General features: G+C 36.4%; 2 protein-coding genes, 1 long non-coding RNA gene and 2 pseudogenes across 6 annotated transcripts; 2 read left to right on the top strand and 3 right to left on the bottom strand.

The window, feature by feature from the left end:
• Positions 1 to 19036: 19036 nt before the first annotated feature.
• On the bottom strand, positions 19037 to 19140 carry LOC121140133 (annotated as a pseudogene).
• A 52409-nt stretch (positions 19141 to 71549) lies between these two features.
• On the bottom strand, positions 71550 to 193332 carry LOC121140036. 2 transcript variants are annotated; one of them, XR_005876873.1, is made up of 7 exons: positions 193138 to 193332; positions 191018 to 191207; positions 154932 to 155087; positions 153162 to 153251; positions 98561 to 98662; positions 96884 to 96945; positions 71550 to 73406 (listed from the first exon to the last, which is right to left on the bottom strand). It is a non-coding gene; the product is annotated as an uncharacterized LOC121140036 (long non-coding RNA). The 2 variants fall into 2 exon arrangements; XR_005876874.1 differs by lacking the exon at positions 193138 to 193332 and adding an exon at positions 192526 to 192631.
• A 12-nt stretch (positions 193333 to 193344) lies between these two features.
• Slitrk4 (SLIT and NTRK like family member 4) lies at positions 193345 to 205762 on the top strand. 3 transcript variants are annotated; one of them, XM_013126176.3, is made up of 2 exons: positions 193345 to 193436; positions 197710 to 205762. In XM_013126176.3, exon 2 carries the CDS (start codon positions 197760 to 197762, stop codon positions 200271 to 200273), a length of 2514 nt encoding a protein of 837 aa, XP_012981630.1. In that variant the 5' UTR covers positions 193345 to 193436; positions 197710 to 197759; the 3' UTR covers positions 200274 to 205762. The 3 variants fall into 3 exon arrangements, with proteins under 3 accessions (XP_012981630.1, XP_005087397.1, XP_040600612.1); XM_005087340.4 differs by lacking the exon at positions 193345 to 193436 and adding an exon at positions 193707 to 193930; XM_040744678.1 differs by lacking the exon at positions 193345 to 193436 and adding an exon at positions 194955 to 195029.
• Positions 205763 to 230257: 24495 nt separating this feature from the next.
• Positions 230258 to 230412, top strand: LOC121140124 (annotated as a pseudogene).
• A 30660-nt stretch (positions 230413 to 261072) lies between these two features.
• Positions 261073 to 262266, bottom strand: LOC101841525 (melanoma-associated antigen 11). The gene has a single exon (XM_021223992.2). It carries the CDS (start codon positions 262213 to 262215, stop codon positions 261301 to 261303), a length of 915 nt encoding a protein of 304 aa, XP_021079651.1. The 5' UTR covers positions 262216 to 262266; the 3' UTR covers positions 261073 to 261300.
• Positions 262267 to 283949: the final 21683 nt, after the last annotated feature.

The raw sequence follows: 283949 nt of genomic DNA, 5'->3' as shown, positions 1-283949 counted from the left end.
CTTGAGGGAATTATCAAGATGGTTCTATTGGAGAGGTTCTAGCCTCCAAGCCAGAACAGGAATTTTTTTCATATTTAAATTAGAAACAAGCTTGATTTACATGTCAATCCCAGTTCCCTCTCCCTCCCCTCCTCTCCTGCCCTTCCCATCCTATTCCCTTTCTACTCCCCAGGGAGGGTGAGCCCTTATATGGGGGAATCTTCCAAGTCTGTCATATCATTTCCAGCAGGGCCTAGGCTCTCCCCATGTGCCTAGGCTGAGAGAGTATCCCTCTATGTGCAATTGGCACCCAAAGTCCATTTGTGTACTAGGGATAAATACTAATCCACTACCTGAGGCCCCATAGATTGCCCAGGCCTCCTAACTGACACCCACATTCAGGAGGTTTGAATTAATGTTATGTTGGTTTCCCAACCAGCAGTTTGAGGTCCATGAGCTCCCCCTTCAGAACTTGAATTTATTTTTATTTTTATTTTTAAACAGAACTTGAATTTCTTGACATCAGTCTCTGGAAAACTACATTGCAGAAAATGACAACTTACTCCTACAGGTTTCTTCTAACGTCTGCACTTGCACCATGACATTTTTATACACTGATATGTGCACATACATACACAGACATATCAATAAAAAATTATAAAAGACACCATTCTCTGTCCAAGTCCACAATTTATTGAATATGTGAGAAATATCTGCGAGAAATACTGTTAAGAACATGTGTTATAATTTAAGAAAAAGCATCATGTGAAAGAAAGATGCCATGAGACAGGATTCAAGCAGAGAGGTTTTTAATAGGGAAAGAGATTATAAAAAGGGGAAGGCAGAGGAGGAGACTGGCCTCCAGAGACTGGAGTGAAAGGAGAAATTAATTTGTTTTATATGGTCTGATCACAGTTTCTCCTTCGCCTCTCTTCCTCCCCATCCATTTCTTCTCCTTTCTCTTCAGCAAAAGGAAGGCCTCTCATGTGTATCAGCCAGCCATGGCATGTAAAGTTTCTGTAAGATTAGGTACCTCCTATTGAGGCTGTATGAGGCAACCCATTGGAAGGAAAGGGTCCCATAAACAGGTAGCAGAGTCAGAGACAGTCCTGTTCCCACCAGTAGGAGTTCCATCAGAGTACCAGCCAACACAATTATAACATATGTGCAGAGGGCCTAGGTCAGTCCCATGTTGGCTCCTGTCTTCAGTTCTGTGTCTGTGAGCTCCTATGGACCCATGTTAGTTGATTCTGTAGTTTTCTTGTGGTGTTCACAGACCTTTTGGCTCCTATAGTCTTCCCTCCCTCTCTTCAGTAGAATTTCATCTTCTACAGTGAGCATATTTTAAAAATTTTTTCAATTAGCTTGTGTAAATCAAAATGAACAAAAATAAAAAAATAAAGCAAAGCATTCTCTTGTCCTGTTTCACTGTTTCAAACAAAGGAAAAGAGATGATTATCAGGACAAAGGGCTGATACCCCAAGATTTGAAAAAAATATACATTTGATAATACATGCAGCAAAATCTTTTTAGTGACAATCCTTTGAGAATTTCTCCTTTTTTCACATTTTATGTGATTATTCATCTGTTAATCTTTTAAATTTACAAGATTGGGTATTATATCAGAAAAGGTTCAGCAATAGTACTCATCATATAACAGTGAACGATAGTGGCAATAGAGATAAGAGTATATAATAAAAGGATTTGAAGCATTTGGCCTACCTCTTACTGTCAATGTGATAATTTAGAAAAAAATGTAAGTATTTTATTTGTCTATACTTTAGGTGAGGATTTATTATCAAATTGAACTTAGCATGCAAACATGAAATGATAGCAATTTTGAAATACATACCACAGGGTTGTTTTATTGCTATAATTTTAATATTGCTTGTGTGAAGGAGAATTCCTGAAGAGAAACTGTGTCTGTAGAGACTGACAGATTGAACTTCAAGGAAATCACCCCAACTAATTAATTATTAGATATCTTTAAATATCATTTTGTTTCAATTATAGTTTGGGGGAAAGTTTTTCTTTAATTTTATAATTGTCTTTAAATGGCATTTTCTTCAATTTTGATATAGCAATGCAAATGATTTTACTTTGTACATTTTAAAATATACTGAAGTTCTTGCTGGGCATAATGGTATATGCCTTTAATCTCAGCACATGTGAGGCAGAGTCAGGCAGATCACTGAGTTCTAAGCTAGCATGGTCTACAGAGTTAGTTTCAGGAAAGCCAAGGCTTTACAGAGAAACCCCATCCAAAAAACAAAATCCATAAAGAAGGAAACAAAGAAAGAAAATATAGTAAAGATGTCTTTTGCTATGGGAGATTATATCTACCAGCTATAGAGACGTCATCATCCATGTTGGTGATTACCTTGTGGTGCAGTTGTTTTAGAATCAATCTTGCTAGCAATCTTCATCCTTGTTTTATAAAAAAGTCCCAGTACATGTATTGGTTCCCTAGAATGAACTTTTGTGGAATTGTACTATGTTTTGTCACTGAGGACTCATGTAGTCTGTAAATATAACAAAACCAGAGACAAGTTTAGAGAATACATGGTTTTCTTCTTATTATGGATAATAAGACAAACTGAAGAAAATACAATACTTGAAGACTGAGTGTCTGCAAATGGAATACTGACATAGGGGTCTGTTCCCATATGGTGTGTGGTGGTATAACTCTTGAGTGTAGTAACAGTGATAAGAGATAATGCAAAGTATAATAACATAGGTAACATGGTTGAATAACCTTAGGGTAGGGCATCTGTGGAAGGATGGGTAATTCTATTGTAGCAGATTCTTGTGTGATCTAGGGTTGTACTTCTGCTTGAAAAGTAGTGTTCACTGGTTAAATATGTAGATGTGTTGAGAGCAGCAAAAGGTCTTAAGTAGATATTGTAGTTAATGTGACTGGCAAACAAGGAAGAAATATATTTGCAATCAGTAGTAGAGAGTGCTTAAATACTACTATGTGTAGAAAAGAAATGTATCTGAAGCCAAGATGGCTTCTAGTGGAGAGTTTGTGTGAAAAAGGGAGAAAACATCTTAGTTTCCACCAACAGATGACTGGATAAAAAAGTGTAGAGTTTGGGGAAAACCAGAAGGCTCACTGCCAAAAGGTCCTAACACATGGGCCTGGAATTCAATAAAAAGAAACATTAAGGAGGATTCAAGATGAAATAGAAATGAAATTGAAAAAGCCAATAATCCATATTCAACATTTTAAAAACCCAAAGAAATTCAGTGTTTCTTTTGTCAAGAACCAATGGTTCTTTTTGTCTTTATACTATCATTTATATGTTTAGAGGTGACCTTTATTCCTTTTCAACAGCAGTAGGCAAAGTACTCTTTCTTGCCTTCATGATGATATCCCATACTGTGGGGAGCTAAGTCATGCAATTTGGACATAACAGGCTTACTTTTACAAAACAATGAACTTATTATCATGATAATCTTTCTGAAAATTCACTCACATGCAACAGTAATCAATTAGAAAAAATTGCAAAAATTTAAAGTATCTGATCTTAGACATAAAAATATATATTAGAGCAGAAATTTTGTAAAAAAAAAAGAGATTAAACTTGTGATCCTGTAATCACCCAGAAATTTTGCTCATCTAATCCTTCTACATCATCATATGGTGATAACGGAAGTCTGGTATGACAGATTTTCCCTTTAGTTCAGACAGATATTAGTTTTAGGAGAGGCACGTAGAATCTGTGGACAGTATTTGACACTGAGAAACATATAGAGGTGAAGCATCACAAACATCTGTGCAAAGCTCAATATTATTTGAAAAAATCAAAGAACTAACTGCATATTGAATAATTTTGAGAGATAAGACAAAAATGGATCAATTTAAATTTTGACTAATGAATAAAATTACTTTATTGAACACCAGATGGATTCAGTAGCAAAGTCATAGAAGTCATCATTGGCTTAGAGTAAAGTTGACTATGCAACAACCAGAAGATTTAAAAACAATCTTCAAAGATCACCCTAAAATATGTACCAAAGGAAAGAGAAAGAATTTCATACAAAGACTCATTATAGATATTTGTGGTAGTTTTTGGTATTATTGCAAAATAATAAAGTCAATAATTTCCTTTAACAATTATAGTGAAATAGTTACATAATTAATACTACTGAGCAAAAGTGTTAATTAGTTATATATACATGCACAAGGATGAATCTCAAAAATGTTATAAATATCTTAAGAGCTAGTGTTTCCTTCTACTGCAGTACATTCATCACTTGATTCCATTTGCATGGAATTCAAAACGAGATTAGCATGTTTGATAACACGCATCTCAGCAACTGCCTGTGAGAGATTGATAATGAGGAGACAGACAAATTAGTAGTAATATTTAGGGATGATAAAATCTTTGAAATTTTGCTTATTTGCATTATTAGGATATTATATAACCTAAAACTTATCCAACAAGTTACTTAAATAGATCATTGTGGGATTTGAGTGTTATTGTGCTAAGATTCAGAAGAGACTGTTAGGGTCCTGTTTCCCAGCTTCTCTGGCGGTATGGATTGTTGGCTGGTAATCCTTTGCTATTTGTCTAAACTACATATATGAGTGAGCACCTACCATGTTCATCTTTTGTGACTGGATTACCTCACTCAGATTTGTTTCTTCTAGTTACACACATTTACTTGTGAATTTCAACATTACATTGTTTTGTTTTGTTTTCTGCTGACTAGTACTCCATTGTGTAAATGTATCACATTTTCTTTATTCATTCTCCAGTTGAGGGACATTTAGGTTGCTTCCAAGTTCTGGCTATTATTAATAATGCTGCTATGAACATAGTTGAACAGATGTCCTTGTTGTATGAATGGGCATCTTTTGGGTATGTGACAACGAGTAGAATTGTTGGATCTTTTGGTAGACTGATTCTCATTTTCCCGAGGAACTGCCATACTGATTTCCAAAGTGGTTGTATGAGTTTTCACTCCCACGAACAATGGAGGAGTGTTCCTCTTTCTCCACATCCTCTCTAGCATAAACTGTCTTTGGTGTTTTTTATTTTAGCCATTCTGACAGAAGCAAGATGATATCCCATAGTTGTTTTGATTCGCATGTCCTTGATGGCTAAAGATGGTGAGCACTTTCTTACATGTCTTTCAGCCATTTTAGATTCATCTATTAAGAATTCTCTACTTAGTTCTGCACCCAATGTTTTAATTGGATATTTGGTGTTGTGGTGACTATCTTCTTGAGTTCTTTGTATATTTTGGAAATCAGTCCTCTGTCAGATGTGGGGTTAGTGAATATTTTTTCCCATTCTGTGGGCTGCCTTTTTGTCTTGCTGATTGTGTCCTTTGCCTTACAGAAGCTTCTCAGTTTCAGGAGGTCCCATCTATTAATTGTTGATCTCAGTGTCTGTAAAACTGGTGTTATACTCAAGAAGTGGTTTCCTGTACCAATTCTTTCGATGGTACCTCCTACTTTGTCTTCTAAGAGGCTCAGTGTGGATGCATTTATGATTATAATAGTTTTTTTCCAAATTAATTCCTATATTCTTTTCCACTAACTTTTAAAGAAGGATTTACTGGGTTTTTGTTGTTGTTGTTGTTGTTTTACAAATCTATGTGTATGTTTGTGTACCTGCATGTGTTTATGTGCATTGAATTTGTGCATGGTTAAGGAATCTACATGTCATATAACCTATAATTGGAGGCCATTGTGAGCTACTAAATATGGGTACTGGGAAGAGAATTCAGGTTCTCTGGTAGTACACTGAGATCTCTATGCCAGTGCATCATCTTTCCATCCCCTTCGTTCACTTTTATTTCTTGCAATCCAGCCACATTATTCCTCTCATCATTCTCTCCCCATTTGTCATCTCCCCTACATCATAATAGATATCACATTATATAAAATTAATATGAAACCAATACAACATGGTTGATATTATCTATTGGCATTCACAAAGTTATTGTAATGAGAAAACTATGAATTATCCATTATTTGATGAGAAAATATGAAATGTTTAGTAAAGTCTTCGGTGACAAATAAGGCTTTTAGAATCTTTTCTTATTAACCACAAAAATGATATTTGCATATGTATAATTTTATGAATAAACTATTAATAACCTTACACATATCTTACTGATTATCAACTTATATCTCTCAAGTTACGCATATAAATATAAATATAAATACTTATCTTATTTTATTTTTTGTGTTTTTTGAGACAAGGTTTCTCTGTATTGTTTTGGAGGCTGTCCTGAAACTCATTTTATAGACCAGGCTGGCCTTGAACTCACAGAGATCTGCCTGCCTATGCCTCCCAAGTGCTGGAATTAAAGGAATGCACCACCAATGCCCGGCATTATTTTTGATGAATATAAACTGATATAGAACCATTAAAATACATGTTTTGTAGATATAATGATTTATGCCATCGAATTTCAAATTTTTACATAAAACTTTCACTAAAGTTATAGTTTGTTTTATGCTACTAAAAGGTTTCTTATTTGACATTTTCCTTGTCACATGCATTTCATTTGTAAAATTTCTGATACGCTAATGTTTAATTTTTTTACCCTGTGCAAGTCACTTGACATATTGGAACATAATTAGCACTGATATATCCTAGTAATTAGCATTATGTTTTTTTTACTATTTCTAGTTCAGATGAGACATCATATTTTTAATAGTAATTTTATATATAGTAGTAAGATTTTTATTTTGAATTACCTGAGTTATGTTACATAATCAATGGACATTTCAGTTCTTTAATACATTTATTTTACATCCCAGCTGCATTTACCCCTGCCTTCTCTACTCCCAGTTCCTCCCTCATCCCCTCTCTACCTCCCCAAATCCACCCCTCATATGTTTCTTTTTAGGAAAGTGCAGGTCTCCCATGAGTATCAACAAAACATGGCACATCAAAGTTGTAGTAAAACTAAAAACGTCCCCTTGTATTAAATCTTGGCAAATTAACTCATTGTGAGGAACAGGGTCCCAAACTCAGTAGAATTGTCATGTATAGTTCCTACCCTCAGTGTTAGGTGTCCCAAAAGAAGACCAAGCCACACAACTGTCACATATATGAAGAGTGCCTAGGCCATTCACATGCAGGCTCCCTGGTTGTCAGTTCAGTCTCTGTGAGCCCCTATGAGTCTAAGTTAGTAGATTGTATGAGTTTTCTTATGATGTCCCTTACTCCTTTGGCTCCTACAATCCTTTCTCTACTTCTTCTACAGGATTTTCTGAACTTCAACTGATGTTTGGCTATTGGTCTGCAACTATTTCCATCAATTGAGGGATGAAGCCTCTCTGATGACAATTGGGCTAGGTACCAATCTATTCACAAGAGATGGCCAATTCATGCTATGTGTTTGCTATTCCTATGAGTCTTAGCTGGGGCTATCCTTGTAGATATCTAGGAAATTACCTTGACCCAGGATTTTCCTGATACAGAAATGCCCCACATCTTTCCATCCCATCTGCCTTCTGTCCACTCAAGAAATCTCTTCTAGTTCCTCTTACCAGGGAGAACCCAGCTACTAGGTTGTCTCTCTGAATCTGTACATAGTTATCCTTTATTCTACAGCTATGGACATTCCATTTTAACATGAAAAAAATTGTTAGACATTTGCTGCCATATCATGTAATCTTATGTACCTCATATCTTTTAATGTATCACAACATTCTTGTAAATGATAAATATAACTCTGTTGTGATAATGGAAGCTTTACATAAATACATCATACAAAAGATGCATTTAAAATTTCTTTAAATTATAACTAAGCAAGTTTCATTGCTTTTGTTAGGTCTGACACAACTTATTCATTCAAGAGCAACAAGTGTGCACATCTGTATATTTGCATACTAAAAATAGTTGTTCGCAAAACAAAGGGTTGCTTAGAATACATAACCTCTTACTTGTTTAAATTATATGCTTCTGAGTGGAGTATTATGATCTTGTTTTCAAGTACATGTATGTGACTACCTAATTACAAAGCAGCCACTTTAAACATAGTGTTTATTTCAAAGCATTGTATCTCAGAATAAAAGTGCATTATATGCAACACTCAGGAGGAAGGGAGGCAGACCTGTTCAGAGGATTGAACAATAAGATATGAATGCTGCATTCTGAAGAAATTTTGTTGTGACCAAAATTAATACCATTCAAACTAAATGCAGATCCTTACTATGAATATGAATAAAGATTCATGACATTCTATCTTTTCTGGATCTTAGTTTAACTGAAAATATTGAACACAAGAGTGAATGGTACTAAGAAGGTACTGTCCTGGTATTAAGGTGTTCCTTTTATTAATTATTGGTCAGTTTTATCAAGGAGGGGATAAACTCCAGTGGAATGGCTTGCCAGTGAGAAGGAAAGAAAGGGGAACATTTAATGGTATTCACAAATTAACCAAGAATAGAACTTGATTCAAAGAAACAGGCCATTGTAACAAAACAAAGGCTGAGCTGAATATGAGGTTTTTTTGTTTGTGGGTTTTTGTTGTTGTTTTTTTTGAACAAGCATTGGGTTTTCAATTAATTCCTGGGAAGTATTACTGTGGCTTTGGATGTTTTCAAGAAAAGTCCTAGCTACTGTCTATGTAATGGGTAATCCATGTAGAAAACTGAAAAAAAGACTAGGTAAGATATTCTCTAGTCAATAAAACTTATTGAGGAGAGTCAATCAGTATTTATCCCTGGAATACAAATGGACTTTGGGTGCCCATTCCACAATGAGGGATGTTCTCTCAGCCTGAACTCTTGGGGGAGGGCCTAGGCCCAGCCCTGAAGAAATGAAAGACTCTGGAGATCCCCTATGGAGGACCTGACCTGGAGAATGGAATGTAGATTGGGTAGGGGCCTGGAGAAACTTGTTTGGGAGACGGGGAAGCAGGAAGGGAGAGGGACCTGGGATTGACATGTAAAGAAAGCTTGTTTCTAATTTAAATAAAAAAAACAATCTTTAAAAAAGTGAAATCCTATGGCACAGACAGACCAAGGAAGCCCTAGAAATTCATTCAGTGAAAAGTTGTCTACATTCAGCTTTGCACAGTAGGAAAGCCAAGACATGTTTACCTACTTAAACCTGTGACTGGTAATGCCATACCAAATGAAGAAAGAGAGGGTGATGGAGAAGAGAATTTGGTTTTTTATTCGTTTTTAAGTTTCCAAGATACTAATGTTTAGAGATTATTTCATGTGAATTAAGTATATTATTAGTTAAAGAAATGAAGAAAGAGAAGGAAGAAATCAAAGCTACATTCCACACAAAAGAAATCTTCAAAACTAAATGAGTAGACAGATAATGCTCCAAACTGCATATTTGTTTTGGGTGGGATTCAGTGGCCCGACCAAAGGTCCATCTGCTGATAGCTTTGTTACCGAACAGCGATTGTGAGGAAGGGCTAGTGAAAGGAATTTAGACAGTTGGCTATGTACCTTTGAAGGGAATATTGGGCCCTTGCCCTCTTCTCTTGGATTTCCAGCTGCCATGAGTTTAACAGAATCTTACCAGGATGTATTCCACACAAATGGCTAATCAACTGCACATTGCACCTTCCAAAGTGTGAGCCAGATTCTCCTTTAAATTTATTGGTCCCAGATGGTTGCAAGATAATGGAAAGCTAATAAAAGATGTTGAGAAGAGAAAAAAAAGACTGGGTAAGATATACTATAGTCGATAATGCTTATTGAGGACGGTCTGTGATGCCACTACCACTGAGAATTATAAGATTCAGGAAAAAAAGAAAAATATGAAGGAAAAGTCCAACCACTGTAGAACATGCATTGACACTATTGGTTGTGTTTGTAGACACCTAAAGTGAAATTAAAGTTTAGACCTAGACTCAACATTGTAGACGTTTTTTGTTGCTCCTTTGGAATTCTTTTTTTTAATATTTTAATTTTAAATAGCTTGCTTCACATCTCAATCCCAGTTCCCTCTCCCTCCCCTCCTCATGTATACCCCCTACCATCCCCCCAGCCTCCCACCTTATCACCACCTCCATCCACATAGGGGATATCCAGAGTCTGTCATTTCACTAAGGGCAGGTTCCAGACACTCCCCTAAGAGTCCGGGCTGAGAGAGCATCCCTCTTTGTGTTATGGACACACGAAGTCCATTTGTATGACAGGGATAAACACTGATCTACTGCCCAGGGCCCCATAGGTTGCCCAGGCCTCCTCACTGACTCTCACACTCAGGGGGTCTGGATTAGTCCCATGCTGGCCTCCCAGCTGTCTGTCTGTGGTCTAAGAACTTGCCCCCGTTCAGATCAGCTGTCTCTGCTGGTTTTGCCAGCCCATTCTTTGCAAATTTGCTCATCACTCCTCTCTCTGTCCCTGGGTTCCTTGGGTTCAGTTTAGTGTTCAACTGTGGGTGTTTACCTCTGCTTCCATCAGTCACTGGATGAAGGCTCCTGGATGGTTATAGACATCAAGTTCAGTATCAGGAATGGGCATTTAAGGTGGTCTCTCCACTATTGCTTAGCTTGCCAGTTGGTGACATCCCTTTAAATGAATAGAGGTCTCAATGGTGCCAGATAGTTCTTTTAACCTATGATTCCCTCTTCCCCCTATTTTACCCCCCACTCAACCTTCCTGTTCTTCCATGACCTATTCTCTCTTCCTCTTCTCCCCCTCTCTTCTTCCCAGCTCCCATTCCCCCCACCCCTTGCCGTGTTCCCAGTCTGTTCATAAGATCTTTCCTCATTCCTCTTCTCTGGGGTAACATGCATATATCTCTCTTAGGTTCTTTCCTGTTTCTGAGACTCTCTATCAGTAGAAGTGCAGACTGGCACTATCCTGATCCATGTCTAACATCCATATATGATTGAGTACATACCATGTTTGTCTTTTTGTGACTGGCTACCTCACTCAGGATGGTTTCTTCTAGTGCCATCCATTTACCTGTGAATTTCAAGATTCCATTGTTTTTGTCTGCTGAGTAGTACTCCATTGTTGCAAATGTACCACATTTTCTCTATCTACTCTTTAGTTGAGCGGCATCTAGGTTGCTTCCACGTTCTGGTTATTACAAATAATGTTGCTATGAACATAGAATTCTACCAGAAATTCAAAGAAGAGCTAATTCCAATACTCCTCAAAGTATTCCACACAATAGAAGCAGGAGTCTCACTGCCAAACTCTTTTTACGAGGATACAATTACCTTGATACCCAAGCCACACAAAGACACAATGAAGAAAGAGAACTATAGACCAATTTCCTTCATGAACATTGATGCAAATATACTCAACAAAATACTAGCAAACTGGATTCAAGAACATTATCAGCAAAATCTCCAACATGATCAAGTAGGCTTCATCCCAGGAATGCAGGGATGGTACAACATTAGAAAATCTTTCAATGTAATCCACCATATAAACAAAAAGCGAAAGAAAAACCACATGGTCATCTCACTAGATGCTGATAAAGCCTTTGACAAAATCCAGCACCCCATCATGACAACGGTCTTAGAGAGATCAGGGATAACAGGAACATGCATGAATATATTAAAAGCAATATACAGTAAACCAACAGCTATCATCAAACTAAATGGAGAGAAACTCAATGCAATTCCTCTAAATTCAGGAACAAGACAAGGCTGTCCAATCTCTCCATACCTCTTCAATATTGTACTTGAAGCTTTAGATAGAGCAATAAGACAACAAAAGGTGATCACCGGGATACAAAATAGGAAAAAAAGAAGTCAAGCTTTCACTATTTGCAGATGATATGATAGTTTATATAAGAGACCTGAAAAACTCTGCAAGGGAACTCCTAGAGCCGATAAACACCTTCAGCAAAGTGGCAGGATACAAGGTTAACTCAAAAAATCAGTGGCCCTATTATATACAGATGATGTAGTGGCTGAGAAAGAAATCAGTGAAACATCACCCTTTACAATAGCCATAAACAGCATCAAATATCTGGGGATAATGTTAACCAAAGAAGTGAAAGATCTGTATATCAATAACTTTGAGTCTTTAAAGAAAGAAATAAAAGAGGATACCAGAAAATGGAAAGATCTCCCACGCTCTAGGATTGATAGGATCAAAATAATAAAAATGGCAATTTTGCCAAAAGCAGTCTACAGATTCGATGCAAACCCTATCAAAAGTCCGTCACAATTCTTCAAGGACCTGGAAAGAACAATACTCAACTTTATATGGAAAATAAATGGCCCAGGATAGCCAAAACAACCCTATACAATAAAGGAACTTCAGCAGGCATCACCATACCTGACTTCAAGCTCTATTATAGAGCTACAGTCCTGAAAACAGCTTGGTATTGGAACAAAAATAGACAGGTAGACCAATGGAAGGGAATTGAAAACCCTCCACAATTTACAAAGAACTCAAGAAGCAAATCTCCAAAACACCATAGGATCCAAGTAAAAGGTGGGGTACAGAACTAAATAGAGAATTCTCAAAAGAGGAGGCTAATATGGCCAAGAGACACTTAAGAATGTGCTCAACATCCTTAGCCATCAGGGAAATTCAAATCAAAACAACTTTGAGATACCATCTTACTCCTGTCAGAATGTCTAAAATCAAAAATACCAAAGAAAATTTACGCTTGAGAGGATGTGGAGCGAGGGTACACTCTCCCACTCCTGGTGGGAGTGCCAACTCATACACCCACTTTGGAAATCAGTATGGAGATTCCTCAGGAAAATGGGAATCAATCTACCACATGACCCTGCAATTCCACACTTATGCATATATCCAGAAGACTCTCCTTTGGAATTCTTGCTTTCTTTAGAATTGTCTTAAAAAGAACATGTGTGTGCAAATATTGGACAGAGCATCAGGTCCTCTAGTTGTAAGGAGCTGCCCAAGCAGAGAATAACAAAAGGCTAAGTTGCTCAATATATGCTTCTTGACTGAAAGTTACACTTTGGATTGATAAAGGCATTTATAAATTCTAAGACAGTTCTCCTGTATTTTTGTCTTTATAGACAGAAAATATGAAAAGCAAGTTAAGGATTGACTATTTCCTGATGTTCTAAGTTTGCTATCCCTTGATGTCTTTAAGCCCATGATGTGCTACATCCTATGATCTTGATAAAATCATGACCTAGCCTCACAAGCAAGTGTTAGGAAAAGTAATCCACATGATTTTTAAAGATAATTAATGGCAAATCACATGTAAATCAAAGCTAATGTGCCACAATGCATAATATGTGACATAATCAAGTAAGTGATGTTTATATATCACTTTGTTTATTTTCATAGGTATACTGTAAATTTTTTTCTGAGGACACAGTTTATATATACACACTCAAGTTTATTAGTGTCATTTTGAAAACAAAATCTGCAATTTGACACCGCTTTCAAAAATTTTATTCAAATTTGTTCTTTATTCTAAAGTTTTTGCAATTATAATTGATCATGTTATTAAAAATTTTTTAGTAAAATATAATCTATTGCTTCCCATTCCCATTCTTGCTACACTCCCATGTTTCTTCTTTCCAACCCTTTCCATGTCCACATCCCTGACTTATTCTCAAATTGATGGCTTATTTATCAACTGTTACTGAAAGCCACCACTGGACATAATGCAGAAATCAGCAGATTGTGTAGAGTCCAGCCAAACAACACAACTTCTACACCTAAGGTTAAGGGAACATTGTTGAATATGTGCCAGAAAAAATTGTATGAGCCACAGGACTAAGGAGTCTGATGTGAAATTGAGTCTTCTAGAAATGACAACCATGAAGTCTCATCAATATGAATGCCTAATTATGACCTGAAAAAAGACAGCATCAATAAACAAACATGGTATGTAATCACTCATATATGGATTTGAGACATACAGCAAGGGATTATCAGCCTACTAGCCACAACACCAGAAAAACTAGGAATCAAGGAGGACCCCAAGAGTGATATACATGGACCCCTGGAGAAAGTGAAAGGGACAAGATCTCCTAAGCATATTGGGAGTATGGGGGAGGGGAGAGGAAGTTAGGAGAAAGAGAAGGGAGAAGAAGAGGGGAGAGGAGGACATGAGGGACGAGGAAGGATGAGTCAGGGGAAGAACAGAAGAGAGCAAGATAAGAGATACCATAATAGAGTGAGCTGTTATAGGTTTAAAGAGAAATCTAGAACTAGGGAAATGTCCAGAAGTCTACAAGGATGGCTCCAACTGACAAACAAAGCAATAGTGGAGAGGCTGCCTTAAATGTCCTTCCTTGATAATGAGATTAATGACTAATTTGTATGCCATCCTAGAACCTTATTCCAGCAGCTAATAGATATAGAAGCAGACATCCACAGCTAAGCACTGAACTGAATTCCTGGAATCCAGTTGCAGAGAGGGAGGAGTGATGAGCACAGGGGTCAAGACCAGGCTGATGAAGCCCACAGAAACAGCTGACATGAGCAAGGGGGATCTCATTGACACCAGACTGATAGGTGGGAAACCAGCATAGGACTGTTCCAGACCTTTGGAACGTGAGTGTCAGTGAGGAGGCCTCAGCAATCTATGGGTCTTCTGTTAGTAGATCAGTATTTATCCCTAGCACATGAATGGACTTAGGGATCCCATTTCACATAGATAGATACTCTCTCAGCCTAGACACATGGGGGGGGGGTTAGGCCCTGCTCCAAAGGCTATGACAGATTTTGAAGATCCCCCATGGAAGGACTCACACTCCCAGGGGAGAAGAAATGGAATGGAATAGGGAGTTAGTGGGGGACAGGTGAGGAGGGGAGGGAGAGGGAACTGGAATTGACATGTAAAACAATATTGTTTCTAATTTAAAAAAAAGAAAAAAAGAAAAAATAGACATGCTAATGTGGCAGGGGTATATCTCATGGCAACTTACCCCTAGACAAAGAATCTGAAGAAATTAATGACAAATAGGAAATGGAGAATTTGTCTCTCCAGGGATGAGTCCCCTAATTTGTCATTTAACTCAACTACAATTTTGAACAATGTTGATTAATGAATATTCATGTTTATAACATCATTTTTGTATAACATGTTTTCAAGACTATTAGGATTAAATAATAGTGCTATCACAGCATACAATTGTAGTTTTTAGCTCATGTGACAAGAAAACCTGTCCCCAGGAATGGCTTTGGTAGTACAGATGCTTTGTTTTAATTATGTCTGATATGTACCAAAAATCCTAGAAAATATGGTAACTTGTAACACAGCCACTATTAGAAGAGCCAAATTGTGTTTAATACTTTGATCTTTCCCATTGAATTTAAAAGAAAGCTACCATATATTTCTTCTATAATGGGTTTTGATATATATATATATATATATATATAATACCCATTATATGTTTGCATATCATGTCATTAGCTTTCACTCCAGTAATGATATGTTTGTAACTTTAAGTTGCAGATTGAAAATTCTGATCAGTAAATAATTACAAATGCTGTTTGACTTTTGAAACACATTACTACTTTTTCGACAGGATTATAAACAATGCAGAGAAGTGGAAATTTATATACATGAATCTGATTTCCATGTTTGTGAAAATATTGTGGTGAGAGTTACTGTTGCCTAGATAATATGGATAATATCACTCTAAGTGAAATGTCCAGAATAAACAGGATGTTGACATGTACGGGGATAAAATTCAGGATTTAGTAAGTGTCATTTGTAAAGATAGTTAGTATATAAAACGCAATGGAGTAAAAAAATATACAGGAATCAATTATTTGGTACCTTGTGTCAATGTACAGTGGTTTCTGCTCAATCAATTTTCAATATCCAACTTTTTGACAGGGGGAACTAAGTTGGATGTGTTAAATAATGTTTAATAATCTTTTGAATGCCTTTGGATGAGGAATCTAATTACATTGTTATGAAACAGTTCATTTGACTAAAAATGAATCTTCTTATTTCTAGAAAAATGTTGAGTATCTGGAAAATTTTAAAGCCAAGGACTTTTAATGAATATGACATGACCTTCTTCATCTCTTTTGATTGATTTTAATTTGAAGTCTAGTTTGTTAGATATTAGGATTGCTACACCTGCTTGTTTCTTGGGTCCGTTTGATTGGAAAATCTTTTCCCAACCCTTTACTCTGAGGTAACGTCTGTATTTGACTTTGAGATGTGTTTCTTGTATGCAGCAGAAGGATGGCTCTGTCTTCGTATCCATTCTGCTAGTTTGTGTCTTTTTATAGGCAAGTTGGAACTAACCCCACATCTGACAGAGGGCTAATCTCCAAAATTTACAAAGAACACAAGAAACAAGTCTCCAAAACACCAAAGGATCCAATTAAAAGTTGGGGTACAGAACTAAATAGAGAATTCTCAATAGGAGAGTATAAAATGGCCAAGAGACACTTAAAAGAGTACTCAACATCCTTAGACATCAGGGAAGTGCAATTCAAAACAACTTTGAGACACCATATTACTCCTGACAGAATGGCTAAAATCAAAAACACCGAAGAAAATTTATGCTGGAGAGGATCTGGAGAGAGGAGAACACTCCTCCACTGCTGGTGGGAGTGCCAACTCATATAGCCACTTTGGAAATCAGTATGAAGATTCCTCAGGATCATGGGAATCAATCTACCACAAGACCTAGCAATTCCACTCTTAGGCATATATCCAAAAGAGGCAAATTCATACAACAAGGGCATCTGCTCCACTATGTTCATAGCAGCATTATTTGTAATAGCCAGAACCTGGAAGCAACCTACATGCCTCTCAACAGACGAGTGGACAGAGAAAATGTGGTACATTTACACAATGGTGTATACTCAGCAGAAAAAAACAATGGAATCTTGAAATTCACAGGTAAATGGATGGCACTAGAAGAAAACATCCTGAGTGAGGTAACCCAGTCACAAAAAGACAAACATGGTATGTACTCACTCATATATGGATTTTAAACATGGATCAGGATAGTGCCAGTCTGCATTTCCACTGACAGAGATTCTGGGAAACAGGGAAGAACCTAAGATATATGCATAGTACCCCAGAAAGGATAAATGAGGCAAGATCTTCTGAACAGATGGGGAACACAGCGACGGGTGGGGAGAAGTGGGAGCTGGGAAGAATAGAGGGGGAGAAGAGTAGGTCATGGGGGAACAGGAAAGTTTAGTGGGGGGTAAAATAGGGGGAAGAGGGAATCATAGGTTAGAAGACAGATCAGGCACCAGAGTGACCTCTAGTGATCTAAAGGGATGACTCTAAAGGGATGACACCAATTGGTAAGCTAAGCAATAGTGGAGAAACCACCTTGAATGCCCATTCCTGATAATGATCTTGAAGTCCATAACCATCCTGGAGTCTTCATCCAGTGACTGATGGAAGCAGAGGCAAATACCCAGAGTTAAACACTGAATTGAACCCAAGGAACCCAGTGACAGAGAGAGAAGAGCAATGAGCAATTTTGCAAAGAATGGTCTGGCAAAACCAGCAGAGACAGCTCATCTGAACAGGGGAGAGCTCTTGGACACCAGACCAACATCTGGGAGGCCATCATGGGACTGATCCAGACCCCCTGATTGTGAGAGTCAATGAGAATGCCTGGGCAACCTATGGGTCCATGGGCAGTGGATCAGTGTTTATCCCTGGCATAAAAACAGACTTTGTGTGTCCATAACACAAATAGGGATGCTCTCTCAGCCTGGACTTTTAGGGGAGTACCTGGACCCTCTCCTGAGTGAGATGACAGAAGCTGGTTATCCCTTATGTGGAAGGAAATGGATATAGGGTGGGAGGCTGGGGGAATAGTGGGGGGGTGCAGGAGGAGAGGAGGGAGAGGGAACTGGGATTGAAATGTAAAACAAGCTTTTTAAAATTAAAATAATAATAAAAAAGAAAGCCAACGACCTCAGTAACCAATGAACTGCAATATTCACCTTCACTATAAAAGATCAAATAATTTTATTGTTTAGTCATATAATTTGTATTAGCAATTTATAAAGGCAAATGAAATAAGCCACTAGAAGTAAGCCATTTTACACTCTGACTGCACTAAAATACAAGAAGCATTCAGTTATAATTATTTAATCAAAGGACATGAGAAACTGCTGTCAAATCAAATAAAGTATATCTGCTTCCCACACCTACATTCATTCCAAAAATCAATCAACAAAATGAGCAAATAGAATGCATTTCTGTAGGAGTGGACACCCATTAAATGATTTCTGTAAATGATAGAATACTTTGATTCATGTTCAGATAGCAATTTAAGTTGTAATTCTAATTCTTATGGTAGTTATGACCATCCAAATTCCCCATCAGCTTCAATTTTCTAGAGGGAGTAATCAATATGCATGGCATTACTCTCATTTACTTAAAATTACAGATGATGACTCCAGCCCCAGAACTCTGTTTTTTTTCTTGCAAATAGCACATTGACTAATATATGAAGACTATGGAGCTCTTTATCTCACATATTATACATGAAAAAATGAGCTCTGCTTGTATGGCTACAGCCTGATAAGTCCCTAAACCATTATTTCTGAAAATACTGAGAATAATCAGTGCATAATTTTGAAGAAAAGTCATCAGTGTTCTATAAGAAATAAAAATAAAATAACAAGGATTCTAAACCTGCATCACACATGACTATGCAGTGTTACCTTTCCTGGTGATACTTCAGTTGCAGATTAGTGGAATTCACTCATTTCATTTTTGTCAAGTGGAGGAAAGAAGGAGGATGAACATATGTATTCATAGAAACATATGGGAAAAATAGATTATCTTGCTAAGTTCATATAATCCTAGCCCCCAGTTTTCTTCAGACATTTTATTTCAATATAATATATAATATTCTGTAAGGTATTGCTTATGGTTAATGATATTGAGGCTGTAATTTGTTAAAAAAGCCACTTGATTAGGTGAAATCTAAATTTATTCCAAGAATAATAATTTGTAGATACAGGAAGAGAATTATTTTAATCATACCTATACTAAATTTATATACAAACGTATCTTCTCAATTATCAATTTTATGAGAATTTAATCCTATGCCAATATCACAATGTTAATGTAATTCTGGAATTACGTTAATCTTACCTAAATCTTTGGTAGGAGTAGTTGTAGAATATTCTACTATATGCTTTATGTACATTGTATATTTTTAGATCTTATAAATATAGTGGATAGAGGACACATTAGATAATAAACTGATAAGAACAGATACTACACTTGATCTTAGCCAAAAGGAAGCAAGTCTTCAAAGCACCAAAGGATTTAATTCAAAAGTGGGGTACAGAATAATAGAGAATTCTCAATAGAGTTGTCTAAAATGACTGACACTTGAGGAAGTGCTCAACATCTTTAGCCATTAGGGAAATGCAAATCAAAACAACTCTGAGATTATCACCTTGCTCCTGTAAGAATGGCTAAAAGAAAAACACCGATGACAGCTTATGCTGGAGAGGATGTGGAGAAAAAGGAAAAGTCCTCCATTGCTGGTGGGAGTGCAAACTTGTACAGCCATTTTGGAAGTCAGTATGGCTATTCCTCTGGAAAATGGGAGTCAGTCTACCACAAGACCCATAATTCCACTCTTAGGCATATACCCGAAAGATGCCCATTCATACAACAAAGATGTCTGTTCCACTATGTTCATAGTAGCATTATTTGCAATAGACAGATCATGGAAGCAACCTAGATGCCCCACAACTGAAGTGTGGATAGAGAAATTATGGAACATTTACACAATGGAGTACTACTCATCGGAAAAAAAAACACAGTGGAACCTTGAAATTCCAGGCAAATGGATGGCATTAGAAGAAACCAACCATGAGTGAGGTAACACAATCACAAAAAGACAAACATAGTATGTACTCACTCATATATGGATATTAGACATGGATCAAGGGAGTGCCAGCCTACAATCCCATTGCCAGAGATTCTGGGAAACAGGGAGGTTCCCAAGATTGATATGCATGATACCCCAGAGAAGGGGAATGAGGTAAGATCTCCTGAGAAGATTGGGAGCATGGGGGGAGGGGAAAGGGATCCAGGAAAAAGAGAAGAGGAGAAGAGGAGGGGAAAGGAGTACAAGGGGTAGCAGGAAGGTTGAGTCTGGGGAAGAATAGAAGAGAGCAGGATGAGAGATACCATAATAGAGGGAGTCATTATAGGCTTGAGGAGAGCTGATACTAGTGGGATTTCCAGAGATCTACAAGCATGACACCAACTGTCAAACTAAGCAACAGTGGAGAGACTACTTTAATAGCCCCTCCCTGATAATGGGATTGAGGACTACCTTATATGCCATCATAGAACCTTCATTCAGTAACTGATGGAAGCAGAAACAGATACCCACATCCAAACACTGAACTGAATTCCTGAAACTCAGTGACAGAGAGGGAGGAGTGATGAGCAAAGGGGTACAGACCATCCTGGTGAAACCCATGAAGACATCTGACCTGACAAGGAGGAGCTCTTGGACCCCAGACTGATTGTTGAAAGGCCAGCATGGGACTGATCCAGACCCCTGAATGTAGTGTCAGTGAGGAGGCCTCGGCAATCTCTGGGGCCTTGGGTGTTAGATCAGTGTTTACCATGGCATACAAATGAAATTTGGGAGTCCATTCCACATGGAGGGATGCTCTCTCAGCCTGGACCCATGGGGGAGTGCCTTGGCCCTGCCCAGGATGAAATGACAGACTCTGCAGATCCCCCATATAGGGACTCACCATCCCTGGGGAATGATGTGGGAATTGGGTGGCAGGCTGGGGGACCGGTGGAGGGGCAAGGGAGGAGGGGTGGAAGAAGGAGCTGGGATTGACATGTGAAGCAAGCATGTTTCTAATTTAAATTAAAAATATATTGGAAAAAACTAAGAAAAGAACAAAAAATAGTGTTATGATATGTTTTATAACAGATACACCTGAATATAATGTGAAATAATTATCTGTCTTCCACATTCATGATTTGCATAATTGGTAAGTTAGAAATGGCTCTACTGTCTATTTTCTAATGTTTCTCAAGTTAGCACCATCAAGTGAGTAACAACTGGGCTTCAGTCACTTGAAGGTCTAACTGAACTGGTCTTTCAAAATGGTTTCTCACATTAATGGTATAGGTGCTATTTCAGACTGTGAATCCAGCTGGGACCATTCAACTGGTTATAACAAAAGGCAGAGAGCAGTTAATCTTCATATATGACAATAATTTCCTCTAAGACAATGTTCTAAGAGAGCCTAGCTGACACTTTACAGCCTTTTGTGTTCTAGCTTTGTGAATCCCATACGTTCTCCTGCTCTAAAATGTTACAAACAGTCTAACAACCAGGTTAGAGTGGAAAGATACAACCCAATGTATTGATAGCAGGACTGTGAAAGTCATGTTATAAAAGAGAATTTAGAATGGAAGATTGTTATAATCACAATTAAAAAGTATAATATGCCATAACTGATTTTCCATGCCTACTTTTCAGAGGGGGAAAATGAGACTCACAATGTTTAAGTAACTAGAAAGGTGAATAACTCAGACTTAGCTGTGTCTTTTTCTAAAATGTGTATTCATTTTATTGTGCTGTAATACCTCATAAAAATACTATTCTGCTTAAGCAAAACTTTGAAAATTAAATAACTGAAATTAAGTATAGAAACATACTTAGTTAAAAGGCCAGCTCTATTTGGAATTAAGTGTGTCTCTTTGCATTCCCACACATGTGCATGATATCTTCATGTCTCCTGCCACTTGTTACATGGGGTAGTTATTATTCATACCTGAAGTAAAAATGTGATAAAATGGAGAACTGAGCCCTTTAACAATTCTTCATAATAAGATTATAAAGTATATTTTAAAACCTCTAAATTGTCTAATTTTGCCTTAATGATCACTTCTTGGGGCGCTCATTAACCTTTAAGGCAAGTGGCAAGTGATTTAATAAGCTGTGCACTTTTGTCTCTCTTTAGTGAATACTTCCTTTTACATTCAGTCACATATACTGAATCAAGAGGCCCCAACAGGCATAAAGAAAGCTTATGGATTTTTATGAATTCATTTAAGTTACTATCTAAATTTCAATGAACCATAATGGTTTTAAATAACAGTTGAAGTAAAATAGAATTATAGTTCTTTAGGCATAGAATTATTATTAGTTTCTAGGTATTGAAATATTCACTACTGGAAAAATTTTTCTTACAATTTGCTTGCTGAATAATTGTCTCATGCAGTAATGTTAATGATCTGATGAATTGCCTGAAAACATCTATGTCTGTGGTAAATATCTCTGAAACTTTTTTGTATGACGAGCAAAGTCTTTTATTTTGTTCTTATACTATTCTAGCTATTTAATGCCTTGCAATTTCACAAAATCACAGACTCAGAGCAGTAGGGGATTATAACTATGAACTTTTGTTTTTCTTCAAATTTTGCTCAGCAAAATATTTTCTGGAACAAATTATATCAGATGATTTTTACATTGCATTATGTAAATGTTAGATATGTTCATTGAAGTCCAGTTGAGACCTTAAACTCTTTCTATTCATGACATTCTCCTACCCCTTAACTCTATGTCTACTATTTCCCGATCTTACTACAGCCTTCCAGTTATGTGAAAGTAGCTTTGGAAACTGCAGTTGTAAGTTTTTTGTCCCTCCCATCAGTTGCCACAGCCATTTATGATATAATCACTCAGAGGATAATATTGAATATAACTGTTTGGCCAATGCCTCAGGATTGTTACTGGCTAGCTTGCTCTTATAAATTAACCCATTTTTATTAATCTGTGTATGGCCATGAGGCCGTGGCTTACTGATGATGCTCCAGTATGTTATTCCTTTGGTGGCTACATGGTTTCTCCCTGACTCTACCTACTTTTATCCTGTATTTTTGTTTACATTTCCCACTGAGTTACATTCTCCATGGACATTGACCGAAACAGCTTCATTTATCAACCAATAAAAGCAACACATACTCATAGCATAGAGAACTACATCCCATATCAGATAACTCTGAAGGATACAGCTGGAAACTCACTTAATTAGTCTACATTTATCTATATTTATTTCAACATATATTTGTTAATGTTTACGTGTACTAAAAAGAACTAAGGTTGCCACAGTAGAGCTCTTTGCCTAATAGAGAAGACAGTAAAAAACAAAGCAATTTAACACTAAGTTTCCTGTGTTAGTTGAGGTGCATTGAAATGGTGACCAGTGTGATATGGATACTGTGAGCATGAACCCAAGAGATAATATAAACATGTGAATAATAGTTAGTAGTTAGATATAAAATAGAAATATGAAGTTGAAATGTTCCAGAAAGACTGGGAGTATGTATAATTTGCCTACAAAAGAAGCATGACATCTTTGAGAAATTGAAGATGTTTGCTGTGGGTAAAAGTAGAAAGGAAGCCAGAGCTTAAACATCATGTTTGGATCTTAAGTGTTCCCAATTCTCATGTGTTAAAGGCATTTTCTGCAGAAAATAACATCATTGGGAGTTATCATTATACAAAAGAATATGACCCTTATCCCTCCCCTCTTTTTTTCTTTGTTTCCTGGTGACATAAACAGAAACTGAATTTCCCAACATACAATTTCCTACACTAAATTCTGTCTTACTATAGCCAGTGACATTGTGCATTGAAATTTCTAAAAAAAGAGGACAAACTAATTTTTCTACCTTTAAGTTTATTTTCTTAATTATTTTTTCATAGCAAGAGAAACCTGATCAACACAATAAGAAATTTAAGGTGCTGAGATTGTAGAACTTATCAGTGTTGGATGGATGCTCAGTCTCTGCTTTATAGATGGCACCTTGTTGCTGTGTCTTCACCTAATTAAAGTGATGCTATCCCTGTATATTTATAAAGGAAATAATTCAATTCAAGAAACTTGGTCAACATGCATCTAAATTTGTTAAAATATATGAAGATATATACAAGTAATAAATGGAGTTTTTGATAGAAGATTGCATTTTAATCCAGATAACCTTGAACTCACTATACAACCAGGGATGACACTATACTTCTAATCTGCCTGTCTCCATCTTTAGAGTACTGGAATTATAGGAATGCATCCTCATACCCAGATATGTTATACAATGCAAAGGGTGAATGCAGAGTTTTTCGTGTACTAGGAAAGCACTCTACAAACAACTGAGCTAATTCCAAACTTCAAATTCAACAAGTCCTCTGTATTTTATTAGAACATTTTGTAGTCCTAGAGAGTTGACATATATATATTCTAAACTGGAGTTCTCTCAAAGTGACATAAGTATTGATTTAAATAATACTAGCAAACATGTTTAAAATAGAATGGCCTTGAGAAGTATGAGAGCTATGATTGCCCAACATATTTACCTGTTGTGCCTGTAGTTTCTAAATTAAGTTAGTGCATAGAAAGTGCTCTTCTCTCCACCTTTCCCGCATCAGTGTGCCCCTATGGAAGATAGCATTTAATGGCTCTTCCACCAATAATGCGTGTTGACCGCGTGTATGTGGTAGTCTTTTTTTAAATTTCTTGTTTCTTTGGGTTTTTCTTAGTATGTCAGTAAAATGTCAACAAAAAGAAAAATAGTGATGACTTGACTTTTTTATTTTTTAATTTTCTATTCAGTAAGTTGGACAAGCTGTGTTATCTTTTATCTGCTCTGAAAGCAAAAACCAAGCTGCTTTCTCACCTACATATGATGTAAGAGTCAAGTTCATGAGAGTTTTCAATATTTTTTCTGGGTGAGGAACGTGATTACCATTTTCACGGTGTTTATTACTTAGGTGTAATTAGGTAAGAAGCATGGGCTCTTGTGTTGGTAAAGGAGGAATAAAATAGAGCATGTGTGAGGATAAAAAATTAATTAATCCATTCCACTTTTGTGTGAAGTCAAATGGATTATGTGTATATTTATAGGAAACAAGGTCTATGGCAGCCTGAACTTATAGATACCAAGTGAGGCTCAAATCAAATGAGCAAAAAAGACAAAGTTCTGTGTAGTCAGCACATTTATATTAACAATCACTTAATTTATTACAAATAGTGTCCCAGAATTTTTCTCCATCAACACACATAATCCCCGTAAAATTATTTACTAACAATACTATCTCTAATTTTCATGTGGCAAAATTAGGATGTCAAAATGTTCTTAGGGTAAGCTAAGGACATGATATTGTATAAAGAGTAATGTTTCTGTAAACTAAGTTCTTGATTTCTATGCTGTGCCCCATATTATTGTCTGGAATTCATCCAATAATGCTGTTCCAATAGCTTGAGTCACAATTTAAAAGACCTAAGTAGAAAGACAGATGTCTAGAAAAGCTCATGGGTTTTTACTGGGGCCTGAAGATATGACTTTCCAGTTAAGAGAGCTTACTGTTATTCTTTAGTACCTGAGTTCAGGTCCTAGAACCCATGTTGGGCATCTCACAACAACTTTTAACCCCAGTCCCAGGGTCTCCAACACCCAATTGTGGCCTCTATTGGCATCTTCCTGCTCTCTCTTTCTCTCTCTCTCTCTCTCTCTCTCTCTCTCTCTCTCTGTCACACACACAAATAAAAATTAAAAAAACAAATCTCTTTGTTTTAAAGTGAATGCTTGCTGAGTAAGTTGGAAAATAATATAACACAGAAGTCCATTAATAAGGATAAGTGGATATAAGAGTGGATGGTACAATAGAAAAGCTTATGATTCAAAGCCCACACAGATACAGTTATGTGCTTTTCTACAATGCTTCAGCCAACAATGGAATACATGTATTAGTAGTCTCATAAAATTATTATAGAGCTGGTAATTTATGGTACAAACTGGTATTTTATGGTACTTTTCTATTCATAGTATTTAATACGCAAGTACCATTGATTCTAAGTTCTACAATAATGTGTTATATATGCTTGAAACGTAGAAGCAATTGCGTATAACATAAAGCTAGATACTCAGTACATTTATGGTATATGTTTGTATAATTAGGCCCCATAATGTTTAACCAATATTTAAGTCATTTATCAGATTGTTTATTAAAAATTTTCTTCATGATGGGCAGTGGTGGTGCATGACTGGGTAAATTTCTGTGAGTTTGAGGTGAGCTTGGAGCTACAAATTGAGTTCTAGGACAGATACAGATGTTATACATAAAAACCATGCATTGAAAAAATAACAAAAACAAACAAACAAATTCTCATTGCTAAGTGACTAATAATTGCATAGCTACCTGAAAAGCACCACATAAAATGATTTCAGGAAAGAAACTCAGTAGGAAGGATCCTGTTCACAGATCTAATTCCAGTGCTGACAAGAATTAATTATGACTAGTGGGGTAGTGAGGTGATCCTGATGTGAAAATTAGAAATGATAGCTACAAATCTAGGGATTGAGAAAGCAGTGGCCGATGTGTTCAGAGAAATTTCTTGCTGAAACACTCTTAAATGTTTCAAATTGAGGACAAAGAGAAGTATTGCATATATAAAAAATGTACCCAGGCAAAGGAGCTCTTATGTCAAAGGATCTTGTTGCATTTATTAGAAAAATATTAGATTTATAGTTCAGTTACATCGTATAATTATATTTAGTGTGCTCTATGAATTGGAACCATTTAATGATGTCAAATTGAGAAAATGCATTTTGACATCTGTTTCAATATTTTGGCTGTTTTCCTGACAAGTAGATTTTCAAAGATAATTTAATGGAATATCACTTATCATGAAATGGAAATAAGCTAGAAAAGACAATGACTGAGGCATTGAAGCATCCTTTGGGACATGTAGCAAATAACTTCCTCTGAAGACAAAAAAGTCAAAGAGAAATCAAATGACTACAAAAGAGGAAAGATTTATTTAACAAAAAATTTGAACTGAATATATTCTCTTTTCTGCTCACTCAAGTGAGACCAAGAGAAGCTAAAATTCACTGGTAGAGTTTTTGATTTTATTTTAACAATGACATGTGTTGCTATGGCTAATCATTTGATATACTTATGGTAAGTTGTTCAATAGTCTGAATAGATAGGTAAGGAATGGTTTTGATCATCATATAGATTCATATCTAGGGCCAAGAAAGTCAGATCATCATTATTTAGTGATTGTCAAGGCTGGCTATTTAAACAACAAATGGGCATACATAATAAAGAATCATGTTAATGAAGATTAGTAAGACAAAACAATTCAGTGAGAGGTGGTTTTCATGGGGTAAAGGCAATTTATAATGTATTTCATGGACCATTTGACTGCATCCTCATAACAATTCATTATCCATTTTCCCATAATTAACTGTGGTAGTTATAGCCATCTCTAAGATGGAAAATGCTTGAGACTTGTAGAGCTAAGTAATGATTAAAATTGCACAGTGAATGAATGGGAACTCTATATGACCAAAGGCTATCATCAATATTTAAAAAAAAACATAGGTTTGACTCTCAGAAAATCTTTTATTTGTATGAGAATTCTTCTTTTTTGGTTATTTAACTGTACCACATTCCAAGAGTCAGAGTCTTTGTTTCTAAGCTAGGAGTCTATAGGGCTTCTGCCAGTTGAAAGGATATTTATCCCTAGTGCATGAATGGACTTAAGGATCCCATTCCCCATGGAGGGGTACTATCTTAGCCTAGATACAAGAGTGAGAGCCTAGGACCTGCCTCAAATGACTTGACAGATTTTGATGATCCCCCATGGAAGGCTTCACCTTCCCTGGAAAGTGGATAGGGATGGGATGGGGGGGCTGGTGGGGCAGGAAAGGAGGGGAGGGAGAGGGAATGGGGATTGATATGTAAAATAAGACTGTTTCTAATTTAAATAAAATTTATAAAAAAAGACATTCTATACATGTTAAATCCAGAGGAATTTTTTATAGTGTGATCTGGAATCTTTGGAGGTAAAATTATAGAGTGTCAAGTCAAGTCCACGACAAATATATGAAATATATGAAATACTTCACATGGATACCACTGATTTGGATGCCAGGAATAGCAGAGAGCAACCGTCTGTTTCATGTAAAACGTTACCTCAAGTTAAATCCCATTCTTCATGTTCTATTGTCTTAAACATTACACTGGATGGCATTAGCTGTCAAGATCATGCTGTGCCCTATCCTGTTACTCTATAGTGTAAAAACAATGTATTTTAGAGTACACCTATTCCTAGGAGACATTATTTTATAAGCATCTTTTACTCCATTTTGAGGGAGAATTATGATGTCAGCTCCTGTCTACACTAAGAAACTGCACCAGCCTTAACTACCAGGAAGAACAGACTGATAATTTATTTCTGACAGTAGAAAAGGGACCACCTCCTGAGTTTGTTTGTGTGAGCTGACACTGTAAAAGATACATGATTAGATGTTCTGTTGCTCTATTGCACAGTAAAGTGATTAACAGGTAAGAATAAGAAATTGTGTTTAAAAAATGCAAAAGTGCCCTGAGTTCCTATATATAGTGTTTCTGGGATCTGCTCACATCTCTGGGATTTGAATGGGCATTGAGTCCTTTTGCACTGTCTATGAAGTTTACATTTAACATGTTCTCTTCTCTGCTCTCCTTGACAACTGGGGACTCCTCTGGCCCCTTAAGTTTGCTGCTGAGTGTTGTAAATACAGCAGACTGGTGATCATACTGCAAGTTCTTTCTGGATCTCTGGCCTGGATAGTCACCCTCATAGCAAGCCTGTGGTTTCTGGACCTGGGCATTCACACAAGAAATGAAAAGCAGCATCTTCCTTTAATGCCTTATGGCTGAATCAGGTAGGACTTAACCAAATACCACCTGTGTCTCAACCAGGAGCCTGCCATGCATCAGCCAAATACTATGGTGAGTGAGAACAAGGTGGGGAAATGGAAGAGAAAGAGGCAGAATGGTTCATTGGCTGGGGAAAGAGATGGATATGAAGAGGTGAGGGTACAAGAAACAGGCAGACACGAGTGGCCTGCTTGTCACTCTAGTCCAAGGTTATATCCAGGCCTACACTATCACCATGACCAAGTCTTGGTCTGAGACTCTGAAACAGCCAAGGTGCCTGTGATGATGCCTGTGGTTCCTGTCATAATGATGGCTCTGTAGAGAGGCCTGTGGTCTGGGCTGTTACCTCCAGCCATGGTGACATTGACCTAGCCTGATGTCTAGGACTATATATGGGTCCATGATGTTAAGATAGCTGGAGTCTGTGTTGGTGTCTGGTAGCCTATATTGCCACCAAAGGTCACACAGATGCCCAGGGTATAGGTCATACATAGCATTTGACCACATTTGTCTTCAGGGGCTTTGTTGACACCAGGGTAATGCCCATTTGTTGGGCCTGCACTGTCAACTGGGGCCATCCAGGTCAAGGTTGCTGACAGAGGCTACTTCTGGGTTCATGGAATTGCTGCAGCCAGGATCTGTTTGGTGTCTGTGGCTCCTGTTACCCCTGAGGACCCTGCAAATGTCCAGGGTCTGGGACAGCAACTGGGGTCAGGAGAGCATCTGAGGGCCATGGTGAAGTGAGGGACACACAGATTTGTGTGACCTGTCCTGCTACTGGGTGTTATTGTATCATCTGGATAGACTGCTGACAAGGGCTATGTCTGGGTCTGTGAACCTACTGCAACCAGGATTTTTGCTGATGTCCTTGACTCCTGATGACACCAAAGGCAATGCCAGGGTCTGGACTACCATCTGGGGCCATATTGGTGTCTGAGGGCTATGCTGCTATCAGGCCTTATTGATATGGATAGCCTGAGCAGCCACATGGTGACATGGTGTCACTTGGGCCAAGGCTAATGGCTAGGACCATGTCAGAGTCTGTGGCACTACCACACCTTGCGTCTGTGTTTATGCCCGTTGCCATGTTGCCAGCAGTAACCACACAGATACTCTGGGTCTGGGCAGCAACCTGTGGCCAGGTGATTATCCAAGGTCCATGATGATGCCAGGGACATACTTATCAGAGTGTCGTGTAACCTGATATGAGGCAATGGTGCTGTCTGGATCAGGTTGCTGCAGAGAGCTATATCTGGGTCTATGCCCATAGGAAGTGGCATTATTAGGAGGTGTGGCTTTATGGCATCGGTATGACCTTGAAAAAGGAAGTGTATTACATTGGGGGCCGGGTTTGAGGTTTCATATGCTCAAGATATCACCAAGTGTCTCAGACCATTTCCTGATGCCTGCAAGATGTAGGGCTCTCAGCTACTTCTCCATTACTGTGTCTGCCTGCATGTCTCCATGCTCCCTCCCATAATGATAATAGACTGAGCCTCTGAACTGCCAGTGAGTCACATTAATTAAATGTTTTCCTTTATAAGAGGTGTTGTGGACATGTTTTCTCTTCACAGCAATAGAAACCTTAAATAAAACAGCTCCAATTACCACCAAGGGTTGTTCAGATGACTGGACAATAAACAAAGAAACAGATTTTTTTTAGTTATTGAAATAAATTTTTTGAGTAAAAAGTATTCTACTGAACTGAAAAAATATTATGAAGTTAGAAGCAACTTGATTAAGTGGGAGAAATAACCAACAAACTTTAAACCAAGACCTTTCAAATTTGTTCTGGCCAAAAACAATGAAAAGAAAGTGGATTAAAGAAGTGTTATCAAGAAAAAGTATGATATGAACTATGGTAATTGTAGGAAGAGATAAAGAACTAGAGACATTACTTGATTGAAGCTAAGCAATTTTAAGATGTTCAAAGAATTCTAAGTGAAATATATTCAGCAGTAACCATACTCATGTATATAATAATCAAAATGCCCACACTAAAAAAAACAGTAAGAAAATCTTGAACAATAACAAGGCAAAAGTGTACTTAAAGCACTGAAATAAAGAAAAAACAAAACATGAAAATGCTGTCTGGAAAAATATACTTTTAAAATGTGGCTAAAATCAAACTTTTCCAATATTTAAAGAAAACTAAAGGAATATGTTATCAGATTTGATTCACCAAAACTTAAAGCTGGAAGGAAAACACAGAAAGAATAATCACAAATCTTCTGGAAATAATTTTTCTCTGGCAAAAGTAATGAGATGGTAAAACATTATGCACATACTTGTAATTTGAATAACCAAAAATGCAGTTTGGTGGTTCTCATGCACCTGTGCTGTGAAACAATCGTTTTGTACACTATGAATACTTGTTGTTCTCGTTGATTTAACAAAAGGCTAAATATTTGGTAGCTAGGCAGGTAGAAGTTAGGTAGGGCTTGCAGACAAAAACAGAATATGGGAAAAAAGAGGGCAGGGTCACTAGCCAGATGTGGAGAGAAGCAAGATGAATGTACCATGTTAAAAAAGGTACCAACATTTGGTAAAGCATAGATAAGAAATATGGGTTAATTTAAGTTGAAAGAACTAGTTAGAAACAAGTCAAGCTAGTGCCCGAACGTTTATAATTAATAAGTCTCTGCATGATTATTTGGGATCTGGCTGGCTAGACAGAAAACTATGATTAATACATGAAATTCTATTTCCTAAGGGTGGGAGCTGGGTGGTGGTAATTCTAAGTTGTATTCTGGCCTCTGGCTTTAATAGACACTAGAACACACATGGCATACACTCAACACACACATATATACCCATAAATACAAAAATGCTTTAATTTCTGCTTTTTAAGCAAAAACATAAAATGTTATATATTTAGGTTAGTTATTGCATGGTGTACAAAGATACTATTTGTAGCTTCAGTACTACAGTATGACAGGAACAGCAAACTAGTAGAACTTTTGTACACTACAATTAAATTGTGATACATTATGAAGAATACTATTAACTTTTAGATGTATTCTTTACAAATTCTGTGCTTTTTATCATGACTGCTAAATTAATGGCAATGATGCATTTCTAGGAAATTAATAAAGAACACTCTTGTGTACAACTGTAAGGGCATATAAGGAGAAGAATGGCACGTGGGAAAGCGTCTTCCCTGGCCAGAACTTCCCTGAACCTAACTAGCACATGGAATACAGGTAGAAAGAGAAAGGTGGCTACCAAGGCTACCAGACTCCACTCTGAGATAATACATCTACTGCTGCTGTCACCAGTTGTGCACAACAGTTTCCCTGTTTTTTACCTTTTCAGTGTGAACTTAGGCCATCAAATCTCTGAAGCTTCTAATCCTTAAACTCTTGGCAGGTTCTTCATTATTGGTCCCCCTTGCTATGAAGTTTCCTGCTTCATACATGGTGTATTTGCCAAGTTCTCTGACTCTTCAGCATGATCACAGCCGCTGACAGACTTCCTAATTTCCAACTGTATGAATCAATCTAGAAACTTCTTTTTAACCTTAGAAAAATACATGATGTGGATTCTGATCATTTATAGTTCCCTAAGTAATACAGATGGTTTCTGATTTATAATTACTTGACATAATTACAAGGATACACATTGTAGAGGTTATGATGCAAACTGTGAAATTCAGTACTTTCTTTATATACCTAAATGTGGTATAATAGTAGTTCTATGACTACTGAATTGTTCAGTTTGGCAATGGCAATAAGCTATCCCTACCAGTCAATCATGATTATAAACAACCAGGTATGTACTATGTACTGTGTCAATTAGCTTCGCTGCTCTACACTAGGCGTTTTCAATGTATTTTACCTGATATTTTCAATTTATATTGCATTTATCAAGGTATAATGTCATCATAATTTGATGATATTCTTAAATGCCACTGGTAAGTTCAAAATGTCTACAGAATATGCATACAAAAGAGAAATACATAACACCTGAAGAATCAACAAACTCATGGAGGAGAAAGGGAGGAAAGGAAAAGCTAGACAGATGGCTTTTTTCTTGACATGCAATTATCAATCTGACAATTCACATTTAAATATTTATTAAAAGAGTAATCTATCACAGGGTCTCAACATCTGTATTTATGGGGTAAGTTATGTAATGATTGTAAATAGCCTAGGAATATTTGGTAATGCAAGTCCAGTGTGAATGTTCTGGATGAGGTGGGTATCCTCTTGGTTATGATGTCCTTTCTGTCAGGGGTCTTGAATTGCTTTGACCATAAAATGGAAGTTATTTGTTTTGTTTTGTTTTTGTTTTTCCTTTAAGGTATTTTCATGTGGAAAGCAGAAAAGGGAGATTTAGTTGATGTGGCCACATTGGGAGGAGAGTTAAAGAAACCTAGCAAATGGCCCTCACCCATACCCCAACCCATCCTACCCCTGCCAAGATCAACTTCAAGATCTTGAAGTAAAATTACAATTAAAACAGACTGCCAAGGACATGCACATCTAAGCAATCCCAATCAAGGTGTGATCATGCCAAAAACTGACAATCATAGACTGGGTTCAGACTCACTCTGTAAGATTGACAAATGTGAAATAACTTTTATAGAGATGTTTCCCCTTTGGTGTCTTTTCCTTCTGGCAGTATGAGATTCCCAGGGAAATTACTATTTTATTGGGGTTCATTGTTTCAGTTGTCTGATAGTCAGATTTGGAGACACAAGTATCTCTTTTAAATATCTTCATTTCTACAAAGAGAGTTACAATTTCCCCTTGTTTTTTAATACCTCAGTATTGAGATAGAATGTGTCTATGTCTGAAACAAACAAAATAAACACAAATATAATAGGGGCCATGCTTCGATCATGTACAGTTAATGCCAGATAGTCATATATACAAACTATTTTCCATAACTTCCAAATTGTAGTGACTTTTGGCAAGGGTAGAACAAGCGACTCTATCTAATCGCTTTGAGAAAGGGTCATGTCATGAAGCCTAGGTTGGCCACAAGCTAAATATCCTCCTTTGCTGGGATTACAGGTGATACCCTGGTCTGAGTGACTTTATGTTAGTTCTGACAACATCCCCCATTATCCAGAAACAATGTCATTGGAGAACAAATTTGTGTTGATGTTCTTTCTTCATACTGATTGATGCTTTGTATTTTATTCTATGCTTACTTCTTGCATTCTATTTTACTTTATTAAATAAAATGCCGTCAATGTGTTTTCCAACATATTTTTCAGGTATGCATCCAGTATTCATTTTGATGGCTGGTTTTGACAGTGACATAGTACATGAACTTGCTTGACTTTAACATCATTGACCTTTCATGTGACTAAGTTTGCTAAAATGAATAACCTACATTACTAATAAAGCATTTTTTGACAATTTGTCTTTACTCACTATAAGATTTTATGTTCATAATTTAGTTGTACAGAAGTCTTGTACATCATATGCTTTTTCAAGAGAATATAAACAAATCTTTATATCCTGTTCCTGTCATTCAGCCTACGTCTGTATTTCGACTAGTTTCAGTGTTCACAGCAGGCCTTTTAATCTAGAAGCAACTCATTTTGAGACATTTACTTTATTTTCTCAAGAAACTTACACAAATCCTCAAACCTTGACAATTTACAGAGTGAGTGTGCTCATGAGATTTATGAATGTGGAACACTTTCAGAGAAATTGCTGCAGTTGTTGATGGTTTTTCTTCCTATAAGTGCTGGCATTGTATGTATGTAATTTTACACACACACACACACACACACACACACACACACACACACACACACATACACTTTCCTCCCAAACTTCTGTGGAAACAGTTTAAGAAATGTTTAGCTTAAAGTCAAATGAAGTGAATTTGTGCACTTGTCATCAGTCTGTTTTCATTTTGAATTGCTGATAGAAAACTCTAACATAAAAATCTAAAACATATAATTTTATAGTGCATGTTACAAACTTTCACCAATGTTGAATACTTTTCACCTGCAGAATCTTACATTCAAGATCTTATTGATTTCGTTAATTTGACTGATGAATTCAATATTTCCTCTCCATTCTTGGGCTCATATCATATTTCATTTGTATATTAGCTATTTGTTCAGTGTACCCTTTTTAGATCATTACACTGTTTTAACCACTTCATTCTTTCCGAGATCAGACGAGATTGGGCGAGTTCAGAGTGGTATGGCCGTAGACAACCACTTCATTCTTTAAACTCTTGGCAAAATTTAACAAACAAACATATATTCTAATACGGTGATATGACACTGATAATTCAATCTAGTCATATTTTCCTTCTGACATATTTCTGTTTTATGATTGTTCAGTTTTATTTCTGCAAAACTGTTCTTAATTTTATATTTTCCCATTGGATATATTATTAATCAATAATTGTCATGTCACTTGAACTTTGATTATATACTATATCAATTTTAAATTGAGCTTTTATTTCTTTAGATACTTCTGTTTATATGTATTATAATATATACAGAAAAATATTGGATATATTCTTGTCAATGATAAAAATTCTGTGCAAATGTGTTAAAATAGAATTTTGAAATTGATCCTTTATTATATAATATTGACTCATATTTAAGCATGTAAAATACCCCATTTTAAGAATATGCAATAATTGATTCTATTTTTTCTGAGCTTGAAATTGTATCATAATTTAGTTATTTTAATAGTTCTGAAAAGCTTGTCTGAGTTACTTTTAGTACTAATGTCATAGAAATGCTGTGACAAAAGCAACCCAAGACAGAAAGTGTTTGTTTTTACTCAAAGTTCTAGGATACGATCCATCATGGTAATAGAGAAATCATTATACCATGAGCATGAGACAGTTAGTCACAATGAATTCACAGTTAGGAAGACAAGAACAGATTTTGTACTCAGCTAACTTTAACTTTGTATGCAGTTCAATATATAAGCAGAGAATATTATGGTTGATACTAGGATGAGTCTTCCCACCTTACAGGAGTGGAGGCTCAGCACTTAACAGTGATTGTTCTCACACAGGACCTGAATTTGTTTTCAAACATTCAACTAAGGGTTTGCAATCTACAGTAACTACTTCCATCTCTAATGGTAGTTACTCATTTCTAATGAGAAACAAAAGTGGTTGGTTATAGATGGGAGGGGAGTTGAGGAGGAACTGGGAGAAGTAGAGGGATATATTCTGTGAGAAAACAATGTATTTTCAATAAAAGTAAAAATATATACCCTTGTTTAATACAGGAATTTTGCCATTCTACTTTTCAATCACATTAACTGGTTTTGCTTACATTACAGACACATTGTAATGGATTTGCATTACCTCCCTTATTCTGTGTTTTCTTTAACCAATACTATAATCATGCATAATCATGCAGCAAGACATTAGCACTGTTATTTAAATATTTATTATTTATAACAATTACAAATAAGTAATAAATTTATCTCTTCTTTACATATTTTTCCTAACAGTTTTCTCATATATATATATATATATATATATATATATGTAAGTGCTATGTATTTATTTTCCAGAAAGAATGTCTTTACCATTTATTTCAAAACAATTTCCCAAGCACACATGCCTTGAAAATTGGGAGCAGAAATGGAAGAATGTGCTTATTTTTCCTTCAGGTTTTAGTGTACTTTTAATAATTGATAACATTTTTCTTGCCAAAAATCTGCTGTCATTCTTCCTTTTTATTTATTGATAAGACAGTTTCCCCATTACCATTTCTTCTTTCATAACTTCTTTATTTTTCTTTATGAGTATGATATGACTTGAAATATCTTATGTACATTTAGTGATTTTATATTTTCTGTCTGAATATACTTCAAGTATGTAGCATTATTATTGAAAATTTCTTGGTTATTATTCCATTAAATATTATATCTTATTTATCTTTTTCTTGCCTTGTCATACACCAGTGATTAAATATATGTCTTTTTAAAGAAAAGTGTCACAGAGGTTTGTATTTTGGAATTTAGGGACATGAGTCAAAAAGTAAGATTTCTTGTTTTTCAAGTATGAGATACTGAGTTCAATTCCCTAACACACATAAAAAGCTATGAGTAGTTATAGACTTACCATTATCACCATACCCAATGCAGGGCAAAGGTAGGAGGATATTTAATGCTTGCAGAAGTTCAATGTACTTACACACATACATATGTGTGTATACCACACAAAGATATATATACCATGTTCACATATCAAAACCCCTAAACATTAAATATTCTAACAATTTGATCTTTCTGTTTTTATTTTTTTTCAGAAATTTTCATTGAAATGTTGTCAGATGAACTAACTCTTTCCTTACATGTATATGACTTCAAATGTATTCTTTGTTAATATTGTAGTACTTGGATTCCTGGAAATTTCCTTAAATTACAATGGATTTTATATGTTGTCAAATCTACTTATGCTACAGATGCATTCTTATATACTAATTTTTCCATATTGACATTTTATTTGAATTTTATAGTATTAACAGTTACTTTTAAACTTCTGCATAAACTATAATGTGTATTTCATGCCTGAGTTGGGTTCTGTGGATGACCATGTCTAGTTCAAGTATATTTTTCATTCAGCATGTTACACATTTTTTTCTGGTAAAGAAAGCTAGATATTATAAATCAAGTATTAGAAAATGAAGTAAATATGTTTCTATGCTATTTGGGAGAGGGTTTGTATTTTCTTAGCTTTTATGTCAACTTAATTCACTTAAAAACTAAACAACTTTACAAACAAAGGCTAAGTATTCCAATTTTATTTTGTTGGTTTTACACTGAAGCCCAGTTGATTTGGTGGTGAGGTGTGAAAGAAAGCATGGTACTTTGAATAGGTTTGGCTCCCACAGACTCATGTGTTTGAATGCTTGGCATATATATAGGGAGTGCCATGAGTAGGTGGTGTGATCTTGTTAAAGTAGCTGTAGGTTTGTTAGAGGAAGTGTGTCATTATTGGGGCAGGACTGGAGGTCTCATATGTCCAGTGTGGGACACAACTCACTTGCTGTTTTCCGAAGATCAAGGCATAGAACTCTCAACTTGCTCTCCAGCACTATGTGCCTATGCAATGTCTCGTTTCCTACTATGATAATAATGGACTAAACCTGTGAAACTGTTAGCCACCCTAACTAAATGTTTTCCTGTATAAAAGTTGCCATGGTCATGGTGTCACCACACAGCAATATAAACCTAAGAGATAGGGAAAATGTATAGCTGTGTCTATCTGTATTTGTTACCATTTGCTACAGGAGGAAGTTCTCTGATGGTGGTTGAGCAAGGCACTGATCTATGAGAATAGCAGAATATCGTTAGGAGTTATTTTATTGATGTATTTTTGTCTTTAGAACAGTGGTATTTAGTGTTTGGTTTTACCTTTATATTTGGGCTATATAATCTCTGGTTATTGGTTACTAAAACTGTGTTAGGTATGATTTCTATCTTGTGAAGTGGGCCTTAGAGTCAAATCAAATTCCTTTTGATTTTTCTCACAAAATTTATATTTCCATTGCTCTAGTATATCTCAAATGCAAGACACCTTTAAAAATCAAAGGTTTGTGACTGAGTGAGTGCTTAAATTTCTCATTTTACCTTTCTCTACTAAGCATGCTAAAGGCTCTGTGAAAATACAAGTTCAACTTATCTCTGTTAAATGAGTTTTATTGGTTTTATATTCCTCAGCAGGGCCTTGACATGAGTTTGCGGAGACCAGCTTATAGTATTGACAACAGTCTGGGTTGATTATAGGTTCCCTTGGGACCTCACTGTCTGATATCTCATTTAGATGTATCCCAATCTAGGTACTGGAAGATTCATTTGATGACAAGAGAGACCCAGTTGGGGTCTATCTACCCCATTATTTGGCAATTTTATTTATATCATAATCATATACACATATTCTTAGGAGAATTCTACTGTATTAGGTTTCCATACTACCCATGAATGGCTCTTAATATTTCCACTATCCCCAAATTCTTGCCTCCTCCTTTACCCCCTTCCGATTTGATATTCCCCTTCCAGTCCCTCTTTCCATTCATTTTGTTTCTCTTTTCTAAGGAGACCTATCTGCCCCCCCATTCCTTACTCTTTTAATCTCTTTGCTTGTTTGGATTATAGCTTGCATTTTATTGACTCAACTAATATTGATGTATATGTGCATACACACCATATCTATCTTTGTTGGACCATGGACATCTATAAAATAATTTCTTACTTTGGGCACATCCTATGAATGGCAAAAGTATTGCCAAGTATTTTTTTAATATTTAGCTCCAGTTTTTGAGAACATGTACTTTCTAAACATTCTACAAATTCTACATTTATAGCTTTATAATAGATCATCATTAGTGGAATTTTGATAAATCAAGTAAAGCATCATGGTAATAGGTGAGATTTTGTTATCTTCAAAGCATAACCATTTATTGTACTGAGATGAATAAGACCATGTTAATCATTTTATTACAGAAAATTAAGATTCATCAGAGTTCCCTGTGGCTCTGAAGCTTATCTCATAGAAAGATTTTTCAATATGTAATTGATAATACACTTGACTCAACTTAAAAAAAAGCCATCTTTGACATCAAGAGGGCATTTAAGGCAATAGCAAGAAATAGAACAGGATGGTCATATTCAAAACCAAATTGAGTTTTCAAAATATTTGTTTTCATAACCTACAAAATAATGTACACTGATTCTGTTGACTGAAATTGCTTTGTGTGTTTATTTTATTCATTTCTATGCTAATAAAATGTAAGCTTCAATATAGAATTTGTTGTGCTCTGAGCTCTACTGTGTATTAACATTTTGACCTCGAACACCATATTTAAATCTTATGAGGTTTAGTTTATTTTATAAGGAAAAAGTAACAATATTTTTCCTCAGTACCACAAAGAATTGCTCAGAGGTTAAAAGAAATAATGAAAGATTGTAGTTTTTGGTTACAATATATAATATAAATGTAACAAACTATAACTAAACAGGAAAGAACAAAAAATACTATGGCATGCATTTTTTGTCAAGGTTCTGGTATGCAAGACATAAAATCAGTATATACTGAAGATACTCAGTGTTTTCTAAACATAATCTATTTGAAGTAAAATAATAATGAAAGCATCAAAATAGCAATGCAGCAGGGACAAAGGTAAGTTTTGAGTGCTTTATAATTTATATCTGATATAAAAAGTTTGGGATGGCACTTATTTCATATAGACTGCAAATCTAGGCACATAAACGTCTGTGACAAAATCTAAATTTAGAATAATTCTATTTTATGTTGAAGAATGAGAAGGAAGAATTCCCTTTAATATCCTGCCACTCAATAAGCCAGATATAAAGCAAACTGGGTCAAAGTGATCAAATAATAATGGCACATATAACTAGGAAAAGCAATGCTTTTAATATGTCGTATATTTTATACCATGTTTCTGAAATGTTATCTGCAGGCTAATATTTGCACACTTCTTTCTGGACTGTGTCACTTTGCAGGAACTCTACTGCTATCAGTAGATGGCACTAAGCTGGCAGAGTTTCATGAGAATTGGGTCTTTGAATATTAGTCTCTGGTACTTTCCTTTCTTTGCTTGCTGGCCTAATATCATGTGAACCTACCTGTTCTTGTCACCATGAACTCCTCCATACCTCCAATAGCATGGTAAAACAAGACACTCACAGTCTATCAGTCAAATTAATTCTTTCTTTCTTTAACTTCCTTTGTGAGGTATTATTTCGCAGTCCCACATATGTAACCAAGTATGCCAATAATATCTCATTTAATGTCATGAATGTTCTGTGAGAAAGCATCGCTGTTACCATTTTACCCCTGAACAAAATGAAGCTACATGAAATTCATTAAATTCTTAAGGTCTTGTTCTAATGATACAGTGAAATATAACATGTCTATATAAAATAAATATGAGCAATTCTTCAAAATACTTCTTTATTATATTCATGGAATTTTGAGATGTAGCTGAGCAGTATATTTTCGGAGGAAATAATTGAACTCCAAAACACTTATATCGGCTATAATTTCTATCCCGAAAAAGAATCCATGGAAACCACAAGTAACAGGTTTTATTTTAACTACTACTTCTTACTGCCTGTCAGTCAGTGTCTGAAACACTATGTTAAAAAAATGCTACCTATACATCCAGACTAAGAAGGAAAGACTAATCAGTTACTGATAATTGATGGCATAGGTGTCGAGTTGCTTTCATCATAGAATCATATTTTTATTGCCTGATTTAAATTAAGTTGGTGTCAGATGATACTAGTTCATTCCTCATGAGAGGAAACATGCATTTGCCTTCATTATGAAAGGCAGATAATGAGATTGTATCCAAAGGGACATATTTGATAGAAGAAAAACATTCATGAAAGAAGGACTAAGAAAATGACAGAAAAAATGATATTCAGACTTTACTTCTTTCATGATATGACCAGCATAGCATTTTTTTAAAACACCAAAGGGCTCATCTCAGAGAAATGTTGGACAGCTTTATTACTGGTTCATTGGTGTTGTTTAGTGTTATATAGGTACCTAAAGTCTCATAAAATGATAATTAGAATAATAGTTAGAGTATGTATCTATTTCAGCAATGAAATTTCTTTATTGTTTGCTAAGACAAATCTCCACACTGTGGTTTACAAAAGCAAAATCACAAATGTCCATCTACATTTTCATATTCAAGAAGTAAAATAAAGAATTAACAAGTCTAGTCTAAGTGAAAAGGGTAGCAAAACGGAGTTTAATTAAAGTTATTCCTAATTAATGATAGTCTCTCTAAAGCAATTTAGAAGGAAGTAGGTGAGATTTAGCAGATTAGTTTAAATATAAAAAAGTAGAAATTTGTGATAAGAATACAATCAGCCATACTGTGGAGTTGTAGATTTCAGATGCAAGAGATGCAGCTATATCTGTAATACAATCCCTTCACTTAAGGCTCAGTCCTCAAAGATGACTCTAGAAAAGGGGAGGAAAGATTGTAAGACCCAGAAGATAGGGAAATCTTCTGTGAGATTGTGTCTCCTATTACTGTCAGAAGCTACACCCATAAAGTCTCACAAACACAATTGTTATGGATCAATATTTATACACTGTAAATATGCATTGCTCTCATTTTTAATAAAAAAGATAATTGACTGATACCTGGGCAGGAAGAGATAATATATATGTATTTTCAGTTATGGTTTCCATCTGTTGCAAATATATGTATTCGTGTTGCAGGGTGAGAACCACACTTATCTGTTGGTTTAGAAACAAATATTGATAATGTGGCTAGGGATTATACTAGAATATCAAGTTGATGGTTGTAGGTTTTCCTCTAAGATATTTGATTTTACTTGCTCTAGGTTGTTGACTAGGTTTCTAGTACAAGGCATGATTTTCCTTTTGTTGTGTGGGTCAAGTACAATAAGATTGCTGTAAATTATTGCTAGATTACAGGAACCACTAATAGTGGTAATAATACTGTAAAACTTTATAAATATTTTTCTAATTATATTGTGATGGCTATGTATGTCTGATATTAATTCTTTTTAGTTAATATAACGTAATTAAAAGCCTAATATTTTCTGTTATGAATAATTATTCATAATTTGTATGTGTAAATATTCCATTGTATTTATTTATGCTAATTCATAGAAATTTTATTATTGAAACCAAGATTATAATCATTCTAAAAGATCATTCATAAGGACAATTTAGTAATCTACTAGGTCATTGTAATAGGGTTTCTCCAACAGCAACTTTCCTGATATTTTTCTACTTTAAAATTACAAATTTCAGGGTTGGAGAGATGGCACAGTAGTTTTTGTTTGTTTATTTCATTTGTTCCCTTCTCAGCACGCACATGATAGCTTTACAATTGCCTGACATTCCAGTTTCAGGGGATACAATCCTCTTCTGGCTTCTGTGGCAATTAGACATGCTCAGTGTACTTCCTAAACAAATTCAGGTAAAACACTCATACACATAATATATATATATATATAATTTAAAATTGTAATTTTTATTAAAATGTTATACATCTTTTGAAATATTTTTTAAAAATTACAGATAAAACAAAACATTTAGAAAAGAATGTGGTGGTTGAAACATATAAATCTTTGAAAAATGTTACTCCAGTCATATAATTTAAGCAATGTATCCATAAATTAACATTTTAACATATGCCTTGGTAGTTTTCACAGGACAGAAGTCTGCAGTCTGCTCTGTGTTTGACTCCTGATCATATTTGGATTCCTACTTTTCAAAACAATCTATCTATCTATCTATCTATCTATCTATCTATCTATCCATCTATCTATCTATCTGTCTATAACTCTCTCTATATATATATGTATATATATATGTATATAATAAATTTCTTAGAAAAAGAATAGAATGCTCAGTATTATGATAAGCCATGTAAAGATGGGACATACACAGAGAGTCTAGATCATGCATGTTATTGTGTTGTGTTTGAATTTTCTGATTGCTGGGGAAGGAATGACAATAAAATACATTGGATTATGGAAACTGCTGGATTAAACCAACCTATATATTTTAATATCATCTTGATATCACAATTTAAGTCAAAAGTTGTCTTACTCTGAGTGAGATATTATGCTTTTTTCCCACAGGAAATGACAGGCTGTGGATTCATTCAGGCTTAAAGAAAATTAGGTTTGATTGAGGAAGACCCGCCAGAAATCCTGACTACAAACATAAGTAAACTTAAAAGAACTACAATACATGTGATATATATTTTACCTTCTCAAACACATAACAAAAAACATATTTGGCTGACTTGTCTACAATACACAGTCTATACTTATGTAAATGCAGGTATGTGTGCTACCTTTAAAAGTTTATGTATTTTCAGAACAAGGGGACCAGACACTAATACAAATATATGGCCCAGGTAATCAAACAACCAAAACAGCTTCAAGGCTGAAGGCTGTGTTGTCCTTTCCTCATTGGTGTCTTTGGGCCAGGTGTCTGTTCCTCAGCAGTATCTGGCCATAGAGGCAGGCTTGGTTCAGGAAGGAAGTGCCTGCCTTGAATTTTCATGCACCTGTGGCTTGGGTAAGCTGGCTGCAATTTCTCCACAAGGAAAAGCATAACAACCTGTTATCCTATAGCAAGTGTTCAGTCCTAAGAAGGTACGTAAAAGTAACATTGTATACTTGAACAGGTTGTATTTATGTATTTAGAAATATATATGTATACATATATGTATATAGGTATATATACATACACATACATATATATGTGAGCATATAATAATGATCAATTTAAAGAGACTAACAACTTGCTCTTTGAAAAGAGCAAGAAGGGACATATGACAGGATTTGGAGGAAGGAAAAGAAAGAAAAAATTACATAATTGTAATATCAAGAAATTAAAATTGAAATCATAAAATCAGAGTTAATAAGAAAAATACATATTTAGAATAAAAGCTACTAGGTAAAATTGGGTTCTGGAGGCACAACTTTAAACTCCAAACAAACTTAAAAAGGCCTTTTTCAGGAGATTTAGTCAATTAAAATCCATAGTAAAAGCCATTCTATTCCATTCCAGAAGTATGGGATGATATAGCCAAGCAATGTAGAACTACAAGGTAAAACATAAAGTCAGACTTTGCTTTTGCTGTATATGTGTTGTTCTGAGGCCTTGAATTCTAATAAGATTTTTCTCGTTAGGTTTGAGATTTACCTGGGATCTCCTACAGATGTTTTTGTTCCCCTTTTTAGATTTGGAATGGATTATCTATCCAGTGCATCAATGTCAGCTGCTTGTATTTGGAAAATATCTAATATATCCAAGTTCTGAAAACTCTTAACTAGAAAGTCAGATTGCATACCACATACAAAACCTATCAACTTCCTAAATTGTGAGAAACACATTTATGACTCTCCCAAACCTCTACTATTTTAGTTGGAGCATACCAGACTAAAGCCTACTCAATTTATTTCTACTTTATAGCTGAGAGAAGATAGATAAGTTACATGATGATAACGCCTATATATGAAGAGCTAGGATTAAAGTCCATCTTTTGCCATTCTTCATCTCACTTCTCTCTTACTATCTACCATGCTTTTCTTTTCCTATTTTTGTTTAAATTTGAAACAATCTTATTTCACAAACCAATCCCAGTACCCTCTCCCTCCAATCCTCCCACTCTCCCCACCATCTCTCTATCCCATTCCCCATCCACTCCTCTATCACACTTTTGAAGACACAGAATGTAAGGGATACATGCAGGAATAGTAGCTTAACCCAAGTAATACCAAGAGGATTTTAACTTTACCTACATATCCCGTTTGCCTTTACAAATATTAGCATTGTCTTGATCACTTTCCATATCTTCCACTTTTTTTCTGTAAAAAGTGTCAAAATACACAATGAAATCTTTATTTTATAATTTCTAGGTTTCCAAATGCTCTAAGAAAATTAACAAAGTGATTCCTAATAATATTCTGCTATATTCATAGATTGGTGCCTCATCCAATCACATATTCTACTATACTCATCAGCCACGGCTTTGTTAAGTCATCATCAAAGAGGCTTCATCAGGCAACAAAGGGCAGATGGTTCAGAGATCCATAACAAGACCTTATGCTGTCAGACTCTAAATTGGAGTGTTCTATTCAGTCCCTCCCCTCAGAGCTCAGGGAATACTGCCAAAGATGAGAAGGAAAGTAAGATTGTAGGAGTCATAGGATGGAGAACATCGGGAGAACATGTTCCACTAAATCAACTAAGAAGGGGATCATGCAAGCTCATAAGAACTGAAGTGGTAAGCATGGGCTCTGCAGGGATCTGCATCAGATCATCTGTATACAGGATATATTTGTATAGCTTGGTGTTTTCACTGGACTCCTAACAGTAGAAGTGGGTATATCTTTGATTCTTTTATCTGTTTTCGGGACTTTTCCTCCTATTGGGTTGCCTTGTTGAGCCTTGGTATGAAGGTTTTTGCCTTGACTTACTGTGTCTTGTTTTATACTATTTGCTTGTTGTCTTAGAGGCCTGCTCCTTTCTGAAAGCAAACAGATGGGGAATGGAGCTGGGGGAAAGTGGAGGTTGCTGTGGGAGCTAGCAGGAGTGAGTGAGGGGAATTTTGTGTTGAGAAGGTATGCATGAGAGAAGAATCTATTTTCAATTTTTAAAAATGCTGTGTTTCTTCAATCCTAGAACATCTGCATTCCTTTTACTTCCATATAGTAAAACTTTCTTGGCACACTGAAGTATTTTTTAAACCATTCTCTGTGTTATAAACTTGTTCAAAGTACTTAACAAAAACACAACCTGTGAATTATTTATAATTCCCAAAGAGATGGTGCCAATAACTACATTTGTGGGGAATGGAGTGGTTTTTGGTTTGAAGAACTCTGGAAGCAAGTGAGTGGTTGTCAGCCCTAAAGAGAACTTCAGTTCTAATTTTTGTCCTGTTTTCTGGAAACAGAAACATGTTCCTTTTTAGGGCTTGAAAAATCTAGCACCCCCCATCCTGCTTTTAACGTATATCAGATTACTCCAGGTCACATGCCTACTTCTAAACAAAACACTTTGGTAAGTGAGATGCAATAACTATATTCATTTAAGCAATTGTATTTTCTTGCTCTAATCTACCTGTACTCCTTTTTCTAATCACATCCCACCAATAAATGGGGAAGGTGAATGAGAACTCAACAACTTCATAAATTATGACCCCAGGCAAACAGAGGCAGTTATCATTATTTCCTTGAACAGATACTTGGACACATTGTAGGTACAATTGATCCAAACTCTAGACTCTGTTGAAAGGCTAAATGGGAAACGGGGAAATAGAGCAGTAGCTGTGCAGGTTTGTTCAGGCATGGTTTCAAGATAGCTGAGTTTTATGGGCTTTTAAATTCATTCTTGCATTTCTCTGTCTTCCTTTTACTTCATGTTAGCGCATATATGTACCTTTCACAAACCTCGCTATTAAATATCCATTCATGAATTATAACATCAGGCAATTAAGATACATAAGATGTGAGAAAAATTTTAATATATTTTACTTGACTTTTTACACATATTACTCTCACTTCCCTTTCCCTCTCCTACTCCCCTGGCCCCTGGTCCCCCATTCATCCCTACCTTCATCCCATTCCATCTCCCTTCTCCTCCCCAGGGAGGGTAAGGCCTTCCATGAGGGATTTTCAGAGTCTGTCATATAGTATCTGGCAAGGCCTAGACCCTCCCCCATGTGTCCAGGCTGAGAGATCATCCCTCCATATGACAAGGGCTCCCAGAGTCCATTTGTATGCCAGGAACAAATGCTGTTCTACTGACCAAGGACCCATAAATTGCCGAGGTCTCTTCTCTGACACCCAGGTTAGGTGGGAGTGTTTGGATCAGTCCCATGCTGGTTTCTCAGTCATAAGTCTGGGGTCCATGTGTTCGCCCTTGTTTAAGTCAGCTGCCTCTGTGGGTTTTGCCAGCCTGGTTTTGATTCCTTTGCTCATCAGCCCTCTTTGCAACAAGGTTCCAGGAGTTCAGTTTGGTTTTTAGCTGTGGGTGTCTGCCTCTGCTTCCATCAGCAACTAGATGAGGGTTCTAGGATGGCATATAAGGTAGGCATCAATGTTGTTATCAGGGGAGGGTGTTTAAGGTAGCCTTAATGCCAGTTACTGACATTTTTGGAGATCTGTGAAGATCTCACTAGTGCTAGATCTCTCCTCCAACTTATAATGGCCCCCTCTATTATATCTCTCATCCTTCTCTCCTCTGTTCTTGTCCTGGCTCAACCTTCCTGCTCTCCCATGCCCTGTTCTCCCCTCCTTTTCTCTCCCTCTCTTTCTCCTATCACCCTCTCCTCTTCCCTCCCTCCTGCTCCGAATCATATTAGGAGATCTCCAACCATAACCCTACTCCGGGCTACCATGCATATCACTCTTAGGGTTCTCCCTGCTTCCCAAACTCGCTGGAGGTAAGATTGTAGGCTGGCAACCCCTGCTCGACGTCTAAAATCCATATATGAGTCAGTACATACCAGGTTTGTCTTTTTGTGACTGGGTTACCTCACTCAGGATGGTTTCTTCTAATGCCATCCATTTGCCTGCAAATTTCAAGATTCCATTTTTTTTTCTGCTGAGTAGAACTCCATTGTATAGATGGGTTCCTTTGTATTTGGGGCATAGATGTTCAGATTTGAGACTTCATCCTGATGGATTTTTCCTATGATGAATATGAAATGACCTTCTTCATCTCTTTTGATTAATTTTAGTTTGAAGTCTAGTTTGTTATATATTAGGATAGCTACACCCCCTTTCTTTTTATGTCCATTTGATTGGAAAGTCTTTTCTTGACCCTTAAACTTGAGGTAGTGTCTGTCTTTGAAATTGAGATGTGCAGCAGAAGGATTGATTCTGTCTTCCTATCCATTCTGTTAGCCTGTGTCTTTTCATAGGTGAGTTAAGACCACATTAATATTCAGGATATTAACGACCATTGATTGTTGATTGTTGCATGCTTTGGATCCGTTTTTGGTGGTGGCTTTGTGTGTGAGTTTTTACCCTATTTCTTACTTCTGGTGAAATAAGATTATCTATTGCCCATGTTTTTTTTTTGTGTAGTTAACTTCCTTGGGTTTGAGTTTTCCTTCTAGGACTGGATTTGTGGATACATATTGTGTAATCTGGTTTTGTCATGGAATATCCTATTTTCTCCATCTCTGGTGATTGAGAGTTTTTCTGGGAACAGTAGTCTGGGCTGGAGGCTGTGGTCTCTTAGTGTTTGTAGAACATCTATCCAGGACCCTCTGGCTTTCATAGTTTCCAATGGAAATTCAGGTGTAATTCTGATGGGTTTGTCTTTATATGATTCTTGGCTTTTTTCCTTTGCTTCTCTTAATATTCTTTCTTTATTCTGTATGTTTGGAGTTTTGATTATTATGTGGTGAGGGAATTTTTTTTGGTCCAGTCTATTTGGTGTTCAGTAAGCCTCTTGTACTTTCAGAGGCATCTCCTTCTTCAGGCTTGAAAAGTTTTCTTCTATGATTTTGTTGAATATGTTTTCTGCACCATTGAGCTGGGATTCTTCACCTTCTTCTATGCCTATTATTCTTTTTTTTTTTTGGTTTTTACGAGACAGTGTTTCTCTGTATTGTTTTGGAGACTGTCGGTCCAGCCCGGCCTCAAACTCACAGAGATCTGCCTGCCTCTGCCTCCTGAGTGCTGGGATTAAAGGCCTGTGCCACCACAGCCCGGCACCTATGCCTATTATTATTAGGTTTGGACTTTTCACAGTCTCCCATATTTCCTGGATAGCTTGTGTTAAGGATTTGTTGGATTTAAGACTTTCTTTTGTCAATGAATCTATTACTCTCTAGTTTATCTTCAGTGCATGAGATTCTTCCTTCTATCTCCTGTATTCTGTTATTTATGCTTGCATCTGTAGTTCCTGATTGTTTATTTGGCTTTTCTACTTCCAGCATTATCTCAGTTTGTGTTATTTTTAATTTTCTCCATTTCAGTTTTCAGGCCTTGAACTGTTTGAATTGTTTCCTTCATCTGTTTGATTGTTTTTTTTTCTTGGCTTTCTTTTAGAGATTTGTTGATTTCTTGCAATTTTTGGATTGTGAGTTCTTCCATTTCTTTAAGGGATTTTTCTCATATCATCTTTGAGGACGTCTGTAATTTTCATGAGGTTGTTTTAAAGGTCGTTATTTTCTGTTTCATCTGTGTTGGTATGTTTGGGTCTTGCTGGTGTAGAGTTTCTAGACTCTGGTGGTGTCTTACTGGTTCTTCTATTGTTTGCTGTGTTTCTATATTGCCATCTTCACATCCCTTCTTACAGTGGAAGCTCGTGATGTCTCTTCCTCTCCTGGTGTGTTTGGGTCTAAGGATCTCTTCCAGTGCATTCAAGCAGGTCTATTACTCAGATGGGTCTCACCATGGGTGCAGGTGGGTCTGAGAAACTCTCAAGCACAGGAGGAGACCACAGGTTACTGAAGACTCAAGAACAGTGCAGGGGCTGGAGGGGACTGAAGTCTGAGGTGTGGCTAGACTCAGGGTGATCCTTTTCCGGTGGGGTAGGTCCTCTTTAGGCACCGGATACACCCAGGGAGACAGAAGCAGGAGGATGTCAGGAGTTGGGGCCCTGAGCAGAGGCCCGACTCACCTCAAGCACTGGGCAGGGATTCAAGGGGACAACATGTGAGAAATTTATCAACAGAAAGAAGGAAAGTAAGAAAGAAAGAAAATTTTTCTTTTAATGCAACAGGAAGTATCATTTGAATATATCACTTGCTATATTTTTCACTTGTTGGTGTCAAATTTCCTTTATTTATGAGGAAGACTTGGAGCTGAGAATTTGTATTATAAACAGCATGGTTTGTAGGTGCAATGGTGTGTCTATAGGGATTTCCAAAAGACCAGACAACAAAAGTTATGAAAGGGAAGACAGTTTAAAATAATGATGGACTCTAATCATCTTTTAAAAGATTTTGAAAGAAACGAAGAGAAGGCACAAGAATTGCTTTGGGAAATTCACTGCTAAATGTTAACCAATGAGGTTGTGTGTTGTTACATAAACCAAAAAAAATTTTGTATGGATGACTTGTGCAATAATCAGAGTTTTGTATATGAATTCTGTTTCTTAAAGCCAGAGAGAGGGGAAATTAAAGTATGAAAGCCCTTAATACCCATAATACCTCTTCTCATTTGTTTTGAAAAGAGATTAGAGAAGGCACATTACCATTCTATTCATAGGTTTTTTTCATTAAGAATAAGGCAGATCTCTGAGAATATATTGAGCATTGAATTTTGCATGCATGGTGTTTAACTAAAGCTTGGTCAAAAACTACTGACATTTAAGTAAGTGCAGTATCTGTTCTAGGTCACAGATATGGATATACTTTGAACATATTGACACAAATATACTCAGATGCCTGCCATCAAAAAACTCTCAATTTGAGAAGATACTCTCCTTTCTCAAACTGTAACATGAATAATAAAAACCCAGAGACAGATATTGGGGTTGGAGGGGAAGTTCAGAAAAAAAAAGCAGACAAGCCTGTAGCTCTTACCTCTACCAAGCTGAAGTGGCAAACCTGTATCCACAAATCCTCAGAGACAACGTTCTCCACAAATACTCAAAAAAAAGGCTTTCCACAAATTCTCAGACTGTAATACTTTCCCTATCTGGAAACTAAATCAATGTTGAGATCCTTTGCTTCTTCCTTTTATACCTGCCTAGTACTGGGATTAAAAACATGAGCTCTGTTATTATTTTAGACTGATTCAATCTGGTTTAGCCCTGGGTGGCCTTGAACTCACAGACAGCCATCTGCCTCTATCTCCTGAGTCCTGGGGATAAAGGGATGTTCCATCACTGCTTTGCTCGATGGCTGTGACTAGCTTGGTATTTTGATCCCAGTGGCTTTATCGGATCATAAACAATATACCACCATATCAAACATTTGTATTTTGTAGAATTTTACACAGCACTAGAGGCACAGATGTACTTGTATTCAAATTCATAGAGCAACAAAATCATGGCGACAAACACAAAAGTTTTGCTTCTCCCAACATTTTCCTCAAGTTCTTATACTCCACTAGAGTTCTGGCTGTTTAAAATTACTCACCTCATTTAAATATTCACTTATTTAAAATGTATAGCTACATGTAAATATTGCTATACTTAAAACTGTAAGAAAAATAGCAGGTAGAATCATAGTAGCAGAAATATAACCAGATGGATGTACTTACTGCCTTGTATGTTGCTATGAAGTGAAATACAATGCTAATAACAATAGCAACCAGTTGATGAATCTCTTTTGTCTAAAACAGAGAAATATTGGAAAACAATACACCTAATATATATTCTTGAATGAAATTAAATATAGCATTAAATAGTTTCGTGACACGAAAATCTAATTAGTAGTCTTTTTTTCATTTAAATTAGAAACAAGCTTACTTCACATGTAAAGCCCAACTCCCTCTCCCTCCCCTTCTCCATCTGCTCCTCAAACCACCCCAAGCCCCCACCCAATCCCCACTCTACTCCCCAGGGTGGGTGATGTCCTCCATGGGGGATCTTCAGAATCTTTTAATTCTGTCATTTATCAACTCTCATACCATAGAAGATTACCAAAATATATACTCTCCATAAGAAAGTCAATGTAAACAAATGTGTTAGATGGAAAATAAATGAAGAAAATTATACAAGTGAGACATTTTTAAAATTACAACCATTATGGTGATAAGGTAGTAGAGTGGCGTTTAATTACATTTTTAAAATAGATATTTGCAACTTTTATGTAGGCCATAGTTTTTCATTTTCCACTTAAGAAGTACCAAGCGAAATAACAGAGAGAATTTTTTTTTTTGGTTTTTACGAGACAGGGTTTCTCTGTATTGTTTCGGAGAGAATTTTAAGTGCTCTAAAATCAACAGACATGTTTAATTATGCAAAATAGAAGTTTTTCAAAAAGTTTCCAAACTTCATGAAAAAAATTAATGTAATGTTATGTCATCTAAAATACGTTTTCTGGGTTTAATTTGATTTACCCAGAATACAGAATTTTTGAGTAGCATACACATAGCCTTTTTCTTTTATTCACTAAAAAACAGAATTAGTTAGTAGATAAAACCTGGCTCCAGAATAAAATTGAAGCATGATGTCTCATACATGTAATTTTCAAAATTGCAAAGCAATTTCATGTCCACTCTTACACTTATTGCACAAGTCACTTGGCATTGGGATAGAAAACATACAGTCCCACTACGGCTAATATCCCATATTTAAATATGTTATACCTGCCCCTTCTCCACTGTCTCGAGCATATTTGTTCATAGAATCTGAGTATTCAACAATAATTCATTCATATACATTATCATGAATCGATTAAAATGGTTTATTAGACAAACTTAAAAAGTGAGTTGTGTTTCAAATATGAAAACACACATGTTACATTTTTGATTAGCTTCATTAAATAAAAAAAGTAGTTTTTAGCAAGTGATGTTAAAGCAACCCTTACTATTTTAATGCTAGCCACATTATAGCAAATAACTCTTATTAACAGATTTTAAAGGAGTCTTATGAGTCATGTAAACTTGCCCTCTGTGGAGGACGTCCAGAGTGTCATTTTCTCCAGGGCAGGGCCTAGGCCCTTCCCCAAGTGTCCAGACTGAGAGAGCATCCCTCAATGTGGAATGGGCACCCAAAGTCCATTTGGATGCCAGGTATAAATACTGATCTACTACCCCATAGATTGCCTAGGTCTCCTCACTGACACATTCAGGGGTTCTGGATCAGTCCCATGCTGGCCTCTCAGTCATTAGTCTGGGATCCAAGACCTCTCCCTTGTTCAGATCAGCTGTTTCTGTGGGTTTCACCCACCTGGTCTAGACCCCTTTGCTCATTACTCCTCCCACTCTGTCATTTGGTCCTAGGATTTCTGTTCTTGTGTATATCCTTTTTTAGTAAAAATTAATACATTGTAATGGGTTAACTATCACTCTAAAATCCCACAGATGCTTATGTCACAAATATATGAAGACTCTAATTCCTCAAAAGCCATCTGATTATATTCAATATGTTAAACTTTGACAGTATACTAATGTAAATAAGTTCTATTCTGTTAGGAGCCCCACATTACACCATGTATTAGGTTACTGTATTAGGGACAAAATTATATATAAAGGAAAAAATAAGCAAGTTTTAATATGAAAGAAAATGGACTTTACACTTCTATTTAACTTCTAACTCTCATAAACCAGTATATCCTTAGCACAATACTAAAAGTTTGGTCTAACTGAACAGATAAAACTGTCACTAAATGCAGCAAAGCAAGCTTGAAGTGTAAATGGTGTTAATATTTATTTTATTTTAAAACCTCTGCCTTGACAGAACCTTCAACATAAAATGCTGTGGGTATTTTTTTAATTGTTAGAAATTTATAGTGGTTTCTTAGGACTAATGGACACCCCAATGGAGGGCCTCACCCTCCCTGGGGGAATGAGGGGATAACGGGGGGGGGTTGGGGGGAGGGTACGGGAGGAGGGGAGGGAATGGGAGAGGGACCTGGAACTGACTTGTGAAGCAACCTTGTTTGTTATCTAAATTTAAACTGGAAAATAAAATTAAAAAAAGTTTAGGATTTAGATGGGATATATATGCTTAGTTTAGGATATAAGCAGATTATAACTTGCTTATCACCTTCTATGTATACATGTTGCATATGTTTGAATTTTGTATTAAGTTTAAATCTTTTATTTAGACTAAAAGGGGAATTGTAGTAGTGTGCCCACAATACTGTCCATGCCCCATAGGGCCATGGGCAGGGGTATTGGGACAGGTAAGTGTATAAGGAAAAGGGAAAGCAAAATCTCTCTCTCAGAAGCTAGCCATGTTCCCAGCGCTCCTATCCCTCTGTATATCTTGTAAGTATATTTAATAAATATATTAGACCTCCAAAAAAATAACTAAAACTTTTAACTTGTGTTTGGGGGATCTTAAGTAGGAAAACAGTATATCAGGGGGAAGGCAGACCCATGTTTCTAATATAGACTCTAAAACATGGTTTTTCTTTCTTTCTTCCAACTGCTGCTAGCCTCTATCATTGCCTCCATTCTCACATGACGTCTTTCCTGTGTCTCTGTGTCTCTGTGACTATGCTCTTCATTTTAGAACATCAGTCCTATTGGAATATGTGCCAACCTAATGCCAGAATGACTTTATTTAAACTTAGCAAGATATATTTGTGAAGACCTTAGTTAAAAGTAAAGTTAGATCTTAAGGTACTATGGAGTTAGGAGACAGTTCAACACAAAGTAAAGCTTCTTTAATATGGCTCAAGTTAATTGTTCAGTGTAGATAAGTTTTCCAACCTTGTGCGTCAAACAGAGTTAATGTACCTTGTATAGATTGATAATATGTTCAAATTTCGTTGAAATTATATTCTAATTACCTGGTTTCTCGAGTACATCTTGTAGGTTTTCATGCAAATAACCAGTTGTATATTTTTTACTGTGGGTAAGAAGTTCTGTAGAATTCTGCAATCAACGCTAAGTGAAATGGATAGTGTTTATATGGCACCAACTACGTACATGTCTTAATAAACACAGTCTTGATAAAAGCCTCATGAAATGGGTTCTGGTGTTTATTGTGTTCATGTTACACATGATGAAACTAGCAGCACTGCATCTCCAATTTAGTGTTGATCACACAGTAAGTAATAGAGCTGTGAGAAGAACCTGAGTAAACTCGATCAAGTGGTAAAGGGCTAATACATTAAAATAAATTGCTTCCCCAAGCAGTATCCTTGGTATTCTTTAAAGTGAATTTGTAACCCTAGGCAAGTGCTGTAATTCACTTTGCATTGCAAAAGATTGTATGGATGTGGAAATTTTATTTATTTATTATTTTATCAATTCATACAGAGATACTTTGAGGGCATTGCTTCTGTGAGTTTGTGATGAGTAGCAACATACATGCAACCCTTTTAAACTGCTCAGTTCAGTTCCCAAAAACATTTGTTGGTTCAAATGATAGCTACTCTTGAAATTCAGATACATAATGCTAAAGTTTCTTCTGATTTACACTTTCTCCAGAAACAAGTAAAGGTTAATGCCAGCAAAAAAAATTACTAGGTGATTTAGGTATACTTTGGTGGTGCATGCCTTTAATCCCAACACTCGGGAGGCAGAGGCACGCGGATCTCTATGAGTTCGAGGTAAGCCTGGTCTACAGAGTGAGTTCCAGGACAGGCTCCAAAGTGCCACAGAGAAACCCTCCCCCCAGAAATTGAAATGTGTATGGAGAGATCTTAGGTACCCATAGTGCTGACCACACCTGGACATGGTCACAGGTACGTAGAACATATGGGGGATAAAAGAGCTGAGGGGAAGCAGACTCACTCTCTTTGGGTTCCGGTCGAATCTTGAAGATCAGCAAGGGGACCTTTGGTTCCTGACTTTCTTGGCTTCTCATGTAAGTGACTTCTCCCTCAATAAAATACCATATGTGAGTTGATCTATAACATTAAATTTGATATTTGATGTTTTATTATATATGAACATGGTATTAATATTAAATCAAGGTGATTTATACATCCATTACCTAAAAATTTTACATTATTGGCACTGCATATACAGACATGCATATAGGCTAAACACTCATACACATAAAAAGTAAAAGTAAATTATTTCGAAAAGAATCACATAAACTCTTCTCAGAAAGCAAAAGTATAGTTATAATTTAATTAAGCTAGATATGCTGAATAAATATTGCTGTATACTGTTCATTGCAACATGACATACCCCTGCAAATATAGTAAAATAATCCGTTTCTACCGACAAATGAATGGATAAAAAATTATAGTATTTAGGTACACAAGTGCATCAGACACATGGAGCTAGAGTTACAGATGTTGTGAGACATGTTGTGGGTTCTGTGAATCAAGCTTGCACCCTTGGGAACAGCACTCAGCTGTTAACTGCTGATCCAACTCTCCAGGCTCCTCCACAATGGTTTTCAAAATGGTGCTTTATTATAGCTTTTTTATTTATTTTCATATAAAATGCTTTCTCTATATTTGTTCATTTCTCTCTGTGTATATTATAATAAACTTTTATTATTTCCTATAAAATACTGTTGATATTCACAATTAATATTAAATGTGTAGGTTAAGAATTGTAAGCTATATTTTTCATACAAAAGAAGGTGGGAATACACAATATTAGCTTGACTAGAAAATTTGTATTGGTATTTCTTTTTATGAAACCTTTTAAAAAGTTGTGTGCATTATTTTACATCTCATAAATTCAATAAATTGCTTATTCTATTTCCAAAATATTTCTTGAATTCCCAATAAACTGAATCATATCCATTGGAAATTGTGAATCATTTTTCTCCTTTTCTCTTTATTTTTGTCTATTACACTGTTTTTCAAATTATATACATACATACATACATACATATATATATATATATATAATATCTTTAGTACCCACTGTATCTAACTCATCCAATTGCTCCTCATTCACAAATCCATGGCTTTTCTTTCTTTAAACTGTTTCATGCATATATGAATAAATACATGTATATGTGAATAAATATATAAATAAAATTTGTTAAGTTCACTTAGTACTGCTAGTTTGTATGTGTGTTTAGGGTTGATCAATTGGTTTTGGATAAACATAGAGACTGATCTCTTTGGGAGACTAATTCTCCCTCTATTAGCTGTAGTTAAATGACTGTACCTTATATTCACACTAATTTGTCACCTGGCATATTCTTTTCAGGTTCTGTTTAAACTATGATATTGCTGAGATTTTATGGGGATAGTTTCCCAGTTATATCTAGAGAGCACAATGTTGCAAGTTACACTGACTCTTAATAATCTTTCCATCTCCACCTGTGAGAGGTTTCCTGAGACTTAGGGATGCATGTTGTGTTGTAAATGTGTCAGTTGGGCCTGGGTACAGTTTGATTCATGTATCAACTACTTTAGCTAGCATTTTTCAATGAAAATTTATATAATATTATTAATGGACAATTTTGTCAAGTACCTTATTTTAGGAGGAATGACTGGATTTTCTACCTTAAAATTTCATGGCGAGGACTACATTTAGAAACACTAGAAACACACATTTTAAAAGGTATTTGTCACTCAAGAGTTTGATTTTATATAACTGTCCAGAATTTACACAGTAAAAAATAATAAATTTGACTAAATATATCTACATTAAAGGTATAAATTAACATATCCCCCAATATTATAATAATCCCATAGAATATGTTTTACTCACGGTTATGGTTAAAGTTAATTGCTAGAGTCTTAAAAGAATCTGGGTCATCTGGGATCTCAGGTCTGGACATTCCCATAGAAGCATGTTAATTGAGATATGAAGACTTTCCCATGATAGGTGGCACTATTCACTGAATTGCATTACAGTTTACACAAAAGTATAGAAAATACGCTGGGTAGTACATGCATGCATTGGTTTCTGTTACCTGATTGTGAATGTGATGTGACCAGTTACCTCTAGCTCCTCCTATCGTGACTTCTTTGCCACTACCTATACTTCCCTTGAATTCTGAGCCAGCATATAGCCTTTATTCTTTAAATTTCTTTCTTTTCGCATATATGTAATATATGTACTTTGTGTGTGTGTGTGTGTGTGTGTGTGTGTGTGTGTGTGTGTGTGTTGGGAGTTGGGGAATTTATCATATGTGGCACTACTTATGAGTAGAGCTCAGAGGACAAATGCAAGAGTTGATTGTCATTTACCACCATGCACACTGCACTAAATCACCTTCACAGCCCTCCCTGAAGTTGCTTTTGTTAGAACATTTTAATCACAAGAGAAAGGAAATCAGACACTCGCTCATGAAAAAAAATTACTCTTTCAATCTGCTGCAGAGTATAATTTTGCAAGCATTTTTCCTAAAAGAAATCATTCTATAATTTTCTAGGCTATTTTGAGACACTTCACTTCTAGCAATAAAATAAATTTATAGAAAATAAGTAGCTTTGGCTCTGATAATTTTCCATGCTCAGAAGAAATTAAAACTTGTTTTTCAGGAAAAAGTTGAAAACACCCATTGTAATCCACAGACATGGATCTTTTGCTGTAATAAACATTGGATGATTTCTCTGTTAATATATTTTAGTCCACAGAAGAAATTAGAATATTAGGACAGTCATTTAACATTTTGGTCATTTGTGATAAAGTTATGTATTTCTAATAAACAGTCTAAAATAATACAGGTATCATTTTTATTTATTTTTATTTTGATATAACTATGAAGAGAAAGTTAGCCTCTATTTTACCTAGTAATTCTTCACCATGAGACCACAAAAATTCATGGGGCAATTTCAGCAACCAAATCAACAAAACCACAGTTTTAGTTATTAGTGGAAGCTTTTACCTCCTGAAACCTGAAGTGTTCAGTTCAACGGTGCAGAAAACACCAAACATGACGCAGTACTACTGTTACCAGGTAACTGTCTTGATAAGAGGAGGTGTTCCTACTTCCAATCTTATGATATAGATCCTGATGAATTTCCTATGTAAAATTATAAAAGTATGTCATAAATCTCAGTATCTCCATTGCATATTACCCCTAAAACTCACCAGAGTAAATAAAAAACAAAGAATTTGAAACATTTGTGTTAATGTTTACAAAATTAGGTGAGTCAAAATATTCATAGTCATGGATGGTGTTCATTTTCTTTTGGCAAGAAACCCCCATTTTACTAATTATTCTAGTCTCCATCCTGTTGCTATAAAAAACGTCCTAAACATTGAGAAATTTAGGTGAAGAAAAAGTTTATTTCATCTGCTAATTCCACATCACAGTCCGTGATTAACAGAAGCCAGGGCAGAGGCTCAAGGCAGGATGTTGAAAGTAACTAATGCTTTCCATTACATCATTCCCTCCTAACTAGGAACTAACAACCAAGCAAGTATAGTAGAAACCATGGAAGAACACTACGTGCTGGAAAGTTCACTCATTCTTGCTTTTTAAATAGGCTGTAACTATCTCCCAGTTTCTCTTTCAACTTGGTAGTAATTCATCTCTGAATTTCTTAATGACTATATGCTTTGCATTCTACTAATTTAACACTTTTGTTTATATCAAGCTTATTTGTAATAGCCAGAACCTGGAAGCAACCTAGATGCCCCTCAACTGAAGAGTGGATAGAGAAAATGTGGTACATTTACACAATGGAGTACTACTCAGTGGGAAAAAATGGAATCTTGAAATTTGCAGGTAAATGGACAGCACTACAATAAACCATCCTGAGTGAGGTAACCCAGTCACAAAAAGACAAACATGGTATGTACTCACTCATATATGGATTTTGGACATGGATCAGGGGAGTGCCAATCTGCAATTCCACTGACAGGGAGTCTGGGAAACAGGAAAGAACCTAAGAGAGATATGCATGGTACCCCAGAGAAAAGGAATAAGGCAATATCTCCTAAACAGATTGGGACAGTGGAGAGGGGTGGGGAGGTGGGGGGTAGTGGCAGCTGTGAGAAAAGCAAGGGGGAGATGAGGAGTGGAGAGTAAGTCATGAGGGAGCAAGAAGGTTGAATTAGGGGAAGAATAGGGGAGCAGAGGCAAACACCCAGAGCTAAACACTGAACTGAACCCCTGGAAACCAGTGACACAGAGAGAGGAGTGATGAGAAAATGGGTAAAGACTGGGCTGATGAAACCAACAGAAACAGCTGATCTGAACAAGGGGGAGCTCTTGGACCCCAGACAGACAACTGGGAGGCCAGCATGGGACTGATCCAGACTCCAGAATGTGAGAATCAGTGAAGAGACCTGGGCAACCTATGGGACCTTGGGCAATAGATTAGTATTTATCCCTGGCATACAAATGGACTTCGTGTGTTCATAACACAAAGAGGGATGCTCTCTCAGTCTGGACTCTAGGGGGAGTGCCTGAACCCTGCCCTGAACAAAATGACAGACTCTGCATATCTCATATGTGGAAGGGAGTGGGGACAGCTTGGGAGGCTGGGGGGAATGGTGGGGAAGTGCAAGAGGAGGGGAGGCAGAGGGAACTGGGATTGCCATGTGAAGCAAGCTCTTTTCTAAAAAAAAAAAACGCAATAAAAATGATTAATGAAAAGATTCCTCAACTACTTGGCAGAGTATGTGCTCAATAAATGCAAGGCTAGCGAGGAAAAAAAATCTTACTGTTTTTCTGAGCATAGTAATTTATGCATTTCTAGAGACCCGTCCATTCCATTAAGATAGTCTAATTGTCTAATTTACCTATATTATTTTTATTTTTTCTTATAGTCCACTTTATTCTGTAAAGTCACAGGCAGCTTATCCTAGTATATTCTTGAATCCAGTAATTTAAATTTTTGTGAATAAATTATTTGTCAACTTATCTAAAGTTCATATATGTTGTTGATCTTTTCAAATAAGTGAAATTTGAATTTAGCATCTCTATTTAGTATGTGTTTTATTATATTAATTTTCATTTTGGACTGAATCATTTATGTATCATGATACCATGTGACTCTTCCATTGGTTTCCTTCCAGTAGTTTCATGTGCTTTGGATGAAAATTTAAATATTGAGTCATGGTATGTTTCATTTTTTACATAGATAACTAAAGGTACATAGAGTATAGATTTACAAGTCTTGATACTTGCAAGTCTCCATTTTCATTCATATAAATATATGTTCTAGATACTCTTGTGATTCCTTTTTTGACCTATTGGTTATTTAAACACATTTATTAGTTTGTAAATTTCCTAAATTTCAATGTGTTTTGATCCCTTGACACATATTCTCTTGTGGTTATAGAACATTTTAAATATACAGAGGTCTGCATTGTGCCCTGGCACTTCCTCAATCCTGGAATGTTACAAATCTCTGTTTTGCTCCTTTCATGTAGAATATTTGTATATTCCTATATATCCTAGTAATCTTTGTCAATGTTTTGGATCTCTTATTAAAATTTAACCCAGTTGCTCTATTTATTAATGAATGCTAATGACATAGATATCTTTATCTTGACATATACTATCATTTCTCTTGTGTGTTACTTTGTAAATAAATATTTAAAGGTAAGTGTGCTTCTCTAATAACTGTGCACTGATCCCTTCACATATGGTATGTTGGTTTGAATAAGACTGACTTTACCAGACACATATATTTGAATAGTTAGTCTCCAGTTGGTGAGGTTGTCTGGGAATAGGAGCTATATTCTTGTTGGAGGCAGTGGTGCTAGGGATGGGTTTTGATGTTTCAAAAGACTCCTGCCATTACCAATAAGTGCCCTTTTTGGCTCTTACATATAGAACAAGATATGAGATCTCATCTATTTCTGACACCATCTTTTTGCCTCTACATTATGAACTCTAGCCTTCTGAAGTCATAAGTCCTATTAAATGCTTTCTTTTATAAGTTACATTGATAATAATGTTATGACACAGCAATAGAAAAATAACTCAGTCCCCTGCAATGTGAGAACTTTCAACTCACCTGTATTTTTGTTGGTGACGTTGTTTGTGCTTTCTTTTTTTCTGTTTTACTTCATGGCTTTGGGAACATAATAATAATGCAGCAGACTGTGTTAGTGATCTATGTTAAAAATGGAGATGAATTGAGCAGGTAAGATATTATGGATAAGGATTTTCTTTCTGGGTAATTTTTATTACAAAAGCCAGCATTATGGGAGTTTTACTCTGATTGTCTCTTTCATATTCAGTCAGTTTAGAAACCTGTTTTTGTTTATTCATTGTCATACATGGATCATAGTATATACTACTACACCCCTTCATTATAATATTCATTATTTTTCATAGTTCTGGGCGTTCATTAAACAAGTTCTCAGGCACACTAAAAAACTAACTTGCACCTGAGCTATATCCCCAATCCTTTCCTAATTATTTTTATATCTGTATAATTTTTGTTAATTAGACCTTATTTAGTTTGGACTTTAGTAATCTGTGTATGCTCTCTTTTACTTTTTTGTAATGTTTGGGTGTCTTGATCTTCTCTTTTGTTTGTATATTATGTATTTCCCTATTTCTACTCTAATCATTATTGCTTTCCTTCTCTTTGTATTTGACTTATTTTCTTCTCAGTTGTATGCTGTCTCATGGTGAAAAACAAGGTTCATGATATGACTTATTTTATAATAATCTTTTTTTCAACATGTTAATTTTCATTGTATTGAAACAACAAAATTTAGTAACAAATGCCTAGCCAATTATGATCTTTCAACTATGAAACTGGCATTACTTTTACATGATAAGCTTTCCACAAGCTATCAATTTTTCTTCAGGTAAAAGGTACCAGAATTCCAAAGGAATATGGAAGCAACTGTTTAAGATTATGTTTGCTAATCTAAAAGCATAATTCTTGTCTCAGAGCATCTTAAGGCTTTCAGAAAACTGATTGGAGAAACACTTTAATGGTATCACAAGTATCTGCTTAATAAGTAGAATGTTTGATAACTAAGAAATTTGTGTGAGGATTGTGATACCAAACATTTATATCAACTTTTATGTTGGGATATATTTTATGGAGGAATGTTCTGTGCAAATGATAAAGTGATTCAATAGGTTTTCATCAGCTTTGTAATTAGTTAAATGGTTTATTCAAAGTATTTTTCAGTGAATTTTAATTTTTCTGTTTTAATTTTTATTGGCTTATTGGCTTATTTTGTTTTTGGCAATTACTTACATTGATACACTTTTAAAATATGAATGTTAATGATATGTAAATATTATGCAATGCCCCTAAAACTCTTGAGCCATCATGGAATCAGCAAAGTAAACACCTGCACATACTCATAGTGTTAATTGCAATGATGCTTATGCATTTGTGCAAAAATATGCATGATAAAAATCATCAAAATGACATTGAGATACGTTTTGGAGTATGAGCAAAATTATTAGTAACTAACAAAAACTATTTATTTCATGAATCCCACTATAATAATTTATGCCTGGCTTCCATACTTTTGTCTTTTTCCCACCTTAATACACAATTTCATACTCAGTTATGAGTCTTTCATCATGGCTACTAATTCTGCCTTCATGTATTAATATTTTTCTGACTTTTCTCATGTGTCTTATGCTAAATCTCTGTCCAATTAATATTTTTGATTTAATTTCTCAGGGGAATTTTTGAATCTCAATGTATTTCCTTGGGCCTGTTGATTTCATTTGGATACTACCTCTTTACAGGGAGATGTCAAGGCCTTGTAGATATTATTCTTTCTTTGTTACTACAGCCAACTTACAATTAGTTCCTTGAACAATAGATACAGTCTCTTCCACAGTGTTAGTAAGGGATAAAATGGGAAAATTATATTGACTAGAAATTTCACTTTCAAATTTAGAAATCTAGTTCAATAGTAAACAACAGTATTCGCAGCATAAATTTCTCTATGTGGAAAGCTATATGGTCTTGTGAAGAAGTCTAAATTAATAAGCAATATTCAACTTTCAGCATCACAGAAAATATTATTTTAGCATAGTGTATATTATTTCACCCGGAGTGTTTTCTGGAGTCATTGAGTGACATTGCTGGAACCCAAATTGTGCTTAATTGTCCATATTATTGTAGAGAATGCCAGGTGATGTGTTCTGACTGCCCGTTAGCCTACTTTCGTCTTCAGATCTGAGCTACTTGAAATAAAATGTGCCAGTTTCATTTGTAGACTGCTGTTCTCTTAGTAGAGGTGGCTCAGAACTCAGCCTCATATCTTTCTTCAAAAAGAGAGAACATGTACTATATCACTTGAAAACTGTCAATTATTTATCCCTTGTCTTAGGACTTGTGGTCATTTTTCTTTCATTCATTTTTGTCTTTAGTAACTGTGGTACTTTTTAAAGACATATTTCATTATTTTAAATTAGGGGTGTGAATGAGAGTGCCTGTGGATGGCAGAGGAGTCAGAACACCCAGGAAATGGCATTATAGGCAGCTTTTGAATGGTTTGCAGATCCTATGAAAAAAATATTTTTAAACTACTGAGCCATTTCCTTCCTTCCCACATTCCTTTCATTTTTAAGATTTACTATTATTTTTAATTTTATTTTTTAAAAATGATTTAATTTTTGTGTATGAATGTTTTCTCCACAAGTATGTATGCGTACTATTCACATGCCCTGTACCTGAGGAGGCCAGAAAAGGGTATTAAATTTCCTTGAACTGGAGTTAAAAGCAGATGTGAACAGTTATACGGATGTTAGGAACTGAGCCTAGTTCCTGCAAGAGCAGTAAGTGCTCTTATCTGCTGAGTCATCTTTCCAAACATAATGTTAGCTTTTTGTAGCTGCTATCACACATTACCAAAAACTGCATAAATAATTCAAAACACAAATCAATTCTTTTACAATAGCAAAACCCAGAATTCACCTCTGCTTCTATAATTGCATAGTAGTTTTTCTTTTTCTTTATTTTTTTTTTTACTTGCCATTCTAAGGATAACTATTCATGTTTAAGTTCACCTGAATAAAAGTTCCAGCACACATATAATGTTCTTTGTGGTCATAAAATGACAGCATTATCTCTTTTCAACAATGATTACTTGGTTGTTTTTAGGGGCTAGTCTGCTTTTTCACAGTAATGTAAACTAAAACTCAGAAGAGCTAGAGTAAGATTCTAGTGTCAATATTACCTTCTTGTCTCAAAGTCTGACATAAAATTTTATCATTATATTTGGAAAGTATACATGTAAAGTTACTATATTCTATGTTCTTCATAAATATTATTTCATTTGTCTACCACATAAACTTTTTATAGATGTGGGAGCAAGGCAGTCAAGACCATGATGGTGAAACTCACAGAGACAGCTGACCAGATGGAGCTCTTGAACCCCAGACTTATGGCTGAGAGGCCAACAGGGGACTGATCCAGACTCCATGAATATAGTGTCAGTGAGGAGGCCACAGAAATCACTATGACCTCAGTTAGTAGATCAGTGTTAACTATGGTGGATGAATGAACTTTGGGATCCCATTCCAAATAGAGGGATGCTCTCTCAGCCTGGACACATGGGGAAGGGCCTAGGTCCTGCCCTGGATGAAATGACAGACTCTGGAGACCCCCACAAGGATGGCCTTACCCTCCCTGGGGAATGATATGGGTAGTGGGTGGGGGGCTGGGAGGCCTGGTGGAGGGACAAGGGAGGAGAGGAGGGAGAGGGATCTGGGATTGACATGTGAAGCATTCATGTTTCTAATTTAAATAAAAACATATATTGAGGAAAAAAATTATGAATATATCTGTAATAAAGAAAATGACATATAAATAAGATGTAATATTTACTTACATCTTATAGGTAGAAAGTGATAGTTTTCTCTACCCTGATAAGAGGTTTCTCCACCGATGCAGTAAGCCAGATCAAGCTGAAGTGAAAAGTATAAGATCAGGTATATTTGAGCAAATAAACGCCCAGGTGAGTCCTCCAGCCCACAGAGATTAGGTATGGGAAGGGGCAGGAGAGAAGTCATAGCTGATTTAAAAGAGGAGGCTTAAATACCCTGTAGACATGTGGCTGGAGATGTCCTCCATGAGTTGGGTTTGTGTCCAATTGTAAGCTATGGGCAGGAACTTCAGGAGCTGGCAACCTCAAAGAAGAAGCTGCTGCTGCAATCATCAGGAATACAGAACTTGAATTTTGGTGGTTTTCTGAGAGGACAAGTTTTGGAGAAGGCAGAGTCGGACCCAGGAGGAGATTGCAGACCAACAGTAAGCACTACACTTGGTGATATAGTTTGTTTAATTCCTTCAATAAGACTAAAATCATAGATTCTATTTATCTATTTTACACAAAAGAAGGTTAAAGTAGAAAAAATAGAGCATATTTTCCTAAAATCATTAGATTATTGAATTATTTGAAGGAGCATTTTAAATCAAATATTACTAACCCCTTGTATTTTCATTGTGCTTCAATATACAGGAAAAATTATTCTTTATTATCTTTCAAAAGCTTATATTGACATCTTTTATTATGGTATCTCTCATCCAGTTCTCCTCTATTCTTACCTCAACTCAATCTTCCTGCGCCCCCATGCATTCTTATCCCCTCCTCTTATACCCCTCTCAATTTCCTGGTTCCCTCCCCCTCCCCCAATATTCCCAATTTCTTCAGGAGATCTTGGCTCATTCCACTTCTCTGGGGTATCATGCATCTCTCTTGGGAATCTCCATGCTTCTCAGACTCACTGACACTGGGATTGTAGACTGACACTCCCCTGATCCATGTCTAAAATCCATATTTGTCTTTTTGTGACCGGGTTACCTTACTCACGATAGTTTATTCTAGTGCCACCCATTTGCCTGCAAATTTCAAGAGAGGGAGGAGTGATGGGCAAAGGGGTCAAGACTGGGATGTTTTGGAACTTTGGACTATCAAATGTAGGATATAAGTGGAGCCAAAGGAACAATCCTAATGAGAATATGGTAGAAATCAGTGCTGAGAGCTATATGAACTATTAAGGCACTGCTCAAGAAGTTCAATGAGGGAATAATATTTGCTACTGGTATAGAGACAATTCTTATAATATTTTGGCAAAAATGTGGAAGCTTTTACCCTTGTCCTAAGTGTCTACCTGGGGATAAACTGAAGAGTTTTGTGCTAATATCATTGGCAGAAGAGGTTTCAAGTTCACCAAGTATTAACTGTGTCATGTACTTGTGAGTGATTAACCTTAGGCAGATCTACAATGAACAGAAAAATGTGTGGCAAAAATGCAAAGTGTACAGTATGTGATGAAAAAGAGAATCAAGAAATGTAGTATTATGCTCAAGGAAATTCAAAGTTTAAAGACAGTCCTGATTCAAATAGAATAATTGGAGCAGTACTCTCAGGATGAGACCCCACCAAGATAGTACTAAAACTAGTAAAAAGAAAATGGCTAAGAAATCTTCTCCTGAAGCAAAGGAAATCTAATTCAATAAAGAAATGTAGCAACAAATCAAATTGCATGCAAATGCAATTCAAAGAGGGGTCCATATACTATCCAAAACTAGCAGGACTTGCCAACATTGATAATGTGGTTCTGGATGTAGTGTCATGAAGGATTCAGGAGTAAAGAGTTTGTAGAATATTTTAGCTATGTCAAGGAAAGCTATCAAGTCCAGTTGTGTGGCAGGGAAGTCCTTGCATGGAGATCCAGAGAAGCAATTGTGTGAAACTAAGGAAGTAAAGTCTGGATTCCTTTGAAGACTCCAAGATATTGGAAATGCCATGGTCCTGGAATGTCTGCAATAGAGAGTTTCATACAAGGACTTAAATCTTCCCAAGGGGTGAGTGTGCTGCAGTCAATAAACATTGGAGGAGTGGCACATTCAAAGACCCACCTAAGCAATTTTATATGAAATATAGGCTAAGGATTTGGAGTTTGCCTTACTAAGCTTCTGTCTTATTTTGCCCTAATATTCCCTCCCTTTAAGAAAGGCAATGTATATTCTGAAACACTGTATGTTAGATGTCATTTGTGTCTTGGTTTTATCATGGCTTACACTTGAAAGACTGGGTTAAGTCTCAGAAGAGTCTTTGGACTTTAGTCTTTTAAAAACAATTGAGACTGGAAAGATTCTGGGGAATTGTAAAGTTAATCTGAATGCATTTTGCATCATGATATAGCCATGAGATAAGTGGGGGTCAGAGAGTGATATATGTTGCTTTGAATGAGACTGTATGCAATAATTTCATACATTTGAATGCTTGGACCTACTTGATGGTACTGTTTAAAAAGGATTATGAGTTGTGGACTTGTGGCAGGAGGTGTGTCACTGGGAGTGGGCTTTTAGATTTCAAAAATCCAAGCCAGGCCCAGAGTCTCTTTCTCTCTGTCTTCAACTTGCTTAAAATGTAAATTATTAGCTACTATTCTAGTGTCATGCCTGTTTGCCTGCTGTCATGCTCCCCATTATGATGATCATGGATTCATCTTCTGAAACAATAAGCAAGACCCTAATTAATCGCTTTATTTTATAAGTTGCCTTGTTAATGGTATGTCATAGCAGCAATAAAAAAGTAACAAAAACAAGTGCTAATTCCAAATTGTAAAGATTATTTTTCCAATTCTCTGGTGAGCAGCTGACTTTAGTTGCCACTCTATTAGAAAACTACATGTTAAGTGGTGTTTAGGAAGGAAGTATTAGATAATTAACCATTTGGTCCCACAAAACACCAAGTTAATAGTCACAACACACAATGATAACATGGAGCAGACCTGTGTAGACTTCATGCTGGACACTTCAGTCTCTATGAGCCCATACGAGCTCCTCCATCTCCTATGACCCCCATAATCTTTTCTTTCGCCCACCTCTTTTGCATGGTTCCACAATATCCATGGGAAGTGATCTAAAGGAGGCCTCTACTTTGTACCCTCTGTCCACACAGTGTTTGGCTGTGGGTCTCTGCACCCATTGCTGTCTGTAGCTAGAAGCCTCACTAACAAAGAGTGAACAGCAACAATCTATGAGTAAAGCATATTACCATTAAAAATATCATTAAATTATGTTATACTGTAGTCATAGATTGCTACCTAGCCCAATTGTCACCAGAGAGGCTTCCTTTGGCAGCAGATGGTAGTAACATGCAGAGACTCACAGCCAGACATTAAAAAGCACTGGGAACCCTTCAGATGAGAGGGAGGAAGGATTGCAGTAGTCAGAGGGTATAATGTGTAGTCTTCCTGCCAGCCACCTGTGTCCCGAGCTGTCTTAGCCCACAAATAACACACAAAACACTATATTAATTATGTAGCTTTTGGCCATTTGCTTGGTTTCTTATTGGCTAGCTCTGACTTAATTATTAACCAATAACTGCTAATCTGGGTATTTCCTCGTGGTCTTCTCTTACCAGAGTAAAGGGTCCAGACCTCTTACTTCTCCCGTGAACTACATCGTGACTGACTGTGCCTCTGTTTTAAAGAATCTTCCTTGACTCCGAGTCCCACCTATCTTGCTTCCCTATTGGCCAACAGTGCTTTATGTAATCAACCAATAAGACAACATATACACAGAAGGACTTCCCTCATCAAGAGAGGATGGAGTACACAAGGAAAAAGTGACCCTCTGAACCAACTAAACAGACTAAGCAGGCCTCATAGGGGCTCACAGAGACTGAACAACAACCACAGGGCTTATATGGGTCTGAGCTAGGTCCTCTGCATATATACTATGATTGTATAGCTAGGTGTTCTTGTGGGACTACTATCAGTAGGAGTGGGTGTGTCTCTGACTCTTTTGGCTGCTCTTGGTACTTTTTTCCTCCTATTGGTTTGTCTGCTCAGTCTTGATATGAGGGTTTGTGCCATGTGTTATTGTAATTTGTTATGTGCGGTTGGTTGGCACCACTTAGAAGACTGCTCTTTTCTGAAGGAAAATGGAGGAGGAGTGGATCCAGGGGAGACAAAGGGTGTTAGTCAGGAACTGGGAGGAGTAGAGGGAGGTAAACTGTGATCAGGATGTAACATAGGAGACAGGAATTTTAAAGAATCATTTCATTGACTATTTTTGCTAGTTGTATTTGGTTCTGTCCTAGGTCTCTGGTTCTTGGCCATTCAAACAGTGTAGGACATGGAATCCCTGTTTTAGCATGGGCCTCAAGTTAAGCCAGACATTAGTTGCCACTCCCACAAATTCTGTTCCACCATTGCTCCAGGACATCTTGTAGGTAGGACAGATTGTAGGTAGAGTGTTTTCTGGCTGGATTGGAATCCAGGTTTTTCTTGTCGTAGCCTGCAGTGTACCTTCCCACACAAAAGAGACTATAATGTAGGGTTGAAAGTTTCATGCAGGCATAAGCTCCACCTCTCTATTAGTGATGTAATATTTATGATTTATTAAAGCTTGACTGATGATTCAGAAAAGCAAAGTTAGCCACAAGCCTTAGAAGTCAGGTACACATAGGATTAAGAGATAGACAAATCTCTGTGAGTCCAAGGTCATCCCAATCTACACAAGATTGATATAATCTAAAATAGAATTATAGTTCACACCTTTAACACCAATATTTGGGGAGCATATAAGACAGAAGCGAGGTCTCAGATATGCATTTCATTTTCCATCCACACTAAGAAAACCTTACAGACTGAGTCTTGGTGAGATCTCCTGCAGACAGGACCAGCCCATTCAGCCTGAGGTAGAGGTAAGAAGCCAGTGGCCAGCTGCTTTGTTTTTCTGATATTCAGCTTAAAGTTTCAATCCCAATATTTTTCTCTGGGTCATTTATAAATTCATGTTACATCTCTATACTATTTTTTCAAAACATATAAAAACAAACCAGTGGTAATGAACTCCATGTGTTTTATTTCTCAAAGAAACACAACAATTCTTGTAAATGACTGTGTTAAATTCCCAAGAATATGACTAAAATGACATTACAAATTATAATTACCATATGCTACAAAGGAAGGAAATAATTTACAAAACATTTAAAAATCTTCAGGGAAAGTGGGAGTAGCTTCAGACAGCACAGGGATAGAGAAAAATATGCAGGGGCCTCTTCTATTTTTAACCATTACAGTAGTAACTTCTTTTAAATTTTGCAAGATAAAAATATCACATGATTGACCTAAACACTGATGATAACTTCATATATCTATTTATGTTTTCAAATAGTTTAAAGGTTTACCAAACAATGAATATCCTAATAAATAAATCAGACATACACTCATTATTTCTCTTCTACCAATTTTTCAGTATAGTAGAAAATGACATCAAGCATGTCAATGAGGTAAATTAGTATTATAATAATAATTAGATTAAACACTACATGCAAGAAACATTGTCTATCAAAGGATGCAGATAGCTACAGTAAGGGGAATTTAAGCTAGACATAAATGACAAGGAGATAGTGAGATAAACAGTAGAAATTGAGGTGGGATAAAGGGACTTGAGTAATATTATTAATAATGTAAATACTCTAATTTATTTGATTCTTAAGTATGTCAATATCCCAATCCACTTATGTCTGTGCCAGACCACAAGCTCCGGTATTCTTGTGTCTTTTCAACTATTTACATAATATGTTCTGGCTTAATGATTTCTGTTTTGTATCAGATACGGTATCCTAGATGATATTCACAAACCCCTTTTACTTTGTGAAGAAAATTGCTCTTAATTTATTCCAGGTATATCAGTAAGTTGAAAGCCCATAGGGAATTTTTGCCTTAAAAAATTTGCGGTATCATTTTCTATTAGTTTCATGAACAATTTAAAAAATTTTTACTTCTCTGTCTTTCTATAACTCTTAGTTTTAGTTTTGTACTGAAGGGAGCTTAACTATCCTGCTGGAAGTTTCTACCATTTGAAAACCAGTTTTCCCAGGCCTTGGGATAAAAAATGTGCATTTTGCATTGAACCTCCCAATTAAGACAAGCATGCATGTGTATCCATAGAGAAACAGAGAGAGAGAGAGAGAGAGAGAGAGAGAGAGAGAGAGAGAGAGAGAGAGAGAGAGAGAGGGAGGGAGGGAGGGAGGGAGGCAGGGAGGGAGGGAGGGAGGGAGAGAGAGAGAGATCATCTGCTTGCACCTTGATCTTGGACATACCAGCCTCTAGAATTGTGATTTTTGATGCTTATTAATCATACTGGGTGGGATATTTTGGTATAGCAATGTTAAATTGCTAGGAGTTTTTCCTGATATATCAATATATATAAAGTCCCACTAATTCCCATGTTTGCAGTAATCCCTATCCAGCTATAATTAAACTCATCACACTATGTTGTAAATGTTACTTCAATGTGAATCCTCAATATAAGACTTTAAATGAATGAAGTCATGAAGGAATGCAAAAAATTAACTCCTAATTCTGAAGACTTTAGTGTTTTAAAGTGTTTTCTAAGGTTTCTCCTCTGGTTTAATATCATATTTTATTTTCTTTGTTCAATTTTTAAATCCTCTGGCTTGCCTGCTGATTTGTTTTTGAAAAAGTTCATAACACACTGCAGGATGACTGGAGACCTGTTCACAGTGTTATCGATTTGTTGAATCTTTCTACACTGCCAGAAGTGCTGGCAGCACAGTGTTAAAAATGATAATGTAATGATACATCCAGTGTATCTGGCTACTAGGGAAGGACAAAGGGTTTAAACTCTAACACATCCATCTAAATGAAATATGTCCAATATACATACATACAGCTGAAGCTAATAATAGACAACAAGAAATTAAGATTATTAGGTCAACATACTTTTCATTTAATAAATTTGTCATCTGTCTATGAAGAAAGAATGTGTGCTCTTATTTTATGGAAAAAATAATTATGCCTCTGTCTTTGGATCTATCAACAAAGGAACTTGTTACTTTAAGTAAAATGTAGGGAAAATATACTCAAAAACCAATGTTACAACCTTTGAATATTCCTTAAATTGTTTGAATATATAAAAATTTGGTAAGCAACTATTCTAAGGATCATGTCAAACTTAACAATACACTGAAATAAAGCCATTAAAACACCAACAAGTAACGTCATTAACTCCTTTTAAATATTTCATTTTCCATAACAATGTACACTTGATGGAATTTGAAGGCAAATGGATACAATTAGGAAAAAAAATCATGCTGAGTGAGGTAACCCAAACCCAGGAAGACAAACATGGCATTTATTCACAAATAAGCAGATATTATTTGTAAAATAAATAATACTACGCTACAGTGCATAGACCTAGAGAGACAAGATAACAAGGAGGACCTATGTGGGATATTTAAATCTCCCTGGGAAGGGAAAATAGAAGAGAGATTGTGAGTGGACTGCTGTTGGGATGGCAATATGAACATGAATGATAAAGTTGGTGAGGGTCAGGGAGAGAGTACTGAAAGAGACTACTGGAAACTGGACATTTTGGGGGTCAGGTAAAAGCCTGGCACATGGAATTCTCCCAGGAATCTACAAGAATGACCTGAGCTAAGACTCCTAGTAATAGTGAATACATAGCCTGAATTGACCATCTCCTGTACCCAGGCAAGACTTAAGTGGAGGGAGTGGAAAACCACCCCAACTGTACGGACTTCAATCTACAGTCTGTGCTGCCTGTGGGATGTACTGGGTTAAGGGTTGCCTAGAGTTTGAGGGAGTAGTCACCTAATGACTGATCTATCCTAAAATCCATGCCAGTAGAGTAACCTGATCCTTGACACTGCCAGGATGGAGTTCAAGGACCACAGGCTGAATGACTCAGAGACCTAGAATAGAAGCAAACATAACTGGTGGGAGACATATCAATGAGATGACGCATAATGGTTTTCTGCTATACTCAGAGATTGTTGCCAAGCCCAATTGTCACCAAAGAGGCTCCATCCAACAAGTGATGAAACCAGATGCAGAAACACAGCAAAACATTAGGCCAAGCTTGGGGAATCCTGCAGAAGAGGGGAGAGAAAAGATTATAGAAGACAGAGGGGACACAGAATCAAATAACCTGGGTTCACAGTTAGTTACAGAGACTATACCAACAACCAGGAGCCAGCATGTGACTGACCTAGACACTCTGAATATGTTACAGTTCTGTAGCTTAGTTTTCTTATGAGAATCCTAACAATGGGAGCAAGGGGTGTTGCTGACTTTTCAAGCTTTTAGACCCTACTCCCCATACTGGGTCATGTTGCCCAGCCTTAATACAAGGGTAGGTACTTAGTCTTACTGCAATTTGATATGCCACATTTTGTTGATATAAATGGTAGGCCTGCTCTTTTCTGAATAGAAATGAAGGAATTGTGTAGTGAGGGGGTAGGAACAGAGGTGGTTGCGGGAGAATTGGAGGAGAGGAGGGAGGGGAAACTGGCCAGTATGTTATATAAATAAATAAGCACATAAATAAATAAGTAATAAATAAATAAAGTACACCTCTGTAAAGGGAAGCCTTTTTCTTGAGAGAAACCTTCCCGCCAGCCTGGTTCTAGAGGCGCATCAGTCCCAAATAAACACACAGGAGGCTATATTCATTATGAAGCTGTTGGCCTTGTTTGTTTCTTGCTGGCTAGCTCTGACTTAAGTAATTACCCCATAATTGTTAATCTAAGTATGTCTCTTACCGGAGAAGTTTCCGGGCTTCATACCCCATGGCATTACATCTCGACTCCCTGTGTTTCTCCTTCCCAGAGTTCTCCTGGACTCCTAGTCCCACCTATCTAGATTCCTATTGGCTCAACAGTGCTTTATTGACATAATCACAGGACTTCCTCCACACACCTCTATATTTTCTTGTTCATGTACACCCTGACTGCTGGATGGGGTCAAAGTAGTGATGTTCTTCAACATCATTAAATTTTGAGAAACATGTACAGATTTCTCCTACTCCTCTCTGTCAGTTGATAAGATAGAATGCTAAAGGTTTCCATGATTTGTTTCCCAAGCATTTCATAATCTCTAATATAATTATTCAAGGCAGTGAAGAATCTAAATTATGTGATTAAAAAACAGAGAAATTTAGGAATAATCTCAGCCCAAAAATCTTTTATAATTTGCTGCATTTAAAGAAGTTATAGAGAAAATTTACCCATGCTCAACTGTTTTATAAATATGTACTTTGGCAAAAATATAAATTTAATGGCAGTCACACACCTACAAATGGAAGTTCACAAAACAATCTCAACTTATTAGTTTAAAATGGTTTTAACATCCAACAAATACCGAATTTCTTAAAAAAGATTACAACAATGTAATATGTGATATATTTACAAGTCTTCTGTGGAGTTAATGAAAGCTTATATGTCTGTGAGAATATATATATGTGTATATTTATACTTAAATATATATAGGAAATTGTAGTACTATAGCATGTTTATTTAATTAGGAAATTTACTTTAAATAGGTAGATATGATATAGTTTAAAATATACCTCAGAATTTATTTATTTATGTTATTGTTGATAAACATAAATACTATTATGGATGGTTTGAGTTTTATAGAACAGAACATTTTTTAAATGGAGTCATAATTATACTTTTAGTATCATATCATCACTTCAACACCCCCAAAAATTCTGAGAGAAATTTGGATATCAGTATTTTCCTGTTACAAAACAATAATTCTAATAGTAAAACATAACCAAATGACTTTCAACTTCAGCATAGGGGACTAGCACGCCTTAGGGTAGCTCTGACTATATGAAATCACTGTGTCTTGTAAGCCTCCTGTACATTAATAGCAGTCTGTCACATTCTGGAAAAGATTGCTATTTAATTCTTAAAACTTATTTACATGTATTTGTGGTATATATGTAATTTAACATCTATTTGATTAGCATGTTTATACTTGCCTAAGAAGGAAATGTGTTACTACTACTAAAAGTCACCTTAATAAGTACACACATCATAAAACTTTCTGTTGCTTTATAGTATATATGCCTTCATTTTGCATATTAAACATTTTTCTTATCAAATCAGAATACTATATTGGGACAAAATTCACAATCTTTAGAGTAGACAACATCTAGGTTCCATTTTCTGCTCTGCCATAATAACTTTTGCTTAATAACAATTGTAAAATGGGATCAAAGAGTTCAGTGATGAAACAAAAGTGTCTGTCATGTTCAAGGCTCTACATCTGATGGCCAGTACTGCAAGAAATAAAATATAGACAGTTATGACTCTAGAGAAAATGTTTGTAAAATAAAATAACACACAGATTTATTTACATTGATTATACTGAGATATAATTTACATACAAACTACTCATATTTACTGTATGCAACAAGACTTGAGATAATTGTGTCCCTTAAACTGGCTTGTCTTTACTTTGATATTCCATCATTACACCTCACAGAATGGATAAGATCAATAACACACGTGAAAGTTCATTCTGTCAAGGATGTGAAGCAAGGGAAACACTCTTCTTTTACTGTTAGGGTATACAATTGTAAAGCCACTATAAAATCAATTCCTCAGAAAACTGGGAGTTAATTTACCTCAAGACCCTGCGATGCCATTCTTAGGCACATATACAAAGGACCCTGTACCATACCACAACAAGGATCTTGTTCAACCATGTTCATTGCAGGTTTATTCACAATAGCCAGAGTCTGGAAACAACCTTAGATGCCCCTCAACTGAAGAATGGATAAAAATATTATATACTTACACAATGGCACATTACTCAGCCGTTTAAAATATGTTACATCGTGAAATGTACAGGGAAATAGATACAGCTAGAAAAAAATCATCCTGAGTGAGGTAATCCAGAACCAGAAAGACAAATATGACATGCATTCATTTATAGGTGGATATTACCTGTTAAGTAAATGATAACCAAGATGAAATACATGGACACAGAGAAGTTGTCTAGAGGGGAATGAAGAGACCTCCTTGGGAGGTAGAAATAGAATAGATTTTATGGCCAGACAGAGGGCAGGTGTGGATGGGAGCAGAGGAATCAGATTGAGGGGAATGAGTTAGAGGGAGAGAGTATGGAGAAATGTAGTTATAATTGGTGACCCTTTGAGGGACTGTGTAGAAAACAGGTGCAGTGGAAATTCCCTTAAATTTATTAAGGTAATCCTAGTGAGGACTCGTAATAATGGGAGATACAGAGTCTGAACTGGTCATCTTTTGTAGGTGAGGCTTCCAGTGGCAGGACTGGGTTACTTTAAATTGAGATGTTAGAAAAGGAAGGTCCCATAAAAGTCCCCAAACAAACCAGACTGTTGCAAAGACAAAAATTTGCTCTCCACAGACAGCAGACACCTATTGTCAAGACCAACACCCACACAAGTCTTTGAACATGGCAAATACAAATGCTGGCAATATGGAGTCTTTACCACTTTATTCTAGAACCTTGGTGTGGGAAGATACTTTTTAGGCCACCAAAAGAGAAATATGGACACCAATCCAGCCATAAAACATGTGACCTACAAACTTTCCTGGCTATATAATATGCTAGGGCAATGGTGGCACAGAATTTGTGGGAATAGCTAACCTATGTCTTATTTGGCTTAAGACACAATCTGTAAATAGAAACCACTGCTTGGTTAACCAAGAAACAGGCTAGATATTCCAGAGACATTGGGTGAAACCAAATACTATTGATCTTAAAGATAAAAATAATAAATAATATAATTCCAAAGGGTATTCTCCTATACTCACAGATCAGTGCCTAACCCAATCATCATTAAAGAGGCTTCCTCTGGAAGCAGATGAGAATAGATACAGAGACCCACAGCTAGACATTATGTGAAGAAAGGATCTAAATTTGAAGTCTCCATCAAATTCCTCCCCTCAATACTCAGAGAATCTAGTGGAAAAGGAAGCTAAAAGATTGTAAGAGACAGAAGGGAGACAGGTCACCAGGAGAACAAGGCCTTCTGAATCAACTAATCAGTGATTACCAACTCACAGAGACTGAGGGAGTTATCACAGGGACTACATGGGTCTACACCAGGTCCTCTGTGCATGCATTACAGTTATTATCTTAGTATTTTCATGCCACTTTTGACTATGAGAACAAGTGTGTCTCTGACTTTTGTGCTTACACTTAGAACTCTTTACCTCCCATTAGTTTGCTGCGTCCAAATTCAGCATGATAGATTTTGTTTGATCTTGCTATATTTTATTTTGTCATGTTTGGTTGATATGTCTTAAAACCCTGTTGTTTTTTATGATAGGCAGGACAATATTAAATCTGGGGGAGGAAGGAAGTGGCAAAGAACTGGGAGAAAGAGGGGGAAAGGAAACTATAATCAGCATATATTGTATGAAAAAATAATTTATTTTCAATAAGAGACAGATGTAAAAATATCTGTAATTAAAACAAACAAATCTTGACATTTAGCCAACTCAACGTAAGATATGTCAAGGATTGGCTCAAATATTCCTTTCTTCTTATACTGAATTGCTTCCATAACACTAAAACATGTTAGTAGGTTATCTAGGCATCATTGAAGGGAAGAAGACTTCATGTCTCCCAGTGTTTTCTACTAATGAAAACATGGTCTCAGGAGCCTTCTGAGCAGGCAGACAAGTCTCCTTTCATCATAAGCTAGAACAGGATTAAAAGCACATTCCAGATATTTACTGAAAGTGAACTACAATTAACCCGAGAGCCTTAGAAAGGCTCTATTCCTAATGGGTTTGACAATTTTCTATCATGTATATGAGTTATGAGATAGATATCAACAAGGAGGATGTTTTATAAAGGAAAGAATGAAAATAATTGAAGATGGTATCATCATTACTTTTCTTGTTTGTGTGATAAAATACCCAAATAAAACTTAAAAGTATAGAGGGCATATTATACCTTACAATTAAAACTTAAAGTTTATCTGTCATATAAAACATGGACCCCAAAAAGATAGCTGAGAGGCCAGAATGGGACTGATCCAGACCCCCTGAACGTGGATGAAAGTGAGGAGGTTTCAGCATTCTTTGGGGCCTCGGGCAATAGATCAATATTTATCCATAGCATCCAAATGGACTTTGGGAGCCCATACCATATGGAGGGATGCTTTCTCAGCCTGGACACATGAGGGAGGGCATAGCCCCTGCCTCGGGAAAATATGACAGAATTTGTAGATTCCCCATGAAGTGCCTCCCTCACCCTCCCTGGAAAGTGGAGTTGGGATTGGGTGGGCAGTTGAGGTTGATGGGGGGTTGGAGGAGGAGGGGAGTGAGAGGGAGTTGGGATTGACACGTGAAGCAAGCTTGTTTCTAATTTAAATAAAAAAAAACAGAAAAAAACTTACACTTTATCATTGTGGGAAAATTGCAGAAACATGAGCTTAAGGCAGTTGGTCACCTTAAATGTATGTAGGCTGTCAGTGATGAATGCTTGCTCTGTTAATTATCTTCTTTTTTATGTAGTTTGCAATCCCTTACAAGGGAATGTCACCAGCTAGAAGAGGAACCGAGCCGTTCTCACCTCAGTTAACCTAACCAAGATAATTCCCAATGGCATACCACATAAAAAGCTGGCTGTGGTCCTGGCCATCCCTGTTCTTGGAAGATGGAGAAAAAATGATCCCTGAGGTTTTCAATTAGCTAGTCTTGGCAAATGGGTGAGCTACAGGTTTACCAAGAGACCTTGTCTGTGGAAGTATATTGAGGTCTGCTGGGATAGTTCAGCTGTTTAGAACATTTATTGTTCTTGCAGACTACTTGGATTTTTATCCTAGAATTCACATGGAGGCTTATAAACATCCAGAACTCTTGCTCTAGAGGATGGGATATCCTCTTCTGACCTGCGCAGTCACCACTATCATACATGGTGCAGATATTTATATGCAGGCAAAACACCCATAAACATAAAATAAAATAACAAATTTTAAAATACTTAAAACATAAAGGGTACACTAATACCGAAGACATCAGATATTGGTCTCAGGCCTCCTTAAGTACACCACACACACACACACACACACACACACACACACACACGCACCACACAGGAGTACATGCATGCGCACACAAACACAATGTTAAACAACTTCTTAATTTATGGTAGAACAAAAACAAGCCAAAGTCAGATTTGAAATCTCATTCGTAAGGCTATTTCATCCACCTGTAAAATGTACAAGGTAATATTGCCTTTTATGGAGTGATACAGTAAGATTTTGAACTTTATACACATACCCTAGAAACAGGACTTACACATAACTGGCACTCAGTAAATATTATTACTGAAATCTGTTATTATTGATTTTAATGTACACCAGGCATGCACTCAACTGGAAAACTTATGCAGAGACACAGCACATATAACAGTATATTGAGTACTCTATAAGCTAAAAAATATTGTAAACTTACATAGTATAACACGTTAAACAACTAAAACACAAATTAGGAAAGCATGAGAGTTTAAGCTGGTAGGTCTGGATTGTCCTGAGTCTAGGACTTGGTGACCTTGACCTCTAATCAATTATTTTACATGATTGTGCTTTACTTTCATTATTTTCTAAAAATAAATACTAATAACACCTACCTTAAAGGATTGATCTGAGGGTTAAATAAAAATATGTATCACAAGACTGACACATGATATGGGCTCAATAAATGACAGTTGCTATTATTTATCATTGAGTTTTCATTTTTATTAAATGCATATGAAGTTATGTCTCCAAAATAACCATTGAATTAGTTTGTAGGAAAAACAGCAATGATTAGATTGTCATTGACTGTTATTTTGACTGGCATGACCAAGCCAGTGACTCAGAACTACCAATGTGTGTTGACAAAACGAGAAGTGGCTAGTTAATTAAGTATAAGGTGTTGATCCAATAACTCTGTGTATGCACATAGGTTGATTATGATTTCTTCCATTTATATACTGCCTTTCTTAATATGTCTGACAGGAAAGTGATTGGATTTTAATTATTCATTTAAAAATTTATGCCCAGAGGCTCCTAAGCTTTATTTTAGCTCTATTACTGAGGTGATTGGGCATTCCTACCCTAGCTAGCCTGACACTAGATTTCATGCATTCTTCTAAGTAATCTGTTAATAGAGAGTAATTTTAGCCAAATTAGGCAAATTTTCAACACATGGGTAAGAAGCACCCAAGTCAAGTATAGGAATGACACAGACAGACGGACAGAGAGAGAGAGAGAGAGAGAGAGAGAGAGAGAGAGAGAGAGAGAGAGAGAGAGAGAGAGAATTTCCAAAGAGAATGAAAGTAGGCATTTACAACTGTGAGTGCCTTATGAGAATCAAATTGTCAGGATTCAGACTAACATTGCAGAAACTGCATACATTGGAGAAACTGAAATACAAAGGGCAGAAATACTTTTTCCAAGTTATAAAGGTTACACAGTTATAAAATCAGTGAATGTAAGGAGAAAAGAGTGAGCCAGCTGACTCTCTAGACTCATTAACCAGTCAATATTTGTGTGGTAATATATGGTAATTAACTGAGAAATAGATTTGAGCATCTCCAAAAAGGGAGAAACCAGAGAAAAGAGCTGAATTTACATGCTTAAAGGAAAATTCAGGACAATGTCACTGCCCTAGTTCAACCTAACAGCTAATCACAATAACCAGAGTCTAGCCTGTGTCACTGGCTGTGGAATTCAGCCATCAGAAGATGAAATCCCCAAAGGAGCTCACACTGGCTAGGAGACTCCAGGATTATGTCTCTAGTTTCAGATCTGCTGAGCTCTTAAGAATAGCTGACATTTATCATATAACTTATATTAGCTATTTAAGCAGAAAACATTATTCTTTTGTGGAGTTTAGTTTCCCAAGGTCAGGGACCATGTCTGTCTTGCTTTATGTTACATCATAAATCTCTAAAGCAATCTTTTGTGCATATTCAATATTAAACAAACACTTGTTGGAACAATAATAACTTGAAATGGAGAGTAGAACTTGAAGTTTAAGCCCTTGACCATAGAGCTTTCAAGGGGAAGCAGAGCTCTGTGGGCTCCAGATACAAGTCAAGCTGAGCTGCCTACAAATACAGTGCACCATTGAATATTGTGATGTTCTACATATTGATGGAGTTATGCTTCTAAATGTTAGACTAGCAAAATAGCCTTCAGTGGTCATAGATGCTTAATACACTTGTTTCTCCAAAGACATGTTAAAAACAATTATCAATATATATATACATATATATATATGTCATGTTTGTCACATTTGAAAGAAGTGGTCTTTATGTAAAATTTAGCAAATATTCAGGAAATTTCCTTCTTCATTAACTTGAATATAATTTTCCCTGTGGTTTTTACCATAGTAGTGTGTAAATAAAGTGTTGCCTGAATCCAAACCACAGGTTGACTGCTACAGAAGAGCTGGGAATATGGATCCCTCTGACTCTAACTGCTCTGCCTCCAAATATCATAGCTTGTTAAATAATTTGAATGCCATGTCTACTTCAAGTACCTCTTAGAAGAGGCAGTAGGTGGTACCCTCAAACGAATTGGTACAGGAGACAGATTCCTGAACATAACACCAGTAGCACAGATGCTGAGATCAACAATTAATAAATGGGACATCCTGAAACTGAGAAGCTTCTATAAGGCAAAGGACACAGTCAATAAAACAAAATGGCAGCTCACACAATAGGAAAACAATTTTGCCAGCTCTACATCTGACAAAGGGCTGATTTCCAAAATATACAAAGAACTCAAGAAACTAGTTACCAAAACACCAAATAATCAAATTAAAAAGTGGGGTACAGAGCTAAATAGAGAATTTTCAGTAGAGGAATCTAATTGACTGAAAGACATACAAGAAAGTGCTCAACATCCTTAGTCATCAGGGAAATGCAAATCAAAACTCTGAGATAACATCTTGCTTCTGTGAGAATGCCTAAAATCAAAAACACCAATGTTGGAGAGGAAATGGAGAAAGGGGACGAATACTACACTATCCATTTTTTTGTGGTTTATATTTCTGTGGATTTTGCTTGCACATATAATCTATGATATTCACTGCTGTATATATTCACAAAAACCTAAATCAGATAGTCCCCTTTATTGTCATAATGATTTTGCTTTCTTTTGTTACTTCCATATTCCTCTATATTATTTAATTGATTAATTAATCTAATATATTTAATGATAAATTATGCAGTTTCCATGCAGATTATGAAATATTTCAGGAAGGCTGATTCATTCATCCAGTGACCACCAGCTCTTAGTATCATGCCTGTTTCATATTAAGTACTATATAAACTAAAATGTAATAATAAGAAGATAAGGTAGCTATTTTTAACTAAAAGACTCTTGGGAATTTTTTGGGGGGAAGTAACATTTTAACCAGTAGTACACTTTGTATATAACAGCAAAAACCATGGTAAGATCAAAGACTAATTTTAGACTATAAAATAATAAAAAAAATCTTAATGATGAATCATTGCATGTTGTATTTTTGTGGAGAGCAGTAAAACAAATTATGAAAAATGCCTCAATGGTAATTGAATCTAGGTCACCATGGTGATTTGAAATAAAATGGTCCCCAAAGGAAATGGCACTATTAGGAAGGGTGGTCTTGTTGGAGGAAGTATGTCCCTGTGTGGTCAGGCTTTGAAGTATTTTTTGTTCAAGCTTCTGTCAATGAGACAGTTGACTTGCTGTTGCCTGCAAGATGCAGCACCCTCAGCATCAGCACCATGACTGTCTGCACACTGCCATACTCTCCATCGGAAACTGTAAATGAACCCACTCATTTAAATGTCTTCTTTCTAAGGGGTGCTGTGATCACAGGAATAGCAAATCGTAAAACAACCATAAATGTTATCTGTAATACCAAGGAAAGGAAACATATATTATTGCAAATTTTATGGAGAAAGATGAAGAATTTTAATGATTTTTACATAGGGAATTAAAGTATTAATTTAATATTAAAAGACTGCCATGGCTGGTATCTGGAGAAAAGGGAGACAACCAGAGGGAGAGAATACAACAGTAAAGGAAAGCTTCAATTAATCAAATGAATGACAGTGAACTTAAAGTGGGTTGATGGGGGATGTTCTTCTGTATATATGTTTCTCTTATTGGTTGATAAATCAAACACTATTTGGCCAATAGCCAATAAAGGTAGGAAGATAGGCAGGACATGGATATGAGGAGACTTCTTGGAAAGGATGGCAGAGAGGTACAGCGAGAGGATGCTATGCTGCCCAAGGAGTAACATGTTGGATTACAGGTAAGTAACAGCCTCACAGAAATACATAGATTGAGAGAAATGGGTTAATAACTAAGACAGAGCTAGCCAATAAGAAGCCCTAACTATCAGCCAACAGATTAATAGTTAATATAAGTCTCTGTGTGTTTATTTGGGACAAGGCAACAGGACCAGGTTGGACAAGTAAACCTCCCCAACAGTGGGTAGTCACAGAGAAGGCAGAGAGACATAAATTAATTTGGGATTGGAGAAAGACAGAGGATACAATTGATAAAATATTAGGTAGCATTTTTGTACATGAAGAAAAGCTATGGGAATTATCTCAGAATAAGAAACAAGGAAAAATAAAATATTTGAGAAAAAATTAATGTTTTTGGTTTGTTGGGTCACATATATAGTTTTTGCTTTTTTAAAGTATTGTGTCATTACCCAATTCCATCTTTCCATAAAATAAAAGTAAAACTACATATGATAATCAATGCTTTCAAAACACAACTTTGATTCATCTTCCATGCAAATAACCCTTAGAAAAAGACTTAGTATGTATATTTATTTGTTTATTTGTTATTGTGCATGTGCATATGTGTGCACACGATGTGTTTGTATGAGAGTGCAGACATGTATATTCCATGGCACACATGTGGAATTGAAAGGACATATCTCTATAGCTGGTACTTTCCTTCAATCATGGGTTCTTGGGTTCAATCTTCGGTCATCAGTCTTGGACATCAAATGCTTTTAGATGTTGTGACGAAATTCTAGTAATTTTCCAGATTATATTATAAATCCATGATGTGATAGCTTAGAAGTAGGAAAAATTATGTAGATAATAATATGGAAGATTAGTCTGACTCTAATATAGGGGTTTGAGGGAACTATCTTTCAATTAACCTGATTAAGACATAGAGTCAATAGTGACATTGATAATACTCTTTAATATATTCAATAAAATGTAAGGATAATAATCTCCACTTAATGCTCAATATTTGAATAAAACCTAATATCTTAGTTCTAGGTAGTATGTTCTCATTGGCATAAAAATCCAAGATGTCATATCAAAATAGAAGACAAGATGCTGCCACTGGATGAGGGATATCGTTCATGGCTGCATAGATAACTAGCATTGCATTCAAATGAAAAAGGTCTTCAGGGCACAGTTTCAAAGAGCGACTAAGCACCAATATTGCACACTGCAGCATATACCTAGTGTTTTTAGTGAGATCAATATTTGTTTGCTCTTAATAGAAATACCATTTTCCTCATTCATTTACTCATGTCAATAGAGTTCTTAATACTCTGACACTTTATACCAATATTATAATATTGGCCTATTACACAGGTTGCACAAAGCTTACAGCTTGTTGTCCTAGCACCTGTGAATGAGGCAGGTTGTAAAGTACTGGCTTAACTATCAGGTTATATAGTATGGAGAATATTTTGCATAATTTAAAAAATAATTTTGCTAATAAATCAGTGTGCACCTGAATCGTACTATATTGAGAATTAAAGAAAATTACATAAAGAATTGCACTTATTGTTTAACCTTCCATCCCCTCAAAAATGTAATTATAAATTATGAAAGAAACAATAAAATGTGTATTAGAGTATAAATTGAGGAGGCCTTGGGCCATTGTTTGTATTAATTACAGTTTTTATTTCAGTGAAGAAACACCATGACCACAGAAACTCTTATAAAGAAATACATTTAATTGTGGGTGGCTCTCTTACAATATCACAAGTTCAGTCCATTATCATCATGGCAGGGAACATGAAAGCTTGTAGCCAGATGTGATGCTGAAATGGAGAGTCCTACATCTTGTAGGCAACAGAAAATCTTCTGAGATACAGGATGGTATCTTGTGCATAGGAAACCTCAAAACCCACACTGACACTGACACACTTCCTTCAACAAAGCCACATCTCCTAATAGTGCCAATCCCTATGAGTTTATGGGGGCCAATTACATTCAAACTACCACATGGTTATTAGTAATAATAATGAAAAATGATCTGGAATTTTGTAATCATCTACCACATTATTAGGGATAATTTAAGGAAAAATGTTCTGGAACTTTCTAGTCAACAAACAGCAAAGATAGAAAAAGAAATACTTTAAACAATTTACATAACAGTAAGAATATGTGGTAGTTAATACTGTCTATGACATTAATAACATTTAGAATTACTCCTTGAACAAATCTCTGAGAAAAATCTATAAGGAATTGTCTAGATGTGATTGAATAAAGCGGTAAAATGCACCCTATTGGTTTGCATAGCATTCCATAGTCTAGTGTGTCAGACTGAATAAATATGAAAAAGGTCATTAAGAAGTACTCCCTCTCTCTTCTTTCTGACTGTGGGTGGAATATGTAGAGCTGCCATGTTCTTCCCCATCATGATGATGATGGACTGTATTTTCAGTCTATGAGGCAAAATATACTCTTCCTTCTTTAAGACACATTTTCCAAGTATCATGTCAGACCAACAAAAAGTCACCAGTAAATACAGTGTGTAAAGAATGAAATCAGGAAAGGCTACATTAAATGCCCTTCCCTGAATAATATTGACTATTACATTGTATGTCATCCTAGAGTCTTCATCCAGTGGCTGATGGAAGTAGAAGCAGACACCCACAGCTAAACACTGAACTGAAATCCTAGAATCCAGTTACAGAGAGGGAGGAGTGACGAGCAAAGGGGTCAAGACTGGGCAGGTAAAACCCACAGAAACAACTGACCTGAACAAGGGGGAGATCATATACCCAAGACTGATGGCTGAGAGGCCAACATAGGACTGATCCAGACCCCCTGAACATGGGTACCAGTGAGGAGTCCTCAGCAATGTTTGGAGCCTCAGAAACTAGATCAGTATTAATTCCTGGCATCCAAATGGACTTTGAGAGCCCATTCCACATGAAGGGATTTTGTCTCAGCCTGGGCACATGGAGGAGCGCCTAGACCCTACCCCAGATGATATGACAGACTTTGGAGATCCCCCATGAAGGGCTTCACCCTCACTGGAGACTGGAGTGGGGATTGAGTGGGGGTTTGGGTGGGTTGGTGAGGGATGGGGGAGGAGTGGAGGGAGAAGGAGCTGAGATTGACATGTGAAGCAAGCTTGTTTCTAATTTAAATAAAAAAGAATGAAATCATATGGTAAGGGACAAGGTCATGTCTACACACACACACACATTATATAAAGGGATCTATTAGAATGGTGAACATCATATGAACTGGGTAGTCCAAATATGGCCATATGCACACTGAAAACCAGAAAGAAAGCAATAAAAATATTCCAAGTCAAACTCAGAAGATAAGGGAATCAAGGAAATTGTTCTATTTTTTTATATTTCCCACCCACGTATTGGTTTCTCTATCAATTTAATAATCATTTCAGTATCTCAATTCTGTGTTTGTTGAACACTTTGAGCACTTAACAAATGATGCCTTATAATTTCCTTACTCTATGTAGTAACAATTTTGGAAGAACAAATACACGGCATTTGAGTAGAGTTTCCACAACTCGATGGCATATTCTTTTAAAGAGGCACTTTATTTCTTCTACCATAATATTTTTGTTGATCACGTGGTAACTTCATACAATGCACCCAAATCAAACTCACTGTCCATTCATCCTAGTTTCTCCTTGTGTCTTACTTCCTCCCCCCCCCCCAAAATTACATCAAGTCCAAATTGTCCTGTCCATGTAATCATTGGAGCATGGTCAAACTCCCAGTGGCCAGCCCTTAAAGGGGGGGCACTTTAAAAGTTACTCATGAGCATAGATTTTTCTTTACAATTAATGGCAAAAGAATGTGGTTCTTTCATGGCCCAATTGTCTCTTCTATGTGATCTAAGAATGTCCTATCACAAAAGCACAAAGAACTATCACAGTGATTGCACTCTGCCTGGGACATTCTTGAGGTATATTTGATTTCAGCTACACCTGCACTTCTTTTGCACTGATTTGTTTTTATGTTTTTTGGATTGTATACAGTCTAGGAATTGAAATGCTAAAAAGGTAGCGCACCATACTGAAGACATTTAGAGACTGTGTATCTTGACATCCCATTGAATTCTAGTGCAGGACCTCTCATATTTGGTTGTATACACCTGTAGCAGGCATTCCAACCAGTTCCCAAATTATGGAAAGGAAACTTATTAATAGTTTTAAATACTTGGCCTAGCTTAGGCTCATTTCTGTAAAGCTCTTTTAGCTTAAATGAACCTGTTTCTCTTTATCTACCTTTTGCCTCAAAACCCTTTTCTCTTCTTTCCTTCTGTACATCTTTCACTGCTTCCCTTTTCTGCTGACTTGAAGCTGCCTGGTTGGCCCCAGGCATCTCCATCATTCTTTTCTCTCTTCTCTTCTTTTCTCCATCATAGCTTTCTACTCTTATGTATTCTCTCTGACTGCCTAGTTATTGGCCGTTCAGATTTTTATTAGACCAATCAGGCACCTTAGGCAGGCAAGGTGAAACAAATGCAGCACATCTTTTCATAATTAAACAAAGGAAGCATTAAAAATGTAACACATGTTTTTATAGTTTCACAAATACATCATAAGCAAATGCAACACATCTTTACACAGTTAAATATTCCACAGAACAAAGAAATGTAACATATATTTGCCTATTTTAAACAATGTTCCACAACACATAACACTGTTACTGCTCATTACAATCCTACACTCTCATTTAAAAGGACACTTGCCCTAATCTTGAAGTATACCTTGAAAGGTAGTCTTTTCTTAAATTTACCAGGAGCTTAATAGAAGCACCATGTAACTCTATCCCATTAGAACTATATATTCAATCTCTATTGCTTCTATGATTCAAGCGAGCATTATCAATAGGCTTGCTCCCAAAAGTGGTAGTATTGAGAAACAAGACTCTTAAGACTTGCTTGCTTTGGTATTTTGGTACATTTACTCAGAAAGGATGATTATAAGATCGCTTTCTGATTGCATACTCAAATTTTGATTCTGTGTTTCTTGAACATTTTGCACAAATGGAGCCTAGTAGTTTTCTTATTCTCTGTAGTAACTGTTTTGAAAGGGCAAAAACATGGCAGTTTAGCAGACGATGATCTCTATGATTACTGACTTAAAATGTGATACCGTGCTTCTTGGCTCAAACCAGTATTTAATGTCCCACCCTTGACAGAATCCCAAACCCATGAGGCCTACTTGATCTTCTGTCTAATGTTAGGATATCTTACAAACAAGACAAAAATCTCACTATGTAGCTCTTGCTGGCCTCAAATTATTTAACAGCTTCCCTCTTGAGAGTTAAAAGCGCTAGAATTATGAGCACCAACTTATATGCCTTAAGTTTTATCACTGTACACCTAAGAGACATTTCATTACTCACAAAGTAGCTGAGAATAAACGACAATTAGTGTTTTAACCAGCTCCTAGCATGCATGGGTGCAAGCTGACAGCAAAATCAACTAACAATTGGATCCATCTTTGAGACATGTTTTGGTGCCAGGCACATGAAGTTTTAATTACAATCACTTTTAAATATGCATGGTTATTGAGCTTCCTTATCCCCATGCAAAAACAAGATAAAAAGTTGTTTTGAAATCTGATCACAGAAAACACTTTATACCTACAATACACAGTTGTAGAATGCATAATTAATTAGTCATAGGAAATAAGCATTTTGTAGTGGGTTAGTTATTATGTTCAGTGCCACAGAACAAACAAAAATGTCCTCTTCCTTGAGTATTTTTATAAGTGAATTTGTCAACATGTACGAAGACAAAATTGATTAGTATGATAATTATTGTAGGTGCTGGCATGTCTTGTACAAGACAATGAAAGCTTTGGCATTTCTCCAATTTCCAAGATTATTCATTTCTAACATTCCTTGGCTAACATACATCTAACTGTATCAACACTGTACTAGTGAAGCTTAAGCTCACAGCACTAGTTCTCCATGTATTTTGATTTCTATGTATTCCATTATTTGTTCATTAAACAAAAGTATATCACATGCTGAAATATGCTATTATGCTTTAGAAAAGATAAAGACATTACTGGGAAAAATAAACTATAGCCTTTACTGTCAAGTATTTTCACATGTTAGAAGGCAAATTACCCATGTACACAAGTATGACACAAACTAAAATGTGAGACAAGATAAAAGGTTGAAATATATTTGAAGTAGTATTGAAGCATCCTTTCAGTACTAAACGAATCTGTACAATTATGAGGAATTTCTTCACTTAACATTCATTACAATCCAATGAGCTCATTTTCAGAGTAATTATTTATTATAAATCATAGCTTTCTGTGGTGGTCTTGGATGTCTGTGCTTGACTATCTGCTAGTTTCTGTTGCCACTTCTTCTGTCCATTATGACCTCTTACCTGTGTGTTTTGTGAGTTAACACATGATTGTTAGACACATACTATTGTATGTAGTAATTATCTATTATTTATAATTATGCTATTTCCCTTTACTGATATAACACCATTTGTACATTCCACTGTTGATATACAACAAGATTATTTCCATGTGTAGCTATCTGAATAAAAGTGTCAAGAATAAATATGTTAAATATGGTGGTTATATCTTGGTAGACCATAGAAATGTATAATCATTTCTATTGGGCATGCGCTCAGAATATGATTGCTGGGTCACAGTGTAGATGTAGGTTTACTGCCAAACTAATTTTTAAAAGACGCTCTGCCACTTTGCATAAGCACCAGGAACATACAGCAATTCTAATCATTCTACATTTTGTCAACAATTATTACTGCTACTTATTTTATTTTAACTATTCAAGTAGGTATATAACAGTTTCTTATTGCAGTTTTAAATTTGATAATTAAGTAATAATATTGCATATACCTGTATGTCCTTAATGTTTTCATATTCTATTTTATGGAGTGCCTGTTCAAAAATTCTGCCCATTCTATTGAACTACTTGCATTCTTTACTGATTTTTATTATTTATGCATTTTGTATTCTGTATCTAGTATGTGTTTTATATGTTCCCTTTTCAAGTCTGCAGCTTTTGTTTATACTCTGTTAAATGTAGTTCTAGTTCAATAAAAGCTATTAACTTTAATTGAGTCAAATTTTATCAATCTTCTCTAATGGTTGGCCCATTTATTGTCCTATTTAGTAAATGTTTGTTATAGTGTTGGACAGATGTCCCAGCTACTAAACAGTGTTACTGCTCTTGCAATGAACCAGGGTTTGTTTCTCAACAACCATATCCAGTGGCTCACAAGTTCCACAAGTTCAAAGCAATCCAATGTCCTCTTTAGCTTCCTTGGGTACCTTTATGCATGCGGTGCATATAAACTCACACAGGCACACACACACATATGCCTATTTAAAAAAATAAATCATGCGTTGTTTGTTTGCATTTAAATTTTTTTTCGAGGTTCATACATGAACAGAGGAAGATGAAATCTATGAGTCCAAGACATGAGCCAACCTGGAGTCTGCTTATGCTGTCAGATGTCCTGATAGTGGCTAGGCAATGAGGATCTACCACGCCATGATGCCTGAGACCTAGCAACAAGCACTCTCAGAGATCGTGATTATGCTTAGCCAATGAGTAATGATCATGTGATGTCAACAGATCAGAACACCTGGGTGCTGGGAGGGTATATATGGTTCTCCCCATTGCTAAATAAACAAGTCTGCTGTTTTTCCTTTCAGTGTATCACAAAAAAGTAAAGGACCCAAAGACAGTACCTTCTCACTCCCACCCCTGAGGGAGCCATTAGGATGCAGTAACACATGAACAATCGTTTCTACCACTCCACATTCCATTTCCTCCCATGAACGTTCACTAACTCTCACATTTATGACCTCTCCTTCTTTAATTGTCATTTTATCTATACATACACACGTGCACATGTATACATGTATACATGAATGTGCACGTGTGTATATATAAATACAGCCAACAGAGTCCATTTTGTTTTTATGTGTATTTTTAACACTGACCACTTGGTATTAGATAACCAATTATGGAACTCATCCTTGAGGAAAACTAATTGTCCCTCTCTCAGCAGTCATTAATTACCAATATCTCTTCAACTAGAAGTGAGTCACTGTGAGATTAACCATATCCACATTGGCATGTCCACTGGTGGCATTGTTCTGGCCTTGTTTAGTCATACATATAGTTAAAATTTCATGAGTGTAGTTTTACTAGACTAGACTAGAAGGAATTACCTTAACAGAATTTGTTCCGATTATCTGACTTTTGTAATTTTTCACTCTGTCTTCTATGATGTGCCTTGAACTTTGTTATAGAAGTTGTATTATAGGTGTTTAAGTTGAGGATTGGCAACCTTATAGTCAGTTATTCTCTGTATTTTATCCAGTTGTTGTTTCTGCAATGGTCAACATCTGCTGCAAAAAGAAGCTACCTATTGAGGGCTAAGAACTATACTTATGTGTGCATATCAGGCTTGACATTTATAGTGTAGTTAGAAACTATACTAGTTTTAGAAAAATGGCAGTAGCAGGTTCTGCTCTAGGGTCCATGGCCTCACTATCCACAGGTAGTTTTCAAAATTTAAACTGCTGGCCATTAATTGCTTCCTATTCATCAGTATCTAAGTTCAACTACAGTGTTGTTGGTTACTCCAAGATTTAAATGACGCTGTTGTACACTTGTGGTTATCATGTAACCCTAGACATTACTGAGTCTTTACATTTGGGTAGGAAATTTAAAATTTTAGTTGCGTGATACTAATCTGCTTCAATCTACTTTTGTTATTCTGAATTTATATAGAATACCAGAAAAGATTAAAAGTCATGTTTAGTGTCTCAGTTTCTTAACTTATTTGCTATCCATTATTATCATAGGAGGCATGGCAGACATGCTGCTAGAGATGTAGCTGAAAACTATATCTTTATCCACAGGCAGAAAGGCCTAAAGGGAGAAGGGGGGGGTGATTGGCAAGGGCTTTTGAAATTTAAAAGTCTACTCTCAGTGACATGCTTCCTCTAATAAGGTCACACTTATTCCAAGAAGGCCACACTGCCTATTCGTTCTCAACAGTGCCATTTCCTGTTATCTAAGCATTCAAATATATGAGCCCATGGGGGGCATTCTTATGGAAACCACCTCACATATGTACATCCACATCATTTTCTTTGAATTTCACTATTAAATGCAATCATAATTTTATGCACCCAGTTTCTCTCTAGAATGAGTTGTGTACATTCAATGGTTCATCATCCTTTACCTCTACCCATTAACCAAGTTAATTCTGATGTTCACAAATTACTACAATAATATTTCTCAAACTGTCTTTATACCAATTATATTTCATATTAGTAATTTTAGTTTTCATATCCCTCTGTTACTCAGAAACACTTTAGTAAGTTTATTTTGTACTAATTCTTGTTTTTGCCTTATTTGACACCATAGTGTGATACAGTACTGATAATTTTGTTGTACCTTAGATGTCTACAACATTGATATGCTTCCTGGATGGTATTATGAAGCCTACAGTTTTTATTATAAATATATTCTGATCCCCTCAAAATCTTATTCTCCAATCTAAACCTTGTTTCTAGTCTTCAGCCTCATATAAATGCTCCCTATTGTTTGTGTGCATTTTCCTGCCAGATTTCCACAGTCTCCAAACTGAATATAATGAAATGAAATATTCCTTCTGTTAAAAGAAACTTGCTCTGTATTCCATATTACTAGTAATGCAAAAAGACAAAACATCCTTATAACATGAAAAATAAGAACCCAGAGACTGATATTGGGGTTCATTCTTCAAGCTGAAGAAAAAGAAGCAAAGCAGCTAACCCAGTAGATCCTACCTCTACTCAACTGAAATGGTAATCCTATTTTAAGGAATCCTCAGAGGCAAAGGCTCTCAGTTCCTGTTTCCTGCCTTTTATTCCTTTCTCCACCCAGTCATATCACTCCTGTTTCCTGATCCCAAGTATGAGATCATCCTTGTGTGAGCTTTTTCTTTTAGGAATGGGTCAATTTTGCGTGACCTTGAACTCACACAGATCAGTCTTCCTCTTAAATCTGAGTCCTGGGATTAAAGGTGTGTCCCACCACCTCCTACCTCTATGACTGCTAAGATTGAAGGTGTGTATCACTACTTCCTGATCTCTATAGCTTGTAACTGACTTTGCTTTCTGAGTCCTCAGGCAAGCTTCTATAAATCATAAATAATATATAACCACACATCCTATTTACATCCTTATCTTTCATTTCATGTTCATTCTGCCAATGTATCTTGCTAGCATACATATTTAACTTTAGACCAGTATTAAATGTTAATGTCTGCTCAAAGACTTTTCAAATGATTGCAACTATTTTTTGAAAATCACAAACCTTGTTTCTGTATTCTTTTCTGCATTGTTACATTTGTGCATGGTGTACTTCATGACAGTTAAACAAATCAGTTCTGATTATTTGTATTTCTCTTTTGCAAAATAAATAGCACTCATTTGACATTTGTGAGTTACAAAATTTGGTTATTTTACCATGACATATATATCTGAATTATCAACAGACAGCTACATTGAGGGTTTTCTTTCTTACTCATTAAGTATTTAAAATTAGAAAATACTAGCCCACAATGATAGGGTGCTAGTAATAGTGGCAATATTTGATGAGTCTTTCAGATGGATTGCAATATTAGGATGAAATGGGGACCCAAAAATAATGGAGACATGTCTCAATAAAAACTATCATCAGTGCACCATTGGATGTGAAGTTGACAAGCACATTACACTCAACAGCTGGTAGGTTGAATATTTCAACTCGAAAAATGTCAGAGATAAATTCCAATTCTAATCTCTGCTTTCATTAAGCTCTGAAAAATTTTCTACATATTCTTTTCCAGCATTTAAATGTGGGTTTTAACTGAGCCTAATGATATGCAATTGATTTCTTTCTTTTACAAATGAAGATCTTTAAATGTTGGGAAAGAGCCAAGTTCTTGGCAGTCTTTCTGAAAGCGATTGGCTCTTAAGACATTTTTGATAGTTTATCCACAGTATTATAAATCATCATGTTCTGTCCATAAAATTATAGGTTTAAGCTGTTCAAGGTACTGAATATATCAATCTTCTGCTACCAGGTCAAGACTAAAACTCTTTTGTGCAAATTTCTCCTTAAGAGTGAGTACCCTTCACACTGAAAAAGGTTCTTGTTACTTTTTAACCATTTTCTGTAGACTTAATGTAAATATGGGCAATCAATACCCCCTTTTGTTTAGTTTCATAAAGTTTAGTCCATTAATTTCAGGATCTATAAGTGACTAAGTTAGTATATAACATGATGCTCAAGGGTTATAAGGTTTAATTGTGACTTGTTCCACACATAGCTTGTGCGCCATCAGGGATTCTCTCAAGAAGATTTTGTAGTCTTAATATTGGGGGTCAGTGAAAATTAACAGAGAACACAAAATTTTCTACTGCAGCATAGATTTTTAGCAATAAGCAAACAAGTGTACATATTCAAGTTTTTCCTAGAAATATGTAGCACATAAAGATAGAAAGATATGTCATGCATTGTATATTAGTAATGAAAATTTGAAAGAAATGTATGTGTGATATTTGGTCTGCCCATTTGAGTGTAATTGAACGTTTTATTTTGCTTATGAAATGTTTACTGAATTTAAATAACTTGTTTGGTTTATCGTTTTTCATTAATATATCAAGGAATATATCAAGGATGAGCTAATACAGGCTTTCACATTTTATCATTAACTTACCTTGTAAAACTTTGTATTTTCTGTACAAATTAAAGTAATATATTTCTATTTTATCAGTCTCTCTCATTACTATAATCACATGCTTCATGTTAATATTTTAGAAAACTGCATTTTTTCAGGTTTTGATTCAGTTCTCAGAAAAATTTTTGATAGAAAATTATTTTAACTCTTCATTTTTTGTGGATATATTTATCCCCAACATAATCTCCTTTGAATGTTAATTTGGTGGCATATTATATATTTTGTCAGGTTTTATGGTTTGCAATAATGTATTTACAAATATTTTTAAATTCACTGTTTCCTTTTTGAACCAGTTAGTATTGCATATTGTGTTATTGATTTAAATGAGTGTTTTCGAATTTATCAGTTTCTTATAGTAGGCAGTGCATGGCCAGAAGCTGTCTACTGGTCAGCAATCAAGGTGCTATATATTCTGCTGGTAGAAATTCCCATCAATAATCTTCCTAGCTGTGAAATCTAGTGTAGATTTCCAACAAAAGATTATGATTAAATTATTAATTACACAGAGATACTTCAAGGGCAATTGTAATTTTCTGCCTTATCTGACATAAGGTGAAAGCAAATGGGAAACAACATTCCCATGTCATGAAACAAGAAAATGTTTGGCAAAGAATAAAAATTTTATATACACGTGTGTGTGTGCGTGCATGTGTGTGTGTGTGTGTGTGTGTGTGTGAGTGAGTGAGTGTGTTGAATACTTTTGTACATGGCGCATATCTGTGGAATTCAATCATCATTGTTAGGTGTCTTCCTCTATTGATCTCAGGTATCTAACTGAACTTATACTACTTTAACTAAACTATTCAGTAAGCATGCCCCAGGGAACCTCCTGTCTCCACCTTCTCAAAGCTGAAATTACACATGGGTGACAATGCACTTTATTAGTTTTGTTTAGTTTTGTTTTTAACATGGATGCTTGATAGAAATTCATGCTCATATGACAAACATTTTACTTACTGAATCAATTTCCCAGCCTTCTCACAACAGGCAAGAAATAATAAGACATAAATGAGAAAAATGTAAAAAGAAAAAGCATAACCTATAATTACATATTATTATCCTTTAAAAGTGAAAAAGTAATAATGTGATAACAAGAGTTATATGTATATAATATAATCTTCATTTATTTAAAATATCATTGTAACATCATTGCAAATTATGGTGTCAGTTAGCCCGACCGAAACTCTATATATCTCAGTGAATTTAAACTTTCACTGTCAATTATATTTTCTGTTTGCTTTTCCACTACAATAATTATGACAAAGTTACACCCTTGCAAGAACAGGTTTCACTATGAAATTCAACTCTATGAGGTTCTGTAAAAAAGAACGTGAGTCAGAGATAACATGCACAGGAAAGCCTACTAGGAATGCAATCACTAAATCTGGGCCAGAAGAGAGCAGTTAGATTACTGGGTACACAGGTCAGGTCACAGAGCTCTAGCACTAGTAAATAATGGAGTACCTTGGCAAGAATGCAAATGTGCCCAGAGGGAAATTCTCAGAAACAGATTTGAGTAGGTTTAATTACTTACTCCAAAATTTTGAAATTAAGGGAGAAGATAGCAGAGGCTGAAATGGAAGATCATAGGAGAGCCTGGAAGGAGGAAAAGAAGGTAGGAAGATGAGGCAATTATATTTTTGCTAAGATTAAAAATATTCATATACATAAAGATTTCCATGTCTACCTTAATTTGTACATCCTCATTTTTCCTCTACTAGTCCATAAATAACATAATTTCAAGCAAATTCCTTCTGGAGAAAACTATCCTCCATTATTGCGCCACTTTGAATGAAAATGATACTCATAGACTCCTGTGTTTTGAATGTTTGCTTCCCAGTTGGTGGACTCTTTAGGATGGATTAGGAGGAGTGATTTTGTTGGAAATGGCATGCCAATGGTGTGGGCTCTGAGGTTTCAAAAGCCCATGTCATGCCAGTATGTCTCTCTGCCTCCAGCATGTAGATCAAATATAAGCTTTCAGCTCCATGTCCAGCACCATGCTTGTCTCATTGTTGCTATTTTTCTCTGTCACAATGGTCATGGATTCACCCTGTGAAATTCTAAGCAAGCCTTCAATTAAATGTTTTCTTTTATAAATTGCTTAATCTACACATCAAAAGAACAGTAACTGAGACAAGTATATTGTGAAAAATGAACTGTCAGTGTATGAAAATATAAGATAAATTCAGACAACAATGATTCAAATAAAAGATTTTAATGGGAATGATTTTAAAGTAGATGTGATTCACAGATCCATAGACTTGTCTAAAAATATTAATATATGCAAAATATTAATATATTATGTGTTAAGAGCTTGTGTTAATAACACACATGCTTACACATGCGCATGTATAGATACTCTCATTTATGAAATCAACAAGAACTTATAAAGCAATATAGAAACTAAACCTTGTCTGACATTGCAACTGAAGATCATATTATTGACTTGAGTAAATTCATTAAAGACATATCTCTCAGTGTAGCATCTCTTGGCAATACTAAAATATCAAATAGTGTTTTGCATTAAAAACTCACACATACAAATAAAAATACCTATCTGACACAGAAACAAAGTATTCTGTCAATGAAACATAGCAAATATTAGTTTTAAAACTTGCACATTGGTTGGATTGTCGTTTGACAAAACAGACATAAATTTGTGGTGTGAGATAATTCCAGTAATAATATTGGAGCTTTAGAAGTTGAATGAGTTAAGTAAAGATATAATTAAGCATCCTTTATAACCATTGTCTGCAGTTTGCAGCCCACAGTTCTGCTTTGTTTAAGCTCTGCTCGTTCTATTTGGCCATTTAAATGGCACAGAATATAATGTTCTGTCAAATGCTCTTAAAAATAATGTAGAATTTCTTCAATTTACTTCTTTCACTCAATATTCTTGTTCTACTAACACAATGAAATGCTAGAGAAAAAAAATTGTGCTTTCTTAGCAGTATGAAGAATTAAATACATGCAAGACATGAACAAAATGTGAAATGCAAAAAGATTTTATGTAAAAAAATCCACTATCCTTATTTCCTGTAACACACCATGTTTTAGAAACCTAGAGTTGACTTGAAAAGATTTGAATGCTCCTCTAAACATCAAAACCCTTATCCAAAGTCTCAACTGTGAGCAGGAGGGTGCACACAACATCACCCGAAGAGGGGACTCTGCCATAGTCAAGCCACAATAGACAATAGGCACTTACATTGCCTTCAAGGGTCCTTGGTGCACTTCAGGGCTTCAATTAGTGACCTAGCAAACTGGAGAAGGGCTGGGTGAGAAAAGTTGCAATCAAGGTGATGCAAATCTAGGAGTTAAAGACAGAAAAGAGTGAGTCACAGCCTCCTGATGTGGTGAGATATTTAAGTGCAAAACTAACTATGCTTGAGGTCAAGGATGGTGATGATAGATTTTTAGATCCTCTGTCTCTTTATAAATATCACATTTGTTTTGTGATTTTATCTCTACTCTATTTTATTTTTTCTATCTACAGGAATGTTTGTTAATCTCCTTTAACAGATCCCACACTGACACAGTAATTACGATTGGGCTGAAATTTGTAGTAGTACACCGCCATCTTCCAGTACTTAGATGTAGGAAACAGATCCATCAATTAAATGGGAACATAGGCTTCCAACTGACAAATAGTCTCTAAGGCAGCATTAATACTCATTCCCAAGAACAGTTAAAGGGTGGTACCACAGGTCTGTTTGCCTTTAGTCATGAATGGCCAAGTATTTAAAAGTTATGTGAAGTATTTCTTCTCTGGGAAGTAATGCTACCAGCCCGTGACATAAGCCAGTTTATCTTGTTCAATTTCAGTTTCTAGAGATTTTAAACTATATGAAGTATATAAAATTGTTTTAAAATAATATAATTTTAGAAGGTTTACTTGTATTCCCAGTTTTCTGTCCTGTATCTTCTCACTAAATACACATGACTTATCTTTGCATTTAAAAAGGCAGATACTCATATTCATTCCACCATCATCACACACACTTTTTAAAAAGACAACTGATGTAATGGTTAATTTTGTGTCAACCTCTGTAAGCCAATGAATAGCTGATCAAACATTTTGGGTATTTGTATGGTTTTATGGGGGCAGATACTAACATTTATGTTGGTAGAGGAATAAATGTGTGTGTGTAATGTCCACGAGGTTCATCCCATCAATTGCTTGGAAATGAACAACACAGCTTACCTGCCTGATCTTCGCCTTTCTTAGGACAAAAACTGAAGTACCAGCTCTTCCTGAGTCAAGTGTTTAGGTGATGCTGCAGATCTTGAGTTTTGTCAGTGTTTCAACATCATATAATCCAACTCCTTATAGTAAACTCTAGACAGTCCTACACTGACATTTTTTTCTGAAGAGCCCTTACATACATGTAACATATCATAAAACTTCCTTATCTTCCTTTATTCACAACGTAGTGTATTATTTGTTTTAATTAAAACATTATTTTTCATTTTACATACCAACACCAGGAGCCACCCTTCCCTTCTCGCGCCCCGCAATTCCCACCTTTCCCACCCCCATCCAGCTGTCATACAGGGTAAAGCCTTCCTTGGGAAGTCAGCAAAGTCTGTCATACCAAGTTGAGAAAGAACCAAGCCACTCTTCCCATATCATGACTGATCAAGCTATCCCACCAAAGGAAAAGGGTTCCAAAAAGCCAGTTCATCCATCTGGGATTATTTTTACTCTATTTTTCCTTTGTGTTTATTCCTATTTCATCATCTGTTAGCATTGTACTTTATACAGCTCTCTCTATTCTTTGTGAGTCAGTTTCACCTTTGATCTTTAGAAGAAGACACAATTTAACTCTGTTGGGGCATTGGAAATCAAACTAAGCTTGTCACTGTTTCTTCTCTGAAATTCCAAATTACCCCCAAGACATCTAAGATGTATGACTCAATGCATCTTGTGAAAATATTGAATAAGTGTTTACTGAGTCTTCTAGAAATGCTTGAGTTATTGGTGCCCTGAACCTTGCCCCTGAGCAGATCAATTGTCTGATGGGAACAAAGTGTTACAGATTTCAGACATGCTGCCCTTGCTGGAAAAGAGATGACTGTCAATATTCTGGTATAACAATTGGAAGCTCCTAAATCAGAATTGGTAAATTTTCTGTCTGTTTCAAATGTTTTTCCTTGATGATAAGATAGGATGCATATTTTTCCCCTCTAGACCTCAAGTTTTTAATGTAAATCAAGAAAATTGTCAGGGAATGGAACTTAAGTTTCAATACCTTTGGCAATTATGTCTAAGTTAAAATGATTTCTGGGTAACAAAGTTCAGAAAGATTCTAAGAAGAAACCTCAAAGTTGTCAATAATGTCACAGGACTTGGTTTTAACTGTATCAAGGCATGGTGAGTATGAAGACAGGTTAAAAACACTGGATTTGGAGTAAAACGTTTCTGGATCCAGTGACCAAATTTATAAACATTAGCTTATTATCTAATATATTGAAACCTCATTTCTTTCCTGAAAAGGAATTCATATTGTATAGTTACTTGTCTCATTGCTGTGACAATATACCCACAAAAGCAACTTAAAGGGGGAAAAGGTTTACTTTTCATTTACAATTTGAGAATATAGTACACCATGATGCCATGATGGTATGTTGGCAGGAGCAGAATGTAGCTTATCCTGTTGCATCCTCAACCAAAAAGAAACACTTGTGATTAGCTCATCATCTTTCTACTAAATCCAGGGTTCCCAACGATGTAATAATGCTAGCCACAGTTAGGGTGTGTCTTCTCACCTCAATTGACCTAGTCTAGATAGTCCACAAAGATTTGTTCCCTTAGCTATTCAAAATGCCATCAAGTAGACAAACAATAAACATCACACCTACCTTTTGTGGATACTATAAATAATACAATAGTTAATTTTTATATTTCCATTGCCATGTAATACCAAAGCACATATAGCAACCTTTCTTCCTACAAGCCCATAAAAATAAACAGAATAATATCTGCTATAGGCAGAATAACTGGAATAGCTCCATTTATATATAATATATCATGATTTCCCCTCCCTTCCTTCCATATAGCTTCTCCCCACCTTCCCTTCCATCATGATTCAGTCCCTTAGTCTGTCATTAGAAAGCAAAGACTTCTAAAGGAAAATAAGATAAGACAAGATAAGATTTAAAAAGTTGCACTACACTGGAAAAGACAAAACAAACAGAACCAAAAGAATACAAGAGAGGGCACAAGAAACATATAGAAATAGGGATGCACTTGCTTGTATACTCAGGAATCCCAGTAAAACACTAAACTGGAAGCCATAATGTATGCGCAAAAAGCCTATATGGTAAAAAGAGAGAAAACAATTAAAATAAAAAATAAAAATAAAAAACAAGATTGTAATAATAAAAGATCCATTACCTGGGTAGAGACAAAAAGCAGAATAGGAATAAACAAAAAGGGGGGGGGTAGGAAGGCCAAAGGAAAAAGCACAAGACACACATACAAAACTCACACACATACACACATAGAAATCTAATAAAAGCACAAAATCAAAACTCATAATATATTAGCAAATGACTCTATAATTTTTAAAAACACACTCAGACAATGCATTATGAGACAAAAAATCTCCAAAATAACATTTAGTTGATTTTGTGTTAGCTAAAATCTTAAAATCTTTATCAGAGCATGATTTACAGAAATTTCACAGACATTAACATTTGTTTTGTGAGGAAATTTTCTTTACAACACTCATGTAGACCTAACAAAAACTAGTGATGGTGGATGTCATTCTGTATGCTGTGATTAAATGTTTCTCAAACTGGTTTATGAATATGGACAGTTTATGGACAGACAGGATGTAGCCAGGCAGGAAGTATAGGTGTGACTACCAGACTAAGAGAATTCTGGGAAGAGAAACACAGAAAGGAGTGGGCAGAGAGATGCCAGGTAGCTTCCTCGAAGACAGGATGCTTGGGCATTCTCCAGTAAGTCAAGATTACGTGGAGATACACAGATTAATAGAAATGGTTTAATAATTATGAAAGAGCTAGCAAATAAGAAACCTGAACCATTGGCCAAGCAGATTATAATTAATATAAGCCTCTATGTATAACTGAAGGGCTGTAGGACAGGGCTACACAGAAATACATCTGTCTACAAAGTAGTCTGTCTATATCCAACTAGCTTTTTTTGAAGTGTGCTCTATATTGAAGTCTCTGTTCCATAAGTCTTCTTCCAGATAACAGTTTTATAGATCTTGAAATTTCCATATCACCAGGTATACTGTATGAAGGCATCAGAAACATGCAGCTCTCATCAAAATATGTAGTCAAAGTAGTTATCTCCATATAAATGTTTATAGTACATAAATAGTCTCAGAAGAGGTTTAAGTGAGATCCATGTATTCAGACTATGAAATACATTAGAACTCAACTATGTTGTTATGATATACTTAAGTAATTCTCAAATGCCACTGAAATAGAAGCTGTTTCAAAAAATTAAATTCCCCTCCACATAAAATATTTTCTCTGATGACCAGTGTATATAGTAAAGAGAAATAACTGATAATTTTCCATATAATATTTCAAATTTTGTTCTTAAATATACACATCTATTCTTTAGTCAAATAAATGAAATCTTAAATATTGGCTTTTAGTCATGAAAATCTTTGTTTATGATCACATGTAAAATTAACTCTTAATAATTTAATAGTTATTTGTAAACTAGAATTTATCCCCAGAATTACAACTCCTATGTTTGAAAATAGGTATATATAAGAAAAGATGAACATGCTTTATAATTAACTCATTTATATGAATACCTTTTACTTTATAACTTGGACTCTGTATTTACCTTCATGAGAGTATGTATACTTTAAAGACAGAAGGTAGTACCACTGGGAGGTTCTAGTTGTTATCTTACTTTTCTTAACAGATATTGTTCTCTTGACATACACAAACTTGTTCTACAAACAGAATATTTTCTTTAGTGTCACTAGCACATAACTATTGTTTCATTTGTATGTGATTACATATTTACCTTTGAGCAAAACATGGAGGATTCTGTGTCCCATAACCATAGATTATCACATACTTTGTTGTTGAATGTAGGCAAAGTTCATTTTAAAACAATGTTATTTTTGTCTTCATTCTTAAACCATTCTAAAATTTAAGATAATATTTTGAAACCATGAGAGGACTCGACTTTGGAACATAAAAATACAAAAACGTCACAAATAACACTAGCATCTCCTTTTATATATTTCTGCCATTTGCTTTAAAACACTAGGTCTATCTAAAGTCTTGTCCAAAGTCAGTAGTGTAGTTCCTTTTTCAATGTAATTATAATACAGCATTCCTGTTACTGTAGAGGAGATGTCCTTTACTTGGAATCATTATGAAGACCAGTTGCAGTATTCACCCTTAACAAGTGATTACATTTCTACAAATTGAAATACTGGCTTGATATGTTTTTTTACCTTGCAAAGAAATATCTTTCTATTTTATTTTTTGGGATAAGATGGGTAGGAATATTTAGTACAGTATTATATTTATTTTCATAAAGTTATAAAGTGAAATTAAAGGTTAAAATGGTAAAGATATTTTATTTTAATACATATGAAATATTAATATTATAGCAAGTAAGCAGTCATTAGAGTTCAGTAATACTGTAAAGATGATCTAGATCTTTTTCTTTTAATCATGCCAAAAATTTTATTCCCATTGAGATAAACTACCCTGTTTGATCTCAATTCACTGTGTAGAAGAAGCTGGCTATGAAGTCTTTACCTTCCTGCTGTAACATCCTGAATTCTGGGATAACAGAAATTCAATGCCATGCCTGCTCCAAACACTGGTGATCAAGCCATATAGTTAATAATATATTTTAATTAACATATTTAGAAAGCCATTTCACCTTCGTATTTGGAGGTCACTGTATAGCTTTTTCTTTTTACTCTTTGGTCTTCAGTTACTCACCACCTATCTCCCAAATAAATACATGGAGACTTATTCTTACCTATGAATGCCTGGCCATAGCTTGGCTTGTTTCTAACCAGCTTTTTTTAAGTTAATTATCCTATCTACTTTTTGCCTCTGAGCTTTAACCTTTCTTTACTCTATATACATTTCTTACTTGTAAACCTGTGGCTGATTATGTGGTTGGGTGGGTGGCCCTTGGTATCTGCCTCTCTTTTCTTCCTCCCCTCTTCTCTCTTCTTCACCTATTTATTCTCTCTGCATGCCAGCCCCACCTATCCTGTCTCCTGCCGAACTATTGGCCATTCATCTCTTTATTAGACCAATTAGGTGTTTTAGACATGCAAAGTAGCACAGCTTTATAGAGTTAAGCCAATGCACCATAAATGAATGCAACATATCAACTGGGCTTTGGTGGCACACATCTTTAATCCAAGTACTCAAGAGGCAGAGGCAAGTGGATCTCTGTGAGTTCAAGGCCAATCTGGTATACAGAGTGAGTTCCAGGGCAGAGTCCAAAGGAATACAGAGAAACCCTGGCTCCAAAAACAACAACAACAACAAAAAAGAATGCAACGTATCTTTGTATCATTAAGTAAATATTCCACATCATAAACAAATGTACCATATTTCAAATTAATATTCCATTACACTCCTGAGGCTATAAATATGGGAGAATGTATCTTTATGTATCTTACATAAAAGCAAGCTGGAATTAGGTTTTGAGCCTGATACTGTAGTGACAGATATTTTCTAGAAAAATCAGTTCACAAAACCATTAGAAAGAGTGAGAGCAGTGTATCTGGAAATAAGATCCTTTTAAAATTTCATTGAAAAAATTCACTTTTAAGTTAGCTAGAGACAAATATAGGGTTAAGTTTCTATTTGGATTCAGGTTACAAAAGCAATTGTCATTTTATTCAATCTGAAATGACTATTCCTTCCGAAGCAAAAGTAAAGTTTTAAAAAGAAATGGAACAACGTAAAAATAGGTCAAGAACTACTAAATGTATAGTTCTTATCTCAGACTGCAAAAGCATAAAAAATGAATCAAATACCGACACAAAAGAAGCATATATAAATTCAAGAAGAGACCCAACAGAAAACCACGAGACATAGATTTAGAATTTAGCTTATCTAGGAAGTTTAAATATACATGATATATTTCTAGTGGCTGAAAAATAATAGAATGGAGAACTATTTAGTAGAAATAGCCTTTTCAGAAAATAAACCTTCAAGCCATGCTACATGGCTTTCATTTGGTGCCAGCAGGAACAATATTTCCTTGGATTGTTTCCTCTTGTTGAGTGGAAAGGGTAAGAGAAAACAAAGCACAATTCAGCCAAAAGGCACTGGGCAAATTTAAAACAATAATTCTTCTTGGTTTTTAAATTTTACTTTTTTCATGGAAATCTCTAAAACATAGTGATTGAACTCGTTGTTTTTCTCAGATTGTTATTTCAAGCTTGATATCATCCCACTGAACTATGTTTAGTGAGATAAGGTTCCTCAGTTACTCTTTAAGCATGACTTATCCAAGCCCATCTTATTCTAAATGTATTTTATCTTTGTGCCAAATTCTGTTACCATGAGATTGCTCTTGCAGCTATTTTACAGTACTATCTTTCATACTAAATGGTGAATTGAAACTGAAACCATAAGGAGGTAACAACCCTGTCCATTAAGAATGGCTATTACCCCATGCACTATAAAGTGTTAGTGAGGATGTGAAACAGAGGAGTCGTCTATACAGTACTTTTTGGATGGTAAATGAGTAAAATAATTAGGAAAATGATATATAGGTTCTACAAAATTTTGAAAAGAAGATGATCATAATCTGAATAATCACTGTTGGGTGTTTGTCTAAAAGAAATATTTATTGATGCAATATTAAAATAACTAAGAAAAATACCTGGGTCCATCAATTAATGAATAAAGAAAATATATTCCAATACACAATGGAGCACTATTTATACATGAAGTTCTTCTATTTGAAGTAATTTTGGTTGACACAAATATCAGTATATGTTAACTAGGTACAAAGCTGGGTGTGGTAGGAAATGTCTGTATTGGCAGTATTTGTAATTCAAGCCAGGGTCATCTAGACTCAAGGTTATCATTGTGTGCTCAGATAGTCCAAGGCAAGCTAGCGCTAGAGAAGATCATATCTTATAAAAACAACAAAAATAAATAAAATTACACAGAACACTGAATATTAAATTAACAAATCATTTTCAGCTAATGTTCAGCTGGATCACATGGCAGATCTATTTTTACTCTTTTTAGGATTTATCTTATTGCTCTCTATTAAAATTGCATTAATTTACATTCTTACTAACCGTATGAAAATTCCATTTGTTTCATATCTTTACCAGAATTTATTTTCCTTAATCTTCACAATAGGCATTCTAACATTTGTTAAATTTTCCACAATGATTAAGCTATGCAATCAGTCTTGGTGTCCATTAGTAGATAAATAAGTAATGAAATGTAGTATAATATATTCAGTAGAATATTTTTAATCCACAAAGACTATGAAATCTCATCACTTATAGCCAAATAGATAAAACTGGTAGCTTTCATGATAGGTAAAATAAGTTAGAAGAGGGTATGGCATCTTATGTGAAAACTAATATAAAAATAAATTCAGTAAACATGTAAAATCAAGTAGGTTTCATCCCAGGGATGCAGGGATGGTTCAACATACGAAAATCCATCAATGAAATCCTCTATATAAACAAGATGAAAAACAAAAATGACATGATCATCTCACCAGATGCTGAAAAAGCCTTTGACAAAATCCAACACCCATTCATGGTAAAGGTCTTGGAGAGATCTGGGATAACAGGAACATACATAAACATGATAAAAGCTATATACACTAAACCAACAGCCAACATCAAATTAAATGGACAAAAACTCAAGGCAATTCCTCTAAAATCACGTCCCCTCTCCCAATACCTCTTCAATATTGTATTCGAAATTATAGCTAGAGTAATAAGACAACAAAAGGAGATCAAGGGGATACAAATTGGAAAGGAAGAGGTCAAACTTTCACTATTTGCAGATGATATGATATTTTACATAAATGATTGGAAAACTCTACCAAGGAACTCTTACAGCTGATTAACACCTTCAGCAAAGTGGCAGGATACAAGATCAACTCAAGAAAATCAGTTCCCCTACTATATACAGAAGATAAGAGGGCTGAGAAAGAAATCACCCTTTACAATTGCCACACATAAGATAATATACCTTGGGGTAACAGTAACCATACAAGTCAAAGACCTGTATTGCAAGAACCTTGAGTCTTTAAAGAAAGAAATTAAAGAAGACACCAGAAAATGGAAAAAATCTCCCATGTTCCTGGATCGGTAGGATCAATGTAGTAAAAATGACAATTCTGCCAAAACCAATCTACAGACTCAATGCAATCCCCATCAAAATCCCACCACAATTCTTCACAGACCTAAAAGAACAATTATCAACTTTATATGGCAAAACAGAAGACCCAAGATAGCCAAGACAACCCTGCTCAACAAAGGAACATCTGGAGGCATCACCATTCCTGAATTCAAGCTCTATTATAGAGCTGTAGTCCTGAAAACAGCTTGGTATTGGCACAAAAATAGACAGGTAGACCAGTGGAATCAAATTGAATACCCTGAGATTAATTCACAAACCTATGAACAGCTGATTTTCGACAAAGAAGCTAAAATTATACAATGAAAAAAAGATAGCATCTTCAAAAAACGGAGCTGGCATAACTGGATATTGGCATGTAGAAGACTGCAGATAGATCCATGTGTATTGCCACACACAAATCTTAACTCCAAATGGATCAAAGACCTCAACAAAAATCCAGCCACACTGAACTGTTAGAAGAGAAAGTGGGAGGTACCCTTGAAGGATTTGTTACAGGAGACCGCTTCCTGAACATAACACCAGTAGCACAAACACTGAGATTGACAATTAATAAATGGGACCTCCTGAAACTGAGTAGCTTCTGTAAGGCAAAGGACACAGTAAGCAAGACAAAAAGGCAACCTACAGATTGGGATAAGATATTCACTTACCCCACATCAGACAGAGGGCTGATCTCCAAAATTTACAAAGAGCTCAAGAAGCTATTCTCCAAAACACCAAAGGACCCAATTAAAAAGTGGGCGGCTGAATTAAATAGAGAATTCACAATAGAGGAGTCTAAAATGGCTGAGAGACACTTGAGAAAGTGCTCAACATTCTTAACCATTAGGGAGGCACAAATCAAAACAGCCCTGAGGTCTCACCTTACACCTGCTAAGATGGATAAAATAAAAAACACCAATGACAGTCTATGTTGTTGAGGATGTGGAGAAAGAAGAACACTCCTCCATTGCTCATGGGAGTGCAAACTTTCACAGCCACTTTGGAAATCAGTATGGAGATTCCTTAGGAAAATGGGAATCGGCCTACCACACGACCCAGCAATTTCACTCTTAGGCATATACCCAAAAGATGCCCATTCATACAACAAGGATGTTTGTTCCAATATGTTCATAGCAGCATTATTTGTAATAGCTAGATCCTGGAAGCAACCTGGATGTCCCACAACTGAAGAGTGTATTGAGAAAATGTGGTACATTTATACAATGGAGTACTACTCAGTGAAAAAACACAACGGACTCTTGAAATTTGCAGGCAAATGGACGGCACTAGAAGAAACCTTCCTGAGTGAGGTAACCCAGACACAAAAGGCAAACATGGTACATACTCACTCATTTATGGATTTTAGACATGGATCATGGGAGTGTCAGTCTACAATCCCAGGGCCAGTGAGTCTGGGAAACAGGGAGGTTCCCAAGAGATATGCACTATACCCCAGAGAAGTGGAAAGAGGGAAGATCTCCTGAGCCATTTGGGAACATGGGGGGAGAAGAGAGGGAAACAAGACAAGAGGAGGCTAGAAGACATGGGGAGAAGGAAGCCTGAGTCGGTGTAAGAATAGAGGAGACCAGGATGAGCGATACCATAATGGTTGGAGTCATTATAGCTTTGATGAGAGAGCTGACACTAGTGAGATTCCCAGTGATGTACAAGGATAACACCAACTGGAAACCTAAGTAATAGTGGAGAGACTACATTAATAGCCCCTACCTGATGATAAGGTTGGTGATTACCTTATGTGACATCCTAGAACCTTCATCCTGTGACTGATGGAAGCAGAGACCAATACTCACAACTAAACACTTAACTGACCCTCTGGAACCAAGTAACAGAGTTGGAGGAGTGATGAGCAAGGTGGTCAAGACCATGCTGGTGAAACCCACAAAGACAGCTGACTGGACAAGGGGGAGCTCTTGAACCACAGACTGATGACTAAGAGGCCAACAGGGGACTGATCCAGACTCCATGACTGTAGTGTCAGTGAGGGGCCTCAGAAATCTCTGGGGCTTTGGATAGTAGACTAGTGTTCACCATGGCATACAAATGAACTTTGGGAGCCCATTCCACATGGAGGGATGCTCTTTCAGTTTGGACACATGGGGAAGGGCCTAGGTCCTGCCCTGGAAGACATGACAGACTCTGGAGATCCCTCAATATGGGCCTTACCCTCCCTGTGGAATGATGTGGGGATTGGACTAGGGGTTGGGGGTTTGGAGTGGGGGAGGTGGAGGGAGAAGGGGGTGAGCCAGGATTAACATTTGAAGCATGCATGTTTCTAAATTAAATAAAAACATACATAAAAATAAATTCAGTATACATGTAAAATTATGATAACTAACCATTGATAAGGGAACATAAATAAGGGTGGATCAGCTTTAATATTTTTGCCTTGTGTACATTCATTGCACTCTCATGGCACTTACTGAGATTTATAATTGATAAATAAAGAATTTTAATCCAGGTAATCACAATTTAATTTTTGAATGTAATTAAGGGCATATCAGAGGAACATGCAACAATTGAGGAACATTTCAGAATGGCAAATAAAGACATAATATAAAGCTGAACTGTTTAAATACCAAAGCACTATTTCACACTGATGTCACCAAAGTTAAGTTTAATATGTAGACATAAGAAGTATAAAGAATTTCAAATTATTGAGAACAATTGAATAAAAACACAGTTAGCAAACACCTTGAGTATTTATATAATATCATACAGAAAAATATTGTTGAGTAGAAAAATGTAAAACAAAAATAAAGCGCAGTAGAAATAGTAGGTAAAATAAGAGAATGGAACTACAAAAATTATTAAAGCAATTGGCAACTCTCAAGGTAGATAAATTTAGTAGGCTCTTTTACAAATACTCTACTATAACCTAGTTTTAAAACAATAACCAGAAAAATTAAATCACGACTTTTATAGACATTCAAATGGTTAACTACATGCACATAAGACACACAGTAAAATATATATATGGACATTCAACATGGGAGTGAGTCAAATTAATAAAAAATATTCTCTATTGCAAGCATCAACCATAAAGAAACACAGAAGCAATGCTAAGAGAAAACACAAGAAAGCATTATGTACTGTTGCAGAACCACAGAACATAAACACATTAAAAGACACATTAAGTATGTATTAATACAACTCATACAAACATGCAAACACAAACCGTACATTATATTTGTTAGGTGTCAATAATTTATCATTTACAACTTAATTGATGGAACAAAAACATGCAAAAAGTATCTGAAGGAGGACTTGTTTTGGCATATAGTTGAAGGGATACAGTCTCTTTTGGCATGGAAGAAATGGTCACAGGAGAAAAGGCAGATGGACATAGTGTAATCACAGTAGGAAGCAAAAAGCAGAGAATTCTTGTTTGTCTTGCTTTTTTCTTTTTCTCTAATCACAGACCCCATCTTACTGAATGGTACCACTCACATTTAGGGTGGGTCTTTCCAATATTTAAATTAAATTTTACTTATTCTTCTCATATGTTACATCTCAACCCTGAAGTTCTCCGTCTTTCAGTCTTCCTCCCCAACCACTTGTATACCATGTTTCTTCTGAAAAGGGCAGGCCACACAGAGATATCAACCAAACATGACATATGAAGTTGCAGTAAGACTAAGCACTTCCCCTCACACTAAGGCTGAATGAAGCAAACAGTAGGAGGAAAAGGGTCCCCAAAGCAGACAAAAAAAGTCAGAGACAGCCCCTGCTCACAAGATTAGGTGTCCCACAAGATCGAGTTATACAAGTGTAACATATATGCATAAGGTCAGCCTCATTCCAGTTCCCTGATTTTCAGGTTCAGTCTATGTGAGCCCCTAGGAGACCAAGGTTAGCTGACTCTATAGGTTTTCTTGTGGTGTCCTTGACTCCTCTGTCTCCCCTTCACCGTACTTGAATGATTCCACAAGCTCCACCTACTGTTTGACTGTGATTTTCTGTATCTGTTTTCATCAGTTGCTGGATAACATCTCAGAAGAGACCTTTGAGCTAGGTGTCAATTGAGTATAGCAGAATATTATCAGGAATCATTACATTGACATTTTTCTAGCCTTGTTTGGTTCTATCCTAGGTCTCTGGGCCATCCAACCTCTGAATCCTGGACTCATAGGCAATGTTAGGGGTGTGCTTCCTCTAATGTCATGAGTCTCAACCTAGACCTGATACTGGTTCCCATAATTTCTGTGCCAACTTTATCCCAGAGCATCCTTTTTTGCTATTCTTATGAGGTTATCTATAATATCCATGTAATAGCAACAAATTGAACATGATCCAAATATTTACTTATGGGACTATTTAAATAATTACAGTACCATGCACACTGAAATACTACACACCAGTCAAAGAGAATAGTTTTTCCTTGAGTGATGACATGAGAAGTATTTTCTGAACCAAGGGTAACAAGAAATGGTATATCCTGTAGGGGCAAGCAAAGGAGCTAAAATATTATTGTTATTCTAAGTATTCTGACATAGAAAAATTAAAAGGATGAATAAGGGAATGGAAAACATGATTACCTACCAGGACAGAGAAGAGCAAGATGGGAGGTAGAAGACCTGGTTTTGTTTTAAACTACATCAATAAAAAGGAAAGACATTTAAAATGTAAAAAAGCACAAAGATGATTTCCTTACTATAGAAAAGTACTTGGCATACAGGAACATTGTGCCAGCTTTACCAAACACCATATTGATTTCCTAAATGGCTGTGCAAGTTTGCTCTCCCACCAGCAGTGAAGGAGTGATGTAAGCCTCGCATATCTGACAGACTTTTCTGTGAAGCAGGATATTCTAATGGGTTTTCCCCACTTGTATTGGCAAGGTATGGTAGTCACTTTCTTTTGTGTTCTGTTTGTCTAATTAGGTCAGCATACTGTCAACAGTCAAGGCAAGGGCACTTTCTTGCCCAGTGACTTACTTTTGCCACAAAGAACATAAAATCCATGTGGAGTTTCTTCAATGCCCATCATCTTTTCTGAAATAGATTGGTGCTGTCATGAGCAGACATGTGTCATTGTTATAAAAAAAAGAACCTATGTTATTAAAACATCTTAATGTCCCTATTCTGTAGATTTCTCAAGTGTTTGAAAATAACCTCTTTCTAAAATATATGTTTGACCTTGAAAACATATTTAATGTGACTACAACATTGATTATAATAGGCGCATTTTTATTATCAATTAGTTGATAATAATAACTTTCAAAGACTAGAAATTTGTATTACATTGTTAAGTGAGCTATAAAGGTGTAATACCTTGAACAAGATTAAAAATATATGAACAGTATGTGTAAACAAAATTAATCACAAATTTGTATCAATATACAAAATTTGTATACAATATAAAAAGCCCAATCCAATGTAAAATATTTAAATATAGTAGTTGATTTATAGATTCAATAATATACCTTTACATCATATCACTCTCCAACATAAGATTTCATTACTCTTTTTTATATTAGTCCTTCAGACAAATATAAGATGATATCTCAAAGTAGTTTTGATTTGCATTTCCCTGATGGCTAAGGATATTGAATATCTCTTTAAGTGCTTCTCCAGAATTTGAGACTTCTCTGTTCATAATCCTCTGTTTAAATCTGTCCCGCATGCTCAAGCTCTACTACAGATATATAGTAATAAAAAACTTCATGGCATTAGCATAAAAACAGACAGGTGCATCAATGTAAATGAATCACCTGGTTTTTAATAAAGAAAACAGAATTATACAATGAATAATAGAAAGCATCTTCAACAGATAATGCTGGTATAATTGGATGCCAGCATGTAGAAGAATGCAAATAGAGCCACATCTATCAGCCTGCACAATATTCAAGTCCAAGTGAGCCAAAGATATCAACAATAAACTGAACACACTGAACCTGATAGAAGAGAAATTGGGTAATAACCTTGAATACATTATCACAGGAGACAATTTCCTAAACAGAGCAACAATAGTGCAGACACTAAGATGGACAATTAATAAATGGGACCTCATAAAACCAAAAAGATTCTGTAAGGCAAAGGACACTGTCAATAGGACAATATGGCAGTCTACAGAATGAGAAAAGATCTTCACCAATCCTATATCTGACAGAGGGCTGATGTTAAAAATATATAAATAGTTCTAGAAACTCAATATCAGCAAACTATAATTTACACACACACATATATATTAATATTGTATATATATTATAGCACAATCCAATATATTATAATATATATTATAATCCAATTAAAAATGGGAGCTTTCCATCTTACTTAGCCTGTTCTTGATAAACCATCACAGATAAGCTTAGATATTTTTGAATGGTGACTCTAAATTCCATGAAGCTAACAATCAAGATTAGCTGTCATACGTGCTATGCCTTAGCGTAATTTTCTCTGTTAACATCAAATTGTTCTGCCCAGTGGTGAAGAGCTCCAACAACAAGCTGCCTATCTCCCTCCTGCTCTGCTCTAACTATCCAAAAGAGTGCAAGTGCAAGACAGTGCTTGTGACCTTCTCAGGTTTCAAGCTGTAACATAGGCAGATAAAATCTAGGGTTTTCTGCCTCAAAAGTCATTGATTGAACCTATCAAAATCCCACAACATCTAAGAAAAGCAAAAGGAAGGAACTCCCTGTCTCTGTCTCTTTGATGACTCTAGTTAGTATGCTGCTTGAATAAATCTGTGTTCTCTGTCTTACATTCCAGTTGAGTCCATAGACCCCAATCAAGCTAAATTGATTATAACCAAAAAGGTCATGTATAGTACAGAAATAGTCAGGCTACAAACAAACATATGGGACACCTGAAGTAGCTATCTTGTTTTCCTTTTTAGTTAAATTGTATGTGGCAATTGATTTTGATTTTCCATGACATATTTTTCAAACATATATCTTATTTCACCTGCTATATCAGAAAACAATTTCTTGCATGATCAGGCTCATCTTTTTTTGGGGTATGAACAGATTTTAATAAGGACTACAATATTTGAGTCATGGATTTCAGGAGTAAATTTCAGAGATTTTAGAGAAATATATATTAAGCTGGTAAATTCAGAGCATATATCTAAACTCCTACAAAACAAGGTAATTGGAGGAGAGGTGGTAAACATGTTGTATATTATTCTAGATCCTGTTGCATTAATCAACATTGCATAGTTTATTCAGGCTCATCTTCTGATGGCAGGTTTTAGCCTTAAGAACTTAACATATTGCCTTTTTACTTTGTTTTCAGAACATTCTCCAATAGCATGGAAATCAAAATTATTTATTTTGTGCACTAGAAATGTGAGACTTCTGTCCCAAAGAGTAATCTTTAAGTGGTTCATTGTTTTACCTCTGTCAATCACGTGAGTTGTATTTGTAGACATTCTATATATTTATGAGGAGGTCTCAATACAACTGATTCCCTGACATTTACAATGGTGATCCAAATTTTACATATTATTTTTATGTATTTATTTTCATTCTCCCCTGTTATTTCAGTTCATTCATTTGTGTTCCTGGACTGAGTTTCAAAATACACATTTGTCTTTCTGTCTTTCTCTTTGGCTCTATGCTCCAGAGATTCTAAGATATGTGGTGTGGTAAAGAAAATGTTCTCTATTCATTTTAGTTCTCCAAAACAAATGAAAATGTCATCCTTAAGACTCCTCCAAGTAATGTGTGTGTGTGTTACAGTGACAAAATTCTTACTTGTGGACTATTCACAGAAGTAACATATCTGTGGAAAAATATAAGAAGATCAATTTCAAAGTTCAACAACTTTGTCATTCCTTGTAGCAGCTTGCTTGTGCCTTTTTTGACTTTATCTCTAAAGACATTTTATAGAACGTTACTTACACTCTTTTGCCCTTCTTTACTCAACACTAGAATGTTAGCTATCAACCAGATACAGCTGCAAGTTTTAGGTACTGATTGGAAATAAATAAATAATGCCTCATATTTGAGCAGAAAATACATGAAATCTACCTTTAAGTCATAGAAAAGATTCCAGCATAAGTCCTAGAATTAAATATTTTTTATTATGTATTTCTTTCCTTTTGACATGAGGCCTTACTTTCTTTTTCTAAATAAAAACTTTATTGGAGAGAAATAGAACTACCACATACACAGGGAAAGAACAGAAAAATTCAACTGCAACAACTGAAATTCACAATTATCCAATGTAGTTTGCGAGGCCTTACTTTCTACAGACATTGATGCTCAAGTCTTTCTCTAAAATGAAACACACCCACCTACTATAGTTTTACTGTCATTCCACTATCTTTACTCCATGTTATAACCAGAATTTTAGAAGACTGTTCATAGTCACCCTATATAACTGCTCACCTACTTATTATTCATGTTTTATTTTACTTTATTGTGGATTTCTTTCATAATAAAACTCATCAATTTGATGGGAGATTTCAATGATCTTAAAGCTTGGGAATATTATCCAGTCTTTATTTACTTTTCTTTTTATTAGCATTCATCATAGTCAAACTCAAAGCAATGGCATGCCCACTTTGTTAGTTGCCTACTGTAAATATTATTGCTAGAGATACTTCATGCTCTGGACATATTACATAGAAAAATTAATTGGAACCAAGCTGTAAGTTTCTTCCATCCTGGTTAATAAATAGTGTTAGACTATAGTAAGTGGCCAGGTGAAAGAAAATTACTGTTAAGAACCTTACTCAATTATGGGCATTCTGTCAAATATTATGGACTGAGGGGGCAAGGTGACCACTGGTACAATAGTAGCAAGTCTCTTATATAGGTAAGCGGTCACTTTTTTTTGACTTTAAGGTCTGCTCAACAGAAAGAAATTCACATCTAGTACTGTAAATTTACTGTGTCCATGGCATTGAGGGGTCATACACAATTCCTACTAGGGAAGTAACTGTTGTTTTGCTAAGTATAGATGTTGTGCCTTTCAAATTACATTCTAAATTATAATGTTTATATTTATAGATCGTTACTGCTCTCAACTTTAATCACAGAATCTTTCTATGCAGTGGGATTTAGTAACAGTAGTAACTAACATCTGGTAAAAGTGTTTATTGTAAGTAATTAAGAAATCCCCCGTCAGAAATGGGACATCTATACCATAATCTCCAAGGCCCAGGGGAAACAGCAGAAGAGGGAATGGTAAGGATGCACGTATGATATGACCAGGGCCTTTTCACTCGGGAGCTCATGGAACCTAAGATTTTTCAACACCATCTGCATAAGATTTGGCCCTACCACATCCACCCATCAAGAGATTGGGTGTGGTTCTTTGGGACTTAAATGTCTCTAAGGGTATTGAGACAATTAATGGTTCCTGCAGGAAAGAGAGACATTTCTTCAGTGGTAAGATGTTCATGCACTTTTAAATAATCCACACTTCCATGCTCCCCCAAACAACGATATTGACAGGTGGATATCTAGACATCAATTGTAGAAAACTTATAGAAAGTTTTAGGTCTACATTTTCTTCCTATATCATGGTAATCATTGCCTACAGTAAAGAATCCACACACTCTAGATATCTATATCTATATGGCTGCTTTTTCTTCACCATGCCAGGAAATATCCAGATCGTCAAGTCCTTGCCATTTCATGAGGGATTATAAATGGTTATACTTAGAAAAAATGCCTTAATCTCACCATTTTCAAATTATTTCTTTGTACTGTGCTGAATTCTGTGAGATGGGAAAGTACTTTTGTACATTTGCAATTTAGAATTAATAAAATGAGGACTTAAAATATGGGTTCATAAGGATGATTTAAAAACAACAGGTCATTATTTTTCACTTATTCAAAATTACGTATAACACTTGGAAAATTTTTACATGAATCTAAGCCACTTGGGCTAATTCTTCCAAGAAGAACCATAGCTGATCTAATACAGACCCCAACAACAGGAATGAGAGTCTCCATTCAAGGTGCTTATTAGAGGAATCTCAAAACAATGTAAACTATTGCTGTTTCCCTTGGTTGACTCCCAGGATTTGAAAGGAAGTCTCTATTGCTGAAGACACCACATATGTCAGACACAGAACTCAGAAGATTTGGGCTTCATCTGACCTGAATGCCTTTTATCTGAGGCTAGATTTCATAGCACAAGAAAGTTACTATGGAAAATATCAATGAAGGAAACAGCCAATAGTATTACCCAACTCTGAAATCTATGAATTAGAGATACTAGAAGATATTTCTGAAAGTGAACCCAATAGTGTCAGTACCGAAAACTGTCAGAATAAGACCTTCTTAGCAAGAAAAATGTAATTCATTGTAGTAGAAACCTAGGCAACTATGTAGTGCTAGGGAGGCCATGTATCTTAAGGAGATCCTACTAATGCCGTTTACTAGACCAACATCATTCCTAACTGTATTCTAAATCATTCATATACCCATAGATAAGTTTACTTTCACTCCTCATCAAAGTGGTTTCTTTCAATAGCAAATGGAGACTTATAGAAAACCACACTTGTCATAATGTAGAGATAAATTGACCATGCAGATCCCAGATACAATGGATATATTTACAATATCAGCTAAAGGAACATGGGAAAGAAATGCAGAATGATTGTAATAGCCAGAGGACTACAATTTCTCCTATGTTATTGTTTCTCTTAGAATTACAGTAAAGCTTCACCTGTAACACCAACATAATTTGATTGCTTAAAAAGACCTGAAAAAGGACAACACAAATAGACATGTTACCATGCAAGAACAAAATTTCATAGAGAAACACTTAGACAAGGAACTATAGGTGATTAAGAGATGCTGAGAGTGGGAGGAGCCTTTTCTCAGTGAGAAACCCCCTAATAGGCTATATAATGCCAAGTAGTCAGCTCTACAACCATGTATATGCAGGCAAAACTGAAGGGAATCAGAATGTTGTGTTTATATATTTCTCTTTCTCTCTTTGTGTGTGTGGGTATGTGCATGCAAGCAGATTGTGGGTATGCAAATGCATGTGCCCACATGTACATGCGCATGCATTTAACATTAATTAAGAAGAGGAGGCCAGAAATTTGCAAGGGAACAATTCATGAGGGAATGGGAGAAGTTAGAGGAAAGAAAAGAAATGGAGACAAATGATATAATTATATTTTAATAAGGAAATATGTTTTAATGGGTATATAAAACAACAAATACATAAAGTTTAGACTATTTTCATCTTACCTATAAACACATAAATGCATACAGATATGTGTTTTTATACATATAGTATGTATAAACTTTATCTATCCTTCTTTTTCTTAGCAATCTACAATGGAACAATATATTTAAAGAATTATTCCACACATTAATATTCAGAAATAGATAAGGAACATATATACCTCAATAGTAAAATGTAAATTATAGACAACTTAAAGTAAAATGAAGAAAGAATTTGATATATTTTTAAGAAAAATAAAGAAATGGCAAATGGCTATATGAAAAGTGCTCAAAATAACTAACTGTCCATGAAATGAATACCAAAACCACAACAAGAAGCAAAAACATTTGTTGGTATGAATTTTCATCAAAAAGAAAAATATAGAAAGTATTAGTGAGAGTATAAGCATAATGCAACACAAACAGATGTTATTCCTGGGAGAGTATGTTGGTACAAGAATTCTGTAAATAGTATGGAGGCACTTCAGAAAAAAATTTAAAAATGTGCAGTCATATAATCCAGCAAGCATACTACTACACATATATCCCAAATGAAATGAAATCATGAAGATATGCCTGAAGTCCCATGTTTGTGTTTTATTAGTTGAAATATGCAAGATGGTGTAGAATATTATTTTAACTAGGCAAAGATTTGTTACGTTTGTTTGTGCTACATATCACTTTAACTGTGTAAAGGTGTGTTACTTTTGTTTATGCTAAATTTATTTAATTATGCAAAGAATTGCTGCAGTCATTTCACCTTGCCTGCCTAAGGCATCGGATTAGTCTAATAAAGCACTGAATGACTAGTAGCATGGGAGAGAAAGGATACATGAGGCTAGCAGGCAAAGAGAATAAATAGGAGGAGAAATGTAGGCTCAAAAGAAGAAGGCAAAGAAGGAGAGAAGGACAGAACAAGGGAATGATGTAGAATTATGCTCTTAGTATAAAGATTTGTCACTCATATTTGTTTAATAAAATGCAGATTCGTCAGCAGTCAGGCAGAAAATATAGGCAAGGATACCATACAATGAGAATTTTTAGAAGAAAGTCAGAGATACAGTCGTAAGCCAGACACAGAGGAAGCCAGATGAGAATGCATTACTGAGAAAAGGTACCAAGACACATGGCTAAACATAGATAAGAACTGTGGGTTAATTTATGTTGTAAGAGTTTGTTAATAACAAGCTTGAGCAATAGGCCAAACTATTTATAATTAATATAAACTTCCGTGTGATTATTTAGGACTTAACAACTGTAGGACCTGATGGGACAGAAACTTCCCTGGTGCAAGAAGCCAGGCAGACAGACATAGAGAAGCAATGACAATAAGATGTACAGGAGCAAGAAAGGTAATAAGCCCTGAGGCAAAAGGTAGATGAAGAGAAACAGATTAATTTAAGTTAAAAGTGCTTGCCACATGCTTAAACTAGGACAAGCATTCAAAATTGATACTTCTCAGTGTCATGATTGGTAGCTGGTTGGTTGCCTAAAGAAAAGACTGATATAACAATATATGATGTAAATCTGTGTATTCTAATGATAAATATATACTGTATTCCATATGTATACAATGGAATACTACCCTGATTGTTTTTGCAATATTTCAGTTAAGAATTTCATAGAATGTTTTGAGCATGTAAACCTCCTATTGAACTCTTCCGCTTGCCACTCCTTTAATCCCTCCATTTCTTCCTATCAAACTTTGAGATTACTTCTTTTCCCCACCAAGTCTTATTTGTATTATTCAGCTAGACTTTGGGTTTTTTTATTGGAACCAAGACTCTGTATTTTTAAAGAAATAACTCCTGTCACTCATGGCAGCATCAATGGAGCTAAAGATGTTATGGTAATTGAAATAGTTCAGGCATAAAAAAAACAACACTGCATTGTACATGGGTTTTTCTTTTGGACCAACAACCAGCACACAAATCATGACAAGGAGGCATATTAACAATTTTGAATGTTCAGCCTAGCTTAGACACATTTCTTCCTAGCTATTTTAATTATAATTAACCTGTTTCTGTTTATTTATCTTTTGCTTTGTGGCTTTCTTCTTTTCCTTTCTTTCTTTCTTTCTTTTTTCTTCATGTATGTATGTATGTATGTATATATGTATATATGTCTTATTTCACTGCTTCCTCCAGTGTCTGTTTGACTGGTGGATGCCTTAGAATCACCTAACAATAGATTATCCATATAGTGGTAAATTATAGATTATGGAAACCGTTCATGAATTATTTCCAATGGTTTTACACAAAATAGTGGCACAGGGTTAGGCTGTTTAATAATCCCTGTGGAAAGACCTTCCAATGATATCTCTTGAATGGCTGAGAATTATTGTAATTAGGCACCATGAAAGCAAATTTTTCCTCACTCCTTTCTTGAAAGGTATAATGAAGAAACAGTCTCTTAAATCAATTACTATAATAGGCCATTCTTTAGGTATCAGGGAAGGTAAGGGCATTCCAGGCTGTAGAGAGACCATCAGGTGAATTATTGTATTGCTGGCTTTCAGGTCTGTAAGCATTCTTCATTTTCCAGATTTCTTTTTAATAATAAATAGAGGAGATTTTCAAGTACTGGTATATTCTTTTATTTGTCCAGAATTTGGCTGTTCCTTAACCAGCTTTTCTATAGCCTCTATCTTCTCAGAGGTCACAGTCCATTGCCCCACTAAGATAAGCTCATCAGTTAGCTATTTTAAGGGTAGGGTTTTAGTTACTCTGTAAGTTTGTCACACATATTCTGTTTTTGTACAGCTTGGATAGTTGGTGTCTGTTTTCTATAATGCTTTAAAATATTTTTTCCACAACAATGAGTTTGTTTATGGTTCATATCTGATACTGGAGGAATGTTAATCCGAGTATTCCATTGTTGCAATAGATCATGACCCCATATATTTATTGCTATATTAGTCACATATAACCCCAGCTTTCCTCCGTGTCCTTCTGGCCCTGTACATTCAACCCATCTCATGCTCTGTTTTACCCGAGATAGGGCTCCAATCCCTAAGAATTGAATGTTTACATCCTGCAGAGGCCATCTTGGAGGCCAAGATTCTTGAGTTATAATAGTAACATCCTTTCATATGTCCACCAAGCCTATTAACATAATGTTATTCTGTATTCTCAAATCGGTCTCTTATCATTTATAGAAGTCTGCCAAAACATACTTTTTATGTTTTCCTCATGTATGTTTGATTCATCTTCCTAAGCTAATCTACCATCCAGAGCAGTGTGATTTTTACAATAGGAATTGGATTTTTTAATTATTCTGGGGAGGATTGTTCTTTACACTGATTGGGAGTAACTGGACCACTTTCAACACAGAGGCCTTCAACAGCCCCCCCTAAGGTGTTTCTAAATGATAAAGCGTTCCTTGCTTGTCCCTGGTCAATCTACATTGCTTGATCCTGTGTCAACTTTTGCCACATCTTGTACATAATACAGAAGCTTTAGGCCTTCTGGTTGAGTTATTGCTATAAGAAGCATTTTTCCTGGGAATGCCTTGTCTACAATTTCTTCTCAAATGTTCTATTCTACCACAATTAAAACATTTGGTACTTTGATGTCTTGTCATACCTTTGGAGAGATAGCTTCTCCTACCCAAGTCTTAGTGTCATAATCATTAGGCTCAATATTGGCTGTGTGTAGGGTACATTCATCCAGTGGTGCTAATATGATCTTTACAGGCAAAGTACCTTTTTGCATTGTGAATTCACATTCTCATAAACTTGAGAATCTATAAGTATTTGTCTAGCTTCTGAATCTGCTACTCCTATTTGAACTGCTCTAGTCAATCTTTGAAAAATGCACTATAACATTCCTTTGGGTCTTGTAACAAGTTCTTATAGGACTCAATTACTTCCCCTGGTTCTTGAATCTTATCCCATGCATTTAGAGCTGCTCCATGGCATAGGGACAAGATGTGTTAATCAAACGCAGCTTGAGTCTCTGCATCATCATAAAGACCCTCACCAAGAATTTTACCTTGGGGAACCTTATAACCTTTCTTTTGGCCTTGATGTTCAAGTGCTTTGGCATCTTCCCTCCATAAAACCTGTCATTCAATTTAGGATGCAGGTTCAAGGACAACTGAGATAATTGGCACCAATCCTTAGGGGCCACCCTATTTCTTGTTGCCATGACTCTACTAATTCCCTCACATAAGGTGAATGCATGTCATAAAAGGCTACTTTTCCTTTATAATTTTTAAATCTTTCATACGTATTGGCTCCCAATGACATTCAACCAATCCTTTGGGGTGTTTTTTTGTTGGTGGTGTTTCAGTGACCATAATAGGGTAAACTATAGGGAGTTATGTATAACCTTTGGTATGTTTTCCTGACTCTAAAAGATACTGGTAATGTTAAATCATTTGCATTCTCTATGATTTGTACTTATACTTCTAATGTATCAATCTGAAGGGGTTCTATGACCTGTTGTTTCTCTGAGTGTTTGAATCTCCTGGACAGAATAAATTTCTAGGAACTTCATTAAATCAGTCAGTTTTTTGTTCTCTACATTTATATGTGATTCTAAAGACTTAATATTCTCATCCTTAGAGATTATCTGAATGGTATGCAAATTGCCTTCCAAAAACAATGTTCTATTGCTAGCTTATCATTAGTCTCAGACATAGAACACTTTTTCTGTTAGCATTTCAATCTTATCTTTCATTTTTTGCATTATGTTTGTCAGATCATCAGAAATTGAATTTTTTTGTTAAGTGGTCAGATTTTGTTCCATATTTTGCATTCTGTTTGGTAAATCACCATTATCATTTTCAATGTTCTGAATTCTTTTATCTCAGCTCTCATTATTAGTCTATAAAGTTTGTATGGTTTCTGTAAGTTCCTCATTCTTACCTTTATTGCCAATCCATTACTTTAAGGATATTATATGGATAATGAAGCTAATTGCTACCATGAATAATATATGTTTTCCAGGTAGGTCATAAGCCTCTTCTAAAATCACATCCACATAATAAAACAAAACGTTTTTCACTTCCTATATTGTAATAGTATCTGCCATTGCTAAGGGTAGTCAATTTACCTTAAGTAGATTCCTGAAACGTGGAGATCTGGGTGATTGTTGTCTCATAGGAAACCTTGCAGCCAGGCAGGCAAATTGATGAGAAGAAAAACCACTGTGAGTCAATGCTTTGGGCAACAGGCCACAGAAATTGTGCAGCCAACTCAGCATCCAGAGCAAAATGCAAAAGCCATGGGCTGTACAGCCAGCCACGAGGTGGCCGTAGGGAACTACCCAAGCAAACTTTGTGTGCCAATTGAAGGTGAAAATGCAATTATATCACTAGACCCAGGATAAATGATAAATGAGTGTTTATTGGGGACAATTACACAGAAAATAACAAAGAACCACAAGAGTATTTCCCTGTTCTTTCTACTGGATCTGCAGACCCACCAGAAAGCGCATGCAAAGGAAAGCCAAACCTCAAGTTCTTCTCTTTTGGCTTTTGTCCACCTGAAACCACACCCAGCCATTTCAGATCCACAGACCAGATACCTATATGATTTTTTTAGGCTCAGAATATTTGGAGTGTCCATATATAGATACATGTTTACATTCAATTCTACTGAAATACATAAGCACCGTTAGTTAATCTACTTCCAGTTTAGTCTCTATCATCTTTAGCATGAGGACAAGTCTTTTGCTCATGGAACTATTTTTATTATGATTTAGACTTGATTTGAATGAAAATAATTTACTCACTTCAGGTAATTGTTGAATACATCTCTATTTTGTTTTCTTACATAGGGTACATGCAACATTTCACTAGAATTCTGACACATTTGACTATTGCAAATTAATATAAGGCTGTTGTATTTTAAAAGAATCTGTCTTTATGGTTTCATGTCTACTATTGTAAATTAACCCTGTCTGGTTTTGTACATTTACTCCAATGTAAATTATTATGGGAATTGATTATTTGGAGGAGTTTTGAGTACCATTTACAGTTTACATCTATATAGTCTGTGGGTGGTAGGCTTTCAACAATATTTGTATCTAACTTGATCTTGAAGATTTATTCTATTACAATTATCAGTGTTAGTTAGGGTCTCTTATATATATCATTTGATAGGATTCTCGCCAGCACACATTAAATCTTTGGTTCAGTCCCTAGCAATGCATAACGTAGATGTAGTCTTGCATGCCTACACTCCAAATGCTAGAGTGGTAAAGGCAAGAGGGTGAGAAGGTTATCATTAGATGCATAGTGTTTAAAGCTTGAGAGCAACCTGGGATACACGAAACATTTTTTTAAAATGTTACTTAGCTACATGTTTTATTGACTAAAATCTCTTGGTGTTATATGAATTGGTATGATTTTCTCTGTACCTTTTACCTCAGCACAATCATGATGACTTGTTTCATAAAGTTACTGTGTTGGAATCTCTGACTTGTACCTAAAAGATACTGATCATCTGCAAACATTAAAGGGAGTCAATTCCATAAATTAGTAACTTTATTAATTCGGCAATGAAGAAACAAAAGATAAGCAATAAAATTGTGTATTTAGTTGCTATTTGCCTAGGCCTCTTCATATTTGGGTGTTTTGCTCAGGTAAGCATGTCAAGAAGGTGTTAAGTTGCTAAAGGAGGAAAGCTTATGTAGACTTTGGGAAAAATAAGGCATAAGTGAATCAAATTTTATTTTGTATGAGGAATGTAATCTTTAAGTAGGTCAGGGAAATTGGAAGGTGGGACACCTAAGATTCAGTGAACAAACTTATTACAAAATCTTCAAAGGAACCACAATGCTGTGGCAATTAGAAAGCATATGAATTGTATAATATATATTTTATACTTTGTTGATCATGGTTTGACTTTCCCAGCTCTTATGCAGTTACAAATTGGCACATGGTACACTGTACAATCTGAGTTGCTCTCACTTAGATACAGAAAGTGCTTTATGGAAGAACAGTAAAAATCTAGCAATGTCGGTGGGTGGTGGTGGCGCATGCCTTTAATCCCAGCACTCGGGAGGCAGAGGCAGGAGGATCTCTGTGGCCAGGATGGACCAACAGCCTCCAAAACAATACAGAGAAACCCTGTCTCATAAAACCAAAAAAAAAACTAGCAATGTCATCGTAGAATGAAATTCACCATTTTTTCCAAAAGTAAGCAAATAAACATCAAAGTACCTGCTGATTGCAAATAACTGTTTCATTGAATATGTGTTTACTATGAATTATTATAGACACTAATTTAAAAAGTACAAAAAATACCTTAAACTGGCTACAGATATGAATCAATGTAAAGAGCCCATACTGAAATTCCATTAGCAGCAACTATATTTGGTACCTCACAACTGCTGGTACTTGTAGCCACAGGGAATCATACACATTTGGCTTTCGTGGGCACCTGCACTTGCATGTGTACAGACCCTACCTCACCACCAACATGCACTTGGACACACACACACAAACACGTGCTACTCATCCACTGAAACACATAGACACATAATTTTAATCACTTTCTTTAAAGTTGGGTTCAAAGATTAAGAATTAATTTTACTTTGGATGTATCACTAGGAGAGCATTTAAAATATGTAATGGCAGCAGAGTGAAGGATGCACTGATAAGTCAGAGGTCACTGATATAGGAAACAAGGAGAAAGGATGTCTGGATGTTTGTGTGTGTGTGTGTGTGTGTGTGTGTGTGTGTGTGTGTGTGTGTGCCTATTCTAGATCTTGAATGGATTAACTGTTGATTTAAGAAATTTTCATATGACATCTGCTGAGCACATGGAATTACTATACACATAAGAAATAATATACTCTCTCAAAGCCATAAAAAGTGGGGAAAATTCCATTGTCTGTGGTCTACAATAGTCTCTTCCTTGGCATATAGCTTTCTTTGGTGTACTGGGAGTGAACTGGAGTAGAAAGGTTGTAATAGATGACTATTATATACTCTTTGGAAGTCTATGTTATTTCTTGCTATTGAGGGAATGGAAAGATTTAAAAGGAACATGAGGGGGAAAAGTAGAGAGAGCTTATAAAGGGTCTAGAAAGCCAGATTTAGGATTTTGTATTTCTTTCATTCTTAAACATTTTTATTACAGATTTTTTCTATAGAGAGTCTGTATGCTTATGTACTTAGGAATATGGGAGGAGGAATTAGGTATAATGTACCACAATTCACCTATGGAAGTCAGAATACAACTTACACTTTACACTATGTGGGGCCAAGGATCAAACTCAGACAAGGCTTGGTGGCATGTGTGTTTACGATTTGATCTATTTCACTAGCACACATTTAATATTTGCAATATTCTATATTCCCTGTTGTCACTCACCAAGTGCTATGTGACTATACATATTAAAGCATTATTATTATTATATGGGTATGCTGTGTAGATTCTAACATATCTATCAAAGGCTATGATTATGTTTCATTAGAATAGGTTTTTTAATATGAATTGCCAGCACAGAAATGCTCATATGCTTTCTTTGGGGGGCTACTTTAATTTATTTATAGTACTTATAATGGTTCTTTGTGTTTAACATATATTTTGTAAGTGTACATACCTGGTGCTCTCGTTAGGAATGACAACTTCTGGGTTCAACAGATGGCTCAGTTGTTGAAGGCTAGGCTCACAACCAAAAATATAACAGGAGTGACTACTTCCTAAGGTAAAGTTAATCTAAATTGTCAAGATATATAAACAGGAAGACTGATTCTTGATTTATATTTCTCATGGAAGCTTTGCTTCTCCAATACCTTCCAACTGGCCTTAGCTAGTTTTCATTAAGCATGATTGTCATGATAGCAGTTTCTTTTTAATGAAGTATGTATATAATTATCAATTATTTCTATATATATGATGTGAGAGTAAAGACAGTAAATGATTTAAAAGAATTATTTGCTATGAAATAAATGATTTCTTAAAATAATAAAATTCCATGGCAGGATATATGAAAAAATAGGAAGTCTTTGCAGTTGCCCCAGCATCTTCTAAATCTCTCTTTCTCCACTGTCATATAGCACAGTACAGACGCATTTGGATCTAGCTACATTTTCGTTACTGCTTGTACAGAATCAGTTTTCATTAGTTTGCATTATATAGTGTTGCAATTTATAACATTAATCTTTCTGCAGGAATCTCTCTTTTTTCATTCAGATAATTCTTTACTAATACTATATACTTACTTACCCAGATAGACTCTAAAAATACTCTCTTAAGTTCTATCTAAAAACATATCAAAGCTTTAAAATAAGCTTTGTGATACATAGGTATAATCCCTGCTACTTGGGAAGCAAAGGCACCAAGATTTGAAGTTCCAGTCAACCCTGCTCTATTGATAGCTTCAAGACCAGCCTGGAAATTTTAGTGAGACTCTTTTAAAATTAGCTGTGAAAACAATAGAAAAATTAGAAAAGAATGAAGGATAGAGGAATAGCTCATTGGTTGAACATATGTGTAACATGTGGCATTAAATTTTCATTGACTCATTTAAACCTTTTTAAAATTTCTCAATAATTCTTGGATTTAGTCCACATTTCTGATGATATTAAGCAATATGTGTTTTAAAGTTTATAGCTATTGACATATGTAGTATTTCACTCACTTTATATCTATTTTTGTTAGTTGTAATGCACAGAGAAGGTAAGGATTTATTTTATTGACTGATATTTTTTATTTTTGAGATTCTCTTATAATTTTATTACTCCTCTCTTTCTTCCCTCCAAACCTTTCCAAGTACCTCTCCCTGCTAACCTTCACATTCATGATCTGTTTTTTCACTAATTTTTATTGCATTCATAAACTTAAAAACAACTAGTTCTGTTGAAAATATCATGTAAATCAAAGTTCACAGAAAACAACCAATCAGCAAACATGCCTTTATGGAAGAAGAGTATTCAGGGCAGATTAGCTGATGAGAACTGATTGCAGACTCAGAGCTACATTATCTTTGGCTAACTTTAGTTCCATGAATAAACACCTGTTGCCCAACTTTCTGTCAGTCCTAGTATAATTGCAACTACCAAACAAGCCCTTTTGGAATGTGTTAATTTAGCATTTCATTAAGACATGGGGTGGAGACACAGTCTGTCACTGGCTCCTATACCGGACTGAGGAGTTTTATTTCCACGATATCTCTTTAGGGTATACTGGGATTCTTGACTTTGCCACAGAAAATCATTTTAGGTCTAGCCAGTAGGAAGCAGAACTGGAGTTTATTAGAAAGAGATGTCAACATAAATTCAAACATGAACAGAAAATTCAAGCACTTAGGGAAATGATAGGGCACCTCCAAGTGTGAATGTGGGCTGCTCAAGAGAGAGTCAAAATTAAGTGTCTTCACACCAGTCATGCATATGACTTTTGTGAAAGTTGAAGGCCACAATCTATGATACAACCAGGTCCAGTCATTCATTCTCAATAAGAAGAGCCAAGTTAATAGAGAAAAACAAAAAAAGTAGATTTATTCAATACAGCCACTTTGGAAAGATGGAAAAAGCGATCCAGCAACACTCCTAGGGTCTTAAAGTAATATTAAAGTTAAATTAGATTTCTAAGGATATGCACATCTAAGCAGTTCCAGTCAATGTGTGGTCCTACTGTAAAGTCACCAATTCTTGCCCAAGCTTCAGTCTTATTCTGTAAGGTATCTAACAAGTTGTTAAAAATGTGCACAATTTCTTTCAGAGAGATTACCAAGCCCTGTACGTGAATTGAGTTGCTACCGAAGTTACGTCAAATCACAGGGTATGTCTTGATATAATTACAGCTGACAAGGTTAAGTCATGTATCATAAGGCTTGCACAAGAGATTTAAGCTGTACTTTTTCTGTAAACAAAGTTTATATTCCTATGTGTGAGTTTCCCAGAAATTTCCTGTTTGTTTACATTTAGGAAGAATTGTCTGCCAGAAATGAAGATATTCTAAAACGATATCTGTATCTCTCATTGTAACTTTCACACTACTTAAAGGATGGACCCCAAAGAAGTGGAAAATTTTCCAGGAATTTCCAGCTTGGAGAAGGAAAACAAACCAGTAAGTGGTGGTGGGTTAAGTTGTGTCCTTGGTCTCTAGAACAGAAATTTCACACAGTTCAAACAACTTGTCAAGATAATCCTGCAGGATGAGACTGAAGTCCAAAACTGATGGGCCAATGGGAGCATGACCATACCTTAACCAGGACTTCTTAGATGTGCATGTCATTGGCCCTCTATTTAAACTTTAATCTCACTTCAGGAACCGTAAGACAGACTTTGGGCATTCACTGGATCTCTTTATCCCTCTTCCCAATGTGGCCACGTTGAATAAACCTCCTTTGCTTTCTACTTTTAACTTGACCCTGCTAAGGCTTTTTGAGAATGAATAGTTATACCTGACTTGGAGCACAATTGTGATCCTTAGGTTTGATAAAGTAAGGCCATACTTGAAGGTCACATATGACCATGTCTGAAGCACGGTTCCTTCCTATTTTATCATATTATTTGAAAATATCTGTATAGAAAATTAATGCTGGGTCTGGTGAGATGGTTCAGAATGTTAGAGTATTTATCTCATGAGGCTGGGCTCCTGAGTTTGATTCTCAGTATACAGAGTAAAATGAAAGAACAGGCTCCCACAAGTTTTCTTCTTTCCCTAAACACAGACAGACATACACTCAATCATAATGAACAAAAATTGAAAACATCTAAATTATGTTTTAAAACTAAAATGAGCATTTTATCTAGGTGTTCTGTCTTTAAAGAAAGTGGTTAAATGGGGAGAAATTATTGGGTCTCCATTGCCTAACTTGGACCAACCACAAAGCATTTGAAGTGTCTTGATTTATGGCTTTCTTTTCATCTGACAGTAGCAACAGGCAACATCACTCACTCAAGCTGTCTTTCTCCATAGTCTGAGGAGTTTAGTTAGTCTGTTAGTGATTCACTTAGGCAAATGGAGGACTTTTGGCTCAGTTGCAAAAAAGAATATCAGGAATATCCTGTATTAAGTAGAGTTGTCATTTATTAAAGATTTTTAATAATATAATCTTAAGCATGAGTGTTAAAAAAGAGATTCTTATGGAAAGACTAAAATATAGCTAAGTGTGGGAAGTCTTCTTGTGTCTGGAAATATATACTATTTATGGTTACTTTTCAAAATCATGTAAGAAACCCTTTCCCTCTCGTTTTTCTGTCTCTTTTTAATGAATATTGTGGCTGTAGTGTCCTTGAGGATCCACTAGCTTTGCACAAGGGAATTAGAGCATGTCTTACCCTATGAGGTTTATGTGAAGATTCCTAGAAAACTGTAAGTTTAGAGATTGATGAGAGAGAAAAGTCTTAAGCAGTCATTAGTTGTACTTGAATTCTTTCTTCTTAGCTTCCTTCATGTAGACTCCTGAATGAGGAACTTCTTTTCCTTATCATGTCTCTACAATTTGCATACTTCTATTCTGCCTCAGTGTCTAGAGTTCATACTAGAGTTCACACTCTGCCTCAGTTGAACTCTAGTGTCTGAATGAACACTTCCACCTTGGAGTATACCATTCACAAAAACATGAATTTGTATTACCAGGCCATGGTTATTCATATTTGCCTCTGTCTCCTGAGTGCTGGAATTAAAGGACTATACCACCACTGCACAGATACAATATTTTTTCTCTCTGAGGAGAGGGCTGTGTTTTACATTGACATCAGGGAAACTATGCAGCATGTTTAAGGAATGGAAGTGTCTGGTCACAGAATCAGTTAACACAGCAAGATCCTTACTTTCAGGGTATTCTTTGGTGACACTTTACCTTATTCATCACCAGCTGTTTTTTTCTAGTTTCATTTTTGCACTTTTATTGTTGTTTTAATGGTTTGGAGGAGCTGTTTCTACTATATACAAGGTTATTACTATCTAGGTACAATTTGTTTTATTTTAATCCCCTCTGGTATTATTGGAAGTTTATACTCTACTTTTTCATGTCTAGTGTTTAACATTGTACATTCAAATAGTATCCTTAAATATTTGCACACTAATTTATCATGATGATTTGTCATAATCATATGATATCTCTTTGTTTCTTATGAAATCCCTCCCCAAATTTTCCCCATCACTCATTTGGATATTTTTCAACTCTCACCATTTTTATATTGGCAGTGTTTTTCCATTCTTTTGTTTTTTTAAAATATTTTTGTTTGATGTGTATATAGGATTTTTGCCTCCTCAGAGAGTGTCAGGTTTCCCATGGTAATGGGCTCCAAAATGCCAGTTCATGCACTAGGGATAAATACTGGTTCCACTGCCAGATACCCCACAAACTTCCCAAGCCCCCCAACTCTGACCCACATTCAAGAGACCTAGTTCTGTCTTATGCAAGTACCCCAGCTCTCTGTCTGGAGTCCCTGAGCTCCCAGTTGCTCAGGTCAGTTGTTTCTGTGGGTTTCTCCAACGTGGTCTTGACCCCTTTGCTCATCACTTCTCCCTCTCTGCAAATGGATTCCAGGAGTATGGCTCAGTGTTTAGCTGTGGGTGTCTGCTTCTGTTTCCATCAGCTATAGGATGAAGAGACTCTAGGATGGTACTTAAGATAGTCATAAATCTCATTATAGAGGAAGGGCATTTAAGGTATCCTCCCCACTACTGCTTAGATTCTTCATTGGTATCATCCTTTTGGATTTCTGGAAATTTCCCTGGTGCCAGGTTTCATTAACTCCATAAGGGCTACCTCTGTCAATGCATCTCTTTCCTTGTTTACCATCTCTTTGCTTCCCCCAACTCTACTTTCAGGATGCCTCATGTTCTCAGCCCCCTTCCCATTTTCCCCTCTCTACTCTCCTACTTCACGCCCCTTCCTGCCACATCCCAAATATACTCAGGAGATCATGTTTATTTCCCCTTCTTGGGGGGTGCAAGTATGACGCTCTTATGGTCTTCCTTATTTATTTAATTGTCTGAGGTTGTGTACTGTATACTGGTTATTCTTTTATTATGGATAACATTCACTTTTGAGTGAGCACATACCTTGTTTGTCTTTTTGTGTCTGGGTTACCTCACTCATGATGGTTTCTTCTAGTGCCATCCATTTGCCTGTAAATTTTGGGATGCGATTATTTTTTTAAGCACTGAATAGTACTCCATTGTGTAAATGTACCACAGTTAAAAGGGCATCTGTGTAGCTCAGAGTTGTTTTGGTTTTCATTTCCCCGATGCCTAAGGATGCTGAGAAATTTCTTAACTGTCTTTTGGTTATTTGAGATTCCTCTACTGAGAATTCTCTACATAGTTCTGAAGCCCACTTTGTAAATGAATTGTTGGGTGTTTGGGTGACTAGCTTCTTGAGTTCTTTGTAAATTTTGTAGATCAGCCGTCTGTCAGATGTGGAATTGGTGAATATCTTTTCCCATTCTGTGGGCTGCCATTTTGTCTTGTTGACTATGTCTTTTACTTTACAGAAGCTTTTCAGTTTCAGGACATCCCATTTATTAATTGTCGATCTCAGTGTCTGTGCTACTGGTGTTGTGTTCATAAGGTAGTCTTTCAATAGCTCTCTATTTTTTTATTTCCTTTTTTGACCTTGTACTTTTCTTCCTTCTCTTACATGTTAACACACAATGAGATTATATTGAGAGGAAACAGTGTTGTTTATCTTTCAGGTGTTTGGTTTAATGATATCCAGTACCATCAAATTTCTTGTAAGCGGCTCTATTCTTTATAGCTGAATAAAACACATCTGAATATATATATTGCACATTATTCAACCATAGCTAGTTGATTCATTGTGTTGACTATTGTGAATGGTGTTGAAATAAACATGGATGTTTTGATGCCTCTGTTATATGATGACTTAGATTCCTTTGGATAAGTACAAAACAGTGTTATTCCTGGGTCATAATGTTTGTCTTTTCTTTTTTGTAGGTTTCTGAAGAAACATGGTATAATACACTTTAAATTAAAGAAAAGAAAACAGTGGAACCATTAGTTTAGTCATTGCCATTTTGTTTAGTAATTTTTCATATTTCATGGTTTGGAATTATGATCTATTCTAAGTTTAACTAGAGATAAAATTTTCATTATTGTCTTTTTTCTTTGTACTCCTTTGTGTACGGTTTTATGGAAAAAAGAAGAATTGAAATGTCATGCACCTGCCATCTTCTATCACACATCTTCTGCTGAATCACTGCTTCTTAATGAACTAGTTCCTCCATGAAGAATTTTGGAGTCCTAGATCTGTCATACTATAGCAGTGTATTTTGTGATATTAGTTAATCTCTTTGATTCACAATTTCTTTGTTTATAATTAGATTATAATAAGGGATGTATATTTTTCATAATGTTCCATGTCATGATTATTGCCTTAATTATTAGTGACTACTATTTTACTTCTGCAATTTTCATGGTATAGAAAAAAATTGAGTTGACATTCCAATTCTAATCTTACTATTTGATGGTGTTATCATGATTATAAAATTAGACAACGTTAGTGATTAGCACAGTGCATGGCATATCATTGGTTCAATAAGTTTTAGTGCCTTTGATTTTTCAGAATCTTCTCCCAGTGCAGATTATTATGCTAGAAAATATAATATTCAGTGTTCCTGTGTGAGAGGCGCATTCCAGTGTGGCTTCCAAGTCACATCTACTGACAGCTTAATGTTTTCCCAGCATGGTGTTTTCTGAGACATGACCCTTTGCTGTTTTAGGTTCCTAGGATTGAATAATATACAGTACTCATGTAAAAATAATCCAAAACTCTGTCTAAAAGTTGCACAGTCTCTTTACAAACTTTTCTGCTGCTAAATAAAGATGGTTATAAATAGAAGTAATAGTTATGTTTCTTTTCAACTCTGGGTATTGAAGAAGTATATGAAGTTTTCTATGTGTATCAAATACATATATTTATTAACCTTGTTAATGAAAAAATACAATATCCCAATAGCAACAAACAATTTAAATCTACTATTCCAACTGATGAATATATGACTGAAAAGGGTATAGATAGAGCAGAAATTTCTGAGTAACAAAGAACATCACTTTTATCTATTACACTGAATTTTTGCCATGTATATCATAGTAGGAATGAAAAGTCCTTCATTTGACAAATCTGATGAATGTACAAAATGTTTTGCATACTATAATGAGAGTTATATGATAAAATAAAAAATGGGTTATGTGTGACATTTGTATTTAGGTCAAATATTGTTCCTCAACTACAAATCACAAAGAAAACTGAGTGGAAAAATCCAGTAAACATTTTAATCTTTTCCCTTTTTTGCAGTTTCTGGATTTATAAAACAAACAAACAAGCAAACAAACAGCATCACACTCAATTAAAACATATAATGTCCTTTATAATTAAATATAGTTTTCTGTCCTTATGTATATGTTATAAAAGTAAATATAAATCTCTATGCTACAGATTACTGTATGGTTTCTTTCTACCTTCCACATATTTGATATTTATGGGTAAGATTATCTCTTCGCCACTTTTTAAATTAATATTCCCATCAAAATAAAATGCTCAGAATTGAATAAAATATTAATAAATGTGCTCTATCTTCTATAACTTGGAGACAACTAAGCACATTTCAAAGGATATTATAAATGCATAGTGTGTAAACCTAATGTGATATAGTCTTAAAAATATATAGCAGAGTAGTAACATAACCATTCTTGATATAAGGTATAGTTTATACCAAAACAGTATTTGATGACAGAAGTCCAGAAGAAAAGTTTGATCTTAACAGAATATATACTAACGCAGGATGAAGAGGCAACAAATCTAAACATCATTGGAAAATATATACAAAATAAAATATAAGCAAATATCTATCAGTTAATTGTAGTATTGAAAATGAAAATATACAGGACTAAATGTCACAGACAATACTAGTATAAAAGAAAATTGCCTCAGGAAAACAAGGAATAACAATTTATACAAAAATGACAAATGAAAAATTTCAAATATCTCATTTCACAAAATTTTCACCTCTATGTAAAAACCAAAGAGCTGAAAATCAACCCTTAGGATTCTAGAAAAAGATATACTGACACTTTTAATATGTCAAGAGTGCTTAATAACTAGCCAGAAATAAATGCAATATCAGCGTAAAATGAAAACTATCAAAAACATTGAAGTGGGAATGTTGATGCAAGAGTTTCATTCTAACAGTTGGAAGCAATAGCAAGCAAGGATGTGAACTACAAGGCCAGACTAACCTGTATTTTGATATTAATCCTAAAATACTATTATAATAAAAAGGAAGAAGAATGAATAGGAAAGAAAAGACATCTATCCTATTTCCCATAACAGAATCTAGTCAGAATCCCATAATATGAGTACAACCTAACCAATAACCAGATAAGTTTTCCTATAGTCATATATATCCTTATTAATTAAGGGATGGTGAGATAGTTCATCTTTGATAGAAATGCCAATTATAAATTATAATACAATGTTCTTACCAGTGCAATTCAACAATAAAATGAGCAAACCAGAAGCTGGAGAGGTAGCTCAATGGTTAAAAATGCTTACTTCTCATACAGAGAAACCAAATTCATTCCTCAAATTCCACATGGCATAACTCATAACTGCTTATAACTCCAACATCAAAAAAGGTGACTCACTCTTTTGGCCTCTGTATGCACCAGTATACACTCACACAGACACATAAATAAAAATTATCTTAAGAAGTAGCAACCATTGAATAAGTCAACTATAGAATTACTAATTTAATATTATTGTGGAAACACTTAAAAGTGCACATTTTTAAATTAGAGAAACAGGAAAAATACAAATGTATCATAGTAGATACTATAAATATCCTTGTGAAGAATGTTTATCAACATGAAAAATTTCATCAGTTGTGGACAAACTGTTTTTATGCTTCCCCTGATGAGCCTTTCCTCCTGATGTTGAGTCTAATGTTGTATTATGCTTTCCTTTGTGTAAGGACAGAGTCAAGAAAAATACAGCACAGGTAATAGGATATCAGTGCTGTGGTACTATTTCATGGTTTGTATCAGCAGTCTTGTCAGGACTCTTCCTTTCTTGATTTGACTGAGGAAGCTGGCATGCTGTATGATTTCCCTATGGAGAGGGCCACATGGCAAGGAAGTGAGAGGATTCTCCAGCAGATGGCTAGTGAAAAAATTGGCCTCAATTTTGACATATTGCAAGGGACCAACCCTGCCAAAGACCACTGGAGCTTGAAAGTAAATTTTGTCCTGGTTGTATCACAGAAAGAACCACACTAGTGGCCAGTACTTCAATGGTAATTTTGTAAAATACTGAAATAGAGCCCCCTTTGAGCTGGGAGGGGGAACTGTGGTCAGGATATATTGTATAAGAGAACAACAAACTTAAAAATACAAGAAACTAACTCAACTTGTTATTGTAAGGTTTAACAGCAGTGAAGTTAGTAATTTACATAGTAAAACACCAAACACGTGGCTTTCTAACACAGAAAATTTTGCATCAAATATGCTTCCAATATTAAACAAGCATGGAAGTAAATAAATCTACTAGAGGTACTGATTCATAACAGGAGATTTTTAGTAGGTTGATAGATGATATACAGCCTGGAAGAGGGATAGATGATAGATTAGATAGTATAGATAGATAGATAGATAGATAGATAGATAGATAGATAGATAGATAGATGTGCAATACATTTGACAGATTTCGATAACTTGATATATACTTATTTTTCAAGACCTACCCATTAAAATTTAAAGAATGAATGGTTATGAATGTGTCATACAAATGTTGATTTTACTATTGGCAAGGAAGTTGACTAGAAAAAGGTCATGTGATTTAGTTTTTTACACATGCTATGATTTCTTTTTCTTCTCAATGCTTTATAGTACATGATAAAACAGGCAATGGGACACCAAGTTTGAAATCAATCAGTCTTTTTAATTATTAAAAACATTACAAATAGCTGTCATTTCATTTCCAAGACCTCTGTTTCAGGATTTTTTCAAATGATTTTTTCTTGGAATATGCTCAACGATCAATGAAGGAAAGACACTGAAATGCCAAATCAATGCCTTTGGTATATAATAATCTAACTGACAAGTACAAAGTTAGAAAAAAAGTATAAAATGTCTATTCTATTTCCTCTATTCATAGTGATAATTTTATAACATCAAAGAGAAATGGTACCACTACAAGTTAGATATCTAATAACACATATGAACAGGTTCCTAAAATGTTAAAATTCAGTGTCATTGTTTTTCTTAAGTTGGGAAATTGAGGCATGAAGAACATCTGATCAATGTCTGACATCAAATTACTCTTTTATTTTCAGAATAATTGTGAAAAATGGGTACTTTCTTAACCTTAGCACTGTTGTCCTTGTTCATTATCTCCCTCATTAGCAAGGCAGCATTCTACTTTAGTATTGTCTACCTTTAAGTAATATACTGCCAACTATATTAGGCACATGACCAAAATTTGGAATTACTGTGTCAGTAAACACATGGTTTCTTTTGTACCTCATCACTGTCATATGAATCTCAGAAAGGTTCAAGATGTACCTATTTACTCTAAATTATTCTCTGTTCAAGAGTCAGCTTTTCAAGATATGCCATTATAAAAAAGACTTTATAACTATAGCCTTATCAGATATCAAGTAATTCCATAGGGAGAAGTAAATTGGTATTCCAAATAGAGTAGTTTTGTACTAGTAGAAATTATAGGCTGAGAGTTGTAAGTAAAAACCATCTTTTTGAGCTTACAGAAAAAACATGCTGACATTTGGCAGGTTACAAGCCAATGATTTGTATAAGCTGAGACTTTGCCAGAAGGTAATTTTCTGGTAAGATTTCCTTTTGGACATGTGCAAGTTACCTAGGAAATAACTACATAGCTACAAATTTTGGATGAAGACCTAGAAGTAAGTTAAGGAGGATCTTCCATGGAAATATATGTACCACATCAAACCAAAGAACCCTTTAAAGTGTGTGCCACAGTTAATTAGCCCTGTTATCCTCAAATAAAAAAGAATGGAAGTGAGGAAGAATACATGACATTCTGAACACAGTGCCCTTTAAATTTTATTGCCCTATGTTAAATTTCTCTTCTCTTCATCATTAAATTCTATTTATCCCACATTTCACATATTTTCTCAGACATGCAATGCCATGTTGGAGAAAACCAGAACTGTTTTTGAAGTCTTGGGAGTGATATAGAGTTGTTATTGTCATGATCTACACAAAAATGTAATTTGTCACAAGGTATAGAAGGTATTACATGGTATGTAGATACTTTCAAAAGAACACTATGATCTTCAGGATAATAATAGAAGTTAAATCTCAAAAAGTAAAACAAAACTCCCTTTGAAGACAGATAAGACATAAAATACTTTCTTTTAATCTTTAGAAGAATATGAAGAAGGGGTAGCAAACAATTAAGTGGGTGAAAAAAATAAAAATCTAATGAGTTTTAGAAATCTACTGATGGATTTAAAATATTTTTAACGTCAGATTGAAAGAGACTCTCTATTCATGCACAACTTTTCCTTCCATTGACTGCTCAAGAGAAAAATGGGAGACACTAAGACATATGAGGGTGACATTTTTGGTGCTGTAGGCATATAGATGGCAATGTATTGTCTGTGAAACAGGCAAGAGAGATATTCTACCACCTGAGACCTTTCTTCACAAACCAAGCACAAATCATCTACTGAGTGGAAGGAATAAACTAAAAAATCTCATTTCCTTGGAAACTGTTTTCTATTAAATGTGGGAGATGCAAGGCAGAAATTGAGTTTTAGCAGGAAAGAAGGATAGGAATCCCCAGAATATCTACTTTGGAAGCCTATAAGCATGGTGTCTGCCCCAAAGAGGCTGAAGTTGGAAATAACTGAGGATCTGCCCCACCAACAAAATGATTCTTTCTCTAACAAGACCATGTAAACTTAACAATAGAATAAGAACACACACACACACACACACACACACACACACACACCACACCAGAGGGAGAGAGAGAAACAGAGAAAAAGAGAGGAGACTGATTTCAATTATCTAAATTATCATAAACACAATGTTACAATGTTGTGACCTTTGTCTTAAAGAATGTATCAGTTCCAAAAGGTATATGAATATGAGTAACTATCTTACTCATATGCATACACCTTTTAATATGCATACACACGCATTTATCCCCTTTACAGAACAGAATTTTAAGGCTATTCGAAAATATTGAAAAACTTGCCAATGATCATACAAAATATGCTTGTATTTGATGCCTCACCCTACTATCACTGAGATCTTACATGAGGCTAAGAGGGAATTCTCTAAGTCAAAGCATCATACACATAGAGAGATAAAAGCCAGCTGAAATTCTTCAGACAGACTAAAAGATATAATCTGAGTATGTTTGAACCTTGGCTCAAGGTATAGAATTGAAAACCAACTAGCTTAATTTGAAACCAGATCTAATATGTCTCTAAATACCCTTTCTTGCCTCTGTCACTATTGAGACCTAAGATATAAGCTTGATTCCTATTCAGTTACTGATCTGTTCCTCTTGTAAAAATATTAAAAGTTTCTGGCCATCAAAGGGACTGTGTAAGAAAGAACAATTAACAACTGGAGAGATAGCTCAGTACTTAAGAGCATTTACTAGCTGCTTTTCCAGTAGACCCAAGTTTGATTTCCAACATCTCCATGGTAGCTCAGAACCATGTTTAACTACAATTCCAGGGGATATGATGGCCCTTCTGAACTCCATGAACACTAAGCCCACATGCAGCACATGGTCATATATGCAAGCAAAACACAATACATATAAAAGAAAAATAAATTATTTTTAAACAGGCAAGGAGTCACCAGTTAAATGCCTAGCATAAAAATGGGCTTCATTCATACCCTACTAAAAATAGGTCACTGAATCCATTTTTACCTCAAACCTCTCTGTTATGTACCTTTCAATTTTACTGGTTGTTTCTATCAGTTCTACTTCATGTCCTTCCAGTAATATCATTTGACATTTATAAACATACTAGACCCAGGTCAGTTGGAGGGAGGTTGAGAAAATGCTTATGTACATTATAGAAAGATTCTGTAGGACATGTTTCAAAGTATGGCCAGCATAAAGAGATCCTCTGACATCTGCATAGCAGTTTCTTTACCGTTGTCTAATTAACAGCCCTCATTGAACCTCCATTCCCATTTTATGTGAAGTGTGATGAGTGTTAATGGTTACATAATAAAGTTATTTTGAAGATTAATTCAATATGCAAAGGGATTTAACATAGCAACTGGAAGAAAATGAACCTATGCATCAGTCTTTTTTTTTTTACTACATTGATCCTACCTATCCAAGAGCATGGGAGATCTTTCCATTTTCTGAGGGCAAAGACCCTTCTGCTTCTATTGTGTGGAACACTTTGAGAAGAATTGGTATAAGCTGTTCTTTGAATTTGTGGTAGAATTCTGCACTGAGGCCATCTGGACCTGGACTTTTTTTGGTTGGGAGACTTTTGATGACAGCTTCTATTTCCATAGGGGTTATAGGTCTATTTAAATTGCTTATCTGTTCTTGATTTAGTTTTGGCAAATGATAGCTGTCCAGGAAGTCATCCATTTCCTTTAAATTTTCGAATTTTGTGGAGTACAGGTTTTCAAAGTATGACCTAATGATTCTCTGGATTTCCTCAGAGTCTGTTGTTATGTCCCCCTTTTCATTTCTGATTTTGTTAATTTGCGTGTTCACTCTCTGCTGTTTGGTAAGTTTGGACAAAGGTTTGTCTATCTTGTTGACTTTCTCAAAGAACCAACTCTTTGTTGCATTGATTCTTTGTATTGTTTTCCTGGTTTCTACTTTATGCATCAGTCTTGCCTATTGTTATCCCATATGGTTTTGATATCAAGGAATTCTTCTATTGAATAGGCCTGTGCTTTGTGGTTGGAAACACCTTGAAAAATTAAACTGTGCAGGGGATGATGCAAGGTTAAATATAATTCCCTTGTTTAAGACACTGTGACTTCAAGACCCTGAGGAATCTATCAGTCACTTCTGAGTCTCCAGTTACGATAGCTCCCAGCTCTGTCCTTCTAGACAGTTGAAAAGTTTTTTTTTTGCTTTTCTCACACATTATAATTTATTCAAAATTTGAAGAGTGTGTTTAATACCAGCACTCAGGAGGCAAAGGCAGGTACATCTTTGTAAATTTGAGGCCAGCCTGGTCTACAGAGTGAGTTCTAGGACAGCCAGTACTATGCAGATAAATCCTGTGTTGATAAAAGTAAAAAAGAAACGTTGAAGAGCTTCCAAGAGAAACTTCTTCCACAAAAGGTGCATAAAAATTAAATGTTTTTGTGTTTTTACAACCATCATTGTGATTTAATTACAGAACATTTTTATTGATCTCAAAAGAAATTCCCCTCTTTTCCTATAGTAACAATTAAACCCATTTCCTTTAAGAACTGACAAGCAAAACTCTGTATTTTTCCCTATAGACTTATGCACACAAACTTGGAAAATTTAATAGGAACACTTAACATAATGGTGTACTAGAAGTTTCCTATGCAATTCCTCTAAAATCACGAACAAGGCAAGGCTGTCCCCTCTCCCAATACCTCTTCAATATTGTACTTGAAGTTATAGCTAGAGTAATAAGAAAGCAAAAGGATATCAAGGGGATACAAATTTGAAAGGAAGAGGTAAAACTTTCACTATTGGCAGATGATATGATAGTTTATATAAGTGACCCAAAAAACTCTACCAGGAACTCTTTTATCTGATAAACACCTTCAGCAAAGTGGCATGCTACAAGATCAAGAAAATCAATAACCCTACTGTATGCAGATGATAAAAGGGCCAAGAAAGAAATCAGAGAAACATCACCTTTTACAATTGCCACAAACAACATAAAAAGCCTTGGGGTAATGCTAACCAAACAAGTGGAAGACAATAATTGCAAGAACTTTGAGTCTTTAAAGAAAGAAATTAAAGGACACACCAGAAAATAGAAAGATCTCCTATGCTCTTGGATAGGTGGGCTCAAAGAAGTAAAAATGGCAATCCTGACAAAAATAATCTACAGACTCAATGAAATCCCCATCAAAATCCCAGCACAATTCTTCAGAGACCTTGAAAGAACAATTCTCAACTTTATATGGAAAAACAGAAACCCCAGGATTGCCAAGACAACTCTGCTCAACAAAACAAAATCTGGAGGCATCACCATCCCTGACTTCAAGCTATGTTACAGAGCTATAGTCCTGAAAACAGCTTGGTATTGGCACAAAAATAGACAAGTAGACCAATGGAATTGAAATGAAAACTCTGAGATTAATCCACAAACCTACGAACATCTGATTTTTGACAAAGAAGCTAAAATTATACAATGGAAGAAAGATAGCATCTTCAACAAAAGGTGTTGGAATAACTGGAATATTGGCATGTATAAGATTGCAGATAGATCCATGTCTATCATTATGCACAAAAGTGATGTCTAAATGGATCAAAGACATCAACATAAACCCCGCCATGCTGAACCTGTTCGAAGAGAAAGTGGGAGGTACCGTTGAAGGAATTGGTACAGGAGACCACTTCCTGAACATAACACCAATGGCACAAACATTGATATCGACTATTAATAAACGGGACCTACTGACTCTGAGAAGCTTCTGTAAGGCAAAGGACACAGTCAGCAAGACAAAAAGGCACCCTACAGATTGGTAAAATATATTCACTAACCCCACATCTGACTGAGGGCTCATCTCCAAAATTTACAAAGAACTCAAGAAGCAAGTCTCCAAAACACCAAAGGATCCAATTAAAAAGTGGGGGACAGAACTATATAGACAATTCTCAATGGAGGAGGCTAAAATGGCCAAGAGACACATAAGAAAATGTTCAACGTCCTTAGCCATCATGGAAATGCAAATCAAAACAACTTTGAGATACCATCTTACTCCTGTCAGAATGGCTAAAATCAAAAACACCAATGACAGGTTATGCTAGAGAGAATGTGGGGAGAGGGGAACACTCGTCAATTGCTGGTGGGAGTGCAAACTTGTACAGCCACTTTGGAAATCAGTATGGAGTTTCCTCAGGAAAAGGGACGCTGTCTACGAAAAGACCCAGCAATTACACTCTTAGGCATATACTCAAAAGATGCCAGTTCACACAAGGATGTCTGTTCTACTATGTTCATAACAGCATTATATATAATAGCTAGATCCTGGAAGCAACTTAGATGCCTCTCAACTGAAGAATGGATGGAGAAAACGTGGTACATTTACACAATGGAGTACTACTCAGCAGAAAATAAGACATTGGAATCCTGAAATTTCCAAGTGAGGTAACCTAGTCACAAAAAGACAAACATGGTATGTACTCACTCATATGGATTTTAGATATAGATCAGGGGAGTGTCAGCCTACAATCCCAGTGCCAGTGAGCCTGGGAAACAGGGAGGTTCCCAAGAGAGATGCATGATACCCCCTAGAAGTGTAATGAGGCAAGATCTCCTGAGCAGATTGGGAACATTGGGGGACAGGAGAGGGAACCAGGAAAAAGAGGGGATAAGAGGTGGGGAGAAGAAGGCATGGGGGAGCAGGAAGTTTGAGTCGAGGTAAGAATAGAGAGCAGGATGAGAGATGCAATAATAGACGGAGTCATTATAGGCTTGAGGAGAGAGGTGACACTAGTGAGATCTCCAGAGATCTACATGATAACACCAACTGGCAAACTAAACAATTGTGGAAAGACTACATTAATAGACCCTCACTGATGATAAGGTTGATGACTACCTTATATGTCATCCTAGAACCTTCATTCAGTGACTGATGGAAGCAGAGGCAAATACCCACAGCTAAACACTGAACTGATCTCCCGGAACCCAGTGACAGAGATGGAGGAGTCATGAGCAAAGGGGTCAGGTCAGTGCTGGCGAAACCCACAAAGGCAGCTGACCAGACAAGGGGGAGCTCTTGAACCCCAGACTGATGGCTGAGAGGCCAACATGGGACTGATCCAGACCTCATGAATGTAGTGTCAGTGAGGAGGCCTCAGAAATCTCTGGGGCCTTCGGTTGTAGATCATTGTTTACCATGGCATATGAATGAACATTGGGAGCCCATCCCAAATAGAAGCATATGCTCTCAGCCTGGACACAGGGGGAAGGGCCTCGGTCCTGCCCTGAATTAAATTACAGACTCTGGATATCCCCCCCAAGGAGGGCCTCACCCTCGCTGGGGAAAGATATGGGGATTGGGTGGGGGGCTAGATGGGGACTGGTGGAGGGACAAGGGAGGAGGGGTGGGAGAGGGAGCTGAGATTGACATGTGAAGCATTCGTGACAAGAGATTAAAATGGAGAACAAGGGGAAGATGATTCCAAAGAGAAAGAACTTCAAATATTCAAAGGGTAGTCATGGAATGCCTGAATGGTGTTGAATAAAAGGAACATATTTCTGGAAAGAAGTAAGTCATGCCAAATGCAACTCTAGTTACATTGCTTCCTAGACAGGGAGGGGAAGAAGAAGGCTCAAATAAAAGTTAAGCAAGCAACCTTGATGAAAAGAGACATTGCCCACATTTCCTAAATCCAGTTGCAGGTTTTCGGTGAGGTGTTGATTCCTTCAGCAGACAGGTCAGCAGTGGAGAGGACACAATTTTATCAGTTATATGACTTGGTGGGTAGAGGACAGATACTTTTTGCTAAGGAACTTAATATTTATAGTTGAGTTACCCTCAGGGACTGAGAAAAACTCAGGAAGTGTGCTTTTAAGATGTTCTTCAGGCTTTAATAAATGTATATAATAAGTTTCCATCAAATCCACCCTTCACTCCCTCTCCACTAGGTCCTGGGATACTTTCCTCCACCACCTTTCCCTCTCTACTTCCTGTACTGTTTTTTCAAGCCACTGAGTCCACCTAACACTGTCAGTACATGTATGGCTATAAGATAACCCACTGGTGAGTAGGTATTTAGTGGAGGACTTCTTTTCCCTAAAGAAGACAAATTGTGTCTCCCACAGCACACAATATCTTGTCAGCTACAGATGAATTTTCCTGAGTCCTCCCCCATCTTCCAGACTTGAATTTTGACTGGCATGGTCTTGTGCATGCCTTATCTAAACAGTGCCAGGCACTGTGAGTATCTAGGAAACACTGTTTTGGAACAGTCCTCTATAACAGCAGTTCTATACCTTCATAATGCTGTGACCCTTTGATACAGTTCCTCATGTTGTGGTGACCCCCCAATCATAAAATTAGTTTTGTTGCTACTTTATAACTGTAATTTTGTAACTTTTATGAATTGTAATGTAAATATCTGATATGTAGGATATCTGATATATGACCACTGTGAACGGGTCTTTCAACTCACAGGTTGAGAACCACTTCTCTAAAACCCCTGGCTTGGACAATCTTTCTGCATCCCGATCTGTGATGATGTTCACTGAGCTGTGAGAGAAGGGGAAATAGACAATTAAGCATGATTTTCATTCGCTACAGGTCCAGGGCAAGACCCAGAGCTGGTAAGCAGTTGTAGAGTGTGACAGCACCAGACACTGACATGCTGAAAAGTAGAGGCTTCAAGAGATTTGGCACCCACAGTGAAATTCCTCAGGAAAAGAAACTCATTTTGAATAGCTTGGTGTGAATCTTATAGACACAGAATAGCAATGGAGTTGGATTGTTCTAACCCTGAGGTCTGTGGGTGGATCCCTTCTGGAACCACCTATCGGTTGTGCACTGCTGCAGAGCCTGTGAAGTGCATCCCTTCAACTGGGTAGTAAGCACCTAGAAGATGTTGAAACTATCAAGACAAATCATGTGCCTGGACATACCTAATTTCTGTGATTGTTTTCCACGTACCTAGTGAAAGTGGGACATACCCTCCAGTTAGAATACTAGGCCACCATAGGGAGAGAGAAATTTTAGGTGACTGAGATAATGTATGGAGTCTTCAGAGGCTCCTTGTATGCAACCAAATATGCAATGAATGTAGCTACTAACCTTAAGATAACTGTAGTGGACATTAGACATTTGTTCAGTATAGGCCTAACCCTGGAATAACACACCAGAAAGATAAGAGTCCAGAAATTCAGTTGCCATCCGCCCCTGTCTAGATCTAAGAGTTTCCAATGTTAAGGTCCCAGTAACAAAATGTTTCTTGTGCTTTACTCCATAGCTCCAGCCCCCACCCCAGTTTGTAGTTTTTGTTGCTGTTTGGTTTGCTCTCTCTCTCCCTTCTCTCTTACTCGACCTCTCTCCTTCCTTGCTCCCCCATTCTTCTACCTCTCCCTCTCTCTTTCCTTGTATATCATATTTTAATACAATTTATAAATATATTTATTTCATTGTGTTTTAATTATTCATTAGTGTGTTCAATTTTCTTTGGACTTTGTTCTGTGTTAACTAATTCTTTTTCTTTCCTTCATTTTCTATAGTTTGATTCTGCTTTACTTTCTTGTCTCCTGTTTCTCTTTACTACTATGTATTGTGGTGATATATAGTTTATCATCGAATAAAGCCAGTGGAGATCAGAAAGTAAAGCGAGCAACACTAGTTAGCTATAGAGTCTGGGCATTGGTGGCACATGCCTTTAGTCAAAGGACACAGGAGACAGAGGCAGATGGATCTCTGTGAGTCCAAGATCATGCTGGGCTACACAAGTGAATCTGTCCAAAAGAGCTTGCACATTCAGTCCCAGCAATAGAAAGTATATAAAGAGCTCAGTGCAGTCTCAGGGAGAAGTCTATGATTCTGAGGCTTGAAGGAGAGCAGTAAAGTATGGAGATGCAATCTGAGGTTAGGTGAATTACCCCTTCTGTGTGAGCATTGATAGAGGTAAGAACTCTAGTGGCAGGCTGCTTTCCTTCTCTGATCTTCAGTTTGAATCCCAATATTTGTCTCTGTGTTTTTATTATTCATGCTATGATATATTTAGTAGTATTTTGACTTACTCATCTTTAAAACTTTCTTTTTTCTTTTTATTATAACATTCTCATTTACTCCATTTTGCTCTCATTTAATTTATTTCCATTTGTCCTGCTTAGCTGTGTAGATGGAGTTTCTTTTCAGGCTGGTCCCATGGCCAATTAGCCCTAAATAAACACACAAAGACTTATATTAATTTATAAACTGCTGTCCAATGGCTCAGGCTTCTTATTGGCTAGCTCTGTCTTAATTATTAACCCATTTCTATTGATCTATGCATTGTCAAGAGGTTGTGGCTTACCCGTAATCCACCATGTTACTCCTTCCTCCACGATATGTTGCCTCTTTGTGGGACCTCTCTGCCTCTCTCTCCAGCATTCTCCTTGTCTCCTAGCCATGTCTATCTTCCTGCCTCTATTGGCCAATCAGGGTTTTATTCATTAACGAATAAAAGAAACATATATACAGAAGGACATCCTCCATCATCCCTGCTTCTTTCCTTTATCTCATTTGTTTGATATTTCCCCACATACCTTACTTTAATTTAACAGTACTCTGCAGAACTTTTGTATTTTCTGTTTTACAAGTAGAGCATTTTAATTTCTTTTAGTATAAGTCTATATTTTGGTTGGTTTGAAATTGTTGCAGTTTGTTTTCTCCTCTCTGAATAGTACTTGGGTCTGAGCCCTGAAGAAGAAATGTTCTATAAAAGGATCCCTATCCCTCGCCAAAATAGAAGAGAGACCCATATGAGCAGATTCTCAAATCACAATGCAGGATCAGGGAAAATATGAAAATGTAGGGAATCATGACTCCTACAAAAGAACAAATTCATAAAGTTATTGAAATACATTAAATTCTGTAATATTTAAAAATTCACTTGTAAAAAATATTTATTCACCTCAAATTGCATAGAGATGAGCTGTTGGAAAATTCCTTCCCTGGGGGAAGCATAAATCAGAATCTATCATCCTCCCAAGATCCCATCCCAGCAATAGGCCAAAGCATGATTACACCAAAATTTACTCTGGGACATCAATAAATTGTGCCTCTTACAGAGTATAGCTGAGGGATTATTTACAGAGATGTGGGCACTCCTCTCAAACCATTTATACTTTAAAAGCTTTACCCAAAATCAGTAACTGCTTCCCATGGCCCCATAGATGGCACCCCTCTAGTCTTCCCTGGCCTCCATATCCTCTAGTTATACACCTAGGCCATGTGGGCACAGTTGCTATATAATAGGAAAAGTCATGGACAAAACAAATGGATAAGTTCTGTATCCCCACTGACAGCTGAAAATCAATAAAATTGAGGAAAAAATAAGCAAATAGACAAGAAAATTATCAATATGAATGAAAAAAATCATGAATATGAAAGAAGACATCTGCAAGGGTAATGAAATAATGACACACACAAATGGAAACCATGATAGAACGCATCATCAACAGATAAGATCAAGCAGAAAAATGAATTTCAGGAGTGGAGGACGAAGTTGAGACAAAAATAAAATATACACAAAGAAAAAAATTAAGAAGTATAACCAAAGCTTGCAAAAAAGTATGTTACACATTGAAGAGATCATACCTAAGAATCTATCATACATAGATTTATACATTTATAGCATAAAAAATCAAATTGAATGAGGAATGGATAACCAAGTTCAAGATATCCTTACAAAAGCAAATAGAGATATCAGAGAAGAAAAGGACATATCACAGTCAAAATGTCAAAAATATAAATCAAAACAATCCTAAAAGTTGAAAGAGAAAAATACTGAGTCATACATAAATGCAGCACCATTAGAATAACATCAAATCATCATCAGTAATCTTCCAAAGAAAGAAAGCATGGGATGGTTTATTTATGTCTTGAAGGTGAATAACTGAAAATCATGATATCTTTATAAAATATAACTATCTTTGGAAAATTATGGAGAAATAAGGACATTTCAAGATCTGCATAAACTAAGGACGTTCATGACCACCAATTCAGCGCCAAAGAATATTCACCCACAACTATTATTCATAGAAGATAAAGCAGTCTCAATCATGAGAACAATAGACAAAAATTAATTTTATGAGAATATATGAATGAAAGTCAACTTGTAAGCAATCCATCATGCCAGCAAAGTAGCAGCATACAAAATTAATAGCCTGTCTCTGTAACAATATTTACTTTGCAAAACCAGGGGGAGTTGAGAAGTATGTTGAAAACAACTTCAAAAATATCTAACCAAGGAGGTAAAAGGCCTCTATCATGAAACTAGAAGATACAGATGTAATAAATTTTTGTAGACAGTAGAAGTTAGAAGGACTTCACCTCTACATTCTTTGCCAATCATATGTAAGGCAAGGCGTTAGAATCTTGAGCATATTAAAACCTGTCAAAATTAAACATAAAACAACAAATAATTCCATCAATAAATAAGCTACTGGAATAGCTTAATAAATCTCTCTCTGAAGAAAAGAACAAAAAATAACCAAATATTTTTAAAACTCTTTGTCTTCCTTAGCCAGCAGGAAAATGCAAATAAAAATTGTTTTAGATTAAATTTCTCTCATCCAAAATGGCCAACATCAAGAAAACAAATGATAGTTGTTGGCAAGGATATGATGAAAGATGGACCTTAATTGATTGCTTCTGAGAATACAAAAGTGGGTCATTCATCCATTATGGAATTCAGTGTACAGATTCCTCAAAAATACAAATAAATAAAATTACCATAGACCCAAGCATACCACACTTGTGCATATACCTAAGGAATTCTAAGTCAGCACACCATAGAAAAACATGGACAGCCATGTTAATTGATTTAATTTTCAAACTTGGAAGATATGTGACCAGCCTAGATGTCCATCCACACATTAAGAAATAAAATACTATTGTATCTTCACATATAAATTCACAACTAAATATGCTATTGAGCAAAATATTGAATATGCAGTAATATTTGTCGAAGTTCTTACTTGAAGCAAAATATTTTTGTCATTTTTGTCTTTCTAGTTACAACAAGACTTAAGCTATGGCCCTGAGTTACATTCCACCTCTAAGATTAAATAAACACAAGGACATAGTTTTGGCAGAGTCTGCAACGTTTATCTATTTAGTATTTAGCTAGTCTGTATTTGGCACCACTACAGAATGTGTTGTTAGCAGGACTAAAAGAAATTACAGTGAAGTAAAAAATATAAAAGAAGTAAAAGTAAACAAGTTGTGCAGTTTGACACTGGTGCTATCAAATTCAATGTAAGGAACTAGAGTAGGTCTTCATGAATTATAGAAGAGAATGAAAAATGGAACTAAGTGTATTAATCACAAGTGTTACGAGTGAGTTGTCATTTATTAACAGTCTATTCAACACTCCACTTTTTCCTTATTGCATAAAATTTTAACTCTCTAAACAAATCAAGAATATGACCTGCATGTAATTAAAAACAAGGAAATAAAAACAACAGAAACAAACTTGAACTGGAGAGATATTTGAGGAGATAAAAGCAGTGACTGCTCTTCCAGAGGATCTAGGTTCAATTCTGAGCACCCATATGGTGCTTTAAAACTATTTTTAACTCTAGTCCCAGGGGATCTAACACTCTCTTCAGTCCTCCATGGGCACTACATGCATGATTCATAGACACCCAGCCAAACAAACATGAATACACATAAAATAAAAATATTAAAACAAATTTAAAATGTATGGCTGTAGGTTAATAGGATGAGAATGTAGTTGGTTTTCTTTACTCTTTGGCCCAGCACCCAGCTCCCAAATAAATGCACACAGACTTATTCTTATTTATGAATGTTTTGCCTTTGCTTGGCTTGTTGTTTGTCAGCTTTTCCTAACTTACATTATCCCATCCAGCTTTGGCCTCTGGGCTTTTAACTTGCTCTATTCTATATACCTCTCTTTCCTTCTTACTCCATGGCTGGCTGCATGGCTGGGTGGCTGGCCCAATGTCCTACTCTTCTATTTTCCTCCTGCTATTGATTCTTCATGGCCAACAACCACACCAATATCTCTCTTGCTTAGATATTGGTTGTTCTACTTTTTATTAGACAAATTAGGTACTCTAGACAAAGAAACACAGCTTCACAGAGTTAAACAAAAGCAACATAAATGAATGCAACATATATTTGCATCATTAAACATATATTCCACAGCATAAACAAATGTAACACAAATGTAATATATCTTCAACTAATATTCCATAACATGAGATGGTGGAAGACCAAACTCCTACCAGTTAGGATGGTACTTTAATCTATAGAAGATAAAGTAAGAATGTATACATACATCCACACATCTAAAATAAACTGGTCAAATGATGCTGGTACAGGCTGTTTAGCTGATTTAAACATAAATGGTACAATTCTTTAGCGCTGCATGTTGCCACAGCTGTTCATTAAATTGAATAAAAGAAAATGCAAATTGCCATGGCCATAATGTGAATGTAAGTGTGCTCAAGGTTGCTGACAAAGTGTACAACTACAGTATTCCAACAATTAAAAAAAAGTAGCAATAATGTTTTCTGCCTTATTGAATGGGAGATGTACTTAAACAATTTGTAGGCACCTGTTTTTCTGTGAGCAAGCCAGTTAAACTATGTACTTCAGTAAACATCTGGACGACAATTAATCCTCCAACATCTGAGACAGAATCAAGCTTGTAGTTATTGAGTCCAGCAATAAGTTAGATAAGGACATCAGGTAATGTACAATCTTCTATTGTCTTGGTTGTATTCTATGATATCCCTTACTCATCTTACAGTGGATCATTTTATTCCACATGAGCAAAAAAATGCTATATTTTCTTATAACTCAGTCTTATTTACCTATCTTCTACTTTTGCATCTCTCTTGAACCTTCCGTTAATGCCAATGGAATCAATTATTATCATATGCAGTTAATTTCCATATATATAGTTCCAAATCAGATTTTTTTCTAAATTCAGAATGTCTCCATCTGTCCCCTTAATACCACTTTGTGGGTTCTGAAATGCCATTGCAAATTCAGATTGACCCAAACTACATTCATTTTTCGTCAACCTGCCTCTCTAGTGGTCTCATCTCAGTAAGCAGCAATACAACTTATCATTTTAGGAAGGCCACAAACTTCAGGTTCGTCTTTGATATTTCCACCTCAACAGATCATCCATTAGGAGCAGAAAACTGACTTAAACCAACAGATTGACATCTAGTCTAGCATTTTTTCATGGGCCCATGGAATAATGGGGTTCTAAGAGTATAATAAGCAAAGATTTAAAAGATGTAAACTAACCTGTCCCATCTTTTCTATATTTAGTCACCGGTATTTGTTCATAATTCATTCCCAGAGGGAAGGGGAAGGGAACATGTACTAAAGTGCAATTGTGAAAACTGGGCTGTACTCCCAGAGAGCTAATTAAAAATGTTAAGAGATCTTAATTACCTCTCACTGTCAAATGTGAGACAGGAGGAGTCCGGTAAATTGAAGGTCAGCTTGGTCTACATAACAATTTCCAGGCCAGCCAGTGAGACTCTATTTCAAAAATAAATAAAAGATATGAAAAAAAGACATTAACAACTCTGTTATTAAGTTCCCTGACAAAGTATGGCTAGATACATCTTTAAGATTTCACTGATATTGCTGACTTGTACGTAAGTCTTTTCCTGATTCTTCCAGCCTCTAGCTTCCTGGTTTGTTTCAGAGGACCAGTGCAGTGAGAACAAAGAAATCTGATTCAAGACAATTTCTGCAGTGGAATTGGCTTGTTTGAAGGCCTCATTTAATCAAAATGTACTATGACTTTGGGCCTGAATCATGTTCTGGGAACCTCTTACTGTGCCAGATGTGCTCCCTGTATTTGTGTATCACGGAGAACATAAGGTCAATAGGCTAGGTTGCTGGCTGCAGAGAAGCATGGATGAAGGTAGGGAAAGGGTGAAGAATGTCAAGTTACCAAGAAATGGAGTGAGAGCATTGATAGTGGGATATCACTATTCTACACAGAAACATTGAAGGACTTTTTACTGTCCCTGGTTTTAGGATTCAGAATGTTGTCTCAGTCAGTCTAGTAATCAATAATGCTTTCACATGCTTTAAAAGACTCCCTGGTTAGTAGAGAAGAAACATTCACAGCAAGAAGAATTTTCACATTCCCAAAAAGTCATTACCTATGTAAATAAATATATTCAGTGGGCTCCTGTAAAACAAAACTATTGATGTACAATGCACTCCAACGTTTGATGCCTCTCTTAAGACAGTCTTGATGACCACAAAAAAATAAACAGAAATGGAAATAACTACAACCAATAGCACCAAATACTTAACTGCACTCACTGCTGAGAGTATAGGATAGAACTGTCATTGTTGATAAGAATAGAGATGTTCATATATGTGTCCATTTGTTTTTACCTCCTGCCCACCTCAAAATACCAGAAAAATTAATATATGAAAGAGGAGATTAGAAGAGTTAGTTCTCTTAGTCACTGATATGTCTCCCCTAAAATTTTCTTTAAAGGTAAGGGAAACGCTAGTTAAGTGGAAAATGAGATGGATGCTGTAAAATTGACTGGGTTTTAATAAAAAGAAGTGATGAGAGACTTATGGAATCTATCCAAGAATTCATTAGAGGACAAGAAAAGGATATTCAATAAGTGTGGCTGAAGGTAAAACTAAAGAATGAATAAAAGCCATTTTGTGTTTATGTCCTACTGAGTTAGACTCCACAATAAACAGACTGCAATGCACCTTTATCACTTCATGTAATTCTTTAATGTGGCATTTTTCCTTCAGTTACCACTACCCATTTAGTGGACTGAAGTCTGAGAGAAGTAAAAATTTATGGGTATTGAGATATTTCCATTTTTCTTTTATCACATCTATATTAAGTTTATGAGTTCATGCATCAACATTCTTGATTTTCTACTTTTCCCCCATTTTATTAGCTGACGAAGATAAAAGAAAATAAGTATAAACCATTCAAATAACTATACAAAAAGTCCTGATGTAAATCAAGAATGGAAATGCAGTTAAAATTCAATTGTTATCTCACTTGAAACATCATTGCATAGTGAATATTCAGCACAGTAATCATTAGTTATTTTTATATCACTTCAAAATTTTGTGCATATTAGTTTACAGATTGGCTGTAACATGTAAACTGGATAAATTTGAAATATGAAATGTGAATACAATGTATTGTCCTTCATGACTTACCAGATGATGTAATATGAAATGAAATAAAAAAGATCTCTGTCCCCCAGATCTTCCTTTTTAGAAATATTCATCAAATCAGCTAAGTTTTGAAAATTCACTTGGCAGTTTTTCTTCTTAAAGATTAAGGTTGAAGCACCTCAGCATGTAATTTTCCACCTTCAAAGAAGTAATGAAGAATTACAAGTCATTTAGAGTTTTAAATTTTTATTTTTTCAAAGTGTAGGAGTATTACTGTATTATGGATAGGTTTACATTTTAAAAGCATAAATACATTTAATATCAATTTTCATGGGACTTGGGTTACCAGCTCCAAGATTATCCAATTTCTTCAGGTAATTTTGGGAGGCCCTGTTAGTCAGATGTTGCACTCTACCATGGCCTGGCAGCTCTCTCTGAGCTTGGTTACATGAAGGAATCTCTCCCCCTGGTAGAGGTCTTTCTGGTCTCTAGCTGACCTTACATGGAAATTTTCTCTAAGCTTGGATGCTGGACTTATCTTTTGACACCTTGACTTAATTCCCTACAAACACTCTTCCCTTGCTCTCAATATTGTAATTATATGATATGCTCAAGCTACTTTGATAGGGCCATACTGCTTTTAATCCAGCTATACAATAGGAACATGCTACTTACAGCCAGTTAGGTAGTTCCCCTGTTTCTGTCGAATGGAACAATATACAGTATTTATTGGTTGATGAATAAAACACTGATTGGGGAGTAGCCAGGCAGGAAGTATAGGTAGGGCTACCAGACCAGGTGAATTTTGGGGAGAGAAAAGGAAGAGAAGCTCCCAGAGAAGTGTTATGCAGCCAATGAAAGCATAACATGCTGACGCATTATCTGGTAAGCCAAAACCACATGGAGATACACAGTTTAATAGAAATGGGTTAATAATTAAGAGAGAGCAATACAGTAAGAAGACTGAGCCATTGACCAAACAGTTGCCGCTTTCTTATAATTACTTTCTTGTGCATCATCTTTGAAGACGTATCTTTGCAATTTGCAGTTTTTAATTTTTATTTAATGATAATATACATATATATATAGTAAATTCTATTCTAATTCATTAGGATTTTCCTTATTCTGTGGGTTATCTTTTTTCTTGATACTGTTGTTTAAAGTAGATAAGCTTTCAATTATATGCTATTTTAATGTATCTGGTATTTTTGTTGCTTGTGATATAGTAGTCATAGTGATGAAAATTGATAGTGAACAAAGTAATATGCATGCTATGCTATGTCATTTAAATAAAGAGTAAAAATGGTTAAAATTAATCTATACACAGAAACTAACATGCTGTTTTAGATTATAAAAAACAAAATACATGCATATTTAATAATTATACCTTTCTTAAAACAATAAATACACAAGACACATGAGCATAACCTTTGGTTATGGCCAATTTGGTGTTGTTTTAATGTATTAGAACAGTAAATGTCATAATGAAGTATTTTAAAATAGGAATATGTATATTCAAAACTTTTAAAATACATAATTTAAGTGTGTGAATTTAAAAAGAAAAGCCTTTTCCCAAAAATGGTATACAATATCCAATGAACACAGGCTAAAGAAGCAAATAAAGACCTGTGATTATGGGAAGGCCTTCATTTAGTTGAAGTACTTGGATCAATATCTTTGCACAAGGAAGGTAGTCTGAACTCTGGAGGAGATTCTTTCTGAAGGACTAAACCTGGACTATTTAAATGTAGTTTGAGGTTACATACACTTAACCCCATGGTTGCATTATCGACTCTGACCCTGGTATACAGACTGTGCCTTAAACCTCATCAGAAGTAACAATAAATTCCATAATTCTTAGCAGTTTTAACTATAGTGACCCAAAGAATTGATGAGGACTGGAAGAAAGGTCTGCCTTTGAACTAAAAGCTATATATTTAAGTCACTTTCAAGGTAATCTTCTAGGGCAAACTACCATGCATTTGTAAGCAGTTAATGAGTAGTAGAAATCCCTTTGAGGATTCATAGATACTTTTCATTTGCAGAGTTAAAATTAATTTGCAGATTAACTTTGAAGGGCATTCTTCTGTAATCTTTTCTCTAGAACATCCAAGCATGAAGAAGAAAGTTCACTTTGTCAATATATGCTTTAAATTGTTGAACTGACAAATTTATAAACCAGCATTTCCCCCCAAAACTTTGACATGGCTTCTAACCTCTTGAAATATCTCAGAATGTGTCAGCTTAGTAAGAGTGTGCATAACCTTCGAATATGCAGCCAGATACTTGTAAGAAAATTTACATTCACAGGAGGAAATATGAAAGTAATTGGTAAATTTTTATCTTAGTAATTAAATTTTAGAAGATACATGTTTCCTGGGTGAATTTTTAGACAATAGGCAAACATTCTTTTCTACTTTATAATTTTAATATTTATTGAAAATATATTCTGATCATGGTTTCTTCTCCCTCAATTACTCCTCAATCTTCCCAACATACCCACACTCCCAAATGCACAACTTTCTTGTCTGTGTCATTAGACAAACAGGGAACAACAACAATAACAAAACAGAATCTGACAAACCAAACAAATAGAAAAGAAAATATCCAAAGAAAAAACTTTCAACAGCACAGTCTGTGCATGCTGCCAAAGTCTCTTTGATTTCTTGTGTGTGTGTGTCAGCCTTCATGTGTACAGATGACTTTGTTTCTTTGCTGTCCTCCATTCCCACTGAATCTTATAATTTTTCAGCCTCTGTTTTGCTCAAAGTTTCCTGAGTCCTATGGGGAGGGCTTTGATGGAGTCATCTCATTTAGGCTTCTCACTCTCTGAATACTCTCCAGTTGTAGGTCTCTGTGTTAGTTCCCACCAATTGTGGAGGAGTGTTCCCTTTACCTCACATTCTTGTCAGCATGACCTGTTATTTGTTTATTGATATTGGCCATCCTGACTGCAATATTATAAACTATCAAAACAGTTTTTTCCCATTTCCCTGATTACTAAGGATGTTGAACATTTATTTAACGGTTTCTCAGCTATTTGTGTTTACTCTTTTGATAATACTCTAGGTCTGTAAAGAATTTTTAAATTGGGTTATTTGTCTTCTTGATATCCAGTTTTGCTTTTAGTTATTCACATATTTTAGAAAATAGCCTTCAGTCTGATGGTAAAAATATTTTCGCTTTCGTGGGCAGCCACATTATATGACTGTTGGTGTTCTTTGCTTTAAAGAAGATTTTCAGTTTCATGAGGTTCCATTTATTAATTTTTGATCTTAGTGCCCATGGTATCATTTCAGATAATCTTTTCTTGTGGAAATGAGTTCAAAACTATCCCAAACATTCCATTCTATCAGATTCAGTGTATCTACTTTTATGTTGAGGTACCTGATACATTTGGAGTTGAGTTTTATATAAAGTAATAGATATGGCTCTATTAGCATTCTTGTACATGCAGCCACCTAGTATGACCACCACCAATTTTTGATGTTTTTGTATTTTTTATTCCTGTTTGCATTTCTGGCTTCTTTGTCAAAAATGAGATGACTACAGTGTGTGGGCTTAGGTCAGAGTATTCAATTCCATTGATCAACGTTTAACAAACTTTCCAAATGTAATTCAGATTTAAATTGGTTTGCAAAGTTTAATGTGGATTTGAAGACCACACCAAAAAATTATTCAGTAATAGGGAGCACACCAGTGGTGATGCAACTGACATTGAATCTTTTATAATCTCTTTCTGAGGAGTTATATTGGTGATTAAGAGAATGATTGCTACGGAATGTGTCTTTTCGAGCCCACATCTGTCTGATTCATTATCTTCAGACATAAAATGAAGAAAACAATAGTCATAGATCCTGCTTCTTAGGCATAACTGCATATATGATGTTTGCTAATTGGATGTTTAAGAATTTCTGTAATTGCTTACTCATTCTAGAATGCTCAGCTAAGTTGTCAACTACCCTTAGAAGCCTTCCCTATTACCTCTCTTCCCTAATAGATAATGTACCCTCCTCTGTATTCTTGCAACACTCTTTTATAACATTAACGAGGCACATAATTCAGTACTCACTGACCCACCACTCTCAAATATGGATAGATAAAGTCATTTCGTGTGCATTTAGCTGTTTATATCATGGGCACTGTGAAAAGCTGTCCTACATTTTAATTTACTTATGGGTCTGCTTATTATTTACTTATTTGGGGGAAAGAATGTACATAAAATAAAAGTATTATCAGAATAAAAATAAAAGTGTTATAATACATTGACAAGAACATGATCCATTCTCATAGAATTTGTGGAAAAGCATTTAAAAAGTTCCTAAAGATATTTTTATGAAAGAACATGTCTGCATTTTGCAGATATATGAGACAATCCATTTCAAGAAAATTGATGCTGTTCTATGAAGTCTCCTATCTGACACGTCTACATGATTTACAGGATAAAAAAGGGAAATGGTAAAAGGTAAAATAAGTGGCTACTCAATAGGGGAAATGAAACCCACATACCTGTCTTCAGACCTCTAAATGTTAAAATCATTCATTTTGGAAGACTCAATAAATAGTCAATTCAAGTCATAGCAGGTAGTATAGTATTGTTCAGAGATGTGCAGGAAGAAATTTTAAGAACATGTCGCCCATATTACCAAGACATTGGGGGACTGTTTTTTGGTCATTTGTTGATATTTGTCATTGTTTAGGGAGATTGGTTACAAAATATTGTTTGTTACGATTTGGGAGAAAGTTGAACAGAGGGGATTAGGTTCAGAATGTTTTGGAAAACAAAAGAAGGAATGGAAATATGATAAAGTAAAAGTGTAGATAACTGAACCTACTGTGAAAAGAAAAAGAGAGGATATATATGATGAGATTAAAAGGTATATTATTGAATCTACTTTTAAAAAGTAACTACTAGTTTTAAATATTTTACACTGGAATGGACATTTGTATATTGTATACAGATATTGAATATTGATATAAATTAGAAATTAATTGGTTAAAACATACAATATATGTTCCTAATATTATTCAAGATATTGAACCTATACAGCTCATTTATAAATGTAACGCAAATTTCTAGCCTTGAAAGCTGTTATTGCCAAATATATAAGATAATAAGGACATGTAGGTAAGTAATTAGTAACCTATTACAATCTAACTTGTAGTCACATTAGCTACGTTTCAAAAATCAAACAGGGATATATTTTAGAGAAACAGATCATCTTCAAACACTTCAGAGATCTACAGAATATGGAATTTAAAAAGTTTAAATAGCATAAGCTGTTTTTTATGACAATAAAGCATGTCTGCTCCTGGTAATACCAATCAACTTTAGAGAAGATCATGAGTATCGAAGAAACTCACATGGAGTTTACTAATTGTGGCAAAAGTAGCCAATGGTAAATAAGTTCCCTTGCCTTGATTTCTGACAGTATGCTGCCCAAATTGGACAAGCAGAACACCAAGAAAAGTGACTGCAAACTTTGCCAAGACACAGTGGGACAGTCCTTCAGAATATTCTGCTTCCCAGAAATGTAGGTTAGAGATGCTAGGCTTATAGGCCAAATATGGATGCCACAATGTTGCAGAGGAATCTTGGGTGACTGTCCAGGCAGCCAGCTGTTTTTTGTCATTTCTCACATTTTTTGCAAGTCACTTGCTCATACTTCATGCATACTCAGCTAATATTATCTCCTTCTTGAGTCTCTGAGGGAGTTGCAGACTAGATAGTTATAGTTTTCCTTGTTACTAGATTCTGAGAAGAAACTCACTAAACAAATGTAAAGTATGTATTGTTGAGAGACATAAAAAGATAATTTTGAGTTGGTAATACAAATTTTAATAGAAAATAAATTAGGTACAAGACTTTGAACTCACCAAAATAGGATAGATAATGGAGTGTTTTCTCTGAATTTGTCAAATGCAAATGGACTAGACATTGTTGATGTAATTACTGCCTGTATACATTGTATATACTTATTGTACTTATTGTATATAGTTTTTCTTATGTTAGTTGTAGCTTTCTATTTTGTGTTAGACAAAATAGGGAACTATGGTGATATATTGTTTATGATTTATTAAAGTCACTTGAGATCAAAATAGCAAAGCAGCCATAATAGTTAGCCATACAAGCCATGCAGTGTTGGCACACATCTTTAATCCCAGGACTCAGGAGACAAAAGCAGATAATATCTCTCTGAGTTCAAGGCCACCCAGGGCTACATGAGAATGAATCAGTCTAAAAAAGTAACTGAGTTCACACCTTTAATCCCAGGATTCGTGAGAGTTATCTAAGACAGGAACAGGGTCTCAGAGCTGGCATTCATCCCCCAGCCACATTGAAGATAAGAAGGTATTGATTCTACAGCCACACTGAAGAATGGCAGTAGTCTGAGGCTTGATGAGAGCTCATGGAGACAGGATCAGTCCTTTCAGCCTGAGGTAGAGGTAAGAGAGAGTGGCTTGGCTGCACTGCTTCTTTGATCTTCAGCTTGACTCTTGAACCCCAATATCAGACTCTAGGTCTTTTATTTTTCATATTACAATCAGCTAACTGTTAATATGGAAAACATCATGGGAAAATAGTAAATAGAAAATATGTACATGCTATCTGTATTATTAAATTTACTCAATTTACAAGACAGCACAGCCTTTGTATCTTTGCAAACCAGAGAAAAGGCAAAAATGTGTTTTCATAAATGCATAAAATATGCAATGTCTCCTGCCTGATTAGCCAACACATTTGATATGCACATAAGGAAGAGGAATGAAGAAGATGAAAGGGTTGGAGTATGTCAATTATGGATGGTGAAAAGGTCTACCTACTTGTTACTTTGCTTGTGAATTGTTTGGCTTTTCAAAAACCTAAACTTTTTATTTTTTAAATTTCAATTAAATTCATCACCTCTAGATCCAAAAATTAACAATCTCCCATGAAAACCTAATGTACAGGTGATATATACCTCTTCATTCAGTTTTTGTAATTGTGTTTGGGATAACAAGTGTGCACAGGTATGTATATGTGTGAGTGCACATGGAGGTCATAGATCAACCCCAAGAGCCATTCATCTTTGATTTCGAGACACCCATCTTCCAGCGGGACTTGGGGATCACAGATTCAGCTAGGCTGAACAGCCAACAAAATCTAGGTATCCTAGTGTCTGTGTCTCCTCAGAGTTGAGATTCCAAAACCAAGCCACCACAGTCAGATTTTATGTGAGAGCTAGGGATAAAAAACAGAGCCCATGACTGTTCTCATGTAGAGTACTTTACCTGTTGTTATCTGCAGATGGAAGTTGCTGTTCCTTCTGGTCCTGCAGGTGTTTAGTCCCAAATTAACACACAGAGGCTTATATCAATTAAAAAACTGTTTTGCTGCTGTCTCAGGCTTCTTGTTGGCTAACTCTCTCTTAATTATTAACCCATTTCTATTAATATAAGCATTTTCAAGTGGTCTTGGCTTACCAAAAATGCCTGGTATCCTATCTTCATGGTAGCTACATGGCATCTCATCAGTGGCTCCTTTCTGTCTTTCCTTCCCAGCATTCTCCTTGTCTGGAAGCCCCACCTATACATCCTGCCTGGCTATGGACCGATCAGTGTATTATTACACCAACCCTACTAAAATACTTTCTCTTTAAATACTGAAATAGGTATTCAGGAGAGCAACACTTAAAAGCTGATAAACCAGAATTTAAAAAACAGTTTGTGTTGTAGGTTCATGACACAGAGAGGAGATAGAAGTTGAGAAACTATGATAGCAACAGGTGCAAACATGTTGATAAAATAATGGAGGTATTATGTGATACAAATAGCTGGGAATATTTTGACTATGAAAATTAATAAAGATGTATGACTAACTTTGCTGCAGATACAATTGAAATATAAAGCTATCTCTCCACATTAATTCATTTGCTCCTTTATCTATCAAAGAAATTTACACCATACCATATCTTGCCTTCTCTTGCAACTTTGAAGCCCAGAGTCTAACGTATTCACAATTTTAACTTTGAGACAATCTCTAACAGACTCACTCATTGTTTAGAATAATGTTAATTTTTTTCAGTTCTCTTACAGTCTTCCCCTGAATGTAGCAAATTTCAACTTCATTTGTATAACAAGAGTAGAAATGTATAGAAGACCTGTCCACAGCTTGTTAATTATCTGTATTTTCTACCGTCCAGTGCAAAGTTTGGCTTTTTTTTCTACAAAGAGCCACAGAACTGAATAATTTAAACTGTATTAGCTAAAGGGCATGAAGTCTGAATGTCTATAATTATCTCAAATGCAAAAATAGTTATTACCTTATGAAACATATGAAAACAGGGCCAGGTGTGACACATAATTTACCAAGTCCTCTTTTACTAAAGCTATATGGGATACAGTAGAGGAGAGAAAAATTGTTCTTCCTTTATTCTTTCTTTTAAGCTAAGGCAAAAAGCTCTTGTTTCTGAGGAAACTAGACTGTGTAACAGTTTTCTTCAGATGTTAGAGTTAAGACATATACCAGGCTTTGCACCTGTTAACAACTACAATCTTCTGTGCGCATATGTTTAAGCCATTTTCTTGAATGCATTTATCCAACTACAATAAAATGAGCTGTTTTATGCTTGTATCCCCACTAGTTAAAAAGCTTGAATGAGTCAAGATGCTTGTTTTATTTATTTTTATATTCTTAGCACCTAGTAATCCTTTGTCCTTGTACATAGTATGCATTCAATAATTGCTTGTCAGGCTGAATGGAGCTGTAGTGCTTTTTATCATGTTATTTGGGTGCCTTTTTATGTGGTCACTTTTCCTTTTGCAAAATTTTACTCTGTTGTAAAAAAATACTCTAAAACCAAAGCCCTCCATTTTGAGAATGGAAGGAGGTGTATTTTCAGTACAGTTGACACCATCATAAGGTCTTAAAACAATCTTTGTGACATCCTGTACTTGCAGCTTGGATTTGCTGCAAACTATTGTTTTCATTTTCTCTAAGAAAAACTCTACCTAACCACAATTTCTTGTTGGTTTTAATTGGAGCCTGTTTGTTTCCACATCATTCTTATAAAATCTCATGTCTTACATCTTTTCCCCTTTATTATTACAGAAAAGAAGATACAACATTTTTCTCATGTTGGCTCTTCAGTTTTTGTATCCTGTTGGTAAAAGTTAATTCACAGGTAGTGACTACACACAAGCACATCTGAATGCCAGAAACAGACACTAATCTTCATTTTAAGCAGATATAAAAACTAAATGTATGTTCCTTTTAGCAAGAAATAGTGAAGAACTATTAAAACATGCCTTGTTTTAGCAGTATAAAAGGAGTGTATATTCCTTATGCAAGCTTTGTGAATAAAGGAAAAAAGAGGGACAAGATTATACACATTCTATATATGATGTATTGTCATTTCGTTAGACAGATTTAAACTTTACGTTTCTCAGTTTCTGCTCGTCTTAAACGGGTTTCAAACAATACCTATCTTCTAATATTGCACTGTGATTATTCTTAAAATAAGAAATGGAAACTGGGCGTTGGGGGTGCAGGCCTTTAATCCCAGCACTCGGGAGGCAGAGGAAGGCAGATCTCTGTGAGTTCAAGGCCAGCCTGGTTTACAGAGCAAGTTTCAGGAAAGCCTCCAAAACAATACAGAGAAACCTTGTCAAAAAAAACAAAAAAAATTAATGTATGTTCTCTGAAAGAGGTTCTCACCACAGTAGGTTCTCAATAAACAAAAGACAAGTAATTCTGATTTTTGAAAACATTTTCCATGTAATTAAAGCATTTTAGTTTCAGTAATAAATTTTAATACTTCAAATTTATTATAACACTTGGTAGTACTATTAAATATTTTATACAGATACTACAATTCTCACAAATGTCATAAAATAAACAGAAATAATGTATAAGGTTCATTATTGTGAATGTTATTTGAAATTTTATATAATCTTATCTAATAATTGTGAGATTAGATTGGAACAGTCTAGGAAATATTTATTATGAACATCTGTAGTTCTACTGTTATTTATATATATTTAAGACCATGTATAAAAATATATACTTTGATAATATTTAAGGAAATCCTCATTTTAGCTTTTACGTCGAATAGTAAATGAATACTGGCATGTTTATGAAATTTTAAAGGAACACTCACATTCAAAATAATTCATCACACTCACTATAATAGTCACATCTTTGTGAAACTCTCAAAATTGTATACTATTGTTCATTATTTATTAACTCCATCCATGAGGCAATTTTAAGGGCATAAATGCATACATAACTGTTTCCTTCTCACACTTCTAGTTATTCTTTCCTATTTCAGTGATGAACTATTTAATGAGTAATAGTGAATGTAGAGTACTCAATAAAACTATGGCTGTGGATACAAATTATAATAGATAAGTATGGTAATTACCTATCTGAAAATCACATAAATGAAGAATGTTAGCAATAACACCAAAACACAACTTATCAATTTACCTAAACTGTTGTTTCTCACAAGAAATATTAATAGCAAATGAATAAGAAAAATTAGATCAAGTTAATTCAAATAATTCAAACTATAGCAAAAATTACCCATTTATACTTTTAATGCAGTGAGGAAGTAGAAAGATCAATAAAAATTAGTCACAGTACTGGAGAGACTCTAGCATAACTCTTCAGTGGATAACTTGCTTGCAACTATTAGAATTGATAAAAACACTGCCTTTGTCCCAAAAACTCCACATATGGAAGGTTTTCTTAGGGAAATCATCAACAAAAAGGTGTTAAGAAGCATATTGAACTATTAAGCAGCTCTCATGACTGATATATATAAGAATAAAATCAAATCTTGAGAAAGAACTTCAAATTATCATTTTTTCAGTCACAGTAGGACAGAAATTCATTAAAAGAAACCAATAGTATTTTTGAGAAATGATGTTTAAGATGTAAAATATTAAAACTACTTAGTCGTTTTACAAGACATTTCCTTTTTAAAGGGAATAAATAATATTTAAAAGATCTGAGAAGAACTTAGTACAATTTTCTCCCAGATTAAAAGAAATGGTTAATTAAATGCCCTTACTTACTTCCATATAGATCGTTTAGTGAGGATCTTCCTATAATTGCAAACTTGTACTGCATTCCATTTATCAAGACTTACTTTGTTCAAAAATTTTCCTTTCATAATTCCATCACTATGTATAATATTTGACTTTATTTTCCTTATTGATTCATTTTAGAATTACTTATTTTGTATGAATGATTATTTTTACAGGTACGTATGTTTGCATAGTATATATGTGCCTGATGCCTAAGGAGGTCAGAAGAAAGAATTGGATCCCCTTTTAATGGGCTTACAGATGGCTGTAAGCCATTGTGTGAAGGTTAAAAACTCAACCCACATCCTCTGGAAGAGCACCAAGAGATTTTTAACTCTTGAATTTATTTAGTTTTTAAAGTATGTTTGTCTTACTTTTTTAATTTAAATTAGAAACAAGCTTGCTTCACATGTCAATCCCAGCTCCCTCACCCTCCCCTCCTCCCCTGCCCCCCACCAACTACCCCAATCTTGTACCCCATCCCCTTCCATGGGGAACCTTCAAAGTCTCTCATATCATTCTGGACAGGGACTAGACCCTCCCCCATATGTCCAGACTGAGAGAGCATCCCTCCATGTGGGATGGGTTCCCAAAATCCATTTGTACACCAGGAATAAATACTGATCTAATGTCCAAGGTCCCATAGGTTGATGAGGCCTTCTCACTGACACCCACGTTCAGGGGTATGGCTCAGTTTCATGTATTTTAGACTTTTTTTTCATTTCACAAAGAAACTTCATGCTCCCAACATTTTGTGAAATGTGTGTAAATTACCCAAAAAGAAGATCTAACAGACCGAAGGAAAAGGCAGGGAGCTTCCTAGGCTCATTTAATTACGTGACTGTTCTTTGATTCCTGGCCCAAATGTATTCCTCTATAATAAAATACCCTTTTTTATACAAGGTGGACTAAACTTCTGTTACTCCTAATATACAGCAAGCATTCTTATTGGTCGATGTCCTCTTTTCTAATACTGCTCCCTCTGCTAAGCTTTTCACAACCCTTATACACCAAATTGCAAAAGTTCAAGGAAAACTTACATAATGAAACATTCCCTTGGATCTCTTAGAATGGTTAATCCGGGTATCATCCCCAGAATTTGGGATATGAAATTAATACCTATTCCAGTTCTGATGTCTGCTAACTCTAGCAGTAAATAATGGTACTAATTATGATTATCATGCAAGAGCAAAACAGAATCTGCTTTCAGTTTCAGTTGAGGTTAAAAGAATCACTTCTTATAAAATAACAATGTGTAGTATGTAATAAAGATAATATATATGAATACGATTTAAAAGGCTGTTAACATACATTACATTCACGGGAAAATTTAGACAACCCCTTCTCGTCTTCCATCCTTCAGACAAAATGGACAACTACCACCCAGGGCTGCTCACTGATAAGATAAGATGTAGCATTATATGGTCATCGAGAAGGTGAAAAAGAAAACATGAGAAATTCTCTAATATCAGCAATTTAGAGAGGTAAAATCAGATATATATGTTCAAAAAAAACAGGCACAGAAAAAAATGAACTAGAAAAGATGAAAACTACTTGTCTCAGCATGAGTGATATCATATCCTGAAGCAGTCCATACAGAGTTGATTATAGATAATTGCATAGATTATAGCACCTGTGGTTCTCAATCTCTTTGTTTCTTCACATGCTTCAGTAACATTCTGGGCAGTTTTTCTATCTGGACGCTTGTCAGATGGCATTGAACTGATTTGTGTATGTTGATTGGCATGCATGAATTTATGTTTAGAATTTTATTGATTTATATGACAGAAAAAGCATCTTTATAGTGTATAACACTATAAGCATTCACACAAGAGTGTAACAGAATTCAGAGTATCAACATGTGAGAGGACTCACATCCTGTGATTCATTTCCCATTAAATATCTCTTACAAATGACATAGGTGACAAGGTTGATCTCTTATAAGTGTCTGTTTTTTTCACTAAATGATGTCCATATAACAGACCTACTTTTGTCTTTAATGCACTACTATGATGTTCATAATAACCAATATTTACATAGAACTTTGTCAAACCCCAAAAGAGCAACAGGAAGCTTAGTGTAGGGAAATTAGTTTAGAAAATAATAGACACAGCAAATTCTCAAGGCAGTATCATATTATTATATATGTTCATTTATGCAAAAAAGCATATTTTAGTTATTCAATATTATATCTATTTAGAGGTGTTGCTTTTGCCATATGGTTTCATGTAAGCTTTATAACACTACTCATGTGCCAAGATATTTCTGAGTAAAATGGTTATCCTGTTCTTGGTAATATTTCTTCTTGTAGACACCACTTATGATGTTTAATTTTATTTGTTTACTTTATGAATTTTATAAAACACACTATTCATTTTTATTTATATTTAGTGTGTGTTTTACATGCATATATTTTACCAAGTGCATGCAGTGCTATGGAGGTCATAAGAAGGAGACAGCTTCCTTGGATATGGAGGTAAAGCATCCTGTGGGTGCTGGAAATTGAACCCTGCCTCTGTGCATAAAACAGCTAGTGCTCTTAGGACATTAAACTATGAAAGTAATAAAAACATGTCCTTTCATAGAAGGCTGCCACAATTTGCTAAACAATTCTTATGACAGCATGAATGCTTGCTTCTTTATTGGAAGAACAGGAATTCAGATTCTGGCATCCACACAACAAGTTGTGTGTGAGTAACAGAGAGTCAGGAAAATCACTGTGTCTTGCTTCCTGCCCACCGAAGAAGATGAGAGTCCCAGGTAAAGAGACAGACCTTGAACTCAAGAAAATGGACAGACAGTGATAGAAATGGATATGTGTCACTTTCTTCTCCCATTCAGTATGTTCATAGAATGTGAACCCACACATATGCAGAGACCACACACAGATAGATAGATGGACAGATGGATAGATAGATGGATGGACAGATAGACAGGTAGATAGATAGATATAGATATACATACATAGTCGATAGATAAATATAAAGTTTAAGACAGCAAAAAAATTAAGTCAGGATTACATAAAAATAAAAGAAAAATAATTTTCATAACAAAAATTTCAATAGAATAAAGACATTGTGCAGAATGGGATGAAGTATTTTAAAACTGTATATTTGATATTACACAAAACATCAAATAATTTCAGACAAATCAATGATTTATAAAGTACCCTAGTTAAAATATACTCGAATAGACATTTCAGAAGAAATCATGAAAGACCAGTGAATACATGGAAAAATGTTCAACATAATGACTAATATGGAAACACATATCAGAAACATATCGAAGTATCAGACTTCTTTTTTCTTTTTTGTCACTTGTGTATTTTTTATTTTTAAATTTAAATTTAAATTGGAAACAAGTTTGCTTCACATGTCAATTCCAGATCCCTCTCCCTTTCCCTACCCTACTCCCACACCCTCTGACCAACCCCTCCAATATCCCCTGACTTACCCAGGGAGGGTGAGGCCCTCCATGGGGGGTGTCCATAGTCTGTCATTTCATCCAGGGCAGGGCCTAGACCCTCCCCCGAGAGTCCAAGGTGAGAGTGTATTTCTCATTGTTGGATGGGCACCCAAACTCCATTTGTATACCCAGGATAAATACTGATCTACTACCCAATGCCCAGTAGATTACCTAGACCTCCTCACTGACACCCATATTCAGGAGGTCTTGATCACCTTTAAATGAATATTATTAATGATAAAATGTGTTGGTGAACAGGGGGAAGGAAAGAACCTAGGAATACTCTAGATAAAAAAACAAACAACAACAAAACAGAACTACAGTATGATCTAATAATCCTATTACTATGTATACATCCAAAGGAAATGAAATAAGTATGCAGAAATATATGCATTCCCATGTTCACTGTCTATGACTCACAATAGCCAAAGTGCAGAATCAATTTAAGTTTCCATCAATGCAAGAATGGATTAAAAATGTGGACTGTATTCACATTAAAATATTATCCAAACTTAAGTCAGAAATTTTTATTATTTATGACAAGATTAATGAACATGAAATAAATCATGAAAAGAGAAATAAACAATGTTGAAATGTACTTTATGTAAATTATAAAAAATCAAACTCATAGATACAAACTCATGGAACAATAATTACAAATGAGAAGAGAATGGGTGGTGGTATTGATTAATTGTATTTTGTTATTGAAAATTTACATGAAATTTTTCTAATTTTTTCATTATTTTAAGCTAAATCTATCTTTGCCATTATTGGTTTGATACTTAAATAATAGTGTATAGGTAAATTCTTGATAACTATAGTTATAAATTATAAAATGTGTTACAAAGAAACTAGTTTTGCTTCAATATAATAAGATGAACTCATTAATGAAATTATTGCTATAAGTAAAGGATGTATAAATTGAAATAATCATGTTCAAGTTTTTAAAATACTATTGAACTTGTGGATGACCACCTTTCTACATTAAAGTTTCTAAGTTTAATTGACAAATTCACAAGTACAAAGCTGATTAGCATGTAGCATTTCATTGATTGAACTCACTGACAAATCTGCTTTATCTTTCTGTTAAATAGGGAAAATTATGTTTAGGATACATTTCATTATCCATTTTCTTTATATATTTTGAAGTAAGACAGATGCCATCTGCTGGCTGAAAGAAATATACAACATAACTGATTTTGAAAATACTTTCTGAAAACTAAGTTTTCTCAGTTATTTCATTGAACTTATTTCTAATCAATAACAGTATAAATTTTAAAACAAGATACACTGCAGTGTGAAATTTTAATTTTTCAAAATTTGACACTCAGTGGAGACTAGATTAAATGGAAGAAATAATCGCATTTTAAATCTTTTTTATAAAACTGACTTGTATTTTGAAACTTCTTAGTAATGTTATATTATATATATGTTATTACACAGGATTCAATTGCTGTTCATGTAGGATGATTTGTTCTCTAGGTGTGTTGGACACCTAGAAAATGGAGGAAAATTTATTCCTTCAGTAAACAGAGAAGGACATAATTAGGAAATGTGTCAAAAGTCCCTTTGTTCCAAAATTTATAGTCATATGCTGAATCCACTTTGAGTTAAATTTGTATGTGGTATAAAGCAAGATTCTAGCTTCCTTCACAGGACTACTGCTCAGAGGATTATCTTTTCTAGTTTCATTCTCTTATTATTATGAGACACACTGACCAAAATAAATTGGATAGAAAGGATTTATTTAACTTCCACTTCCAAATCACAATCCATTATTGAGAAATATCAGGGCAGAAATTCAAGGTAGGAACCTGGAGGCAAGAATGAAGAAGTAATGCAGCTTGCTGGCTGCTCCTATTTCATGCTTAGCTAGATTACCTATACATACCTGCCTAGGGATGGCACTTTACTAAGGTGGACTGAACACTCCCACATCAATTAATAATCAAGATAATCCCTCACAGATAATCAATAAATCAACTTGATAAATAAAATTACTCAATGAAAGCATTTCTCTCAGATGACATGAGGCTCATGAGGCTGTGTCAGGTTGACAAAGATAACTAGGACATGGTCTTTTCCTCCTTATGTAATCCGACTTGGTAGTAGAAGATCTTTTAAACAAATACATGGGGGTTTATGTACAGAGTCTATCTTCTCTTCCATTATTCCACATACCATGTACATTTGGTTACTACACACTTGGAATATGCTTTGAAACATTAGAGTATGAGATTAGAGACTTTTCTTGACTGTTCTGCTAATAGATCCTCCCCTAAAATTCCACATTAATTTTATGATTTTTCTTACTTGTTTGTTTCTTCAATATGCTCAGAAAATTTTCCAGAAAAAATCCTAGCTTTGCTTCGTAGCACTATTTTTCTTCTTAACATCCTGCTACATCTTAGTTATAGATGAAAGCTTCTGTTTCACCTGGTCCCACAGCTGATTAGCTCCAAATAAAAACACAAAGACTTATGCAAATATATAAACTGTTTGGCCTGTGGCTTAGGCTTCTTATTGGCTAGCTCTCTCTTGATTATTAACCCATTTCTATTAATCTAAGTCTTTCCACGTGGTCTTATATTACTGGAGAAGTGTCTGGACCTATAATTCCTTCCTCTGCAACATGGCATCTCCTGGTGGCCTCCCTCTGCATCCTCTCTCCAGGATTCTCCTATTCTAGTAGCCTCATCTATACGACCTTTCTGACAACCAGTGTTTTATTCATCAACCAATAAGAGAAAAAAAATATACATATATATATAAATATATATATACAAAAGGACATCCCCCATCATCTCCTCTTTACTGTCTAAATAAAAAGAAAGATTTTAAATTTAACAGTAAAGCCAGACGTTAGTGGCCCACGCCTTTAGTCCCAGCACTCACGAGGCAGAGGCAGGCGGATCTCTGTGAGTTCGAGGCCAGCATGGTCTACAGAGCGATTGCCCGGAAAGCCTCCAAAACAATACAGAGAAACCCTGTCTCAAAAAACAAAAAAAAATTTTAACAGTAAAATTGTATATAACAAAACAGTTGTCAATAAAGAACTAATGTTTGCCAAATTTTAAAGAAAATATTCTATCACCTATCCTATCTTTGTGAGTCTAAACTTTTATGTATAACTTATTTTTATCATAACTAATAAAACAATAACAACTATCTGTCTTCGATTCCAACAAAGACCTCAAAAGAATAATATGTAATAAACTCTAGAGTTGACAGAGACATCAAGATGCCTGGACAGTACCTCTGCAACACTGGAGCATCCATATGCAGCCCATACTCCATAGTGTGTCTATCAGGCTTCTCAGTAAAGCAGGGAATTTGAATCTGTTGTGCCTGAATTGGCATTTTATCAGACATTTTTCGCTGTGTCCTGCAGAATGTCTGGCAGACTCTTCCATGAAGCAGGAACCATGCAAGACTGTCCTATCTTGTTTTGGCAAGTTTGGCTGTCACTTTCCAGTGGGTCCTGCATGTCCAGTTTATAAAGCATACAGTCAAACAATACACGCAAGAGCAGCTTCTTGCCCAAATGACTATTTCTGCCATGTTGAAGGCAGACTCCATAACAAGTTTCTGAAGTAATTGATGTTGCCAGGAGCAATTGTGTCTCACTGTCATGAAATACCCTAATAATCCATTTTAAAAAGCATATTCTGTAGTTCTTTAAAAGGTTTGAAGAATATCTATCCATCTCAAATATATCTATGTATATCTAGAAAAACTAACATGACTATAAGTTTTGACTATTATAGATGATTATATGTAGTCTGGATTTAATTATACATTACATATTTGAATGAGTTGTATGAACACAATACCTAAACAAAAGTAGAACTATGCATGTAACCAAACTGACCTTAAGTGTGTATCAATAAACCAAAATCCTTACCAATGCAAGGTATTCATTTCTATATCATATTCCCATTTTTTTTTCCTTTGGAAAGAAATTGACTGTGATCATTAACCATTCCTAACCAACTCCATTAAAATGAAAACAAACATTTATGAATAATATTTGTGAATTTGGGCGTCATTCTCTGCAAACTGTTTCCTGCTATTTGGGGAAAACCCAGAAACCTGGCCAAATCCTGGCTGTACTAGTTTCATTTTTGAGACAGGTTTTATCTGTGTATCTTTGGCTGCCCTTGAATTCACTCTGTACACCAGTCTGCCTTTAAAATTACAGAGATCTGCTTGCTTCTGCCTCCTAAGTACTGGAATTAAAATTAAAGGTGTGTGCCACCACACCCAGCTACTATACTTTTTAAGGACTTTATCTATCCTTTATCATTTCTCTCCCAAGTTCATGCATATTAATCTGTCTTTACTGAATATCTCTATCTTTTTCTGATTACAGCTTATCAGCTTATCAGCTAAACAACATGACTAAAATTAAAGGAGGTATTTTAGCTGCTGACTTTTCAACATGGCAAGGGTACATTTACTGCCATCACTGGAAGCTGTGCTCATCACCTTGACTCTTGTCTATGCCATAATCAAGCAGATTGTATGTAACACATTGCCCATAAGCCTTTTTTGACTGTATGAATAAAAGCTAAGTCTGCTAGGCAGCAGGCTGTGTAGTTTGGAGTTTCAGTCACCACTGCCACTTAATTGTTTGGTAGCAGGGCCTCTTAAAAGAGCCATGTTGTTTTTGCTACTAATGCTGAGTCAGGAAGCCTCTCTTAAAGAAGCTGAGGCATGATACTTTCCAAGAGAGTGTGAGCCATCCCCTCTTCTACCTTATAATGGGTCACATCCGCACCTGGGAACATAGGCAAAGGGTGTGGCCGCCACTCCAAATTCACTGGCAAAGCAAGATGCCAGGGCAATTCCCGTTTTTCTAAAGAAGAAGGGTTTTTGTTGTTGTTGTTTTGTTTTGTTTTGTTTTTCGAGATAAGGTTTCTCTGTATTGTTTTGGAGGCTGTCCTGGAACTCTCTCTGTAGACCAGGCTGGCCTCAAACTCACAGAGATCCACCTGCCTCTGTCTCCCGAGTGATGGGATTAAAGACGTGTGCCACCAACGCCCAGCTCAAGAAGAAGGTTTTAAGCCTGATACAAGAACTATATACACTTAGCAAAGGAAATTAGATACATTGCATATTGATACAATTGCCTTTTATCCCATTTAATAATTTATCCTTCAATTCTCATTTCACAAGGATCTATACCACTCCTCATTCATAAAAACTTACCGAGTCATCCAGTTTTAGCCATGAAATTCCCTTTGTAAGTGTCTTATACCTTGGAATCTCTTTCCTATTTTATTTCACATTTTTGCCTTTTTTTACGGTTAGCTGGGTGTTCTTTTTTTTTTCTACATAGACAGAACATGTTCCTCATCTGCTATGTGTCTAATGAATCACTATCCTTTTGCTTGATAACTAACCAGCCACTAACTGGTGAATGCTTCCTTCATGAAAATTATAACTTATCACCGTATTCCTCATAACCAAGAGTTCATGTAAGTGTAAGTAAAAATGAATTAAAGTAGGCTTCACAGAGTATTGTAACTGAGGGTATCACTGTACAATATACGTAGCATTTATCTTCAAATATATAGTCAGTTTAATTGAGAAATTTTTGGTTACTTTCTAAAGGGTTGTTCAAGTCTGGGTACATCTGTTTATAGTATCATCCCAAGATTAACTGAAACATGTTTCTGTTGTATTTAGCAATAAATCTCTAAGAGTGTGTGCTCACTTAACAGAGATAAGGGAAAGACTTCAAAATGTAATAAAGGTATTTAGAACATTTGTTGTTTTCTGGCTTGGACCACTTATTGAGTAATGGAAATGGCATTAAGCCCATATTGTCTACAAATGTACCTATTTGATATTCTTTGTTTTGTTGTATTCAAGCAGGTTAATGAAATATATCCACAATTGGAATAGGTAGTGTATTTACAAATGTAAATAAGTTGTGATGATTCCTAGAAGTATATAAGATCACTAACTAATAGATAATATACTCATTAACAATAAAGAGAGTCACAGCTGAAGAACTATATCAACTATTAACAATGTAAATATACTTTTATTTATTTGGAATTAATGAAAATAATTTGGAAGAAGAATGTAAATATATGCCAAAGCGATTTTTAAGAAAAATAATCATAAATGGTAAAATAACAATTGATTTTGAATATGTGGATTCTTTCAGATATAAAGATAGGTATTCCCACAGCTGGATACAGAGCTGAACTACTGGAAGTCAGTTGCAAAGAGGAGTGAGGAGCAAAGGAATCAAGACCTGGTTAGTGAAGCCCACAGAAACAACTGACCTGAACAAGGGGGAGCTCATGGACCCCAGACTGATAGCTGGGAACCCCTGAATGTGGCTGTCAGTTAGGAGGCCTGGGCAATCTCTGGGGCCTCTGGTAGTAGATCACTATTTATCCCTAGCATACGAATGGACTTTGGCAGCCCACTCTACATAGAGGGATATTCTCTCAGCCTAGACACATAGGGGAGGGGCTAGGCCCTGCTCCAAATGATATGGCAGACTTTGAAGATCCCCCATGGAAGGTCTCATCCTCTCTGGGGAGCAGAAAGGGGATGGGATAGTGGGATAGTGGGGTGCAGGGGAGTAGGAGAGAGAGAGGGCACTGGGATTGGCATGTAAAACAAGCTTGTTTCTAATTTAAATTAAAAAAATAGAAAAAGTCATCATAAGTAACTTGTTAAAGAAGTTGAATATTTAAATAATTTATTCTCATGAACATGCGGGCCCTTTACTCTCATCCTTCTATAGGAATTGAACAATCTAACTTCAACTTGTTTATAATTATCATTCCTATGAGAAGAAAATTTAAATATCTTTCAGTAATTATCAAAGTAAGGGACATATTAGGCTATACTACAATTTAGATGAAATTTTATGTACAGATGCACAATATGGAATTGCTAAAAATTGCATTTAGAAAATTTAGCAGTGTATTTAAATATTTCTCATTCACAGGCAACCAGCTGTGGTGGGGGAAGCTGTATTTAAATAGATAGTCAAAATTGAAGGTGCCAGCAGATTTTTAACAGAACACATGAGATAGAACTGCATATAAGATTTGTTTTTCTTCTTAATGTGGTTTATCACAACACTGTGAAATTGTTGTGTTGGATTTATTTTAACCACCTATGTTCTTTTTTTTTAATTATAGCATATTCTGTACTAGTCACATAATTGCGTGATAATATTCATGGAAACAACTTATGTAATTGTGCCAGACACTACTGATGTGAATGGACATGGATTTTGTGTACATATTGTTCTACTTATTTAATGTAACATCACTTAACATATGAATATAATCTTGCCAAGTTATTATATTTTGAGTGATGAAACATAGATTTGCACTAGTTATATATCAAATAGGATAAATATGATGCATAGATGTATATATTTGTACAAATGCATATATTCCTAATCAATTTGCTTTTACTAAATGAAAGTATAAGGTAGATTTTAAATGTATTATAAACTTTCTAATATATGCATATTAACAAAACTACAATATTCCCAATACATCATAGACTAAATAATTGAAGAAATCTATGAAGTCTGTTCATTTCTCTTTTACTAATTTCTTCTTTCTTTCTAGCACATAATATGAAAGCACACATAATTTTAAGGCATTATTATGATATATGAGAATGTATTGTCAGATAAAAAATTATTTTACATTTATTCACAGCAAGAGAAAGTCAACTGCTGAAAATTAACCCAAACTAACTGTGGCATTGGGACAATGATGGTGTATACATATGTATTCTTCAGTTGTAATAAATGCACAACTTTAATTAAGATCAATGACAGTGGAAGAGTCTATGCATGTTTGCAGAAAGATATATGAGCTATATCTATTCCTTCTACAGTCAGTTTGGATGCAAAGCTAAAACTGTTTTTAAAAGGTTCTCCTCAATGGGGAAAAATAAAATATAGAACAATAACAGGTCCTAATAGTAGGACAAATATAAAGTAAGTCAAATCTATTACAGTATTAATGAAGCAAATCTCTTCTGTCCAGTGATAAATGTTAAAAATAAAAGAAGCACATAGCTGTTTCTCTCTTAAAATACTATGCTCATCATTTAAAATTATAGGGTGTCTGATTTTGTATGGTCTTATACGTAATGAATCACATAGATTGCTACTAAGAATGTGATAACTTATGTTGGACAAAAAGAATAGACTTAAAATCTAAAAATGGCATGAACGCATAAAAATAGTACAAATGTGGAGTTAAAGGAATACAAAAGAGAATAGAATGTAGTTTTTTAAATCTTTTTTTATTTAAATTAGAAACAAGCTTGCTTCACATGTCAATCCCAGCTCCTTCTCCCTCCACTTCTCCCCCCCCCACCACCAGTCTCTCCAGCCCCCACCCAATCCACACTCTGTTCCCAGGGGAGAGTGAAGCCCTCCAAGGAGGAACTCCAGAGTCTGTCATTTCATCTAAGGCAGGGACAAGGCACGCCTCCAGGCATTCAGGCTGAGAGAGCATTCCTGAGAGAGCATTCCTATATTTGGAATGGGCACCCAAAGTCCGTTTGTATGCCATGGATAAATACTGATCTATTACCCAAGACCCTATAGATTGATTGTCGAGGCCTCCTCACTGACACCCACATTCAGAGGGTCTGGATCAGTCCCATGATGGGCTCTCAGTCATCAGTCTGGGGTCCATGAGCTCCTTCTTGTTTAGGTCAGCTGTTTCTGTGGGTTTCACCAGCCTAGTCCTGACCCCTTTGCTCATCATTCCTCTCTCTCTCTGGAGGTCAGTTTGGTGTTTAGCTGTGGATGTCTACCTCTGCTTCCATCAGTTACTGGATGAAGGCTCTATGATGGCATATAAGATAGGCATGAATCTCAGTATCAGGGATGGCCATTTAAGGTAGCCTCTCCACTGTTACTTAGTTTGCCAGTTGGTGTCATCCTTGTAGATCTCTGGGACTAGGATACTGGCAGTCTCTGGGTGGGTTGCCCTCCCCCACAGGGATGGGAACCACAGTGGAAGTCCCCAGGTGTCTGTTGTTTGCATGCAGGGCACAAGAAGGTAATTTGTGATTTGTAAGAGAAAAATTTATTTCAAGAAATGATTCCATGGACAGAATTTTGACTTCACAATTCTACAAAAGGGCAAATATAAATGAGTATATATCACACAATGAAATGTCTGAGTATTACTCAGTGGTAAGAAACAATGACATTCTAAAATTTGCAGGCAAATAGAAAGAACTAGAAAAAATACTGACTGAGGTAACCCAGACAGAGAAAGACAGATATGTATTCACTCATAAGTTGATGTTGCCCATAAAGCAAAAGACACCCAGCCCACAATCCACAATCACAGAAAAATTACAACCCTCTTCCAGAAGCAGATGGATGCAGATGGAGAAATCCACAACTAACCATTGGACTGAGCTACTGGAGTGCAGTCAAAGTGAGGCAGGAGTAATAATATTAACAAGGGAGTCAAGATCATCATGGAGAAACCCACAGAATCAGCTGACCTGAGCTAGGGAGAGATCACTGACTCAGGTCTGACAAATGGAGAACCTGCAAAAAACTGAAGTAGACTCCCTTAATAGAGGTGACAATGGTGCAGTTGGGGCAATATATGAGGTCACTGGCAGTGGGTTCAAGATCTAACTCTAAAGCACAGGCTGACTTAGTGGAGCAAATTGACATATAAATAAACTTGTTTCTAATTTAAATAAATAGTAATAATATAAAAGAATTAAAACACAAGCATTGCTGTTATACTTACAAAAAAGCAAAAAAAATACTTACAATTACAGTAAGTAGAATGATGGCTCAATGGATAAGAGTGCTTGCCATGCAAACTTTGGGGAGCTGAGCTTGAATTCTTAGCACCTACACAAATAAGAAGATGGCAGGCCGAGCTGGACCGACAGCCTCTAAAACAATACAGAGAAACCCTGTCTCGTAAAAACCAAAATAAAATAAAATAAGAAGATGGCATGGAGGGGGGCATTATAGGGTGGGAAGGAGGGGGAACTGAGATTATTATGTAAAATAACATTGTTTCTAATTAAAATAAAAATTATAAAATAAAATAGATAATACAACAAATACATTGAGATGAAACTAAAAACAGCAAGCCAAAAATATGCTGAATGATACATTCTACAAACCATGATGACATTTTTAATTGTATAGAAGATTGCATGATGTTGGGTTATTAAAATGATTTGAAGAAAAAATGATTAAGGTACATTGATATTACTCTCAGGAATATACAGTGATTCACAGGGAATTACAGTAGACTTATTTGGAGAGGCAATATACATCATTAAAATTTTATGTCATCAGATTGGGTTAGCATTTGTCACTGAGGAACTATCAGAAGCTATCCAGGAAGCAATGATTTAACTTGATTTGCAGGGTACCACAATTTAGTGTAGCACATGGGAATCTGTAATTACTAACTGACTGCCCAGGGGAACAAGAGCAAAACTGGAATGTCTCCAGGAACTGGAAAACAAATACAAGTGCAGAGAAATTAACCAATGATTGTAAGTGTGAACAGTTTAAATGTGAATGCCTAAACCAGCTGCATTTTTCTTTTTTCACATTCTTTTACAGGTGCTTCCAAATAAAGTCTCCAGATTATATTGAGTACTTGACCAAACTCAGTCCCAGACTTCAAGATATTCTAAACAGTGACACTTAATTTAGAATAAATAATAATTTTATCCTGTTTTTTCAAATATAAGTCTAACTCTATATGACTCCATTTCATTCAGTTTTACCAGCAAGGCATTCATCAGGTGGAATTGTGCGTATTATAAGGAATATATAATCTATATAGTAGTCTGTGGTAATGGGGAGATACAAAGATTAATAAAACAAGAGTCCTGTGAGAATTATAATATTGGATGGAGAAAAAGAAGGATGGACTGATTAATTCTAAAAGATGAAGTGTTTACAGTGTTTTATGAAGCACAATGGTTTAATAAATATAATAATAATACATACTTTTGAAAAACTACTAAAATTTTTTCTGATAGAATATGTCTTGAAACCTTGAGGACAGAAAGCTTTCCCATTTTACAAATGAAACATCATCCATGTCTTCAGTGGTGTCTCATATGTCATGGCTGTTAGAATGCCAGAGTCTCATCCTGGGTAGTGAATTATGGCAGCAGAAAATGAATACTTTGCTCAGTTCAATTGGGATAAAGAGAAGGCAGAACACATTATCTGCTGAGCATTATGCTGTCACTAATAGTACTTATTTTCATTTGTAACCCTATATCATTCCCTCTTACAAAATGCCTTAGCCGATGTGCCACATATGAGCAATCTCAAGAATGGTTTTAAAATAAGAGACAGGACTCAGGTCCATAAATAAAAAACCTTTAGTGTAAGTAGTTGGAAGAAAGAGTAACAAATTACCCAGTATGTTTGAATACGGCAGTTGATTTTTTAAAAACTACTCCATGGAAAATGTGCAAAACAGGAAGACACTGAAATTCCTTGTGTCTGAAGACATCCTATTAGAGAATACAGGATTGAGGGTAGGTAGGAAGTGAGTTACTGTAAGAAAGAAGGTCATGAAAGCACATTGTAGTAGAGACAGATGTATTTGAAGAGATTATAGAACAGATTCTGAAACAGAAATTTCTATAATTTCACAATTATAAAGAAACTTACAGAGCAAAATAAAATCACTCTGAATATAATCTGGACCAAAGTTTAATCAGTTAAGCCTGGTATTCAATGTCATATTGTCATAAGTTGTTATCTTTTTTTTTTTTTTTTGGTTTTTCGAGATAGGGTTTCTCTGTGGCTTTGGAGGCTGTCCTGGAACTCACTTTGTAGACCAGGCTGGCCTCGAACTCACAGATATCCGCCTGCCTATGCCTCCCAAGTGCTGGGATTAAAGGTGTGCGCCACCAGCGCCCGGCTCATAAGTTGCTATCTTAATGAACTTGTTCTCATATTAGTTATACTTTCTCAATAAAATCTCTTAGACTTATGGAGCAATGACACCATTTTGTTCAAGCAATCAGAATAAAGAAATCTACACAAGAGACAACAGTTATAGTTACATAGAATAGTCATTTCAGTTCTGTCTAACCAACATAACATAATAAGGAGGACATTTGGAAGCGATGATAAAGTGATAAAGAAGGAGAAATGTGGGGTAATATGTGAGGCAAGTGAAAAGGACGAATATAAAAGAGTCAGAGAGCTTCTCTGAACCAAAAGTATTAAACTGGTAGGGGTTCAGTATAGCCACCTGAAATATGTCCATTCTTCAATATTAATAGGTACCCACTACCATCAAAATAGATATAGCTTTAGTTTTTCACTATAGAAAATGAAGTAGAAAAGAAATCTTAGAAATAAATATAACTGCTTTGAATTTTAGTTTAACAAAACCTAATAAAACACATTAGTTATCTCCACACTTTCCACCAGTTTTCCAGTATGTACCTATGGCCTGAACTTCTTTCTGTTATATCCAATTTCTAGAATGAGCAAGTAGATCTGGAAAGTTGACACCATCCATGTTGTCTTTCAGCATTTCAATGACTGCGAAAAAGGATGAATATAAAAATGATTTCAGAAAAAGAAAGAGAAAAGCTGAGGTCTCTTGCCTAGTCCATGCAAGATTTGGTGTTAAATTTCCAGTAGCCAGGAGAAAAATGATGCCTGAATGTTGAGAGTGTGCACACTCTTACTGTAACAGAAAAATATCACTTAATAGTGTGTCCTGGCTTAGAATAAAGTGACCACTGAAGGGTTTGAGGAAGAAAGTAATTATAAGTACTCTTAACAGCTTCACAAAAAAATAAAAATGATGGAAGCTGTGTTTATTTCTTGTCTTGCCTTGATTGACATTGTGTATGTGTTAATAACTTACTGAAATCATATGTACAGAAGTGATTTGGTGTGTGTGTGTGTGTGTGTGTGTGTGTGTGTGTGTGTGTGTGTGTGTGATGCACAGACAGAGGTAGACTTTTTAGTTTTTTCCTTCTCTCCATTCATTCTTATTTTATGTGAGTTTTTACTGGCACCTAACTTTATAATTTAGCCAGATGCTCATAAAATGTTCCTCTAAAATGCAGCATATATTTAATATTTGCTAAAGATTGAGGTCATAATTGTCAGTGTTTTTGTTGATGGGGGAGGAAGAAATCTTCATTTGGAGAACATATTAGATGTGTATGGGATAATGGACAAGGGTACTAAGTAGTCAAAAAGCAGGCCACACTGGTTATTTAGCTCTGGTCTCTGAGTTGCAAATTGCTCTATATACTACTTTGTGATGCTTGTTCTTGGACTTTGCCCATCACTTTTTGATTGTCAGCTCCCTGATCGTTTTTGACAATGTAATGGCTTGAGAGAGGTCACAGAACTGGAAGAAAAACAAAAAAGGCTAATCCCCTTCTATCACTTGTGGGTCATGTACAATTTCTTAGACTTATATTTTGTCTTTAAATTTTGCTTTGTATCCTTGCTTTTCTTTTACTTTTTTCCTCATCAGTTAGGTTTAGCCTAATTTATATATTATAAAGTGTTTTGATATTACTTAGCCTTCAAGAGGTTTGTATCAACAAGAAAGTAACTGTGATGCTTCTTAAATACAAAAAAGAAATTTTAATTTTGAGCTAAGTTTCAATGTGAACAAAGAAACAATCTTCCCTATTAAGCCATTTGGAAAATATACAGGCACCAATCCAGATGAATGACTAATAAACTGAAAATCAGTCAAATAATAGTACAGCAGGAACAGCAGGGATTTTTTTTCCTTTTCAAAAAATTTATTTAAGGAAAAATCAAACTTCATGTATTTTTTACAACAGAGGATTTCAGTGTAAGAGACCAAACACCAAATGTTTTGGAGTAGCTTTTTGCTTGTTTGTTTCACCTTTATCTCTTCATTTTGTGTATGCGATGCAAAGGGGGCAGAGTGGAGGTTTGTTTACACAATGAAATTGAGCAAAAGAAGGGCAATTTCTGGCTATCAATTTTCTAATGAAATTCCTGCTTAAACTGAAATACATTCCACACAAAAATGTTTGTTGGTGGTGAACTGAAGAAATACACAAATAAAATTCCATCTTAGAAAAAAATTAGAACAAAACCAAAGGGAGAAGATGTAAAGTATCTTGATATCATAAACAACAATGAGAATAACCATCAGGCTGAGGTGCAAATCCCAAGGCTAAAAGAAGTAGATAAATGAAACTGCAGGCTTTTGACCTATGAAGACAAAGGCATAAATGAATTCACTTTTTAATTTTGGTGAAATACTTTGAGTAGGAGTCCTCTCATTCTTGAAATATTTTCTAAATAACCCATTTAAATATTGTTACACCTATATGGGAATCATTGGAAATATAATAATATGATATTGCACATGCCTCTGCTTAGGACACTACTGACAGCTGCTCATGTTTTTTGAGACTAAGCTTAATTTTTCTTGTTATTGTCAGTTCTCAATTAATAGAGGCCTTTATAATTATAAATACTAAGTGGGAAAGACATTTGTATGTTGTTCTTAGCTCCACTTGTCAAGCCAAGTTCCCAACAGCTGTACAATGTTCTGATAATTCTTACATCACCCACCCTGAAGTTTCCATATAGAGACAACAAATTTGATAAGATCCCATTTGTTTGGTATCTTCTTTTATTTTATGTCTTTTGCTTATGTGGGTAATTTTCATTTCTGGCCTTTCCAAGTGATTTGATTTCTTATTTTATAGAACATTTCCTGCTGTGTCCTTTCCAAATATGCCTGGCACATAGTGAATTGTGACTCTGTATTCTGGAGGAATATCAAAGTTTTGGACTGTGTCATCTCCAGAAGGACATGCAAGTTACCGACCTTACCACTTGATGGAAGGCAATGTACTGATTTTCTTAATTTCTTTGAATATGTGCCATGGACACCTACCATTATTTCCTTCTATTCAAGTGTTTCACAACATTTAATAAAAGTAAGATTTTTCATAAAGTTTGAATGTGAGCATTCAGAAGTTCAAGGACATTTGTATTTTATGTATTGTATGATAGTATTTGTTATATTCCAATCCCATTGAATTATCACTAAAATGCTAGATCTTGGAGGATAGGCCTTTCTTTTTGCCTTCTATCCAAAGCCTGATGTGTCATAAGTGTTCAGTGAAGATATAATGGACTAAAATGTCTGGCTGAACAAATAATGTGAATGTAGGCTACCTTGACAGAATTATCTATATTCTGGAAATTCTGAAAGTTCTTTGTGTCTAAACTGAAAGGAAAATTTCTATTTTTAGGATAGTTTGCATGGAAAAATGATAGCTTGTTTGAAGTGTTCATTTGATTCTTTTAAAGAGAATCTATCAAACATTACTATAAGATGAGGGCAGAAAATATGAACACTAATAATTTCACTTTTCATAAGAGAGATTGGAGAGGTTATGTGCATATGATGTGATGTAACTTTCTTCTTAAGAACCTGAGAAACAAACTTTCTAGAAAAGCTCTGAGTGCAGCTGTATTTAGTTCAGAGGTTTCAGTGAATGAAAAAGAGGAGAAAATGCTTGGTTAGCCAAAGGTTAATTACTTGAAATAGGTAGTAATTTGAATGAGGACAAACACCTTCTTGAAAGTTATACGTAATTTATAAATTGAAAGCATGAATATGCTGAAATTTCATCTGTTTCTCCTTTATCCATTCTTACCCTGTAGGCTACTCTGTTATTGCTACTAGTCTTAATAAATGATAAAAGCAGAATCTCTAATGAATTGGAGGTATCTTATATAATAATTTCCAATAACGAAACAAAAATTGATTCAGATACATTTACCTTTTTCGTCAAATTCCAATTGACCATTAAGTCTTGTAGGTCTATTGCCACTACAGAAATTATACATGAAAGAATCCCCTTATACCATTTCCATTATGTTTATCATATTTAATTTATGTTTTTGTTTTGTTGTACATTCTTTTTTTTTCAATTTTTTTATTTTAAATAGCTTGTTTTACATGTCAATCCCAGTTCCCTCTCCCTCCCCTCCTCCCGCACTCCCCTTTCCCCCCACCCTCCCACCCTATTGCCAAATCCTTCCCCATAGGGGATATCAGAGTCTGTCATTTTACTCTGGGTAGGGTCCAGGCACTCCCCCTAAGAATCCAGGCTGAGAAAGCATCCCTCTTTGTGCTATAGGCACATGAAGACTGTTTGTATATCAGGGATAGACATTGATCCACATCTCAGGGCCCCATAGGTTGCCCAGGCCTTCTCGCTGACACTCACATTTGGGGGTCCAGATCAGTCCCATGCTGGCCTCCCCACTGTCAGTCTGGGATCCAAGAGCTCTCCCCTGTTCAGATCAGCTGTCTCTGCTGGTTTTGCCAGCCCATTCTTTGCCAATTTGCTCATCACTCCTCTCTCTCTGTCACTGGGTTCCTTGGGTTCAGTTCAGTGATTAATTGTGTGTTTGCCTCTGCTTCCATCAGTCACAGGATGAAGGCTCCCGGATGGTTATAGACATCAAGCTCATTATCAGGAATGGGCATTCGAGGTGGTCTCTCCACTATTGCTTAGCTTGCCAATTGGTGTTATCCCTTTAGATCACTCGAGGTCACTCTGGTGCCTAATATGTCTTCTATCCTATGATTCCCTCTTCCCCCTATTCTACCCCACCCCCTCAACTTCCTTTTCCCCCATGACCAACTCTCTTCCTCTTCACCCCCTCTCTTTTAATTTATTTTTATGAGAATTGCTTTCTTTAGTAATTTCTCTTTCCTACAATATAGTAAAGTTTTAAAAACATATTTTACCAAAGGAAATAACTATTGTTAGTATACCTGATATCAAGTTTAAATCTTCAGGGTAACTAAGAGATTTTCAGCTGAAAAAAAATGACAAGCACAATTGTGATATTTCCTATATTTAAAACAACACTTAGATTTGGTCTTCTAGCAGGGTTATATGAAAGGGAAATACAACGGATTTCCAGAATTATAGTCCAGAGACAGGGATGCCCTATCATATGTTACATAGGACAGATTTTCAAGGAGAAAATTAGAATGACTATCAGTGAAAATCTTCTTCCGTCAAGGTTCAGGAAACTCATATCTCTTGAGACACAGGCAGATGAAAGGAGTCATTACTGTATGGTTCATTTATATTTTTTTCTCATCGCCCTGAGTACTTGGATCTCATAGTTTTGGCATGCTGAATAGTCCTTCATCCATAAAGATAATAAAAATGAAATTTCATAAAATAGCTTCAGTTATAAATGGAAGTAGAATGCTCAAAAAACTTAGCTCTGTGGGCAAAAATGTGCTAGCTAGAGGTCACCCCCTGAACTATTTAGTTCTTAGCTTAGAATAATTTTATTATAAGAAGGATTTGTAAAAAGCATCCATATCAGGACTTCCAACAATAAATATTCTAAGAATATTTGATTTATTTAACTAACGATAGTTATAGTAGACATTATATCTGCCTGAATACTTATTGAATGACTGAGATTGAATTAATTTGCATATAATTTATCACATTAATGTTATCTTAAGTATGACTGCATTACATCTTGTCAGGTATGACTTTCTTTTCTCTAAAAACAGCACATGTCATTATTACACACTATTCTTAGACAGAAAAATATGAGTTAAGTTATTAAGTTACTAAAATATATAGTTGCTATTGATAAAATAATAAATTAGTGCTCACAAATCACTTGAACCTATTTTGCATGTTGAAACAATAAAATTATAAATACTTTGCTCCATTTCTTTCTTAGTTCCTATTTTTCCTTAAAGATATTTAGTGATAAGATTCTGAAAAATGATCATTTTTAATACTCTAGCTCCATGACAAGGGATTTTTCTGAAATATTAGCAATGCTTATTTCTTGAGCTTTTGTAATAGTGTCTCCACTATGATCTGTCAAGGCAGGTTTTATAATAGTCATTGAGTTTATAATACTTATGCCTCTAGTGATATTATTGCTATTTTAAAGCCACAATTAATGAAGTGAAAATAGAAAATTAAATAACGTATATCAATAAGAGTTTGTAAATTTAACTAAAAACAATAGTTCTACCTTTGAAATAATTTTAAATATGGAAAAACAAACTCTACAATGAATCCCATCTGTGTTGTTTACTTATCATATTTATACTTAAGTAGGAAATGAATGTATGATATGTAATCTTTGCTTTTTGTACATACAAAATTTGCTCTCATTGTGAAAAAAGAAAATAAAAATAGCTTTCTAGAAAGTGTATGATATGAGGTGTTTTACCAATATAGATTAGTTAGTCTTCATCAAATTCAGGGAGAATTATTTTCTCATTCCCATTTGACAGATGAGGCATTTCTAACAAGGAAGATAATTGCTCTAAATATCATAGACCTATTAAGTAGGGAAATAAGAATTTCAGTCCGTGTTTATTTGAGGGGAAATTTCACATGCATTAGGTCCTAATAGACCAAAGTTTATTCCTTTCATTTACAAAGGCAAAGATTTCAAATTTTCTATAATTAAAATTCTGGGATATGACTGGAGATCCCTTCTCAGTTAGCTCTTTGTCACTGGGTTTCATCAAAACAGTGATTGTTTACTTGATGTGTATTTCAAACTTGATTGTGGTGGTTAAAATAGAAAAAAAGGGCTTCATGATTTCTTTAAGCTCTAAATTTTCAATTAACAAGAATGTTATATACATTAAAAGGAGCAGCAATTCTCTGTGATGACATATTTTTTGCTATACTAATCCCTTGGCATGGGATTAAGGACAGTTTCCTTATGTTGACCTTATGTGGGTGGACATTATTCAATTTGAGTCACAGTGGGGCAATTAGAAGCTCCAATTTTGAACTGAAAAAATGTAGTCAATCAAAGATATCTGACACTAGCTCACACAGATGCTCTGCCTTCCTGTGACTCATTCTTTGAAGATCAGAATGATACAAATTCTTTTTTGATATAGTAATTGGGGTACAGTCATACTATAACTCATGTATTTCCTATTATATTTTCTGCTTTGCTTCAATACTCCTTGATTTCAACTCAAGTTTCAAAATGTCCATGGAGTTTCAAAAATTAAAGAGGATATGTTATTAACAGGATAAATTTTGAAGGAAAGGTATAAGCTGGTAATTCTAAGGAAAAATAACACTCTCATAAAAGTATTATGGTAAAAAGAACCTTCAATCCTTTTGAAAAAATGATGACAATAATGTTTTGCTGGATTGACATAGCACTCTTGTTCCCTAAACAGAATTGAGCATGGTAAAACTAAAGATTTCCATCAAGTTTCTGTCTCCCTGATAAAGCTGTAGCTGATGTTATGGAACTTGTAGAGCCCATGGGAGTAATTCTCACACAAGATTGTTAAGCTCTTAACTGTGTGTTTTTTTATTTCACAATCTTTGCTATCTTAGAGTTATTGAGACCAGCTCAACTTGTTTCTAGGCTATAATCTTTGACAGCCAGTGAGAAAGATAAGATTTGTCCAAGCTAAAGAATGTACACAAAGAAAATAATAAACAAAACATTGATATTTTCCTATTAGCATCCATGGAAACCACAAAAAATATTGTAGACAATATAAGTAGTACTAATGATTACTGGAATACTCCACCTTTAATATGTTAACAACTCTCTACATAGCTTCTGAGTAAGAAAAGTTATTAGCCCTTTTATAAATAATCTGGAGGACACAAAAGGTCAAGTTATTTGATTCGTTATATATAAATGATTAACCAGCCTCACATCCTTCAATTCACTCTATGTCCTAGAGTGGCACATTTGTCACTAGCCTGGAATAAAGTGAGGTATGAATACTACTCTTTTATGTAATTCCTCTAGGCAGTAGTAAAAGCAACTGTCCCTAACAAGGGAAAAATGAGATCTCTTTGTAGACTGAGGATCCCCTCGATATGAGAACCAGAAGAGCAACATTCATACCACAAGCACACTACTGGCAAAGAGTAAAGATAAATTTTATTATGACATTTTCATATATAATTGATACAAACCGATTTTCACAAATTTTATTGATTTATTCTTGTGCTAAATATTTATACTTTAATACGTGAAAACAATTATGTCTTGAGTATTTACCTTTGGAAAATCTGTCATGCACTCAAATCAGTTTTCAAATATAAGGTGTGAAAATGTCTCTACAGAAAGGGACTTTGGGAGCAGTAGAAAGGCCTCCAAGATATGCAATCAAATCCTATCACTTATTTACTGTGTGGTGCTCAGCAAATTACTTAGCTTCCCTGATGTATTTTTAAGATAAAATTAATCATTCCCTTGTGCCCTTAGCTAAATAATGTCTAAGGAAAGGCATTCACTAAGTAGTAGGTACCATTATACCATTTAATTATGACCTGAAAGCTTTCTTTCACCACCTAGATTACATAAAATTTTCACAAATACAAGATTTTCAAGGAGTAATAAGTAGATTCAATTGCCAAAGACTTCTTCATGACTCATCCTTTTTCTCTTGGTAAATAAAAATTAACTTAAAAGTAATTAAATATTTTGTGAAAATCTAAAATTTGAGAAAAAACAATTTAGTTTTATGACCAATGACCTTGAAAACTTTTTGTATCATGAACGAGCCCTTCCCAGATTATTAACTAGTAAAGAATTTTTTCCTATTCTACTTAAGGGCAGAAGGAATGCCAAATTCTTAATTGATAAAATACTAGATGGTATATAATATGTATTCTATAATGACTTTAATAATCTGTTGTACCTGCATGCCAAAATAATGGCTAAATAGCAATAAAGGCCAAGACAGAATAAAAGTGATAGCACACTGTCTAGGGCCAAGATTTAGCATTATAATATGTAGGCCTGCTGTTGTTAATAATTGGCAATTGTTTATCCTGAATGTGTGATACACAGCATATCTGAGAATCATCAGAGTATGGGAAGTACTCCTACAGAGACAAGATTATGTTCACTACAACATTTGGAGAAATAAGGAGAGGTAGCTTAAAAATAGTGCACATTTGAATTCATGTACTTTATAAAAGGCATCAACTCTGTTTTTCAAATAACCATCAATAGTACTAAAGTTTATTTAACATTTCTCATTTACATATATATTTCCTTTTGTAGACTAAAATTTCTTTCAGTTTGCTATTGTACCTAAATACTACACGAACATCTAGGACTCCAATTCTCAGTTTTAAATTACTTCTCAAGCAGAAGAAACATAAAGAACACAGATATTAGTTCTATTTTCTTGTTATGTTTAATTTATTTAAGTAGAAAAATATGTTATTTTAAATGATTCATTTTGGTGAACTGAATACCACTCACCAACATTAGTAGCAATATTAATTGCAGTTTATCAGACTTCTCTCTCCATTGTTGTATAAAACAGAACTCTCTGTTGTTATTGCAGTTAAATATAGCTAAGCCTCAGAACAGTTTCAAAAGTTGAATAAATTTGGGCATTTATATAATCTGATATTTACTGTCCAACTCTGGCCTTTTGAGATATCTCAGTACTTGAAACAAAAAAAAATCTTCCTTCTATTGAATCTTTTCAACATTTATAGCAAAGGACAAACAATTCACCTACCTTGATAAAATCCATGGTAGCTTCCTGAATTCTTCGAATTTAAAATAAAATGCCAACTCACTTTGTTAGCCATTACCAGTTCTAAATCGCACTATGATATGCAATGCAAATTTGAGCTCTTAATTAGCAGGATCTGGTTTGTTCAAATGTACCACATTGGAGGAATTTCTCAACATATTGCAGCTGTTACCTGTGGAGGAAACAGATTTTCCATCAGTGAGAGAAGACTCACCAGTACACTTGCTGTTGTGGCCTGATCCTTTGGTGTTTCTTTAAACACTATTTCATAGTAGTTTTACAATGAATATGACAAATTTACCATTGCTGTCCACTCAATTTCTGCCTCTAGGTTGTTTTCAGAAGAGAAGAGGATAAAAGCATTGAGGCAATGGAGAATATGGATAGAGTAAGAGCTCTTTATGAATGTTGCATGAAGAAACAAGGTCATGAAATAAGTTTACATACACACATCTATTCAAATATGTAAATACTGCACATTCATCTCTGTTAAACTTGTGTTCAACTAACATTAGCATTTACATGAACATAAACTAAAGGCAACTTCATGAAATGACAAAAATGAAAGCAAAAAACAGAAATGGATAACTACATAGATATTATAAGAGGTAGGATATTTTTGAAAAATAGTATCATGAATCCTTTGCCCACCATTTGTTTGTTTGCCAAAATGTGGGGCCTTAAACATTTTACTGTAGAAATTCAGGTGTTCAACATAACTCTGATTTCAAAGCTGTTGCTAGTTTCAACTTAAAGAATTTATCCTTTTTAATCAAAAGCATTTCTGGATTGTGGCTAGAGTCATTGAGATTTGAATAAAAGAACTGAGCAGAGCACAGTTCTCAAGAAATGGGTCTGAAAATCTTTCTGGAATTATGGCAAAAATAGTTTGTTAGAAATTCCGAGGGAAAGCTTCATATTTATAATTTGTACTTATTTACCTAAAACCATTTCCCATGTAAACAGAAAGTCACGAGAGACATTTTTTTTCTTAGCCAAGCACCTACAAAACAGCAGTCAGAGGAAGGAAGCAAAATCAAAATTTCTTATTTCTAAATCAAGCATTTGAAAGGTGTGCAATAGCAGAACTAACTCTTATCTGTCCCCTCTCCTAGCTCCTTTTACTTTTTTAGCTAAATTATCAATCTGCACGAAACTGGTTTGAACATTAGCTCTTCCTCAGGACTTCCTACTTTCTTGCACAAACATTAATCTTTGGATACAAGAGATTTAGATTATATAAGGGTGAGATCTGCAACCTTTAGATTTTGTCAGTAAGATACTAAAGTCTCCTAAGTATAGTAGAGACAAGTGGGCACTAAAGAAGACTCTTCTTATTCATTTTCCCTTTTCTATCTCCCTAGTGTTCCTCTGCCTCTTCACTCTTCATAGTCCCCTCAGTGCAGCCTAAATCATGTAATCTCCACTCCCTCCTTAAAGACTCCCATCCACCCCCACCCACCCCACAACCAATGTCCCCTCCTGGTCACCTCAAAAGCCTGGAGAAATGGAATGCACACAAAGCCTCTCTTATCGGGCTTGAGCTTGAAACTGGGCATGCTCAGTAGCCAAAGTGATTTTTTTCTCCCTCCTGTTTTCTTTGTGTGTGCGTGTGTGTGCGTGTGCGTGCGTGCGTGTGTTGTGTGTGCACGTGTGTGTGTGTTTCTTTTTCCTGCCCCCTTTTAGTTTCAAGTACAGCATCTCTCCCTGTCCCATGGCTCTATTCCCCCTATTCTTAACCCCCTATCCTCACCTTCAGCTTCTTAATTCCTGCTTAACACCTTTCAGCAGAAGGCTTGTGGAGTTCTAAACTACATAGAATTAAGTCATCTCCTCCCAATCCTGCTAAATAAGCTCACTTGGACTAAAGCCTCACACTTCTGCCTTAAACCTTCTGGCCCCTCACATGCAGACAGGTAGGGGGAGTGCGAATACCGCTGGATCCAGGAAATTGGTCCCGAAAAGGTTCCATCCAGGATCGCCAGCTACTGAAGTATTCCCAAAGCCCCATTCTGCCTGGTGACAATTAGCCAAAGGTACCATACCCATGCTATAAAGCCGAGAACAACTGGCGCATTTCAATGTCATTGTTGTTAACTCACCCCTCTACTCTGGAATTATTCAATTCCACCACGCAGACTTGAAGACCCTGTGTCCCCTGTCCCAGCCCCCACTCCCATGTCCACGGTCAAGGCTTTCCAAAATTTCTTTCCTTCCCCTTGGGTTCTTGCTTGCTCCCTCAGAGGGACACCTCGTGTGTGTGCGTGCGTGCGTGCCTGTGTGTGTGTGTGTGTGTGTGTGTGTGTGTTCGCGAGCGCGTGCACGCGCGCGTCCCTTTCCTTGTTGGAGTGCTGGAGGAAGAGAAAAGACTGGAGTGTGCATATGTGATAGGATGATGGAGGTTAGTGCAACCGGGGAAGGGAACTAGGGTTCCAGTGCCTGAGGTTCAGGGTCGCTCCTCGCTACGGGGTGTTTTTGGCAAAAGAGGAGGTGGATGCCAGAAGGGAAGCATTTTGTCTTTCCCAGTGTGTGACAGGATTGAAGTGTGGGTGTCTTCAGGAGGGTCAAGGGGTGCGGGAATCAGAGGGGATAGAAGTGGTTGGGTGTCCGGAGGGAGGGCTGCAAGTGAGCCAGGGGGCGGGGGCGGGGGCGGGGAATCGGCGCGCATATGTAAAGGTGCAGCCCGAGTGTGAGGGTCTGGGTGCGCGCGCGCGGTGTCTGGACGGGTGCGCGCGCGCGCCGCTGCCCGCTTGCTTGCCTGCTAAAGGCTGTTCGGTGGGTTTGACCGGCGAGCGGGCACCAAGAAGCTAGATCCCAGATAACTAGAGACCATCGCGGAAACTGCGGAGTGAATCGGAACGCGGTGGACCCTCTACAGGACCTGAGGCTCCAGAGGTGGGTGAATTTCAAGCCCTGGCAGCGCGAGCTGCAAGGAAAGGCGCGCTGCTTCTTCTTGGCTGGGCTTGGCACAGTGTATGTGTGCGCGCTTGGAGGGAAGCAGGTAGCTTATTATTTTTAGTTGGAGTCATGTTGGTTTGGGGGCCGTTAAGTAAACGAAGTGAACATGTTGGCTAACCTCCACCCCAAAGAACACACAAACACACACACGCACACGCGCACACACACACACACACACACACACACACACACACACACACCACCCACTTGATCCCTTGTCCTCGAGGACCGAAAGAATCCGGGTGTCCTTAACATCCCTGCCCCTGGGGCAGGCTAGGCATCCATCAGGGAAAGAGTCCTGGTCTGTGGCACAGTGTGCTGTCAGGGCTGCTGCCTTGGGCGGCTTTGTGTTCTGTGCCCTACTCTCAGGCACTGTGTGTGGACTTGAATGTGGGGTTTCAGGCGGTGGCCGGCCAACTGCTCAGAGACTGCTGGCACTCAGCAAGACATGCAATATGGGTGGAAGAGCCTGTGGGTAACTCTGAGAGCCCAACGAAGCCAGGCGAACATTAGCAGCGACTCTTTGCAAGGTTCCTAAATGTTGAGTTTATTTCTGCCTGGGTGTACAGGATCCTATAGCTGGCCTGGGCAGGTGGGGGTGGGGGGCTATGCCCGGGCCACAGCTCAAAGCAACAGAACTATGGAGTCACTCTGACTGTAGCGAATGGGTCTTTGATGCCCCAGTGCGATAGCCCTCGAGGCCTGAACTAGTCATCTCTTCCTCTTGCTCACCCCACTGCACATTCGGATCTAGCGAGGCCGGAGAAAACTCCAGCAGCCTACCCCTTGTGGGACGGGAGTGCGCGGAGAAATGTGTGCGCAGCGGGACTGAAGGCCCCCGCGACATCGTGCACAGTACCCCGCCCCCGCCCCCGCCCCCGCCCGCCTGTGAGGCTGCTGCTCGGGCCGGGTACCCAGGAGGGGGCTGCGCGCCGGCTCTGGGCACCGGGATGCGGCAAAACATTGCGGTACACGCCAGCGGCCCCTCAAACTGCTTCGCCTCCGAGCTCGAGATAGCGCTCTGGGGGCAACAACGGTCGGTCTTTCCACTGTTCTCCCCCACCCCACCTCCACCTTGGCCCTCAGGCAGGGAGGGGGCAGCTAAGGTTTCCTATATCTTCTGTTGAGGTGCCACATCGACTTGCTGACCCCTTTGGCAGCGGTTTGCACTCCGCAGGCTCGCTTTCTCCTCTTGGGCATGGAGCGCTAGGAGCGGCACTCTGGTGGATGCTGGGTCTATGGTAGGACAAGGTTTGTGCAGTTCTGGGCAGCCTTGGGAGCTGGACGTCTTGCTAGGCACCACCAAGTGATGGGAAAAAAGGAAAGCCAAATCCGACCCTTTTGGAAGCCTGAGTTTGGGGTTCCCAACCCATACTTTATAAGGTTTTCTTTCCCGGTTTGTATTTTTGCTGTTGTCACGATTTTTAGAATATATTAGTGGTATCTCTTTTCCCTACAGTTACTTTTATTTTCTAACCTCGTTTTTCACAGTTCTCCAGCTCTCAATAACTATTGTCCTTTCGGTGCCTGAGTGCCTGTTTGCTTCTCCTTGGTGGGCTGACACTTCCTCTGCCTTGCTTCTTTGCTCCAGCTGCTCTTGGCTTTCTCTGTTTGTCTGGAACTGCATTTGGGACCTTCCTCGCTTGTCCTTGCGCCTCCCCCACCCCCCTTGCTACTTAAAGTAGAAATGACTGAGAGGGCAGCTCTTCATGCATTGTCACATCTGTTGTGCTTCTCCTTCTTGTTTTTTTGAGGGTTTCTGGTTATTTGAATTTTGTCTTGTGTTTGTCTTGATTTTTGTGTTTTGTTTGTTTTTACTTTGGTTGCATTTTGATTTCTTTGTTTTTGCGTGGGGGTGGTTAGGAAGAAGAAATGACTCAACTGAACCAAAATAGCTGTTGAAAGCTACATTAACACAAGGCAAAAAAGACCAAGTGAAATTTTGATTTTACAATTGAAGTTGTTTTGGGTGATGTCATGCTTAAAAATATATGACATTTTTTTTGCAACGACAGTCATGCTATAACAGTGAATAGGGGAAATGCCTACATATATGGCAGTCAAATAGCATCCCAGTGATACCGGCTATATTCTGAACCAAGATGCTTAAAATGTAAACCTTCCTGTGTCTTGGCTAATGGATTTTCTACCTTGAGACGCATTTGGTTTTACCACTAGCTGATTCCTTGTGAAGGGAAAAAAAGGGGAAAAAGGAGTTTCTGTGTGACACATTTTTTCCTTGCACCATTTTCTCATTGTTTTTCTGAGTATTTTATTTATTTAATTAATGTTCAGTAGTGACCTTATGAAAACTGCATCCAGGTTCCTCCCATTCACTATTGGAAAGATTCATAAGCCTAAAATTGCATCAATAAAATACATAGTGTTTGTGTTCCATTAATTCCTCTCCATGAGGCAAAACAGTCTCTCTCTCTCTCTCTCTCTCTCTCTCTCTCTCTCTCTCTCTCTCTCTCTCTCTCTCTCTCTCTCTCTCTCTCTCTCTCTCCCTCCCTCCCTCCCTCCCTCCCTCCCTCTCTCTCATGTGTGTGTGTTTTGTTTGCTTGTGTGTGTGTGTGTCTGTGTGCGCACAGGTTTTTAAGCGGTTGCTTCGAAGGGTTAATTTTTTTGAGTCATTAAACTCTTCCAAGAAGTAATTCTTCATTTGTTTACAGGCAGGGGCATGGGGTTATCTTTTAGGGAGGGTGTTTGGGAACTGAAAGCCTTATGTGGAATTGAAATATGTAGAATCGAATTTATCTGCTTCTGCAGATAAAGCTGCTCCAGGACTGTAACATGTGGACTCCTCTTCCTCAGCAGTGACAGGCTGTGACCAAAGTGAAGGTGAATTTCAACCAAGGGGTCAGTGGGGACTGGGTTCAAACTGAGAAATGAAAAACAGATGAAGGCCAGACAGGCAGAAAAGCCTTTTCTAGTGGGTGGAAATACTGCCTGGAAATCAGTTGAGCAGTGCAAGAATACGCAGGTCCCTTTTCTGCTTCCAAGGACCTAAAGACAAAAAGCTTTTTAACCCCATTTGGGAAATGACTGACAGCAAAGTAGGTGTTGTTTATTAATCTGACAGTTTTTAGAGCCCCATAGGATCACTTGTGCTTTTGAAAACAGATTACAGGAACAAACTGATTCATGGCAACATGCTTACCTAAGTGCCAAAGCTCAGGCGAATTTCTTTTCAGGGCACATTTCATGTACTTCCTTTAACTGTCTTCTTTAAAGGAACCCAGTCCTCCCACTGCCATCCTCGGCTGAAATCTGAGTTCAGTTATGGTCTCTATCCAGCCTCTGTATCTAGCAGAAGCCTAGAGAATAGATTTCCACCAGTTGTGGTATGTTTGTGGTGTAGAGGACATGAATTAATGGATCCGATAGGTATGTGCATTTTCGTTCAAATAGCAAGCTTAAGGGTAAAATTTGGTGGTTTAAGTTAAAAATTGAAATTAATGTGAAGTGTGGTTTGAAATCTCCTTTCTTACCTTACTGTTTGTCATTTAGTCTACACATGTACATTTTGTACAAATTATAGATATGAAGAATGTGACATTTTTGTGGTTACTGTTGTTCAGTGGAGTGCAAATCTGACTGCCTTAAGAAGTACAATGCTAGAGATTGTAGCCTGTATTCACAATAATATAATTTAAGCACAAATATTTCTTTTCAAAGAATGAACACTGAAAAACTGTTTTCTTTTTATTTTTTAGATTATTTCTCTTTATTCAGAAGCATAGAGTTGTTTGCTGATTGCAAGAAGATGTTTCTTTGTCTCTTTGCGATTGTGTCAGGCCTGATTTCTTCAACAAATGCAGATTCTGACATATCAGTGGAAATTTGCAATGTGTGCTCCTGCGTGTCAGTTGAGAATGTGCTCTATGTCAACTGTGAGAAGGTTTCAGTCTACAGGCCAAACCAATTGAAACCCCCTTGGTCTAATTTTTATCACCTCAATTTCCAAAACAATTTCTTAAATATCCTCTATCCAAATACATTCGTGAATTTTTCTCATGCAGTGTCTCTGCATCTGGGAAATAATAAACTGCAGAACATTGAGGGAGGAGCCTTTCTCGGGCTCAATGCATTAAAGCAGTTGCACTTGAACAACAATGAATTAAAGATTCTCCGAGCTGACACTTTCCTTGGCATAGAGAACTTGGAGTATCTCCAGGCTGACTACAATTTAGTCAAGTATATTGAACGAGGAGCCTTCAATAAGCTCCACAAACTGAAAGTTCTCATTCTTAATGACAATCTGATTTCATTTCTTCCTGATAATATTTTTCGATTCGCATCTTTAACCCATCTGGATATACGAGGAAACAGAATCCAGAAACTCCCCTATATTGGAGTTCTGGAACACATTGGCCGGGTCGTTGAATTGCAGCTGGAAGATAACCCTTGGAACTGTAGCTGCGATTTATTGCCTCTAAAGGCTTGGTTGGAGAATATGCCATATAACATTTACATAGGAGAAGCTATCTGTGAAACTCCCAGTGACTTATATGGAAGGCTTTTAAAGGAAACCAACAAGCAGGAATTGTGTCCCATGGGCACAGGGAGTGATTTTGACGTTCGCATTCTGCCTCCATCTCAACTGGAAAATGGCTACACCACTCCCACTGGTCACACTACTCAAACAACCTTGCACAGATTAGTGACCAAACCACCAAAAACAACAAATCCTTCCAAAATCTCTGGAATAGTGGCAGGCAAAGCCCTCTCCAACCGAAATCTCAGTCAAATTGTGTCTTACCAAACTAGAGTGCCTCCTCTTACACCTTGTCCGGCACCTTGCTTTTGCAAAACACATCCTTCTGATTTGGGACTGAGTGTGAATTGCCAAGAGAAAAATATACAGTCCATGTCTGAACTGATACCGAAACCTTTAAATGCCAAGAAGTTGCATGTCAATGGCAATAACATCAAAGATGTGGACATTTCAGACTTTACTGAGTTTGAAGGACTGGATTTGCTCCATTTAGGCAGCAATCAGATTACGGTAATCAAAGGAGAAGTATTCCACAATCTTACCAATCTACGCAGGCTTTATCTCAATGGCAATCAGATCGAAAGGCTGTACCCTGAAATATTTTCAGGCCTTCATAACCTACAGTATCTGTATTTGGAATACAATTTGATTAAGGAAATCTTAGCAGGCACCTTTGACTCCCTGCCCAATTTGCAGCTACTGTACTTGAACAACAATCTCTTAAAGAGCCTGCCAGTTTATGTTTTTTCTGGAGCACCCCTTGCGAGACTGAACCTGAGGAATAACAAATTCATGTATCTACCTGTCAGCGGAGTCCTCGACCAGTTGCAGTCTCTTACACAAATTGATTTGGAGGGCAACCCTTGGGACTGCACTTGTGACTTGGTAGCATTAAAGCTGTGGCTGGAGAAGTTAAATGATGGAATTGTTGTGAAAGAACTGAAATGTGAGACTCCTGTTCAGTTTGCCAACATTGAACTGAAGTCCCTCAAAAATGAAATATTATGTCCTAAACTTTTAAACAAGCCATCTGCACCATTCACAAGCCCTGTACCTGCAATTACATTCACCACTCCATTGGGTCCCATTCGAAGTCCTCCTGGGGGCCCAGTGCCGCTGTCTATTTTAATCTTAAGTATCTTGGTGGTCCTCATTTTAACTGTCTTTGTTGCATTCTGCCTTCTTGTTTTTGTGCTGAGACGCAACAAGAAACCCACAGTGAAGCATGAAGGACTGGGGAACCCTGAGTGTGGCTCCATGCAGCTGCAACTAAGGAAGCATGACCACAAAACTAATAAAAAAGATGGACTGAGCACAGAAGCATTCATTCCACAAACCATAGAACAGATGAGCAAGAGTCACAGCTGTGGCCTGAAAGAGTCTGAAAGTGGGTTCATGTTTTCAGACCCTCCAGGACAGAAGGTCACGTTAAGAAATGCTGGTGACAAAGACAAAGACTTACTGCATGTAGATACCAGGAAGAGACTCAGCACAATTGACGAGCTGGATGAACTGTTCCCTAGCAGAGATTCCAATGTGTTTCTTCAGAATTTTCTTGAAAGCAAAAAGGAGTATAACAGCATTGGTGTCAGTGGCTTTGAAATTCGCTATCCAGAAAAACAACAAGATAAAAAAAGCAAGAAGTCACTGATAGGTGGTAACCACAGTAAAATTGTTGTGGAACAAAGGAAGAGTGAGTATTTTGAACTGAAGGCAAAACTTCAGAGTTCTCCTGACTATCTGCAGGTCCTTGAGGAGCAAACAGCTTTGAACAAGATATAGGTCATGTAATCCAACTACATACAGAGGACATTATTTAATGATGAAAGTGCCTTTTGTTGACTTCTAACTTCCAAATACTATATTATCATTAGGCATAGAGACAGGTGTTTCCAAGGGTATCTCATTAACTGTAGCCGTAATGATGTGTCAAGTAGAAGAGAATATCCTTAATAGATTTTACTACATAAAACCTATACTGTGGAGTCCTGTGGGGATACTGCAAACTCTATTGCCAAAGGGATGCTTTATAAACAAAACACACTGAATTTAACCTCAAGAGGCAAATCAGTTTTGTACTCTGATACAAAACCTCCATCTCTTTGTGAATTTGTAAAGCAAATTCAAGAAAACTGGTACCAGTGTTTGTATCTCAGCTGCGTCCTTCATCTTGCACGTAGATTAAGTTGGTGAAACTGGAATAACCCTTTTGATTTGTGGCATTGTAACAACTCTGTGTAAAGATTACCTGAAAAGTGTAAAAAACAAATAAGCATGCAAAGAGAGAACATTTGATAGTATTTGTAAATTGGTAAAATTTATGGCCTGCATCTTGAAACCACTGGATTTATAATGTTAAATTGTGCAAATACTTGTTTAAAATATACCATGCATTACATAACTATAAAATTTGAACACTTTAAGTATTACCTGTCTATACATCAAAACTTAAAGGAAAAAATTCAATGTGAGTTACATAGCATTTGTGGTGATATAGAGAAAAAATGTTTATCAGAATTAAACCTGGCTTAAATTAAACTAGAGTTTGTTCTCAGTTGTGTCAAATACCCACAATCCTTAAAGGTTGTCCCAAATTAGCAAAGTGCTTACCGTGTGAGCGCACCCAAAGCTATTTTTGTAACATAATTCATATTTATGAAGTACTTTGTATACTAAATAGGAAAACATGTACTCCCTAATATGTATTTAATATGCCTGACTTATTTTCCTGATCACGGCAAATTTGTCAGTAAGTATAAATTTAGATAAGAAAAAAGTACTAAAGTGAAACTGAAGCTAATGTGTACAGAAATATTTTGAACTCTGTGATCAGGTATAATTTAAAAGCAAAAAAAATACAAAAAGCCCCACAAAATTAAAAAAAAAATCTGTGCTATTCTTGTGAATTTAGCGTATTATCTTCAGATTTGTTGCCAGCTGTGCATTTTAAAATAGGTTCCTTAGTTTTACAGTATTGTGTCTGGGGCAGTTGTTATTTGCCATCAATTGTCTTGCTTTTCAGGATTCTATGAGCTTAGTTCAAATAGTTTTAATTACAATATATAACAAATTAATGACTAATGTTAATAATATCATGTATGCATCAGTATCCTGTTCTTCATCATTCTGACTACTATCAGATAATCTAGTAGAACTGTAAACATCATGGCAGTCTTGGCTACCAAAGCCACACTGAAAATGCTTTTACTGGTCTCAGATGAATTCATGATCTACAACCACAACTGATATGCCCCTGTGTTTGCGTATGCTGTTAAGTTCTAAGTCAAAATTGGTCAAATGAATGAAGTATTTGATAATGGGTTGAGATCTGAAGATATTTAGGATCTCTGATTAGCAAATCAATATTCAGAATCTCATTGCCTTCTTGGCCAGCTGTTTGTGTGTGTGTGTGTGTGTGTGTGTGTGTGTGTGTGTGGTGTGATGAATTACAGTATTATTAAGTAAAGTAGCTAATAAGGCAAACAGACATTCTTTATGAATTTCAAGTTGCAGATATTTTGATGCAGCTTCCAAAAGGATATTACAGTTAAGTAGTAACAGCAATCCTTTTATTAAATACTAATTTCAGTATTTTATGTGTTTGTTCCAAATTTTTAAGGAATATTTGACATTATTACAGGAGTGTGTACATATGTGTGTGTATATGTGTGTGTGTGTGTGCGCGCACACATGTGTGTTTGGGTATATATTCATATATAGATAGATAGATAGATAGATAGATAGATTTGGAGATTTTTTAGATAGCAAATAAAATCTCCCTATGTATGTGCTGGTGCTCTTAAAACTTTAATGTGTAATTTTCTGTTCCATGACAATGTCTGTGAAAACTTTATATGACTATAAATACATCCAAACAAATAATTGCTTTCTGATCTTGAAAGAAAAGAAGTGTGTTCAAATGCTAATTTTCATCTGCAGTTTCATAAGGACATTTAATATGCCATTACCATGCATGCATGCATCCATGGATTAAAGGGCTCCTAATGCACACTGACAGGATAAAGATGCAAAGGCTTACGACAAAGTGTTTTTGTTTATCCCATCATTAAAGTATGGATTCAGAAATATTAAATGGACACTTACAGGAGGAACCAGAAAGCTCCATGCATAAGCTGGGGCTAATAGGTTGTTGGGATGATGTTTTTTATTCAGTGTGGTGATGTTTGGAAGATTATTCGAGGTTTCTGCAAAATTGTCAGCGGCAAGAGTACCTGCCACCATCTCAAAGCTTGCTGTAGTATATTGGCTACTCACACTTTACTGCTGAAAGCTATAAATGCTCAAAAAATTTTAAGAAAAATTAATTTAACTATATGTGCTTATTTGGTGGTTCTAATTGTAAATGGAAGTAACAAATTCTTGGTTAAGGCTAATATACTTTCCTTAACTAAAGTCATTGTGCCTACATTATACAGTGTATGCTATTTTGCACCTGTCTTTCATTAGTTCTTCTTGTATCTTTTATGATACATAGTTAGGTATAAATTCTGAGTTGAGTACATGAGCAGTTTAAATACTGTATCTGCGTTTTGTTGGCTTCAGCTATAATCTTGACGTTAGTTTAACCCCTTGAGATATGATATGCACATGGTAAAACATTTTTAGTTGTATTTGATTCAAATATTAAAAAGCCAAGAAGTGATTATCTCTAATGTGGTATGAGACATCATTGCCTTCTTGGCATTATATTCCTGTGTATGGACTGTGTTAGAACAGTTGCAGAGAAAACTAGATCTTATGAAATCAGTGAAGGGGTGAGATAATATATTGTGTCCATGTAATATAAATCAAGTTTTAAATTATTTTTTTATGAAATCAATAAAATGATTCAATTCTTTAAAAGTAAATCTTTGTGTAATTTTATGAGAAAGCAGCTATTAAAGTACAGTGATTCAAATATATAAGGCAATTTATATCTCATACTTAGTTTTTCATTCTAAATAACAGTAGAAACAAATATATTAATTAGAAAGTTATTAAAGACCATTACCATTAATTGCTTTTCAAAAACATTTAGTTTTGTACGCCATAAGGTCGCATAAATATTAAATGGCATGGCCTCATGAGTAATGTCATAGGCATTTCAGAAATATCAAAGTCAACCTAGAAATGTATGGCGATAATATTAATCTACAATTACATTTGCATGACTTACATGGATAATATATGAAATGAGCACAGTGAGCTTTTCATTTATGTTTCTTTTTTTTCTTTTTCAGTTTTGTTGTCATCGTTGCATCCAAAGAGTTAGGGAGAAAATATATTAAGAATGTATTTATAGTTACTATTTTGAAATAAAGTAGAGAATATGTATTATATTGTTTTACCCTGTTTTGATTATTTCTATTTTAGAATAATTAATACAAAACCAAGTAATGCTATGAAATCTAATGTAAATCACAGCAAAAAACAACTCTAATGAATTTTGTTTGCTTTGAATTACACCAAGATATTAGATTTTATTAAATACCATTTTTCTGGAACCATCAATAAAATTGTTTGGTACAGTGTTATTTCTGAAACCACCTCTTGTTAAATATATTTATCTTTTCATTGTTTTTCAGAAAAAGTAAAACAGTAGCCAAACTGATTATATCACTCAAATTTGAGGGTAATATATATAGCTTTATAATACTGTTTACACTAAATTTAATTGTTAAGCCTCTGTTAAAAGATGTTTTCCTAACAAGCACAGTTGCAATCTGTATTTCTTTGTACTGGCATTCCCTTAGAGAAGAGTTGTCAGACAGTGTCAAAATCAACATACTTTGATCCTTTCGTATTCTCTCCATTTAAAATTCAACATAACTTCAAGTAGTCAAATATTAGTATTCAATCTGAGCTATTAACACAAATAAATTCACAGAAGCTTCAGAACCTCTACATTCTACTGCAAGCTTGACTGGTTTCTAGTTGCTTACACTTAATGTAGTAAATGACTATTCTTAAGTTAGCTTCTTCTAAAGTAACCAAAAATATCAGTCAACCACTTGATGCATTTTCTGTGGTTGAAAAAAATTGAACCAATTGCATTATAGTTCTACTGAGAGCAGAAAAATATTCAAAAAGCTGCATTTCCGATAAGGTGGTTTGAGATCATGTGTCTATAAGCTAACTGAAGCAAAGGAAGTGCACAGAATTATAAGTTATGATTTCTGTGGCTTTACAACTATACATAAATTGTGCTGAAAGTTGGCACGATATAGAGCAAGCACAAGGCAGTTGTTCTCAGCCACTGCATTATGTAGACAAGTGGCATCAAATCAAGGGCCATACTCATGTTCAGTGTTCATTCAATTACTTAACTAGTCAGACTAACTATTGGTGGTGTCCCTTACTAGGAATAATTACAAGTGTAAGTCACAAGTATTGTCTCTCAATTGCAGATTTCTAGGGGATTTGTCTTTTGCTAAATTAAAACCAAATGGGAGGTCAAATGAACCTAAATAACTTTGTGGCTTTTTAAAAATAAAAACTGCCTTAGTATACATTTAATTTAATTTTATTGTATAATTTTCTTTATTCTATTTAGTTTCCAGTGATTTATAGGATAGCATTGGAGAAGGAAAAAGTAAAGAAAGTGTTTCTACTATCTCCTATATGAAATACTATAATATTCTAAAAGTTTGTAAAACTTTTTAATTTGTTGTTCTTATATCTACACAGAGGAAATGCTTTCAAGCACTAGGGTAATTGGATACTTTGGGTCCAGAAAATACGACACTGGCAATATGAAAGATTTGAACTCCGCAGTGCTTGGTAATTACAAGTTAGATTTGCAATAGAACCAAGAACCAAGAAGTAGCAAGTCAATCTTCCATGGTAGTTTACTTTTGTGGGTATTGCCTGCTCTTAAACACAAATCGCTTTAAAAATTCGTGAGGGAAGTCCTTAGAGAGCTAATGAGAGTATGTAATAAATAGGTATCTACCTTTATTTTTAAATAGCCTATAGAGAGACAAGACAGTGTTTTAAAGTAATTGGACAATATATTTCTCTCAGTTGGCAACTCAAAAGTACATCATGTCAGATACTGTTGACAAACTTCTAAGGAAGCCATGTTGTGCAATGGATATTAATTATGGTAATGATTAACAATCACATTGAGAATTATCCTCCCTATTAAGCAATGGCAATGTATATTTCCATCATCGTTTTATGTAAACTGAATCATTGTGCTAAAATTCTGGAGTTGGTATGGAGTAACTTTAATGCTGTTTTCATGAATAAAAGTCTTTTCTTATAGGTCATATGTGTAGCCATTCAGTGTTTTTATTAGTTTGATATTGGCAACACTCAAGTACAAAGGGAAGTTCAAATAATTTGCTATTTACTTGATATTAATTTACATAAGTAGGGAAGTTATACCTGTACATATATGCATGTACACAGAAATACACACAAACATTGAATGATACACAAATATGTATATCTACTCATTGAGTATTGAAATGCTCCTGTCTCAGTTAAAGTTTGCAAATGACAGCTACTTCATCCCCAGTGAAAATCCCATCCTGAGTGAGAACCTTGATTTTATGCTAAATTTGTACATAAACACTGTGTAGTGTGTAGTAGTAATTGTATTGAGCTTATGCCCTGTAACTTCCTTGGATTTCAGTCGCGTAACTGTCCAGTGATTTGATTTTTGATTTTCTACATTGGTTGAATTTCTCATTTAGTATGTCATTTGTGTGCTTACTAAGTGAATACAATGTGCTATTCACAAAACATCAGTCATGGTGCAAACCAAGTCTGCTGCAACCTTGTATAAACATGCTCAGAGAAGCATGTAAAGACTATGTATATAGAAGCACCTATATACAAAATAAGGACTCCCATGGTGAGATTCGTGATTAGTAATTCTAGAACATGAAAAACTACTTCAAAAGAAGGACCATTTGGTGAGTAGAGATTAGGTAGGATAATAAGATTAAAGGAGTATTCACAGAAACAAATATTTATCAGAGCTCAAAACCTAATTGCTGAAAAGTATCCATGGTAAAAAAATATCAAATATTAATCTGATTTTTTCATACTTTAACTGTTATTTCTTTCTTTTAAAATTATATTATATCAATTAAGTGCCCATACAGCCATCATAAACATATTTTTCAGATAAATTGGTCAAATAAAACATATTCCTTTGACCAATAATTATTTTTGTTGATTTGTGTTACAGATTATTTTTGAGCCTTCTGATTTGATATTACCAGTTAAATAAAGACAAGCAATATTTTTAATAGAAGTAGTAGACAAAACATACATGTTATACCTAAAACATTTATTTGGAAAATAGATTATCATAAGCATTTATGTTTCAATGTTGTAGTAAACTATTGTTAGGTCTTCTGGTTTGTTTTCAGAAATTTTGCTTCAGTGCCTATTTCAGAAGCCATTTCCGCATGAAGCCCCAGGAAATCATGTATCTGCCATGGATCCCTTTGCTCCATAGCAGGATATGCCCGGTTTGCCAAGTCCTACCTGCTGCAGATGATTCTCTTCAGCTGTTATGAACAGCCAGCACTATCTATGGCACAGACTAGCTTCACAAGATTTTTTCTAGTTCAATACACAGGCAACTACAGGGTTCTGGAGCCAAGCATGTATTTACTGGCATAAGATTATGATACTCAAGAGCATTTTGGTTTTGTGTATTGTTCACGCTGAATCCTTGTTTTGGTTCCCCAGTTATCCTCCAGCACACAGGAACTGCTTGTTATGTTATTCAATACTATTCTTCATAGTGCAAACTACTCTCCACTCTGGAAAATCACACATATTTATAGAGAAAATCTTCACACTTTGCATTACCAGTTTCCTCCTGTAATTTCTAGAAATATAAAAAAATGTATGCAGTAGGTCTTGACAATATAAAAAATAATTTTAATAAGACAGAGATATCAGCACAAAAGTCAACTGTTGCATGATGTTTTTTGTGCTTCAGATTTGCTTGCAATGTCATTTTAGGTTGGAAACCAGAATCTAAACAATCACTTTTTACTAAGGAACCCCCTACTCTAGCTACAGAAGGGTATTATTGCTGACATGTTGGTAAGGTTGCAGATGAGTTGCCACAAACATGGCTATTATTTTCTCCTCATACTCAGTACTTCAGAAAATATTCATTTTTCTCATGCTTGGTACAGCTGCTGAAATGCTGCTGCATCAATTCTCATCATGAAAATTCACTAAGCCTTATTTTCAGTATGTAATGAAGCAGTTACACAGAAATGTGTATTGGGAACTGGATAAAACCATCATGATTAAGAACTAAACCAATGTATTCTTAAGGAAAGAATGTTTTAAGAGATTCTAATGGAAGCATTTAATTAAGATTATATCCATGCCCACCAATCACCCTTTGAATTTATCAAGTTTTTTTTCACAGACTTCATTGTGTGTATCAAAAAGAGGTAAGGCTTAGCCTATAGGCAGCATTTTCTCGGTTACTATTTCCAGATGCCTAGACCATGCCACAAAGTCAACTGTGTGAACAAAGGCTTGAGTATTTAATCCTAAATGCATATGTGATTTCAGATGGACCTTTGAAGAGAAATAAGTTGAAAAAGCTTAGCCTTTCAAATGACTACCCTAAATGGTCTTTATCAGAATAAGGGTAGACCAAGAAAATTTTGCTGACTAGACATCTTCCCTGCTTAAGGACCATCAATGGAAGATGGAGTAACATATATATCAGATAAATCAGATGAATTTTCCAAATCAGATTATTTCGTCCCTATCATTTCAAGAAAGGCTTGAAAGAGAGCATGACTTACCCAAGGTCACATAATCTATCATTGCCACCCTGGTCCATGATGTCCTGGAACACAGGATAATACTTTTATTCTACAGTTTTGTTTTATTTAGAAGTTCCAGAAAATCTAGGAGAATCACTGAAGAACACCTGTAATTTTCATAAGGTTCCACAGCACCTTGCAAGCTTGGACTTCTTTACCTCTGTGTCCAAGGTGAGACTTGTCCAGTAAAGAAAAATGAAATTTATTAAAAGGAACTATTCAAATAAAGTCTTATACTCAATGATCTTGCAGGACATATTTAAGGATTTTCTAGAGTATGCATGGATACAATTTAAGTCAAAATTATCAAGCAAAATTTATTCTGAACATTCAAAACTTGATCTATTTCAGTTTATTAGTAAACAGTATCTTCTATGCACTGTGATTGCAAATCAATAATCACCAAATTCTATTTATATATTAAGCATCATGTTTGTTAGAGGAAGAATGCAATAACACCTCCAATTGTCAATGCTTTTGTTTTGAGTGGCAGCATTTTACAAAGGAAAACCAGCTTCCTCTGTTGACTGCACTGAAGATGGCATTATAGAATCAATATCATAGGATGTGCTTGAATTTGTCTCAATCCAAACATTCAATTTTTATCTATACCTTGAGCTGATAAATGAAGCACATAGTTTGGTAACACTGTATCCTCTTCAATAATTGCAGTTAGATCAAGTTATTTTTAATTTGCCCTTAACTGTTTGCAGTTGTAATTTATGCCAGTGATTTACAGTCACTGTAGTTCAACCTGTAGATCAACAGAAAACACTAAGAACAAGTGAAAATTATCTTAACTATAAAATATACTCATTAGTATTCATTGCAACTTTATTCTACTAAGACAGAAAGTTATCTTTAAAAGAAGAGGCAAAAATAACTTTTCAGATCTCAAGGGTTTTGACTCTTCAGTCTTTCTAAGTTTTTGTAAGATTTTGGAAGCATACTATGATGGCTGTAAATGCAGTTATGAATTTATTTTGTTCAATACTATTAATGAGAAGCTCATCAAACATGACTACTCTGTAGTCCCTGGGCCTTTTAATTATAAAAACTGTTGCTTCAGGTACTGGTAACTCGTTCAAAATTAACAGCTTTATACTTTGAACTGTTTCACTTCAAATAGTTACAGTGTTAAATGAGTAAATAACCTTTGCTTAATTAATTTTGCATTAAGTTTAAGAAAGATAGAAAGAAATAAAAATACTTCTCTTGATTCAGCACTGACATGCTTAAATGTTGATGAGGGCAGGATGTATTGACCTTTACCTTTGTTCCCCTAACATGGCATTTAGCCCTGATGCTACTACCACTACATCTGCACTGGGAATCCTGCAATATCTGACTCAAACACCTTCATGTACTTGCATTCATTATAACTTTTTATGTTTAAAGTTGTTTTATTGTTAGTGTGTTTTCCTAATTCACAGTCTGATACGAGATTTATAAGCATTTTTAAGAGACAATGTCAAGAGGTAGAAAAGTAGATGACATTAATTGAATAGATGATAATATTTCAAGCATATGACAAACTAAGCCTTTCTTAGTATCCTATAATATTATCAAGCTGGTATAGCTCAGATCAGTAGTGAGAGCGACTTAAGTCTACTCTCAAGGAGTCCATGTGAGATTCTTTTAAGAACTTTTCCTTATTTCAATGTAATTCAGTATCAGTGGAGCAAAGAAGGCTCAGATATTTAAGAGAAGTTCTTATCATTTGTTGAAGACTAGAGATAGAGGGGTATATGAGGTTAATGGAACATTATGAGCTATGGCACCCATGTGGTGAGGAAAGCAGGAGTTACATCACTATTTGTAGACATTTCCGCAAAGTACCAGAGAGCAAATATTGGAGATTTTCACCATCCATGTGAACCAAGTAACTGACTATGGTCTTATAGAACAACAACAACAAAAAGTCACACAACAAATAAACATATTGATGTTGCTGTGTTTCTGATAAAATACTTATTGACAAGAATGAGATTGTGAACAGATTTGGCATTTAGGCCAAGATCTGAAGAGCCTGGTATGAGTAGAACTTTACTGTACATTAGGAAGTCAATGGGAGTTTTCAAAAGCAATGACATCATAAATCTTATTAAAGACAAACTATTACCTGGTATATGGAAGATCAGCTAAAAGGAATGGAGAGCAGAGTTTAAATGGGGAACAGTAACTCACTCTACTGTAGATTAAACTTCCATGGAACTCATGGAGACCCAGCTACATCTGTCTTGTGAGTAAATGCTGGAACTAAAAGTATGTACTACCATGGCCAGTTGTGAGCTATACAGACTATGCAGAATTAGTCAATAAACTGATGACAGTAACTTTGCTTTCCTAAGTTTATAAAGACACTTTTCATTGTGATATCTAGGGGACAGTGTTGTAGAAGGGGACAATAGAACCAGAAAGCAAATCTTGGAGATTTATTGTTTACTAATTTATCTTCTTTGTTCCTTCTGCATCCAAATCACCTGAGGCACTTCTGCTCCCTCCCAGAATCTTTGTGCATAATGCTTAGTATATGAACATGTATTTGAATGCACATGTGTATACATGAATCTAGATAGTCAAAGGGAAAACCAAGGGGATAGAGAGCCCAGAAAGCAAAGGAAAAACTAGAATTAAAAAATGGTACAATGGCCAACTGTGTTTAGTACTGTTGAAAGACAGCGAGCTATCTAGCTAGTCTTTTCTGGTATCAGACCTGCCAGAATTCTATACAAGACAGATACAAAAGAGCTATGGCACTCTATGTCTTCCAAAAAAGAGACAGCATTTCAAACAAAATTGCATAGATAAGGGATAGACTGAGAAATGATAGACAAGAACCAGTTCCCAAATACTGGGCAAAGCCAAAGCAAAAGATGAGTGCAGAGAAGATACTGGAATTCTTCCAGGAATCATGGAATCGGGAAATCCAATAGCAGCAAAGTAATGCCAGGATCAAGAAATTAAAGGGAACATACCCAGATTCAGTACCTCAAAACAGCAGAAGGGAGCATCAGGAAAAGTTCACCAAAACCCAGCACCTTTTAAAAGGTTTTATACCTTGTTGTCCTGCATCACCAAGGGCAAGTAATAAACAGGAGTTTTTGAGCTTCGGTTGTTTGCTGAAAGGATTGAGTTGTAACACGTTTTGTCAGGAAAAATACACATCCATTCTTTTTTCCCAACAGCTCCTTGATAGAATATGTTATTTAAATTCAAGTTAATACATATTCACTGCCTACCTACTGTGTGTTTTCTCTGGGCTGAATCTGAAGGAGGAAGAAGCATTAGAGCAAATTGCAGACTCTAGAAGAAGAGGAAAATATTGAAAGAAAATAACTGAATAACTGGAAAATATATTCTCAATGAAGGATAATAAATGCGATGTATCACAAAAATCTGAGAAGGAAGGATGACTTCGTGGTAGAGGTGCATGGTGAACTAATATTTGCAGGATAACATAGGGTGTATAATTTGCATTCTGCTGCTGTGACAAACACCATGACCAGAAACCACTTGTGAAGAAAAGAGTTTGTTTCAGATTACAGTTAATCATGTAGGGAAATCAGGCAGGAACCTAGAGGTAGTAAATGAAGCAGAAACCATGGGCAAACACTGCTTATTGCTTTGTTTCCAAGGCTTACTCACTTCTTTTTCGTATATAGCACATGATAACCTGTCCAGGGATGGCACAGAATACAATAGGCTATACACACCCATTATTCAAGAAAATGCCCCTAAGCGCTTGCATACAGGCCAATTGGATGGACTCATTCTCTCAATTGAGGTTCTCTTCCCGAATGACCCTACTTCTTTTCAAATACAGGAGGAGAGAAAAAATAACCTATAGCCAATAGTCAATGGGAAAACAGAGAAAGGTAGGTAAGCCCAGTCTTCTTAGGGGAATGACTAGCTTTGTGTGGCCGGAGTATCTAATCCTTGAGTGAGAGCCACTCCACTTATCTGCCATGTCCATCAAGATATCTTACAAGAATCTCAAGTTCAAAGATACCAGAATAACCTTACTGTTCTCACTTCACACAACTGTTTTCCAGTCATTGGCCTCTAGAAGTCCAATTTCACAGCTATATGGATACTATGACTGGAATCATGATCCATTCCTTGTCCTTTGTCCTACATCACGAAGATATAGGTATCCTCCCCATGGCCTCCTTTCTTCCCCATTGACCACATGCTGGATTGTGATTTAACATTTATTAACCTATCCTGCTGATCTCCCTGTTCCGACAGTTTATCATTAATTTTCCATGCTACTGCTGTCATCTTTAGCTTCAAGCATTACTGAAGCCCCTTCAATGGTTTCCAGTTGCCTTCAGGAAGAAATTAAAATAGATAAAATCCATTTTTATTTATCAAGTGCTTATTGCCTTTCACTATTTGAGGCAATTAGTAAGTGTTATTTTCTGTCATCTTTCCTTATTTTTTGAAGTTCACATGGTTGTTTTCTATTTTATATATTTAAGTGTTATACAACAATATGTCCATGTTGACTACCATACAAAAGCTACAGTGAACATAGAAAATTGTCTCCATGTGTTCTGAATTTATTTCCTTTGATTGTACATCCAACAGAGAGATTGTTTGGTCATGTAGTTAGTTCTATTTTTCGTGTTTTTGAGAACTCTGCATACTCTTTACTATAGCAGTTGTACATGCTTTCATTACCACCAACAATATCTGAGGGTTTTCCTTTTTTGTGTTGCTTTGTTTACTGCTACTCTTGCTTTGATAATAACCTCATTTAGCTTTGAATTTTTACTGATGATGAGTTACAGTAAACATTTTTTCTCTTCACTCTAGTTCCTGTCTTTTTTTAAAATTTGTTTTATTTTTATTTTTAGAAACACTCTTATTTACATATCCTTCTGCCCATTCCCTTGCCCTCCCATCCTCCCCTGCTTCATACTGACCCACCAACCCACACACCACCCATTCCCCAGAGATAATGAGACCCTCCACAAGGTATCATCAAAGTCCATCTCATCATTTGGTGGAGGGCCCAGTCTCTCCTTTCTTTATCTGGGCTACAATTGTATCCCTTCATTGGGAATGGGCTCCCCAAGTCCATTTGTGGCCTCAGAATAAACCCTGGCTCCACTGTTAGAGGTTCCGTAGACTGTCTTGGCCTTCTAGCTGGTACCCACATTCAGAGGGCTTGGTTTGGTTCAATGCTGGTTCCCTCACTTTACTACTAGGATCTGTGTGCTCTCATTAGGTCAGGTCAACTGTTTCTGCAGGTATCTCCAGTTCCATCTTGGTTCATTTGGTCATCTCCCTTTCCGCAACTGGATTCCTTTAAGACTGGGATCTACATGCTCTCATTAAGTCAGATCAAATATTTCTACAGGTATCTCCAATTCTGCCTTGGTTCATTTGGTCATCTCTCTTTCTGCAACTGGAATGTGGCTTAGTGCTCAGCTGTGGGTGTCTGTTTCTGGTTCGATCAGCTACTGGGTCAAGGCTCGAGGAATGGTAACACAAGGTAGTCATCAATTTCATTATAGGGGAAGGTCATCAAAGGCAGCCTCTCTAGCATTGCCTAGTTTCTTAATTGGGGTTATCCCTGTGTGTCCCCTACCATTTCCTCTGTGTCAGACCTCTCTCCAAGCCTGTACCAGCTCCCTTTACCAAGGCATCTCCTTTCTTGCCCTCCTCTATTACTTCCCTGTCTCAGTTCTCCTGTTCCCCTCCCTCACTTCGCCCTTCTCCCCATTCCATCTCCCTCCTCACCCTACCCCTATGCTCCCAATTTTCTCAGGGATTCTTGTCACCCTCTCCTTCTATGGCGGACCATGAGTTTTTCCCTTGGCGTCCTCCTTGTTTCCTAGCTCTTCTGGCAGTGTGAATTGTAGGTTCATAATCCTTTTCTCTATGCCTAAAAACCATATATGAGTATGATAGGAAAAGTCCTTCTGTGTATATGCTGATGAATAAAGCACTGTTGTACAATAGGGACGCAAGATAGGTGAGACTAGGAGTCTAGGAGGATGCTGGGAAATGTGAAGGTCGTCATCATCATGTGATCTCCCAGAAGGAAAGGGCACATCAGTAGTGCCTCCTTGGAAAGACAAGTCCTTAAAAATATATATATATATTAGTAATCATCGGTCAATAATTAAGTCAGAGCTAGCTAATGAGAAACAATAGCAAATGGCCAACAGCTAGCTTCATAATTAATATAGTGTCTCGTGTATTATTTGGGTGCTAAGACAGCAGCCAGATCCAGGTGGCTGGTGGGAAGAATGCATGTTACATGAGTCAGTACATACCATGTTTGTCTATTTGTGACTGGGTTACTTCACTCAGGATGGTTTCTTCTAGTGCCATGCATTTGCCAGCAAATTTCAAGATTCCATTGTTTTCTTTCTGCTGAGTAGTACTCTATTGTGTAAATGTATCACGTTTTCTCTATCCATTCTTCAGTTGCTTCCAGGTTCTGGCTATTACGAACAATGCTGCTATGAACATAGTTGAACATATGTCCTTGTTGGATGAATGTGCATTCTTTGGATATATGCCAAGGAGAGGAATTTCTGGATCTTGAGGTAGACTCACTCCCATTTTCCTAAGAAACTGCCATACTGATTTCCAGAGTGGCTATACAAGTTTGCACTCCCACTAGCAATGGAGGAATGTTCTTCTTTCTCCACATCCTCGCCAACGTAGAGTGTCATTTGTGTTTTTGATTTTAGCCATTTTGACAGGTGTAAGGTGATACCTCAGAGTAGTTTTGGATTGCCTTCCCATGATGGCTAAGGATGTTGAGCATTTTCTTGTGTGTCTTTCACCCATTTTAGATTCCTCTATTGAGAATTCTCTATTCAGTTCTGCAACCCACTTTCTAATTGGATTGTTTGATGTTTTGGTGACTAGCTTCTTGAGTTCATTGTATATTTGGAAATCATCCCTCTGTAAGATGTGGGGTTGGAGAAGATCTTTTCCCATTCTGTCATCTGCCATTTTGTTTTTCTGACTGTGTCCTTTGTCTTACAGAAGTTTCTCATCTTCAGGAGATCCCATTTATTAATTGTCGATCTCAATGTCTGTGCTACTGGTGTTATGTTTATGAAGCTTTCTCCTGTACCAATTCATTCAAAGGTACCTCCCACTTTTTCTTCTAAGAGTTTCAGTGTGGCTGGATTTATGTTGAGATCTTTGATCCATTTGGATTTAACTTTTGTGCATAGTGATATACATGAATCTATATGCAATCTTCTACATGTCCACATCCAGTTGTGCCAGCACCATTTGTTGAAGATGCTTTCTTTTTTCCATTGTATAACTTTAGATTCTTTGTCAAAATTCAGGTGTTTGTAATATATGGGTTAATATCAGGGTTTTAAATTCAATTCAATTGGTCTACCTCTCTATTTTTGTCAATAACAAGCTGTTTTCTGGACTGTAGCGTTATAATAGAGCTTGAAGGCAGGGATGGTGATGGCTCAGGAATTTACTTTATTGTACAGGGTTGTTTGGGCTGTCCTGGGTTTTTTGTTTTCCTGTGTAAAGTTGAGTATAGTTCTTTCAAGATCTGTGAAGAATTGTGTTGGTATTTTGATGGGGATTGCATTGAATCTGCAGAAGCATTCATCAAAAGTCTCAACCAAAAAAAATCCCAAGGCCAGATAGTTTCAGTGCAGAATTCTACCAGAAATGAAAAAAAAGAACTAATACCATTACTTCTCAAACTGGTCCACACAATAGAAGCAAAGGGGGCACTGTCAAACTCTTTTTCCAAGGGTAGGTACAATTACCTTGGTACCCAAGCCACACAAAGACATAACTAAGAAAGACAACTACAGACCCGTATCCTTCATGAACATCAATGCAAAAATACTCAACAAAATACTGATAAATAGAATCCAGGAACACAACAAAAAATTATCCACCATGATCAAGTAGGCTTCATCCCAGAGATACAGGGATGGTTCAACATATAAAAATCCATCAATTTAAACCTCCATATAAACAAACTGAAAAAGAAAAAGCACACAATCATCTCACTAGATGCTGAAAAAGCCTTTGACAAAATCCAACATCCCTTCCTGACAAAAGCCTTGGAGAGATCAGGAGTAACAGGGTCATACTTAAACATGATAAAAACAATGTACAGCAAATCACCGGCCAACATCAAGCTAAATGGAAAGAAATTCAATGCAATTCCTCTACAATCTGGAACAAGACAAGGCTGTCCACTCTCTCCATAACTCTTCCATACTGTACTTGAAGTTATAGCTACAGCAATAAGACAACAAAAGGAAATTAAGGGGATACAAACTGGAAAGGAAGAAGTCAAACTTGCACTATTTGCAGATGCTATGATAGTTTACATAAGTGACCTAAAAACTGTACTAGAGAACTCCTACAGCTGATAAATACCTTCGGCAAAGAGACAGGATACAAAATCAACTAAAGAAAATCAGTAGGCCTACTATATACTACTATATACAGATGATAAATGGGCTGAGAAAGAAATCAGAGAAACATCACCATTTACAATAGACACAAAGAGCATAAAATATCTAACCAAACAGGTTAAATTACTTGTCCAGTAATAACTTTGAGTCCTTAATGAAATAAATTAAAGAAGACACCAGAAAATGGAAAAATCTCCCATGCTGTTGGATAGGTAGGAATAACATAGTAAAAATGGCAATCTTTCCAAAAACAAACTACAGTAAACATTTTTAAACAATATTTGGTCATCCTTATGTTTCTTTGAAAATATCTTTTTCTTCCTTTTTTCATTTTGAATCAAGTTATTATTTGCTATGAGATGTATGAGTTCTTTATTATTTGGGCATTATCTTTTTATCATATATGTGATTTGCAGATTGTATCTCCCAATTTTTAGAATAAGTTTTGTTGTATCTTTCATATATAGAAGTTTTATAGTTCTGTGTAGTTACACCTGTATATTCTTGTATAACATCTAAGCATTATGTTTAAGGTTCATTATTTGCAAATTTTCTAAAAAATATTTTATAGAAACAGCAATAGTCCCCAGTCTGCATATTCAGAAATTGTCAACTGGGGTCATGGGGGCATTTCAGTTAGGAAAGTAAACCTCAATTCCCAGAATCCACAGTAAAAAGCCAAATATATTTACACATGCTTGTTACATTCCAGTACTGGGGAGTTAGAGACAGGCAGAGTTCACTGGCCAGCCAACTTATCCTGACCAATTTTCAGTGAGACAAATGTCTTAATGAGAAATCTTGTCTCAGAAAAGACAAACAACAAAGTGAAAAACAAGGTGGACTGCTTCAGATGAACACAACACATGGTGCATACAAATATGGACCTGCCCACATCTACACATCCACATATATGCATTAACATACACAAAAAGGAAAAAGAAAAGAAATGGAGAAAATTTTTAAATGTGTTCCCCAATATATCACTTACGAATGGTAATCAAAATTCTAAGCAGCCATTCTAATTTTGCTATCCATAGCTTGGCCTTCAATTTTAAAACCACAATAAATTCTTGCAATTGGATCCTTTTTTCTTTTAATATCTTGTGTAGTATACTGAACTAAATGGATGGAAGTGCATTCAAAAGCTATTCTCTTCTGTCATTAGGCTTTTGAATAGAGCAGTCACATTCTATTCCCCCCAAACCCTTTGTTCTTCTTGGTCACATTTTGTTATATTGTTTTATTTTTTCCATTTTCTGTACAACTTCTCTGAAGGAACTTTGCATATTCTTCCCTGTTGTATCATGCACTAACTCTGCTTGTACTCTTTACACTTAATCTGGAATTTAATAACCAAATGTTTATTAAATTAATAAATATATTAATGGAAATGACAGCAGATGAAATCTGATAGAGGGTCTGGAAACTTTGAATGTCATGCTAAGTTTGTTTGAATTTTTATGCACACAATGCAGAGTCATTGATGGTTTGTGAATACATATGGTCTAAGCTTTTAATTTTAGAAAAACAAGTAGGTACTCTATAGTTTCTATGTTACTAAGATAATTAGAAAATTAGACTGTTAGTAAACTTTTATATGCTGAAAAACTGTCTCCAAACTCAGAAGTCTGTATTATCATTCAATTACTTTGAACAATGAGTCTGTTAGTAAGTTTCATAGGTTTTGCTTCAGAGTATAGGTGAAACAGTATGGGTGGTCTACAGTGATATAGGCATATGTCTCTCAAAAGTATAGTCTCAAGTCTGTCTTTATTATGTTTCTCATTCTTTTGTACCCAGCTAGCTACCCAAGGGAAGCTATTTTCCTATAATGGTCAGAAGCACAGGAGGTCAAGCTCAACTACAATAGTTTTTATCAAACTTCTGCTGCATCAGACAATTGACCAAAGTAGGTACAAAAGCAAGTCTAGCATCTGTGGGACAGAGAAATTACTCCTGCCTTACATGATAAAGGAGAAGGAGTAATCAGTTCTTAATAGTCATGTTATCTGCCTCAGCTCTTGTTACAAATAGGAGTAATATATCCCTCAAGTCTGGAAGAATGGAATCATAGCGTAAGAAATTTTGCTTCAGATGATAGACGATATGAGCTTAGAAAATGAGAGAGTGAAGCAACACAAAGAAAAGCAAATGATTGGATTCAGAATAAGGAGAAAGAAGAGTCAGTGATGTGCTGATATGTTAGATGCCAGACAACTAATAGCACAGCAATTGTTTGATGAAGATAAGTTAGGTCAAGAATTCACCATTTATGATCTTGAGATGATGTCCCTTATCCACAGACAAGGATAACATCATGTGGTTCCTACCCACATTGATCTTGTTGTCCAGGGAATAAAAGAAACTACAAAAGCATACATTTTCCTGTAACAATACTGTCAAAATGCATGATAAAAAAAGGCTGTGCCCGGTATAATATGCAGACTCTGAAAATATAAAAAGCAGCATAAACAAAAATATATAATTATGAGACTCGGGGATGCAAGTGAGGTGCAGTATATGAAAGGGTATGGAGAAAGAGTGCTAGGTAGGTATTCTTCAGGTCCATTTGATAGAAAGAGACACAAAGCCAATCTGAATTAGCTTAGGAACAAAGAGGAAATTTCTAGAAAATTAGAAAATGCTTTAAAGACTCACCAAATGGCATGCAACAGTCGGGGAAAATAGTACATACACAGTGTGACTACAAAGCCACAACATTACTGTAGTCACAGGTTGGACATTATAAAGGAACTTTGCAACTTAATAGCTCCTGCTTTCTCCCCTTTTTTGATTCTGATGCCTTCCTATCAAAACTTCCTGAATCTATAAACAAACGTCATTCATTATATATTTAATGTAGATCTAGAATCTTCCCACTTTCTAACTATATCAACTCCTGGCAAAAATTAAGGCCCTAATAATTCTGGCTGAGTGAATAAAACTGTAAGCTGACAGTTCACATTGCATGGCACAGGGAAAACATATGTGTGTATTGGGAGGTCTTCAGGTAGTGGGGATGGTAAGTATGGAAGTGCAGTCCTATGGTAAATCCATGTGTTTTGTGAGGTTTTTACCCCAGAGTAATTTTTGTTTTTGTGATGCCTGTCATTAGTTCCAGTTAATGGAACTCTTCTCTATATGCTCAACATTCTGTATATGCTCAACATTCTCTAAGCAACCCTGTATAATTTAATGCATTCATATACATTCTTTTTAATTAATACATTTATTTATTCTTCCCTCCTATATTACATCCTGACTTCAGTTTCCTCTCCCTCTTTTGCGCTAGGCCCTCCTCCTGAATTTCCTCTTCCCCAGATCCACTCCTCCTCCTTTCTCTTAAAAAAAGAGAAGGCCCCCTCGAGATGTCAGCCAAACATGACATAACAAGTTACAATAGGAATAATCTTAAACTCTCATATCAAGGCTGGACAAGGCAACCCAGTATAAGGAAAAGGGTCCCATAAGCAGGCAGAAGAGTTCGAGACAGCCTATGCTTCCACTGTTAGAAGCACAAGAATTCCAAGCTACACAACCATAACCTATAGTGCAGGTCCTGGGTCAGACTATATAGGCTTGCTTACACTGCCTGGAGGTCCAGGACCCAGAGGCTGGGTAGCCGAGAGTCCAAGCATAGAAGCAAACATGATTGGAAAGAGAAGAAATAAAAAGGTCAATATAATGATTCAGATACTTTCCTAACTGCTGCTTATGTATGTAAATCTGCTGGTCATGGCCTGCTCATGATGTTAGTAATTTTACCCTTGTGTTTTGCTCCTGGAGAAGAATGACAGTGTTGACATCCTTTAACCCTGGTCTGGCCGGAAATGGTGTACAACATAGGAGAAACACATGAGAATGTTTCACTGGGATACACAGGACCCAGCTGGACCAAATCCTTCTCTATTGTAATCTTTGGTTCATAAGTGATTATCTAAATTGTTTGTTCCCACTGACAAGTCAGAACACGATGTGAGCAACTTTCATTAGTCTTCTCTTCTTTCCCGAGATCTTGAACTCTGAGCTGCCTGCAGCCTTCCTTGTGGGCTGTTTCCCAAAGCTGCCTGACTTCAGAGCAATGTATTCTCAGATCTTGTGTCTAAGCAGCAACCCAATTTCCTCTGCTTTCTAACTTTCTAATCTCTTTATTCTTACCCCTGCCTGACTATTGAGCTACGTTCAGATCTTCTTATTGCAATAGGACCTCCTTCCATTCAGCAAATTATCCCTTTACTTAAATTCAGATTTATTTTTCATTCAGCATTCCTTAATTCATTTTCATTTTTCTTAAGGAAGTGGCCATGAAAGGATTGGTTTTGGAGACTCAGGGCCAGCCCTAGACCTGCCAGTGTAGACAATGCTATGTATATTCCTTGAATGAAATCATATGAAGAAATAAATACTACGTGCTGCTTTTGCAGTGTTTGTTTAGGAAAGTAAAGGCTCCTCCTTGCACTTTATACAATTCACAACAGTGATGCTTCTTTTAGACTCTGGAGTTTTATATTGTTTAAGCAAAAGTCTCACTTTGTCTCATTACCACAGAAAAAGTCTGCCATACACTGTCCTGTATTTCTCCCTATTCAGTAGTGATTTAAATTAGGAAGGACTGAAGTCAAGGTGTTTTTGCAGTCAGTTACCAGAGTTTGTACCTCCTTTCAACTCAGCAAGGCCCTTGAGAAAGGATAGGGGTTATTGTTTATAAAACCTTGAAACCCAAGCTAGCAGGAGTAATTCCTACTTCTATCAGTGGGTGTATCCTGCTAAGCTCAAATGAAACTTTTGCTGCAGGAATTTGTGCTGTTCTGATTCATTGCAGGCATGTCAGGGTTGAAGGAATTAAGCAGTGCAGATTTTCGACAGCTCTTAGCAAGAGAAATTCCCTTCACCCGCTAAGCTATTTCAACATAGGGTTTTTATGCTACCCAGTTTGACCTAGAGTCTGATTTCAAGGCACAGAACGAATGATCTTTATCTTTCCTTTGTTCGTCTTTTCAGCTTTGCCTCTTTCTCTGTAAAGAAGGGCCTGATTTCATTTTTTTTATTGAGAAATATCTGTTATGCTGTTTGAAAGAAGGGGACATGGTGAGCTCACCCATTTCTGACAACTGTGCTAACATTCAGAGGTTGACTTCTGTTTCCTCTTAAGGGCAAAGCAGAAAGGCTGGGTGATATTTTCAGTTGTGTATGGCTCTGAAATGATAGAGCATTGCAGTTCAAATATCAAAAGACTAGAAAGTGAGCCTGCTCTTAACTGGAGACTGTGTCCTACTCCACTCAGTTCACAGGAAAACTGATGCTCCATTCTCATAACAAAACACTTGTTGGGTCAAGACCAGGCTGGAGAAACCCACAGAAACAGCTGACCTGAATAAGGGGGAGCTCATAGACCCCAGACTGAGAGCTGGGAAACCAGCACAGGACCAACCCAGACCCCATGATCATGGGTGTCAGTTTGGAGGTCTGGTTAATCTATGGGGCCTCTAGTAATGGATCAGGATTTATCACTAGTATACGAATGGACTTTGGGAGCCTGCTTCACATAGAGGGATACTCTCCAAGCCTAGACACATGGGGGAGGATCTAGGCCCTGCTCCAAATGATATGACAGTCTTTGAAGACTCCTGGGTAGCAGAAAGGGGATGGGATAGGGAGTTGCTGGGGAGCAGGGGAGGAGGGGAGGGAAAGGGAACTGAGATTGACATGTAAAACAAACTTGTTTCTAATTTAAATTAGAATTAATTTGGCTTCATATCTGCTGGCAGATATAAAGACAACAATGCTCTGTGGAAAGCAGATTTGGAGAGAGAAGGGAAGCACAAGCAATTCCTTGCTTTACAAATTATGGAAGAGAAAGAGAAAGGTCAGTTTCCAATGCTGAGTGTTATTGAGTCAGATTGGCTTGGACCTCAGCCTGAAATGACAAGTGAGAAGAAGCCCATGAACCATTTGCTAAAGCAGCATGCCCTTTCATAATTCTGAGGTTCTATATTTGACTTTTCCCTCATTTTATATGTGTGGAGGATGATAGAAATAATTGCTATGACCCCCTTTTTGATGAATTCAGAAAAAGCTACAAAATTTTTATTTTCATATTTTTATTTTTTTGTTTTTTAAATATTTATTTATTATGTATTCAGTGTTCTGTCAGAATGTATGCCTGTATTCCAGAAGAGGACGCCAAATCTCATTACAGAGGGTTGTGAGCCACCATGTGGTTGCTGGGAATTGAACTCAAGACCTCTGGAAGAGCAGTCAGTGCTCTTAACCTCTGATCGATCTCTCCAGCCCTATTTTTTATTTTTTAAAACAATCATTCTTTCATTTTACATACCAATCTCAGCACCCTCTTCTCCCACTCCCTCCACCTTCTCCCCCTACAGCCCCATCCCAGCATCCACTCCTCAGAGAGGGTAAGACTCTCCCATGGTAAGACAACAAAGTCTGTCACGTGACTTTAGGCAAGATCAAGGCCCTCCCTGTATCTAGGCTGAGCAAGGTATCCTTACATAGGAAATAGACTCCAAAGAGCTAGTTCATGCACTAGGGATAAATCCTGATCCCACTGCCAGTGGCCCCATAAACTGCCCAAGCCACACATCTGTCACCCACATTCAGAGGACCTAGTTTTGTCCTATGCAGGTTCCAAATCATTCAGTACAGTGTCAATGAGCTCCCATTATATTGGGTCAGCGGTTTCTGTGGGTTTCCCCATCATGGTCTTGACCCCATTGCTCATATATTCTCTTCTCCCATTCTTTGACTGGACACTGGAAGCTTGGCCCAGTGCTTTGCTATGGTTATCTGCATCTGCTTCCATCAGTTACTGGATGAAGGTTCTATGATGACAGTCACCAATATGATTACAGAGGAAGGCCAGTTCAGGCACCCTCTCCACTATTGTGAGGAGTCATTGCTGGGATCATCCTTGTAGATTCCTAGGAATTTTCCTTGTGTCAGGCTTCTTGCTAAACCCATAATGGCCCCCTCTATCAAGATCTCGCTCCCTCTCTCTCTCTCCCCCCCCCCCCCTCTTTCCCTCCCCCTTCCCCCAACTACTGAACCATCCCTTTCCCTCATGTTCTCCTGTGGTAATATCTTGTTTTGTGCAAATAAAGCATGTCTGAGAGAGAAGAAGGAGCAAGCCAAAGCCACCTTTACCTCACTAGTTTCCCAGGAGAAAAGAGAGTGAGTTCTGGTTTCCTCCTGTCTATAATACTCTCTTTGTCCAGTCATCTCACTTCCCGTCTGTCTGTACAGATCTCCAGACCTCTAAGGTTCCAACCTTTGATCATCAGACAAATTTTATTTATACAAACAAGATATCACCACATTCTCCTACTACTGTCTCCCCTCATCCTTCCTCCCTTCCAATCTTACTCACCTGCTCCCAATGTACTCTAGAGATCTTGTCTATTTTCCCTTTGCACGGGGGGATCCTTGTATGTCTCTCTTACAGTCTTCCTTGTTACCTAGTTTCTTTGGGCTTACAGACTGTTGGCTGGTTATCTTTTGCTTTATGTCTAATATCAACTTATGAGTGAGTACACACTGTGTTTGTCTTTTTGTGTCTGGGTTACCTCACTCAAGATGTTTTTTCTTCTAGCTCCATCCATTTGCCTGCAAATTTCAAGATGTCATTTTTTTACTGCTGAGTAGTACTCCATTGTGTAAATGTACCATATTTTCTTAATCCATTCTTCAGTTGAGGGGTGTCTAGGCCCTACCATTTGTAATGCTATAGCTGGTAATGATTGTATTTTATTTCCTTACATATACAAACTTGTTTGTCACTATGATAGGACTCAATATTATTTTATAGTCATTCCATTCTTTGTGGTGGCTCAGAATAAGGCAACAAGGAAATTAAATATTACAAGCCTTATAAGCTAATCTACACAGCAAAATTAAAATATTTCTTAATGCTCAGACAGAATTCACCAAAAGATGAATAAAAATTCATTTGTTACCAGGAGTGGTGACACACTCCTTTTTCTTTCAGCACTCAGGAGGAAGATACAGACAAATCTCTTTGAGTTCAGGTCAACCAGGTCTGCATAGTGGGCTTCAGGCCTGAAAGGGCTACATGGTGAGAACTTGGCTCAAGAAGAAATTATTTGTCAAAAGATTTTGGATATGAATAAGGTGAATTATACAAAATAAAAGTACTTATTACTACCCAAGGCCCCAGAGATTGCCGAGGCCTCCTCACTGACACTATATTCCGGGGGTGTGGATCAGTCCCCTGATGGCCTGTCAGCCGTCAGTCTGGGGTTCAAGAGCTCTCTCTTGTCAGGTCAGCTGTCTTTGTGTGTTTCACCAACACGGTCTTGACCCCTGGGGAATGGTGTGGGGATTGGGTGAGGGGCTGGGGGTACTGGTGGAGAGACAAGGGAGAATGTATGGGAGAGGGTGCTGGGATTGACATGTGAAGAAAGCTTGTTCCTAATTTAAATAAAAATGTTTATTAAAAATTACTTATTACATGAAAATTGAACATTAGAAAAAAAGCACCTTTTCATGCTATTTTTTATTAAAAGCAGTGAATAGATTTTTCTTCTTTACCATGCTTCTGCCTTCCACTTCTGCAAACTATCTTTAAAAGTCACTCTGGACTTCTCTTTTGTGGAATAATATGTTGAAACACTGTTGTATATTTGTTAGGTTTATTTTTAGCTTTCACTTTACGGCACATTGCATTTAGTCAGATAATACCCTGAGTTGCTGTCATCTATCCAACAGACATATCCCTTTGTGGGCCTAGAAAGCAGTAATACAACAATTTAAAGGTCAAGTATCGCTAATGCTTTTCTTGATCAAGGAAATCCCAGTACATCAAAGAATCTTAAGAAATTCTGGAGCAGTATGAATGATCCTGTCTCATAGTTCAATTTGTCTAACCATGAAAACAAGCAAACTAAAAAACTCAACGACTTTAGAGAAGTATACCCTTTGGTAATATCTTATGGAACATTTAGCATTAAGGAAACAAGAATTCTACACATATTTTGGCATTAATTACCAAATTCATTACCTGGTTTGTAGGGGTGAGCCCCACAAAGCTATCCGCCCTAAAGAAATTTAGGACAGATGGAGATTAAAGGAAGTGAAAGAGAAACGAATCCCTCTGCTTCTCTCTTCACCTGGAAGCCTGCCCTGCTTCTGACTCTCCAGCCTTTTGTGTGTACGTTCTTATTGTGGTAAATAAATATATTATATTCCATATTTCATTGACCTCGATCAACAAGGGTTTTTGCATTTTTATATTTTGGAAAAACACAATTAATTGATTGACTTAGTTAGACTTCTTCTTGGCTTACAATATATGTGTATCTAAGAATCATGATATTTAGCACCAATTAATACCTGCTATTAGGCTACTTCCTGGAAAAATAAACTCATTATTGCAACCTCATTCCTTATCCTTAGCAATCTTTTCAGATATTGTTATAATTTACTATAAATGTAATTAAGGAAAACAATTTCAAGTTTATAAAAGTAAAAAATTTAAAGATATAATTGGGCACTGTCAGAGCTGTGCTATCTTTATTCACAGGACTCCATTTTACATTTCTATGCATCAAGTGTCAGTTGTCCAACTAGATTCCTGTCATCTGTGTATTTATTAGGTTTTCATGGCTCAAATCAAATTATATTATTTCTATTTATACTGTTTTCGTAGCAAAAAAGTTGAAAAATAGGTGTTTCCATTCCTAATTACTGTGAATAATAATGTAAGGAACACAGGAGTGTATCTCTGATACAGAGCTTTCAATTTGGGGTAAATACCCAGAATTTGTCTTGAATACCTGTACAATGTTTTAGTTATTTTTTTGCAGAATTGAAATAGCAAATACACCACTGATTATTACCACAGGAATTCCAATAATGTCAATCTCACCAATGTTTACATTTTATGTATACTGGCTACCTTAAAAAGTATGAAGATTCCTTCGTTAGGATTTGACTTCCATTTCCTTGATGGTTAATGGTACTGGGCTTCTTTCTATGTACCTGCAGGTCTAACTTGAAGAAAAAAAATCTTAAACCTTTTTTAAATTGAATCATTTTAAGTTCTACTTGACTTTTGTTTTCCTTGGATGGGTTGAAATTGAGCTGTATGAGATCATCATCATATACTAAATCCTATGTAAAATATATGGCTTGAAAGTATTTTCTCCCATCCTCAAGGCTTCCTTTGCAAGCCTGTTGTTTCATTTTCTGTACAGAAAACTAAGTCTAGAAGTTTCGCAGTCTGCGTTTCCAGACACCATTATATCATGAAGGCTCTGATGCTATCAAAGGACTCATCCCGAGATAAATTCATAACATGAAGCTATTATTAACAGCTGTGCAAAGCAAGAGGTGGGGCCTAGAGCAGAAAACACAACATGGGGTGCAACACAGAAGAATTTATTAACCCTTGTTCACTTCCTGTATTTATTCTCCTTGTGATTTCTGTCCACCACTACTTAAGCTATTCGATCATAGTTCACCCTTTTAAAATACATGTGCAAATGAAGTTTATTCTTTGCACTATTTCTACTAGTTGCTTGGACACAAAAATGAGAAATTATGTCTATCTATCCTATAATCACATAGATTGCTGATGAGTAAATCATCTTACCAGCAGTTTCTACTCACTTCATTGGTAACTAATTGTATCTTCTTGTGAAATATTTCTCAGTTCAGAAGAAATGTCTTCATGCAACATAGCTGTGCTGGCATAACATCTTCAATGTCTCGTTGCTAATCCACGAAGTTTGCTTCTGTGTCTCTTTACATGCCATGCTTTCTTGAGACAGTAATATGCTCAAATTATATTCTATCAGTTGATGTTCTAGAAATAATAAATTAAGGAATAATTAAATCAATAGATTTTTCTTTACTAGAATTGAAACTATTAATTAGAATGCTGCATTTCTCTTTGGGAATGAAATACACAGTTATTTATATTAGCACTAAAAGCAGTTTTAAGCACTGTGATAAGATTTTTAACACACATCATATTTACTGCACAAAACACTGTGATAAAATGCACATTCTTACATGAAATTAAAAATAATGTAAAACAACTCTAAAGAATATCCACTTATGTAATGAATAGCTAGTAAATTTGAATTTCAAACACAAACTTCCTACTTGTATTTATGCTTTACTATGCTAAGTTATCTCTGGAAATAAATCCTCTGTTCTGAAGAGGCAGAAAACAATGTACTGACACATGTGCACAGTGATGGCAAAAAAGAAATTTTACACACACATATATATGATTCCCTGAAAAATCAATGAATATTAATATATATATATATATATCTTTCCCTCTCTCTCTCTTTCTCTGTCTCTCTCCCTGTCTCTCTCACTCTGTGTGTGTATGAGTGTGTGTGTGTGTGTGTGTGTGTGTGTGTGTGTGTGTTTGTGTATAAGAGAGAAGAGATGAGGAGGACATTCTTGAGGTTTGGGGGAGGGTTGTTTTGTTTTTTGTTTGTTTGTTTACCTGTTTGTTTTCTAAAGAGAGAGAGAAAGAAAAGACATGGAGTTTGGTGGATGTGGTAGTGGAATCTGAGAGGAGTTAGGGGATGGGAAAAGTGTGATCAGAATATATTTTATGAAATTTTTTCAATAATAAAAGAATCAGTGTTCTATGATTTCTAATTTGTTTTTCCTTTGCAGTGATCCTTTAAGAGTCTTATGTAACACAGATCATTCGTCGGGACTATTTAAAGTTTCAAATCCTTGTTAACTTTGATTATATATGATTTGGCATTTTTGTGATCAGCTACAAAGGCATAAGGGATGGACATTGCAGGAAGATGACTTTATTGTGCTGCCACACGAAGCTGAGCTGCTTTCAAGGGAATGATGGAAGCCTGAAAATACAAATGAATGAAAGCATTCAGTCTAAGAGATGTGAAGGAAATTCCAGTCAGGAAAAGGAAATTATGGCAAAATCAATAATTACCTATTGTTTTTCTTTCTGTAATATATGAATTCATTTACTGTAAGTATTCATGTGAAATTTTCTGTGCAGTTGATTTTTTTTCCTTTTTGAGTAGTAAATACATTGAGTAGGGTTATAGGATCATATAGTAGGTAACGGAACATTTTATTAAAAACTATCAAACAGCTACCCTTGTCAACTTTAGTATCAATGGCTGCACTATCGAACAATATATAAAGGATAGACATTTCAAATATCTATTCTAACAACTGGTATTTTCCATCTTTTCAGTCCTCCCTTTGAATATTATCAAGAAACTGCTTCTGAATCTGTCTATGTATGTGTCTCTTTCTAGTTCTTCTATACAGCTTAAATGCTGTATATCTACATCTTTGTGCCTGAAATATGGCTGCTTTAAAAGAACTCTACAACTGAACTTGCAGTTATTCCTTTTTATCATTGTATAACTCACTCTGGGACCTTTATATGTTCAAATACATTTTAAATTTCTATGGTCAATTTATATAAAGGAACCTATTAAAACTTCACTGAATTGCTTCAAATTTTTACATTAACTTAAGCAAAGTCAACAACTTTACAGGACTGCAAGTTGTAATTAGAGAATATTTATTTAACCATATTTATTGATTTTGATTATTTCTACTATGTGGTTTTAATGTATTTTGGTATTATTTAGCAATCTTATATTATTGTTTTGTAGATTATATGTTAATGACTTCCCAGTTTTACTTCATTAAATAGAAGAATAATTAAATGTTAAGAATGAAGCTTGTAAATTAAAAAAGACAGTATTTATTTATGTTATAGCATAATCTATAGTGTAGGTTCTACTGTGTATGTTCCTATCTAAGATCAAAGTGATACTTAGTATAAAAAACACTTGGTAGGATAATTGATGGTCCTGTGAATTAAGTAGAAGGATGACATTCACATCAGAGTTTCTCAATCCTATCAACCTATTAACCCTACTGGGATTGTGCTCTATTATCTATCTATATGTTGTAATTCCTGTATCCTTTTTTAGATTGTTAACAGTACAGACTTCTGAGACCAATTCCCAAAAATTCTATTTTTGCTCATAAGTTTCTCAAAACAATTTTTAACAAACACTCCAGGTGCTCTGAAGCATATGCTTTCTCCATACGTGAATTTTGGGAGCTAATTTAAGATTAAGTGTCAATAAAGTATGTAAAAAGCTGAATGTAATGACATACACCTGTATTTCCAACATTGTGGCACATTTGTCAGGTGAATCTTCTTGAGTTCAAGGCAAACCTGGCATACATATCAAGTTGTAGGCCAGTCAAGGGTAAATAGTAGTGAGAACTTGAGAATTCATCTTTAAAAAGGCAGTGGGCAAACTGTATAAAGGGCTGGGGTGTAGCTCATTGGTAGAACACTTGCACAGCGTAAGAAGGTCTTGAATTTCAACCTGAGAACCATGAGAAAAATTATAGAACTGTGTGTTCGTCTAAATATTCTGCATGTACCAGTTTCTAGATTTTGAATCAAGTCTTTTAAAGAGCTGGAGCAGTGTCTTCAATACTTATCAGGCAGGGAAGATAAAATAATCAAGAAGGCAGTTTTCCTGGGATTAGACTTACCTACTATAAGCTTTTGCTTGCAATTTCCCTGAATGTAGTGGACTTCCACTGTATAATTTGTTTCAGTGAGGGCCAGTGTTTACGCCTCTCTCTGACCATTAAGATAGTTTATAAAAAAACAAACAAATATAACACAAAACAAGTTGATCTGATAGGTTGAGTTATAAATATATGTCCAGAAACCACTGAATTAAATGACTTCCAATTCTTTCCAGCCATGATATCCTTGAATTGTTAGAACATGATTTTCCCAGCGTACTTTGCTGCATAAAGAGAAGCATGGTGTACAGAATGAGGTTTCTTATGGTTCCAAATATAATCTATGCTGATAAGATGAAATCAGTGACCCTGTACATAAATACGGTCATTGTTTTCAGAAGCAATAACAAAAGTAACAAGGTTAGAGGGAAGTGATGAAAGTGACAAGAATCTTCAAATATATGAAATTTTAGGGATTGTTGAAGGGACTAAAAGAATTTAGCTCTGAGTGAAGGATAAGTATGCGCAAACAGAGTTGCCATTTTCAAGTATTCATAGGGCTGACATGTTAAGTTTACTTTGTAGTACACTAGAACAAGGCGAGGAAAACCTCACAAGGGGAGCAATGCCTAAGGAGCATCTAGGCCAGAGATAAATTGAGACATTTTATGAATGCTATTAAATTAATGCTCATAACATACTTATAAATAGATATTGCAGAACAATTTAACAATTGAAGAATAAATTTCCACATGGTTATATAAGGAATATTGAAGTAGTTAAAGGCAGGTCTCTTTCTTCCATGAACATGGATTGAAGTCAGGACTGACCACATGATATTGGGGTGTGATTTTTAAAGACATTAAATGATTTACTGTATTTGCTTCCTTTGCCAAGATGAATCACAAATGTTTGTTGACTATATAACAAAACTAAGAAATGCATCCTTCTCATAAATGCATTCATGCTTATTCTTTGTTTTGTCTTAGCTGCAAGTTTTGTGCTGTATAAATTATTGTCATTGACTGAAATTTCTGAGGGTATTTTTGTTTTACTTCAAGATAAGCCCACACATTTTTCAAATACATTTACACGATATTTTGTTTCTCAAATTTGTGTTCCCACCATTGTAATATTTGCTCTCCCCAAATGAGAGCTTACTATTTTATTTATAGAAACGTTTAATGTCTTGTTGGAACTATTACAAATATGATTGACAAATAAGATATATAAATGGCCTATTTAAATTCTGCTATTCTATGATTTCTTGTGACTATATCAAGTTTGAAATTTCAAGTACAAAGGTGTATATATGTGTGTGGGTGGATATTCATGAACATGTTCTTCCATTCCATCTTTACTATGTTTCAGATGTAATCACTTTGTGAGAACCTTTTCTTGTCATACCTCAGTTGGTCTTGTCAATCAAAAAATAAAATTACTGCTTTCTACCTACCTGCCATAAAATTTGGCACAAAACTCCTAGTAACCTTTTAATTCTAATGCCTTCTAGAAGAAAATATACTTGCATTTCACATTGTTATTTTCTGGTGTATATTCTATCTTTAAATTTATTTATAATTGAGGGGTTGTAGTTGTCAAAACATAGTGAAAGTCAAAGTATCACTTCTCTAGTTTATGTTATAATGAGATTTTGGAATAATTTATGTCATGTGATTTCGTACCACTATAAACACTTTCAAATCATTATTAGAGAAGATATGGTGGTAGGAGTGATCTAATTAAATCCTGGACACATGGAAGAGTGCCTAGGCTCTGCCCAGGATGGAATGACAGACTCTGGAGATACCCCATGTAGGGCCTCACTCTCCCTGGGGAGAGGAGTGGGGATTGGGTAGGGGGTTGGGGTGTTGGTGGGCAACGGGGGAGGAGGAGAGGGAGAGGAAGCTGAGATTGACATGTGAAGTAAGCTTGTTTCTAATTTAAATTAAAATAGATAAAAAGCCAAAATATGAAAATAATCATGAAACATTTTCACTTTCTTATTCTCCTGTGCTTTAAATGCCTTAGTGTTTAAACTGAATAATACTCAGATAAAATCATCCAATTGCAGAGACCGTTTACAAAAAAAAAGTCAAACCACAAGTTTGTTTCCCTTATTATTAGAGACACTCTTAAAGATAGTTGAGATTATGTGGGTAATAAGATGTCTATAAAATCTTTCTGTAAAACGTTGGTACCAAATCTGAAGACACACTGCTCTGAAACTGAGCAAACACTTATTAGAAAAGAACCAACATCTTCACAATATTCTACCATGATGAATAGCATGTATAGTAAGCATTATTGTGGAAACACCATATCTTGTATCTTTAAAAGATATTTTAGTGTCTTTCAGTCTAATCAAACACATACCAGACAGTCATAGAGGTTAAAAAGTTAGCCAAATTATGTAGGTTACACTTGTTGGCAAGGTACTTCAAAATAAACAAGTTTCTAGTGAAATTGCCAATACATGTTCATGACTGAAAGCTTCAAAGATACATTAACCTATCGAAGGCTTTGAAAAAATTTAAAGAAAACAAACCTCTTTATGTGTGGGAGGGGCAGAGATGTCTCAGTAATTAAGAGCACTTTCTGCTCTTATAGAAGACATGGGTTTGGTTACCAATCTCTACGTGACAGCTCACAACCACCTGTAACTCTTTGGGTACCAGGCATGCACATGGTACAGATAAAACACTCATATATAAATAAAATAAAATAATATAAATAAATAAATATAAATAATATGAATAAATCTAAATAATAAATAACAAAGATTCCTCTATCAGTTATGACTGAGAATTAATCAAATGTGGGGTTTTTTTGCTAATGGAAGTGTTAATTTTTTTAGTCTATTTGTTAAAATTTCACTCATGTATACATTAAGATGTTACTATATCTATCACTCATGTCTTACTCTATGTCTCCCCAACACGACCCCCTATACCAACTTCATGACTTTTTTACAGGGAAATAGCCTAATGAATCAATTTGGTGCTTGTCAAACTGCATAGGTGTGAAGCCACTCAGTAGAGCATGGGAAAATTACCAGTGACCACATCTAGAAAAGCAAATAATTTTCCCTCCGCCAGCAACTATCCACTGCCAGTATCTCTTCACTGTGATTTGGAGCCTGGAGATGATGTACTCCATTTGTGCTGGCTTAATATTCTGCAGGTTAACATAGCTGCTATGATTTAACTATTGTGATAGCCACGTAATGTTCAAAATAAAGCATTTTAAGAGCACTTCCCCCCGTCCTCTGGCACATATATTTTTTCTGCCTCCTTTTCTTCAGTGTTTTTTGAGCCTTGGTGTGGTGGGATTAATGTAGATATCCCATTTGGCTGTAAGACATAGAAAAATCAGTCTCAAATCATTCAAGAAACTTCTCCCATGCTGGCTAGCTTACATAGTGCCAGAAGATGTTATTCAGCATGCTGGGAGAAAATACATTAGTAGTCTCATCTAGTACTAGGCACTGCATGTTGCCATAGTGACCTGCCATACAAGATCTATTGATGCTATAGTGGCATGAATGTTATATGATAACTCACCTCATTTTATGGAATTTGAGATATGCTTTACAGGAGGAAATTTCATGCCCGGTAGTGTACTGCTGATCAAAAGCCCACAGCTGATAAAGTCATACACTTTATGGTAGAACTAACTTGCTATTATTATTTTCCTAAATGTTCATTCTGGAAAATTGACTTATCAGCTATTTATATACATGTACGCCTTGGCTGCTTTCCCCCTTATTTAAAGAAGCCTCTTTTTGCAGGGTATGGCAATCAATGGAGATACGCATAACAACTCAAAATGCAGAGGATAAGAGGCCAATGAATACTTTCAAAGAACGTGTTCTATATGGAAACCAATGAAGGAATATATTTTGAAAGCTAGTTAAGGAAAAGGCAAGGTCTAAGTAAATCAACATTTTTATAAGTGTGAAAGAATGGTAACTTTGAAATAAAAATTCTGTTTTCTACTTGTATTGTCTAAGAAAATCCTTAATTTTTTTCTTTGAAACTCAACTTCTGTTTCTATAAAATGGTAATGAGCATGCTGAACTTAAAAGGGAACTGTATCCCTAGGAAGGCAATATATCTTGAAAATTAAGCACATAGATTTTAGTGCCACATACCTGGGATTGCAATTCAGGTTTCCTTTTCACCTGCTTGTGTGATGTTGGATAAATGTTATTAGCATCTTTATCCAACATGTAAATTGCATTAGTAATAGTGGTTAAAAATAGGCTTCTTCTAAGTACTAAATATAATTAAAATAATCCATTTGACATTCTACTAAACTTTTTATTTTATATTAACAAAATATGTAAATTTCTGTGAATGCTGAGTAAATGACAGTTAAATCATAATTGGAAGATGAAGTTTATATGACATTTAGAAGCAAAAAAATAAAAAGATGGCAAAGAGCACAGAAAAGAAAGTCCATGTTTTTCTACAAGCCTGGTGAATGGATATTTAACAATGTTTTTCCTTTTGATAGAGTAATACTATACATCACTCTGCCACTATACATTAGTGGAGGGGATATTGCCAAAATCTTATATCTTTACCTTCTAGAGAACTCCACCAACCAAATGGTCCACTGAACGACTTTTCCAGAAACACTCTTATAATGGAGAGACACAAATTAGAATTATCTCATTTTCAAGATCTTTGTCTCAGTGCCAGTTTCTAAGGTGCATTTAAATATACTTTTGTAATTGCTTATTTTCCAGAAACTGAAACTGAATACGAAAAAGTTCAAATTAGAAGTGCATTATCAAAGTGTGGTTTAGATAAACATCAGGAAGAGTTCAAAAACCAGAAAGATGGCACAGGTAATTATACCAGGAAAAAGAGGGGAGATATAAGTATTATTATTAAGCACTAATTTCAGGTATAATGTCATTAAGATCTGAATTTCACTCACTGTTCTGTGTTTTCATCCCCAAACTTTCAACTTTATAAAACTTAGGGTAACATTAGTCATTCATTCAATTTTGCTTTATTAAGTAATGGATTCAGTCATTACAAAGGACAGTGTATAAATGTTGAAATTCTCAATCTATGTTATTTAGTTTTCAAAAAACCCAATATGTATTTTATTACACAGATGGACATGGTTACACACACACACACACACACACACACACACACACACTTTTCCTTGTACATATATCAATAAGGATGGTGTCCTCTATCTGAGATCAATACACTTGATTATTTTTAACTCTTTAGTCTCACTTCCACAAACTCACTGTACGTTGTTGCTTTTCATCCTACTGAAAAATTGGAAGAGGTGAGACAAGAAATGCCCCAGATCACATATTGTCAAGTTCATTGAACTATCCTACTTGACTTCAAGTAGCCATTAACATAGTTCACCTTTTAGTCTTTCTGCCATAGTTTCTGAATAAATATTTTCACACTGCCGTACACTACCTAATTAATAAAATATTGATATCCTATGCTGATACCACATTTTCACCACCTTTCCCCCAAACTTCAGATGGTAGGAAAGTCCCACATTCTGCTATAAAAACATGGTTCCATTTATATAAAAAGAGATACTCCAAAGGTCCACATAATTAATCTGTCACTGGGATCCTGAATGTGTAGCCACATTTCTATACTTTCCTTTGCATCACTATATGGAAATAAATATTTCTATTTATTGATTCCTCTTTCTGTATTTTTTTCTTGAACCCATTCTAGATATACTTCTTGACAAAATCATACTTCTCTATTCTACCGAACAGCTGCTGTCAAGGTCAAAGGTGACTTCCTAGTTGCTAGATATAACAAGCAATGACTTTTGTTCTTCTTATCTGACTTGAAGACAGCTTTTTGAAAAGTTCATCTCTTGATTGTAGTATGCTGATTTACCAGTTTCTAGAACATCCATGTTCCTCGTTTCTTCTCTCACCTTATGATCATTTTTTTTGCTCTGGCTTGCATCTGGTGTTCCCTTCAAAAACACCATAAATTGAAATTCTGATCTCAAGGCATTCTGTTGAAGGTGAGGTGGGAAAACTTGCCTTCTTCTTTCTCTCTTTGTTTCTAGGGTACCATGAGGTGAAAAACTTACATATGTACAACATTTGGGGCAGGACCTGAGGAGAAAAGAGATTACTTAATATGGAGAGCCATTGTAGGTTTAAAGAGAAATCTGGCACTATGAAGATCCACAAGGATGACCCAAACTAAAAATCTAAGCAATATCGGAGAGAACATATCAAATGCCCTTCTCCTATAATGAGATTGATGACTATATTACATGCCTTCCTAGAGCCTTCACCCCATATCTGATGGAAGCAGAAGCAGACACCCAAAGCTAAACACCGAGTCAAACTCCTGAACTCCAGTTGTAGAGAGGGAGGAATGATGAGAAAAGGGGTCAAGACCATGCTGGAGAAACCCATAGAAACAGCCGATGTGAGTAATTGGGAGTTCATGTACCTCAGGCTGAAAGATAGAGAACCAGCATAGGACTGAACCAGATCCCCTGAATGTGTCAGTTGGGAGGTCTGGACAATCTATGGGACCTCTGTCATTGGAACCAGTATTTATCCCTAGTGCACAAATGGGCTTTGGAAGCCCATTCCCTATGGAGGGATACTCTGTCAGCCTAGATACAAAAGGGAGGGCCTAGGCCCTGCCCCACATGATGTGACAGACTTTGATGATCCACCATGGAAGGCCTCTCTCTCCCTGGTGAGTGGATGGGAGGGTTGGATGGGAGGTAAGTGGAGGGAGTGGAAGGACAGGAGGAAAGGGAACTGAGATTTCTTTGTAAAAGAATATTGCTTTAATTTAAATAAAAATTAATTAAAATACATATGCAACACACTAGCTACCAAATTATTTTGCCCTACTCGAGCATCAAAAAGTAACGATTTCTACTGACAGTGAACTGAAATTTTTGTCAGCAAATGTGAATTTTTCTTCCCTGAAATTTGCTTATCTCACATTTATGTTTTCTTCCCACATTATCAGAATGTTATCTAGTATACAGCTCTTTCTTTGTCTCCTTCCTTTATACATTACCAACCTTCCTGATCACATATAAGTCTTGGATCTACTTTTTCTTCCATTTACATACATTTCTTGAGTGATCCTTACCAGAAATATGGCTATAATATTATCTATATGCTGATTACATTTGCCTAAACTCATCTGAACTACAGATTTATGTATCTACTAACACTTTATGTGAGTTAAGTATTATTTTCAAGTGAGGTTGGTCAATACCAAACAAATAATAGGGCAAGATGAAACATGCCCCTCCTACTGTCTTATCCATATCAGTTAATGGCAGTTTTTACATTGAATTACAGTCAGCCTTATTTCCCCTTTCATTGCACAACACACAGAAATAAGTACAGTAAATCCTACCAGTTCTATCTTAAAAAACAATCAGAAAATATGGTCATATCCCACCAATCTATTCTCCATTGCTTCTACCATAATGCAAGCAATAAAATAAAAAAATAGGAAAGTAAAAATAAGCAAATAGTTTTTAAAAAATTATTACTCAGTTAACTCTCAGAGGCTTCAGACTAGTTCACTTGCTTCTTCTTTTGCCTCTGACAAATTTCTTGTAAAAACATCTTGTCAGCCAGGCGGTGGTGGCGCATGCCTTTAATCCCAGCACTCGGGAGGCAGAGGCAGGCGGATCTCTGTGAGTTCGAGGCTGGGCTGGACCGATAGCCTCCAAAACAATACAGAGAAACCCTGTCTTGAAAAACCAAAAAAAAAAAACCAAAAAAACAAAACAAAACATCTTGTCATGCTGGACAGTGGTGGCACACACCTTTGATGGGGGAAGTCCTTCTTTGTATATATTTGTCCTATTGGTTGATAAATAAAGCACTGTTGGCCAATAGGGAAGTAAGATAGGTGGGAATAGGAGAGGTGGAGGATTCTGGGAAGTGGAGGCACAGTGAGTCACCACGTAGGTCACAAAAGAAGTAAGAGGTCCGAACTCTTTCTCCAGTAAGAGAAGACCATGTGGAAATATTCAGATTAGCAATCATGGGTTAATAATAAAGCCAGAACTAGCTGATAAGAAACCATAGTAAACAGCCAACAGCTTCATAATTAATATAGTGTCTCATGTGTTATTTGGGGACAGAGACAGCAGTGGGACCCAGGCAGTTGGCAGGAAAGAGTACACGATAAACACCTTTAATCCCATCATTCAGGAAACAGAGACAAGCAGATCTTTGTGAGTTTGAGGCCAACATGTTCTGTAGAGCTAGTTCCATGACAACTAAGGCTACACAGAGAAACATATACTCGAAAAACAAAACAAAAAACAAAAATAAAAAAACAGAAAATAAAAACATCCAGTTATTCCCTAGCCTTAGCCTCATTATGTTGCAGCATTTTTCAATAACAATTTTTTTTAGGATTTTAAAAAGATTTATTTTTTATCATGGTTTTCTTTACTACAAATCAAAACTAAAACCTGTCAAATCAGCTTAACTGTCTAACAAAGGATTTTTTATTTTATTGCTGACAGTATTTTTCTGAATAGATTAATTTTTGTCTTCTTTTTATGGCAATGCATATTTTAAACTTAATCTGTGATTGTTTGATATTTCTTTTTTTTTACAAAGTGCATTTGTTATTTAAATTAGAAATATGCATGCTTCAAATGTCAATCCCAGCTCTCCCACTTCTCCGTCCCAGCCTGATCCCCACCCCTCCACCCCCAGCTCAATCCCCACATCTTTTCCCAGGGATGGTGAGGCCCTCCTTGGGGGGATCTCCAGAGTCTGCCATTTCATCCAGGGCAGGACTTAGGTCCTTCCCCATGTGTCCAGGCTGAGAGAGCATCCCTCCATGTGGAATGGGCTCCTAAAGTTCATTTGTATGCCATGGTGAGCACTAATCTACTACCCTAGGCCCCAGAGATTTCTGAGGTCTACTCACTGACATTGCATTCATGGAGTCCGGATCAGTCCTCTGTTGGCCTCTTAGCCAATAGTCTGGGGTTCAAGATCTCCCCCTTGTCCAGTCAGCTGTCTTTGTGGGTTTCATGAGCATGGTGTTGACCCCTTTGGTCATCACTCCTCCATTTCTGTCACTGGGTTCCTGAAGGTCAGTTCAGTGTTTAGCTGTGAGTATAGTATCTGTCTCTGCTTCCATCTGTCACTGGATGAAGGTTCTAGGATGTCATATAAGGAAGTCATCAACCTTATCATTAGGTAGGGGCTATTAATGTAGTCTCTCCGCTATTACTTAGTTTTCCAGTTGGTGTTATCCTTATAGATCTCTGGAAATCTCAGTGGTTTCAGGTCTCTTCTCAAAGCTAAAATGACTCCAACTATTATGGTATCTCTCATCCTGGTCTCCTCTATTCTTATCCCGACTCAACCTTCCTGCTCCCCCATGTCTTCTTCTACCCTCATCTTATCCCCCTCTCTTTTTCCTGGATCCTTCTCCTCTCCCTCCATGTTCCCAATCTGCTTAGTAGATCTTGCCTCTTTCCACTTCTCTGGGGTATAATGCATATCTCTTGGGAACCTCCCGGTTACCCAGACTCACTGGCCCTGGGATTGTAGGCTGACACTCCCCTGATCCATGTCTAAAATCCATGTATGAGTGAGTATATACCATGTTTGTCTTTTTGTGACTGGGTTACCTCACTCAGGATGGTTTCTTCTAGTGCCATCCATTTGCCTGCAAATTTCAAGATTCCATTGTTTTTTTCCACTGAGTAGTACTCCATTGTGTAAATGTACCACATTTTCTCTATCCACTCTTCAGTTGTGGGCCATCTAGGTTGCTTCCAGGATCTAGCTACTACAAATAATGCTGCTATGAACATATTGGAACAAACATCCTTGTTGTATGAATGGGCATCTTTTGTGTATATACCTAAGAGTGGAATTGCTGGGTCGTGTGGTAGGCTGATGCCCATTTTCCTGAGGAATCTCCATACTGATTTCCAAAGGGGCTGTACAAGTTTGCACTCTCACCAGCAATGGACGAGTGTTCCCCTTTCTCCACATCCACTCCAGCATAAGCTGTCATTAGTGTTTTTGATTTTAGACATTCTGACAGGTGTAAGATGATATCTCAGGTTTGTTCTGATTTGCATTTCCCTAATGGCTAAGGATGTTGAGCACTTTCTCAAGTGTCTCTCAGCCATTTTAGTCTCCTCTATTGAGAATTCTCTATTTAGTTCAGTCCTCCATTTTTTAATTGGGTCCTTTGGTGTTTTGGAGAATAGCTTCGGGAGTTTTTTGTAAATTTAGGAGATCAGCCCTCTGTCAGATGTGGGGTTATTGAATATCTTTTCCCAATATGTGGGTTGCCTTTTTGTCTTGCTGACTGTGTCCTTTGCCTTACAGAAGCTACTCATTTTATAGGTGCCTAAATTCTATCTGGCCTATAGAAGGTGTTCAGGAAGCTTGGATTAACACATAGAGTGAGTTTTCTTTATAATTCATATATTGAAATAACTAAATAATTCAAAACAACAATTCACTTCAGTTGTCTTATCATTCTAATATTTGTTGAGCCAGGCTATGGGTATATAAATGGTGAAAGTAAGTTTGTATTATATTTCTGGATTTTCATCATTTTCCTACTTTCTTCTCCATTTCCCAACTACCCATTATTCCAATCAATATATAGTCCCTTTTTCTGTATAAACCTTAATGTAATTTAAACACTCATTTTCTAGCCAGCCAGACCTAATTTTAAAGGATAATTTTGTATCCTCTTTCTTATGCCCTCAAATTCAGTAATGTGCAATGGCCAGGCAATTTTCTCAATGGAATCTCTATGATTTATCTTTTCATCACACGTCTACTGCCAAATAAATTCTACCTTCCCTGGCCTCACCACCACCACTTTCTCAGAACTCATTATCTTCCATGTAAAAAATAAATTCAATGGATTATCATGCCATCTTTCCTATTCTCTCCCCCTCTATGCTTTTCTCTAAACTGAAGTCAGAATGATGTTTTAAAATGCAAATGTGACCACATATCTCATCTGCTCAGAAGTCTTAGATGGCTCTCCATTCTCCTGAGGACAAAATTTACATATCTTAATATAGTATTTAAGGTCATAAATAATCAGCTCCTTACTTGCCTCCTTAGCATTATACTGTGTTGTTATATGTTTAGTTCACATATGTCTTTCTTCAAGAACCTACTCAGATTTATTATGCTCTTAAGAATGAGTAATCCATTTATACCATCAACCTAACCAATTTGCACCATATGACAGTGAGCATAGTGTCCAGGAGGTTTACAGAATTTCTCAAAGACATGTCAGCTATAGATGCTCACCATTGGATTTCAAACATCTCCCTTGTTAGTGTTAATGCCTTCTATCCCCAAATTTGCACTGTGTTTGATCTATCTCTTTTAATAAATTTCATTTATTACAGTTAGTTCTGCATTGTTGTCACTGTTGAAGTCTGCTAGCACCTGGAAAGCATGACTATGTGTCTCTTGCTATAGTCAACTGTCTACCATAATTATTTTTGAGTCTGTTTGTTTTCCAGGGTAGACACTGCATATTTTTGTTTTGTTTTATTAAATAAATTCCATTTATGGGCATTTGCACTTGAATTGCTATCATTCTGTTTCCTTCCACTTATGTCACCTCACCATTTACAATATACTGCTGTGGAATATAATTTGTTTTGTTTTGTTGTTGTTTTTAAACAATTGCTTGTTACTTGCTAGGTTTTGCTTCCCTTAATTTATTAACAAAACCACTAGAAACTGTTTATTAAACTTTTTACTGAAACTCAAGCATTGTTTTCCTGTTTAAGAATTTATTTTAGCTGGACAATGTTGGCACACATTTTTAATGCCAGCACTGGATAGACAGAAACAGTGGGTCTCTGTGAGTTCAAGACCAGCCCTGGTCTATAGAGTGAGTCCCAGGATAGGCTCCAAAGCTATGGAAAATCCTTGTCTCAAAAAACAAAATAAATTATTTTAATGATAAATTAATTTTTATGATGGTAAAACAATCCAATATGTAATCTTCTATCCCATATTCTCCATCCAGCTACCTTTGAAACAGTAAGTTGCATTGTATGTCCTCTGCAGCTACACGACCACTAAAAAAGGCAAAATACTATATCATTAGTCTGGATTGGAATACTTGAGTCTTATATGTGGCTTTAGTATTTTTATATTGTGGTGGATTTAATTTATTATATTTAGATCAGTTAATTCTCAAATTTTTCAGTTTATTTATTTTGTTTTTGTAAAATAGTAATCTTCTTTTCTGTGTGTACATGTTCTGGCATATGTGGAATTAAGTTTGTTCAGGTGTATATGCTTGCCTATAAATACCACAGAACAGCTTTTAGAACTGTTCCTCGGACATTTCCTGCTTAAATATTTTTTAAATATTCTTTATTTAAACTTTTATTTTATATGAATTTTTATTTTGCGTGTGTGCATGCTTCTGCACCAAGTATCTTTCAGTGACTGGAAGAGGCCATTAGATCCTCTTGAACTAAAATTATAGACAGTTGTAATTTTTCACAGAGGTGTGAGGACTGAACCTGGGTCTTCTGCAATTGCAGCCTGGACTTTTAACCACTGAGCCATCTTTGCAGTCTCATAGTTCTCAATACTATAACACTCAAAACGGATATGACAAAATAATAACAAAAGGTACTTCATCAAATAGGTCATGTATCTTTAGTAAATAACTATTTTGAAATATATTTCCTTTTCAACATGATTACAACTCTATTGTTAATATATTCTTGGTATTTTATTCCTCTTTGTGAACTCTATAATGCATTTTGTTCATATATAATCTATTCTCCTCTCAACTCCTCAAGCTTTTCTTTGTAGTTTAGGATATATTTGTCCCATCTCTATAGTACAGATGACAACATAATGAAGAGATGTTTCAGTGTAGGTCTGCTTTGATTCATTTGCTTTTTTTCTTGAAAAGCCAGGCTGCCCTGTCAGGATTGTTTTTCACTTTATCTGAGGTGAATTATTTTGTTTCATTTCTTACATGTAGATACAGCTTTACAATATACCAGGTGACTCCACTGTGTTCCTTACAAGTGTTTCAGTAGTTATAGTTCCAAGTCTTTCTATGTCTAAGGCTGCCTATTTCTCAAATATGATTCCCAAGATTACTCTGGGAACTAATGTATAGATGATTAACTAGGAAAAGAGTTAGTGATGTGGCATTGTGGGCTGTAACATGCATAACATTCCACTGACTAGGAAACAGCTACATGGTCTTATTAACTACAGTGGAGAGTACAGAAAAGTAGCCTAACTGTGATCAGAGGGAAAATAAAAAAAGTGAGATAACACATAATATTGCTTCTGTGGCAATTGACCATTATGCCATTTTAACCTTTTTAGAATTCAAAGAGGTAGATGACAAATATTAATATCTCCCTTTTAGAGATAACAGAAAAATATCTATAGTGAAGAATGAAATCTAAAACTATGTGTGCCTAGAGTTGGTAAAGGCCAAACCCATAGTCAAACTCAAAATGCCTGCTCTAATACTCTTTGTTTTTGTTTTCTTTTTAATTTTTGTGTTTTTACACAGGGTTTCTCTGTGTAACTTTGGATGTCCTGGATCTTGATCTACAGACCAAGCTGGCTTTGAATTCAGAGAGATTTGCCTGCCTCTGCCTCCTTCTTGCTGGGATTAAAGGTATACACCACCACACGTGACTCAAACTTCGACGTTTTTATAGCATAATCTGTTGGTCTCACTAAAGTATAATGCCTTCCTGTTAGGTGAACCAAATCGAAATGAAATATGTGGACTGTAGAGCAGAAGTATTTGAAGGAGCCATTAAAATTGAGAATTTTCGGTACCATGCTACTCACTGATTCACCATAAGCAGATGGGCAATACAGAGTACTGTTTGAGAAGTCCCAGCCTTATGAATTTATTGGATTTTCATCTGTATGCTGGAAAAAGAAAAAAATCAATGGTGGTTATTTAAAAAACACTTTTCACTCATGTATAATCTGTTCTCTGTTGGAAGACTTCCAATGTTGGTACTGATGAGAAAACATTCAGGCATGTTTTAATGTTAAATATAAATGATTTTCTTTCTAAAAATAGGCAGTGGTGATAGGGACGGGAAAGGCCTACAGGCAAAATTATCATTCATGAAGAGGGATGCTTAATAATGCTCACTATCTTTACTGGTGATTTGTCTAGAGGCTTGAAGCAAACTCTGTTAATTCAAAGGTTAAAAATGACTCCTTTCTTGTGAATTGGAGCTCTCTATGAAATTCTGTATTGATGCTTTAAGTTGAGACTTTTAGAAATAGTTCAGCTTCCTTCTTTTATGATACTCCTGAAGTTTTCTACAGATTTCACTGCACATGTGGCATAAATACTGTTTGTTCCATGATATGCCAAGTGTGAATATTTTATAATTATGAAAAAGATGTGATGATCACTCATATGATTTAATAAGCACCTAAATTTGCACCTTTGAATTCCAATCCCCTAAAATTTGAGAATTCTGATAAGTCTCTTAATTGTCTAGAATCTCATTTCAATGTAAAAATTATGTATATTTCACTTTCAGGTGGAAATCACTATTAATTTGAAGAATGTTTGATAAGCTACTAAATATCTCAGAAAACCTTAATAAGATCGCAAAAATATTTGCCTTTTTCCCCTTAAAGGTGACTTGTAGGCATTAGTTGCCTTAATTCTAACTGTAGCTTAAAATATCTTTCTGGTAACTAAAGCTTATTATGAATTATGTATAATCTTCAAAAGAACCATGCAGAGAGATATGCTTAATCATGAAGTGGTTATTCCTTATGACAATTTCAACCATCTCCTTGTCTTCCTGAGTAGCCCTTTTTTCTGCCTTGATATGTATATATGAGTTGTTGGTCCAACAATAGACACACTGGGAATAAGAAAGACCCACTCTGAGTCTTTTAAAAGAGGACAAATGAATGGGAACATCTATATTTTATTTTATCAATAAAGTAAAAACTCCACTGTAACATGAATAATAAAACCCCAGAGACAGATATTGTTGTTCAAGCTGAAGATCAGAAAAGTAAATCAGCCACAACATCAGAAAGTTCTTACCTCTACCAAGGCTGGGGTATTCCTGACCTCAATATGGCTGGAGACTCAGTGCCAGAAGACTTAATACTAAATGCCCTGTTCCTATTTTATATACCTCTTAAGTTCTGGAATTAAAGGCATGAGCTCTGTTTCTCTTTTAGTCTGAATCACTCTCATGTAGCCCTCAGTGGCCTTGAACTCACAGAAATCCATCTGCCTCTATCTCCTGTATTGAAGCTGAGCAAAAGCGAAACACATAGGGCTTATCCCAAGGATTCTTTTTTGAAAAGTATTTTTTACATTTTAAAATATTGGAAATTTCATGCATGTCTTCCACACAGAGCTACTGTTCTTGCACTACACCTTTGGATGTGTAATGATGCTCATGGCTTCTGTTATGTCCCCTTCCCAGATGCTAAGTGAAGATTTAGGGAAGAATTTCCATTCAGCTTGCTTTAGTTTTTATCTTAATTAGTTAACCAGAGAGAACAAACACTGTAAGACAAGCAAAAATTAATTTTATTTTGTTCTTCATGTTAATGGCAATTTTTTTCATATGGTCCAAGAAATTCCAATTTCAAAACCATGGTATCTTGTGACATATTACAAATTTGAGGTCATTCTCATATGTTTTGAAGATAATAATATTCTCCTATCATGGGTCAACAATTATATATGTCTAATTGTATAGGGTCATTTGTAACCTTAAAGTCTCAAGCTAATGAACCTTATAGTAAAAGCAGTAGCATTTTACAATACCAAGAATACCCAAGTCACCTATTCAGAACAGGAAGAAATATTTCACATGTTCCTCCTACAAGCACTCCATTGAGGATACAGTCCTTACTTAGATTTCTGGCTCTGCCTGACCTGATGTTGGTTGAAAACTGCCAGTGAACTAGAATATGTCAGGGCAGTAGTATCATTTTGCTGGGTGAATCCGGCCTAGTTCCTCTATAGTTCATCTATGAACCTGAAGTCTCTGTGAACCTGAAGTGGTAGGATCTGAAATCCTGCTTAACTATGCTGGAAAAGACAACCTCAAGACCTCTATCTTGGTTGTTTCGGCATGGGCCCTGGGGCCTCACAGGAACTCATGGCTACAAGTATGGCTATTAGTTACCTGACTGTATTCCACATACATATCCTGCACAAAATGCTCCGTGATGAGACTCTTCGACTTGCCCAATATGAAATTAAATATTTTGGGAGGCTTTATTTGGAGTTGGGCTTCCTCAGTCCACTCTCTGGTCAGATTTTCATTGTGGCCAAAACAGTCTTCATCCTCAAAACCTTCTAGAATGAGTCCTGAGTAGAGTCTCTAAGAACTGACTGAGCAAGGTACTGTTGCCTACAAGTAGGAACCTCCTCATACAATTTTAATCAAAGGAGTGAAACTGCATTATTTGGGGTCCCTCTATGCAAAAATAAAAAGACTTTTAGAAGCAACTCTAGGCTTTCACCTTGACACTGAAAGTGCAGCATGATCTTTTGTCTTCCAGGAATCTGACAAAATGGTTCTAAAGCCCCCACGTGCTTGGATGTAAATGTGAAAGGATGGGTCTGGGGACTATTCACACAAGTCAAAACTAAGGTGTCTTCTAACAGCTAGGAACCTTGCAAAATGGCTCTGAATCTCCCCAAAGTCTTCAGAAACAGAAGCTTGTAGAGGGTTAATTCCCACAACAGAGCCTGCGTTTGGTACAGAACCCTCAAAAAGTACAGTGTAGCTTGATTATCCCAGATTGTCTATCTAGGTGATCCTTCAGAGTCCCACTCAAAACTTGCCATTTTGTTCAGAAAACATTGTGTCCCTTCCCTTGGAAAACTCTGAATCAGCTCCTATGGACAGAATCTCACAGCACCCCCTTGAAGCAGCAGAATGGGTTCATTTCCACAAGGGACCCTATTCACTGTAGCATATATACACTAGTTGTATTATATAATCTGGAATCCCTATGTCCAGAGTCTAGCTTCCACAGTCAACTCTCAGGTCCCACTTTCCCCTGCAAGTGATGCCTCCCCACTTTCTCTCTGAGAATGTCTGAAAATGATGCTGATGAAAGAAAGGTCCCAGGCAATGGAAGTGCAAGGGGTTCAAACATACAAGTGGAACCAACTTAGAAATAGGCTGACCACAGAGTGAAACTGCATTATTTGGGAATGTTCAATCCTAAAAGTGGTTTTTGGGGTCCTCTATAAGTGCTTACCTTAGCTCTGAAAGCACAGCTGTCTCCCAGGAACCTCACAAAATGTCTCCAAGACTTCTACATTCTCAGATGTAGATTAGAAAGTTAATGAACAGACTCATTTCCACAGTCTCAGTTTGGTATAGGTCCATCAAAAGGATATAATGTAGCTTGATTATTCTAACTTGTTGATCTGGAATGGGGCATTTGATATCCACTCCCAGCTATTATCTTGAAAGTCAGATGGTCAACACCTCTCTGAGAAACACTAAAAATGAATCCTATGGACAGAATCCTCCACTACTCTACATAAAGGCGAAGGGTCTAATTATCATAAGTAAGCTCTATATTGTGCAGCATATGAAAATGGAATAACTCTGTAATCTGGGGTCTTTCTATCCAGAGAAGATCTTCTATAATCTATTCTCAAGTTCTTTCACTGTGATAGTTATGAGTTCCTATTTCCTGCTTGGAAAAACATACTTATAAAAAGTCTCCAGGTATTGAAAGATAAAGGTCCTATAACTCCATGTGAGCCATAATTGGTTATATGGTGTCCAAAGACATGGAGTACATTATTTTGGACCCTCTATCATGAAATGGACCATTACAGTCCACCTTAAACTCTCATATTCTGAAAATGCTTAATGGCTGTCTCTTTTCCAGGAACCTAAGAAATGATTGTTCATCTTCCAGCTCCCTTACATGTGAATGTGGAATAGTGGGGAGGGGACTAATTCCTGAAGTTAGCTCTGAGGCATCCCTCAAAAGCAAGGTAGTTCAAAAACGATTAGAAGTTTCCCAAGTTCTCTGATGAGTCTGCACAAGCAAACACCAAGTGAGTGTTTCTTCTCATCAGTCAGTCCCTTTGCTGGAGGACAGTCTATCTGGAATGGGGCTTCTACAACCCACCTCAGCTTTCATCTTCACTGTGTAAAGACCCAGGCCCCCTCCACTCTAGGAATCTTGGAAGCTGTCAACTATTCATAGAATCCTGGAATGGAAAAAGGAGATTGGGGTTTATGCAAACTATGGGTCATATCCTGATACCAGACTTACCACAGGGAGTCAGTGACATTAATTTTTGTCCCTGCATGTGGAACAGAAGCTTGGCAGTCCACCCTAAACCTTCACTTTAACTTCAGGTGGCATAGGCACTCTCCCTGTCCAGTCAAGGAAGCTCAAAACCAGGTTCCCTGCAGATAGAAAGGCTAAGTGGACTATTCCTCGAAGGGAGTTCCAGGTTGGTGGCTGGCTTACCAAACATGCAGTTGTGTTATTTGGTAGAGCTTTATCCATACAGGGCCTTCCTTGGGCCACCCTCTAGCTCTTACCTTGATTCTGAATAGGATCAGGTTCTCAGCACACTATGGACCTTAGAGCTTGTCTCCCACTTTCGTAGTCCACAGGCCAGCCTGGTTCACAGAGCAAGTTTCAGGACAGCCAAGCCTAGTCAGTGAATGACAGAAAGCTGGTGATGAAGTAACTGAATAAGTGTGCCATGTTCCTGTCTCAGTAAGCATCAGAAATTGGCAGCTTTGGTCATGTGGTTCTGGCTTTAGAATTAAGAATAGAAGAACCAGAATTTGCCTGCAAACCTAAAGAAATCCACTGAGCCCAGGCATGTTCCAGGAATGTCTCTGAATGGAGACGTGGTTATAGAGGCCATTGTGTGAAGCTGTGAAATTGAAGCCTGGGTATCTTTGGAGATCCCAAGATATTGAAGATGCCAAAGCCTTGGGAAACATGCTGAGGAAAGCTGCTAACAAGAGTTGAAACAATCACAATAGAAAGAAGTATGTTGCAGTCTACAGAGGTGAATGGATTTGGAGATCTGAAGAGCTGTTTTACATCAGAAATGGAGTTGCAGAGTTTGGAGTTTGCCCAGATAGTTTTTATTCTTTCTTTGATCCAGTATTTCTTTGACAGGTTCTCTTCCTTGTGTTTTAGAATAGTAATGTGCATCCTATGCTGTTGGAAGTATGTGATCTGAATTTTTATTTTGATTTTTGTAGGTGATTATAGTTAAGAGATTGCCTGAATCTCAGAGGAGATTTTGAACTTTGAACTGTAAAACATTGTTGAAACTTTAATACACTAATGGGACTTTTTGAGTTAGACTAGATGAATTTTGTATCATGTTATTGTTACAAGCTTATGAAAGGGTGTGGAATGTAGTAGTTTGAATGCCATTGTCACCCATAATCTCAGAGGTAGCAGCATTATTAGGAGGTGTGGCTTTGTTGGAGTGGGTATGGCCTTGTTAGAGGAAGTGTGCCACTGTGGGGGCAGGCTTTGAGGTTTCTTAGGCTCAGAGTATCACTCACTGTCTCAGTAACTCCCTGTTGCCTGCAATATGTGGGACTCTCAGATACTAATTCAGTACCATGTCTGCCTGCACACCAATTCCCCACCATGATAATAATAGACTGAACCTCTGAAACTGTAAGTAAGCCATCCCAATTAAATTTTTTACTATTGCCCCTGAATCTGGGTGTCAGTGAGGAAGCCTAGGGAATCTATTGAGCCTTGGGCAGCAGATCAGTACCCATCCCAAGTATACACACGGACTTTGGACTCCCATAGAACAATGTGAGGTGCACTCTCACCCGAACTCTTGGGGAAGGGTCTAGGCCCTGCCCTATATGAAATGACAGACTATGCACACCCCCATGGAGGGCCTCACCCTCCCTGGGGAAATGAGGGGATAACGGAGGGGGGGGGGAGGGCTCGGGAGGAAGGGAGGGAATGGGACAGGGACCTGGAACTGACTTGTGAAGCAACCTTGTTTCTTATCCAAATTTAAACTGGAAAATAAAATTTAAAAAATGTTTTGCATAAAAAAAAAAGAGTTGCTATGGTCTATACTGCACAGCAATATAAACCCAGACTGATGGGGGAAGTCCTGTGTATATGTCAATAAAGCACTGTTGGCCAATAGGGAAGCAAGATAGGTGGGACTAGGAGTCCTGGAGGAATCTGGGTATGAGAAACACAGGAGTCAAGATGTAACTGCCATAGAGATAAGAACCCCTGAAAGTTCTCTGGTAAGAGAAATACTTAGATTAACAATTATGGGATAAATACTTAAGTCAGAGCTAGCCAGTAAGAAACAAGCAAGGCCAACAGCTTCATAGTTAATATAGCCTCCTGTGTGTTTATTTGTGACTGATGTGGCTCTGGAACCAGGCTGGCGGGAAGGCTTCCCTTTACACCAGACAAAGACACTTTGATGAATATCCTCACTTTTGTGAACCTATAAGATACCATTCAATGGCTGTCATGTCTATCAGCAAACTGAACCATCTTGGTTTGAGGGCAGATGCCTTAGTTCATCTTATACTGCTGTGATTAAAAAAACAAAATAACAAAAACATGAACAATGAACCCTATGGTAGTATATTTGTATTTTAAATTATGTTTTCAAAAGGTTGAGGAGTTGGTAGAGCAAAGGAATATCTGAGAGCTCACATTTACATACAACCATCTAGCAGTTAGAAAGCACTGATAATTACATGAGTGATTTAAAACTTTTAAACCCACTCGAAGTGACATAACCTCCTATCACAAGTGTACAGCCCCTAATCCTGCTCAAACAGTTCTGCCAAACTGCTGACAAAGTATTCAAATATATGAGCCTATGATATTCACTATCATTCAAACCACCAAATCTGGCTCACTGCTCCTTTCTTGTCACTGTGGAAACTTCTTCCCTGAGCAACTAAAAAACCTAATGCCTATTGTAAGAAACCATACTGCTCGGAATGATAGAAGAGATTTAGAAGATAAAATAAAGATTTGAGTAGAAACAAATAAATAAAAATTGAACTAGGAACCTCCCCAAAGTTAGGTTTGTGGAAGGCTTTTATTTTTGTCTTTTCAAGAAAATGAAAAAAATGAGGAATTTAAGATCTTTGTACAAATAAGCATAAAAATAAGAAGGGAGAATTACCTGGAAAAATTACCAAGAAAAGAAATAATCTGACATAACGGCTCTCTGAAGTCTCCAAAAAGAATATGGAATCCCACAACCACAATACCACCAGGACTATGATAACACCACTAAACTGAAATATATTAACTAAGGATTGTCTTTCGACTACAAACTGCTAAGGACAATTTTCAAGTGGCTAGCAGACATGATCCAGCCTCACAAACTACTTTAGCCAGGACTTGAGACAAGTCCTTCACTTTCCCATTATTCAGAGTCTGAACAACAAATGATACAGCTACACTTCCCAGGACTTAACAATTAACCCAATTTTTCATTTCAGGATCCCCTAATGATGCTATTGCCCCCATATACAGCATGAAGTAAATTTAAGAACATGACACCAATATTCTCAAAAGGTGAAGTGCATTTGTTTGGTCTTTAATTGGGATATGGATATTTCCCATTGTTTAGGGGCTTGCAGACAAGTTGTTATTGTTTATGGTCAGGAAGAAAGTTGAACAAAGGGGATTAGACTCAGAGTTCTTGTTTTGAAAAGAAAAAAGGGTTACAGATATGCTAGGATAAAAGGGTAGATTATTGAATCTACTCTCAAAAGAAAAAAGGAAGGATATAGACACAATAGTACGAAAAATGTATATTATTGAATCTACTTTTAAAAAGCAACTACTAGTCTTGAATATTTTGCATTTTATTGGATTTTTGTATATTGTATACAAGTTATATATATATATATGTGTGTGTATATATACACACATTTGAGATTAATTTGGTTAAAATATATTAAACATACATTTCTAATCTTGTTCAAGGTATCCTATCTTTAAGGCTTATTTAACAATGTAAAACAAATCTTTAGTCCTTGAAAGTTATTATTACTAACTATAATGATTAATAAGAAAATACAGGTTAGCAATTGTCACCTATTGCAATCAAATTTGTAGTCATATTAGGTATGTTTACAAGGTCAAACAGAGATATATTTTAGATAGAAAGATAATCTTTAAACACAACAGAAATCTACAGAATATGCCATTTAAGATGTTTCAATAATGTATGTTCTTTTATTATTACAAAGTGACATGTCTGCCCCTGGCAGCACAATTTACTTCAGAAAAGATGGTGGTCATCAAAGAAATTCCACATGCAGCTTACTTTCTTTGTGGCAAAAGTAAGCCACTAGGTAAGTGCCCTTTCCTAGACTACTGATAGCATGCTGTCTAAATTGGACAAACAGGACACACAAGAGTGTGACTGCCAAACCATGACAAGACCAAACAGGATAGTTCTTCAGAAACCCTCCCTGCTTCACAGAAAAGTCTGTAAGACATGCTAGGTCTAAAGGCCAAAGATGGATGTCTTAATGTTGCAGAGGATCCTCGGTGCATGCACAGACAGCGAGTTGTTTCTTTCATTTCTCATATTATTTTGGAAGTCGGTTGTTCACACTTCCTGTCTACTTAGTTAATATTATTTCCTTCTTGAATCTCTGAGGGACTTGAAGACTTCATAGTTATATGTATAGTTTTCTTCTAACAAATGTAGAAAAGAGAATCACTAAAGTGGTGTAAAATGTATATGTATTAGAGATAGCAAAAGACAGTTTTGGATGGTAACACAAGTTATGATAGAAAGTAGATTAGGTACAAGACTTTGGACTCAACAAAAGAGGATAGATAATGGAGTATTTTCTCTGAATTTGTCAGTTGAAATTGGACAAGGCATTGTTGATATACTTATTACCTGCATGTATTTATACATACATATATATGTATATATATTCATGTTGTACTTATTGTAGTTTTTCTTATGTTAGTTATAGTTACTTTTATAATTTTATACAAAAAAGAGACATGTAGTGACACTTTGTTTGTAATCTAAAAAATAAAGATTTCTTGAAGATCAGAGTACAGAGCTAAGCCACTAGTTAACCACACACACACTAAGCCACTAGTTAGACACATACCTAAACTACTAGTTATCCATAGAGGACAGGCATTGGTGGCAACACCTTTAATCTCAGCACTCTGGAGACAGAGGCAGATGGATTTCTGTGAGTTCAAGACCACCTTGGCCTACATGAGAGTGAACCAGTCTAAAAGAGAAACAGAGCTCACACCTTTGATCCTAGCATATGTCTTTAATACCACCACTAGAGGGGAATATAAGGTAGGAGCTCAGAGTAGTCTCAGTGCATTCTGAGGTTTGGTGGAGAGCATTGTAGTCTGCAGTCACAGGATTGCCCCACTTTGGTCTTAGACTTGATAGAGGTGAGAGCTATCTAGTGGCTTTGCTGCTTTCCCTTTCTGATCTTCAACTTATACCCCAGTATCTGTTTCTAGGTATTCATTATTTGTGATATATGTGGCAGCCATTATCATTCTAACCAACATATCAAAATACACAAACTTTAGTCACCTCAAGTTCTTCATTTCAACATGAATAAGTTTCATCAAGTTCCTATGTTAACAGAACAAAAAAGCTGTGTGTGAAGATACTTTTCAAATATGTTGATGGGTATATCTTGTAGGTGGGTAAGCCGGTCTTTGTAAGACCTTAAATGATGTCTGACAACATTCATAATTGGTTTGACTGGTGGACACTGGAATCTGTTCACAAATTCCAAGTGTTTTTCACTGTTACTCAAAGGATATGGTAAAATGATAAGCCAGGAATGGCTATTGAAGAAGTTAAAAAATAGCCAAAGATAAATTATAATTAGGGTCTGAACCTATTGCATTCCTAACCTTCCACATTCCTGATGTTGCAATCAGTCAAGCAGATTTTGCAGATACAGCTCCTGTACAGGAATTTACTTTTACTTTTTTATGGGGTAGGTGTTCCTGTGACCTTTTATTTATTGTTAATTAATAAATATTTTATTGGAAATAGATTCTTCTTTCAGACAATACATCACAATCACAGTTTCCATTCCATCCACTCCTTTCAGCTCCATTTCCCCTCTCTTCCAGACCCACCCCCTCCAGCTCTTTCAGTCACAGTAACTACCAATAAACTGGATCGCTGAATTTTGTGGACTCCATTCTTTGGTATATCAGCTTCTTAGTGTAGGTGAAAAGTCATATGAAATAAATAGTCAAACAGAAATAAACAGAATCAAAATGAGTTGTAGCAGAGTGTGTGCAGTAGAATTTCAATATGTCTATCTTCTTTTCCTGTGTATTAAAAACAGTGTGCCTCCTAGCTAAGGTCTCAATTGTATGATCCTGGCATGCAACTGGGGCTGCCCTACTCTCCAGATGAAAATTTTTGGAGACTCTGCTATCACCCCCAAGATACTTGCCTGTGTAAGAGGGAATTCCAATGGAAAATGCCATGCAGGAAATATGTACATATTAGTCCCTGATTTTGAAATAAAACTAGATAAGGGTGATAATGAGACAGATTCTGTGTATGGGAGAATGAGGAGTAGACAAAGGCAGCTTTCCAGCCCTCCCAACGGCAACTACAGCCAAATTTACATCATGCTGAGCTTCCTCATGAAAATTTTTGAAACCCAAGTCAAAGGCTGTGCTTCATTTTGGGTAGTTTTAAAGCAAAAACAGTGGTTCACCAGAAGCCCTAATGACCAGAAAATGCAGTGATTCCTTGCACATCTGTTTTAGAGGGGTGAACTGTTGTGGGGGTGAGAACTCTATCTGTTCCTCTTAACAGAATGGCCAACATGGTGTGCACTTAAGTATCATACAGACAATTAGATTATACTTACTGTGTTGTTTCTAATGTAGAGAACAGTGAACCTTTAGTAGATAGTGGAACTGGGGATACCTTAGTCTACAGCAACCCTCAAAAACCTCAGTGTCAATAAGGAGTAATGAATTCCTTAGGAGAAGAATAGTACTTTGAGAGTTATACACTCCATGGCATACGATGCATATTTTCCTGAAAGGAAATATGCTGAGAGTTCCATGGTGAGGCTGCCTTCTTATGCATTATTGGTGTGTGACATGCTTGGAGATTCCACTCCCATATACAGGTTTGTGCTATAGTATTCACCGAATGTCTGATAAATAGATGTAGAGGACATGTTCATGTTGCTGAAGACATCACTCTAATGTCAGAAAGCAACTTGTAGATACTTGGAAAAGTGGCCTGGTCAAAAATAGACCCTGTGGGTACACACTCAGCATGCCAGGCAAGTTGTGAATGCTAGTGTAGGCATGACATGGATACAACTAGAGAAATCAACTCAAATTTAAGGCGTGATCCACATTACAGAAACCATGTTGGATACTGTGAGCCTAGGCAGGAAGCTATGACTGGTGAAAACACAGGTCTCAGGAGTAAACAATGCTGTGGTATTGCTTTGTTAAATAGACTTTTTAAAATGCCCTTCAAATTGTGCTCTACTTACCTGTTCTTATTCCCGTAGATTATTGCTCCTATTGACTAGAATGAAGGAAGCTTCTTTATTCAATTGCCGGTGATTACACCACTTTGAAAGCTTCTCTAGGCGACATTACTTACTGACAAATTCAAGGGTATTCAGGTTTCTCCTTCTGTCATACAACTGCATTTTTTGCTGGTCTCCCTGTTAAACTTGAGCTTATACCACTGAAACTAGTCTATCCACATCCTGAGGAATATTTCCAAAGTAAAACTCCAAATTGTCAGTGGTACATACGCCTTATTCTCATGATACATAATGTTTGACTTTTGGAGACATGGAGGCCCCTGTGCTACTGTTAGAATACACTTAGTTGTCTACCACAAACCACTGTCTTACTCCCTTTTCATGCCAGCTGCTCAGAGTCAGACCACCTTCCTGGAGTCCCTGGTACTCTGTTCCTCTCTTCCAGCTTTCTGGTACCTTACTAAGCCCTGGTACTTCCATGGCTTTCCCTCAAGTTTGAATGCTCCTGTGTCTTAAATATCTACTCAGTCTATAAATATGACACATTTGTAACACTTGAAAGATGTGTGGATCTATTGATGCACAAATCTCCAAGGCCATTTGAGCACTACAAGGAGTTTAGGTGTCTTTTACTAACATGCCAATACTCTGAAGTACGATACCCATAAGGGCTGCCAAAAGCATGCTCTGAGTGAGAACCACAATATGTATGCATTATAGTAAGGAAATTCCTCTCTCTTGGTAGTCAGAAGAGCTTTGAAATTCTTTCTATTTTTCCTGTACATTTTTAAATTTGTCACACAATATAAAATATTTTATCAGGCATTTTCATATATATTTTGTGTTTGCTGATTTTTCCCTGATTCCTTTCCCCTATCCTCTTCCCCTCCCTTGTCTCTTTCCTCACCTAGACATCCTCACCTCACTTCCATGCTTCTGTACTCTATTACTACTCTTATCCCTCACTACAGTTCCTTAACATGTCTTTTCCCCTCTCATGGCTTCCTTTTAACTTTCATAACCTATGTCACAAATACATGCATATACACACACATGTAAAAAATCAAAATGTAGTAATAACATATGAAAGATAGCATTTAGTATGTATCTTTCAAAGTCCGGCTTATTTTGCTTTATATAACATGGAAACAGCTATCAAATGCACCAAAAAGTGGCATCTTTAACTCTGGTGGTGTTCTTGAGTGAGCACCTCTTCCATTCTTGACAGGGAGTGCTAAACTTTTCTCTGTGTACAACATAGGCTTACGATTCTTTTGATGTTATTGGTACCATGACAATACTGAGAGGATTGCCCATGGAGCAAATATATAGAAAATTATAACCATTTCTTGCTCAGATTATGATCAAAGGTCAGGCTAAAGAAGCATTCACATTAATTCATCTGAAAAATCAAATATCAATGAGAAGTCAATGATCATGAAGTCAGAAATTAAGCTGATAAAATGATAAAAATCAGGTTTGTGAAAACTTAAACACCAGCAAGACAGGTAAAGTTAAAGAGTACGAACAAATTATCAGGAAAAAAAATGAGGGAGTGACACTGTAAAACCCACTGCCTTGAACAGAATACAACTAAATACAGCATTCAAAAGGGCTTTGAGCATTTTTTGTATCTGATTATACACTTCATGGTGTGACTCTGAGTATGTTGGGCTGATCTCTGTGATGACATTTTTACTGCCTCTATAGTCCCTGATTTTCCTTGGAGAGTGGTCGCATGTAAAACGAAGTGCACAACCTTTTGGGGTTCTTCCCTTTTGTGGTGGTGGGGATCTTATACCCATTCCAAGACTGGATATACTCTTTTAATCACACTGTGCCTATTTGCCCTGGTTTCCTCATGGTCTTCTCAGCACCGTTTTCATCTTTAGAATGATGGGAAACAAGTAAGCATTTCCCTTCAGGGAGGAAAATAGGGTTTTCTATAGTTTCAGTTACTCAGATATGAAAACTTTCCTTTGAGGCCAAGCCTGGTGTAGAACAGAGTATTTTGGACAATGTGTCAGACGACCACTCCTCCTTATCCTTCTGCAGGAAATAGCTGGGATCTTTGCATGATCGTCCCTATTAGAAGAAAAGGCTAATCTCATGGCAAATCTCAGGGAAGTGTTCCTCCCAAGATTTTGCCTACTGCAGTTGTTATGTCTTATATCTCACCTTATTGACCTCCAAATATTGATCTTTGCCATCACAGGGTTCCCTGTATATTATCCCTGGACCCTATAGATCCCAGGATCTAGTCTACATTGTAGAGTAATATGCTCCTGGGGTTCCATTGTCTTCACCTATCTTTCCCTCCCACTTGTCTACAGGAGTCTGTGATACATACTTATTCCTTCCTCTGAGCCGAGACAGAAATGCTGCTTTTCAGTTTATTTCATCTCACTTTTGCTTGTGTCAACGACAGAGACTTCCTAGCTCCTTCCATGTTCAAACTACACAGCAGGAAATGTATTTGGGAATTACAACTGAACAAGGTTCTTTTATGAAGAATACATAGGGCTGGTAGTCTAAAGAATTACAATGTGTGTCAAGATACAAAATCACACCAGGTTTCATTTCAATACCTAATAGAATTAAACCTGTTATTATAAAACATTCAGAAGATCTATGCTGAAAAATGTTTGGAATGACCTTTAGAAGGATGCCAGCTGATGAAAAAATTTGTTTAGAGAATTGTAACATATTTATATTCTTGAATTTTTGTTGCAACAATACATATAATCCAAATATTATGAAATATGTACAACACTAATTCATATCTGAGAGATTTTATATATACATATATATGTATATATATGTGTGTGTTTTATATATATAATCACAAAAAATATTACCTGTGTCACTTCCTGCTCAGATAGTAGGAGAATGGTGGTTGCAATGGACAAACTAGAAATTGTATAACTATTATCCCTGCAAACCAAAAAGTAACTACTATGGATTGTAACATGCTTGCATTTTTTGTCTTTTGGTTAGGCTTCTAAGACCAGATTTGCCCTGAAACTCATGTCTTATTCTATGTTCAATCTGACCATTCTTTGCCTGAACATTCCATCAGGTGTACTAGTCAGCATTGAAGACAGTCACAGGGAAGGTGGGATACTCTTTCTCACCTCCAGAGGAGGTAGCAGGAGGATCTGATAAAAGACAGGTGCATAGAGAACCCTGCTTGCTTCAGAGCACTGTCACATATTAGGCAGGGATTAGGAAAATTCCCAAGGCTGTGGGCCATGGTGCTCTTCGACTAGGAAGTGATACAACCTGTCTGTTAGGGCCGCTGGAATATGTGTTCTGAATTTGAAGGCACCAGTACAGTTCCTTAGTTTGGGGAAACATAGTGAAAAGTAGATGATTTCTTTTTATTATAATTTTATTCTAGCCTGTTCCACCCTAGGATCATGATGTTGTTCCCATTTTGCAGGATATATCAGAGAACATGTAGCCCAATGGGACACAGTAGATAGCCAGCCAGCCACAACAAAATTTTAGTAATAAAACTTACTAAATCTTCCATCCTTTTGGACACACATCAAAATCTGGGTGCACCTACATGGATGTTCCTAGAGTGTGAGTCAAGACCAGTTTCTCACTTCCATCCCTCCCAGAGGCTTTTCCAGGCAAACCACTACCTTCAATAGTTTACCAATTGCACTGCAGATAACTGAAGTAAAACGTTATCTTAGCGTTGAAGAGATGGATCAGAGGGTAAGAGTGCTAAATGCTCCAGTCTGACAATTTGAGTGATATCCCTCAAGACCACAAAATGAGTGAGTGCGACTGAAATCCTACCACTCCTTTATTGAGGTGGGAGATAGGGGAAAAAGTGGCCAGAATCTCTTAAAACTGCTAACCTGGTGTAAAAAGTACACCAGCCGTAACAATAGAGGCCCTGCTTCAACATGGTAGAAGGCAAGAAACATTGTGAAAGCTGTCCTCTGCTGCCTGTACAGTGGTATGCGTGCATCGTCCTCACACTGATACAATTCTTTTTTCAATTTAACTTCACATGGGGCTGGAGACCTCAGGAAACTCAGAGCAGTTGCTTCTCTTTCAGTGAATCTCAGATTTGTTTTCTGTACTCACAGGCTGACATTCTCATTCTAGTTCCAAAGGATCTGGCACCTAATTCTGGCCTCCCTGGGTACCAGGGACATATATACCTCACTTACTTATATGCAAACACTGAAATGCATAAGAAATATTTAAAGCAATCTTAACAGTTAGCCCTGTCTCCCCTGACCAAGGAGACAAAAGAGACCCTGTCTAGAAGTTCCAGGCCTCACTGTCACATGATTCCCAAATGTATGTTAGGAACCTCCTGTAAAGCATAGTAAACCACAGTGTGCATGAGATGTATTCAGTTCTAGCTCGTATTCCTGTCCCAGGACAGAACCCTTCTCTTAATATTTTAGTTTTGTGTGCTGATTACGTGTGACATGAAAGTGTTTAAGCACTGAGTAACAAGCCCAGGCTTATTCCTCTATACTGAAGTTCACTGACAACAGGACCTGCTCAGAGCTGTTTTCCCTTCTCTTAGCCTTAAATCAGTCTCACCACGTGAGGGCCTGGCCTTGGCTACTTTGCAGTTTAAATTATATTTAATTCTCTCAGCCTGCCAAGCTGCCTTGATTTAAGACTCACTGGACTTTTCACCCCAGAAGAGCCCTTTGCAGTGCTTTTATACCGGGGCTTATGGTCTAAAAGGACTTCTGTCTTCCCCCACAGGGCTGTGGCTCCTGCTCTCACCCCACCTACGAGAAAGATTGGATCTGGCTTCTTCTAAGTACCAATTATCCACGGGTAGAGAGGGATCTGGCTTCTCCTACATCTCACTGTTATCATAGAACTTTTCAAAGACTGGGTCCTCAGTAAAGGTTTTAGGAAGAGATTCCATTTATCTTACTTTAGTTTTTATCACAAGTAGTTAACAAGAATGAGGGACCAAACATAGTAACACAATAAAAAATTAATCTTATGTTCTTTATTTTGATGCCAACTTCTTTTCTATTTCCCAAGAAATTCCAACTTTCACACCATCACATCTTATAACATATTATAAATTCAAAAACATTGTTTTCAAGATAACAAAATTATCCTAACCTGAATCATCAATAGATGCTTTACTAATGTCATTTTTATCCTTAAAAATCTCAAGCAAATTAACTTTGTAATGAAAGTAGCAAAATCTTAAAAATAATGAGCCTCCTCAAGTCACTCAAACAGAATACTAAGAAAGGAAAGTTTCACTCTTTTTCCCAGCATTTGACTACTTACTTTACTCCTCTGCCTGACCTAACAGGGATTGGAAACTGCTAGTTCAGTAGAACTTGTGCTGGTCAGAACAGTAGTGCCTTTTATCTGCTGGGCTTCTCTGCCCTAGACTCGCTCTTGCTGCTCCCTCAAAGCCTCTGCATACTTCTCAGGGTAGGATCTAGGATCCTGCTTAACAATGCTGGCATAAAATTCCAAGACTTTCATCTTGGTGGTTTCTGCATAGGCCCTTGGGCCCCACAGGAACTCATAGCGAGGGGGACAGCTGTTGGGTACCTGCCTGTACTCCACATACCCTTCCTGGACAAAATCCTCAGTGATGAGACTCCTGGGCTCCCCAAATATGAAATGATCCATCCCAGCATACAGCCCTAGGCTATTCAACACATTCCAGAACACCTCCTCACTGACACAATTGTCTTCTATGAAGATGATGCATAGTACAATTATAAGCAGGCCTGTCTTGGGTACACCTACAACCCCGTGCATCATCCCATCATAGGTGATTCCCAGGGTAGGATAAAGGAAATAGGAGTGGACAAACGGGTCCACTTCCATCATGTCAATACCAAAGATCAACCTCATACACTCAGAAGCCTTACTAAAGATCACAGCATAGTATTCCTCATAATCTCTCATGGCCCTATTCATCATTTCTGACTTGGTGGCTAGCTCCATCCTTCGAAACTTGATGAGTAGGAATCTCACCAAATCAACTATCTTTCCATTTAGTATACCCTGCGAGGGATACTCAGGCTCAGCCACCCCTCCTGCTTGGTTGCCAGAGGCCTCACCAGAAGCCCCTCCCATGGCAGTGGGAGGAGAGGAGGCTCTCTCAGCACTCTGGGGAGAACTGAGTGTTCCTCCGGCAGACACATTCCCTGAGGTGCTTGCAGTAGCAGCCACCTGGCTCCCGGCAGCTATGGGGGCCTGGTCACCCTCCAGGCCCCTTTCCTCCCTCTGGGCCTGAGGGCTGGCTGGAAGGTTGAAGAAGCTCTGGCTGTTCTCAGTAGGATTCATCTTGAGCTTCCTTGGTAACAGCAAGCAGAATACTGTCCAGATCACAGGGCTGAAGCCTCACAAGCCTGAGAAATAAAGGAAAAATGTGAGTGGACTCTAACTCTGTCCCTGTGGCAGCTCTCAAAAAAGCTTGTTACAGGGGTTTGCTTGGGTGGTACTCTAAGGCCAAAGGAATATGGTATTGTATGTACTCCTAAAAGGCTGAAAGAGAAAAAACACAGCTTCTCCAGGTGGTGACTTATCTTGCCTGAGGGAAACACCCAGAAATTTGGTATCTCTGAGATACAACCAAGGAAGCAAAGGAACCTCACACCTCCTTATACCAGGTCCGGAGACAGTGAAAAAAGTAGACCAAATCAATACAGACTGACTTTCCTAGTACATGAGACCAGCCTAATCCTCATTTTAATAAATGTGTAAAGGCAGAGGCTGTTCCATGTGGCCCCCATGTCTGCACTCCTTAAGGCAAGACACAGAGGGAACAAGAGGTGAAGGAAGGGAATCCACTAAAAGTGCCTAAGTTTTCTCACTGCTGACAGGAGGGCAGGGAGGTACTGAGTCTCTTGGGCTGATGGTACTCCCTTAGGTCTCACCTTCAAACTGATGCACCTGGTCTTCCCTGTGACGTGAGTCAAGCTGGTAACAGATCCTTCAGCTCCTTTAGACTAATACCTGCAAATAAGACAGGGAGTTCAGACTGACGATCTGGCAGAGGATTGTTACAGAGAAAGGTTCAGAGAAGACCTATGTCTGTGCTATGAGCTGGAATTTCCTCCAATCATACTCTGGAGTTCTTACTAGAACTTGCCAGATCCTGGGATTTATGTGCTTAACCAAGGTCTCCTCTTCTGGTCACATTCCTCACAGCCCTGAGATCCTTAAAGCTCTAGAGAGCAGGATTCAGTATGGACCTCCTTTGAGGACTATGTCTAAAGTGCAGAGAAAATGTACTGTACAGACTATGTGTGCCCTGGGGTCATGGCTCAGGAACATGGCTGAGTGGATTGCTTACTTAATACTGTCTCAGGCAGAAGTTGAGAGTCTGCGGGTTGATAAGGTCTGAGGGAAAGGAAAAATCTGAAGGATAGGTGATTTGAATCTCAGGTGCACTTAGGGAACCCATATCTTAGCAGAGATGAGCCCAATACATGTAGTCATCACCGGAGATCCCACATCAGAGTGGATGAGATGTGTCACCAGCTCACGCCTCTGTATGTAGCTACCTCATATGAACTGACATTATTCCTAGGAGCAAGTAAATCTTCTCCCAGAGAATGATCACCAATAGGCATACAACTGAAATAAACTTTGAACCCTAGCCACTTATCCAGGGATGTCCAGGCATAAGAACTGAGCAAAACAGACTTTGTTAGCACATGTTAAGCCTTCACCATATTTCTCACCTGGATTGCTGGCAGACACTGGACACCTCCCTCTGGTAAACTAATGTCGTTCCAGATGGCTTTGATGATACAACACACTGCACAGACTCACCTTCCTGAGGAGGAAAAAGAAATGAAGACAAAGCCTATCTTGAGAGCCCTGGGGGATTTACAAATACACGTAGATTCTCTTTTAAACCTTTGGCCATCACTCAGAAACAGGATACATTAACTGGGAAACCTCAATCTAGTAAGTGCCTCTGCAGTGCAGTTTCTCCTGGCACCTGGATTGATAATTTGGCCATCTCCCCACCAGGAACCTCATGTGCACATGTGTGGGTTAGAGCAGGGACATGATGAGGATTGAGGGCTCATTTCTACAAGTCATCACTAAATAAGGCATTCTATCAGCATCAGAAACCTGGGCACATGGCTCTAAGTCTCCCCAAATCCCAGGAGGCAGTTACTGAAAATAGGAGAGCGGATCATTCCCACAAATCAGCCTTGGTCTATAACAGTATGGTGAAAAGTATACAATGCAACATTTTAATCTTAGTCTATCTATCCATGGACCCGTTTTTCAAACTACTCCCAGAACCCCTATTGACTGACAGATGCCTGGACCCTGCCTTTTTGTGTAGGGTCCTGTGGACTCATTGAAGTATGTGAGGAAGCAACTAGCTCCCTGAGAACACTCCAGTTGAATTCCCCCCGGAACAGTGGTTCTCGACCTTCCTAATGCTATAACCCATACAGTTCCTCATGTTGTGGTGACCCTTCCAACCATAAAATTACTTTTGTTGTTACATTGCAACTGTAATTTTGCTACTGTTATGAAATGTAATGTAAATATCTCTGCGTTTACATGGTCTTTAGTAATGCCCGAGAAAGGGCTTTTGATTACCAAAGGGGTTGCAAGACCACAGGTTGAGAATTGCTGATCTAGATCACCCCGCCCCCCCCACACACACACCAAGGAAAGCAAAAGTGAAGTTGCCACCCAACTAAAGATACCTCTAATTTTCTCTCCTCTATATTTATCTTTAGTGAGCACATGGCAAAGGACTTATTGCCAAAAGTGGATCCCCATTTAGTTCAGTGCTCATCACAAAGGTACAGTTTTAATATTGTGGGGCATTCTAACTGAATCGTTTTTTTTCTAAGTCCACAGGCCAGTCAGACTTTAATCCTGGACAAGAGCTGACTTCTTCCTCAAAGTCCAGAAAATGTTCCCGTTCAGTCCCTAAGATGGGCTGAACAAGTGGGTTGTGCCTACAAGAAGGCCCCATTCAGTATCATATTAACCAAAGGGGGTCAGACTACATTATTTGGGGTCATTTAATCCTGAAAGTGGATTTTGAACCCACCCTCAGTTCTCACCTGAGCTCCACAGGAACGGTGAGACCTTCTCCCTTCCAGGAACCTCGCAAAATGGCTCTGAGCCTCGTTAAGTACCCGGAAGCAGATTCTGCTGACTGGAGTTCCGCCTTCCAGAAACCTCACAAAATGGCTCTGAGCCTCCCTGGTCCCCGGATGCAGAAAGCGCTGAGTGCAATTCCACCTACAAGGACCCTCACAAAATGGCTTTAAGCCTCCGAAGTCCACGGATTTTGAAAGCGCTGAGGGCTTGCCCCTTACAGAATGTTCACAAAACGCCCCCGAGTCCCTTAAGTCCCTGGATATAAAAAGTACTTACCTCTTCCAGAGCCCTCCCCAAAGGGCTCTGAGTCCCCCAAGTTCCTGGATGCCAAAATTTGGTGTGCTGGCACTGAATTGCCTAAGTTCCTAGATGCAGACTGCGCTGAGTGGACTTCACCCTTTCAGGAGCTTCGCAAAATGGCTCTGAGTCCCTAAACTACCGGGATGTGCATGTGAAGTAGTAGGGAGGGTATCCGTTCCACAAATCAGCACCGAGGAATCTTTTAGCCTCCAGGAACTTCACAAAAGGGCTGTGAGTCATGCAAGTCCCAGTATACAGATGAGGAAGTTTGGGTACCCACACACTGCTACAGCTTGTCCTCGATTTTATATAAGACCCCTAAAATGATACAATGTAGCTTGGTTATCCAGACTTCTCTATCTAGAACAGGTTTCTGATATCCACAGCTAGCTTCTATCTGGACTCAGAAAATCACATTGTCCCCTTCTCTCTGGGAAACTGAAATGGCTCCTATGAGCACGTTCTCCCCACCCCCTGAGGGAGAGGAATGGGATCCTTACAACAAGTCAGTCCAGTTTAAAGAAGTGCATGTCACCCTGGAATAATGATATTATCTGTTGTCTCTGTCCAGAGTGGGGCTTCCACATTCCACTGCCAGGTCCTCCTTTTGCTCTGCAAGTTAGGCACCTCTCTTACCCTCCAGGGATGATATTAAACAGTGCTTCTACAGAGTCTCTAGTAATGAAAGCAGAAGGGTCCCATTTTCCTGTTTGCTCCACTGAAATCTAGGCTGACCCTGGGCAGGACACTGAAATATGTGGGGAACTCCTGTTCTTAAAGAGCCATTTTAGTGCACCTTACACTCTGATTTACATTCTGAAAATACCATACAGAATGGCTGTCTCTTTTCAAGGAACCTAAGAAATGATTGTTCATCTTCCAGCGCCCTTACATGTGAATGTGGAATAGTGGGGAGGGGACTAATTCCTGAAGTTAGCACTGAGGCATCCCTCAAAAGCAAGGTAGTTCAAAAGCGATTTCCCAAGTTCTCTGATGAGTCTGCACAAGCAAACACCAAGTGAGTGTTTCTTCTCATCAGTCAGTCCCTTTGCTGGAGGACAGTCTATCTGGGATGGGGCTTCTACAACCCACCTCAGCTTTCATCTTCACTGTGTAAAGACCCAGGCCCTCTCCACTCTAGGAATCTTGGAAGCTGTCAACTATTCATAGAATCCTGGAATGGAAAAAGGAGATTGGGGTTTATGCAAACGATGGGTCATATCCTGATACCAGACTTACCACAGGGAGTCAGTGACATTAATTTTTGTCCCTGCATGTGGAACAGAAGCTTGACAGTCCACCCTAAACCTTCACTTTAACTTCAGGTGGCATAGGCACTCTCCCTGTCCAGTCAAGGAAGCTCAAAATCAGGTTCCCTGCAGATAGAAAGGCTAAGTGGACTATTCCTCGAAGGGAGTTCCAGGTTGGTGGCTGGCTTACCAAACATGCAGTAGAGCTTTTTCTGGACAGGGGCTTCCTTGGGCCACCCTCTAGCTCTTACCTTTGTTCTGAATAGGATCAGGTCCTCAGCACACTATGGACCTTAGAGTTTGGCTCCTACTCCTACAGTCCACACATGAAATGTAGGGGAAGAGCAGATATGTTCCTCTGAAGCCATTTTGCAAAGTGTAGTAAACTTGGCTATAGCCAGATTATTTTGTGTCACTCTGTGAGCTGGTGCTCTCCAGTCCACTCTCAGCTCTCCTTGACTTTTGCAAGTTCCCAGGCTCTTTCTGTTCCATATACCTGAAATTCTGACCTTTAATTAATATCTTCACCTCCCTCAATTCCATGAACCTATGAAGCCCCACTCAGTGTCCACATTGTCTGAAAGCATGCCTAAGTCTACCCTGACTTAACAGAAGTTTGGAATAAAAAATTTCCCACTTCCTCCCATTAACATATTCCATTCTGTGGCGAACACTATTCTAATCCCAGTGGACTTTGAACATTTCCCTACCTGGGGTTTTCATATGCAAATATTTGCTTTCTAGAAGTGTGATGTGGAAAAGAGCCCTTGCATATCTGTGACAATACTGTTTCATCCCAGAATCTTTAAATTCCTTTCTGCTCTTTGCATAAGCTTATTTAGTCAAGAAGGCATTCGAATTCATTCTCTGTTTTTGACTAATATTTCCTTCCAGAATTTAGTAAGGTATTTTACTTTCCAACATTCAAGTCAAAGCTCAGTAAGTCCTGAGATAGTGTGTCCATGACCATACAAGGCACCTAGTGTTCCTCTACCACCACATCAAACAATACCCTGTGCTTTTTTCCTCTCTCCACAGGCCACACTATCTACAATTGTTTCATTTGTTGCATGTTCAACTTTTCTGTGGCAGAAGTAACCTTTTATTCCCTGAAGAATGTTTCTACCATATTTGCAATTTAATATGTTCAATATATTTGCCAGAAACAATGAACCCTCAATCCACACAACAGAACACATTTAAGTACAAATGCAGGAAAATTTTCTCCCAATTCTGACAGAAGCCCACTTAAAGCACTCACCTCTGGACTGTGGTAGAAGATATCTCTTGCTCTCAACAATCACCTTCTCATCCAACTGAAGATACAGGAGGCAGCTCCTATATCATATTTTTAGAACCACTGTTGCTTCCATGAATAATGACAGAATTTTTATTTCCAATCCTGGGGACATTTATCCAGCTTTTCTTTCAGCACTGGATTCAGGCAAAATCTGTCTCTAGCATTATCTAGTCCTTGTTTTCTCTCAGTCCCAAAACCTGAATGAAAATAGTTGTTTGGCAAGTGATTTAATCTCTATTTTCATTCAATCTTGATCAAAGTAACATGTCAAAGCACAATGACCTGTTGTGGTCACTGCACAGATAAATTCTGCCCAGCTGTTTTTGGGACAAGAATTGTCAAAGGATTCATGAGAAGGAAGTGGATGGCCATCATATGCTCAAAGCAATGACTAGTCATACTTGTCTACATCTGGCTCATTCAATTTTCATACCTATAACACATTGATCAGCACATCAGTCCTCTGCAAATACTGGAAGACTATGTTGCAGTGTGCCCTCTACTCTTAACTACTTCCTATAGCTGTGTGTCTGGGTGATCCAAAAGGAAGCTCTTATGTATTGAGATCACAACGCCTCACAACAAGCAGCCAGGTACTGAAAGGATAGGAACATCTTCAATAAATTGCAATTTCCCTACTTTCCAGACCTTAGGAGGAAGAATAAGGTCATACTCAGGAAACCCTCACTCATGACTTGAAACTGCTCTGAGAGAGTGTTCAGCAGACAAGGAACCCAATAGAAGATTACAGCACAGATCAGAATCTAGGTAAGTGATACTTAATAACCTGGCAGACTTCACAGAATCTAAGCCCCTTGCCTCACCTCCACGTGCTTTTTTTCCTGGAGCTTTTTCAGGGTAAGAGCAAGGTGCATCTTTCTAGAAAGGAGAGTGTGTTTACTAAGTAGTTACTGTGTCCTGGGAACCACACTTACATAAATAAGAGAAAACAGGCCTTGGCTGAGAGGAACTCAGAGATTCTGTGTCAGAACAGATTCTGAGAAAGCAGGTATAGCCCCAGGTGTTTTCCAGGGGTCTAATGCATGGTTGTGGGGGAGGAGGGCAAATGAAACTAGAATCCAGAAACAAAAACGTCTAAATCTCACAAGGAATCAGCAAGGGTGCCATTTACACTGTGTCTTTAATGAAAGGGGCATCCAGGACAAAATGGGGAGGGCTAGAATTGTGTTGGAAAATTCTGGTTGAACCTGTTGGGTCAGGGATAAGGGAGTACAGCACTGCAGGACCTTAAAAAGTAGAGTCTGCCTGGTTTGAAATCCAATGCTATTGTCTAAACACAAGAATGGTTGACAAGGGAAATGGCTTAGGTATGAGATGAACAAGGATAGGTTTGCAGTCCACAAATTGAAGAAGTATATATAGGAAGGGTTACAGGGAGAAATTCAGGAGGCTGGCAGTGTTACCCAGCTTCTCAGAGGGGAGTTCAACAACAGATGAGGACTATCCTCAGGAAGTAAGCTAGGAGCACTCGAGGAGAAACATGCTTTTGCACAGGTATTGTAGAAAAAGAGACCTGGACCTTGACTCCTAAAGACAATGTGCAGGACTCTGTAAGGAAGCATGGAAACAAAGCATAGGGGTTTTGAGAGAAACTGTTGTTAACAATTGCAATGGGGAAGACAGGAAAGCCAAGCTTTGTGGTCATATTGGCGATGAGAGTACTGATTTTTCTCCTGCCTTATATATTAAGCATTAACAAGAAGGTGCTTAGTATCCATAACACAAGCAGTTATGGACAGTAGGACTTGGAGGAAGGAAGGATAGCTTGAGAGTTGAGGCCTTGCAGTGTGACTCCCTGCCTAGGGCTGCCTGGATCCCAGGAAGAGCCCATGCCTTTGCGCCTTCTGTGGTGGACGTATAACACTATTCCTGAGGAGACATGACCAAATAATAGGGAACGTAGGATAAGTCAAAGTAAGTCTACCATCAAAGTGTCCTGTGGTGAACTAATGAGTTTTAATGGAGTCACTCACATTTAATATGGGCTCCTTCATTACAGTTATTGTGCTGTGATAAAACACCATAACATTCGAAAAGCCAAAAAGAAAAAACAAAACAAAAACAAAAACACCATAACAAAGGCAACTTATAGTAAGAAGGGTTTACTTGGGCTTATGGTTCCAGAGTGTTAAGAATTCATCACCATAGTGAAGATACGTGACAGCAGGCAAGCATAGAAATTGAAGGAGCAAGCTGAGAGCTTAAATCTGGTACCATAAACCAGAAGCCAAGAGAACACACTAGAAACTACCTATGGATTTTGAAACCTAAAAACATATCTGCAGTGACACATTTTCATAAGCAAGACTACATATCCTAAACCTACCAAGTATCTACAACTTTAGATTATTCAGATTCCCTAGAATATAGGGAAATCTCATTCAAAATATCACATTACTCTCCCTGTCTCCCAGAGTCTAAAGGCTATATCAGGCTGCAAAGCGCATTTAACTCAACTTCAGAAGATCCATAGTCTTTCACAATTTCAACAGTGTTTAAAAATCCATGGAATCTTCTAAGATGAAAGGCAATCACTTTACAGTGACTTCTTGGAAAAAAATCAAAAGGCAAGTTACTTACATTCAACATACAATGACATAGAATATGTATTTCTATTTTAAAGCAAGGAACACAGGCATTAGGAAATAAGGGACCAAAACTAGTAGAATAAACACCACAGCCCCTTGACCAGTGACTGTGGCTTTAGTTCCACAGATATTAGATGGCTCTACTCATCCTGCTTTGTCGTATGCCACTTACATCTCTCTTGAGCTGGTTTTATGACTTGTGTGCAGCTATCTTTGACAGAAGTCTCTTGACTCTGGCATCACCAGCATCTTGGGGTCACCATCTCAACCAAGTCTTCAATTTCATAACATAATGACCAGTTATGGCTTTGTAATGGCTCTCCTTTACATGCTGCCTGGCCTCATTAGCCATCTAAAACCCTGTTGTAATTTAAGAAAAGCAGCACATGAAAGAAAGATGCCATGAGATAGGATTCAAGCAGAGTTGTTTTTTATTAGGGAAAGGGAACATAAAAAGGGGGAAAGGGAGTGGGAAGACTGGCCTCTGGAGACAGTAGCATCAGGAGAAAGGAGAGAGGAAAAGTGGGAGAGGGAGAGAGAGCGTGGAACAGAGAGAGGAAAGATAGAGAGAGAGTAGTTGGAGCTAGACAAGGTCATTTTAAAGGGAACATAGTGAATGTGCACAGGTGGTGCTCTTAGTGGTTTCAGCTGCGGTCATATCCTGTCAGAACCCCAAGGACAGGCCAGTACAGATGCCCGGATACCAACAAATACCATGTGGTCAATATTGTCAGGTTAGACTGCCAGTTTAGGATGGAGCTTCAGCCAAATAAGCAGCTTTTTTATGCAGCTGTGTTCTTGAGTCTGAAAACACCTCCAACTCTTTATTCCAAGTTGGAATTTAAAATGGGTGACATCTTGCTCTTAGAGTACCTTCCTATTCCAAATCTAAACTAGGAGGCTTCTCATTAATGAAACTAATCTCTTTAGCAAGTAGAGTCTCTTTACCAGCACCTTTCTTGGGATAACATTAAGCTTCCTATAACCCTTTTCCCTCTAAACCATATATTGTGTACTTAGTTTAACCTCACTTGTTTTTCATTGTTGTAGTCATTCATTAGAGTTATTAGTAACAGCTGTTAAAACAGGTTTATTATTTATGCAATCTTGACACTTATTCCACCAGAAATATTAGGTCATTTCTATGCTGATTACTTTGTTGTCTAATTGAAATAGCTAGAGTTTTCTAGGCAGAGGGAACCACAGTTGAGGTATTGCCTCCATCAGATTGACCGGTTGTTCTGTCAGTGGGGCATTTTCTTAATTAAACTCATGTAGTAGGGTCTAGACCACTGAGCAAGGTGTCATCCCTGAAAACTGGGACTAGGCTTTGTGAGTAAAGTAGCTAATATTAAGTTAGTAAACAGCATTCCTCCACTGTCTTTGCTTCAGTTTATGCCTTGGCTTCCCTCAGTGATGGACTGGATCTTGTAAGTTTAAGCCAAAGGAATATTTTCTTCCTGCATGGTCTTTACTTAGTTTTATCATAGCAAGAGAAAAATGAACTAAAAACTACTTTTTAAAATGACCCTTTTCTAAATTGTTATAACATGGACAAAAATCAACAGTTTCTTTGCCATACAAATGGATTTTAGCCAAGTTTCTACTAAAACGCTTTTCCCCCTGTGAAAACTCATGAGCCAGACCTGTATCATTTACACTTATTTTAATATTACTATCATCAAGAATCCTACTACAATGACCAATTAGTCTCTTCCTACAACATTTGACTTTTATAATCCAAACTTCTAAAGTCTTCCACATTTCTAAAAAACAAACAAACAAATAAACCAATACAACAACAACAAATAAACCAAACCAGTATGTTCAGGGTTCAGGGTCTTCATAGTAACACACAATTCCTGGTACCAACTTCTGCATTACTCATTTTTTGAAGTCATGTAAAATACCATAATCAAAAGAGACATAAAGAAAGAAAAGTGTATTTTGCCTGCAGTTTCTCAGAAAGAGTTTGTAATTGCTGGGGAGGCATGCAGTAGGCAACCAGATCAGAAGAAACTGGAAGATCATATCTTCAACTGAAAACATGAAGCAGAGAGCCTAACCCCGATGATATACTTCCTCCATCAAGACCATATTCCTTAAAGATTCAATATCTCCCACAAACAGTGTTACAAACTAGGCACCAAGTATTCAGAATCCTGTTCCAATGGGGAGCATTTTTCATTCAAACAACTGCACACTCTAACATGTTATAATGCAAAGATATTCAATTTTTATCCTAAATTCTGAGAAAGGATAGTAGGAAATTTGAGTCAAAGCCTTGGCTTTCTATAATCACATTATTATGGTTATTCATGAGCTAAAAAATTTATTTGCAATAAAACTACTGTAATTACTAATATATAATAATTTCAAATGTGGCACCATTCAGGTAGCATTCATTGCTGTTGTGTGTTGAGACAGAGTTCATCGTGCAAAGTGCACACATTATGTTGACAGCCAAGTTGCAATGACACCTCATAATGAAACATGTGGAAGCAATAGCAGAAACATGTCCGGTTCATTACAGAGTTGCTTTGAATTAACTTGATTACTGTCATTTAGAAACACTTATAATGTTCATAATTTTATGACTTCAACAATCAGTTATGTGGCCTAAATGGATCTTGGCTTACTATTTAATATTTAATAGAAAGGGTCTAAAATGATTGTCTGATATTACTTTACTATATATATATGTTTACATATTGGATAAATTTACATTTTAGTCACTTAAAAATGATATACCACAAGAAAAAATAATCTAGTAGAACACCAAGCAAGTAGGAGCACACTAGTAAAGTATGTAGAGTGAGATAAAAATCCAGTGTAAGATGCATTTTGAGAAATGTCATGCTTTCTCTTGAATCCCAGTTCTATCACTTGTAAGCTCTGTTCCCAAACATGAAAATGTCTTTGAACATCATTCTCTCATCTGCATAGCCAAAAGAGTATAAACAGTATATGTATGGAGGATCATATGTAACATACTTAGAACTGTGCTGGACACATAGCTATGACTAATGAAATATCAGTAGAGCCAAAGTAAACAGACTTTAGAAGAATGTAATGGCCAAAGCTGTCAAATGCTTACAAGAGGAAGTATTAGACACAGACTGCAGTGTATTCATTAGGTTTAGCAGCAAGGATAATTACAGTTTTGTAAGATTCTTCTTCAGTGGAGAGACAGCTATAGAAGAAAGAATAGATGAATTAACGTGGAAAAAAGAACAATGAACAATAAGATTCCTTTAAGCATTCTTTATGGCTGATCTCACTCACAGTGATTGTTTCCATTTTGCAGCTGGGAGAAGTGAGGCTTAAGTAACACCGGAACGTTACATTTAACAATTGGTATAGCAGGATCACAAGTACAATACCTTTTCACAGCCACCATGCTAGCAGAGTGAAATGTTAGAAAGCTTTAAGACATTTATTTAACAGCTCCCTCAGTTTATAAGATACTGTGTACTTTAGTTTTCTTAGCACCAGGGCTTTGAAGAGAAAACACATAATAAAACATCTTTTAACCTTGTATCGCTGAATTTCAAATCTAGATCTTTGAACCCAGTCCTCTACACATGTGCTGTGGTGATTAAGGCTTTTCAGATCCCCAACGATGTGACTGTAAGGAAGTGCTGATTGAGCTGTGGTGCCCTGAACTGACCTACTCAGAACAGTGTGAAGCATTCATCTACAATCAAAGAGAACACACACTCAAGGAAACTTTGTAGTAAGTGTTTTCTAAAAGCAAGACCTGAGACCAGGAAACACATATGTTTTACCTTTCATTTAGGGATAAGTTCTGGATGTAGATCTTTCTACTTGAATTTGCTTAAGAAACAATGCTTTGGTTGAACCTACATTCTGATCCACTGAATTAACTGTGGTTCTTTCACACTGACAGTGCCCTAGTGAAGCCATCTGTGTCTTAAAATGGCAGCAATCAAGATGTTGGAATCTATTTTATTTCTGCATGTGATCATGGCAGGATCTCAGAAAGTGCTGCTAAAAAACAGAATAGAGACTCATGGAGAAGGAGGCTTACTGGTTCCAAAGAATGACATAGTAGTGTTTCTGATGAAACCAGGCCGGCATAAATTGATAAGAAATCTAGTAAGACAAACTTCCCTTTGGAAAAAAAATTGGGGATGCTGATATGACTGATTATGTAGTAACAAAAATGATTAGTCGATTTTAGTCTTATTTCCATTAAGTATTTATGAGTAAGTTATTAATTCATTTAGAAAAAAATTGTGTAGAGTGGGTTATTATCAGGTTTAATGTATTAGTTGATTATCCTACAAAATTTTATGCATCATAACTTAAAAAAATTCTTGAGAACTAACTCTAAAATTCATCTAGAGAGCACACTATACATTTCCCAAGTTTTTTGTCACTATATTTGTCTGTTTAGGCATCCCAATATGTTTAAATTCTTTTCATTCACTGATATTGATACTCATCTATGCAGATCTGTATGCAGACAGACACCATTATCATGAGTGTGAGCTTTGAATTTTGATAAATGTCCAACAATAATGGTGAAACCTCTACCCATTGGTTTAGAGGGCAGCAATCTGGGAAAAGATAAATCATGGAAACATGTAATAGATATTGTGTGAAGCTCACACTAAAAGTATCATGAGAAACAAATAGACAAGAGTAGGAAATATATAAAAGGGTTATATTTAAAACTTAAGATCTTATTTTAGCAATCAATCCAGTAGAAACTTAAGTTTCTCCCATACCTTAGTAATGAATAGCAAATGTTACCTGAGTGACAGGTGAGGTCTTAATGTTGTGGTTTGCAATAAGTTATCTTGAAATCTTACTAACTAAAATAAGAACTTTTCTTGGCAACAGTGGTTATACTTAAGTGATGTCAAAGATCAGATATTTCTGAAACTTTAGAAATATAAGATGTAAAAACATGCATTATTCTTCCTATAAATATTCCTTGGGGTGACCTTAATGTATAGACATTTTATCTTTGGAGGCTGACTTATCTGTATGTCTCTAAAGTGGAGTTAAACAAATGTAGAGAACAGAATGCATAAATTTTTAAGGATTTATAGTCAATACACATGATGTCTCAGCAGCCCTATTTTCTATAAAAAGAATGAGAGAATAAATATCAGGATTTAACAAAGTTGGCTTGGGAGATGGCTCATTTGGTAAAGTGTTTGCTGTATAAAACATGAAGATAAATAATAAGCACTCACAATTAACTGAGCAAGGCAGCATATTTAGGTAACCCCAATGCTGGGATAGGAGTAAAGAATTGGAGTGCCTCCAGAGACAAGTGCTCCTGAGAGCTCACTATCTAAACCATCTAGCTAAAATGGAGTGCTCCAGGTTCAGTAAGAAACCATGTTTCAAACAGTTAGATGGGTAAATGAGTGCATGTGTGAAGGCCAAAAGTGAGCACCAGTCACACATGCACTCATTGATAAGCATATGCACACATATACATATCACACAAAGAATTACCTTTCTTACTATACAAATGAATCTGTAAGAATGCTTACCTAGAATATTTGTAAGCAATTCTACAGACCATATAGAAATACCTCTCATCTATACACATAAAAATTGTAGACATAGTTTCTTGTTAGCCAGCTTGTTACTAAATAGTTCCTACAACTTGAATTAAGCCATTTATATTAATCTACATCCTGCCACATGGCATTACTCTCTTCCATCTTGCATCTCCTTTTTCCTCTCCATATCACCTGACATCTCCCACACATGTCTACTTTACTCCTTCTATTTCCTCTGTCTGCCTGGAAGCCCCCCCCCTATACCTCATGTCTAGCTATTGGCTGGTTAGCTTTTTATTACACCAAGCACAGCAATACACCTTCACACAGTATACAAATATCTCAGAACAAAAAATCAAAACAGAGTAAACATCTTAAATAAAAATTTGACTACTCCACGAAAAAAATCTTAAAAACAAGTATAGGCTGGGCGGTGTTGGCAAATGCCTTTAATCCCAGCACTCGGGAGGCAGAGGCAGGCAGATCTCTGAGAGTTTGAGATCAGCCTGGTTTATAAGAGCTACCTCCAGGACAGCCTCCAAAGCCACAGGGAAACCCTGTCTCAAAACGCTCCCCACAAAAAAATAACAAAAAAGTGTAGCACTTAGTCAACTTCTGTCCTTAAATTGTTTGCTTTTATGTTTCTTTCCTCTCCTCTTCAATTTTCACAGATATTTCCAAGCCTTTCTCTTTTCATGTATATATGTTCCTCAACTGAAAGAATTAAACTTTTCTGAGCCTCTGTTCTCTGCTATGCAAAACGGAGGAAAAAATAGACATTGAATGACATGTTCGCTTGATACTAGCTACATTATCAGTATGTATCTATATGAAACGTTATTGTAATGAGATTTTATAAGTTTTCTGTAGCATCTGGTATTTTACATCACCTTTAATTAAATAGTTATTGCACATCTCAGACCACTTAAAGACAAAGAGGAATGGGAAATAGTTTCTGTTTGTTCTCTTTCCTTGCTCCTTTTCTCCCCTTAAAGAAATACTAATCTTGCAGAAGAGATTTGAAACAAAGCAAACTTGTGAAGAAAATGAGCTCTTGGAAATAAATATAAAGTACGCATGTACAAAGACATTGATTTTCTTGAACAATTTGTAAATATCATTGCTTGTTTACAGATAAGCTTACTGATACACAGAAAGATAATGTTACCTTTTAAAGTCAATCATTGACTTATTGCTTATTTATTTCCGCGTTTGTCTGTATTATTTTTGGAGTTAAAATTATAAAAAAGTATTTTTTGTAAAGGATCATCTAATGTTTTGTAATCTTAGACTAGGATTTTAAAATAAATTCTGAGAGTTTTATGTGCTTTCGTTCAGAGGGAATGGGTATTATTTTAGTTTTTATTTCATAATGTATTTGAATTAACTAAGCAGACAATTGTTTTTGCAAAACTAAAAGTGACTTTGGCACTGGAATATTCATAAGATGATGAATATTTGACTTAATTGTCAATAGGTTCTCTGCCTCTTGTACTTACTTACTCTTGCTGATAATCTTGAGCAGTTATCTAAGTGAGGGGATAATTGCTTGTGCTTTGCACAGCCTCTAGCATATATGTCTGGCGTTTCTGACTTACAGACTCAGAGATCTCTATCTTAGTGCTAGAATCCTTACTGAGCTCACACCATAGACAATTGTGGGAAAAGAGTTTGCTGAAAGAAGAAATTTTCCACTTGCTTTCCTAGTTGGTTTTGATTAATTGTGAGGTAGAATTACTAGTGAATTAGATACCTTTATCTCTTTGAAATAAAGCCTCTCCAAGAGGAGTAATTATGTATCTCCACAACGGAAGTATCCAGATATTGATTACATATTGTTTAAATATATTAAAATTTAGTATATTCTCAAATAATGACTACCAGAAGTAATGATTAACTGTGTGTAATGTTCACATTCTTCTCACAGAATCAAACTGTGATGAAGAAATGAAAGAAATGCAAACACTCATTGTGTCATTCCATTCATTTCAGCATTCATGAATTCTGTTTTGTCCTCATCACTACCACCATTTCCCATTTTGTACTAGACAGACACACAGACTCACACACAGGCAGACACACAGGCTCAAAAACTGACAGACACATGCTCACAGACAGATAAAGAGAATTTTGTTCACTATGAGCTGAGGAAGTAACAGCATGGAGGAGCTAAATGCTTAAAGTCACAATCCTAAAGTTTGTGAAAGTGCTGGAATTCAAACAAACATTTAATTCTACTTTTCCCCTTTAAGGATAGTATCTCCTAGTGTCATAAGCATATAAATAAAGGTCTGTGGGAGTTTAGAGGAGGAATTGGTTAATTCTTTCTCAGGAGTCAGAGAAGGTTGCTGATGGTTGAGTAGGCTTTGATTGGCAAGGAAGGGGGTGACATGAAGTTGAGAAGGTGATAGACTATAAAAGGTCTAGAAAATAGTGTGAGTAAAATCAGTATGGAATTAATGTGCCTGATGTTTGCAAAACAGAGAATTGAATAGCCTTTGTGGATGCCCCATAAGTTGATGGCGACATAGGAGACAGTACTGGAAAGGAGAGCTTTGGGCTTCACTGCGTTGAAAGGAAAAGACAAAACTTCGCTTAACTTTTATATGAAGGCCTGTTGATGGCAAAGAACAAATTTGAGAGATAACAGCCTGAAACCAAGCAGTGACAATAAATATGAAAGAAACTGACATGATTCCAAAGCTAGTTACATGGCAGAATTAGGTGACTTTTGTGAATACTGCTAAGGAATAGGAAGAAGCCAAATTGATGCTGAGGTTTCAGATTTGGTAAAGAGATGTTGGCTTCAGGTTTTTCAATTGCAACCACCATCTATATAACCATGCTACCTCTATCCTGTAATGTTAAACAAAAAAGCAAATTTGCTTTTTCAAAGACATTCTTCATGCTGGAAGTCCGAAAGTAGATGTTTTATCGATTCAGGACCTCTAGATTAACGAAGCTGTTTGTATAGCATATAGTAGTATATTATAGGAGCTAATATTGTATCTGAAACTCTAATATACTGAAATGCCTCAGTTTACCTTATTAGACTTTTTGACTAAAAAGCGATATTTTTATTTCCTATTCTAGGTGATTTCTTCAAGAGCTATTTAGAATTACCAGCTATCAATGCCTTAGAGATAGTCACTCTTTTAACCACTGTGTACCAACTTCAAAATTTGTAGAAAATATTAATAACAGTTTACCACCTCTTGTCAACTCCACCTGCTTTTTAAATAACTTTCTTGTGATAGAGATTGAGAAACATGGTTTTATTTTTCAGGCTTCAAAACCACAAAGCTAAAACTTTGACCTAATAATAAAAGATATTGAAGATCAAGATGTGGCTGTGGTCATGGGAGTTTGCAGAGTAACTTCATTTTGACTGTGTTGCCATGGAAACCATTGCCATTGCTAGTAACAACACAAGGAAAGAGGACAGAAGTACAGTCATTCACAGCCTTTGTACTTGTAACCACATGGTAAATGAAGGTAGGTAGGTGATAAATACATTTTCATTGAAGAAGTTGTAGGGAAGAGGTTCAACTGAGAGCTTGTCTGTAGATGATGACATAAAACTTGTGGTTTTATGTATGATCAGGAATTGACCTGGTGTCTGGGGGTGATATTACAACACCACCTTTAGGATAAAGGTTCTTCATTGTCAGCAATGGATACTGGAGTGAATTGCATTCTCCAGGGACTACTTAACCTCCACTGTCTTTATAGTGCAGGGTATCCTTCTGTCTCCCTTTTCCTGAGTTTCATTTTTCATACCCACTCATTTTACTAAGGACCCTTCAAGACTCCCTGACTCCCTGAAGGAATGATCTCTTTTCACTGCTTCCTGTGAAGTTCTTTAAAACTCCATCCATGTAGGCCCATCTCCTCTTGGACCCATATGTGCCTGAAGCTCAGTATTATCTTCTTTTCTACATGACAATTCTTGTCTCCAGCGTCGGTCTTTGCACAACCCAACATCTGCTCAGTCCTGCAATAGATAACAATACTGTACTCTGACCTTTCTTACAAAATCCTGGCCCAGGCATCTGAGAGTCTGGGCTTCTGTTAATGATGCAATTCTGCTGCCTGGAGTCATCTCTGTGTCCTTCTGCTGCAAAGGCCTTGTGAGGACTCAGAGACAGACTGGCTGTGCTAATCTCAAAATAAAAATTGCTGCCTTCTTGTGCAATTCTAAGCTATCAATATCTGTGTCCAATCTGTTGCCATCAGTGCCCAGTTAAGAAGCCATCAAAAATGATTGACAGTGGTGGGAATTATACCTGTGCACTCCATACTCACTGGGAGTGTTAGGATGATGACTTCAATTATTTGTGGAACTCGGATAATCTATTTTGTTTAATTAGGAAGTGCACTTCTCCTGTATGAATACTTCCATTTTCATTAGAAGAATAGTGAGTTGCCACAGTAACAATTAGTAGTCACTCACAGAAGGCACAAACACAGCTCCTGTTCTTCAAGCTATTATATTTTCCTACAGAAATTTTTATAGTACCCCACATTGTGATCATGTTCTTTTTGACACAATGATACCTTTATTTATGGGACATTATTCTCTCATGATTTCACTTTTTTCTCTCTTATGTCATCCATATTTGCCACTTAATTGGGGAGCCTTTCTCCTCTGTCAATACTTGAAATTTTGTATTTGTGACTTCTGTCTGGTTCCATTTGTGCTTTTGCTCTTCCTGCTTTATAGTCCCTGTGGCCTCCATAGACCTGAGAACTACACATCTGAACACTTAATTCAATGTTCTTTTCCTAAGAGTCTCATGTCTCCAATGGTTTGCTTCCTCAGCCACAAACTGTCATGTATAGAATGGTTCACCTGTCCCTTCTGTGGATGAATTTACTTTGACTGTGCCAGGAAAATCATATGGAAAATCATGCTGCTTGACATGATAGTTTGGTTACAATCTGCTTCCATACAGTTTTCAGATCTGAGAAAGATTGAAAGAGTCCCTGCTTTGTCTCAAAGTAGCAACAGAATAAATGTAGTCACTCTCAGGCAAGTTCAATGCACACACATTCAGTCAACACATATATGTTTGCTAAGTTGTGGCCTTGAGATGATGAAGGTTTGTTATGAATTTTAGTGCTCATGTGGATCCCTGTATCCATGAACACTAGGTAGGAAAGAGTCCCATCACTATCATAGATTTTCTTGTTTCTCTTTTGGAGCCAAATTGAAGCCCAGCAGGAAGTTCTGAGACAGCAAGGATCTGGACTCCCTTTTTTCTTGTCTTTTCAAGACCACAGAGATTCAATGCTGACATAAGCAGTCTGTTCATTTTTTCTTTTCTCTTTTTCTCTCAGCATAAGTATCTAGACAATAATTCAAGTAGCTTGTGCCACCAGTACTTTTCTCTAAGCATTATTCCATATTATAGACATAACACATTCCAACCAGCAGTTACTCTCTGTTGTGTAATTTTCTCCAAATTGAAACATTTCCTTCTGGAGAATGGAGGGAAGCTCACAGAACTCAGAAAGCTAAGAAAACATAGGAGGTTTGGGAGTCCAGGAAGTCACAACATTCACGAGGCCTGTCCCCAAGACCATACTAAGTATTAACAGTCACAGGGGAGAGGAGACTAGCTTTGATGGAGATGATTGTAAGTTGTGCAGGAAGCTACAGGGATGCAACTTTGATGAGTCATCATCCTTGCTGGCATGGTATTTCTGGAGAAGCAGCTGCCGTTGAGTAACCTGGATTGTTGGTAACCTCAGGAAACCCACTGGTTCACGGTGTGAGGCCTGAGTGGAATGGCATCTTTGGTCTGTTGTTCATTTCTCCCCAAGAAAAGTCACACAGCACTCCTCCATTAAAGGTGTTTATGTTGTTTGCTGTTGATGCTTGATGGTAATTAGGACTAAAATTGAACATTTTACTCAGCATAATTCTCTAGACAATTATTCAAGACTCCATTCATTCCCATTCAGATTTTTTGTAATTCACATGGATAAACCCCTCCTCTCCTCTCCAATGTCTCTGCTCTTCAGGGAACACACAAGTAGACTCTGCTTAGCTGAATCCCAACAAGATCTAGTGCAGCCCTTGGTTCTTTGAAGATTCTTCGTGTTTATAGTACTTGAACTGTATTCTGGTTACTCTGGGAGAATATCAGTATAAATAGCTGTGAAACAATTTGAAGAAGTAATGATGATCTATGGGGGCAAAACTTTGTGTAAGGGTCCTGAACTCCAATCTGACCAGTCAGACAGTGTGGCTATAAGTCCTTCCAAGTCCATCTTTGTCCATATGTTCTGTAAAGAAAGGAAAGGGAGTGGATGAGAGGAGGAAATACAAAATCAAGGTCTGAAGCATATGGAGAGACAACAGAAATACATGGTGTATGATGAGCATAAGAATAATGAATGGAAGAGGAACATTGATAAAGGACAGTTGGCTGACATCCAGGGTATGGAGAACACGGCTAAAGTCAACTAAAGTCAACCTAGGCTGCATGCCACAATGACTCAGTTCCAACTGACATTTGTTCAATGCTGATGACCCTGGGGCCATTGCAAGCTAGACAAGTTAGACAAGTACTGTTCTGTGAGCCCTGGTCTCCTAACACAGACTGCTGTGCAAACTAAATGTCATCCACAGATCTATAGTAGCTTTTGATTCTCATTTAGCTGAAAGGATTCAGAAGAAGGTAATGAGAAGGTGAAAGACAGATTGTCACCTTCCTGGAAGGAACAGAGCATCTCTGTTAGCAATGGATATCTCTGTGCTATACACTCACCCAACTGCATGATAGAGTACACTATCTCACTGAATAGAAGTAGGAAGGAAAATTTAGATTCTTATGCTCCCCCAAGCCTTCAGAAAGGTAAATATTGCTTAAGAAATGAAGTGATGTGTAGAAGAGAATATTATGTTAGTGAAAGTTACATGCAGGTAAAATAGTAAATTGATTGAAAAGATGAACCTAAAAACAATAAACAGCGTCTTATTTATGTTGGATTAGGTAATGAGTATGATGGTTGTCAGCCATGACAGGGATGCATCGCCATCCTGCTGAGACCTACAAAGTGTATCTACTCAACATAACAGGAGACTGGACAAGTCAATGATCACTTAAAGGAGACTTTCCTTACCTGAGCCCGAAGTGCTAGTACAGGGATGGGGTTTTGTAATGTGGTTCGTTGGGGAAACTGTCAAATTTGAAACCATGACTGAAACAGAGATTGTGTGCTCAAGATATCATCTATCAGGGGTGGAGGTGGGGTTAATAAAAGATTGCAGTCATTTTCAACACTTAACTATACCATGTTCCCACACTGTCAAACATAAAATGACCCAATTAAAATGACAGAATATACTGAAATCAAGAGGCAAAAACATTAAATATCACGTTTTTTCTCATCTCTTTCTAAATACCTAGTATTGATTTCAAGCAAAGATTCCCAGAAGTGTCTCTTGAATGAAAGAGTATCCTGTCAAGTTGTCTTGCTGTAGGGTGATAAAACATCACAATGCTTTCCCACTCCCTTTGATTTGCACAATTGCAGGTATTTCTCATTGCAAACTCTCTCCATCTACCATGTCGCATTGAAATACTTTCCATATTAGGCACAGTAATAGGGGATCACACTCCTTAGCCTTAGGCACTTCAGAAAAAAATATTAAAATGCTGGATGGATGTTCTAGAAACTCTTTCACTCCTCAGACTGCCTGATCTGAAGTACTCACTTTTTATGAAGATAGAAACTACTTAATTGTCAGTGTTTTAAATGATATATTTGATGTCTAATGCCATCTGCTAGTGTATATTTAACTGTTGTTTGTTCATGCAGAGTGATATTTTTGATGTCACTTGCAATAAAGAGATCCTCTCTCTCCAAGTAAAACAAAGTGTGTTTATAAATGTTCAAATAAGTGGAGGTAATAGTC

This window comes from Mesocricetus auratus, unplaced genomic scaffold (assembly GCF_017639785.1).
Source record: "Mesocricetus auratus isolate SY011 unplaced genomic scaffold, BCM_Maur_2.0 Super-Scaffold_100003, whole genome shotgun sequence".
In the NCBI taxonomy this organism is placed as follows: Eukaryota; Metazoa; Chordata; class Mammalia; order Rodentia; family Cricetidae; genus Mesocricetus; species Mesocricetus auratus.
The sequence above is the reverse complement of the archived record's forward strand: the minus strand, read 5'-3'. Positions and strand labels throughout refer to the sequence as shown.

Coding starts and splice junctions, on each gene's coding strand:
- Slitrk4 (XM_013126176.3), top strand. CDS start 197,760: ATGTTTCTTTGTCTCTTTGCGATTGTGTCAGGCCTGATTTCTTCAACA.
- LOC101841525 (XM_021223992.2), bottom strand. CDS start 262,215: ATGAATCCTACTGAGAACAGCCAGAGCTTCTTCAACCTTCCAGCCAGC.